At 44.9% G+C, this 244,364-nt stretch overlaps 2 protein-coding genes across 14 annotated transcripts in view; one reads left to right on the top strand and one right to left on the bottom strand.

Moving 5' to 3' along the window:
* Positions 1–17,966: 17,966 nt before the first annotated feature.
* Positions 17,967–205,902, bottom strand: RASAL2 (RAS protein activator like 2). Of its 9 annotated transcripts, none has more exons than XM_055815343.1 (19): positions 205,668–205,902; positions 122,069–122,196; positions 112,883–113,009; positions 73,857–73,963; positions 60,491–60,600; positions 50,337–50,490; positions 48,678–48,776; positions 47,293–47,847; positions 44,765–44,909; positions 41,364–41,508; positions 40,228–40,464; positions 39,323–39,524; positions 36,395–36,594; positions 34,578–35,439; positions 30,138–30,272; positions 28,584–28,786; positions 27,998–28,085; positions 25,307–25,337; positions 17,967–23,254 (listed from the first exon to the last, which is right to left on the bottom strand). In XM_055815343.1, the coding sequence occupies exons 1-19, from the start codon at positions 205,828–205,830 to the stop codon at positions 23,112–23,114; spliced, it is 3,834 nt and encodes a 1,277-aa protein (XP_055671318.1). In that variant the 5' UTR covers positions 205,831–205,902; the 3' UTR covers positions 17,967–23,111. The 9 variants fall into 9 exon arrangements, with proteins under 9 accessions (XP_055671318.1, XP_055671321.1, XP_055671316.1 ...); XM_055815346.1 differs by lacking the exon at positions 205,668–205,902 and adding an exon at positions 167,446–167,612; XM_055815341.1 differs by lacking the exon at positions 205,668–205,902 and adding an exon at positions 146,059–146,992 and having other exon boundaries at positions 34,611–35,439.
* Positions 205,903–233,132: 27,230 nt separating this feature from the next.
* Positions 233,133–244,364, top strand: part of SEC16B (SEC16 homolog B, endoplasmic reticulum export factor) — a 20,717-nt gene continuing 9,485 nt past the window's right edge. For 2 of the 5 annotated variants that reach the window (XM_055815749.1, XM_055815745.1), the window contains exons 1-17: positions 233,133–233,190; positions 233,885–234,081; positions 234,169–234,499; positions 235,561–235,667; positions 236,216–236,321; positions 236,441–236,555; positions 237,281–237,425; positions 237,744–237,901; positions 238,511–238,572; positions 239,845–239,980; positions 240,535–240,765; positions 241,364–241,461; positions 242,152–242,233; positions 242,349–242,466; positions 243,075–243,186; positions 243,449–243,554; positions 244,134–244,274. In XM_055815749.1, the coding sequence (XP_055671724.1) occupies positions 234,243–234,499; positions 235,561–235,667; positions 236,216–236,321; positions 236,441–236,555; positions 237,281–237,425; positions 237,744–237,901; positions 238,511–238,572; positions 239,845–239,980; positions 240,535–240,765; positions 241,364–241,461; positions 242,152–242,233; positions 242,349–242,466; positions 243,075–243,186; positions 243,449–243,554; positions 244,134–244,274 (1,974 nt within the window). In that variant the 5' untranslated portion in view covers positions 233,133–233,190; positions 233,885–234,081; positions 234,169–234,242. The remainder of the gene's footprint in view (positions 233,191–233,884; positions 234,082–234,168; positions 234,500–235,560; positions 235,668–236,215; positions 236,322–236,440; positions 236,556–237,280; positions 237,426–237,743; positions 237,902–238,510; positions 238,573–239,844; positions 239,981–240,534; positions 240,766–241,363; positions 241,462–242,151; positions 242,234–242,348; positions 242,467–243,074; positions 243,187–243,448; positions 243,555–244,133; positions 244,275–244,364) is intronic. The other 3 variants (XM_055815748.1, XM_055815746.1, XM_055815747.1) reach the window with 3 other exon arrangements.

Here is a 244,364-nt window from a genome sequence, read left to right as displayed (position 1 = left end):
TTAGGATGCTGGCTCTCGAAAATTACTATCAGAAACTAAACAAATTGATGCCAGAACACAGCCCTGTGGAATTATAATTTCTCTCAGCCAAAAGGGTAAGATAAAGATGACCCTTCAAATCACCACAGAGAGACTGCTAGCACAGGTGCTCACCCACCAACTGACCCTCCTGCCGAGTGTTTGTGGGAAGCATCAGTGATTTGTCAAGCCTAGAATGATCACGTGTCATAAAGCTCATCTGTTATGGGTACCTACTCGTGTTGCACTGCTAGGCAGAGAAAGCATTTTCTTCTTGCTAAAAATACTTCCTTATCCTCTATAAAATGACAAAAGTATAACTTTGCCTGACCTATTTTTCATCCTTACTCATTCTGTGGAAAACTTGCAAAATTGACACCTAATTTCCAGGTGCTGTTGCTTAGCTTCCTGAATTATTAACAAGTCTAATTATTATCCCTTTTCATCATCACGTGGGACAGGGAATAGATGCAAAGGTTACAATCGCATCACCCCTCTCATATCTGAGCGTGTTTGATATCAGATGATCCCTCTACCAGTTTCAATCAATAAGCAGTATTAAACATGCTTTTTTTGTCACAGTCTAATGGCAGAGTATGCTGGTCTACTCTAATTGTATCAGCAGTGGCCCAGGGCAGAGCATAAAAAGTACAGAGGAAACATGGACCAAAATCAGGGATGTCTGACCTGTTTACTGTGTTCCGGGGTGGTGTCAGGTGGTGCCAGAAGTGGTTGGGGTGCTCTGTGTGTGCTGATGCTGACACAGTTTTACAAAAAAAGAGAAGAAATGAGAGGAGGAGAGACGAGTTGAGACTGGTAGCAAGGTGTGTCAGGGAACCACTGATTAACAGGAAGAATTCTGACATCTTGAAAATACTCAGAATTACTTCAAAAGTGAAAACAAGGGATATTTGCACGCCACGATATCTTCACAGCTGGACCTGGACCTGCAGAGCTGTGTCAGCAGGGCTTCCTATTAGCAACGTGGCCAACAGGAAGAGCTTTTCTGCCAAATTAGCCGCCCCATCTCCCAAGGCACGACAGACATCCTCATCTAGCCCTTCTGGCTGAGTTGACTGAAGATGTTCTGCTTCACAGCTGCTCATCAGCACCTGCCAGCTGGGAGTTACCACCCCACAGACGGGCCCACAAAAGGAATTCTGTGAGTGTTCTCTCACCCTTTGGACAAGGCTGGAGGAGTTAGCGCTAACCACTTTCATCAGTGCTTTAAATCACTCGATGGACCTTGCCTCAAGTGGGCTGGGGCACAATCTCTTCTGCATGCACATAAAGGGGGCTACATCCTCCAGGAGAAGAGCAAGCCAGAAGAGGAGAATAAGGCCTTCCGTGGTCACAGCTGTTGGCAATGTGGATGTCTTTTCATGGCCTGAACGACGTAAACCCAGGTAACAAAAGCACATGCTGGTCAACAGTTGTACATCTACACCTATTCCTGGCACAGCTATCTTAGCAGACCTTCATGGTGCTAGAGCCTGAAGCCGCAGCCCCTGGTGGATCCAGCTGTACCCGCTGAAGATGTTTTTGCTCTCAGAGCTGTGGGACATACGGACGTTCAGTCATCATAGCTAAATCCAGCAGGGATCATTCAACAGAGCTCTTCACCACCAGGATTCCCATCTCAGGAAGCTCGGCTCACGAGTGTTACAAGCTGCTGGATTAGGGGGTGATCTGTGGCGTGTACAGAACAGAGGAGACAGCCCACCGTTCTGCCTTCGCTCTGCATCGGCCACTCTCCAGCACAGGGGCGACGAGGACAGGCGGGGGCAGAAGGCTCTTAAGTTGCCATCACAGAAATGGCTGGACTTCAAGAGACTAGGCTCTGGTCTGAGCCAGCTGCAGGAAACCAGGGCAGTTCGCAAAACACCAGAAAAAGAAAACAGAATGAGATAAGGGGAGTCTGGTTGCAGGTGGAAAACAGGGAACTGGAGCCCAACTAAACGAGACGGGACAAAGGACAAGTTCGGAGCACCGAGTGAGCTGGATAACCACGTTTGCCCTCCTGCTGCCGTGCCCATCTGCTTAGAATTAGCTGTCAAAACAAGCCCTATTTTCCTTACGTCTGTCCCGATCCAAGCTCCCCTCTCGTCCTATATTGATCCGGTGCTGTCACTCAAAATCATTTAGAGCAGAAAAGCCGAAGTGAGAAACAAAGCAAACTTACTCTTCAACGTACACATTCATCACCCTGATAAGTTTCTTTCTGCTGTATTTTGCCTTCACTTTTATAGGTCAGAGCCTTCTGGCTGGTTTATTACAGGCATCTAATGGCTACAAAATGATTTTATATGACTGTCTGACTGCGTTACAAATTCATCACAAGTCCTGGCTGTGTCTGACATTTAGGTCCAAACAGCTGCATACCGTTGGAGAACCCCCATCCCCCATGAAATACATTCACTGACCTCCCCTTCCAGCAGAATGAGGCCATCAGCATAATGAGCTCTCCGAATCGATCCGTAAACAGCCCGATTCACAATTTTTCTCGATGAAAGGGAAGCTACGAAAGGAGCGGTTTGAACAGAAAGGCCTTCAGCTCCACCCAGTGGTACGGAGAAATTCCCAAACCATTCCTCTGCCATCCTGCCAGGGCCGAGTACACGATTTTTTTAAGCTGAGGGACTGGAGAACCTCTGCTTGGACACTGACGTGTTAGGGCTTGAGCTGTTACAGATCTGAACAGGATTGTTTCCTTAAGAGCCCTCAAAAGCTGGGGATTAAAAGTTACTTGAGATTATATACATCAGCCATCACCATCCTCTTTGGTATTGGCAAATTTTGAACTTTTCTCTTCACTGCACTAAACATCTTCCAACGAACCAGCTGGCTGGGCGTAGCACCATGGCCACTCTCCCTGCGGTGATTTTAGGAGTAATTAAGATTTAAAACTCATCTTTTCTAACTCCTATGCCTGCCTTTAACCATTTTTTTTTTAATTATTTCTCTGATAAGACACCACTTTCCAATGTTAAGTCTTGAAACTACTTTTAGAATTGGGGATGCTTTTAAGGAATGTTTTTCTTGTCTAAGTTTTCTAGAGCAGAATGGCTCTCTAAATGAACTTTACAGTTTGAATGAAAAGGACCTTGAGAAATTCAAAGCCAGCTCCAGCTCTGTTGTTTGGCCAATAATTAAATAGTTCACATCTGACCTAATTAATGCTCAGTTACACATCAGCAACTCTTAGGCTCTTACAGCATAAATTTGTGACAAATGAGGCTCAGGCAGATACCATCACCTCGCCCACCCCCAAATCCGCCTCATCCCCACCACCAGCTGGATGTGCTATGCTTTTTGGGAGGCACCGACTCTCTGGGAAACAGGTTCTGGGTTAGACGGACTCAGGTCCTGTAACTGTAAAACATTAGAAACCTTTATTCTATTTCTCATCACTGTTCCTGTCCTTCCTAACTGCCCTGGGTGCTGTTTCCTAATTTTTTGGAATTATTTTGCCTGTCTCATTTTTACCTCTTTATTACCCCCATGTCGGTATCATTATTGGGTTTATATTTACATTTCAAAGCGTTGAGCCTGTAGCATTTGTCCATGAGTTTTGAGATTATAATTAGATGCAGTGCCTCATTTTCAGCTAAATGATCCAAAACATATACAAAATCTGAAATATGTTTTAAACCAATGTGGGCTGCATGTAAGCAAAACTGTTTTGGTTTTTTTTTTCCTGTCTGAAAAAATTCCAAACCTGTTCACTTCAAGCATTCCCTTGTGTGCTTTCTCTCTCACCTACGTATAGAAGCCCATATTTATTTTCATTTTAATAACATTTTCACGACAAAACTGGTATGATATGTTTAGCTATCAAACGATATCACATTCATCAATTAAGGCTTGAAAATTAAACAAGAACAACACGAAAAAAAATTAGCCAGCCTTACTTGTCCCACGCAAAATCTAACTTGTAGAACCGGTATTTCACATTTTATGGCAGCTATTTAATTGTTCAGCTCATCAGTGACAAAACCAGATAAAGCTAGTTTTACGTGCAGTAACAATTTGTACAACACATTGAGTAAAGCACCATTATGGTTTTACTTACAGGAGGAAGGGAAGTGGCGCATCCGTGCAGGCTGGAGCACACGTGCGTGAATTAACGTCAGTCTGCGAAGTGGCAGGAAGGTGGAGAAAAGGGCTTGTGCAGGACGGGCGAAATGAGGCTTCCCGAGGGAACCTGGAAGAGAAGGCTGCGCCCTGGCTGCAGCCATGTCCCCCATCCCCGTGCAGCTTCTGCTGCCAGCATCACCACCGGGAAGAGGCAGAACTGCCCCAGCTTGAATTCAGTGGGCATTTTATCATCAAAATAACTCCATTGCTAGCACAAATCTGTAATGCCAAGGGAGTCTGGACACCCCGCGCTTTGAAATAACACTCAGCTATCAAAGAAATCCATTTTCCTTGCACAGGCAGCCTGACTGCTCCAGCTCGATGCTGGGGCTCCGAGGCCTTGCTGTGGGACACCGCGCGGTGCCTGCCACCCTGGCACAGAGAGGGCACATTGCTAGACAAGCTGCCTTCATTTCTAACAGCTGCATTCACACGTGCAGTACCGCCAGGTGAGTTAGCTTAGGGGTACCCGTCCCGGGCTATTCCCTATGTCTTCTTTTGAACCTCTGCCCTGGCTGGATCTGGTAACCAGCTGCGTGGGTGAGACTCCCAGCACCAAACCGGCAGCGAGGCAAGCAGCTGCTGGAGTATTGCCTGGGGGAACCGAATGTGTGCCTTCCCGCTGATCTCTCCCTTCTTCTGCATCTTTTAGAGAGGCAGGATCCCTACCCCTAACCTTTCTCTGCAGATACAACCAGCTGCCCATCAATTCGGGGACAAAGAAAAACCAGGATCACTTTCTGCATGTTAGCCAGATGCCTTGGGGGTATGGTGAGCAAAGCCAGCAGCGTCGCTGATGAAACGTAACCCTTTCTCCCTCAATCCGTACCCATCTCCCTACCCTCTGATTAGTGCCGTTGGTGGTTTAGGAGATTCTTGTCAATTTAGAGTATTTTTATAATGCAGGAATTTTATTTTTATGGAAGGGTGTGTCCCCTCCTGTTGTATAGGGAAAACAAAACATGTAAGATACGGCAGGCAAATTTCTAAGAAAAAGGATTCTCTTTGCAGCCAAAACAGTTATTATTTCAGTCTTACCTTTTCTATGTCATATAGCAAAGCCAGAAGATAAATATTTTGGTTTTTACCCTTCTGTCACTAGAACAAACACCTTGTTTCTGATCTTTGATGAAATCTTTGGCAAAATACAGCCTGATGACAGCTCCAAATATTCCTTTAACACCCAGGAGAATTTTCAGGAAGAAAAAGACATTCAAAGCCCCCGACCTTCCAAAGACGACCAAAACCATAGTTCATATTCCACTTAAGTTCTACCAGGTAGATAAAACCCTGGATAGAAACAAGCATCAAGCTGCCAAGCAGATTACTATTAGACCACAACTAACAAGAAAAAAAAAAACTCCAGCTTTTTTACCAAGTAGAAGTGAAGTAAAGCTGAGGGGCAGAAATGCTTTCATATTTCCATGAAACATTAACCTTCAAACATAATTACTACAGGCACTGAGATTGCACCTGAAGGCTGCACTGTTGGGGAGAATTGCTGTATAACTGGCCTGCAGGGCAAGAACGTGGCAGGTAAACAAAAGTAATGTCTGTGCAGAAATAATGGGATACAGGGCAGTGCATAAAAAGCGTAGCTCTAGGGGATGGAAGTGCTGTTAATGACAGGAGATTTTTGCCACCTTCCACACCGCAGCAAAGGTGATGGTGACTTGTTTGACATTGCACGGTCATCTTTGAAAACAGACACTGCTGAAGCATAATAAGCTGGATGGGGGAGCATGAAACCAATGCTGTCCCTGCTTTTAACTTGTAATGTTGCAACTATTTTAATATCTGAAAAAATAATTAAGCTAGATTTACTCTGAACACTTAACATCTACGTTCCACCTTGAGATCTGAGATTGAAGGAGCAGATGCCTCAGTCTCTGCAAGATTTGCAGCCCTATTGTGCAGATCCACGGGTCGAGAAACAGACAAAAAGATAAGCATCCAAAAATCTTGTGTGGTTACATGGTCCCTACCTCCTTCCTGTATTATCTGATATCTGCAAAACACAGTGACTGAGATTGTGTGCAGTTTCTTCTGATAATACGGCATGGGGAGGACAAGGCAGAACAACGGAAGCTAAAAAATCAGCTTTGGGTGGCTCTGATTTCTGGACATTGCATTATTCGGTGTGATGCCCTTCACAAGGCTGGTACACTTATATGCGTATCAGGTCAGTATCTAGCCCAAAATAATTTCTCCTTCTTCAAGTGTCCAGGGTAGAGACACCTATCTAAATTCCCTGCACTTCACTACTCAGCCTGACCTTTAATATTACTCTATCAGCTCAAAAATGTCCAGAAGGTGTATGCAAATACAAAAGATGTGATTGTTAAAGCTCACATTTCAGGGAATGCAAATAAGAGAGAGAGGTGGAAGGGGGCCAGGTCTGTTTGGGGTGTGATTTGCAGAAGCAACTGAACTGGAAGATCCCTGTGCTGGCAGGCACAGGAGGAATGGTACAACACAAGTTGTGAACTGCAGCAATTTCCACCAGAGCTCTTCTTGGCCTTCCAACCTTTCCCCTCCTGGGATAAGTTTTGGGGTATGTGTCAGGGATTAAGGGCTCTGGCCCATACCACGTCAAAGCACAATCTATTTGAAAACTCAGTTCCTAAATCTTCTTAGTGAAAAATTACAACTTACAGTGCGTCATCTCTTCCCCAGCTTCTCCTATTATTTGAATCGGTTTTTAAATACAGGAAGAGAAGCAGTAATTTAACCAGTGCTGATGATTTCTAATCTGCTACAAGGAAAGACACAGCACGGGCTGAGCCTTCCCTCCCAGCCAGCAGCAGTCCCACTATCCCAGCTGGAATTTGCTGCTCTCCACATCATTTTTACTGTTCCGAAAGGGAAACGCTTGTGGAGGGCCAGGCTGTAAGGTTGGGGCGCTCTGTACTGAGCGAGGATAGCTGGAAGACACCAGAGCACTACCTCTGAAAATAAACCTTGGGCCAGGTCACTGGGTCTGACACAGAGGGACGTGAGCCTGTAGCCAGGATGTCCAAGGACACGGGTGCAGCACTGGACAAATAAAAGCATCAGGAAATACTGACTTGCTGTGCAATCCTGAGCAGGTCACACTGCCTCCTTGACTCCCTTTTCTGCCACTGTGAAACAGAAGCACTGTGGCTGCCAAAGCTCCTTCCCAGAATACCTGGTGAATACATTGCTCTGGAAACAGGAAGATTATATGAGCGCATGGAAGTGCTTTTAGTGTTTTAGAGGTAACATTACAAAAACAAGCTTTCTCTAATACTCCATTGAACAGAAAGGATTTCTGCTCATGACAGACCGAAGCTGCGTGTTCAAGGCTGCAGGGATAGTGCAGTATCGCTTTGGATTTGCTTACGTCATCTCAGAAATCTGCATGCTCTGATGACTAGGATAAATTTGTGCTTTAAAACTGCTAATGCATCAGTCAGAGCTGAGCTCAGGGGGTTTATAGCGCTATTCTTGTCTGCCATTAACTCTGCAGGGGACTGTTCTGGCTCCAGAGACCCATGCTTGATGAGAGAGAGAGGTGCCGGCAGGAAAGGCTGTGCCTCAGGAAGGTGTGTGTCGTACCTAATTTCTTACCTCCACAATCTGCAGCGTACAATCACGAACAAGAGTTTTGCTTCCGTGTTGATGTTCTGTTCCTGGCAAACTGGGTGCCTCGGGAGGGAGTGAATATACCAAATTCCCAAGAGGATGTCATTGTATTGTAGCTTAACAGAAGGTAAAGGTAAACCCCACAAAGCCTCTGCTGAGAACATACCACTAAAATCCTCAGATGCAGCTAAACTTCCTTCAGTCACGTTTGGATTTGTCCTGCTTGCCTGGCACGCATTTTAGGCTGAGCTGCGAAGGCCAGTCTTCAGAGGATCCTGCCCTCTTCGAATAACACACTGAAACGTGCGGTTGAAGTTCCCAACACAACTGGCACCCTCCAAAATGTTGCCCGAGGTGGCACAGAAGCTAGAAAGTGTCTTTTTAGCCCTGTCTCCAGTGAACAAATAATCCAGCCTATGTGACTGCGTAGTTCATTCTCCTCAGCATTTCTGTTGACTTAGAGCACATGGGAGGAATTAAAATACCCAATATGGGTAACAAATCTCCATCCCTGCAAAGAAGATGCAAATTGCATAGTGTTCCCATGGCTCCAGTACGGTTTGCATGGCTGCATGCAGAGCAGCCTTGCTATGCCTACTGTTTGGCTGGCTGATAGGCCAGGTGGGATTCCATCACCCATTGCTACACACTGGATCATTAATTATTGCATCCAAACCCAATCACAGTATTCTTACTGTATGTACTTTGCAACAGTTTTCTTCCTCCCCTCCCCCCCGCCCCAACTGAACCCCTGTTCTTTTTATCCCAGCCTATTCAGTTAATTTTGCAAGATATTCTGCTCCTCCCGTGTTTGAAGGCTCCCAAATTTGCAACCTAAGCAGCCTTGGTAGCACATCTGTGCTCTTCATCCCGAGGTCAAAATAAACTCTAAACAAGATGTCAGAACTGCAGGTTGTGACAATTTACTACCCTCCTTGTCAGACAGATTGTTACTCGCCTTCCAGTCTGGTAGGAATCTTCTCATCTCCGTTTTAAGCAACAGCTTTCCGTGTCTTATCCAGGATTTGTCCAAAGCTCGATCTGCTGCACAACCCTTATGAGAAAACCCCTGGCTTCCAAGCGAGAGATATTACTGCCCCTCGTGCACAGAAACACAGAGTTCTTTACTCACAGTCTCAACGCTTGATCTTAACTTGTTTGTTGGGTTGAAAATTTGTCACGGGAATGTAGGTTACGTGGTGAAGAACCTTCAGAAACATGGTGTGTGAAGGCTACAGACACAAACATTATCACTTCTTCCACCTCTCAATTCTTGAAAATTTTTCCTGAGTTCCAGGGTGATGGCCTTAAGGGCCCAGTAGATGAGGCAGGTTTTCACAAAGCAAGCGGGGACGAATGTGGATTCATCACTGGTCTATCAGTGTGGATCCTTCACGTTGTTATCTTGGTTGCTGAGATCTGCAGTCTTGGTTTAGTCAAAGCAAGAGAAGTCAAAGTAGGCCAAGACTTAATTTAAAAAAACCCACCCAAACCCAGAAACAAATGTATAGCCCAGTATCTAGAAGGCACGGTAGAAACGCAACGCTACTCGTGTGCATGGAAGAGCAAAGCCTAATGGTTTTCGCTGCATCTGTGTGAGGGTGTGAGGGGTGAAGTGGAGAGGGTCAGGTGAAACAGCCACCTCCACGGCACTAAACAGGCCTCTCTGTGGAAGCAGCAGCAGCCGATTTACCAAACCTGCGGGATTACAGCGGGATCTAGGCATACACCTCGCCAGGACAGCACGACTTCTGCGGAATCAGCAAGAAAGGAAGTATACAAAGCAGCCAAGCCAAAGATAGAGCAAAACCAAAAAAGAGCAAAACAAAGGTGAACGTGCTGTGTCCCTGGGACAAATGCTGTTACGCTTGCAGGTCAGCTCTCCAGCTCAGCAAGCGTGCCTGGCAGGTGCTGTGTCATCCAGGAGAACATTGAAGCAGAAATTATCAAGCCCACTTAAAAGCCCTGCCCAGTGATATGAAACAGAGATTAAAGATTGCTGCTGCTTTCCCTGTGGCCTGCAGCAGTACGGCGTGCTATTGCACCTGGATCCTGGACTTTGGGATTGGGAAGATCTTCTGCAAGCATCACCTTCCCTCATCTCCCAGCAGCAAGAAAATCTTTCTTCCTAATGTACCCACTCCGTGCAGTTTTTCTAGGAGATCTGGTAAAAAGATTTGTTCTCTGCACAGATGTGCCACTGGGAAGCTCCATTTCTTTGGATCTTTTTCCCTAACAGTTTCATACAGCTCCTCTTCAGGTTTTTCCATTTCTCCTTCCTAGGATATCTCCTCAAACACCCCTAAATAGCTGGGGGTAGGAGTCAAGCGTGAGGAAAGGAGCGGGAAAAGGGAGGTCAGTTGGAATACTGGATGCCTATTGACTCCTGGAGAGCCCAAGTTCAGAGTGACTGGAACCCACAGTATTATGTGGTCGCTGTCGGACAGCCCAGGCGCAATCCTTCACCACAGATCCCACTAGATGGTCTTCCCCTACGCAAAGGCTGCTGCTGCTAGGGGCTGTTTTGCTCTTTGTAGGAACAAGGATTACAATGTCCTTTAATCCTCAGCATGGTTTGTCCAACTCCTCCACGCTGATACGAGGACAGCCTATTATTATTGCTGTGCGTGCACTCCTCATCTTGAGCTATTTATGTACAACATCAGTGCATTACTGCACAGCTATTAATCATTAGCTAATTTTTCCTAATATATATCACTTCTGTAACAGAGAAATATTTCAGGCCAGTCTGTGGGTGGGAAGGAAAGATTTGTTATTTAGCTAGTCAGCGGCTGCTCTGTCCTCCTTTTTACCTTCCCGGTCCTTCAGTAGGGCATAAATTAGAGGGCAGCGCGGGTGGGAAGTCTACATGGACTTTGTCACAGTGACAGATCTGGATGTGGTCTCAGAGAAGACAGGCAGTTAGCAGGGATGGCCTAAGGCTTTTGGGAAAGATGAGCATTTTACTGACTGCAATTCAAAGTGTATTGAATTGCAAATGCTGTCCCTGAGCCAGTTTGCTGATAATGCTTGTAGCTCTGGTAGCATCTGCACAGGTGGTTTTGCCCGAGATACTCGGCATACTTGTTTTTCATGCTGATAAGGGAGCAGTGGTTAAAGAAACACTTGTAGCAATGAGTGTGTTCGTTCCTGTCATGCGTGCGTAGGACTCATTTATCAGTTTCATTCCAGCCTCATGCTAGTAGAGGCCTGTCCGATAGCTGTGGCACTTACAAGCCAAAAAAATGCAGTGGGAACCTAGAGGAATGAGAAACGAGTGGCCACACAGCCTGGTACCAGCGTGGTAGGTACTCAGCCAGCCACTTACACATCTATTAAAGAGACTACAATGAAATTTTGAAACTTACAAGTTACATATGGAGTCTTGACAATGAAAGTGCCACTCCTCACATGGAGTAACCACAGTCAGGTTGAAATAGTAACTCCGAAACTCCTGACTCACCAGATTTTCTCCCTTCAGCTGCTGGGGTGACCTTTCCCATGGGGAAGGCAGCCAGCTTGCCACAAACTGGGCTGGGGCCAGCTGTAAGTTAAGCAGATTCCACATTGTTGGACTTCTCCGTGTTCATCAGCAGCTGATGCAAGGCCTCTGGGCTGGCATTCTGACAAGTCCACCGGAATGGGTTCTTTAGGATGGTGCACATCCCGTCGTTGACCAGAGTCAACTGCAAATGTTGTACCGAAAGGTACAAAACCTTAGTTGTCAAGATACATTTTCAAACTACTTAATTGCATCCTGCTTTGCGCTTGTGGGGTCGGCACCCAAAGATCTGCTGATGCCCCTGGGACTGTGGGGCGATAAAAGCCCTTTTACCTTACACCAGATAGCACAATGAACAGATCCGGAGCAAAAGCTGCTTTGTTGTTTAGGATCAGGAAGAGGCTAAGTTAGCGTTTTACTCCCCTAACCTGGAAGGGAAGGTTGTTGAGAAGCATGAGCATGAGCTGTATCACAGAATCATAGAATGGTTTGGGTTGGAAGGGACCTTAAAGATCCCCTAGTTCCAGCCCCCTGCCGTGGGCAGGGACACCTCCCACCAGACCGGGTTGCTCCAAGCCCCGTCCAGCCTGGCCTTGAGCACTTCTCACCACCCTCAAAGTAAAGAATTTCTTCCTAACATCTAAATCTATCCTCTTTTAATTTTAAACCATTACCCCTTGTCCTACTGTTACAGGCCCTATTAGAAAGTATATATACCACAGACCAATCCCCGTTAGAGAGAATAAATCTACACCATCATAGTCCCACACCTGGGAAAACTGCAGAGAAATGTGTGAATACAGGAAAGCTGCACAGAGCAAAATCACCAAGGAAACACCCGCCCAAGCCTTAGTCTCCAGAACAGCAAGACTGAAACCAGCCAAATACTCACACGTTAAAGATACTTAAATACATCCGAAACCAGATGCCTGAGTATTTTTGAAGCAAGGCCTAGCCAAGCTCCTTACCGAGGGGACAAACCTCAGGGCACAGTCTCATTTCTGATCTTTTGTCTTTGAACACAGGAGCTGCAACCTGGGACAGACAGACACCCTCGGTGCAAGGGGGCTGCCCATCCGCTGGTGCAGGTGGCCTGAGGGTCTCCAAATGATGGGGCACACACGTTCCTGTCAGCTCATTCCTGTTCTGGGCAGCCACAAACAGCTCTTCCTTCTGCACCCAGCTCCTTTACCCCTCCTCTCAGCATCTCTGTGACTGACGGTGGCTTCTTGCTGAAGAGCATGGCATCTGGGCAGGAGGCAGCTGACTTCCACCCAGCTCTGCCAGTGCAGCCCATTCCTGACCCACAGCACTGCAGCCACTCCGGCCCGGGGCTGAGCCGGCAGGGACCAGCCCCTGCAGCTGGCTGACATGGCACAAACATCTGTGTAAGGTCTGGGACTGCCGCCCAGCTTCTTTTAGGAACTGCTGTAATCAGCACGCAGCTCCCAGAGGTTAGTGGCTAACAAGATAATTTTAGTAGTTTTGAATGGCACTTGAAAAGCCACTACCAGCAGTAAACCCGTAAATGGCTCTTTTTACCCAGCATTTCTGATCTCTGAGATAACTGATGCCTGCTCTTCACAGAATCCTCTGCTGCCCATAGATTTTAGCAGCTGACACAGGCTTCTGTCCCCAACCAGAACAGGAAATGCTTTGCATACAGGTGGGAGCATTAACGCCTGCACTAACTCTCGGGAGGACAGTCATTACAGTAAAAAACCCAATCTAGCCCTTCAGGAACATTTCCTAGCAGCTGTGAGACCACCAACGCGTTGGCAGAAGTCTCATAAAACCACATCAGCCGTGACTGAACAGAGCATGGCTGCGCACGCGGGACGGAGCAGGCTGCCTCCGAGGTCTCCCCGCCTTTCCTTTTCAGGCACTCGGCTTCCTCCAGCATCCCAGTTGTCAAGTCAGCAGTCAGGGCAGATGGACCTTCCGTTTTAAGCTCCCTATTTTGCCAAAGCCACAATCTGGAATCTGCCCGCAGGAAATTTATTTCTTTCAAGACAAAAACCAGCAACCAACCAACCAACAAGCCACCACAAAAAAAAAAAAAAAAAAAAAAAAGTTACTGCAGGAGAAGCAACCTCTCTGCCCTTCAGTCACCGCCCGAGGAGATGCATGTATTTTATCAGCTTTTCTAGCCTTACGGGTTGCTGTAGCAATAACTTTCCAACTGCATCCCAGCAGAGCACAGATCCTGGCATAGCAGGGAGCGACCTTGCACAGTTTCCTAGTGACGGAGAAAAATCTGAAAGGTAGTGCTCCACGCAGTCCCAGTTATTAAAGTCTTAATCGGGCCTAACTTCTTCAGCGACTCCTGATCCTAAAAAACATCCTGCAACACAAAAGAACAATTTGCGGTGGTTTCTGGTACTGACAGAGAGAGGGAAGTTGGTCCTCCTCTTTCATTGCCTTCCCACCAGGGGCGTCCCGAGTCCTGAAAAGTCCTTTAAAAGTGCTGGAGGAAGAACTGGTGCACACAGAGGTACTACTGGAGAGCAAAGCTTTGAGGGGTGAAACACAGCCTATGTAGCCACACCTGAGGTTAAGGGGAAAAGGGACACACATCCCGGGTACGAGCTGGAGGGCAAAGCCCTGTGTCCAAGGGGATGTACACTCCCCTGTATTTCAGCTAATTTGGAGGCTGAAATAAATTCTCTGGCTGTGATGAGAACCGAAATGCACCCAGCACCTTTTCAAGGCTTTTAGAAAGTAGGATTTTACCGGACAGTCCTAGTTAGTGTCCCCGGTAAGGACAACTCCTCCTTCCAGAGACAATGCTGGCTCTGCAAATCCGTTTTCTGCACAGAGTCAGCTGCTGAATGCGCACAGGGTGTCACGGTCAGGCTACCTGCCAGAGCAGCTCCCTCGGAGAAGGCTTGCCCTCTAGGGAAGAAAGGGGAAAACCAGCAGCCAGCACCTTGCTCTGCCCTCCCTCCCAGCTGCCAGGTCCCGGATCAGGAGAGGCTGACCCAAATGCCCAGACCTTTCCATGGAGGCAAAACCAGCCCCTCCGGACGGGAACTGTGGCTGCTGCTCCTCGGGGCGAGCTGCCGGTTGTTCTCCCTTATCCTGCCAAGGGCTCAGAGCAGCGTCTTATCTTTGAACGAGCTCGTGCCACCCTGTTACCCACACCGTGCTTTTGTGTAGCGGGTCTTGTTCAACCTCCTCTCTTCTACATCTCCGGAAGAGACGAACCTTTCCTTCTGCCTCGACCAGCACAAACAAGGGCTGTAACATCAGAAGCAGCGCCGGTGCTGAGCCTCCAGCCAGCAGTTTGCAGCCGTGGTAGGCTGTTCCAAGGCAACTGTCTCCCAGGCAGGTACCTACTGCAGCTTTGCTGTGTTCAGCTCCCTTCCCCGACAGGTTTCGCTTGCACCTCTGAATGCAAAGCCATTTTGCATGACGGCTGCCTCTGGGAGCCTTCTAACAAGTTACACACTGGCATTGCACATACTCCCAGGAAGGACGGTCCCTGCAAGATACCACATGCTGTGTGTGGTACTTTGCATTTGTTTGATTACATTCATTAGTATTCAGATTTGCTTGTAAATATACTGGGCCCATAGTTCTGAAAATGGGTCTTTTCTCATGTGACTCTGAAGATCAGGAGATATAAAACAATAGGTAGTGATGTATAGAATCATAGAATCATTTAGGTTGGAAAAGACCTTTAAGATTATCATCAAGTCCAGCTGTTAACCCAGGACTGACAAGTCCACTGCTAAACCACGTCCCTAAGCACCACATCTACGTGTGTTTTAAGTGCTTCCAGCGACGGTGATTCCACCACCTCCCTGGGCAGCCTGTTCCAGTGCCTGACCACACTTTCAGTGCAGACATTTTTCCTAATACCCCATCTAAACCTGCTCTGGCACAGCTTGAGGCTGTTTTCCGTTGTCCTGGTACTCGTTAAATGGGAGAAGAGACCGACCCCCACCTGGCTACACCCTCCTGTCAGGCAGCTGTAGGGAGCGATAAGGTCCCCCCTGGGCGGGGGATATACGCCATCGATACAGCTCCCATCAACAGAACAGCCGCTCCTACAGTAATAATCCATAAATCGGCAGTTTCAGGCAGGGTCCGTCACAGCACCTGCATGTTGTCCGACTTACGTGAGCTAAGTGAAGGGAGAGAAGCAACAAAGGGTAGGGGTGGATAAACACGGCCTGCAACTTGGCTGACACTCTTCCTCCTTCGCTGCATGCAGGACTTCCTCCTTGCCAAGGAAAATAGGAACTGCTTCCAGCATCTGTATCCTGCTGCAAAGAGAAGCCTGGAGAGTGGAGAAAAGGGGGTGAGGAGCATCATTCGCCTCTGCGCAGATCACATTTCATCCCGTCACCACTGTATCATCCTTCACTCCTGGTGTCAACCCTAGGTATCCGTCCCTCACGATCCCCCTCTCCCCAACAGTAACACAACAGCCCTTAGGGTCGTATTTTAGCATAAAAGCTGGAAGAACCCAGAGGATGCAGGGAACACCTACCCCAGGTGCCCTGCTCCCAGCAGCTACCTGAGGTCTGCAATATCGGCAATAATTTCCTCTCTTTCAGCCAAGGCTGCTCTGCTGCCGGGCTGGGCTAAGCAAGGTGCTGGAAAGGGGGTTCGGGTCCACGGAACTCGTGTTTCCAGTCGCATCAGCAGGACCGCACGTTCCCATGGAGCTAAGGACAAGGTACCCATACTCGCTGCAGGAAGAACTGATGGGTAGCCAGGTTTCGTGGCTACAACCAAGACATTTGATCTACCTCTCACAGCAAAAAGCAGGAATTTAATACATCTTCTGGAGACACGAGGATATTTAATCTGTGGGACCAGAACAAAGGTGAAGGACAGCAATGTGAGATGGGTTCCAGTCCGAGCAGAGACTCTCTTCTCATGAGACTTGTATCTCAGCGTAAGCAAATTGGTATTCCATCTGCTAATGGATTTAAGCATCAGCTGCTGCTTACTTAAAGCAGCAACACATGTTCTTGTGCATAGGAAATGATTAAAGGTTTTACACTTCCATCCTTTGGGCAGGAGGACTCTTGGAGGGGAGACTCCCCAGAGGAATTTCCCAGCTGGAGCAGGTGAACTGCAAGAGCGACAAGGACAGGCGCCAGAGCCCTGTGCGTTTTGTCCAAAACGGCCAGAAATGGGGAAAGAAATTGCAGAAACTGAGAAAGAATTCGCATACTCACATACAGGAGTTTTACTCAGTGGCACGAAGGAGCACACTCAAGGTAAAGGGGAATTCAGCATCCCCAGCAGGACAGAACACTTGACCATCAGTTGCTTTGGGACAGTCACCAAAAAGCCCAGAATTTCCACAGCTTTAATTGTATTATCTCAGTGTCGCCCTAACTGGCATTTGTGCAATGCTCTGGCTCTGCCTCGCGTCACTCAGCACGCCCTCCGGCCGTCTCCTTCCCCCAGCCCTGCCTTCCCTCGCCCGTCCCTCTGCCCCTTAGACCCCCCCACCCCATCCCTCCCCAAAACCACGACAGCAAACACAACACTGATGTCACTCTGCCTGCTAGGGTCTGCATCCCACCCTACCCCTCCCCTCCCCGGCTCCTGCCTCGCCTGTTCACACCCAGGCAGCTCCCTGGGCAGCGCTTGGCATCACCCCGAGGAGCGGGCGACTGCTGGGCGAGGAGCGGGCGACTGCTGGGCGAGGAGCGGGCGACTGGTGGGCGAGTGCCGAGAGAGGACGAGCCATGGGTGTGGGAATTTGCAGACCCACCTCCTTCAGGGACGCTGCCAGCGCTGCCCTCGTGCCCAGAAGCATCAGGCACCCGCTGTTTCGGGTTCCGTACGGACATGCAGGGAGGCAGCTCTCGGCATGGAAAACTCACAGCCTAAGCAAGAACAAGGCAGAACATGCAGGGGGACTTGAACACAACAAAGCGTCGGGCCAGGGTGGAGGCACACGGTAACAACTCGAGGTTCGCTGTGTGTATTTTGCAGGCTTCAAAGCGATGGGAAAAAAAAGCATCATGTGAAATGAAAATACAAAGACTTTTAGCAAAACATCCCCTCGAGTACAGGTTTCACGCTATGACAGAGGTCTTCTCACTCGTTAAGATACAAGATTTCATACACGTATGAAGAATAAATATGTATGGCTTAGAATCCAGCATTTTCTGTGAACTCCTCCTGTGTGCCCACGCCTCAAGCACCGCAGCGCTGGGCTGGTGCATGAGAACTGCAAACCAGGAGCTCCCCGAACACGGAATTTGCTGGTTTGGCATGAGAGGCATAAACACATCACTTAATACGAGGTAATTCTCTCTCTGCCTTCTTAGGCTGTTATTATCCGAGGAATCCCATGCCTAGAAGCGGCAGAGAGCAATTCTCCGCGTCTCCACAGCTTGTCGCTCTCTCACTCCACAACGCCAGCGATTTTCCAGGACAGCTTCGGAAAAGGCAGGCGGTGACCGGGGAGGCAGAGCTGCACACAGCTGGACACCCCAGCAAACCCACCCAACTGCAGGAACACCAGAACGGCATTAATCCTGCTGCTCGGCTCAGCCCTGCACCCCCGGGGGTCACTCCGGGAGCTCCAGGCGCCGAACGGGAGCTACTCCATCCCAAACGTAAGTTACACTGAATCTCCCACCACCCTCTGGAGTTACACAAAACCCAAGCACAACCCGAGGGCAGAAAGAGCAGAATCCTCAATCAGCATAGGTTTACTGAGTCCAAATTGTTTAAAGTTAAAGTTTATTTGTATTCTTTGTAGGAATATCAATAAAAGACCTCAAATGTATCTATATCTGTACATATTACAAGAACCTTCAAAAATTATTCACAGAACAAAAATAAATCTTCTTTAGAACAAACCCAGGCAATGAAATGCAGAAATGGATCTCAGAGACCAAACAGTCCAGTGCTACTAGCATAAAAATACGGCTTGAAAAACAAGTTTATTACTTTTTAAGATGTACTTTGTTGAAATAAAAAATAAATTATTTAGAGCTATCATTGTAAAACAGTTCTGTGTAGTAACACTCTTATTAAGGCCCTTGAGACAGAAAATCTATTTTTACAGGTAGGATTCCTGGCAGGCATGATCTGTAACGACATGCTTGCTCTCACGGGAGTTAACTTACTGTGCAGAAGGAAATACCTAAAAGCATCAGCCTAAATGTAACTCTTTTTGCTTTGTCAGACTCAGCCGGATACCTGTGCCTGACCAGGCTCCTCACGGACGGCAATACAGCTAACGGTTCAACCCGGACAGGGATTATTTGCCAGGAACGACACAGACATTTCTGCAGAACAGACAGAACTCATACAGACACGGTGACCTTCGCAGATAATTACTGCTGACACATTGCACGGGCACTGCTGTAAAACCGATGGACTTCAATCATCGAGTGTTCAGATGAAGTTAAAAGCTGGTGGGTTTAAGCAAGCATTAAATCATTAAATCAATATATCATATTAGAAAAAAAAAAAAAAAAAAGCCTAAGCCAACCCAAAGCAATTTCAAGAACATAAAATAAGACCCATTTTTTGGATGACTTATTAAATGGATACAGAATTTATTACTGGATACACCTCAGATTCTCTAACTAGAAAATACCCACATCCCTTCCCGCGCGCCTCGGGATCGCCTGCCTGCGTTACGCCACCGGAGAGGAATGTCGCAAACCGTGCAGCCGTACAAATCTGTGCTTTTATGTGTAGCTGCCCACTTTTAATGCACCAGAGGAGTAACTGTTGGTACTTCCTGGATGTGAAATCTATTTCCCTTAAAAAAAAGGTCCGAATTCCCGGAGCTGCAAAGAATGGGCAGTGACGGGATGCTGCTGCTCCCTCGCCGTGCTCCCTCACTTCTCCGCCAGTGCCCAGCCCACGCCGTCCGGGCCACCCCTGCTGCACACATGCTGCAGATGCCACACGCAACGTGGCAGGTGGCCACGGCGCCACAGAAGGCCCCTCCATCTCCCACCCTGCCATGCTGGCTCTGAGCTTCTAGCGACAACTCGGGAGCCCAGCTGGCTTTGGGGGCTGGGAAAAACCATCCCAGTAATAGACTAACGTGGCCAGCAAGGACCGAGACGCCAAGATGGGCAACTTTTCTGTTTCAGCCTTAGGAATACACGAGAATTACTGCTACAGGCTATGAATTGTTTCCTGCACTACTTCAGCTGTTTCCAAATGAGAGCAGCAGCTCCTTACAACAGCATCAGACACAGCCCAATGCACGTGCTGGAAGTATGAACCAAACCCTAACGTCTCTGATGCGCATCGTCAGACGTCCTGCTAGTTGCTACTGCTCTCACTGCTGCAGGGACCACGGGCTACTAGTCTGAAACCAAAAGCTCTCAGGCCCCGTAGGGCCCTTGCTCCTAAACAGACAGGCCTTTTGGCTGCCACGTGGTTTAGTGCCACTTGGATTTTGTCAGACTGGATGAAACAGGAACTGGCATTTTCACATATTGTCGGCTTGAGGCAGCTTAAAATTTCTCTAGAAAACTGCTTGGTAACAAACCAGGAAAGACAGCTGCCAGCAGAACTCAGGAGCACAACATCTTGTGCTGCAGCTAATCAGTTTTGGTCTTGCAGCACTGCGAGCCTGCAACCTTCACCCCCTCTCGGGTTGACAGGCAGCTTCTCCTCTACAGCGGGAGTTGAGAGGAGCACACGTTGTACTTTAGAGTAGGAACTGAAATAGGAAAGAAACAACCAGCCTAGCAACAAGCTATGAGGACGACACCGATGGTTCAGGCTGTTTTAGACTAGCAGCTTTTCCCTACAAGCATTCTACAAGCTTAAGAAATACAGAGGAGAAGGCGTATTTTAGAAAGACACGTTACTGAAGACCTCGCCAAAACATACCGATCTTGGAGCAGGTATTATTTCCCCTCTAAAATTCAGGGCTGAAATGTTGCCCCTGCTGCGTTTCTCTGCAGAAACCAAAATGGATGCTTTGGAGTCTTCAGCATCAAACCGCACAGCTCAGGCAGTGACCTCTGATGGATTACCAGACAGCTGGGGAGCGCCGGTGAAATGCACTTCCCCGATTAATGTTAGACCAACGCCACCAGAATGATGTATCTGCTTCTGCTGCGTCCTAGTCGATGCACTCCTACAGCCGCTTGCTCTTAGGTCCCCGTCACAGAACACCCGTCCTCTTTGCACCGCGTATGAAGTGAGCAATGCACCTACCCATCTGAAAAGGCTACTGCTGGGGAACAGATTTCGCACAATGAAGCTGTCTAATTAATGTACACAGCGATGGGGAGATGCAGATCACACCAAAGTACTCAACAAAAAGGGTTTGCAAAGGTTTCTTGTAAAAGAGAGCTACTCACAAGACAGATCAATACAAACTCGATAGACTGCCGACAGCTGTGATGCGTGAAGGGAGAAGGAAAGGAGGAGGAACTCAAAGACACAGTTTGAGGAAGAACGTATCGGATGCCAGCAATGACCCAGAGCTGGAAGACGGTTTGGGAAGTATGGAAAAGTGATCACTACTCAGGACATGCAGAGCACAGCCCCAGGTGCGCCAGGCAGCGCTGCCGCGGCTGCGACACACCGGGAACAAGCCAGGGATGCTCCTGGCCCGCGGTACCAAGGCGCATTCGAGCGGCCGGAGCAGCTCTCACCTGACAGGCTAAGCAAAAACCGCAAACCCCAGCTTGCTGCAGCCAAGTCTTCTCCAGAAAGCCTTCCTGGGAGAGACGCATCCACGTTTCTCTTGTACATCCTACAGTGCAGGAGACGCAGTTTCTGTATTGACGCACCGTTAGTGACGTAACACACCCCTGTGATGGTGTTTAACTGGAGTATCGTGACACAAGAGTCGGGCTGAACAGTGACATACCGCGACAGTTTCATGGAGGCGAGAGAAACGCATCGCCGCAGACCAAACCAACCTGACCACAGATGCTGAGCTGGGTCCTGGGCACTGCCGATCCTTCCTGGTCAAGGCAACACGGGTCACTTTCAGGAGGTCAAGAAATTGGTTTAGGAACGGTCACCTTTGTAATGTAGGGCAATTTTAGAGATTCAGAAGCCAAGGCCAGCACGGCTGACCAGCTCCCCCACTGACCTTCCCGTACCGCAGGCTGTAGGGGTTCAGCCAGGTGCCCCCCAGCCACCTCATTAACTCGCGGCCTGACTGTGCCAAACACCCCCCGTGCCCAGGCACCTGCTCAAGGTCTTGTCTCGCTCTGCAGCCAACTCTTCCAAGCTCTCATTTCCATAACATGTTTGAATGGCTCATCACGCTCGCTATTATATTTCTATAATTCTGAAGTTCAAGTGCTGTCGCAGTAATTTCATTCACTTTGTGAGTTTGGGGGCTAGAAACGTACACCAAAAGGTGAAAGTGAAGATTCACACACTACTACTTGCTTCCAGAATCTAGGGCTTTAAAAAAACCAAACAAACTAAATATTGTAGCATTTGATGAAATCATGAGAATGGACGATACTGTGCCATTTACTGTTAATCTTTTACAGTTTGAGAACGTCATTATCTTCCACAAGAAGGTCACTTTGTCAGTATATATGCATTCACATACAGCCTGTAAGTATGCTTCTATGAAATGCAACTGGAAGTAATTGGAGATGAAAGCTTAGTCAAAACTCCTTAAGAAAAAACTGGTGTGTACAGAACTTCAAAATAACTCCTTTAAAGTATCCAGAAAAAGGAAAAAAAAATCAGTGGAAATGAAAGATCTTTTAACACAAACGTGCAAAAAGCATCTTTCATTGGAAGTAGACTGGCTAAGCTAGCAGCTGAAACAATGAAATTAAACAAGAGTTAAAAGATAGAAATCTGCTCGGAAAAAGGAGATTTTGCATACTTTGCTGGGCGTGGGCGCCTTGGGCCAGCCCCTTCCTCAGAGCATTAACCTGGCTGTTCCCGACGGAGCACAGGGAACGAATTCAAGGCGCCACCGAAGAGGGGCATAGAGTGGGGGCTGGATAGAAATTTTTTAAAAAAAGTATTTACAGGTCTGTAAATTCTCAAAACAGAAAATATAAAACTGCATTAGAACTGGGGTAAAAAAGAAAGAATCCTACCTCGAAAAACTGCAGATTCCCTCTGTCTGTTTGATGGGAAGCCTGACTGTGTGCAAATGCAAGGAAACACGCTTGCTGCTCCAAGTTTTCACCTTGTTCAAAGAGACTGGCAATTTTTTGCCAGAGCCCTACTGAAAGTAGGTACAGGATCCAGCAAGAGCCCATTTTCTTGCTAAAAATGTTTGCTATCGAGTTTGCATTCAGGTAAAGAACAGCTAGAGAAGAGTGGAATAAAACCAGCAGATGAGTTTTGTTACAGAATTCATTTCACCGCTATTTCACTCCACTCGTGTACGTGTATCAGCCAGCCTGATACATACAGCCGCTGCCTAATGTAACCCACTGCTGCTCGCTCGCTCTCGCACCCACAACACACATGCACTCACACCCCCCTCTTCCTCCTCCAAGGACTGCAGTGCTTTCAACAAGAGAAAAAAAAAATAATAATAATAAAAAATAGCAATAATTAAAAAAATCTACAGTATTCACTTCCTTTTGGTATATTACATCGGCATTTTCTGTACATGACCCAAGAGCTCCCTCTATTTACACAGTGATATGGAAGGACTTGCGGTCGGGAGCCCAGTTCTCCTGGCCTGGAGTGGGGAATCAAAGCCCACCTTTCAGAGTTCTTCTTGCTCTTTTTTTTTTTTTTTTTTTTTTTTTTTTAATTTTGTTAGCAGCATTATGTAAACCTGTAAGGGGAAGGGGGGGCTACGTTGAAGGTTTCTTGAGTCTGCGCCCTCTTGCCCTTCTGGGGAGATGGCCGGCAGCATCTGCCCAGTTAGCAGCTGCTGTTTTTGAATTCACCATTCTCCGTGATGGAAAGCTTGGTGGGATTGGTGGGGGAGATGCCATTGCGGACTTGCATGCTGTAGCGCTCCTTCACCTGCGTCAGGGCACTCATCAGCCGCGTGTTGGCAGAGTCCAGGGACACGATCCGCTTCTCCTGCAACAAACACCCCACAAAGTCAGAGCTCCCTCGCCAGCGAAACGCCTTTGCCCCACCAGCCTGCTCCACGGGGAACTTCCAGGGCCCGGGGCTGTGACAGTGTCTTCAGGTGATTTCTAGGCAGAGGCAGCTTGGCTAACATTCTCCACTAAGATGGGATGTCTGCCTCTTTCTGTTTTCTTGGGGTAACGCGGCCCCCGCATGCCACGGGCTTTCCCCAGGCTGGCCTGGCCCTCCTGGCCTTTTGGCGTGACGGGAGGTGACGGCGAGTCACAGTTACATCGCTGAATCGATCCGGTCACAGTGGCTTTGTCCAGGCAGCCTCCAGCCGAGGCAGATGGACATGCGCTATTCAGCCAGCAGAGGGGAGGGGAAGGGCGTTGGTGTTAATAACAACGATAGCCAATTTAATTGTTTTTTAATCTATGTTAGAAAAACAGAAACAGGCAGCAGAAAACAAAAGTGGTGGAGGTTTCATCTGGCAGAGAAAAGTGCAAGTGGTATCTAACGGCCATTGTCTCTGTACTTTGGATGGAGTGTGCTCAGAATAAACTCATGGTATGCTTGAAATAAATAAATAATAATAAAAAAAAGCAGATAATGGCAGCCTGCAGTCACCAGCAGGAGTGAGGGTGCAACAGCAACATAGAGAAGAAGCAGCCAAAAGCTAAAACTAAGGGGTTATTTGAGGTGAAGGGGAAGAGGGCGGTGTGGGTGGAGGGGAGATGCCATCGACAGAACACAAGAACAAACACTGAACACACTGCTCCTAGACCCATTCCAGCTCAGAGGGCTCCCGGGCTCCGCCGAATCCAGGGCTCCCACACGCCCGTTTTGATTCTTCTCGCTCACGAAGTGCTAGCCTCTACTTTTAGCTGAAAGCTAAAGGAGGTGTACTAAATTTATAAAAAATAAAAAAAGCCATCAACAAAACCCAGCCTGCTAACAGCTAGATTATCTGCAGTGGGGTAAAGCACTAGGGGGTGGGTCAAGCCCAAGAGTTGGTGACACGATCAGAAATGACAATTTTCATCTTCCCTCAAAAAAAAAAAAAAGAATAGATGCAGCCAAACAAAGAAGCAATAGAGATGGCAAAGGGTAAATATGCTCTCCATGCTACCGGCTGATTGGCTTTTTTTCTTTCAGAAGGAAAAATGTCTAATTTCTTTGAATGAAAAAAAGCTGCGTGCAGGAATTTTATTCCCAGTCCAGCCCACTGAGAAACAAAATGGAAGGAAAAACGATGCACAGGAGGCACAGACATTACGGGATAGTTAGACATACTGCTCAGGAGACCTAAGTGCTGCAACAGCCCCTTGAGATTTTGATCCCAGCGTATCAGCTGCCTGGTACATCAGTAATCGAGTCATGTTTGCTTTTCTCAGCGGGCTTCCCCCCGGGGGTAAGCGTCAGGGTGCAAAAACAAAGCAGAATTTAAGTACTGCTTGTACTTACAAGCCCTGAAGAGACCCAGCTCTGTAGAGCAGAGCAAATGGGGGAGGAGGCACTAGAAACCAACAGCCAGGCAGGCTACAGCCTGCCCCAGCACGTGCCCTGATCCAGCCGATGCGAGCAAAGAGAACAGACCACGGAGCAGGAAAAGGCCGTAGCATTCCCTCCCACGCAGAGATAAATCCTGCAAAACACAGCTCCCTGAGCAGAACCGTGCTCTTCAGCAACTTAAAGCTCCTCCTCGTCGGACTACATTTCAGTGGAATATAAAATTTCAAATTAAAATTTATTTCCAAAGAATATAGCTTTCCAAAGAGTTAAAAATTAAAGGCTGGTTATTTTCTGGCACTGATACGTGCTCACTGTGCCAGTGTACAAAACAGCTGGAAACCTACACTTGGAAAAATCAATCTTAAAAGCGTGAGCTTGGTGAGTAGAGGCACTGTCTGGCTCAAAGGAAAATACAACCTAGCGGAGATGTCTGTAACGCACAGGAATTGGGCACACGGAGCGGGAGGAGCTGGAATGGGTAGGAGGTCAGTGCGCTGGGCCAGGACTGGGTACTGCTCAGCTAGAGAACTGATTGGGTTTACTTGCCTGTTGGAATTATCTCATCCCCATTTATGACCTGTAATTTAACACAGCGGAGATGTCACTTGCAATAGCAACTGGGCTAGTAACTCTTTGCAGCTCCGCTGCTCCAAGGAGAGCGTAGGCAGACCTAGCCCCTGCCCCCAGCGCCAGCCTAGGGGTGCCCAGCACGCACCAGGCGCTGCACGCAGACGGAGAACAAGGCTGGCCTCCTGTGTCGGCGCGGTAGCGGGTGCTGCACCCGACCACGACACGAGAGCAAATCCCGAAAAGCATCTTGTGTCCATCGATGTGACTGAGCACAAGAAGCCTGGGCTACCGCTGCTTCCTAGCAGCCACTGAACTCTTCGGGCAGGTGTGATAAGCCAGGTTCCAACTCCACTCCTGAAGCCTGACGTACAAAAGGCCCTCTCTTTTCTAGCTGCTGCCATATCCCCCTGCCAAACAAATCACAGACTAAGGAAAACCTTCCGAGCAAACTTAGATTGCTACAGACCCCAGCAGACGCTTGGGCTCCTCTGGTGTGTCTGCTCTGAATCCTTCAGCATTTTCCCCTTCCGCTCAGGTGCCCATGGAAGGGCAATGGCAGCTAAGCTTCCCCCATGAACTGCTTGACCTTGAAGCAGTTGAGGTTTGCCGATAACCTTACCTGCCCTAGCGGCTAACAGCACGTTGGAAGAAAAAATGTCAGATTAAAGGAGGAATTGTTAAACGCCACTGTTTTTTCAACAGTTTCCACTGCAGGGGATAAAGGATGCACCATTTGATCAAGTGTGATCAAGGAGCACACCCTCCTGGCCCTGAGGGTCTGACAAGCCAGCAGCAGTCTCCTCTGCCAGCTGGTGACACGGGGGGATCAAGCTGGTCCTTAACCTCACACCGAGCCTGAGCGCCTGCTGGCACAGCCAGCTAAAGGAAGGGCAAGGTGCTTACTGACACTCTCTCAAATCCTTCCTTCCAAAACTCACCTTTTGTGAGTTTGCTCAGTGCCCCTTTCACCTTCTTGAGGCAGCTGCAAAAGGCATCACCCACCTTCAAACACCAGGCTGCTGTCTGGATGAGCTGCCATTCCATCAGCAAGGTGCCCTGACTCTGCCCACCACCAAAAAAACCAGCCCAGCACGTCCAAGTTCTACTTCTACAGCTTACACTTGCCATGCTCCTTGATCACCTTGGAGGCTGCTGTACTGTTCCCCTCCACCAAGAAAAGTAAAAAACTACAGTACCTGGCTACGTTCCTGTTGACCCCCCAGCACTGGGCTCTCCCACTCGGCATTCCGAGTGCAAGCCCTCACAGCCAGGATTTCACCTTGAGCTGCACCTCAGAAGGTTGGCTACACTGGAGCCTCCATGCAGAGCATCTTGCACAAGAACTAGGAACTACACGTGGTGTAATTCCAGTAGGCTTTCCTTTTTATCCTGCGAGGCTAGGTAACAGAAGTGCCACGTAATTGTACACAAGTGATTTATTCAGATTAGATGGCACGGATCCAAAAATCCAGCTTTCATGAACAGTCTTTCTAAAGAACTGTGGGAAAATGGGCAGAGGCAGCAGGAAAACCAGAACTTTTCAAATTATCAAAAAAGGAATCTGCTATAAATATCCTCCTGGTGTTACCAGGCTTTTTAAAACACAGCTTTTTTCTGTATTTTTTTTTTTTCCCTACAGTTCCATGTGAGCTCAAATGTTTCTATTATTGCTGGCCATTCAACAGGAAAAAATAAGAGTGGCTGAAGGATGCCCTTTTGTGCTCACTGACACCTCTACTCCAATCCACCATCTTTAACAGTGTTCAGCTGAGGCTCCCCATCCTGCCACGCTGTGGAGGGAGACAACTTTCTGAAATAACTTGGGTTATTCCTGAAACAGGTCACCTTCTTAAGATGATCCTTCAAGGAAAGTTTACAGTTGGAACTACTGAAAAGCCCAGAAGCAGGGAAGACGTCCTCCAAACGCAAATATCACAAACATAACATGGCAGGCAGATATCAAACCAGCCTCGGGTTCTCTCGAACAAGCTTTGCTCTCTGGGATCAGCACAGACACAGAAGAAAAGCTGGAATGATCCCACACAATACACCCGCATGCATTGCCCGCTGGGTCCCGCTTTCCACAGCTAACTGGTGTCGGCTGCGGCAAGCACTGCAGGGTTGTGGCAGCGCAGGCATTTCTCCGGGCCTGAGGGGGACGGTCAGATGGGGTGAAATGCCACACAGGACATTATACAGGGCAATGCTCCATTGCAAGCATTCTCTTTTCTTGACTCGAACGTTCAAAGCCATGCTCTTAGCTTGCACAGCTGAGATGCATGCACATGGCAATTTATGCTGGGACGAGGCAGAGCTTTTCCAGAGTTCCCAGCCCCACGCTTGGAACAATGGCTACACAATGCACCGCTCTTCCTTCACCCCCTCGGGATCTCACAAAACAGAAAAGGTTTTAGAGAAGCCATCAGTCCTGTGATTTGTTGTCAGGCTGTCTCAAAACCCAGTGTCAGACAGTGCAGCCTTTATGAATTCAAAAACCCAATTCTCTCCTCGGAGGCAGTAAGTCACATGTGCAACACCATGGGCCAACACCGGCTTGGGAGTTAGATACGACGTTGGGGGCGGGGGGGGGGGGGGGGGAGAGGACAGGGGAGAAGAATGGGGTCCACGCACAGAACACTTGGTTCTTGGAGATCCTGAGCTCCTTACCTGCGCATCAATAATTTTCTGCTTTGCATCGATGACAGCTTGCATCTCTGCATGATCCTTCTTCAGCTCCTCTTCAACTGCCATGAGTCTGGTAAGCAAAGAGGTACAAATTAGGACAGCTGAACACCGTTCCAGAGTGTTTCAGGTACTCTGGCCTGTTGGTTTGACCTCTCTGCTTGTCCTGGCTCTGCAAGAGAAGAATTCTGCCGCACTCAGAAAAGCTTCTCTATCCATCCGACACTCCCAATTGCCTAACTTTGTCATTCTCAAAACAGACACTGCCAAAAATGCAACCGCTCTGAAAAACTATTGCCCCGAGTACAGATCGCAAACAAAGTAAGTAAAAAGACCCGTTATAAGTCCAACAGAGACCAGGGTTAAAAATTCCTAAATCTTTTTCTTTGCTCTCCTGGCAATCTAAGGCAAGTTTCCACACCTGCATCCCCATGTCTTCACCTCTAAGGCAGGACGGTATCAGTCCAGAGAGGTCAGGAAGGTCACGCAACTACCTTCCTCAGCATCAAGGCAAACGCGCGACAAGGGGAGCTGCTCATGCTGCGCAGTCCCGAACTTCCCAAAGCCTCACCTGCTGATGATGCTTTTCATCTGGCTGTCCTTCTCCTCCTGTTGCCTGCGCAGTCTCTCCTCGCTGTCTTCCAACCGAGACTTGTACTCCATCAGCAGCTTCTGCATTTGCTGCTCTTGCACCAGGAGCCGCCGCTCGTACTCCTCCAGCCGGCGGCTCGACACCTTCAGGCGCTCCTTCAGCTTCGCGATCTCTTGTTCATACTGCAGGTGGAAGGGGAAGAATCAGATGCAAAGGAAAGAGTCCGGATCCTTATAATCTGCTGCTGCTGTTCAGAGGAGGACACTGGTTTTTTTAATGAAAAATAAATTGATGCAAGTAAAGGGAATGCCAAGCAAACAACCGTGGGCAGCCATGGACACGGAGCACGCAGCTCCCACGGACGTTACGGTTTTCCCACCGTGCAGGGGGCCGCTCTGTAGCACAGGTAAAGCAGCCAGAGGGCTCCCACACTGCTCCTCAGCCCTGACCAGTAACATCCCCAGTTAGTCCAGACTCAAGCAGCTCCCAGACAGAAGCTGCCAATGCTGCTCAACTGTAAATATGTCCTGGGCAACCAGACTTCCAAAATGGACCAGTATGGCACCCAAACAACTCACTCTTCAGTACCCAATGAAGGTGAAACCACGTGTGAAAACAGAGCAAATCATTCGCTGCAGAACAGAGCCTGGAAGTTTACTTGGCTGAGGCTTTGTTCTACTTATGGTCTCTGTGGACAGTCACTTCTGCAGCAGTGCAATGAATCTCAACATATTCCACTTTGGTTTGGGTTCATTTGCTTTTCCTAACAATGCTGCGTTCCTGCTGCTTGTCCGCCAGATGTGCTCCTCACTCTCTGCCTCCTCAAAATACCAAACCTCTTACTAAACTTCGTCACCATAGCGGCATATAGATGTAACCGTGTTCGGAAAAATGGTATCTACTCCTGAAAGAAAATACGCTTTAAAAAGAGGGATCATGGACGTTTCTGTGTAGCCCAGAAATACCGTCCTACCTCGATGACAGGGCTTTGCTGCAGGGGAAGCCCAAGACAAAACCTGAATGCAGCTACTGACAAAGACTGGATTGCATTTACAAAGCCTTGTACAATCACTGAGCGTATCCTAAGCTAGACTCAGTTAGGTTAACAATTGTGTGTGTTGGGTTTTTTTTTTTTTAAATGGACTTTAATGATCATAAAATGTTTTGCAAACATAGGAGAAAGGCAGTATGCTGTAGCTATAGTATTGTCATAAAAAAATAATGATCTGAGCAGGATCTAATACACTTAGGCAGTGTGACTCACGATGCACCTAAGTGCCAAATACCAGCCTGTCATGTACAAACTCTCAGCTGTGTCACTCTGCACCCATCTGACAGGTTACAGCCTGTACGTGGGTTAATCTACAGTATGGGATGCTGTACTACAGGTATGTGTGTCAGCAGGTACAGCAGGAAGTTACGCCAAGTACAACCCGTGTTGGAAAGCACGGCTGTTGCAGCAGCTGTTCTGAACTGAGCTGTAGCGTGGACAGGACCAGCCCTCGAGATGGCTGCATACAGAATAAAATCTACCTTCTCAGCATGCTTGACTTCATCTGGATTCTGCTCTGCATCCTCCTCTACTTCTTCGTACTGTCCATTATTGAGAACCCACGCAGCTGTCCTTTCCACCGGTGACATGGTGGCAGAGTCCACAGGTGACTGAACCTGCAGCAGAGATACCCGTAAGCTTTTTTCACAGAAACTACACATAAATCAGCTCTAAGATCCAGTATATTTGGAAGAGAAAAACGACTGTTAATCCGTCCATCTCAAAGGATCCCCCAACCCTCTCCTGCAGAGGTGCTTCATCCTCCTTCGACTTGGGACCTGCAGCCCCTCTAAAACCCACACACTGGAGAAATGTTTCTTCCTTTCTAAATGAACTTCTCTTTGGATAACTCCTTGTTTCCAAACCCTGTTCACATCCACCTTTCCCCTTTGCCAGACTTTACGTAAGGCTTTCTCAACCTGTGATTTCTCTCCCAAAGCAATCAGAGCGGCCGAGCTTTGCTCGGCGCCCGTTCAGGTACAACAGATGGGCTTCTCCGGAGCGCTGCGGAGCTCAGCGTGGGAGCAGCCGCCCCAGCCAGGCTGCAGGCAGGCTTTGCAACGCAGTGGGGGGCTGCAAGGCTTGCACGTGAGGCAGCACGGCAGTGCTTAAAAGAGGCAAAGAGGTGTAACATCAGCATCGGAGCACCGGTGAGTTTTTTACGTTTTTATATTTAGCTGGTCTGTTGTAGCACACACACCCAGGCAAGGCTGCGAAAGGCAGCCAGGGCCAGCAGTGCTTCCTAGGAGATCCATAAAGCATCACCGGAGGCTATCTATCCTCTAAGGGAATCCAAAAGGCCAAGGACGGAGACAAGAAACCCTCCGCCTGGCTGGGGAAAATATGGCTTGCTACAAATTCCAAGCGATTTTCATGGACAAAGACAAGTTTATAAGCACAGGAATTAGCATAATTACCGCTGAAAGAGCGACACTGTCTGAACTTTTTGAGAAACGCGAAAGATCAGCTTCCCCCTCAGTCCCAGCTGTGGCTTTTTTTTGTGCTGGAGCGGCTCTCCAGCTCCCTGCCTCGCTCCAGTACTGTGCCAAGTGACACGGGCTCCCTGGGCAGGGCAGTTCTGAAGTCTCAGTTTTGGCGAGGAGCTCCTTATGGGGCACTACCAGCTTCGTTTACACCAGTCAGGCGAGGGATGGCATCGGCCTCCGCTTCGGTTTCTCTTGCTGGCGAGGCCAGAGGACCTGCCCGCAACGGCTCGGCTGCCCCGCGCAGGGGTGCGGACTCCAGCACGGGAATAGGCCTCAGCAAGGACGGGTGTAAAGGCAAAGGTGTAGGAATTAGGCAAAAATCCCTGGATTTCGGCAGATGCCTTTTTACTAGAAGGAAGTCTTCACAGCAGAAAGGCTAACAGCCCCTCTCCAGTGCAGCGTGACAGCCCGACAAAGTTCCTTCCTTAGGTTGTTTGGGGTTTTTTTGATGTTGTTTGCTGTCAGGCAGCCACAGCAAGGGAAACTACGGAGGGTGCGTGGCTCTGCCACCAGCAGGCTCTTCTCGGAGGTAACTGCTTTGGCTCTAGGAAATGCCAACAGCTATGGATGAACGGTGTCACCGCTCGTTGGAGTTACGGAGGGCTAAGCAGAAGGGTGACTAGAAATTCCATGGCCGGCCTTGTAATAGACTGCTGATCAGCAGCAAACCTTGCCAAGCCATCTTGCAGGCTGTAGGACGGGATACTTTCAGCAGCCAAGCTCGGAAAGCCCACAAAGACCAAGCGGATGGCAAGCACTTCACATGCTAATGGGTTATGAGTTATACTCTAATAAAGGGGGGAAAAAAGAAAAAGCCTGCTAGGAACATGTATTAATTCCTCTCTTTGCCTCTCTTCCAAAGGAACACACTGACATTTCTGTTCCCACCTACCTACTAAATGGAAATGGAAGGCAGAAAGTGACCTCTCCCAGCAAACAAAGGGCCTAGCTCTATATTCAGAAACAAATGGGACTTGTAGAGAACAGAGTCCAATAATTATAACGCCCACAAAGCACGCCTAGAAAGAACATGCCCAGAAAGAACATGCCCAACTTCTCTTTTCTCCTTTTCTTTTTAAAATCAGAACAGAATTCCACAACATAATTTGCAATTAAAAGGACGCAATGGAATTTGCCTCCAAAAAATTCTGGCCATTCGATTTGGCACACTTCAAGACATTTCTCAAGGGTGTGGGGAAGGAAAGAACAAATTGATTTCTCTGAATAAAGCAGGAGCAAGTACTCTAATGAATCCAGTGGAAACAATTAGTATGGAAAGTAGAGTGGAAAAATAAGTGGAAGCACATTGCCTACAAGGGGGGGGGGGGGGGGGGGGGGGGGGCGGATGGAGACTGCCCTGAAGCCAGTCACAGTCGCAGGCATCTATGAAGCTGAATGTAAAGAGCAACTGGAGAAGAGGGAAGTCTGAGGCAGCCACTTTGATGCTAAACGAGCAAAGGTAACCGATTTTCTTGGGGGCAGTTGGATAATCAGCAATTTCAGACAAGAAGAGCCGGGGGTTTGCAAAGAGCAACCCAACGTTTCTTGTAAACACACGCAGGGCAGCAGCCACCCGCAGAAGGTGCACACACAGAGACTGGAAACACACCACCTGGGCTTTCTCTTCCTTATCCTCACGCCTTCAAAGCGAAGCCTTCTTTGCCTGTTTGTGTAGACACTTCCCCTAACAAGCCCTGAGGAAAGACACCAGCTGCCCAGGGATGCTGCACAGAACCACAGAAGAAGACTCAGCAGATCATACAACACAAGTTCACACTGGACGCCTGAGAACTGCAAAGGGAGTTTATCCTTCAAATTTATCTTTGTTACTGGCCTAAAAATTTCCTAGCACCTCCACACTAGGCTTAGTTGTATTCAATACACTTCATTTATCAACCCTTCTACACCCAGGTGTAAAACACACACTCCAAAGGAGGACACAAACATATACACTTCAAATAAGATGCAACTACTTTTTTTTTTGGTATTACTAAGTTGGCATATTAAGCTTTGCTTTGCGATTCAGTGTTTCTGGTCTCCTTGTACTTTAATGAACCTGAGGTATCAAAGTAGTTTTGAAGCCCCAATTGCTCCTGGGTTCCCAGGCATCATCCAGATTTTCCTCCTTTCAACTGTAACGTTCAGGAGTTTGCCAAGAAGGCTACACCAGCAGGGGTACGGGCAAAACCTTTGGCACAGCAGGAGCTCACGCTGGCAGCCAGGTTCTGCCAGCTTCACCTTCCAAGCCAAAAGCTTTTCCCCTTGCACAACCATGTCTTCACCGGCGCTTTTGCCAACAGGGCTACGTCAGCAAGGAGGATCACAACCTCCTGCTCCTTGCGGAGGAGTCTCAACCTCAGGGGCTACAGCCTTCTGGAGCGAAAGCCTGCGTGCAGAGCGGCATCCTTCCTAGAAGATCTTGTGGAAAGCCAGAGCTTAAAAAATTTCCTTCTATACTAGGTAAGGTAAATCAAACGTGACCACCTTTACCCTCACAGTAACCACAGAAGAACACACTTAAGCAGCAAGAAACAGCATCTGTGTCGCCTTCAAGAGCCTCACCCTGCCCAGCCGATACGTCTGTACGCACTTATATGACACTTCTAAAAACAACCCTCCGACCTGCAGATCGAGACATTTTCTATGTCTGCTGTAGTGCCAAGCGTTTAAATACTAATTTTCTCTTTAACATCAAACTGATATAGAAAAATATTTAGAAAAATATTTTCACACGCAGCAAATCACGGCAGGATTTAGTTTTAAGGTAAAGGAATGTTGGCTTTTTGACAAGAAAATCTTGATTTACAGTCACCTATGAACAACTGCTAAAGTGCATTAGGAGTTGGTACATATAAGCATTCCTTTCCAGAAAGTGTTTGCATTATTCATAGTTTGGGATGAGTAATGAAAAAGCAGTACTTACCTGGGGACCAGCAACGGACTGTTGCTTCATGGTGAAATATAGATTTCTCCACACTTAAGATGACTGTACTACTTCATTATTTCTGCAGCAGTTTATTCTATGATATTTTATCTTTATTTCTGGTTTTAGGTAGCTATACTTATAAATTAGCACCACAGGGCAAACGCAGTCTCACTTGGCAATCTTAACTATGATTTGGAACAAAGCTGCTTCTGGTTGGTTTTTTTTTATTCAGGGAATTTTTAAACTTTTGTTTCTTTCAGCAGGCTTGCTGCTGTGTTAGTAAAGAGGAAAAAAAAATTGTTTTGGATGTAATACAGAAGCATCCAAAGAATAGGTAAGCTAGGTTTGCCAAGCTTGTAAGGATAATGGACATGACTATCTCTTACACTTGCTACTGGCCACTTAGTGCCAGTACTCGATTCAAGTCCAAGGTCAAAAAGCTTTGCAGGTCACTGCAGCTATCAGCTAAACACCAAAGCAGAACGCGCCTGGAAAAAGGCTTCCCTTACCTGCTGCGTCTGCTGCCTCTGAATTGCCCTCACCTTCGGGACAGGGCTTTCCCTGGAGGACGAGGACTGCTGCCGGGACCGGCTCCCGTTCTGCATGGGTTCGGTCACCACGGCCCCCGACACGGCCGACACGCTGCCCGTGCTGCGCAAAGAAGCGCTGTGCGGCAAGGACTGCGGCGCTTTGGCCCTGGCGCCCAGCCCGGCCTGGTCCATTTTGCGGATCTGCGCCTGGCTGCTGCTGTTCTGGCGGGGCAGCGCGATGGGGACGTGCTTGTCCGGCACCGCGTGGCGCCGGGAGAAGTCCTCGCTCTGCGTGCTGCGTTTGGTGAAGTCCTCCATGCTGCTGTTGCTCGGCCCGCTAAGTTTGAAGTCTTCGCTGTTGCTTCGGCTCCGGGAGCTGGCAGTGCTCAGGTTCTCCAGGCTGGAGTCCACAGAGGCCTTGGGCAGCGGTGGGGTCGGGTTGTTGAGATGATAAACCGGGTTCTGGAAGGACAGAGGTTGGAGGCTGCCCTGTTGGTTCAAAGCGGGGTGCAGGGGTCTTCTCACCTGGGGAGCGCTCTGGGGTGTGCTCTGAGTTTCCCACAGCTGTTTGATGTTTGCCACCTGTGTGACAGAGAGCTGGCTGCCAGCCAGGCGCAAAGGCACGTCGTGCATGATAGAAGCGTGGTCACTGTGAGCCGTGTGAGGGTCCTGGAGGTCCATGAGCGAGATGCTACGTCCATTGGGCAAGATGCTTTCCCTTTCATCCTTATCTGAGTAGGTCATGCTCTGGGTGGATGCCTGCTGAACCAACAGTAAGGTCTTGCCCCTAAAATATCCATCTACGTTTTCCTGGGTTGGAGACTTCAGCTTATGCAAGTCACTGTGGAGTGGAAAGGAGTCTGGTTAATTTTTAAGCAGCCAAGATCCTGAGAGATCTGTCCCAGAGAAGTCTTCCTCCCTCATTTAACCTCCGCCCCAGCTGAAAGCTGAAATTTCCTTTTATGAGCTCTTTGTGTTCGAGTCAAAACACACTCTTCCTTAATTACCGCTTCTCTTTGAGAACTGCATTTCGTTCAAGGAGCGCTTCATCTTTATTTTTTTCACAGCTGAAATGCAAACCATTCCCACCGAATCCTCCCCCCTCCCTTCTGTCTCCCAGCAAGACTTCAGAGCGGTTTGGATCCCATTTAACCCTTCACCAGCACTACGTATTGTGGGGGCCTAAACCTTCAACAGGAGTTGTGTGAAGGCTCCTGCAGATCTAGATGTGAGCTCAGAGGGCGGACACTTCCACATGTCCTGGCCCTCACGCCTGACGGCACAGGAACAACCGGGAGAGCCCAGTATCCAAGCTCTTTGCCAGTTCTGCCATGTCACAGCTTTTTGCTTCTGATTAACAGCTGTTACAGGCTGAGAAATGCTGCGCCGAACCGAGGAGGGACTGGTTTTGCTGGTCTGTTAGTAACAAGTTCCTCCTGAAGTCCAGTTTTTTCATGAGCAGTAATTAAGCAGCCCGATCACCAGGAGGAAGCACGAGGGCTGACTGCGCATCCAGGTGCTCAGACTGGCAGTAAATCGCAAAACTGTTTTTTCACAGCTGAAGACCCCGGCTGCCAGGGACATCTCTGAGTCCTGGGTAAGCCACAAGCTTCAGGTCTCCAGTGCCACCTTGTGCATGTCTTACTGGGACCCGTGACAACAGTCCAAGCTTCCCGCTCCTACTGGGAGCTCCTACTGGTCTGGGCAGGCAGCTCAGGTGATGGAGCACTCCACTCCTCACAGGCTTAACCACCCCCTGATCCCACATCACCCCTCGAGCTCTGGCTGTTACATACCCATCAGTGGGGTCCTCAAATATCTTCTGAAGCCCTGAGGAGAGACTGCCACTGACGTTTGGACTAGAGCTGTGCTCAGTGAAACGCCTCAGCTGCTGCTGTATCGGCGTAGGGTTGGTCATTGATTTGGTGATATCGGCAAGAATACGAGGAAGAGGTCCCAGTTTTGCCACGGTCGCCTGTAGGAAGGAATTTTCACCCTAATTGGACAACAAGCACCGCGACATCCGCCAGTTTTTTGATAACGATGCACAGAGGCGGAGGGGTGGAGGTGGAAGGAAGGAGGGTGGGTGGTTGTGTGCGGGTGTGCCAGGACCGTAATGCAGTGTTACGGAGCAGCGTAACCACGGCGACGAGATGGATGGAGGAGACGAAACGGGGTGCAGCAGACATTGAGGAAAGAAAAGGAAATAGAAAAGAAATTAGGATTGACCCCCAAAATTAAAAATCATGCTCAATAAAACAAAACTATTGCCATTCCAATGCAAAACTATCATGCAAAGCAAACTAAGTCCAGGGTGGGTGAGGTCAAAGTGAAAACTACAGTATCTACTCATTAAAGGGCATTCAAAGACTACAGGTTCAGCTAGTGGGGGAACTTTCCAGGCAAAGGGTGTCATGTGGTGAAGGAAATGCATGCCAACAGACAAGGGGATGCGGCATTCAGGGGGATCATGAGAGAAATCGCAAGGGTTGAGGGTGATGGGGAAAGGGAAGGTTTTCATTTCATAAGCCTTTTGCTTTTGGCATCCTACACTGATGCCGCCTTCCGCAGCACCCTGTAATCAACAATTACAGCTTTCTTCCCTACCTAAAAGTGAAAAATAACTGCATGAAAACATCAATGAGCCTCATCCCAACATTATCACATCAGCATGGGATTAAATGGGTAGCTTCTTCTTGGATTACATGTTAGCTCAGTGCTGGCCAGGCCTAGGATATGAGCAGCTGACCTTCCAGCAAGGAAGGCTGCTCATTCAGGCTCTTTATCTTTCTCCCCCCCGTGGCTCACTGCTGGTTATATCACCTACAGGGCACCTTTTCAGGCTCTTGGGACAGCAGGAAGAAGGTGAAAGCGCTGGAGGTTTAAAAAAAAAAAGTGAAAACTCTGCTACAAAGACAACGTTCTTTTTAAAGATACCCTCCTTTTTCCTGCAAGCAGGTATTCAGTCAGCTTGGCTCCCGAGCAAGGTCTTTTTACAGACATTTTCATACAGCTCTTCCGCTGTGGCTATCAAAATCTCCGAGGTGACTTCTCCTAACGTTTTCCAGTCGTTACCCACAGTAAAGCAGTCTGGCACCTAACTTTACCCCTTGATTTTCATTTTTGGAAACCACTACACCAGCTCCCAAGGGCCTGTTAGGACAGGGCCACGCGTCTAACCTACAGAAAGGGCAAGGCAGATCTGCTCGGATGGTTCATCCAGGTCCGGCTCCTTCCTTTCCTCGCTGTCCCAAGACCTTTACAACCTTTGCATTTGGAGAGCAGCTCACGGTAACTAACACCAAATCCAAAGATCCATTTGCAGTTCTAAAGACCGGAGCTGGGCTTCTCTTGACCTGCGCCTGACCGGCCTGGAGGGAGACTGCCACGTTCCCTGCCCTGCTGGGTTTACCCCAATTTGCAGAAATGGAGGATCCGGGTTTTTTGAGTGCTCGCTTTGCCTGTTCTGAGGCTGCTGACCCACCTCTGTAGCTGACTTTGTTGCTGCCTGTGACATTTTGAGTGTACACATATGAGGGAAACGGAAAAAACAGGATCGTAAATTGTTATCAAACTAAGATTAACTAACATGAATATATATTGCCTTTCTGAGTCAAGGACATGTCACTTTGATGCAACTGGCTCCGTTTTTCTTTTTTTATTTCAAATAATGTACTGTGAGAAAACAGATACACAACAAATAACTATTTTGGCAAACCGTAATGCAATAAAAATATTAGGAGCGCGTTGCAATTCACCTCACTTCTCCAGTTTCAAAAGAAAGAATAATATAAATGGAATGTGGACAACATAATGCACCTCTAAAAGTTGAAATATGGAAGAGTTCCAAGCACTTACAATAATAAAAAAAAAAAAAAAAAAAAAAAAAAAAAAAAAAGACAGACTTGCAGCTCTGCTTTTCTGGGTCTTATCAACTATCTTTGCTATCAAGGTTCTAATGATTTTGGATCCTGCGAAGGCACATAGCTAAGGAAATGCAAACTAGGGCCTTTTCTCATTCTGTAGCCAAATGGAAGCCATACTTGTTGTTGGCAATGTCTATCGCTGCAGAACAGAACCTGGACAACGCGTGTGACCCCAGCACAACGCACGGCAGCAAGCACTTGGCTTGTGTTACAGGATAAAATGGAGTGGATCCAAGTTTTTACATGGCATCCTCTATGTATACTAAAAACTAACGCAAAGATTGCGGACAGGAGAACACCTCAGCAGGCTTTGGATCAGGTCTTTAGTGAGAACAGTTCTGCTGGGCCAACACATGACCCCCCCGAGCCGGGCAGGGCAGGGCCTGGTGGCACCTCCATCAGCATCCAAGAGGGCACCGCAACGCTTGCGCATTTTCTGCGCAAACACCCTCCCTTTTTTCCAGCCCACTTACAAGCAAGGAACGGCTGCTCAGGGCATTCCAGGTCTACTCCTAAGCGCTGCCCTCTCCACCATTGAACACCCAGCCTTACTTAAGGCTCCGCCAAGTGTTTGCACGGCTGCTGAAGCTCAACCACTTCACATGCCCTGCTTCGGGCCTCGGTCCGAAATCAGGGGAAAAGCAATTGTGCAATACCATGATCAAACATTCCTCTCCAAAGCTGTTGAATAAGCTCTCCCCAAAGCAGGCTTCAGCTGCTCCCTTGATGTTTCCCAGTGTTTACTGTTGCTACGGGACAATCGCCGGATTCGCCCCCCGGGCCTCCAGACTGCTTTACCTTATCGAGTTGGGACACAACCTCCCACAGGAGGGAATGCAACACCGAGAGCTCTCTGCCCAGGTCGATGTAGCCCTCAAATCCAGGCATGTTTGAGATGGTATCTGGATTAGAGATCTCCAGGAGAAAACGCTTCATTCCTCCCCACTCGTGTTCCAAGAAGTCATTCATGAAGGCCATATATTCCTCCTTATTACCAAACCTGCAAGAAACGGGGGGGGGGGGGGACGACGGACGGTGCCAGGACCCCGTCAATAACCTCCATGCAAAATACAGAGCCCAAGTGCTTACAGACAATTACTTAAGTGCTTAACTTTAGAACTGCCTTTCTGAGGTCTGGGAGAAAAAAACCTGGATAATTTAAGAGGTTCAGTGCTTTCTTGGAATTATTTAAATACTAGTAATTTACTGTTCATACTATGATCAAGGGAACAACACATCTTCCCCCGCCCGCCCCCGCCAGACACCCTTTTCTCTCCTTCTCTGCATCTCCTCCCCTGTAAAGGACATGCCGTGCCGTCTGTATCATTCAGCTGGAAATTTTGGGGGAAGAAAGGAGGAAAATCATGATCCTTGGTGGGGACGGGCTTCTTTTCTTTTGAAATCGCATACACACTGACATGCTAATGCACGACTCCTTGATTTTATACTGTGTTCCCTCTACCGGATTCAACACAGCTCAAATCTGCATGTGAAAAGGAGAAGGTACCTAGTTCAGCACTGAGGTGTCTCAAGTTCACATATAAGTTCACATATAAGTGAGAAGCTTCCTACTTTCCCAGAGCTGACTTCAGCTTGCCAGAGGATCAGCTGCCTCCCAAAGCAGGGCTCGCCTTGCTCTATAGCAGCCCGCAACGACCTGCACCCCTAAAAGCACAGACTTCAATTTGATTGCCACCACCTACTTAGCAAAATTGGCGAGGTTCTGAATGACTTTCGCGATAAGCGTGAGCGTGCGAGATGTCTGGTCGTCGGGATACTCCTGCATGAGGCTGAAGAGGCTGGGGGACATGATAGCGGGGCAGAGGAAGCGGAGGAAGAGGGAGGCACTGATCAGGCGCTCGCTGATGTCCTGTTTGCCCCTGCTCAGGCACTGCTGCTTCCAAGATGCAAACACTTCCTTCAGCTCACGAGGGAACACGCTGAAAAATAATAAAGCAGGAAATAAAATTTGTACGGGCAATGAGATGCAACAAGTTGAACTGGTGATCGATCACTCAGAAATAATTACTGGAGGGGAACATCAGCTTCTTCTCCCATCCCACCCCCCCTTCTCCCCCTTTTCCCTCTCTAGGCTAGGAAATGTCATTAGGTGTCTATTCTTAGATCCCCATTTAATCTGGTGATACTTAAGCAGTCTTTGAAGCATCCCTTGTTCATATATGTTAAGTGAAGCCGTTTTCAGACACACTGATTTGCAAGCTAAGAACTGCTTATCCATTGCTACCCTGGAGCAAACAGCGGGTTAGAATATTAAAAACAAACTGAACCAAACCCATCTCCATAATTGAAATTTTTATTTCGCTTGTTAAGCTCTCTCAGTGCTTCATTCTGAAGCAGAAAGGCCCTCCTTTAGTACTGCTCTGAAACAAAGATGAATAGAAATCTCTCTGCCAACGTTTCCTCCCTGTGATCTCCTGCTCAATTCTACAGATGTAAAGGGTCTGAAAGTTTTCTATACACATCAAAACTTCCAGCTTTTCATCCCAAGTTCAAGCTAAGCTGTTATCTTCTCACTTTATTCCCTCCTTATTTAGTCACAGCTCAGTCTGTGTTCCCTTGGCAGAGTATTTCAGCAGAAGCTCCTGGCAGGTACGGTGTGTGGGACTGGAACCCCTCAATTCGCGCACAAGTGCCACCTGCAATATGCTGTCACACGTAGGAAGAAGGTAGTGAGGAAAGGAAATCAAGGCAGTCTCACAAGATAGATGGGTCTATGCTATTTCCCTAGACAACTGCTGTGTTCTCATCCTCTGAGAAGAAATGGGCACCCTCTAAGCCTATGACTTAATGGAGGAGGAGGGGAGGGAAGACGCCTCACCAGTAAGAATTGATAATCTTGCAGAAGGCCAGCTCACAACACATTTTCAGGTTGCTCTGATGATCTGCTAATTCACTGGATGAACATTTGCTGGGATCCACTTCACAGTTTTCATCTGACTCATACAAAGCCTTGATAAACTCCCCTGGACAAAGGGAAGAGGGTGACAAAACCAGGGTAGTTAGATGAAAAGCCTCCTTGATACACCTTTAAATCCTGCTTATATCTTTCCTTATGCCCTTTCCTCAGCAACAGCGTCTTCTGTTCCCTGTGTCTGCCATACAGCCTCCAGACACCAGATGTTGGGGACACAGCTTCCCAGGTCTTTCAGAACAGAGCACTCGCCGTACCAGATCAGATGGCCGGTGTTCTGACGCTTCAGCCTCCCGTGCCCTCGCTGCCCCCACACACAGGTGCAGTAACAGGATGGCTTTGCTTACAAACCCTGCAGACACCTCACTTACAGCCTAAAGAATAGGATTTGACTTTTTATTCAAATTGCATTATCCACTATAAAATTATCCACAGTCTTAGAAATGAAGCTGTGCTCTTTTGTCTTCATAATTTCCCCAGGAAATGCACTTGATGATGCTATTTGCTTTTATTATTTCTAAATTTACCTTTTTTTAAAATTTTAAAAAGCGTCACCTTGCTCTTGAATACGAGTAATACCTGAGTGCTAGCTAGATACTGCTGATTTTCTCAACCTCTTTTTCTCAACCTCTTACAACACTTTCAGAGCTTGCGTGTCTCAAAATCCTTTGCATTTCTTTCATCCTCCTCTTGCAGCATCCCAGCAGCAATGGGACACATACAAAACCAGACAAAGTTTCCTTTGCTTGACACACTGGAATGAACTACTTACTAGGTTTCCTTCTACATATGCTAGCACACCAAGTGATTTCTCAACTGCCCTTCACTAGGAAAAACTCTTTATTCATTCATTTAATGATGCGAAGTCTTTTAAGTTCATCTCCTCAAATGATCTTGCTGGCTTCGAGCTAACGCCACAAGGTTTGTTTGCAAAAAAGGGTTTTGGTTTTTTGTCTGCCTTTTCATAAAAACCCTTAAACACCCCCCACCCCCCTCTCCCCAAACCTTAAGTCAGCAGTGTTCTTGCAAGCAAAGCAGGCAGCACATTTTCTTAAGCTTTTTTATTGGGGTCCAAGAAATTTCTGCTGAGGGCATCTAGATCGCTTATTTGCAAAACTCTCAGCATCAGTTCTGTTGATCCAATTCTGTTTTAACTGTTGTTTACCGGATAATTTTTTTCCCCTTAAATACATTTGAACCTTACTCTTTGTGGTCCACAAGACCCTGCCTTAATCATATATTAAGATGCTCTGGCAGATGTATTAAATAGCTAACACCAAGCGGAATGTCGTTAATCCTTTCAAAGAACAGGGCATCAGAGGAAAATGACATTTAAAACTTGACAAAGAATTAGGCGGGTGTATTGTCACGAGCAACCTTGCCCTGAGCTACAGACAAGCTGGATGACCTTAGCGGGATCTTCCATCTCTCACATCTGTGATTTACAATCTTATCACTCAGCTTTAAATGATGTATTAGAAGTCATTATTTTTATGTAATTACTGCACGTTAAGAGACTTGCAGTCAAATGTAATATACTGGTCCCACAGCTGATCGTTCAGTCTGCTGAAAAGCACAGCTCCTAGTAACACGCTGCTCATTTCTCCACACCAAGCAAGAGCCTAGGACTGTGACTTCTGCTCCGTGGTTCCACCCATGAGGATAAAACTACCAGAACAGGCTCATGACACTTAAGAAGTGGACAAAATGCACATAATCACAGACCTGACTGTACTGACCCTTGGAGCACTAATTTAGCCAACTACCTCCTTGATGGCTTGCCAGCATCTGGGATTGCTGAGGACAAGCGAGACTGCTGGGAAAGCAAGCTGCTTGCATTTGTGTGTGTGTGTGTGTGTGTGTGAAAGGATGTGGTGTGGGACGTGGCTTTGGCCTGGTCTTGTTTCTCTTGTATCAATTTCCAAAGCTTTCTTCATCCAAGAAACAGGGGGGTGGGTGGCTCATTGTGCAATCGTGGGTGACAAGGATTGTGTGGAGCTGGTAAAAGCTAACTATAGCCAGGCTGCGAGTTTCTTCGCAGTGTGCCTGTTTTTGGTCCTCTTCATTGCACTATTAGTTGCACGGACAGTAATTTCCAAAGCAGTGGCTTATGACTAGAGCAGAACCTTTTGGTGGAGAGGGGACAACAATATGATTATCAGAATCCACCCTGGCACGTAACCGCGAACATGAACACCCTGCGGGGGGAACGGAGGAGGACAGCACAGGCTGGCCAGACAGTTTTAATGAGGTGGTGAATAAAGAGCACTTTGGATAAACACAGGCAGGAGGCTCCCCAGACAGTCTGCATCTTGATCTCCTGCCCTGTACTGCTCAGGAGCCCTGCAGCCTCGCTCCCTCTGGCTGTGTGCGTCCAACCACTTTTATTGGGGCAAGGTGTCAGTTTGAAAGGTTAACACAAATGTTAATGAATTAATTGCTCCGTGGCAAAGGTAAGGGCTGAGCAAGTCCAAGGGTCACTCTGGAATGTGCCAGCATTACCAACAGTTGTAGCTGAAGCATCTGGAAATTGGTTTTCTTGTACTACCTGTGTTCAACCCAAGCGCTAGGGTGGGCATCTCACACTTAACACGTGTCAACACCACAGCTAACATTTGCTGTTAGCTACGACAAGTGAAAGAGCCTGACCAGAGATGCTTTAGTTGTCAACCAGATACCCCTGAGTATATCTAACCCCCTAGGTGGTGGCACTTCAGCCTAAAGTGAGCGCAGGAGCGTCTCTAGCAGAGATGATCAGTGAAATACACGCTTCACATTCATAACCCTTTCTGAAATCTCTACCTAATTGTATTGCGCATCACACCAGATTCACTTCTGACACCACGACACAAAGCACTGGTCTCTATCCCCACTGGTGAACCGTATGTCAAAATCCCTTTGTTTTTTAAGCCTGTTCATATACCAGATGGAACAGTCACCGTTGCCCACACATCAATTGCAGTATTATACCTCTTTATCGCAACTAGACACACAAAAGAAAGTTACCCGGAAAAACATAATGTGGTGATAGAAACTTTAAGAGGGACTCAGCTGTATCAAATTAAGTTTGCCCTGCCTTGGGCGCTACTCCTGCAGGCACCCAAGGGCATCTCCCTCTGCGTGGAGGAAGGGCTTCAAGAGTAAGCCAGCATGTATTTTGCTATCTGGATACCAGGCACCTGGGCTGAGTGCTGAGGCAGCTCCTTCCCATCCCACATACCTAGACACACAAAGCACCAGTCATGTGGCAGACAGTTCGGGATTAGCCCCTGCAATGCAAACAGGTGACAAGACAGGCACTTTCTTACCTAGCGCATCGTGAAGATACTTCTGCCCTACCAACTTCAGGTATTCCTCTATAGCTTTGGTAGCAAGCGTGTTCTCCCTGAAGATCAAGACATCATGTTCCCCACAACGATCTACCTCGGACATCACCAAATCCGTCAAGAAGTCCTGAAGAAAAAAGGTCAAATGGCAAGAAGTTATTTTAACCAGACTCAGTCATGCCAAGCTAACAGCATGAAGCCAAGAAGAAAGGATAAACACGGGAGCGAAAGGATTACTGAAATAGTTGCTCAGCTTGGGACAATGGGTGTTGATGCTGCATATAGTATGGGCCAAGCAAACAGCCAGGGCTCCTCTTGGATTTATTATACTTGCAAAATGATACAGATCACAAATTATAAAGGGAGAAGCAAAAGTCTCTAAAACCTTTACAGCCAAGCTTGTGTTTCAGTTTAGATCCTGAACAGAACCCCTCCCCAGTTTGTCAGTGGCTTTGTATGCTTAAAGAAGCTGTGATATTATATTTATCTTTTAATGCTGAATATTCCATACAAACTTGGATTTCAACACCCAAAATGGAAGTTACGCAGAAGTTCTTATAGCTTGGTGAAGTTTAAATAAGAAGAATGGCTTATATAAATTAAATTCACAAGCCAAAAGTGGTTCAAGATTTGGGAAAAAAGTTAACATACTTGCTGTGGATCTACATGGCTTCACTTGAACTACATTCAAATGCCTGGGCAGCAGCTATCAGCAGGTCTTGGCTACAGCGAATAACCTCTTGATACAGGGTCTAATTCTACAGTAATACTTATTTCCTGAGTGATAACTTCATGTGAATCAAGGACACTCAGCATTTCACAAGAAATACTTGGTTGTTTGCAAGATCCAATTTCAGCCACTATAAAGTTCTCCAAGACAGGAAGCATATTTCTCCTTTTATTTTTTTTTTTTTTTAACTGCTACAAAACAATAAAAAGGAACCTCCAAAAGCCAAAACCAAACCACCACCCTGAATTAGGGCTGAGTGATAAATGTGACTTGCTGGTATGCTGCAAACAGCAGCACCCTCCAAACAGCTCGAAGAGTGCTGTAGCAGGGTTTCATAACCCCATTAACTGCAGAAGCCATAATGCACTGCCTGCACACGACTGTAAAATACGTGGAACAAATTATATATGATAAATATAGATCAAAAATGCATCTAGTACTCTTGGTTTTTTCAATCCACTATTGCTGTTTCTTTTCAGCAAAATCTGAGAGAGTAATTTTTCACCTGGTAGAAACTGGGGACATCCAGCTGCATCTCCACCGATACAGGGAGAACTGGAAACATACTGTCTTTGCAGCTCTGGGTTATGTCAGCCTAGACTGCTCAACACCTCCAGTAAACGGAGGTCCAAATGTTCAGGCAACAGAAAAACGAAGCTGTAACGCTAAGTTATCTACCTGTTGCAGCTAGCACTGCGGGAGTCCAGAACCTGTTTTCCAGCAGGATTTCAACACAGCCCTACAGAAGCTGTCTCAGCTACCAGCTTCTCTCAATCGACAAGTGACTTGGTAAGGAACGAGGTCCTATCACACACACTGTCACAGAGCACGAGCCCTCCCGAGATGTACGGCAAGGGGAGAACAGCAGAGAGTGGATATGACTATGCAAACACGAAAGGATCTTTTTGGAACAGTTAAATTAGGCTGACCCTTGGATGTTGCTTGTGGCCATCCTTCTGCATCTCTTACTCTCTAACTTGTGCTTGGTTGTGCTTAACTTGCTCTAGCTGGCCTTACTGGAAGAAGCTGACTCCAGCTCGGTACTACTCACACACCCACTTGACAGGCAGCATCCTGATAAATCAATGCTTATTAATGCTTCTCAGAATTTCCCAAGACCTAGAGGATTATTCTCCCACGATCTATTATAAGAAACTGAGGATCGCTCCAACTGCTGCCTCACAGAGACCCATCGGTGTGCACCAATTCCTACTAACATCCTTGGGGCAGGTGGGACCGTCATTAACCGAGTATAGATTCTCCAAATGGCTGTTCAAATGCTGACCGAATCAATGTCAGCATTGACTAGCTGACTTAGCACCCTGCTACTCATTGTAGCAGAGATTTGTTTATAGAAGTAATTCTCCAGTTTACCAATCTCTTGCTTACTTATCTCTTATCCTGTATCATGATTTTAGAAATACAGCAAAGGTTCCTGAGTGAACCTCTCTGAAGTACCACACTACAGTGCAGGTCTCATTTTTAGAATAACACGAAGACAGGATAATAATATATAGTCCTCCTACTTGCACTATGTACACAGCACCTTTAATCTTTGTCTTCTCTCTCATTCATTGTTGGTACTGTGCCTGTCTACATGCCTTCCCAGTAGATGCAATTGCCCAAGTCTCTTCAAAGACTTCTGAGACCTTTTTCTTAGCCTTACCCCATCAGGCACCTTCTGCTGCTGCTTACGGTCGTGGGCTTCCTAGTTTCTAGCTGAAAAGGTATCACCTGCCAGCAGTGAGAGGAAGTCGTTTTGACAGGAGGTTTTTCTTACCTTAGCTCTCCCAGTGCTCTGCAGGATGTGCACCAAAGCACAAGCCATCTCCTCCTTGTTCCTGACGCTGATCACAGGTTCCAGCACAGAGCACAACATGGTGTAGTTGCTAGTAACAAACTCTGCAAATTCTTTGTACTGCTCCATGGGCAAGATGGTGATGGTCTGGTAACGGGATTTTATTCGAATGGAAGGTCCCCCCGATTTCCCTTTGTTGGGTGTAGGTGTGCTGACTGGGTACCATTTTTCCACGAACTGGCGCCCGGTTACACTAGCCATGGGAATGTTGACCAGGCCTACGTAATTGTTCTTGTCCTTTTTCTTCTTCTTCTCCACGTCCTTGTAGATGTGAACTGTGATGCTGTGAAGAGGAGGAAGCCCGCAGAACTCAAAGTGCTCTCCCCAGAAAATGTTATCTGCTTTTGTTTTGCTGGTGGTGCGGGCAAAGAGAGTGTCATCAAGGCACAGCTCACAGAAGTATTTCTTCTTGGGGGCCAGGTCCTTTGCCTCAATGATCCAGAGGCGGAGCACATTTTCAGCTCGACGGCAGTTGTCCTGTGCAGAAGAAAGAGCTCAGCTTTCATTCAAAAATCCCTAAAAATTGACTGATTTGTCCTCTAAAGGAGCAACAAAGGGCTGCCTTTTGTGCCCAAGGCAGGGACAGAGTCAGAATTCAGAATCAGATTCTTTGATTTTCAGAGATTCAGAATCTCTAGAAAACCAGACATTTTCTAAAATAGAGGCAAAGGGCTGTATTCTGTATGTCAAAGGTGGGGACGAGAACATTTTGCTTCTCAAAACACTGTATTTGAAACGCATTAGAAAACAAACACTCTGCACAGGAGCCCCTCCAAAGCTGCCAGCCTGGTGTGACACACGATATTGTTGACTCTTGTGAATTAGCTCCCAGAGCACTCGCTGTTGGCCTCTCCCTCGAAGGTTACTAGTATGCCAGCTACGGAGGTGACCTATCAAATATTTCTAGCTGATCAATAGCTTGACCTCCCTTCTCACTCCGCCTCAAACTCCTTTTGGTTCCACCCCCCCCCCCCCGCCCAAAACTGTGCCCCCACAGTAAACCATGAAACCTAGGAAGCCACGTCCCATCCTTCTGAGACACACGGTATCAGAAACCCAGCCTGAAACACCAGTAGGCACCGGGGCAGGAATCAGGAAGCACGCCGACAAGTAGTTATTCATTAAAGGTTTGACCTACTGCACTCACTAAAATAGTACACAGCAGCTTTTGAGACACTGACGAGTGGACATCTCCCCAGACTACATTAATTGAGGATGCATCTGTGGGAAGCCCTGGTAGGCTGGACTTAAATCCAATCATGCCACCTCCATCCCCCCAGTAATCTGATTGCTGCAGTTTCTATTACCTTATTCGGCTGCACCGTCCTGCGTAGGTTTTCCATCCACTTGTCCCTCTCTGCTGCGGAGGAACAACTGAAGCATTTACTGCCGCTAGAGTAGGTCACCTGGAACATATAAACAACAGGCTGAGTTCAGGCAAGCCTAGGAGACACTTAAGAGGCTGCAAAAGACAGGAAGGCAGATACACACAGCTTGAGCAGCAAAGTAAATATGAAAGAGGCAAGAAAAACAATATGGGAGCCTAGAAGGCAGAGAGGTTAAAAGGCCCACAAAATGCAGAGAGAAAAAAAGTCAGTTCAAATTAATATAAAAACATATGAGAAGCACCAGAGGCTCCTCTTAAAGACTTTTAAACCAGGCTTTAATCAACCAGTTAGTTTATTTTTTTTAAAACACTTGTTAATTGATCCATAGCTATTAAATGCTTGCAGTTTTCCCTGTTAAGTCCCAGAGGCAGATGGTTTGGTTACTAACAGTGTAAAGAGAGACAGAACTAACAATGTATTAATATAAGGCAAAACACACTGGCAATGGTGTCTTCAGTAAATACAAAATATTTCCAAGGGTCCATACATACAGCAACAGTCTAAAACAAACCGAAGGAGTTGTGCTCTGCTCCGGCCCTGACACTCGATGCCATACACAACGCTGCTTTCAGGCAGGGGGGAACCACCTGGGTTTCTTTCACTTCTATGTGGCCTGACAAGCTTGGTTTACTCTTTCCATTCATTTGTGCACACAATTAAAAAGCAGTTTGAAGCAACAGCCTCAGAGCTAAGTCACTGCCAGTTTTCTCACTCAACTCTCCAGACCTAGGCAAGCTGGAAAGCGCTTCCAACCAGAAGAACGAGACTGAAGCGAACAGGAACAGCTCCTGGATACATCCCGGGGGAGAAGAGCCTGATACGGTGGTTTTCTGCCAGAGCAGTTTTCCAGGTTGTAAAACAGATCTTTGTTCCAGAAGTTTAGATGCATCTGACTAATCCTGCTGAAGACAGACTGGCACCCACCCCTGCCACGATAGATTACGACGGCCTTAGATGCATCCAAATAGCACACACGAACACGCTGCTGGTCCTGCAAGGTCAGGACTGTGCTCAGCCAGCCTGTTTCTGAAACAAAACCAGGAGCCGTGTAGTGCTGAGCTGCAGTCTGGGCTGAAACAAGAGGATCTTTGCATCCACAGTGCAACGGATGCATCTGCAGTTACTGGAGCTTTTCCTTTCGCAACTGGAAAGCAGGCTGAGCTAATGGAAGGGGGCTCTGACTGGAAATCCCATTTCTCAGTTACGGTATATTTTCTAAATTTGATTTTAGGTGAATTTGGAGAGGATGAATACACACACAGCTTATCAGCAATAGTATGTTTCAACCATATATTTGCATGCAAACTACAAATGCTTAGATATTTATCAAATTAAAGAGATTTTTTACAATTAGAAGATGCGGTAATTGAGAAAGATTTCTCTCCATGGAGAGGCTGATGCCATTAGCCTCAAGGACTTGGAAATGGCATGCTGGTTAGACAGCCCCCACCCAAACCTCGGGATAGCAGCGGCTGCCGATCCGTTCTCCAATTACAAAGTCCCAGAACAGCGAACCCGCAAGGACTGAGACCGACTGACAGCATCTAATCGGCAGCGTGTTTGGAGAGCCTTCTTTACCTCAAAGCAGAAGTCTTGTCCAAGGATACTGCTGTGAAGTGGTTTGACAAAGACTTTTTCTTCTGACCCAAGATCCAGGGCCTCCACGGCGCTGCCTGGGCTCAGTAAAGACTCGTGGGAACGGGACTCTTTCAGCTTCGGCAATCCTCGTGACCTGCAGGAGCGCGAGGGGGAAAGGAAACATCATTTTTTTCCCTCAAAATTACCACAAGAGCTGGCAAGATCCCAGAGAAAGCTGCAACTTGGTGGTGTTGCTTCGGAGCAACTTCTACAATTAGTCTGTCAGCCTTATGAAAATAACATCAGGCTGGTAATCCCAGACTCCTAAGGAAATATCCAGCTACACCAGCCTAGGAAGTCCATTCCCACCGACCTAGAAATTGGAGCTGCCGAGCCATCAGTGAAAGAACAGCAGCACACCAAAAAGTGCAGAACTTAACTGTTGAAATTTAAAGAAAAGCCATAGATACGTTTGGATATGTTACTGAAAAGATTTACTGCTGTCTAGATTACCAAATAAACGTTGCGTATTAACAGCAAAAATCACACCAATCTCTAAGCCAATGCAAAATGATAGCTACTCTCATTAGAGATGACACTCCATCCCACAATACACTTGATTTTTCTTAAAATTCAAAGCCTTTACACTAAAGTCAAATACTCGAATAATTTCCCACTTCACAATGCTCAAGTCGGTTACCTTATACACAAAATTTAAATTTTGCATTTTCTTCTTCAGTTGCTTCTTCCAGTTTTAAGTTTCCAATTTTTTTTTTTTGTTGACACCTCCATTCTCTCTTAACGTCCCCTCACTAACATGTACCGCTTCTTCTCAGCCCTCTGCCCTGTAAATCCCTGAGCTTCACCTGAGCTGGCACCTCCCAAGTTCACAGCACCTTTTCACCAAGGCAGTCTTCTCTTTGCTCCCACCGGTTTTCGAGTACTTCTCCAAGACATTCCCCTGCCTCCGCTATGCCGTCGCTTTTTGCGACCAACAGCCACGGCATAAAACGCACTCCAACACGTTCTGTACGCTCCCAATTCGATTCAATCCAGCATTTGTGCATGGCAGGGAGCTCTGCTGTCAGACAGCATTCTAAAACGTGCTCCGTGCATAGGTGACAGTGGTTTCACCTGTGCTCCTTTACCTCCAAACTGACACCTCGACTACATGCTTCTGCAATCAAGTCCTGTGACACTCTAGGCACAACCAGCACTTCTATACTTCCGAAAGTAAACACGACGCGCACACGCATCTTGTTCTTCCTCCAGCTGGAACTTGGTCAAGGCCTTCACAGATGACCAACAAGGAGGAAGAGCACAGAGTCCCGGCTTAGCAGAGAAGGAGCTGTTTCTTTAGGTTTTGTTAAGATACCGAGGCTCGTGCTGGTCCCTACGCCTGTTCTGTGTTCCATGAAAGCGTGTCCATAAATACGGCTGTACACCCAGCAAGGAAGGCTGAGCACGAGGAACAGATGTGAAAGTAGAAAGGCATCAGTTGTCTACACATTACGCAGAGAAAAGTGAAGCTCTGAAACGATGCTCTCTCTCCTGTGTTTGTTTTCACAGTGTATCTTCTACTATTCAACTCCCAGTATCAAACAGAAAATGTTTAAAAATAATATATTTATGGAGGAGTAAAAACCACAGCTACCTCCAAGAGCTTCCTTAATTTTGAAAAATAAGTATTTTTGTATACTTCCTTCACATATCTTATACAAAAAAAAATCCTCGCGTTTTCTATTCTTGGCAAAATCAAATCCCTCCTATCCTTGCGCAATTCTGTGGGGTAACAGAGAGGAAAAAAAAAATAACCCCAACAAATATTTGGAAAAGGCATCTTCAGTACTACTAAGGCTGCTTAACAAAAACCTGGGTATCACGAAGGATACATGTAAAGCAACAAGCAGAGCTCATTTGACTGCTCTTTTGTACAAAACAAAACGCCGAAGGTATCCTAGTAGATTCACATACGATAAGATTTATTAAACAGTAAGGGAGAACTTTGTTCCCATTTAATATATTGGATGACCTAAGTGCAGGCAGCAGAAACCTTTCATAAAAGGAATATTACAAAGACATTGATTTCAAATGCAAAACAGCAGCCCCGGTACAAACGCGTTGGCTGCACTGTGCATGCTTTGTTATAACAGGTTACAGCAGCAGCTGCTCCAACGCAAACCTAAAACCTCAGCCCTGTATAATTGAACACTCGCTGCAGTGAAGGTAGGGCAAGTCTAAAATAAACACACCACAATACACCGCTTTAATATCATCTCTGCAAATCCTCTCTAATTTCTCCTCTCAAGAAAGCACTGCTGAGGTCACTTGGCTTCTGTCCCTTGCCCAAACTCTCAGCAATTCCAGTCCTAACAAAGTACTTTGGTGCACAGCGGAGGGGAGCTGGCTGGGAGCCTGCAGCCAACTCCCGCCTTAGCTCCTTGTCAGGGAAGGAAAGCATGGAGTGGTCACAAAGAGGGGGAAAATAAGGGAAAGAAAAATAATTACCAGGTAAAGGAGAAAGAAAAAAAGAGATTTTACAAATCCCAGTTAAGCGGCGGCTGCGCTCGGAGTAAGGCAAATCAAGCAGACCTACATGAAACAATCGTACAGCCACTTAGCAGCGCAGCCCCAAATCATAGCGGTGCCACATGTCACAGCCCTCCCTTGCCAGCTCCGTTCTCTGGGCTACATCTCAGACAGTAAATCCTGCCGGGAGAGGAAGAAAGGCACAGATATCCAGGAGGAGTTCTTCCTCAAGCCTTAGGTTACACATTTCAGGTGAGCATCATGCCAGGCAGATACGCTGGGACAAGAAGAAGAGTCACAGCTGCGCGGCGATGGAAATCTCTCTCCTCATCGGCTGTGCTCCCACCCCGGCCCCACGGGTGACACCACCAGGCTCCCGGCTGCATGTCACCATGGTGCAGCCTCCCGTAAGGAGATTAGGGGGGCCAGCAGACGCGGCAAAGGTGACCTTTCCAGAAAGAAAGAAGTCCCTCCTCTTCTTTCCCTATCAAGACCCAGACAGTTAAAGAGAGCGAGAGCAAGGGAGGCATCTCCCCAGCATGCCGGCGCACAGCTCTGGGGACAGGGTGTGGGCACAGGCAGGCAGGCACAGCCATCGTACCCCGTGCCTCTGCAACCCGTCTCGCAGGCTACATCTTTCAGTAGCATCTAGTCTGCTTCACTGCTCTTCTAACGAGTTAGCTTTGCACGTCTTGTTGGGCTGCAGATCAGCTGGAGCACGGCTAGTTTCCTTGACTCACAGTCCTGGGGCAGAGGAAGGTCTATCTGTTTGAGCGATCCCTCGAAGTTACCGTATTTAAAACAGCACAATGAAACCATTAAGTGGCTTAGAATTGGCACTTTATCTTCCATAAACACCACGGCAGTGTCATAAAGTTGTTGGTTAGATGCAACCGCATGCATTTCCAAACGCAAGTACATGCACTTGTAAGCACCGTGGTATATATTTGATCTATTGATAGATCTGCAAAGCAAATCATTGACTTGTGCCTAAATCAGCAGCGTCCCAATCAATACAGGCAATAATTATCCAGAAATAATAGTCTTCTGCTGCTTTAAAACCTCATCTGATATTCTGAAGCTTTAAGTAACAAAGAAAGAAAATTGCTTGCTGGCTTTCCTTCTGCATAGATGCCACTAACTTTCCAACGTCCAGCAAAGGGGCTAGATTAACAGAATCTTTCCTGTATTAGGTACGAAGCTACTGATAAAACGCATATTGCTTGGAGTCTCTGTTAAGAGAGAGGTAATCCCAGAGAAGCAGATTACTGTAAACAGGAAGATCACACATGCAAAAGGTGGGGGAAGGGTTGTTTGTACAAATCTGTTTCTGTTAAACAGCTCCATTAACAACACCAATCCTGTTTTAAATTACAATTAACCACCGATGATCAATTTTTTTTCCTGCTGCTTTTTCTTTCTACTACTGCAGGCAAGAAAAAAGATTGTAAAGGAACAACATACAATACAAGCTCTGAGCAAATAGCTACCAGCAGCACTAAACAATTCTTAGACAGGTATTCTCCATAATTTCTTTCCCATAGGAAAAGCAGGTGGAGGAACTTCTCACCTCTTTTCACATGTTTTGGAGCACTGATCTTCAGAGCTGCATAATTTCCTTCTAAATCAGAGCCCAGGCAATGCCCCAAACCACTGGCCTGGCAGCATCACACCACTGCTACTGAAAAAGATCTCATCCACACCACTATCTTGCTGGCCCAGCCACAAGCTGAGCCTCTCTCCTTGCCCACCATAATTCAGTAATTTTCCACTACGGGAAGATTTCGGTTGTAAGCCGGGAACTAGCAACCTCTGTCTTTCAGTGGCTGCCCATGGCATACAGCTGCCTATTAGCCGACTTCTGTTATGTTCTACTATCTATAAGGCATGGAGGATAAAGGGTTAAAATCCTAATTGCTCTGGTTATGAAGCTCTCCTGCAGATTTTGACCTATTTAAAAGCCAACCTACAAAGCACAAAAGACTTTCAATTACTGTGCTTACCAGGGAGAGCACTATATTGCTTGGAAAACAAGCCTGTGGACATCAACAATCAAAAACATTAAAAAAAAAAGTCTAGAAATGAACAACCAAGGAACAGAATCCCATAATCTGTTTCTTTTAGCGAACTGGTATGAAGGCAAAGAACTCTGAAAAGCATTTTTTGTTCAGCCCAAGCACCCGGCTAAAGCCATGCCTTCACTGGTCTTACGCGAAACTGTACATCTGCATGCTTCAAATAATTCCAGCACAATACGCGTGTGTTGAGAGACACACCCCGAGATCAGAAAGCTGAATTCAATACTTAGCCACTCGCAAAGTCACAGGAGAGAGCTTGGACTGTAACGCAGTGAACTTTCTGCTCAGCGCTGGCCGACCTGGACCCTAACGTCGGCAACATCATCTGCAATACAGGTGCGCTCGAACCAGTGCTGCAGCATCAGGTTTCCCCATGCAAGTGTTCATTTTGCAGGCACCACACCCCACTTCATTTTCCAACTGCCAATTAGCAGAACATCCTATTACTTGGTCAACAATTCTACAAGTTTAACCAGTTTCATTATTAATTTTTCTTTCAAATCATAAACTTAGGGTAGCTTATTTAGATGCAAGTTCTACTCCGCTGCAATTAAACGCTGGCTTTTTCCGAGCATATTGCTTTAGCCTTCCGTTGAGATTCTGGTCCTTTCGTGCCAGGCCCTACCCAAAGCCTCATTGTCTGAATCCCGGTTTTGCAAAGCCCTTCCCTGCCTGCCTCCTCTCCCTACAGATCACAGCTTGTCTAACAGGCACCTCATACGGCGCAGCCAAACAGGCTGCTGAATTTCACAGTGGTAGCATTCCCCTCACCCTACTGTAACCATGGTCTCTGCTATTAATGTTTCAAATTCTTTTGTTTTGCTGGACCAGAGATGTTTAACTGATTCTGTTTCATTTCACTGCTAAGCAATGTATAGGTGAACACAATGTGGAAGAGCCCGGGATTTGCAGAAAAGCATCAGCCATGAAGAAGCGTGTTCTTATAAAGGGGTCAAGTGAGCGTGCAGGTGGGACAGAGGCATCTAACACCAAAGGTGAAAGTTTGTGACAACAGGCTTAACACTGAGAATCAGTTTTCAGTGAAAAACAAGCAACTGAATGAGGGTTGAAAAAAACCAGCTGAAAGAAATATGTTCACCAAAATAGGAGTGAGACGTCTCTCCGGAAACAAACCACTCCTCCCCTCTCCCCACACTCCAGTATGCAGATAGAAACAGATACGCTGAATGAATACAAGCTCCGAGTGAGTCAAGCCTTAATAACGCGTTGTGTAACAAAGATTTTTATCCTTACGTCTAAATCAAGATGAAAATCACCACCCTTTTTTTGAAAACCGGCGTTAAGTTAAAATGAATGAATATGAAACACACAGCGAGATTTGCTTCTATTATTTATACGGTCTGTGCTATTTTCATACTACAAAGAAATCAGAAGGAAGGAGCGAGAACTTACCGAAAGTAGAAAAAGCTGTCGTTGGAACAGCGATAGCGTTTCACCATGAACCCCAGAGCCATGGCTACCCGCTTCCCTGCAACCTGCCGGAACCCATTCTGAGCGAGCACACAGCGGATCCTGTGCTCGTCTACGACTATCTGATAATGCCATAAAATGACTTTTAGTAAAGCAGGAGGATTCCCACGTGGCACTAAATCCCAACAGGGCAAAACCCTCCCAGCTGTCTGCAGAGCTTTATTGCAGTCGCTGAGACCATATGCAGCCCGTCTCGACCATCTTCGCTCCCTCACCGTAAACAAAACTGAGGCGAGAACTGTTGGTCCACTTGGAAATACTCTCAAATTCCTGGCTGCAAACTGAAAAATATTGATTTGGTCCCTCCTTTCAAACGCAATTTTCCTTAAGTCTTTTCTCACGCTTTTTTCACATGTTTTATATATTACTGACACCGAGAAGATGTGAGAGACAAATATGTGGGTTGAAGAGCTCAAAGAATGCAGTGGGAAACAGGCTGGAAAAGCTGTAAAAGATGATGCGCTAACACGGTGCCAGATAGCCTCATGGTGAGAGCCGGGGATAACCTGGTGCGGTGCCGGACTGGCCACGTGTCTGAAAAGCTTCATTCACATCTGGCACCGGCCACAACGGAGCAGAGTCTAAATCTTCTCACGTTAGTGCCTTGTAAAGACAAACGTGGGTTTTCCAGTACAACAGACTACCCAGCAAACAATCTGAGCCTGGAGTGACAGAAGCGACGGGAATTACGGATGAGAGGGTTTGGATTTCTACAGGATGCCTGGCTGCTGACCCACAGCAGGCTCATTTCTGGAGGGGCACCGCAGGTGTCTCCTCTCCCCATCCACTAACCTAGTCACACTGAAACAAAGCGAAGAGCCAAAAAAAGTAGGTTGGCCAACTTCTTTCTGCTGAAACAGAAAATCTGATTATGAAAAAAACCTGCAACTTATCTCCATCGCTCCTTCCTACAACATTCCTGAATCCTTTCTATTTTAAACCAACTCCAAACAGACAGCTCCCACCCTCTGTCACCATCCAGCACGGCACACAGTGTTACAGTATCCCAAATCTTGATGTGCACCGGGGTAACTAATCTTCCTTATTCCAGAATTTTTTAGGTATTTATCTATAAACATCTCCTGTTTCTTAACAGGATCCAAACACCTCAGAAGCATGAGAAAGCAACATGACAGCAGCCTCTATTTCCTTCTAATCCTTACAGGGTTTTGGTTTATAAAGCTGTATAATACTTTCTTTGAAGGCAGGGCTCTTGTATTTGTCAGAGCAAGAAAAAGTAGATGCTATCAGTTAACCTGGCCCTGAAAACCTGTATAACACCATGACATCACCTAGCATCACCTGCTTAAAATGGGAAAGGGCTGACTCACCAGCACAGGACAGGAAAGTTTCTACTGCAACCGATTAAGACTCATGCAGAAAGCAGGGAGAGCAGAAGGTGAGAGAACGGCAATTCCCTCTCATGAATTAAGAGTCAGCTGCTACGTGTTATCTTCTTTCAGGCAGAAACAGTTGTCACTGATTTGTCCCATTGGAAAAAATTCCAAACAACAGCAGAATTCTGAACACTAATCAATCTTTTTAGCCTCCTATTTCTTCCAGCCCATCTCCTCCCAGTATACTAATCTGTTCCTCATCTTCAGCGCTTCATTCCCACATGGTTTCCGAGTTGTTTTTCCTGCTGTTCTACCCACCAATTGCAATTTCAGGCACCCTTAGATACAGAGTGAAACATATGGGAGGAAAGGGAGAAATTATTGGCAAGTTTCCCTTTACAGTGGAACTGAACTTCCTTTATGGTTTTATTTATAAAATACCATTAGAAAAGTAGTAGCTTTAACCCTCAACTTTCAAAGTTGGTATATTCAATTGGTGTGCTGTCCGATTAGACCACAAATGCAAAGAGAACTCCATTAAACCGTCAATCTTGCCAACAAAAGTTAACTACAAGCTGGAGTGGTGCTGTTCCGCTTTCTTTCCAAAAATAACTTTGCAGCAATTTGTGATGCTCACCCGCAGCACAAGGCTGCAAACAGAGCTTGAGGTGAGGCTCATGTTTTTGAGCATCAACACTCATTTGTACAAAGATTTATCTCCAAATAAACTTAATCTCCGCTTGCTTTCCACATAGCTTGGCTACTCCCAAATGGTCCCCCCTGCCTCAAAACTGTGCCCTCTGTTTACTTCAGCAAACGTACCTCTGAAAGGAGGAAGATCACATGGGCTGGTATCAAAGATGCTTTGTTCCATTAGTAGCAAGTGATGGCATCAGGCCAAAAAAAACCCGCAACAGTGTCCCATCTCATGCCCTGATGATGCAAGATGCACTGCTATAAGGCTGGCAGTGTAGAAGGCCTAAGGAGGAGGGTGACCAGATGGAAAGTAAAGAGCAACCGCAGGTTTGTCCCTGTCTAACATCCTGCACGTCGCTGCCTTCCCAGGGCTCTGTCCCCCAACCCTCTGCATGAACTCTGCCACCGGGACTTCTCAGCTCATTTGCATCTGGATCCTCCTTTTTAAATCCATGCCAAGCAGACTTAAGAGGACTGACAGAACAGACCAGCTACGCCTAATGCCATCACCACATGCAATGGATTTCATGCTTTGCAAGTCATCAGAGAAAATCCACGTTTCATTCAAGTCTAGTTGACAGTTTGTGCCCACACTGGCAGGGAGCAGAGGGGGACCTGGTTTTAAAGAGAAGGTGGCTTTGCTGTGTATAATATCATGTCTTAAACCAAAGCTGCAGGGCTTAATTGTAGCTAAATTTACTGGCTTTCCCAGAATGACAGCATTTCCCTTGCACTGCAAAGGATGTATCATCAGTCCACATCCAGCATGAGTACCAAGGTAGGGAAAGACAAATACATTATTTACAGCAAAGAGATTTTTTGCATTACAAAACTTCAGGCAAAGCTGGTTACAAACAAGGGTAAAAACAACAGGTACTTTATCACATGCTGGCATTATTTAACACGCCTAGGCTCACTGAGTTGCTTTTCATAGCCACGTTGCAACTCCCCGAATATAGGGTTTTATAACAAAACTTAACTCAAAATAGACCGGGTGGACATTACTATGACTACAGGAGCAACATTATCCACATGGTTAGTCACGTTTGGTAGGCAGCAGTCTTTTCTGTAACTCGTGAGCTTAACAAGACCTCTAACATCCGAAGCCTTGCTATCTCCATGATTTCATGGTGCTGCCTTTCAGATGGGGAAGATAGTACAACTGATTGAAATAGCACAGCATGACAGATACAAATAATGAATTCAACTCAGCCAAAGGAGAAGGGAAAATGCACTAAACAATGCAAAAATCACAGAAGCCTGCCGTGGCCTTAAGTACGGGCAACCTATTTTTCACTCAGTCTAGTTCTCCTGCTGAGCTAGGTACATGCTCTGTGGCATGTAACAGAGTAATGTTTAATAAAAACAATTAAGAGACTTCACAAATAGTTAGGAAAAACTGCGTGTGAGAGCTTTTGCTTGCCTCATATACAATCCATTCCCAGCCTGAATCGCCAGCCAAAAACTAAACAAGCAAGAATATACCAAATGGAGCACTAAGATGGTCTGAAGTTACCGTGATTTCCAGTTTCCTGAAGAACAGACCATCTGTTCATTGTAGTAACACTGCAGTAACTATACAATTGACTGACAACAGCAAGGATTCTTAACGAGTCTGAACTGCACTGCAGATCTCTGGGCTTCGCCAGTGCTAGCTGAACTGATCTGCTCACACCAGCACAATTCCTCCTATTCGGCCACTGCACTGATCTGCAGATTAAGTACTGCATATATCAAGGCAAGTTTCTCTAAAGCTGATCAATCCAACGGTTTTGTATCATGAAATTTAAAGTCTGCGGCTTATTTGAAACAGATGCAGAAAAAGGTATTGGATTCCATACGCTTAACCTGAACTTTTCGTCAGGTGTTAAGAGCAGTAAAAGTTTCCAGTCCTGTGTCAGCAGTAGACTCTAAATAACTTCTAGTATAATAAAGTCGGCCCAGAAAACTACCCATGTGCTTGTAAATTTGCAAAGTAGCTCTGGATGAAGAGAGATTGTTTGGGAGATGCATTGAACCTTACCTGTCATCCGCACTGCGGAGAGATGGGAGACGAAAACTTGTGTTCCTGTCCAACTTTGACTGACTCTTCGTCCTCTTGATGGACCCTTTCAGACGTTTACTGAAGAAGCCCTAAAATGAGAAGTTGCAGAAGTGAAACAGGGAAACTGATGCCAGTAATAAATCAATCAATGCACTGTCATCAAGCCCAAACTCAGCAGCGATTCCTGCCGACAACAATTACAGAACGTGCTGTACTGGGATTCCCCTGAGCAGGAAGAAAGGCAGGGCTAGATTGTCAATGACAGTTCCAGTATGTGATAAATTCAGATCGCAATAATTAGCACTACTGACATTACAAGTGCACTTCAATGAATTCCAGCTATTATACAAGACACCCAAACCCCCGCAATTATCATTTAAGAATTAGATGTCAGCATTTGTTCCCACTTCCCCTTTACAGGCCATGTTTTTAATTCTTGGTCATATTAAGGGTACAAGATGTCTTTTATTATGAGCATCTATTGCAACCACAGTTGCACCCAGATTTCCCTTTTTGATTTAGATATAGCATGCTAAGTCTTACAATAATTGTAATTTCAATAGCCTCACTACCCAAAACTGAAAATTTTAAAAGATTTCACATGCTAGTGACTTCACATACCTGTTCTGGTCTTGCTTTGAAGCAAAGCTTAACTCAAAAAGCTACTTATGATCTAAAAATACTGAATCTTCAAGTCATCTGCCCTCTGAACTACAATTGTTCATCAAACAATCGCAGACCAAAGCCACGTTAGTCGGAGGGAGCCGCTGGGGATTACCTAGCCAGCCTCCTGCTTGATGTGGGCATCTGCCAACAGCTGGTCAGCCTAACTCTGACTTCGTCTAGTTCAGTCTCAAAAAACCTCTGGTGCCGGAGATTTTGCCACCTCTCTGGGTAACTCAGTCCAGTGCTGCACAACCTTTCCAGTGAGGTGGGGGGGAAAAAAAAAAAAAAAAAAAAAAAAGAAGTCCTTGTGTTCAATAAAAACTTCCCAAGCAGCAATCTTCAGCTGCTGCCTCATTACAGCATCTGCCACTGTGGGAAAAAGTTTGGCTCTGTCACCTTCGTAATTCCCCTCTCCGTTGCAGCAGGCTGTCTTATATCATCCCTTAGTAGCTTCTTTCCCAGATAAACAAGTCCTCAACCTCTCCTGATAGTTCTCTCTTTGTCGATAGCAAGAGCTACTGCTGCGTTACCAGTAGTGAAACACAAATACACCTGACCACTGAGATACAAGGGCTGTGTGCATCTGTACATGTGGGGGAACACGGAAATATTTCAGCACCTGCACATTTTGATTTCCTTCTATAGCCCTTTAAGTTACTTTGAGCATAATACACATTTTAAACAAACCAGACATACATGCACATACATTCTTTAGCATAATCAAACACAGAGGTTCTTAATCCAACAGGGATTAAGCAACATTTTACTGGCTGAATGAGTTCTGCTCCTTCACGCAGAAGAGCTGCACCGGAGCCACCGCACACTGTGGGCTGCTGCCGGGAGACTCAGCAAACGCACCTGAGCGAAACCATGTTTGTTAAGAATATTACACACTGGTTATAGATTGGTAGAATCTGCTTAAAACGAATGCTCTTTTGGTGTGGGTTGAACCAGCAGGTTGCTTTAGTAAGGGTCTAGTAACAGCTATATCCAGCTGGGGCCAGCCCTCTCCCCCATCACCCGTGTTTTGCTAGGATAGCAGTCAAGTACAGCTGATTTCCAACACATCTGCAAGGCAAACCTCCACAAACTGCATTTGGGACAGGTGACAGATGCTGCCCACAGCTGCCTCCTGTAATACAGACATCAGCAAATTGGAGACATACAAGGTCTCCTGTTCTTTCCTGTGCAGGACACTGACAAAACAAGAGTGTTTTATTGGCTCCAGGTGACTCAGCCAGGCTGAAGTGTGTGACACTGTTCATCTCAGACTCCTAAGAATTAGGCCACCACAACAAAAGATGACTTCATCTGTAATCTTTTAGTCTGAAAAATCTCACATCTCTTTCACCTCTTCAGGAAGAAAATGTGGTTGATGGACGATTGGACAGGGTGCTATGTGATTCCTCTAGGCTTCATTTCCCCCAGAAGGCTGGACCAGGCGACCTTTTGAGGTCCCTTCCAACCCGGGCTGCTCTATGATTCTCCAGTACTCAAAGGAAAGGGCTATCACCCTCTTCTCATCAGTGCATGATGCCAGGTTAATTGCTGGAGAAGAAGTTGTTTCCAAACAGCAAAGCCTGCATTTGGTCAGGTTCAAGACACGTACAGTGCAAGCATCCCTAATCAATTTTCCAGTCCCATATGTGCCTTTATCTCCCCATACTTTCAGTGTTCCTTTTGCAACAAAATGTATTCTCTTCCCTTTAAACAAGCACACCCTTCAACCCCCCCCTCTGCCTTTACTCATTCTGTTATTCTTCATCCCTTTACATTCAGTTTGTCCCTCCTTTCCTATACAATTCAATCCTGTATCCTAATCCTTCTTGAAACTGCACAGTTCCCCTCTCTGTACACACTGGTAGGTGGGTTCTCTCCCTCCTCACGCTTGTTCTCACTCTGGTTCTTTCCACAAATGACCAAGCGAGTCCTGCTCAGCTGTCACTTGTTAAAATCCCACCAAACCCACAGTTCCTCAGCCCCCTGCCACGTGACACCTTCAGCAAATGCAGCATGATGGCCCGGCTCCTCTCTTGCACGGAGATCTGGATGGTGATGCACTACTGAAAGCCTACCCATATCCAATACTGACTGTAGGATCCTTCCAGCACATGCAGATCATCCTCTCCCAAGTACCTATGTAGGAAACAACGTGCTCACACACACCAGAGCCTGCCATGCGCCTGTCCGGGCAGCACAGAAATTGGGATGCCCTGCGGGACGGTGCTGCAGGGGACAAAGGAAGAGGGAATCTGTTTGCTGCATCTGAAGGCAGTGCTGCATTTAAGGCTGCCCTTCAATTCCTGAGGCTTGCAGCCAGCTGGCTCCTCAGGGGTGAAAGCTGCTATGTTCTCCTGAAATAGGAAACAGAAGCGGAAAAGGTATCTTTTTCTAGATATCTAGATACTGCAAAAAAAGCCCACAAATCTACATAGCGTGCTGGGTGAAAAGGTACTGTCAAAAGGGAAGACGTGTTTTTAGCTGTGTGCGCCACTCAAACTGTACTGGTATTCCTGCACTTTTCTTGGTCTTGGTATTGAAAAAGTGCCTTTGAAAGAACCCTGTAATCAATAGATGCTCTTGGGCTTCTCTTGGGGCCATTGCTGGAATTCAAGCAGAGAATGTATAGCACTTTCAAAGGCACTTTCATATATTCTGACCTCTCAGCATAAAAAGTAACAAACCCAACTACAGGGATTCAGATCTGGTGGACCCTGGCTTCGTTCCAGTACCTCTCAGGCTACTCAAATTGCAAACACGAAATAACATGGTTTTCTCCCCTTAAGGGCAAATAAGACAAAGGTGACCCAATTCAGCAAGGGTCCAAAAGTATTTATATTGAGTCATTCCAAATCCCACTCAGAGAGGGACCGTGAATATTCATTTCTGTGTGCATGCACAATTTTAAATTGGCATTGCTTTAACATTAGTGAAACACGTTCTTGGTTTAAATGAATAGAATCTACTCCCTTATGAAATAAATAGACTATCTGGGGTTGAATACGGCTATCCAGAGTCAACTATACCAAAAAAACCTGAAAAATTAAGGAAAAAATATACCTAAGGATAAAAATTATTCCAAGAGCGTACTTATTGGTCATCCTCAGAAGACTTGAAAATGTTTGCAATATTTGCTCTCTGCACCTTGCTGGCAGTTCATGCGGGGCCAGTGCTTACAGATGGACAACCTGGGAGCAGCATGAAAAATTCATGTGTGCCAGAACTGAGCAGTTTTTCGACTTCCATTTGCCAAAGGAAATGCTTTTAAATACTGAATGCAGATATAAAAAAGATGTAGTGATGAAAAATGGGCAACAAAACCATGTAACTGGAAGTTTTATTTCCTTTTCTTCTACAGAGAAGAAATCCCTGCCAATGCCGTTCAAAGGACAAAAGCACCCTTACTTCTTTTCCTGTTGTCTAGGTATTTCTCTTAAGGACCTATTTCAACACAAAATACACTGCTGTTTGATTCCAACACCTAAATGAAATGAAGTGCCTGAGCTTTAAGAATCATCACGGAATATTTTCAAGAACAGTGTGCTTTTTACTGCTTAAGCAAACGCCCTCAGACAGAAAGATATAAACTTATTACCCAAACTGGCAGAAGACGACTAAGTTCTTAATAAAAAAGTACAACATATTTGGGTAGGATAAATTATTTAGCTAGGATGAAACCTGAAAAGATCAGTACAGTGTAAAAGCAGTATTTTAAGAGGAGTCCAGCGAGAGAATAACTGTAAAAAAAATGTGCCTTAATCCTTCAAGAGACAGACTCGATGGTCCACACCTAATGGGTTAAAGCTCAGTATAAATTCCCCTCAGAACCACAGGTTGAGGTGAACAGGGATGGAAGAGAAAGCCAGGGAAGAGAGCAAGCGAGAGCGCAGAAGCGTGTACTCAGCCGGGCGTGTGGAGTAGGTTCAGAGCAGGTTCATCATCTCAGCCAAAAGCATCAAACACTGGGGTAAGAAATCCCAAGGATACAACATCTAAAAATAATTCGATCCCACTGAGAATTCTACTCATCTCATTTGTAAGTTAAGCAACTCAAACTCTCTCCCTCTGCCAAGAAGAAATCGCCACAGGAGACGCGATAAATTCGGCAGGCGTCTGTAACCCCCCTCCACAGCTGCGCGGGGAAGGTACAGAAACGCCAACCCCCAGGTATTTTAAACTCAGGGATGGCCCTTGTTCAGGGCAGCCTCGGCTTTAGGGAATGCTGACTCCTTGCCAAAGATTACAACTGTGTGACTGTCCTCAACCTCAGCAAAGCGGCACATGAACCTCCCGACAAATGCAAAGACAGCCCAAACATCAACTGCTCGACTCTTCAACTATCGCTCCCCTACAGATGCACCGATTCTTCACTCTGGAGAGAACAGCCCATGCATAATAAATAATGATTGTCTTTGCTGTTTTGAAAGTGAAAGGTTAATTCAGCCATGAACTAATAAAACTATATATAACCGTAACACAAATTATCCATCGACAGAATGCAACGATATTAGTGGCAGTTTCAAACCAGGGGAAAAGGGGCGACAGTGAAAGGTCCATCTTACATACAGGGCTGTGGTTTGCAGCACTGCTACCTACATTATGTATTTCTGGGGAAAAACACATTGCCTTTTGGAGGCTTGCAACGCATCTTGAACAGCTATAATTCCAGATGAGGAGCACTAATGTATTATTAATAACAGCAGGTGGGTAACTTCATTTACAGAGTGGTGAGACTTGTTCTCTCCGAGGGGAAGGACTGGGTGGGTACAAAGATAACGCTCAAGTGGCCACGGACGACCGCAGAACTGCCTCCCAACTACTGCGCGTTGTTGGTACACGAAGCATTTTATTTCTTAAGTTGCTCACAGGCAGCTATCAAGAAAAAAAAAAAATAATATCATAGCCAAGTGGAAATGCTCTTCTGTGCCAGTAACGTTGTAAAGCTACGGGAAGCAAAGAAGCAGGGGAAGATAGCCAGGTCATAAAATTGAAAGATAGAACTAGCAGGATATTCCAGGGATTAGGAGCAAACACGGTGAAGTTTACTATCCCCTGCAGAACAACAACAAAATTCCAGTGTAACTAGCAAAGAGGTGGAGAAGTTTGCTGATGAGCCCAGTAACGGTCATTATTAAAGTATTAGCAGTGACTACCTTTGAAAAGGCTCTCAGCCACTCACGCAGTAGAAAAGCAGATGAAAACAACCTTACATACACCTTGGTGGCAATGTAAAGAACAAGGCAGTGACTTACAACAGTCAAATTCCACCATCAACTCATCCAAATCGCGTGGCACTCTGTCACTGAAGAGGTGGTTTATGCACCGGCAGAGCACAATAAAAAACATGTTTGAATGTATAAACAAAGGATAAAGCACAATAAAAGTCAAGTGGTATTATGTAAGTCTGCCACAGCTTTCACACTAATGCACCACACTCTACTGATCTTTTCATCTCAGCAAGAAAACTAGAACAAAACTAAAACTCCAGAAGTATAAACTGATTAAAAGCAGACAAGAGGGGGGATTTACAAATGATATGCTTTAAAGACCGACTATTTATTTTAGAAACAAAAGCAAGAAGGGATTATAGATGAATAAAACAAATAGCATGGAAATTAACTAAGCTCCTCATGCACCCTGTTACATAAGAAACCCAAGGGGCAATTTAACATGAGAGGCAGCACATTTCCCTGATTGTCAGGAGACCTTTTCTAACGCTATCTATAAATCAGCCCCTAGAATTCTCCACCGCAAGATATTATACAGACAAATTTTTTCAGCAAGATTAAAAAAGGATTATGTGTTTATATAAGGAAGAATAACATATGTAGCTGCATTAGTCAGGTTTAAAAATAACAAGCGTGAGCAATAATCATGCTTCAGGACACAAGCTGATCAACAGCAAGGATCAGGAAGATATTTTTCTCCTGATGGGACAGCACTGCAGATTTGGCCAGATAACAATTTCAACTTTCCAATGAAAAATTGTCTACAGCCACAGGAGGGAAGCAGGAGAGGATGAACAAGTTGAAGAACAGTAATAAGAAAACCAAGGAAATGGAAAGGACACCAGAACAGGGATACACTGATGATACATCTATTAATAAAATGGATCATAAGATTGCACGTACTCTGCATGATATGTAGTCAAAAGCACTAAAGGAATCAAATTTCCAAGTCACTGGGAATCATACTAAAATATTCATGAAGAAACAAGAGCTACCCGATAGCTGGGGAGAGCTACCTCAGCTTTTCAGATCACAATCCAGCAAGGTGTCCAGCACGGATGCGACTGGGAGCACTGAGGCCACCCGCCTCCACAGGGGCTGTCCAGGCACCAGCACAGGAAAAGAGCGTCCTGAAAAGCCCCTATCCAGGAATTAAGGAAGAAAGGTCAGAAGCCTGTCTAGAGAAGAACAAAACAAGGGTGGCAAACAATATTCTGAGACATGGGCCACCTGAGTCTATCAGAGTGTTCAAGCAAGCCACAGTTACCGGCTGAAGTCCGTGGAGAAGCGATGGCCTCCAGCCTACCTCACCCTGACTCCAGCGGCTGCATTTTTGCCTTTCCCTCACGTCAGGAAAGAGGCAGTTAATTTTCATGACCCTGGCTCTTTAGTGCCCTGGCACGCAGCCAGTAAGCAGCTCAACACTTCAGAGTACCTTTTGATAATACACCACACGCACTAATTAGAAAAATTAATGGAAACAAGCTTTGCCAAAGCTAGTAACACAAACCTGAGAACCAGCTGCAGGAATATCTAAAAAGAGTAATTACAACAAGTGATAAGGTATCAAGGCAGAAGAAAAGGTCCAATGGGATGCGGTAGGGATAGTGGCATGACTGCTTCTGTTTAACATCTTTGTTAATGATCTGGAAGAAAAGTTAAACAGCACATTAATTACACTGAGCTATATTAAATTAGGAGGTGAAGTGAGGGCCAGGGAGGACAGAGAAATAACACAAAGGGTTGTGAGCAATTAGAAACTGATATCACACATTCCTGTGAACTTTAGTACCAGAACTCGGCGAATCAATTGAAGGGAATTAAAAACAGAAGAGCAAGAGAAGTGATAAAGGGGCCAGAAGGACTGATTTGCAGAGGATGCATTAATTAAACCCCTGCATAACTTGAGTAAGCCATGATTTGGAGGTGAAGAGTAGAGTGAGTTGGTACAAATTTAAATACTATTAAACCAAGGACAACTGGAATGTGACCACTTATTTTTGTTCAAAGCTATATGCATTCATAGTTCCCCTACATTAATCGCAGGGGAATTACATACTAAGTCAAGTTCACAGCAAACACGAGAAAAACGTTCCTGCTGTTGAGGTCCACCGGATGGTGTCACAGACTGGATATACCCATTGTCTGACTCCGTGCTGTAGTTTGATGTCATGACCAAATCCTCTTTGGCAGAAAGGTAGTGTGAAGTTTATAGAGCCTATGAGCTGTATTACTCCAGGAGAAAGATGCGGATGGGAACTTGGTGAGCATCCCGGCGATAGCCAAGCACCCATTTATGCCTTTGACACAAAACCTGCAGCATAAGAGCCAGCATACCTAAGTGAACACATCACAGGCAAATAATAAAAAAAAAATAAAGCAGATTCAAACAAACACGTTATGGTAAGAAAAGAGTGGAAAACGGAAGGAAAAACATTAGTCTTACAATAGGGAGGCGAGATCTGAGCACAGCCAGTTTTTCATGAAGGATGCCGCGCTGCCTCACGCTAACGTAAATCAACAATTCCATCTCTGCATTGGCGCTGAAGCAGAATTAAAAATATGTACTTGTGTGCCGTCAGGTCACATGGCCAGGAAAGATCAGACTTATCCTAACCTGGCAGCGCGATGGTAGCAGAGCAGTGCTCTGGAGAAGCAACAATCTTGCTGACTGCATAAAAGATGAGGCTGGGCAGCCGCGAGATCTCATCAAGCTTTGACCTTCACTTAGGCTGGCTGCATTGTCTTCTGTTCCATTTAGCAGTACTCTCAAAGAGCAAAGAGGCAGACAGTATTTCTATAGATCCAATTATACTCTTGACTAGAAACAAACCATGGAAGGCAATCTGTAAGTATCAGCCTTCCCATCAGGTGCACACAGGGCTCCTATAAAAATCATTTTATTTACTGCAAAGATTGTGTTCTGGCTTTCCTATCTCATTTGCACTTGTTTCTTTGCCTCTTTCTCATCCCTTTTTTTTTTTTTTTTTTTTTCCCCCTAATAGCCAGCAGACATAGATGAATCATTTATTATTTGTAATAACAACTCAGTAACTACCCTACCCCAAAGATGCAAAAATCAGAGAGCACAATCCAAGTCTGAAGACTGGTTTAGCAATTCCTCTCTACCCTGCCACTGCAGGAGGTTTGAAGATTTTGATCTTCTCATATTTACCCTCGTCCCTCAATTCCAATGGTGGAGCAACAACAGAATACGGCAGGGTGCAACAGTGCAACCGTAGGGAACGGGATGCGCTGAGATCGAGATGCTCTGCCAGGACAGAGTGTGTGTGGGAAGGGAAAAGCTGGTTCCTCGCCCACCTATGCGTCATGATGCCTACTTCTAGCCAGTTCCGTCTGCCTTCCTATTTGTTCAGTCAAATGCTCGTTATTAAAAATATGACTTTTCCTATCTATGCGTATCTATATACATCACACATCTGTCTGTATGTGAGAAGACACACTTAGACACTTCCTCATTTCAGTTTTCCTAATTTTCATGCCCTTCCACGCTCTCCCTCTATATTCCAGATACACTTGGAAATTGTCAAACGGCAATTAATGCAACTAAACCTAGGTGGAGGCTAACGTTTAACTGCAGACAAGAATATTTGGGGAAATGGGGAAGAAAAAGAAAGGACAAGCACCAAGAGCTCTTCGTACGCATGCCTTCTGCTATGCCATGTCAGCATCAGCAGAATCCACTTTATTCCCCTTGGTGGGAGATAACCAGAACACACACATTGTACATGCTGGTCCATGTGGTGGTTAGTCCTGAGAAAAGAGTATGTTTATAACCACTGAGATACTACTTTTCACACAATAGTAAGTTTAAACATTTGTCTTTTCCTCCAGTGCACATGCAGGAGGTAGGAAGGCAAATTTCCTGAATTTTACGCCTCAGCCCCTCAAAATAAATCCTTCACTGACCACTGCCACTGAAGAGGCTACTTAAAAATGTCTCGTCAACGAAATGTTCGCTTAAGGGCCATTAGGCTGTTATGAATCAAAATTCCAGATGCTAAACAAATGCCAATTAGCAGTATTAAAAAAGCAGATGCCTTGTTCTGAGTAAGTACCACTGCCTGGTGTTTGAAAGGAAAAAAACCTGCACGGAACATGCTGGAAGCCACCGTCCTATTGAGAAGACAGCTTTTAAATAGCATTTCTGAGAGGCAAACTTAAAAAGCTGTAAAAGCAACTTATTATGAAAGTCTCAGCATAATTTTCCATCGGTATGGAAGAAGGTTAAGCCGTCCCCTGCCTTAAGCTGCTTTCTGTTAGAAATCCAAGCAGTGAGGAGGAGAGGTATGGCACAGAGTCAGGGCCACGGCAAGAATAACTGCGACAGCACGACACTGCAGCTGCCTAGAGCCCTCCAGCCTGCACCGTACGTGTCAGTGTCAGGAAAAATAAAAACACAGGTTGTCTTATTATTAGTCTCTTTTCTGTGTATGGATATGTGTGATACATATATATGTGTATGTATCATACATCCCTGTCAAATAAAGATGACCAAACACACATGTGTAAACCATTACAGGCACCTCTTACAACCTTCACCCAAAGCCCTTCTCAGACCACTGATCCCAGACCTCCTCCATGAGGTGCCCAAGTCACCCCACCTGCTTCTCAGAGCTGGGAAATTCTCAATTTAAATCAAAGGAAGAAACACCATTCCTCCCCACCTTATCACCCACCTCTTAGATGTACGCCCATCCACAAAGTTAACAGCGTATTTTATTTCGGTAGTTTTGGCTTGAGCTCATCTGTATTCTTAAGCGATCTGATTGCAGTTTGCTCTTTTAAACAGAGCAGAAGTTGGCACGTTTGAAAACGGGGTGATCTCAAACCCCCACCTGCACTGCAACCTGCTAAGGAGTAACAGCATACAAATGGCTTCTTCAGAGCAAAACCCCCAAAGCCTGGTGCCTGCGAGGAAGGCAGGAGGGTGCATTATGCTCCTGGGTATACAGGTGGCCAGGCGGACAAAGAAGTGCAATACCAGCCACGCGTGGCACAGATAGCTTCTAGGTTTTTTTGCTGGTTTATGCCCAAGAAGGGCAGCCGTATACTGCTTCCTCAGCCTATTTGCCAGAGTCCTCAAAGTCCTGAAATACACTGCCAGGGGAAAGGAGAAACATTTTGCGAGGTTCTTGCTTTGAAAGGGAGCAGGAGCTAAGAAGTATTAAGAGGACTGTTAGAGAAGAACTAGAGAAACATCAAAACGTTACTTAAAAGATAGGATCAACATTAAAAAAAACTGTACAAAAATGAGGAACAGAGAAAAAAGGAGGCATATGAAATAAACAATACAGACAGTAATCAAACACTTCTGATCTGTCGCTTGCAGTTGTTAGACAAAGACTATGACAATGTATAAGAGGCTAGGGCAATTACTTACAGATGAAGACAAAGACAGAGAATTTCTTACAAAGGAAGAGTCCTTAGCTAGGACTTTTGAAGGCTCTCAGAGTTCAGAAAGCCTCCTGGAACTGTGTGGACCATGGGCTCAGCATAAAAAGCTCAGAACTTGACATAACAGAATATTCTTGTGACAACTTCACATGCAACTAGACCAAGACCCTTTCCCCCCACCAATTACCACCCAGAAAACAGGTCACTGAAGCAACAGAGGATAGATAGTTCACAGAATCGCGAAATAGCAGAGGTGGGAAGGCACCTCTGGAGATTGTCTAGTCAGACCCCCTGCTCAAAGCAGGGTAAGGGTAAACGAGAGCATGATGCTTAGGACACTGTGTCCAGTCTGCTTTGGAATGTATCTCCAAGGATGGAGACTCCACAACCTCTCCAGGCAACCCATCCTGTGTTTGATCACCCTCACAGTGAAAAAAGGGTTTTCTTCTGTTTGAACAGAATTTCAGGTATTTCAGATTGTGCTCACTGCCTCTCGTCCAGAGAGCCTGGCTCCGTCATCTTTATTCTCTTCCATCAGGTATTTATACACATTGCTAAGATTTCCCTTGGAGCTTTCTCTTCTCAAGGCTAAGCAATATATTCTGCTTTAACTGCTACTTCAGGTATTTTTTTGAACTAGAGGAAAATGTGATTCGTGGTATTTCAATAGACATTAGAAGTTCAAGTTTTATTCTGACAAGGAAGTCTTTACAGAAGAAAAATTCTTCACAATGAGGATAGTCAAACGTCAGAACAGGTTGTCTAGCAAAGCTGTGCAATCTGCATCCTTGGAGGTTTTCAACACCTGACTGGAGAACACCCTGAGCAATCTGATATAAATCGGTCCAGCTTTGAAGACAGGGTTACATCAGAGACTTCCAGAGCTCCCTTCCAATCTATATTATTCTATGACTTTGAAAAGTGACCAAGTGTGGAGACCCTGCACATCTAATTGCTTCCTCAGTCCCTTTTTCAATTCCAATAAATCACAAGTTTACTGGTTGCTTTAAACACCATATATTCTATACACTCTGACCAACCTCAATCCTTGTGTAATTTAAGTGGCTGTCATTAAACTCTTGGCGTTTTTTTATTTTATTTCTAAAATGACGCAATGTAGTATTTAATCAAATCCAAGTTTCACACACATTTGGATCTCAAGTGAGCTAGGAAGTGTACTTAACAGGGACAAGTGCTATCTAAAGCAAAGCAAGAACTTACACACTAAAGTACAGAAATGTACTCATGTCCATAGAAAATATACAAAAAACTCCAACACTAGACAATTCTTCTCCCGTTTTTCCTCAGGTTTTAAACTAGGCAGATGACTTGCCAAAAATAAAGAGGGGTATGAAAATACTTGTAATATTCAAGTTAGATATTTTAAACCACAAATATTGTTAAAAAATTACCGAGCACCTCATTTTAACTTGAAGCATTTGCCCTCAGTCTAATAATAGAAAGGCCTTTGTGCTCCTGGATACACTGACCGAAGAGTGACACAAGCAAGAAAATCCAGACCCCAGCTGAAATTGCCTCATGCAGACCCAAAGCCAACCAAATTAATGACAAAAGCTGAAGAGCTAAAGAGCAATTACACACCTGCACAAATTTCATCAGCTTCTGAATAAACTATAAAGCCATTTCAGTTTTCTATGTATTTCAATGGCACGAGGGAAAAAACCCCAACCAAGCTAAAGGAACTTTTTTCCCTAGTCAAAATTGAGTATGTAATGCAATCCTTGGCAGCAACTTCAAAAGTATTTATATAGGTCGCTGCCCACATTAACACTGGTGTTTCACTATTTGCAACTTTAAATCACGGCAATGAAAATAAGCAAGTTACGGATTTACCAGAAATCTCATTGATAATACATGACAGTTGATAACAATACCTCTTGGTCAACTGGAAATATTAACTAAATACCCTTCCAACCCCCCCAACCCCGCCGAGCTTAGTTGTACACTGTGATATTTTAATCTCCTCCTATTCAATTCAAAAAATTCCTCTTTTGCAGGAAAGGCACACTTACTGGCACTTTGAAAGGAGAAGTATTCGAAGCATCCATGGAGTTGGTTTTCTCAGAAGTGCTGGTCCCAGAGATGCTCCGTCTGCGAGGAGATCTCTCGGCTGGGACCTCTAAGGAAGAGAAGAAAAAGAAGGTGAATGGGTGCCGGGGGGTGGGGAATAATCAGGTTTTATGCTCTATAGGACAGACGCTGCAAAGTTTCAAGTGCATTACTAAACTGCTGAATGACACACACCTATTTTTCTGTCTTATTTACTTCCTAAATCACAATGGCATTTCCACTGACATTCAAGGTTGTGAATCTGACTTGACTCTAGGCAACAGGCAATTAAAATCAAAAAATGCTGGTAAAGATCAATACCCAAACATATTCAGTATTCTATTGCTGTTTGTGAGAGAGCATTTAGAGAACTTTTTTTTTTCTTTTTTTTTTTACATAAGCAATGCAGTAATTAACAGGTAACTAAAATCAAGACCCAGGGAAGCTAATTTTAGTCACAGCTGAATACAATTTGACAAAGGTCAAAGTTCAGTCTTATATGATCACACTGCTTGCTCAAACCACACTACCAGCAGAAGACATAACTGCCCGGGTAATATGACATATATCTCTCTGCAGATCAAAAAAAAAAAAAAAAAATAGGTCAACTTCTCATTCTGGCAATATGACCTTACTAAGATACGACTTTGGCATCTTAAATCCATGCAGGCTGATGTGACTAGCACAAATATTCATCAAAGATGCACTTACATCTTTTTCTAGTGCAAACACTAGCATAATAGCATAATAAAGTATACACACTATTAAAAACCTCTACACATACACACATATGCTGCACATCCATGCATTTTTGTATCTAGCTAGAAACACATAGATATACATACAGATACCTTTATCGCAACTGCTGCCCATCTCCAGCTCAATAGCCAGACTTAAAGGAATCCAGCTTCACAAAACATCCCCCAACGCAGGGAGGGATAAAAAAAATCACTTCCTAGCAGAAAGTCCATTGTTATCTTTGGAATCTTAGAGAAAAGGAGTAAGCCGTGACTCCAGACAGTGACATTTTGACTCCTGCCGTTTTCCTTTCAAGAGACAGATGCAGCTTAAACTTCCATTTCTGGCCGCCTGGCCCTGGGGATCCGTGCTACTTCCACTTAAGAGAAAGCTGGGTCTCTGCGTTCCCCCTCCCTTCCCACAGCTTGCAGAGAGCGAGCGAGCGAGCGAGCAAAAAAGAAACACACAGGACTGCAGCTATTCAATCAATCGCTCCGACTGCACATCCTCATTAGTTACTTTCAGGCTATTAACAGACGCCCAACTGCCGGCTTCCCTCTGCTACAGAAAAATTTCACCGTATATCCTGATTCACAGCAGCAAAAAAGGTTTCCAGAGAAAGACAGCCAGCTGGTGCCACGAGAGTAGTGTTTTCCTCAAAATAACCGAAGAAAAAACGAGAAAAGCCTTCTTCGGGGATAACATTACTTGTGATGTCTTTGCATACCGGCTTTTGATTTCACCAGAGTTATAGTACGTGTCTCCCACGGATGCGTGAGGCACGACAAAATGGAGCATACTGAGCGAGAGGCTAAGAAATCTGGACCCTGCAGTATTAGTGTCTCACTCTGGAGATATTTATCTTTTAACAAACCAAGCCGCTAACGTTCAGCCTCTTCATCTGCTTGTAACCAGCCATAGCGAAAGAACCGCCAAGAGGGAAACAGCCTCCCAAACTGGGCAAACCAAGTCTAACGCACAATGTAGTTGCCACTGGGAAATGGGCAGGGCAGAGCGGCTCGCTGCCGACCCTGCGGGCGATGCACCAGTAAATCCCGGGCTGTCAGAGCTCGCCCTAACTGCCAGAGAGCAATACCACTTTGGGGGAGACTTCTCCTTCGGGCTGACGAGCAGCATCAGGCACTTTTACAGCTAAGGAGGCAGCGCCTGTTCCAGTGCTGGAGGGTAAGTCCCCGTCAGGGCACCTTTAGAGAACAAAGCGCTGGAGCGGGGCCAGTGCTAGACCAAGGTTTTTGAGTAATGGTCAGTCCCGCCATCTCAGGAGCCTTTGCAGAGGCCGCTGGTCTTATCTGAGGATGCTTTCTTTTATACCACCAGCCTCCTCCCCCTGCCTCTACAAAGGGAAACTTACTTTCTGCAGCACCTGTAAGTACTGCTCTCCCAGAGAGCTGTATTATGTTGGATTTAAGTGATCGCTTCTGCTGTTCTCACTGTAAATGCCATGAAAGCAAACAGCAGTGATATATTCACTTGGAACTGGGGATAAAAGCGAGCATCTTTTATTTTACGTTACGCATTACTATTCGATGTAATAGGTTTGGCTTTCTCCACTCCTCGCACACAGGAAATCACATCAAAGCTGCTTCAGTCATTTAACACAGTCCGTTAACTTTGCTGAGTCATAAATGAAAACAGGAGCCTGAATTCCCCACTATTTCCAACAATAGGTTCTGCAGAAGGGGCAGTTTCGGAAAAAGTTTATGTTTAAACCACATGGAGTTGAAAAGCTACAACAAGGAACACGCCTGGCTCTCCTTGCCTTCCCTCTTCCCCCCACATCCACCCAGCAGCAATTCAGGTTCTCTGCAAACAAAACACTGCCATTCCGTCGATAAAAGGGATTTCTTCCATTCCCACACCATCACAGACATGTACCAAATGGGGACGGGAAAATGAAATATTCACAAGGTGCCTCCGATAAACTAAAAATAAAACCACCTTTCCCTCTCTTCTCCTTCCAAAAAGCATGAGAAAATAAACAACATGCTCAGTCCCCAGGAAAACAAAAAAGACCTAGATAGAGCAAAATTGTCGAGACATGTTAACTGGAAATGAAAAACTAAAGCAGCCTGCTTATGATGCCTGTAGAACAGCATTTTTGCTGAGTCGTGCAAAAAAATCTATACTGTCACCACCAGGCAAAAAAATTAGACAGTTCCCTCCCCTGCTCCACAAGTAATGCTAGAGGCTACTCTTGCATAATCTTCACCTGCTCTAAAAATCGATGCACCTCTCATCGGCTTAGTATTAAATTACAACTGCTTCCTCCATTGCTCACTCTCAGGGACCAAGACTACAGATAAATCACATTGTTTCGATGGATAAACAATCTGAAAACCTTTTCACCCACTCTCAGTTTTGGGGAAGAAAAGGAAAAAAACCCAAAGCACAAACCCAGAAGGCAGGCAGACCTTCCCCTCTTCAACCCTAAACAAATAATCCATCAAACAAATTCCTAAACATCCCCATGGGATGCTTTCTATTCATCACCTCATATATTGGTGATAGGCAGTAATACTTAAGTAAGTAAATATTTATGCAAATAAATATTTACACACTACATAGTAATAGTTACAAATTAGCTGAGCCAATTACTCAGCAATGGCAGGTGCCTCTGACGAGGGAACTGCCCAAGGATATAATGAAGGTAGGTCTCTCTTCACATCATATTGCATCACTCTACCCTCTGCAACACCAAAGCCTGTTTTGCTGGCCAGAAGGCAGGTTTATGTGAGACAGGTGCCACTTACTACTCTGAGTAGTGGTGATCTGCCACAGTGGCATAGCCTCAACAACCTCCAGTCAGTATGTGGTTCTTGGACTTGATCTGAATTTCCTACTGCTGGGTGCTCTGCCCATTGGAAGTCCAAAACTTTGCTGTTGTCAGAATTTGCACGCTGCTGTGAAGAGCTTTTCCTCAGGGTGGGAGAAGCAGAGATGAACCACACCTCTCAGCTTTGCAGTGGACAGTGCTTGCTACTCTATCTCCTTTTCTCTGAATTAGAAATGGATTGGAAAAGCGCAGGAAAAACAATCAGGAGCAAAGAAACGTCCTCAGGGGTTAGTGTGAAAAGAATTAAGTTACTGAACTTGCAAATAAGGTCACAGAAACAAAGACTGCAAAATCACGGACATCCCTGTAAAGGGCAATGCAATGAAACTACTGCACAGTCTCAGCGGGACTCGCATGAAGGCTGTGGCATCTTCCAGAGCAGGCTCGTGCCCTCCCAGGACCGGCAAGAACATCTCCAGATCCAAGTTTCTGGACTTCATTAAGCAGGATTCTAAAGCAGTCCCAAAGACCTACCTGGAGATGCAAAGAAGGGGTAAGCACACGGGCACACAGAATTTGTCTGTCCTTACTCATAAGGGGCTGGGGCTGGTCTCCGTCACAGTGACCAACAGGATCAGACCACCTACTCCAGGCTGGCAGGTCCTATGTTTCTGTGATCAAGTTCTCGGCCCGGTCATGTTCTGCACGCCACCCTTTTTATCAACTGTAACTTTCAGTACTTTATAGCAATCAATGAAAAGTCACAATCAATAATCAAAGTCATCATTTTATCAATTGTGACTTTTAACAGTTTATAATAATGCACAGCTTCGCGCTGCCCCATTACCTGCTACAACATCCTTTGCTCTGATGCGCAAGAAAGATTCAGATTTCTGAAAGGCTACATTTACCATCCACTGGGGAAAAAAAAAAAAAAAATCATACTACTGACAAAAAAATTAGTATTTTTTGCCAAGACATAGCTTCTGTTGAGAAAAAAAATAAAAATAATCCATCCTCAAAATAATTCTCCAAATACCTTCCTTTGGTATCTTTGTGTTATCTTTACTAGGAAGGGGACAGACCGCTGCTGTGTATTATCTGCTGGTTAGGAAAATAAAAGAAAGATATAATCACATCTCAGGGATTAGGAGTTCCTTGTGTTTTGTCTCCACGCATCCCAATATGATGGGCCTGTGACTAGAGGGGATAAAGAATATGAATCATAAAAAGAATTAACTCACTCTGCCTCTCAAGTCTACCTTAATTACAGACATTGGCAAAATACGGAACCAGTTCAACACTACCAGCTACCCAGCCAGAGCCAAGCATCCCCCAGGACTGCCTCTCAGGTGTACTTGCATTGAAATTTCACCAGCTGAAACCGAACAACCCCCACCCAAATATTTTCACCCCCTGTATAGAGCTAACTGGGTACTCCCCAGGAGAAAATGGTAATTGCTGCTGGTCAGAGCACTGGCCAAACCATCAAGCAACGCCGCCACTAACCTCTTGCCCGAAGGAAGGCTCAATAAAATACACATACTATACGCCTTTTTTTTTTTTTTTTTAAAATACTGTTTTAAATGTGGTAGCACTTAGGCAGCAATAGTTAGCACAGCAGACAAAAGATCTAAATATTTACCTTTTAGCTCTGCCATTTTAGAACGTCATCTGCCTAGCTGGGTAATTATACATTTCAGATAGGGTGATGCCACCAGGATGCAGCATGCCAGACTAAGCAGTGAGAGCAGTGAGTGGGTACCACGTCTGCCCAAAGGGTTCCCAGTCTGAACTTGGAACAACCAGGCACAGCCAGTGCGACAAAGCCTGCGCGGGCTGCAGGAGGGATGGAGGATGTTAAGAATAAGACCTGCAAATTAAGTGAAGTTACCCTTTACAGGTCTCTGGGGTATTATTTTTTAAATACTTAACCCCAGATTAATAACTGAATCCTAGGGGGTGAAAGTAAGAGAGTATCTTGAAGGAGTATTTGGAAAAAAATAAAATAATCTTAGATATTGAAGATTCGTAAGAACAGGAAAGATGAGTGTTTCTCCCGACGGTGACAGAGAGGAGACACACTGCTGGGAACGTGGCAACGGACTGGAGAGGACTGAAGGATTTCCAGGCCTCCTTCAGCATTATTTACTACTCTGTCAAAAGGCCAATTAGTCTCACAGATTAACTACAAAAGAAACACAACAGAAACCTGCAGCACTTGACTTTTTGTGACTTAGTATTTCCTTTACAAACAGGCTTACAGAGTTAATGGGCTCGAATCTAAGCTTGGAAGAAGAGCTGGGAGCACTGATGGGTTTGCCGGTACAGTTTTTGAAGTTTTTGAAGAAGATATTCATAGATGTAACCACCAGTCGAGTGGTTTACTAGAGAGACAAACAGAGATTCAATAGTTGTTTCAAGGGACAACAGAACTACAGAGCTTGTTTCTTATTTTACAAAGACAGTACATGGAAACTTTTATAGCTTGTAGGGCAAGAAAACAAGCCACAACAAAGATACTGCCTTTCTGCTCTGCTACATTTTTATTAACTGTTTTTATTAACTGCATTGTGAGTTGCTGATCACCTACCACAGCACATAGTGAAAGTTGTGTACGTGACCCTGATGGTTTGGTCTCATCCTATATGCAAATATTAAAAAACCCCTAACGTACATACATAAGTAATTAAAAAATATAGTTTTATATGCATGAATGAATGTTCATCAAGTGAGAATATTCAGTGGGCTGCAAATTCAAGTACTTTCATTCCAAATAAAGCTACTGCATTGAGCCTGTTAGAAAGGGAGTATCTAATTCCCTTTTAAGCCTTTTAAAAATAAGTGGAAAAATAAATAAGCATTTCAACAAGTACAAAAATTCAACATTCTCCAAGGCGGTTTATGATACGTCAATACAGCATATACGTGCAGTAACATTATGGTAGTCACAGCTTCCTTACACAGAAGAGACTATTTTTGTCTCATTGTCTCTTTAGGGTTGTTTCAGAGCGCTCATGTGACAGCACTAACGAGAAAGAGACCTCGTTGGGTGCCGTCAGTATTTACTGTTTACTTCTACCCTGGTAAAAATACATACCAGCTGACAAAATTAGAGACGGTAATGAAAAGCAGACAGATAGAAAGCATTAGGAATAATTATTATTATTATTATTATTATATTAAGAAATGTCTGAACAGCATCTTTCAGATGAGTACCACTCAATGAAATAGGAAGCCTCATATAAAAATAAACAAAACCATTAATATTTTATCTGGAGTAAGCATTTTGCTCACTTAGGGAGAATTCAGACTTGGGCCCAATTTACAGACTGTCATAAAAATGTAATTAAATGCCGGTGTAAGACGATTAGGGCAAAAGCAAACTCCCCGCCCCCCCCCCCCCCCCCCCCCCGAGTCTATTTTAAGTCCTGAAGTCCACGTTGATGTTCTGACTAGAATACATTATGCAAATTCTGCAAGGTATAACTTAAAGGAGAAAACTGAAATTTGAAGTGACAGGTCTTTCCCATTTATTAAGACAACTAAGATGGGGAAAAAAAGCCACAAGAAGATACATCAGAAAGAATGCAACCAAGTCACAGTATACTGAAGTCCACAAAAGCTACCAAGCCCAGAAAGGGAAATACAAAGGAAACTCTGCAAAGCTCGCTGGCTATAGAACTCCATCATCAAACAACTGTCAGATACCAATTACGATCAAAACCTCTCCCAGTCCATTAGCAGGGATTTTAAAAGAAGATACAGTGCTTTACTAGGGATTGAGTTGATCAGACAAGTCTTGCGAGATGATCCAAGTAAATATCAAAGATTTTTAATTTACAGACAAGTAATTCTGTTGGTGTTAGACACTTGCATTGTGCTGGCATATAAAAAAAAAGTGTAATCGAATTAGTGGCCAGCTCAGAAGATGCATAGCAAGCAACCTAAATGACGGTTTAAGTCACTTAAAAGACATTTAAGTCATTGATTCCTAAAGGACTTCACAGTCTGAAAGACAAGACAACATGCAAAACAAATGAATACACAGAGAAGGCTGGAAGAAAGGGCATGAATGCCATAGGAGATGATAATTTTTGGCCTTCAAGTATTGACTCTCACAATTTCTTTTTGCAGAATGTTCTGAGGAAACTGTACGTGGCATTTAGTGAGTACAGCATCAGCTGTTATTACACTGATGCATTCGCTTTGAGGTGGGGGAACGAATCCTCCAGCTCTGCAAACATGAGTCAGAAACAAAACAGATGCACGTCCCTAAAGTATCTTCTGCACGATGAGTGTGGCCATACAAAATTTGGAATAGTTGCCCCTTTTTAACCTCATCAACCTCTGAAGCCTCCTTTAATGTTTGACTCTACCCACAGCAATACGAATTGCCTGGACAACTGCACCAACACAAAAGCAGACACCAGGAGCTACTGCACGTGACCTGGAGACACTGATGTCCTCGTTAGTTCCTAATGATCTTGGACTGCCTCTGCTAATTCAAATTACCTTGTGTTTGCTGCAGAGAGATTGCACACAGACAATTAACACAGATCAGCTGATGCATGGTAACTTGTTCCTGCAACATAATTTGTTTAGAGGCTTACGACTTAGACACACATGAGTATGATATCAATATTTATTGTTCTCATTATTAAACAACAGCCTTGAGCCATGGCTTTTAAACCAATCTTTTTACCCTCTGCTTAAGGGCTGTGAGTCAAGGCATTCTCTAAAAAGCGATCCTTTGCTCTGGTTATCGGGATATTTTCACAAGTGACTGGCTCCTGGATGCGTCAAAGCTCAACAGCTCTTCCCCATTCCTCTAAGGCTGCTCTAAGCTTCAGCACCTCTTGTTCACTGTGGCAGGATTTTGCCCTTCAGCAATAGGAATTATTGTTACAAACACACAAGAAGAAAGTCCCAAGGTACTGTAGGCATCTGAGGGATGTCACTGAACAGGAAATATGGCCCCAGAGTTACACCACCATTGGGGAATAGATTTCTCTTTAAGATAAAAGAAAGAAAGAAAAAAAAAGATAACTTAAGTACTTGGAGGCAAAAACTGCTACCTTAAATAGCTCAGCTTTATGACACCCGTCATACTCCGGTCTGAATAAATACTTCCTCCTGGTGTTGCTGGGATGAGATTTAGGACACATCTTGAGGATCTCTTGGTTTGGAACAAAATGTGAATGCAGGCATAAGCGTAATGAGAATAAAGTCAGTCTCTTGCAGAGCAGCACCAGTGCCCAGCCCATGCATACTCTCGTCCCAGTTCACATCTGGTACGGTATTCCCAAAGACAGCCACAGCACATCGCGATGTGGTGTTAGCAAATCCAAACAGACTCCGCGGGAGTCCCTCACCTTCCGCATCCTGTACTGTTCTGGACCTGTTAAGTAAGAGAACTACTTACTGTAGAGAGACTAGCGTAACCTCCGCCTACTGAGAAGAGCACAGCCACACCAGGTACCTGCCTGTGGTCTGGATGGAGGACAACACGGGGGAAAAAATGGCATCTGGATTGGCCGTCACCTACTTGACTTACATAGCCCATAATGCTGACTACTGTATCGGGGGGGAGGGGGGACAAAGACGACACATGAGATGAACATATTACAGCAGGTATTATACCAAACATCATTTTAAATAGCCCATAGAAAGGAAAAGGGGCATACACATCAAGCAGCCCAGCGGAGCAACTCAGTACCTAAAAATTATCAAAACAGAACGAAAACAGGCTGCATCCTGAGAACAACAGAGACCGTTAACGAGAGAGACGGAATGATTTGTGAAGATGGGAGTAAAAGAACAAAAACAAACAACAACAGCTTGACATAGCGACAGCTCGAAGGAAAAGATGAAACAATAATCAGCTTCTATGTGTGAATTCTGCTTAAAACATTTTCAACCTCTTAGTGGTATTTAGGCTGGACTATAAATAAAAGAATAGTTTTATTTTCTACCTGAATGCCATTAAACTAGTGTGTCAATATGCAGAAACAGAGCACGGGATTGTCTGATAGTGCTTCCTAGATTTAATTTCTAGGCTACAGAAGTACTTGATCCCTTGGCTGAAACTTTTATTCTAAACGCATCTAAATATTTCTCTTCAGAGGAAAAACTTCCAGCAGTCTCCTCTGCTTTATCTTAGTACCATCACACAGTTGAGAAGTTGTAGGCAAGCCGACAGAAATGAGTGGAAGTAGCCTGAACACAGGGATTGGCTCATCAAATGGCACAGAGAAGAAAAACAGACCGGTAAGTAACATAGTTCAGTCCAGAAACGATTTTTCTGCATGGCACATGCTCATTTATAACTCGACCTTTAGCCCCGTATGTTTGAAACTATTTCAGACAGGTTGTACCCAAGTTTAATTAACAATTGCATACCACTCAAAAAGCTTTTAAAAAGAGTAAGGTCAGGTAACTGAAGGACTGAAGAAATCAAGCACCAGTGAAAGCAGTAAAGGCTTCCCAGTAAAGTGTTAAAAAATAATAAGAATAATACAGTTAGTACCCTACCGTACCAAGAAACGAGAGAAGGCTTTTCTCATCTTCTGTGCTGCTATCCAGCCATTCGGCCACATCACCAGGAGAAAGAAGACTCATTCTCCAGCCAGAAAACTTTTCCATACAGAAAACAGTAAGTGAGCGAAGCAGGGTAGGAAGGGTGGGGAGGAGCTGATGGTCTTGGGATTCCAGTACTCCAGTTATTGTCTACACTGACAATGTGGGAGCGTGATCCTGCCCAGTTCCCTCAACCCAACACCTGACAGCCCATACTGACCAAGCAGGCATGGGTGGGAGCAGTAAGTGGGATCTGCACTTGTTGTCCCTTTGTGTCAGGTTTCAGTCCAAGCAGGAACAGAAAGAAGGCAAAAAAGGGGAGCAGGGGAAACAGAGGCTTTAAAATCCAAACGAGGTAGCAGGTTATGATAGAATCAGGTTAAGTAAAAAGAAGAAATAGGTGTCAGTGCTGAAGAAGCTCAAATAAGTCAGCACAATAGCTCATCAGCTAAGTGTAATATATCCCTATCGTTCCTTGTAGTGTTGGCTTTGTTTGAAGGCTCAGGTATTATGCTTTATGCCAAAAGAAAAAACAGCCAGCTTAGAGACAATTTAAATACCCTCCCATGACTGAAGAGCCTGCATTCCCCTGTTTACAAGCCCTTTCCTGCTCCAGCTATTACAACAGTATCCCAGCCTTTCTTACAATGAATTTGTTCATGCAATGGCAGGTTGATCAATCTGCGACTAGGAAGCTCCCACCCCTCCCTCTCCCCTCCCTCCTGCATGGCGGCGGCATTGATCGGCAATAATGGAATCTGCCGCTGCCTGCCAACAGCAGCATTAGAGCGGAGGGAACTGCTCCTCTTCATCAGCGCCAAGCAGCCTCCGCTGCGACAGGGCAAACCAGAGAGGCAAGGGCAGAGCAGCGCTCTTGGGGGCTCCGAGAAGTCACCAGCGCTAACAGCCGGTTATTTATTTAACAAATACAAAACGCAAAAAGATAAATGGGAAAGAATTCTGCTCTGTCTAGACAGCGAGCTTGCTCCGCACAGCTTTGCAACGAAGACTTGTCATTGTGACTAGGAAGGGTCACATTTAATTGTACAGGATTTATAGCATATGATTTATTCTACACAAAAGAGCGTTTTACAGGTTTACACATGCACGAACAGAGACGAATCCCGGTAAGTGAGGGACTCCTGGGCCCCACAAATCAAAATTGCCTTTGTCCTCAGGGGATGGAGCTGATGCTCTGATCAAACTGCCCTCTTTAAAGAGACAGCTGCCTTTTGTTCACCATTTTCTGAACCTGTCTTTATTGTAAATAATTTATACAGTTGCCAATCCCTATTACAAACAAGGACACTTGCTGACCGCTGGCTAAAACCCAAGCCAAAATGGCAAAACCAAAAAGCCATTAGATCTGCAAAGCAAAGAATTAGATAACAACCAAAAAATGAAGAAAAAAAAAAAAAAAAAAGAGCCATCAAGTCCCAGCAGGGAAGAAAATTCCAATTACTAAGACAAACTGTAGCAAGTATTGTTTGTGCAGGACAGATATTTTCATAAAACACCTGCCAAGAAGGGCAGATGCTCTACAGAATTCACAATTAACGAGGAACACAGGAGAGAGAGTTCAGGAGAGAGGTACCACAGCAGCATGGAAGACTTCACTGAGCAGTCCTCCTGTTCACACTGAAAAGGTACATGCCTCCACCCTCAACATGAACAGAGGGATGAAAAACCAGAAACATTTCCTACATCATATAAAACGCCACGACAGAAAGACATCACTGATATTTCCCATCTCTGCAAAAAATAGCTGGTTTTTTTTTGACAAAATGAGCTTTTCCAACAAATTTTACTGTGCGTGTGTGGGAGGATCACATTTTATCCAACTTCTACAAGTAGAATCTTTTTCTTTGAGTTAATACTGTGCAAATCGATGACATAAATCTACTTGCAATAAGAACGGAATTAAAGAACTTTTAGAGAAAGGATTAGACAGCTATTTTATTCTGCCTGGATGGTAGAAGAAACAAAAATTTCACCTCCTTTCTAGTTTTCCTTGAAACAAATACTGTGCCCACAACCACCTGACTATCCTTCCTTTAAAAACCAGTGTAATTTGCAATGTTAACTATCAACTCCATAAATAATAGGTTCTAGAGAAAACAAAGTTATGAGTATTGATTTCCCATGAATGCTTACCAATTTTGCATCATTTGTAAGAGTACAGATTGCGTACAGATCCTGTTTTCCTTCCTAGCTGCCTCATCTTATATCGTAATTTAGCTTTATTCATCCTTTTCAATGTTTTCTAATGTACATGATAAACAGGGGGAAGTATATTAAATATCTAGTATGAAAATGGCTTACGTGAGTATTTTAAAATAGGGGGAACATTAAAAACTTTGTGAAAATATGGAGGCAGAACTGGCAAAGACTTTAGTCAGGAGGACATAATGAGGAACGGAAAGGGCACTGAAGGTCTTCATCTGAAGACTCCTCCTGTGCATTAGAATTCCTGGGGCAACACACAGAGGGGAAAAAAGCTGCATAAATACTTCCCTACTGTTTATCTCCTTTTTGTGTGGTTTAACAGGTCAAAGTATCATGTAGGAAGCCTGTCTGCAGTGGACTGTCAGAAGGTGGAGACAGGCATCAGAACCAAAGCATGAACTGAAAAGTCCTTGTAAGAAAGTCAGTCATGAACACACCCCCGTCACAAATCCAGGAAATTTAAAGCAAAAGATAGATGCAGAAGAACCAGCAACATTTAGAAACAACAAATCCATCACCTTTAAAAGCCGAAATAATGATTACAATAATCTAACTTGACTTGAAACACCTTTAGAACATCACCCAGTGACTCATCCATTCACTGCATTATTTCTAGTTGAACACAGACACATCTTCCAGGAAAAAAAAAAAAGAAAAAAGAAAAAAAAAGAAAGAGCGACACATCCGATTGTAAACAGACACGGCAAAGACATAAAGAGCCAGTCTGTCCTCTTGGTAAGCTGTTCCAATGGTTAACTCCACTCATCCTTAGCAATTTGCCCTTAGTTCCAAGGATTAATTTATCAAGCCTCATCTCCCAACCACTGGGCACTAGCTGACATTTGTACGCGTTGATATTCTCTGTTATCAAACTCTGGTATCCAAAATGTCCTCCCCATTTACATCCTTCGAATACCTAGTTTCAAACAATCACTTCAAAAATATCTTGAAACTCCTCTGTAGTGTTGATTTTATTTTTTAAACCTTTTGCTGTGCAAGAAAAGCAGAGACTGGACTTGCTCCACAACTGCAGGAGGGATGTAGGGCTGGTCTCCCACCGAAGCTTGCCACAGGCAGAAGAAACACTGGAAATAGTTCTTAAATTTGTCTTTCTCCATCCTAAAGCAGGTCTTCTCCTCTAGAGCTTACCAAAAGCTTTCAGTCTTGTCTGAATTTTGGAGGGCAGCCAGGTTTTGAGATAAGCTGTAAGTAAGTATGAAAGGAATATTCAAAACCTAACTTACTTCCATGCCGTGAGACCCACCTACACGGAAAAAAAAAAGTTTGTTGAACCAATGCAAATACAGATTCAAATTGCTCAGCCAGAGTGGAAGCATGCAAAACGTGAAAATATAGAAAGGTGGGGAGATCAGTAAAGCAGTAATAACAAACAAAACAAAACAAAAGCGAGGAGTAAGCAGCAGTTAATCTCTGCCCTGAGAGACTGCTGCTTTCCAAAATTAGCACCAGTAGCCATACAGGACATCAGGCGAAAACATGAGAAAACTCCTTCAAAGTGTTTGAGTTCACCTCCCTCATCCCCGAGTTCCAAACACAGATGAGTCCACAAAGCTGAAAATTAATCCAAGCCCTTATGTTTTCGAACCTCTTACATAAATGAATTATTTAAAACTTGTATACGTCCCCAACTGGTAATTCTTTGCAATACCATCAGTGAATGAGCTTCTGCTCCTTTCTGCAGTTGCCAGAAATGTCACCCTCCTACAGTTATGATTTTGAAACCTATGAAGCTAAGCAGCTTTGCCATCCTGTGGATTTAAAAATTAGCATTCTTGATAAGTGAAACTACACAGAAGCATGAGCGCTCAGAGTCTTCTACAGAAATTTTAGTAAATGGTAATTCATAATATATGCAAATAATAAAGCACAGATGCCTTCTGATGCAGATGCTTTGTAAGCACAAAGTCGCAGCAGTATTATAAATCATAATGTATTAATGTTCTCTGCATGAGGCACTTAGAAGAAGAGGAAAAATGGATCTTCCTTGCACTAGGGACAGACTGACGGACTGATTGATGGATATTGCTATAGTCAGTAGATGATGTCTTCGCAGCAATATACATTAGACATTGTACACCCAAGTCATTCTTATTAAAATGTTTTACACTTAATTGAGGAGTGGATAAAGACAGGATATTTGTGCACTTGAAAAAGGAAATGCTTTCTTCAGAACAGGGGCAGAGGAGGTAGGGAGAGGGCAAATGTTTTTCATAGGAAACAGGCAGGCAGAGTACATATCAAATAGCGTGCTGAGGCTGCAACGCTAGTTAATCCACAAGAAACAATGAACATCCACTTCTCCAACTCCTGGATCAACGTCATATGCACCAAAGCTGTTCTCCTCTATACCTGTCCGTTCGGAAAAGTTATCCGAGTCACTTTGCCCCAGAAAAACGCAAAGCAGTAGTAATGCTCCAATCCTATTCAACGGCACAGCACGGAACAAGCAAGCTAGCCTGAAAATAAGTTTCCCAGACATCTAAAAATGTCAATTCTATATGCAAAAGGCTCTGTTTCCTGCATTAAATGATTTTAAATGCCTTTCTGTAATGAAAATCATTTTGCTCTGAGAAGTGGTATTACAATATAAGAGCCTTCCAACCACACTATAATCTAGTTCCAGTGCATCCAGATGGACAACGCCAAGTAACTCATCTTGTGTTATAGAATCATGGTGGAAGGATTCGCAATTATTCTGTGACATAGATAACTTTTTGGCTTAAGCTATGTAAGCAAATCCAGTGTGTAATACTGTGACACAAACCAATGAACAAGCGATGAATAGCAGAACAGAATCATTCTGTTGCAATGTAAATCAATCGCAGATTTACGTCAGACACAAGAAGATGTGGATAGTCCTGTTGCAGCATGGCAAAGTACACGCACAGCTCTTTTCATCAGAAAAAAAAAATAATATTGATGGACACTCAGGCGTCTCTAAGTAGTCCATTCTGTTGTGGAAAGTGAAACCGTGCTGATGAAGTACCAGCCCACACATACACATTATCGTCTAGTACTTTATCCTTTCAGATTGCTTAATGAAGTGAGTTTAGCACAGTCAGTGATCTTTAGCACTCCCTCTCAACAGCTCTCATCTAGCTGAAGATGACAACCTCTACATGCCACAGCACTGATGCAATGTTATCTTTTACCAGGGTGATAGCTCTCCTTACTTTCCAGCGTGAACACCACTAGCCTTCCCAACCCAACTGAGATCAGAGATGTTAATCTAGTGGTTACTCAGGAGGGAGGCAGAGCAAAGAATGTCCTAAATAACAACTGCTGGAGCAGCGAGGAACCCGGGGCAGGGGAAGCTGGGCCTGCTGACAGCCTGTAAAGATAAAACAGGGACAGAAAGGTTTAAAATGAAGGTGAGAAAAACAAACCTTGATGTTTTCTAGCATGTAACAATACAGGCAAGAGCTCCCATAGACAAGTGACATCAAATAATGTCAGGAAGCTATTTCCACATTTAGTTTTGACAGGACATTGGAGAAAAACAGGTTAGCAATTGAAATGAAAATTTAAACTAAACCCAAAGAGGCTAGCCTTTATAAAGCTCTTCCAAGTCCACGGTGCCTCCCTAGCAAAATCACCTGGCCTCTTGGCTGGCTAGTCATCTTTCATCTTTACGGAAAGCAAGCACCAAGTCCCTACCACCAACTCTTCAAAAAAGGCTAAATACATAAGTCTAGTCACGGGCCTCTCAGACAAAATTCACTTACACTCACACAGCACAAAAGCTGGCTTATACTTCCCTTGCAATACAAAGATACACCTAGCTGCCTACATCAATGCTTCAAAATCTTTTCCATAATAGCAACCTATGTCTTAAGGGGTCTCTCATTACATTGTGTGTCCTTGGTGCATATAAACTATTTTGAGCGTACCTTAGAATTACAGACACGCTTTTCAGGTTAAAGAAAAAAAGCTGTCAGAAACCTATGAAGCTACTCGCTAAGGAGGTGAATTTTAAACTACTTTGAAAACAGGTCTTCAGTTTTTACGTTACATTTTCCTCCTGAACATTCTAACTCAACATAAACAAGGTGGCTTTTTTTAGAAGGATGCGTGCCCCTGTTCCCTCTCTAGATCCCAGTACCGTGTTTTCCTGGTGAAACTGATGCAAGGCTGTAATGCTGTAGGGGCTGGAGATGAATCCCTCATGCTGCTGACTGTACCTGCCCACAAAATCAAGTTTTGCTGAGTCTTAAGAATATACACCCCTATACTTTCTTCCTTCAGGTTGTATTAATAAGGAGATACTTGAGGAGAGCAGGAAGACAGGGAATCAAACCACTAGCTGAAGATCAGAGTGAGCGAGACATGTACCTGCACCCACATCCCAGAGAATGTCCAGCACATTACAAGGGAAGAAACTTGGCTTTATCTAGTGGCCGAGGAGGCAAGCACAGAAGAACCCAAGCACACAAAGAACCATCATGCCGCTCATGTACAGCAAGAAAAATGCAGTCCTAAAAGATTTTAAAAATACTACTGTAATTGAAGAATAAGCAAATTACTGTGATTTTGGTTCTTGGGCATGGTCACCCTAAGCAAGCCAGTTCCAAGAATCAGAAGAACTATCAACAGGGAAGTTTTACTACTGTAGGTCAAACCATCCTGTTACTGTTGTCCACTTTCCCATGGAAAAACACTTTGCCAGCGTTACAGAGCAGTGACCCAACCAGGGGTGCTAAGAGCTCTGACACAAGTGTTTCTGCTGGGGAAGACTGTTGCATTTTCAAAACTTCACTGATGAAGCAACCATGCTTAAAAACATATTTTTGTAGTCAATCCAGCTTCAGGTATCCTCAGCATCGCCAAGAGATTCGGCCAAGTTATGCTGCTAGCAGGATGGTAGTTTGTAAGTACCTATTAATGACTACTCTAAAAACATTAAGCTAGTTTAATTCCTAATTAGGGACAAGACATTATTTACAGTCATCCAGCCTGAAGTGCCTTTCCAAACTGTGAACCCTATGCCTCATACGAGCAGAAATCCTGTATTAAAGTATGAATACATCCAGCTATATATTTAACGAGTAGTATGTAAAGACTACTTAATTTCTGATGCTGGTATTCACACGATGACTTTTTCCCCCAAGAATGTGTTCATGAAGAATACCTTCTACATTTTTTCCCTCCAACCAAAACCATTGGGTGTTCAGAACAAAGAGCAGACTGAAAATGTCCTGAAAACACAGAGCTGTGGGAACAAAACAAACCCCACACTTTCCCAGGTTTTCCAAGCACAACGACTGATATGGAAGCCTTTGCTCAGTAACTGTAGAACTGACAGCTTGAAATGAATTGAGTCTCAAGCACTTCAATTTAAAAAAGGATTTCTGAGCTAGCATCTTTGCTAGAAGTGTTATGTTAGTTCTAAAGCTATTTAGCATTAGAAATGTTACTTTAATGCTAAGACTGAAAGAAAAATAAAGAAGCCCCGAGGGGTGCCAAACCTTCAAGAATGGATGAAGAACATTAAAACGTTAACATTCAGGATCTGATCCCCTGCCCGCTGAGCCCAGTTATATCATCTGCTCCACACGTCTGAAGATCCAACCCAGAAATTCAAGAGCTCTTCTGTCTGTTATCTTAGCATGAAAGAGGAATGGGGAATGATTTTTAATTATTTTTTTCAAGTTTGATACTGTGAGGACTAAAACGGCCAGGGTCTCAAGGGATGTTGTCATCACTCTGGTTTTCTGAATAAGAATTTCCAGGAAATGCAAACTTCAACTATAAGTACAGCTTAAACATGACCAAAACAACAGTCAACAAGAAGGAACACTATTTTTGTAGAGCTGCTGGAAGGAAAATAGCAAAACATCAAATACAAACATTTGCTGACAAAAAAAGCTTCCTTCTATTTCCCAGACCTGCATCACTTAGCAGTAAGCCTAGAAAAATCAACCTTTCAAGGAAGGAAGCTTTGCTGGCTGTACTTCCAAGTCTCCCAGGTATTAAGAAGAAGAAAAAAAATTAACAAACTGCCCAGAAACCACACAGTAGGCAGGCAGCAAGCTGATGTACCCGCTCCCCCTGCCCTGTCTCTAAAGGCACAAGTCTTGATTTAGCAGTTCAGGTACAGCACCACTGCTATTTCACTGACAATCTTAAGGAGCCTTCAGATTTTATCTGTTATAAATCATTGTAAAGGGGCTTTATTAGAAAGACAGACAAGGAGAAGCACTTAACATATGATGGGTTTATTGGAAATTATATTGGAACACCATGGAACAAGTATCTTATATTACAAGCACTGGCAAGAATTATTTAACTGACAGGGAGAGGCACAATACAAAGGGTCAGGAACGTGACAGGTTGTTACTATCCTTGAGGACTCAACTGCTTGATCCTCTGCACTTCAAGACGCTGACGTGCTATGAATTGTCAGAAAGAGAAAACAAGCAGGCAGGTTTTTGTGGCAAGGGGACACCTTGCACTAAGCTACCCTTCAAGTTCCTACTAGGACAGCAAAGCACTTCCCCATGAATGCTGCAGTCAGGCATGGAAAAGGAAAACAACTTTCCTTGCTCACCCTGCAGTCCCCGTAGTTTGCACAAATCACATCTGCCGATTTTTGCCCGAATTCAGAAAAAGGTGCCAGTGAAAATTGATTAAAGGCAGTTTTGTTGGAACACTACCACCACTCATGGCGGTCTCTATTATTACTTTCTGACCTACTGTTTCTCCTTGGGCATATACTCTCAAGCAAAGCAGGGGAACAGCCAGGAATGATTTTTCTTATTTAGACTGAGTTATTTGGATGACACCTCCAACAAGCAAACAAACGAAAGAACCAATTTAGTGAGGGCTGGGGTTTGGGTGGCGGTTGGCCTGGGTTTTTTTGCCTTCTACGACTGGACACGATCACAGAGATAACAGAGAACTTGAATTTTGAGAAAAACAGTTTCAGATGAGAGAGAGAACTAAATGTCTTATCATCCAGTCAGCAACATTCTGGTGCCATCAGAACGTGTAAGACCCACACAGATGGCTTCAAAGGATTTTGGGAAGTGATTCAACATGATCAGTATATGATGTTCTACTGACCATACGACTTCTTAAGCTTCTGGTCAGATCACGTAGGAATTGCCACACCACTCCATCAACTTAAGCATTAGTTACCCTCTTCCTACAAGGTTTAGTACAAGGTAACAACTTTATTAGCACTCCCACAACGAGTTCAGCTTGCTTGTTTTCAGCACAAACTAAACACCAGCGAGTCTTGCAGAGCAGGGTTGAGGGTGCTGTGCCAACAGGGAGCTTTACTCCACCCTGAGGTCACTGCTTGCTCCCTTTAGATGTCAAGAAACCGCAGCTTTGCCGACATCATCAGGTGGGAGTTAACTCTCCTCGACTGGCACAGACACCAAAAAAAAAAAAAAAAAAAAAAAAAGGAAAGTAAAAAAGACTAATTCACAATAACCTGCGCTTCTAACACCAGATAATGAGACAGAAAACTAGTCTAGTAGCCCACAAGCATGCAGCTTGCACTTACCAGGTACGCAGCAGCAAAGCAGAAGCATTCTGGAGAAGGAGTGATTACAACCAGCAATATGATTTCCTACCCCTGCCTATGGATCGTGTGGTCTCCCTCCCTCTTACTACTCACTTCCACCTGTGTTTATAGGAATACGACGTTAATCTCTATGTAAGCATCAAAATAAGGCAACTGCCAAAGCCCAAGGCCTTTGCAAACACTAGAGATCAGTACAAGAAGGGCAGTACATGAGGGTTTGGTTTTTTTTTAAAACTGTTCCCAAATTAGGGACCAAATTGAATGGTGCAACAAGGAAACACAGCAATGTAAGACACTGTATAGTCTGGGGAATTTTTACAAGGACATACCAAGTCCTCCATCTTGTGGACATGGGCTTAATTTCTGACTGACACAATATCTTAAAGATTCTTCTTGGACACTCTGGTGAGAGTTGCCCTGCAGAATATAGCTGACATTTCAGAGTGACCTTAGGACATACCAGGACAAGGCTTTCACATGCTGTGAAAGCTGGCATTAGAACCACGCTGCATTTTGTACCTTTGGCATTTTTTCTGTAGCCATTATGCTGGATTCAAACAGATGTGGAGACCATTACAGCCTCTATTCCAAAAAAATGACCTGGCCTTCACAGTTTGAGCGTGACTGAACTTGCAAATCGGACTGAAGTCTACTCTGAAAAGGATAAAACCAAGGAGGAAAAAAAGTTAATATTTCCACCTCCTCTTTTCTAAGCCAGACTTGCATTTTTGAATGCTGGTGGTTGATGGCACTTTTGAAGGTTGCCCGAAGCCTACTGTAAGCAAAGGCAGCAGTGGAGCTGCTTCACTTCGCTTGGCAGGCATCCCAGCACAGCAGTGCCCTCCCAAAGTCCCTGCTGAGCACGCTGCAGGTGCAGGAGAGGAAAAACGCAAGACTGTGTGTCATCCCAGCAGACCCACTGCCTGACTAAGGATTCAGCTATGGAAGGAAACCCTGCACAGACTCACCATAGCTACTTGTGGCTGCCATCACCTGCTCAGACAACCAGCTACTGCACAACTCTGCAACCCAAGTTTTGCAGTTACGTACCACAATTTCGGCACCGTTTCCATTAAATCCGTAACATATACAGTCAAAGTCTGACGACCATTTAACAGTGGGGACGATACTGTCAAAACTGTAAAGCGCTGACTGCAGTTGCATCATTTGCTTGCTGACTTCTTATGCAGATTTCCCTCTCCCTTACCAGAAGCAGTCACCCGTATATGCAGAATATTAAATGGAAAGGGATCATTAGGTCTCCCTTCTGCCATTGGCCCAGTTTCAAATCCCACCATTATTAGCTCTCCTAAAAAACATTTGTGCTGTCTGATGCCAATTAGCCAAGAAATCTAGATAAAAGGAAGTATTCCCTTTGTGGAGAACTAACGCTTTGAAAAGGTACATACCTCTACAGGCTGGAAAATTAATCTGTCTCTTGATGCCCACAAGCCATTTACAAATGCTGTCCATAGCCTGGCTGCATCACAGAATTCTCCGACTTCCAGTATTTCATAGCTGGTGCAATGCTTACTCCCAGAAAACGGCAAGGAGCAGGTCAAGCCTCAGTATACCAGAACGCCCCTTCCTCCTGCTAATGTATAAATGAAGCTGATTTGTTCCCATGAGTTTTAAGGGCCTGTGACAGATCTTTCTGACAGAAGTCGCCTCAAGTATCCATTACAATTACAGCGTTTTCCCCTCCCCACAGATTTTAGAGAGAGAAGGAACAAGAGCACCCATGGAGCATCGGATAAAGCTAGGCACAACATGAAGAATTTGCAGAAATGTAAGTTGCTACTCACGTTTGCCATCGAGAACTCCCCAGCATTGTACTTTTAATTCACTACCCCATTAACATGTTAATTGTATGCAAGAGCCCCCCAAAGAGATGGGAAATTCTAAAGGGTACCTCCTGGTAACCACCCCAAAATCACCTCAATGAAACTTGGAAGGGACCGGGATTGTGTGGCCTTGAGCTTTTCTGATCAGTTTGCCAAAAGTTTTCTTGTTTTTGAAAGAAACACATGTTTGTCCAAAAAATGCTAAGGCAGAAGGTTTTCATTTTCTGATCATGTAATTCAAAAGCAGCTGCAGAACAGCCTCATTGGTTCAGGCTAACAAAAACACTCTCTCCAAGTTAGCAAATTAGTATTCTCCCTGGTCTACAGATGAGGAGGAAAATGACAAAGAAGGACTTCATAATTGGTACCTATTAAAGAATGTTTCCAAGGTAGAAAACAAATTTCAGTCGGGAGATTCCATTCCCGGTTTTCTTAGACAAAATTTATTGATTTTGTAGCTACTAAAAGTGTTTCTATCAAAAGGCATGAAATTTAAACGCTTCCCAGCTTTCTATCACTTAACAATGCATTTTAAGACAAAGGCTGCTAGAAAAGCAAGCAGCATTACTAAGGCAGTGCCCTTTAGATTGAAAAAGAAAAGAAAAGAAATCCTCTTGGTTTTGTGAGCAACCTGTAGGATTCCCTGAGCTGCTACGATTTATCATCACTTGCTGGAGGACAGGAAGCAAGGTTGGCAATATCATATGCTGAAAACACCACGCAATGCCAGCCACAAGTAAACACTGAAAAATATTCCCGCAGTGTGCCCTTGAAGAATGATGTCTGGCCTTATCCAGAAATCCAATGTCATACAAAAATGTACTAACTTATGTTAGGTAAGTGAAGGCTTTTAGGGAGAGGAAGAAAAATAAACTTAATGATTTAAGCAGCAATAAACTAAATCTTTAACTTCGACAGCCATTACAAAAATTTGTTTCTCATCTTCGCATCTACATGAGGTTTGAATACTAGTATCTGATTGCTGTACCAGTGAGCAGAAAAGCACAATAATCCACTTTTCCACTGATAAGATTAAATTCATGTAAGTATCTCTTTAAAAACCTGGGTATAAAACTGAAATAACGAAGAGTTGATAAACACATGCAACACAGAAAAAAAAACCTTAAAATGTCGAAGTTGCTTTAAGTCTCGTCACTTTACATTTCCAGCAAAATACCTACGTGCCTCCTACCCAGTCCTGCCTCACTGGAAATCCTGCAGCAATACAGTCCCCTATTTGCATGGACAGTGCCAGGAGGGATCTCTCTCACCTGGGAACTGCATTCTGCGGTAATCCTAATACCTCTACCATGGTCCTGCCACCATGCCAACCAGAAAGCCTCTTGCACGCTTCACTCCCGCGCTCCGTGTTCTCTGCCTCAGCCGGTTTGGAATGCAGAAAAGCCAGAGCCGAAGCCCGTCAAAGGCAAGACTCTGTTCAGCTCCTTGGCTCAAGTTGAACAATAGCCGCCCTTCGGTCGCTCGCCTTCCCTCGCAGCGCCTGGGACGCACGTCCTCCCCGCGACCAGCGACATGATCGAGCCGGGATGGGCAGCCACTTCATTTTTTCCTGTCCCAAGGGAGGCGGGGGGGGGGGGGGGGGGAGCCGAGAGGCAGCGCAAGCACTCAGGGTGGGGTGGAAGGGGGTGTGGGCAGGAGGAGACTCCTGTTAAGCAAAAATATGTCCGATGCCGAGAAAATCCAGCGATTTCAAGCAGCTGACTTCAAGTCTAAAAATCAGTTACAGGGAAACTTAGGAGGCTGGTAAAACTGCATACACTGTCCGGACTACATACAGCCAAGTCAAGATGAAAACACAGTTTTGCCAGCTGAACAAGGAACTACGTCTGAACGTGCCTGATAAAACTGCACTTTATTTGAAGACCTTTTCCCACTGCAAATGTTTCTACAGTTTAGGAAATATGCAGTACCAAAACAAGCCCTGGAGAGTCACTTCAACAATGAACTTCCCACACCCCCCCCCCCCCCCGCTTTGTTTCCTGCACTGCCTTCCTCCCCCCCCCTTAAATTCAATTTAAGATCCATGGCTTTGAAAGTGAAATGGTGAAGTCTGATACCACGAGTCTTTTCCTGAGCTCTGTTCATTTTTATTTTAGCAGTGCTGAGAGCTGAACTTCCAGGTATAGCTCTGGTCTAAAATAAAAAGACAAAAGCTGCTCTGTAAGGCTCCAAAGCAAAAACATACAGAGTTTGGTTACTGCTGCCGTTGTAACGTCCCTTATCCATTGTAATGCTCCTGCTGAGAATAGCGTGTCAAGTTGGATCAGTTTAAAAGTCCACGGCTTTGATTCCCAGCAGATCCCACCTGCCAGTCGGGGACCAGAGCAGACAGGCACGCACACAGGAGGAATGCAAAGTTGTTCAGCCTGTTGCTGAACAGGCTAAAATTGCTCGCGAAGAGCCGAGGCTGCACGCTCCCTCCCACCTCCTGCAGTTCGTGAGCGTGCATGCGCCTGTGGGGCTGAACACACCTATCTTACTCTAATTTTGCCACTTGTTTGCAATAAGGTATTCTCCTCTGATTTAGTCCTTTTGTTCCGCTAATGCTACCCATCTCCTTTTTTTCTTGCTGGATTACTTACGATGAGCTTCTGCACATTCTCTTAGGGAACAACCTCCCACTCCCTCACAGCGTTTCCCCGGAAGAAACAGCAGCTTCGGTCACAATAGCCCCTACCAAGGCTCACGTGAGAAATCTGCCTGAAAAGCACAGCGTAACCCTTGGGAAAGAAACTTGTTGAATGCATGCTCAAACAATACCGACTGCAAAATAAATAATAGAAAATTATACTTGCTCCCTTGCCCTCTAAAGCTGATCACTGAACTATACGGAGGGATCTTGCACCAAGATTAGCGCTAGAACAGAACAGCAGCTCAAAAATACCACCACCACCACCCCCCTGCAAAAAACCCAACCCTGTCTAACAGCAGTGTGAAAAAATAAACAGACAGACAAATTGGTTTGACCTGCTGCTTAGAAATGGCCAATTACCGGAAACGGTAGGGCAAAACGGTCTCATGATCTCAGTTGAGCCAGATTCTGCAAAAAAGCAGTTACAGCTTATAAGAGATTGCAATCTCCTCTCTCTTACCACCCTTGCTCCGCAAAAAAACCAAATACTATGGTAATTATATAGAACACCTCATTCCAGAGCGCTGTACCACCTACATTCGCAGCACCACAGAAAAGCATCTTTCTGGAGGGTGGAGCAACATCAGACAGTTTATGTATACCACAGAGCATGATAGAAAAGATGGAAAAATTAAGGACTGGGCCATTCAAATTAGTCTGTACATCTCTTCAAAGAGTTCTGATTCTTTTATAGGCAAACCCTGGCTTTTTTCTTTTTCTTTTTTTTTTTCCTTTGTCTCATTACATTTCTGGGTTTTGTTTCCATGTTTTGCTTTTTCATTTCACATCATTTATAATCCTTCATTTTTTAATCAGGTTCAAACAGAAGGGTTAAAACTTTGGATCCATCTCTGAAATAAGGCCATAATGTGCCTATTTCTTCCAAAGAAGCCATTTTTAGTGATGTGGGAAGATTAAGTCCTGGTATCTATTTTTGTAAACGCTAAAGCTTGCTGTATTGACCTCAAAAAAAGATTTCTGAAATGCCAAAGGAGCCGTCCGGCTCAAGCAAATACACCTGCTGAAGACTTAGGAATAGACTGTGAATTTGGAAGATACTAAAAAAAAAAATAAATAAATCAGGGTGTGGGGTGTATGGCGTGGGGAACACAAACCATACAAGTACTCTAGAAACCTACCCAGCCTCAGGAATTTGAAATGCAATTTGCGAAGCCTAGGAATAAAAGTTATTTCCAAAAGACCATGACACTGAACAAGGATTATAAAATGAAACCCCTGATATTACCATGTGACTTTTGTTCAAATAACCAATCTTCTGACAAATGTTAAGATTCCACTTCTCATAAAAAAAAGGCCTGTTAAATTGGAAGAACAGGAGGTTGCCTCGAGTATCTCAAGAAAAATGTCAGTGCAATGAATTAACTAGTTCCCGGCCAGCTCCACCGCCTCTGTTCAAACCAGGCATGGTCACAGCTTGTGACTCCGGAGGCGGCTGCAGAAGAAACCTATTAGCAGAGCAGAAGCACTAGTGCAGAACAGATAAAAAGAAAACAACTGAGGCGTGGACCTTTTTTTTTTAAAATAAAATCTAAATTTTACATGTAAATCCATTTCTTTTAGTATAAATCATTTACAATTAAAGGCAAGATGTTGACTTAAGGTCTGTCTTCCTATGATCTAGCTGAACTGCTTAAAATTAGAAATACGTATGGGAACACTCAGCTTGCAGAAAATTTTAGAAACAGCAAATTAGGTCGGGAGAGAAGCTACTAGAAAAATGTTTTAATAAACATTCCCTTCATATATCCAGCATATTCCAGATTATCTAAAAACCAGCTGTCTGTATTCAGCAAAGTTTACATTACTTTGATGCAAAGGACTCAGAAATTAATTTAAAAACTAAAACACATCATTAGGCTTTCTAACATCTTAGAGGCCTATATTTAAATTTTATATTTAAATTTATAAATAAATTTATATTGTTGTAATACATGCCGAGTATAGTGTCTTTATCAGGAAAAAGCACTGAATTCAGCTTGTATGCCTGTATTGATCACATTACCACCAAGAGCATGAGGGAGAAGTGATGCGGCATGAGGATGGTATTTCAGTGTGGATCCTCTTTTTTCCACAAATATGGGGACTGCTGGCAGCACAGAGAAAAGCGGTGCTTTCTCTACATGCCCACGTATCCAGAAATGCCACACTGAGCCCCAGCTGCCTCCAAGGTACCCATGCAGGGTGCTGGCAGCAACTGGACGCTCTCTGGGAGGAGAGACTGGGGCTGCCCCAGCTCGGTAATGAAGGTGTGAAGGTGTAAAAAGGGGCAGGGGAAGGTGGTGGTTCACGTTTTGCTCCTCCAAACTTGTTGTAATTGGCAATAAATGAAATTATTTTTCCCCAAGTCAAGCCTGGTTTGCCTGTGACCATGACTGGTAAGTGGTTTCCATGTTGTTCTCTTGACCCGTGAGCTTATCGATCTTATCTTCTCCCTGTCCTGTTGAGGAGGGGGGTGAGAGCGGACAGCCAGCAGCCGGCCCAGGTCAACCCACCACCAGATGCTTTGCAAGGAGCAGGAATAAAACATCTCTTCCAAAATTCATGTTCTCAGAAATCCACCAAAAAAACCATTCCTTAAATCCTTCCTGTTTGCTCGTGGGTGGAACGGTTAACACCTCACCCTCACTGTCAAAGCAAGACCAGAGCACTAATCCAACACCGACCAAAAGTGACCGCCTGCTAGAGGCTCTGTGAGTTTCCCAGCCTTTAGACCAGCAATCCCCACCACCACCTGCAGCCAAGGGGTGAAGTAGTCGACTGTAAGAGCAAGCCCTAGTTATCTGCACCACATCGGCATCTTTGGGTCAGCAAGGTTGGTGACCGCTGCTCTAGACCTTCCTGCTATCGTTTCAGCCCATACATGTTACAGAGCAGTGGGAAAAGACCATCGGTGAGGAATAAGTGAGATGACCGGCGTTTTCAATGGTCAGATTCTCACCTAAATGACATCTAACTTGCTGGGAAAAAAAAGGTTGCTAGGTCAAGAAAATATTTGCAGTTCCATCTGAGATTTTTTCAGAAAAAAAAAGGGGACGAAAATTCAATTCTTCACTGGGTAATGCACAAGATAAAGCAGTCTCAAATATGCATCAAGAATTATTAGCTTGTAGCCAAAAGCACTTTACTGGACACCGAGTTGAATCTTAATGGACACTAATCACTGCTAGAACGTACGGTCCTCTCCATCTCCAAGGCAGCTTTTGGGAATTGGGGATTTGCTTGCGACACAGAGGTGCCTGTTAGAAGAGTTTCTGATGAACTCCAGCAGAGTTCAATAGCCCACTTTTCCTCTGTGGCTTTATTATTTTTCTTTTAAGTAAATTATCTCTCTGCTGTGCTGCCAAAACATTTTTGTCTGTTTTGCAGATAAAAATCACGGTTATAATTCTTTCCTCCCCTTGCGCTACGGAAGAGTGATCACTTACTAAAGGGGGAGCAGGTTAGCAAAATATACAGTTCATGCTTGGGTAAGTCGAATTTAATACCTAAGCCACCTCATATATTATGAGCCTTTTTATTTATGCATCAATAAAATGTAGTTCACCCACAGGTGTGTCACCGCCCAATAACGTGTAAATATCAAAAGATGGTACAGGAAATACTGAAAACTCTGCTTCTTTTATTTATTATTTTTTTAAAAAACTCTGCTTCCCAGAGGTGTCATGGAGATTAATTAGCTCAGGTTCATAGACTATTTTGAAGATGTAAAAATATTACTGCCTGATGGAAAACAAATCTCCTGAGGTCTTGCATGGAAAAACCCAATATATAATTGACAATGGATTTCTTACCCCACTACAGCAAGTTCTACCATCCTCAACCAGAATTCATTAAGAAAGAAAATCCCCCCAAATTTCTGGTCTTAAGGCAGCAACGCCAGAAAGTTCTGCAGTACTTCTAATGCAGATGCACAAACCCCTTTCACTGCATACCTTCAGAGACATTTCAGCACGGGCAGCTCAGATGGAAACCTGCCAAAGGCCACAACAATCCATAATGCCAAAACAAAAATACACGGATTCACAGCGTTTCAGCACTCCAGAGATAAGATACAGGGCAGCTCACTGATTATTATAAGTTCAGTACCTGCCAGCCCTGCTTGTCATAAGAATATCCAACATATCGTGACATGGAGAAAAGGGAGAGATATGAGAGGAGAAAAGACCTGTTCAAACCTCCTAGGAACAACACAAAACCAAGGGGTGGGGGGAAATACGAAAAAGCAGAAGTGACAGTCCCAAACTTCATTAAAATAAAAACATGTTGTGGTTTTACTACTCAGCATAGCGCGCTTATTTAAAACAAATCTATTTCTTTACAGTTCCTGGAAGTGTGACTTGAATGGTCCTCCAGACGGTCTCCGTGTTTTCCCCACTGTTTGTACAGGCTTGTCCATCAAATATTGTGCATGTATTTTTCTTGAAGTCTGGACTATAAAAAGATTACAGAAACACATGAATGCTACAGAAGTGGATGAACTCGTAACACAATGTATGCATTGCCAGCATGAGATACGGAACTTTAGGCTGTGCCTAGGACAGAAGAATGTGCAACCCCAATGAAATAGTATTCAAAAGCGAGGCACGAGCCCTAACTGCAGTGCACAAAGACATACCAGAAGTAGTTCAAGTAACAGGAGCTTTAAGAATGTGAGAGCACAAACTTCAGCTGTGGCAGAAGTGGGTAGTAACCCAAGCTCTTCTGAAAACCTCACACAGCCCTTGTTCAAACCTCTGCTGCCCTGGCTCCACTCTTACCGTAAGCGCACTGGCTAGATCAAAGCTAACAGAGCAGCTTCAGATTACACCCAAGTTACACTCCGGGCTGCTACTAGGGGTGAGCCCAGAAGGGGAAACCATTTGGCTCTCCTACTGTCCCCTTAAGCAACACGCTCCCACCACCTCCTTTGCGTTGGAGCCACCACACAGCTGCAGGGTTATTTGGAACACCTACCAGGTCAGATTCAAAACTAACCCTTCAACACTTACTGGGACGTGAACATGATTTTGCTGCGCTAAATCGAACAGATTCACCTGGCAAGCACACAATGGAACCGGCACCAAGAAGGGTGGCAAAGCAGGGACACAACAGCGTGTACACCCCGGCGCGGTGGAGACAACTTAGTATATTTAATTTCATAGAAACTTCAAACTAGATGCACTTAATCCAATTTCACAAATATTTACATTGTCAAGCATCAGATTATGCTAAAACAATAAACTGATCAGCAACTAATTCCATAACCAATACCGAAGTCTGAACCAGATTTATTTACATCAACATTTTAAAATTTAATTCAACAGTTCAAATTAACTCCAGACAACCCTTAAGATAAGGAAAATCAGGCTGTAGGAAGGAAGGTTAATTCTCCATTAAGTGTTAAGTCGGTTGTTACTGAAGGAAGAAAGGCAAGTATACATGGTTGGGTGAAGTGTAATTACTTTTTACCACAAGATCAAACAATTATAAAAGAGAAGCTACACAATTTAACAACCCGCAGTAAAGTTCATGCATGATTTGAGGTAGATTTCTCTAAAGAATTTCATAAATAAATTTTTATTATTGTTTTGAGAAACCAAGGAAAAGGATAGCTTCCTTCATAATAAACCAAAGTTTGGTTAGAACACAGTCAACAAATCTGCCCTAAGATGGTCCAAAAGCTTCCCGTTTTCAGCAATTAAGCCATTGCGCAGCATACTCTACTTATAAAGTGTTTCTATGCTCACATAACAACATTTTAAAACCTCTAAAGCGATTTTTTTGTGTGCTGGAAGTAGTAGGCAGGGATGTAATAATACATTTCCAAGAGGGAAAAAAAAGAAAACCCTAACGGATTACATGTCAATACTAGAAAGTTACGATTATGTGTTCATACCCCTGTTAATCCCTGCTCTAAAAAGGTTTAAGATCTAAACAGATAAAATTTGCTTCATGATGAAACTTGGCTTTCAGTACAGATGATCTCTGTGCAAGGGAATAAAGTTTCAGCAGTGTTCAGAACAAAACAAAATTCTTTGGCTTCACTTGTGTTATAGAAGAAGAAAAAGATAGCAGCTTGGCAATTTTCTGTAGACAAATAACTTCAATTGCCCAGGGGGAATGTCACTGAGATCCAGGCATCCTGTTTTGTTACATCTAGCCTCCCTGGAGTCAGTTTTAATTTCAAGCAGAGTTGTCTAAATTCTTCATCCTTCCAAGGCAGGCAAATTGCACTGTACATTGTCCAAATTTCAGATTACTTCAGGGCTTTCCCCAAAGTTTCTAACCTCTTTTTTGGATGAAAAAGATAGCAGGACACTTTTCACACAGTAAATTTTTCCCTGTGTAGACTTTTGTTCTTTAACAATGCCCAAAAGCAGCTGTATTTCACAAGAGATTTTTAAAAATGCAATTCACAGTTTGCGTTTATTTGCATTTTGGGATAGAACACGATGGGTAAATAATGTCAGCTAAAGACAGTTAAAGTTTTGGAATTTCAATTGATCTTGGCATAGCTACAATCCCTACTAATCATACCCAACAGTCGCAGCACTAAGAGATGGTAACCCAACGCACTAGCACAGAGGAGCAGGCAAAGGATAAAGTCTTTAGCAAACCCTGGTCTGCGCTGTGATGTGAGCCAAAGGCTTCAGACCTCAGCTCACAAAAGGCTCCCACGCATGGGTTCTGGCAAGTGTCAGGGCAGGGCTGAAGAGCCGCAGGGCTAAATGCATGCAGTGCCCACCTCAGCCTACAGAAACACAGCCAGCGCTTCGGCCACCGCCAAGCAGGGTCAAACCACACAAGTGCAGAACGGTGCTTTCCATACTGATCTCATTAGAGCATGGTACAAAGCACTTACAGGTCAAAAAAAAAAAAAAAAAATCCTTAAACCGCTCATCAGGGGTTGCTAAATTAAACAATAAAGGCAACGGACAGTAACGCGCCTGATCCTTCAGACGCCCGGCTCTGCAGAGAGGAGGACGTGAGGCTCTCACACGTGTACATTGTGTACGTATATACAAACATGCTCGTGCAAGCCCGAATCGGGCAAACCCAAAGACTTGCAAACAAGTCAGCACATCTAAATCCATCTTCCTGCCAGAGATACTGCTATACAACACACCCTTCAATTAGAGGTCTAAACCCAGAGCTCTATTTTGCATCCCTGCCATGCGTAACAGTTGACAGGAGACGGCTATTTTGCACATAGTGACACAGTGAAAAAGCAGACGGTGCTATTGGGAAAATTATTTCATCAAGACACATCATAAATCCCTACGGCTGAGATACAGGGAGCTGTAAACTGCATTTGTCATCCTCACTTTCTAACAAATATTCTTTGTAGGGAAAGTTCAGTGGTGGAAGGTGAAAGGACAGCCCTGTTTTGAGCCCACAGTTTTGTTAGGAGTTACAGGAAGACCATTATTTCAAATTCCTGCACTTCCCTCAATAGATCTTTACCAAATATGTAAAGATTGGTGCATTGCAGATTCTTTCATCAACCAGGTCACAAACAACCTCTCTTCTTCCAGAACAGACTATCCATCCCCACCCCTATCCTCCTCCCCTCCAAAAAAGTAGTCGCCCTTTTCAGGTATTCATCCTAAAACGTTAGTAGCACAGGGATCGTAATTATGTGGTGAGCACACAGTAAATCTATTTGTTCTTTCATCACTAAGTGCTCATTCCAAATGGAATGCACAGAAAGCAAGGCTCAGCTTCCATTGTTTTAGTTGCAAACAACCTTGTCTCAGAAGCAGCAGTTACTGAAGTAACTTAGAAATCTTTTTAGCTAATGTTTGTTCTCTCCTGCCAAGTTTTTACCTGAAGGAAGAGCAAGGGCTGTGTATCTTCTTGGTGCAATCCCCACGTAGGAGGGCTCGGCAGCAGCTTGCAGGAACTCTTAAGAGGTACATGCCAGACAGCAATGAAACCAGATGTCACTTCACTAATCTTCTGTCGCTCACTCCATTTTCAAGCCTCTGGAGGCAACCTTTTAAAACAGTACAGAGGCAGGACTCCTGCACAGCTAACGGGTCACCTGATAGCAATGCAGTATGGATCTGGCACCAAAACAGACTGATGCTTCATTTTTATCACTTCTTCCCTTGTTTGTGTGATCAGAGCATCTTCTCTATTCCGTGGAATACTTACTGAAAAAATGAGCTTGAGGGAATGCAAAGGGGGTGATCACTAAAATGAAAATCTATCAAGTGTGCAATGAAGCCAGAGGATCAGGAAGTTAAAAAGTCATGTTTGAAGATCAAAATTCCATCTTCACCAAAGTTCAAAACTGTACATGTAGTTCACCACAGTACGGAAGGTATATTTTGTTTATTGGCTCTAAAGTATACTCCTGAAGATGCTTAGAGATCTAAAATTAATTTTAGCAGCCTCGGTCTTTCTGAAAAAGGTAGTGATAGCTGAATTTTCACAATAGACTGAAACTCAGTACTCTCACTTAGGTGCTTAACTTGAAGAAATTCAGGTTTGAAAAAAAATCCGACTTGGGTGATTTACCACCGGGCTAGAATTCCCAATTAAGTGCCCCCTCTAACAGTTGTGTGATCAGGAAAGTCAGGGTGGCCAGTTTCCTATCTATTTGCATTTTAGTGCTGATCTCCCAAGCAGAGGACATGTTGCAATACTGTTTTCACCAGAAGTTGTGCAGTCTCCTTCCCGTACAACCACTAGACCATGCGTTTTTATGAAAGTTGTAGCAACTCAGTACCTCAGAGATCTTTATCTCTCTGAAATTCAGTATTTCTTGGCTGGGAGAGACTAACTATTGGAGAAAGGGGGACACACAGATACAGCATCAGTTTTATTTCATTCAAATAACAGGCTGTAAGCAATCAGAGAAGCTTCTGCACAAGACAAGCTACAGTTGCTTTATGACGATCGGCAGGTAACACACATGCTGGGAAGAGAAAGTCAAAAAGTGATAGAAAGCAAAACTGAGAACCAGTGAAACGCTGGCTGTAAGGAACTCCCGGTGGTTATCTCATCCTGTTTTCCACCCAGAGTGGGGCAGCACCTGATGAGGTCAGCTGTGGCTTCGTCCAGCTGAGCCATGAAAGCCTTGAAGGATGGTTTCTACAACCTTGCTTTAGTGCTAAATTATCCTCCTGGTGCCAAACTTTCCCTGAATCTCCCAAACTTGTGGCCATTCCCCCCTTGTTTTATCATCTACCACTACTGGGAAGGGTTTGGCTGCATTATCGCTACCTCTTTCAAGTAGCCATAGACTATCACATCACTCCCTTAGCCTCTTTTTTTGCCAGCCTGAACAAGTTGAGCTCTGTCAGCCTCTTTTCACGGGTCCCCTACTCCTGAACAGAATGACCTTGGCAGATCTCTGCTGGACCGTCTCCAACCTTCTTCAAGTGGTGGGCCCAACACTGGTCCCAGTATTCTCGGTACGAGGCAGCAGCATGACCACTCTGCCATCGCCACGTTGCTGGTTGCAAAGGCGATCTCCACAGAGACATCCTGAGAATGACAGCTCACCAGGGCACGCCAGATCCGTTCCAAGGAGGAGAACAGATGATAACAGCAGGTTGCATGGATCAAACTGTACCAAAGGATGGCGAGAAGAGCTGCAATGTGAGTCAGCAGCTGAGTAACAGCTATTAATGCCCTGCAGAAAGGCCAGTTGGTTCTCTGATGTGAAATATGAAGATGACTCCAGCACAAAAGTTTGGAAGATGAGCTAGAGATCTGTGCAAGGGTGAATAGACATTGACATGCAGTAGACACTGTATACGCAGAGCTGACTGCGTAGAAGCTCCTGACAGGTGTAAGACTTGCTTAGCCAGATTGTCCTCAATCTTGGTGGCTGTTCTCTCTCCAGCCAAGAAAGGGGAGTATATTTTCAGGGGGGCAGGGAAGGAAAGAAAAAAAAAAAAAAAAAAAAAAAAAGAGGAAAAGAAAAAGAAGTGGCTGCTTTAATTATGTGCTTCCCGACACTTTTGTCAGCAACGAAGTAGTTTAAGGAGTCCCTGCCTTCTCTCCTCTCACCTTCGGCTGCTTGTTTCTATTGCAGAACCATTCCAGCAGAGCTCCTCATCTTCATGCCCCATTAATACTGTTTAGGACAATTAGACCAGCGAGGGCAATAGTCAGCAAGCACACTAGTATTGAGTGTGGGTAGAGGGTACAAATAATGTTTTCCCATTGATTAGACCAAGTAACCGGACACAACCCAAAATTTCTCAATGTTAAGTGACTCAAGGTGAGGACAAAACGAATATTTGCAAAGAGCATCCTCACCTCTGACCTGCTTTCAGCAATCTTTTCTCAAGAGCCTTCATAAGCAACAGTCACAGATGCGACTGAGAAAAAACAGGGTTAACTAGTTTCAACAAGTGAAATGGTCTTTATTTTCTTCTCAGGTGACTTCATCTCCAGATGTAAAAAGAAAAATCCATTTGCATCAACACTAGCCTTTCTAAGCATCAGAGAATCTCAAAGAAGTCTCTCCCTGATGACGCTCTTTCCTAATCATTTAACAATAAATTAAAAAAACAAAAAACAACCCCCAAACTATTTCCCCACTTTCAAACTCTCCTGATAATTTCACATGTGCAGGTGAAAAATCCCTTATTGATGCCACAAAGATGCACTCAGATACCAGAATCAAAAATTTCACTACACATTCTCCTTAACAGGTCTTATTTAGTGTGAGCAGGTGCCGAGAAGGAAGCAGAGTAAGAGAGAAGAGGATTATTTTGGGAAAGGAAGCAGTAACTGTTACTAGTCTGTCAACTAGTATGAATGGTGGAAATCTGAATCATGCTTTTACTGCATGAATGGTTAATTCTGATATGCTCTTAAAAATGTGATCCTTTACAAAGGATGTAATCTTCCTGACACAAAAAAAAACCAGAAGAGCAGCAGGATCCGAAGCAGAAATGACAGCAATAGAGTGATGGACAAGCTTCAGTTTTCTTTATCTTAACCCCTCCCTACAACATTTTAGGTGCTGGTCTCCAGGGCCTGGATCACACTTGGTAACAGAATTAGCCCATTGAAGGAAATGCCTGAAAGAAGGAAGGAGGCTGTCAGCCTGGAGTTAGGGAGAAATTACAGCTGCGTTTCTAGCTTCCCTGAATGGAAGCACCTCTGAATAAGCACTGCCAAGATGAAATCCTAGCAAGTAAATGACATATCTAGAGCGTGCCTATTCACTCACAGAGAGGTATTAATACAATGGTACAGATTACACACCATGGAAATTTCATGGCATATCTTCAACGTACAGCTTGCTGACACAACTCTGGGTACACTGTGCCTTCCAGACAGGAACTAAGAATTTCAACATCAGAAACAACCTCTCCACTGTGCAAGCCGAGGGCAAGTTCCTAAGCTAGCAGTAAATGGTGAGTATCCTCTGGAGTTACAGTTTTTAAATGATCTTTTCACTGTTTAAACAAGTCACTTTCTATCTTGTGTTGTATCTCTGTGTCCACCCCTCCGGCTCTCATTCAGGGGTGACCACAGTGGTTTCTGCCTGCATGGAAGGGATGGCTCAGCTGCTCTTGCAGCAGCTGCTGAACCATTGCAAATTACAGTTTACTGTACTGAAGTATATGGAAATTGGTGTCTATCTTAGTACGTGGACTGTAAACCATGGTGGTTCAGCAGCTGCCTCACGAACAGCTGAGCCAACCCGGCAGCAAGGGTAAAAATGAAAGAGACAGCAAGAATGACTACAACAGCCCTTGGGTAAAGCACACTTGACTTAATGTTGACCTTTGGTGAGTTACACATTTCTTGCTTCGACTTCTCAGCTGTAGCGTGGGTAGTTTCTCTCCCACACACTTCCTAGCAATGGTGCTGCAAAGATGTGTGCACAATGCTATTAAAAATGCCACAAAAAAGAACGCAAAATGGATGCTACTGCTGATTATACAAAGCCCCTGAAGAACACACACCATTCCAGTTCCTCCATTAACAAAAAGACTGACCTTGTACAATACTCTATATGTTTTGTACAAGGTATAACTATAGCACTACAGATGCAAACGAGTTCCATCACCTGATTTCCCCCCCCCCCCCTTTTTTTTTTTTAAAAAAAAAAATCAATATATCACAGTAAGGTTGCCATACCTCCCTTTAAGGAAAAAAGCAAATGCCATTGCTACGCCTTAACCTCTGCACTACAGCCAGCCCTAAGAAGTTCTTCTGCAAGTAGTAATTTCAGATATCATCATAAGATGCAAGGCCTGCTGTTGCCATGTTATGCACATGCTTCCCTAGGACAAGCTAGATATTCTTATCAGCTCTGCATAGCAATTTCTCAACTAGATATTTCAGCTGCCTCTGCTGCACTTTTCAGCTTTTGGTGTCCATTCCAAAGCTATTTTAGTCCAGTTGTTATCTGTACTGCTGGTGATATGTCCTGGCTGCCACCATCTGTTTCTTTCTTTATAAAAAGATGTTCAATGGCTTCCTTCACTGGTTTGTCCCCTGGCTCAACATCTTGACACAAAGCTATTCCCCCTGCAACCTACTTTTTTCCATTAGCAGAAATTCTGTAATCATGCAAGAAACATTTCTAACCAGGATGTGAAAACAAGGGAACTACCTAGGGTGCTGCAATCAGAGATTATATATAACCTTCCCTCCTGTTTACCCTCATCCTTCCTCACAGTACAGGCATTGCTCAGTTTTAATCCAGCTCTTGTCTGTCTTCCCCTCCCGCTGCATGCCCACTTCCTTTAGCTACACACTTTGTGACATCTATATTCATTGAAGTTGCAGCTCTCATATGGAGAGGCCCACGCGGATACAAGTTTTCCTTGTACTTTTAATATATTCTTGTCAGGCATACATGAAGTAGCACACTAAAAGATGCCACATGCCCCTTAAACTCTACCAAATACACATAGCAAGGCATATACCCAAATAGCACAGTCATCCATTCTGTATGGAAATTCAAGAAAAATGAAGAAGGTTACATTTAAAAACGTAACAATGGGATTTCCAGCTATTCAGATGCTCAGGAAAATCTAGTAATTCTTGTACAAATTTTTTTTCACATGGTACAGAAAAAGAAGGCATTTAAAACCTGGATTTTGCAGGTCTTTCTACCTTGCAAATAATATTAATTGCCTAGTACAGACTGGTTACAATATGATTCTTTATTCATCTCACTAGCTACATACCTGAGTAAGTACTTTGCCTGTAATTCCATGTAAACATGTTTAATACTGGTTTTAGTTCCAAACGAGAATAAGTATTTGTTATATGGCAAAAGAAGATGATAATTTAGATAATTTAGAGCTGTATTTGAAACGCCACACACAAATCCAATAGGAGTTCTGTTCACAGCACTCATCCGCAAATATTTAGCGGTTTTCCCTCCTAAATCCCCAACCTGCCCTGTTTCTTTTCAGACTTCTAACCCAGGAATCAAATAAATCCAAAAAACCCCCAAAACCAACCAAGAATGCTGCCTGCCTTCCTCAAATAAGGAAGAGTTAAGTAGTGTTATTGGCAAGTATAAATAAGCAAGTACTACAGTTTCAACGTGTTAATTAGTTATCTAGAAGAGCAGGACTTTAATTACTTGTGTGCAATATACTCACAGAATAAAATTCTTTGGCATAAAAAACAGCTGAGCCTGTGAAATGAAAAATACTATACCTGCTCTTCACCTTTGTTGATAATGTTATCAAGGCTGCTTTACTATCTAGAGACATGCTGCTTTTTTCCTTATAGCTCACTCTCTCCCAGGACTGGTATTCTTTTACAGCTGAACTGAGAAAGAATTGCTCCTACATTCAATCAGGCTACGTCAAGAAAACCTTCTTGCATAGATTGGGAATAGAAAGAGGAATTCGCTTGTGTGTGGTTGCTGCCTCCATTCACTTTTTGCTTCTTCTGGAAAGAGCTGGAATAATGCTCTTCACGCACCCACAGGTGGGGTGGAATAAAGAGGGGGAACTGGGCCAAATCTGGACTTAGGAAACTACTGTAACAGAACTTTTCTTTGTCATTTTTAATACCTGCCCTTTCTTTTGCTTTCCCTAGATTTCAACATGTATAATTACAGCCAACAGCAGCAGGCAGTTGGTCGGTTCTTTTAGGAACTGTGCCCTGAACACACATGAGGTAAGTTACAGAAAAACCTGTTACCCAGTACTTGTTAGGAAAATGTGAAGCAAAGGACATTCCAGAGAGACTCAAAAGCGAGGCAAAACATAACCAACCTAATAGTTCTAAAAAACCCCAGCGGGAACCACCGATGTCTGTCTGCAAAGCTGCATTCCTATTGACCTGCGTTCAGGAGCTCTCCGTTGTAAACCCCAGGGCTGCCAGGTATACCAACACAGCTACAAACCTTCCCACCTGCAGGTACCTGCAGAACAACCTCACTGATGGCTGGATAAATCCTGGTGTTTGGAAATTAATTTTGCCGGAGGCATTTACAAACAGCACCACCGTCACAGGACCTCCATCACCACCACCTAGCTGCCACGCCACCCACCTCTGCAGGCTCCTTTGCAAGGAGGCTGCCTGGCAAGCAGTGTCTGCTGATAGAGCCGGCGGCTATCAATTAAAATTAATTTATTGCTGCCGAGGTTTGGACTTACCGAGTTTGGCGGCCCCCTCTGGTGGGTACTCGGGGAACTGGCCCTCGGAGGGGACACTCACTGTCCGGCGCAGGCAACGGCCTTTCGTGGCATCTGCCTGCGGTTCCTGGACCCCATCCACAGGCACCTGCACAAAAAGGTTGACGACAGCTGTTAATTTGCTTATTTTTCATCATACTGATAAAAAACGGCTGGTTTTCGACTCATCCAGTAATAACTTCCAGATGCAGTTCGGCCTTCCCACAGCATCGCTGAGGCTCACCAGGAAAGCACCGGAGCGGTGGGAAGCGGTGGGCTGGTGCAGGTGTGCAGCAACCCGCGCCCCAGCAGCACCAAGTCAACGCAGCCGACCCATCTGACTAACAAGGCAATCCCTGCCTTTCCAAACTGGTTCTCCAACGCCAGACCCACTGCTATCCAGCCTTGCCCACTTCCACGCTGGGAAGTCAGGCGAGAGGCTGCTGGTCAGATAGCTACATGTGAAACTTGGAGATTACAAAATCGTTTTTACAGTCTTGGCACACATTCAGCAATCAGCTACAGCATGTCAGAGGAAAACGGGCATTCTGCTGGTCATACTGGACACATGGAGAAGGGGGCTATCTTCTATGATTAAGTCAAACTCATCCTGAAAGTGGGACCTCGGAAAGCTCTAACAAGGGCTTGGGGTCCTCGCTATTCCACAGTAACAAAATTCTGTACGCTAATTCTCTTTAAAAGCACTGAATGTATAAAGATCTTGTTTCTCTTCCGAAATTCTGGCAGAACTTAAGCCCGCAGGGTTTGCTCCCTGCCTGACTTTGCCTTTAAACACCTGCCTGGACAACTGCGTTTTGCTAGAGAGGTGCTTATGCTGCAAAAAAAAAAAAAAAAAAAAAAAAAAAAAGTGGTAAATTACGCTACCTATCACTAAGGCTGCAGGGCATTCAGACAACAGCTAAGAGCAATAAAAGAGCCTAAGCGATACAGTCTCTTTGTCCAACAGCACATATGTCTGGGAACAAGAAACGAGCCTGCTGCACTCCTAATCCAATCCCAAAAAACTTACAAAGGGACGTGTAGGATAAGGAAGAGAATCCAATTATTTTTATGAATTTATATGGCCACCTTTGTGTATCCTGATTTTGTTTCTATGATCAGCATGAGCTAAATCAAGCATCGATTAACTTGCATACAGAAAAACAGACAACTTCAGAGAGCTACCTGCTCGCCAGAGGTGCGACTCCGATTGCCCCAGCATGCAGACCACTGCCTTCCCCTGGTGGGCAATATTGCTGCCCAGCAGGAGGAACACTTCTGCTTTACCATTCTGAAGAAGTTTCCAAGTCAAGACAGCGAAGGTCTTTCAAACTGGTGAAAGGCTGGTAACCAAAGACTGGAGACTGCATCTCTGGAACTGTCTGGAACACCAGGTTCTCAGTCCCTGGCAACAACTGTTTCTGCAGCTGGGTGGCTCACAACGGGCAGGCAGCTGGGGGCAGTACTGTCTTATACAGTGTTTCTGGGCCCCACGCAGCCCAAACTGGCACGGGGAGGGGGGCAGCAGTGGGATATGATGGTTGATTAACAAGTCCAGATGGCATTTCCATCTCTCAACACGAGGACACCCCAACCAGGGAACTGGGAATTCCCCGAGCCTGCTGGCTGGTCTGCGTGGCGAGGAAGCCATACCCTGCTTCTTGCTGGCCTGCCTGATAACCATGGCTGTGACCATGGCTTTGCAGGTCTTTACGTGTTTAGGTATTAAGTTTAGCTCAGTAGTAGTGAATTACTCCGCTGTCATTTTGACTGGGATAATTGTGCTACCGAGTTAACTGCATTTCTTGTTTTAACAACCCAAATAATCATACTCCTGATGTGTATTTGTTACCCCAACATTATTTCGAGCTAAATTGTTTATCCCTGAAGCTGTTAGTCTGGTCTCTGTTACTGTATCTGGAACCTGTAACTTGGCGGGGCTGCCTTAAGCCTTCATATTCAACAGCTGGAAAAACCCCAAGGATGAAGGAGAGATGGAGCATCCAGGGGCTGGAAGCAAGCACAACCCCTCAGCGCCCAAATCATCGCAGCGCACTTTCGACGAGGACACTGGCTTCAACAGTACAACTGCAATGCATGCAATTCGGCTATTTATTTTCATATAGGTACGTAAAAGACAGCTTGCAGCTAAAGCAATAGAAGCCCCTGTCATATTTCCTGTGCTGCTTATCCTTTCATATCTTCAATCAGCTCGGAAGACCAAGTATTAATAGCAAACAAAAAGTTATTATTCATTTTTACTGAAGGTTGAAAAAGATGTACAAGATACTGTACTATTTTAGAAACAGGCCACACTACAATGGCTCTCACAAACTAGTTTCGGCATTTCCTGACTTTTAAGCACTTAACATTCTCTTAAGGTCATTTTTTAATGCTATTTATTACCAGGCTGGTCTATTTGTCTCCTTCAAGCAGTGCTCATTTTTCAAAACAAGTTTCCCAAATCCCTAGTGGTTATTCTGTTAGGGCTATTTTCTTTGCTGGTAGATTTTTACAGCAGCTCCTTTGCCGAATGATCTCCGTGCAAAAGCACATTAGGAAGTTAAGCAGAGACTGATTTTGTTAGTTTGTGCCACATTCATTCCATCAGGTTCACATAGTAGATTTTCAGTTATCATCTGGAGGCTCCATTTAGTCTTACTCCCTTTTAAATGCTCTTCCACTCCATCACGTCTTCTGCCTCTGCTGATTTCCTTCAGAGCAGTTTTTTGGTGGGATGCTGCGAGCTGTGTTTCCAGAACAGCTATTACCAGTCACACCACATGCTTCAGCATACCTTAAAAGCATCGAGCTACCACCCTGCGATCCTCCTTTCGCAGTGAACTTGTTGTATCTACACCCAGCTGCTAGCTCTACACCAATACAGCTCCTGCAGGGTAAATTTCTCCACTGTTAGATTTTTTTTTTTTTTTTAGCTGAGAAATTAATAATAGTCCCTTTTCTTTCAAGTATACCTCTTCAGTATCTGTGTGTGCTGTCAGGCAGGTGATGACACATTCTTTTAATCCATCAACATAAAAAAAGCACTACTACCACCCTGATAACAGAGTATGTAAGAACAGCGACAACAGCCAAGCAGATGCTGTGGATGTACCGACTTGCTGCTGAGGGCGAGGAAGAGAACGGTGAGTGAGGCCACGCTGTCCTTTGTGCCCTTGGGGAAAGCAAACAGGCTGCAGCACACCAGCGTTGGTGTCAAAAACAAATCTACTTCTGCATACCAGAGATAGGATTTATCTTCGAAGAGGAACTGAGCCATTAACAGGAAGACTGACTGAGAGCTCAGGTCCTAATTCTGGGTCACTTGGCCTTTTGTACTTAACATTTTGCCCAGACTAGGAAAACACCGTTAGGTGTTTACACACCAAAAAAGGTTCACGGGTGTAGCTATGTTCACCTAGCACACGACACTCCACTCCAGCAAAAGATCTGCTTTTGTTCGTGTATTTACAGTGGCTTGAGAAAAACCTGATACTGTTTTATTTCACTCAATAATTCTATAAAATGTACAAGGAGCAACATTTTAATGCTACACAGCTTGACCTACACCAGAGAATATGCAAACATCCCACAAGTTTATTGACAAGGTTAAAGTAGCCAAATAGCTAAAAAAGATCTCCCTGAAGCCTGCCTTAAGAGTGCCGTGTTATTTTAAGTAACACTCCTCCAAAACCATAGTCTCAGTCTATATTGATAAAAAAGAACTAACTCCAAGACTGCAGGACCGGTATTTATTATGTAGCATAAGATAAGCCTGCTCTTAGAAATACCGCTTCATGAAGATGGAAGATGAGCTGGGCCAGCAGCTCTGCACTCTGTGGGGCTGGACCCAGTTTTAAACAGGTGTATAAAGTGCTCCAGGAGAGGCCAAACTGATTCACAGCTGGGGTGGCACCAGAACACACGGAAGTGCACAACTAAATACTGTGTAAACACCAAGTCAGACATCCGCAATCTTTCCGACCCTCCTCCAGCCCCTGCCATTCCAGCAAGCACTTCAGCAAAGGATCAAAGAGAATACGAAGTCTTGCAGAGTCAGGACTCTAACAGCAATTCAGGCTTTCAGCTCTTTTTTTATCCCCTCCATCCACGTTTGTTACCTTGTTCTTTGCCCTGCTGAGGCTTCACCACTTGGGATTCATCTGACCCTGAGCCAATGTGCCAAAGATGCTGATTCAGGGCTGGACTCCAAGCAGCGTCACTCTGGGACAAGAAGGTACGCAGGGACAGTCCAGCTGCCGATAATTTTGGCAATCCTGACAATTTTATCACAGGCCACATTTCACTGGCCATTTTCACAATTTAATGAGCACAGGTTCAGAGCTCAAACTCTAAATTCTTGAACACCATCACAGCTCACCTGCCACTTTGAACACGCTTTGTAAGTATAAAATGCCTTTTTTATAATATCATTATTTATTTTATATATATATATAAAAAACAAAATAAACATATAATAATAAAATTCTGGTAGATGATGAAGAGATTTCAGAAGAAATAGGAATAATAGCTTTACAAGCATGTAGTGCTTCTTAAAGGCAAACAGAGATAGGCTTTTTTAAAAAAAGAAAAAAAAATTCTTCATTGCAGATAGATTTTTCAAGATGGGAAAGACTATTCAAGACAAAAACTTGAGAACTGGCAACCCTCTTCTGATCTAATAGTCAGGAACTTTGGAATCTTGTCAACAAAACAGTTAAATAATTCATTTAATTTTTACCTTCCTCCAGAAAGTTGTAAGCTGGCTAAAATTTTGACATAGAAATCCCCTTTAAAAACATTGCCAATGAGCATTTAATTTGGCCTTTTGGAAAATAAATAATTAAATTCATTTGGGAATTGAAGCAAATATTTTCTTACAACTGGGTTAAGCTTTGACAAACTCCTAGTTACAGGTAAAACATACCTGCTCTAAGACACCAATGTGACGAGCCTTTTGAGAACGGTAGTGGGCATTTCTGAAGACGCTCCCCTGGGGCCCCATGCATCAGTGTTTGCTCTTCCTGTTTTCTCTTGGGATCACCGCTGCCACTCCACTTCTGGTGTCAGTCACGGGAGATGGAAGAGCAGGAAACTGCATCAGAGATTACCTGCTGCTAGCCACTGTCACAGCACCAGTAGATCTTGTCACAGCAAACGTAGGTCTTGACTATCCTTTGCCCTCAATAAAAACCACCTCTAAATCCCAAGAAAGATGAGGGTTTGGGTACAGGGAGAAAAAAGGAGTCTAACACTGTGAGAAGTGTTGCTCATCTTCATTTCCAACTGAACATAAAATTAAATGATTCTGCAAGATGTGAGCCAAGCTAAAGACAACTAAAAAGCAGCCCAAAACCAGATGCAGCTATTTGTCACATCCCTCGTGAAAGTGCTGTGCAATGGATTATCCAAAACTATTCTTCATAAACACTGACTCATTCCCTCTCCCTGTTTACATGGCACTGATATTACAGACACTTCTACTGTGCCCTCACAGCTCTTACCCTATGGAACAGATTTCACAAATGATGAAAACATCTAAGTCTTCCTGACAGCAGGAAACTGTCTTCCTCGTAAAAAAAAAAACACACACCTGATTTGCAAATGAATCAATCTAGACCTGTTCTCCTAGTCTTGGAAGATGGTGCTAGGTATTACCACACGATGATGTGTTGTAGTAATTGCACATCTCCTGTCGCTCATGATACCGTATTTGCAAAATCGTCTCTCATGTCCTTACAGAGATTCATTTTCTTTCTACTTACTTTTTGGGCATCACTCCCTTCCCTTCATTCATTATCTCCATTATTCAGTCTCACCTATTTTCATCTTATAAAGTTGACACGGTGTCAAGTAATTAATATTTTTCTACACTGCACAAAGTGCCACTGTCAGACTACTGTTGTCTAAGTAATTACAGATATTTCTGAATCAAGTTGTACGCCAGAATTTCCCTGATTTCCAGCCTACTCTTGTGCTTGCACAGCACAAAAATCTCTCTTGCGCATACTCCATCTGAACTGCCTTGACAATAAATCCATAGTGGTGGGATGTTATAAGAAAAGAGTTTTCTTACTGCTCCATTTATTTCCTTCCGTATTGTTCCCTCAGTCTTAAAAATCCATGCAATTCATAACGCTGTATTTTAACAGCATGAACTGAAAGAAACCAAACTTGGCATTATACCTGAAACAATCAAGAAATCCTTCATGTACCTGTTTGCATTTTGTAAATGTTTTCCTACTTTTTGGCTTTGACATACATACTTGCATAATGATTTTTAAAAGTATTATTAACATTAAACATTTCTGTTCCCTTGCAATTTCACACAGGCTAAGCTTCTTGGATTTTTAGTCCATGAAGTAACAAAGCAGATGCACAGAGAATAAAATGAGATGCTTCAGACTTGAAGTTTTCAAGTTACACCAGCCTTGTGATGATGCAAGTGCTCTCCTTCAGCTGCAAGAGCATTCTGCTGTTAACATCTCTTCCTTCTTCCCCCACACCCACCACCCTATTGATGGGTATCATTCTGTCCCTCACATCGTTTCTCAGATTTCTCAGATCCTCTTCAGCCGTCCAAAGATATTCTGAACTATCCACTCTATCAGCAATTTCCACATTCAGAGCAGGAACCTCTCCATCTTCAACTTCTGCTGCCTACCACCTTGCTTTGGGTTAACAAAAAACCTCCTCCGGCATTACCTTTCCAATAATTTTACTCTAAACATCATCTCCAGTTTTCTCCTTTAAGGAACCTTCCCCTTCCTCATTCACCTGGTCTTTTGCTTAGGCTCCCTGTACCTGTGGTCCCACCCACGTACTTTTTGTGATCCCCTTCCTACATACTTTTCAATCATTATGTTCTTCCCAAGCGTCTCTCCCCATTGCTGCCTTAGGCCTTTGTTGATTCTTACTTCTAGATCACATTTCACAGAGCCTCTTCCAACTCTGAATGACTCGCCAAGTAAAATTTAACCAGGTTGCCTCCTCTTCCTTTTCTCAGGAAAGCTACCAGGGAAACTTCTGTTTCAGAAAAATTAGAAGGAGGTGCAAATCCAAAGGATCAGCTCTGTGCCTCTCTCAGCTTGCAGTTCTACTCCTATAGGGTTTGTGTTTCTAGAAGGGATTGTATGTACACTGCCATGTGCACAGGCTCAAGGTAGGACGGCCTTTTATTTTCCTACAAAGTACTCATGACTCTGCAAGGAGTTACTGTTAACTGAAAGGAAAAAAGTAGTGACAAATTACTTGGAAAATCAGAATGGCAAGTCTGACTCCAGCTACTAGCTTCTGAAACAGATCACACTGTCAGCAAGCGGAGTCACACCTGCACCAAAGGCATGTCTGCTTGGCCCATCTGCATGCAGCATTTCCCCAAACAAGTGGTTCCTCATTGTGATAGTGCGGGCAGGCTCCTTTGAAAGCACGCTGCAAAGGTTTACTCTACTGCTTGATTTTTGGGGGCTACTCTGTACTTAAAACCCAGGCGCTGTATAGCCTGATACTGAATTTCTCCAGCTTCTGACAAAAAAACAGAAGTGTATTTAAAAATAGTATATAATGACTTAATACACCAGTGATATATCAGACTTCCCATATTTTCTCCTCAGGGTCTAAGCAAAAGACTCATCTTACTCCCAGCAAAATGCTTTCAGCTGTACGTAGCAGGAAAAATTAAAAACCCCGAAGAGCCTGATTATCACCTTCAGTTAATTATTTGTGATATAAGCCAGTGTTGTTTTCAATTGCATTTCTTTAATGAGATGCATTCTTTTAGCCCAGCTGCGCTGGTACAGTACGGTTTTAGGAATAATTCTCACATGTCCTTAAGTTTCTTGAGTATATATTTTAATTCATTAGGTGACAGGCCTGTCAGACTAGGAGAAGAATTACATAGTAAACAAACATCATGATCCGGGCCTTCCATTTTCCCTGTGTTTGATCACCATATCTCCTACATATTAGCATTGATGTTGTTCCCTTCTAATAACTCAAGTCCTTCTCTAAAATCATTTCCTCCTACTCTCCCTGTACCAGGAAATATTTCAGCCTTTGTAAATAAATCTGATCACTGATGAAGATGAATATTTAGTGTTACACCAGAAACAGGTCTCATATTCTCAAGCCTGCACAAAGCCACAAACAGAAGCTTCAAAAGAATCAAGAAAAAACAGAAACCCTCAGGTTATCTCCAAGTGTAGGGAGCCATGGTATTAGACCCAAATTCACGAGCATTTACATGTAATAAAATCTACTTCAGTAATCTGAAAAGAATCCTATTTTATAGCACCTCCTGAAATATTTAAACAGGGTAAATCTACAGCAGAATAATTAAACAAACAAACAAAACTAGGAGCATTATCAAATGCTTCTAAAGCTCATGTATTCGTGGCAGTCTGTAGACATCAAATATCACAAGAAAAAACATGACAGCGTAGTCTAAGAGAAGGGGATTATCAGCATTTGTTTGTTCAGCATTGCAATTAACTAAAACATTCCTATTCTTTAACCACATTGACACTACCTTCATGGCTAGGCACAATGCCAAGTACTACATGCTACAAACACACACACACCAAACACACATTAATTTTATAATTAAAGCAAAGATGGTTGCAATAGCTTTGAGTATCCACGTCAGGAGGCACCCAATCTTCCTTGCTGCATTTAGCAAGGGAGGGCAAAACTCTGCCTCAAACAATTTACCCTGTGACAGCAGCAAGGTGAAGGTAGGACACACCTTCTCTGCCCAGCAGTCCAACAGAAACACAGACAGACCCCTTTTTCCCTACCGTTATGTCTGCACCGCTGCAAGGAGGTAGGTTTACATAGTTGTGGTAACTTTAACTACTGTTAAAAGCAGCAATAACACAGGAAGATGTAGCGACAGACTTAAACACAGGCTGTAAAACTCCAGGAGGGAGTTCTGGATGCACACAGTTTGCTGTCACCTCTTCCATGCAACCAGCATCTGGACCAGCTGGATTATAACCGTGCACGCCCTGCCATCCATACACGGAACAGGTTAGCTCCCCTTTCCCCTCCTTTCACATCATCCGCTAGACTCACAAGCAAAATAAAAGGGAGATGAAAAAAGCTGCCTTTTCATTTTACTGATAAAGGCCGAAAAGTAAATTCTGAGTAGCCAACGTGAACTTCTCTCACCTCTTTCTCCCTGTTGAGCAGTACCAGCTGGCTGTCCGTCAGGATGCAGTATTTCCTCTCCCATGTTGTCGTTTCAGTGTAGGGGGACTGGCCGCAGGACAGTCGGTGTGTAGGTGGTCCTTTCACATCTGTGAACAGAAAACCGTGATGCCAGAAGCGTTAGCATATGTCATGAACCTCCTCCTTTGCTTTTGCTGTTCTGCAGCTAGATGCGAAGCAAAACTGCAATCCGTACTTCACAGCGCCTGTTTCAGCACATTAAAAAACAAAATGCTAATCCTGGGAGGCACCCATGTGGAATGCTATGTGAGGTACACTATGAATACTTATCTATAGCATGGCTTACAAAAATGGCAGTACTCAAGATGAATATAAATGTTTTTGTCAAAGACTGAAATACAACCAAAAGACAGGACGAAGAGCTCTCGTGAAAACTTAATCTTCCCTCCGCTCCCTTCTCAAAACCTAAAAGGGGTAAGGGCTTTCAATGTGCTTTAAATCTTAACAAACTAGGTTATTTGAGACTAAGTATAGAGAGACATAGGAAAGCAGATGGGGGTCAAGGAAGGCAGACTTGAAAAAGGGGGGGGGGGGGGGGGGGCAGAAATTAAAGGGATGAAAGTTTAATTGAGAAGTGCTTACTAGCATCTTTTGGTAGGGAATCTCTTTGACTGAATTGTGACAGATAGGAGCCTTCCAGCATTTTCATTTAGCCACAGCCACTATAGTGAAAAAACCTCGAAGAAACCAACCAACTAACCTAAAACAAACAAAAAAACCCACCACCCCCAAAAAAACCAAAAAAAGCCCCCAAAAAACCACAAAAAACCCCCACCATAACCCAAACCAAAATCCAACTTGTTTGGCTCTCAGCGCTGATCTTTTAAAAATTATTTTTAAAATCAATTTCCCTTAAGTCTCTCAGTCTTGAGCTACCTATCACATCGCACCTCTCGCTACCAAGAAGTTTCCTCCAAGACTGGGAGGGAGAAGCACATGAACAAGCGCAGCAGACAGACCGCACTGCCCAGCAGCCAAACCCAAAAGCAGAGAACGCCATGGAGCAGCAAGGTACTATCACTGCGATGAGAGGACTGGGTGCAAAGGCAGCCACCCTGGGAATTCAGGGTGCCAACTTATAAAAATCTCTTTACAGCAGATAGCAATGCTACATGAATAATAGACAAAAGGTGGTATGCAACAGAGCCATGGGTGGCACCATTTATATACATTTAGAGAACAGCTGCAAGTCATCTCTTTCTGTTTGAGATTAAGTTCTGGTTGCTTTCTAACATTAAGTTTCGGTTTTATCTTGCATTTTAGTTTTATACAACTTTACTTGCATCGATCTAAAAAGCAACCGTTCTCAATGTACATGCTGTAGACTCCGCAAGTCCCCGGACTACCTCTAAGGGGTCTAAAACAGACGCTACAAAAATCCCGGGAATTGCTGCAGAGGCACCTGGGCCCTTCTTCACGTATTTCAGGAGCCCGTTAGGCAAAATGGATGTTGAAAACCATTTTAAAACCACGTTAGGTTCCTTTTAGTACGCAGACTAACCCAGTGCTCGCACAGAGCCAAGCACAGCTGCTTCTCGTACCTTCTACCCAGCTTCACCGCTAGAGGCCAGCGAATCCTCAAACACCCAGCACCTCCCCGGCTGCAGGGAAGAAGCGGTACGTCCTAAGTCCAAACGCAAGCATTAAGCTTTGAGTAACCAGCCCCTCCAACCGACTGCACTCCTTGCAGACCTGGTGTATGCCAAATCCCACTTCACTGCTAAAAAAGCTGCAACATCTTCATGCTCTTTTGGCCACAGCAGCTTTTCCTCTGCATGTAAAGGAACACATCGACTTCTAACGCTGGAGAATTAACTCAAAATATGGCTTTCAGTACCTGTTTCAGCCTGGTATTGCATTAGGATTTTTGTGATCATTCAGAAGAACGCTTGAAGCAAGCAATCTAGTACTTTTAAGCAAGAAAAAGAAGAGGACTGCATGGCTAACACTGCTCTGAATAACAAATGCACCTTTGCTCCCTTCATTTCACGTGAGATCGTTCAGGGAAAAAGCTGCAAATCAGAATCAGGCTCCACACTGCTACCCCTCCTAACAAAGCTTGTGTTCCGATAGTGACAAGCAACACCATGTGCCCTGAAATTGCCCGAAACTCTGTTTAGGTGTAACCACGATTAAGGGAAACCACCACAATCTCTGTGAAGCAAAAGTGGATTTGTGTAAAATGCTGGAACACAACTTTCTCACAAGTTACGTTATTTGTCCATCTTACAGACATTAACCCTCCAGGTAGATTTCTGGCACAACTGCCACTCCTATTTATCATGGCATCCAACCAAAACCCTGACAAGACACAAAACAAAACCACTATTGTTCCTGCGTAGACCTTGGTTTCCCAAACAGCAGCTCACAAACCCTACCCATGCCTAAGCAAGACAAACCTACGAGCAACGGGGCTGACAGAGGGAAGACGAGCGAGCAGGATGAAGCCACGAGCTCCCAGCACAAATGCGCAACAGAAATGGGAATGCCAGAGCTCTAGGGATTCAGTCTTTTGGGTAATGAAAGCACATGATAAATCACCAAGGGAATAAAAGGATGAAGGCATGCCCTGTCCTGCTTATGTGGGTGGGCTAGCAGCAAGAGAGTGCCTCCAGCTGCTATACTGAGCGACAACCACGTAAACTATATTTTGAACTGCTGGTAGACTTTCTCATGGCAAAAACCCAAACCTTCTGGACCATTAGCTCCAACGCAGAATCTACAGTCACGACTCACCCAGCCCCAAAAGACTTTAACATTATAATTTCTACTAACTACAGGCCTTGGCAGGATACCATCCAACTGATCTACGGGCTGCACAAAGGAATTAAAGAACAGAACGACTTCTTCCACTGCAATAACAACTCCAGGACTTAAACTGAGTCATCAGGCGCTGCAGGCCAGCCACGACTCTGCTGCCAAGTGGGTTGGCTACGTTGGAACAGCTTTCCACAGGCTGCTGGCAGAGTAACATGCCATCTCTGTCTGGAGCTGTCTATCACCACTAGAGAACACACAGCGTTAATATTTTGTGTTTGTATTGGTATCCTTTTGAACACATGTTGGGACACAGCCCCACCACCCCTGCAGGCTGACCAAGTACTCTCTTCAAGAAAGAGAAGCAATTGCAAGCTGGTTTTCTGATGTAGCAGATCCCAGGACTTCAGTCCTCTCCCCAAGGCTGACGGTGCAAGCCCATCTTGAAAACTACATGGATGTTGAATACACATTACAAGAAAACTCACTGCAACAAAAATTGCAGGATAACTTGGGTGCATTTGTCCCACCTATTTAAACTATTTCTCGCCTAGCCCTCCTGCGTGGTTGACCTCTTCAGAGCCTCTCGCAACAGCTGTAACTTCAAAACTTACTCTGAAGTATGTTACCAGTTTAGACTGAAGACTCTTTGGGACTTTACACAGTATCACATATACACTTGGTCACTTCACAAACCCTGTTCTGCTTTCCGGTACTCTTCATCTTCAGTTTTCATTTTACATTCTTGGCTCCAACTTTTCACATGAATGCAATAAAACCCACCAACTTCTTCCACTAATGCCCCATAAAACTAATTTACCACCACTGTTTGAATTGCTGCGGAAGCGAATGGCAAAAGTCCATGTTTAACTGGGACCCCTTACGCTTTTGGGAAAGGCCAAACGTCAGGGCTGTCCTTTCCCACCTGGGGGCTCATACAGGAAGGCTTGTGCTTTGGAGGGTAACTCACTGATGAATGCAATTTTGGGCAGGAGCTGGAGGAGAGATCAGGGAGGTGCATCTGAAAGCTCCGAGTGTGCAGATGTTACACGTGGGACAGGCTCATGCAGCCACACACCTAAATATGCAAGTTCTGGTGACAGAAGATTTCTTTCTCTGGTCTGATGCAATCTTTTCCATTCTGCATCACTACAATGAGGCATTCAAGCAAGCAGATCAGTTAGTCTACACACAGGATTAAAGGTCATGCCTTATGTGCCTTCAAATGCTAATATCAGTTAAGTAACAGCTTGGAAAAAATCCCCTTTTCAGTACATCCTCCCCTGCTTGAACTGAGAAGCGCATCGCTGCCCGCCTGCCACATAGCTAGTTTGGAAACTGCATTGTTTTTCCTCAGGGGTCTGAAATACTATTAAGCATGTTATAAATATTCACAAAGCTCCATTTCTCTCAGCCAAATGACAACTCGTACCTTATTATTCTTTAACTACAGAGCTTATTTAAAAAAAAAAAGGGGGGGGGGAGGAACAGTTATGCCATAACCACCTAACAACAATAAAAAAGTGTTGACTGGTGCAGGGCAAGGGAACAAGGGAAGAAGCAGCCAGCCAGTTCCAAGCTGATCCCAACAGAAAGACTAAAACATTTTACAAAAACTGACAGCAGTTCAGCAGCGTTTAGGGAGTAGTACTACTGCTATCAGATGGGAACATCTCTGAATCTTCCATTGCAAGTATGCAACAATTATTTTTATAAAAATTCCAAATCCATTTGCCAGTGGAGAGTATTTTCCAAAAAGCAGGCAATGGGCAGAAGCGGAAAATTTCCAAAAGATGATGGGCATTTCAGTATCTTTTAGTCCCCATTTAGCTGTCGCTCTTCTACAACCAGAAGAGCAGCATCTCCTCTCCTCTTCAGAGCTAGTGAGAAGTACAGAATTAGCCGAAATCAGGCCAACAAAACTACATTAAAGGTAAATTCATGCCTTCGGTCTCTTTGCCAAAAAGCGCTCTCTACCTACCCATCAATAAAAACACAAATAAACCTCTATCCCAGTGATGACAAGCTCAACCCCTGGCACATGTCAAAGCTCCTTTTTTGAACCACACTCCTCCTACGGTGAAATCAAGGGCTTACTGAAGTACTTGCCAAATTTTCATCAACTTTATTAGGGTCCGTATTATGTTCCTAGTATTTCCAAAGAGGAGCTGCCAAGCAGCTGAGTAACCAATGCAGCGGCCAAGTCTGTATGCAGGGAGGTTTTTTCCCCCCCGAAGAGAGATTAGTAGGAGCCCTAACACCTTTTGACAACAGGTCTACTTGCCCAATGTCTGTGTTTCCATGGTGTTTTATGTACTTACCATAGAGACAGGACTCAGAGAACTTTAGGTAAGTGCTGTTGTCTGAGAGCTTGTCAGTACCCCAACCTACCCAGCTGTGTGTGACCATGCAGTCCAGCTCAAATAATCAGTCTGAACCTTCATCAAGCAGTTGAACAGAAGCTGAAACAAGCCTTACTATTGACACGAAGCTTCAAAGACTAACAGCAATTAGAAGTCTTCCCCTAAACTTAGGTCTCTAAAAGCTGACTAAACTCATGACTCAAAGGAAAGATAGGGCAGAAAGGGAAATATACCACATCTCAATATGGTTCATTCCCTTAAATCTGCATCTTGTAATAAGGCAGGATTTCCGCAGAAGGAGTCACTAATGTGTGTGAAAATAAACAGCAAGAGCACAGTTACATGACATACAGCTGTGTGTGTATATGCAGCTATTTCAGACAGCTGCATGACACTCGGATGATCTGCAGGATCTGGATTTAGAACAGAATACAAGCGCCACTGCCCTCAGAGCAGAGGCAGGCGGTGGAGCCACCCTGGCTCAGCTAAGAGAGGGACAATCTCTCCACATTTACACAGAGCAGATGACGACAGAGGTCAGTTACTGAGGGTCTGCTAGGAAAACCACAATCAAGACAACTTCCACTTTTCTCTCATGCTGATATATATAGCTTTTGTTTAAATTTCTTACTACTCAAACAACTCCCAGCGATATGCAATGGTTTCTGATCCAAGCAGGACTACAGACGAGACGCTATCAGAAACAACTGTTTAAAGAAAACCTATCATGATGCACAAATTCACTTGGGAGAAGGAGGGGACACTCACTCATCCTCCAAGTTTGTACAGACAAGCATCACAATTTCCCAACACAGAACATAGAACAGTCATGAATAATTGTACAATACGATAAGGAAATTTCAGCACATACTCTGTGTGGTAACGCAGAGACTCACATGCTACAGAGAAAACAGGCCGCTCTTAGGGTTGATTAATTCTCCTCCGAAGCAAAACACACTTAAGAGACTTGACTAGTACACATTATAGAAATAAAACCAGGAATCCTGCCATTTTATTTCAAATCACAACATGGGCACAACAAAACACAACAACTGTAGGTGTTCTAGGAAGCTTCTTGTGGCTACTGTGAGATACAGCATTGCTCACTTGCCCCTCTAAATCACTGTGTGGCACGGCTCCATTTCATTTAAGAGGTACCTACATTTTCGTGGTCAGCAACAGATCTCTCGGCTGAAGTAGGTGTTATTTTAAGTGTAGAAAGCATGAGCAGATCCTTTGGGATGAGAGGCACGCTATTTATGTAGGATGTTATTACAGCGGTAAGTATCTAGTGTGAATTCTTTCTGTTATATTTAATAGCTGCACTCAACAAACTTCATTACACATGCAACGACTAGCCCTCAATCCAGCTGAACCCAGTTGCTCTCCTCTGGCAGCTGCATCCAGCGATAACCATATTCTTGCGTGGAAACCTAATCTTGCATGCGGGTAGGAGGTAACGAAAGCTTAGTCAAACCATCAGATTTCAGAGATCTCAAAAGCTCTCACGCCGACTGGCTACAGCCAAAACGCTACCTGGAAAATCTGTTTTGCACAGATTAAAGCCATAAAAGGCTTAAGTAGGTGAAAATGGTATTTTAGAAGCTGGCAGAAGCCATGACCGGCACCATGACTTTCTCAGATTCCAACGTATTTGGCACCACAACACGAATTCTTCACAAGATCTTTACTTCTTCTAGTATAGGCCAATGTTGCCAATCTAACCTATTAACTTTCCGCTGCTCTCTTTATTGACTGGCAGTGATCAGGCACAGCCTAAAAACTGGTTTTCCATTATCCCAGTAGAGAACCTCATAAGGCACAGACAGATTCACACAAAAAACCTGCTCAGTCAGGTGCAGTTGTCCGGCCCTGTACCCTCACGGAAATACCACTGTGACAATTGTTCTGCTTCTTCTGTGTGTTTCCATTTCCTACATGCCAACCCTGGGTGAAGGAACCTCTTTTAAATTCAGAAGTGAGAAGTCTGAAGCTTTCTGCTGCTCACTGCTGGGTAAGGTTTTGAGGGTTTTTTCCCCTCCTCTGAATGAGGACTGTATGTCTCTTCTCCAAACAGGTAAGGCCACAGCTTTTTTCCACCAGCTGCTGGAAAGCTTTGATGAAATCTGTGGTGGGATGGGAGAAGGGTCGCATTTCTGCTCTTAATTTCTCAACACAGAGAAAACAAGATTAACCTTTAAAGCTCAAGGAGTGAGCATCAATGTTTTGCCTACTATCAAAGATACCAGCCAGATTCTTAAATTTCCTACAGATTTTCAGCATTAAAAATAAAAAAAAAACCACTGTCAGGAGCAATTTTTATGTGGGAAGGGCTAAGCCATCAGAGTAGTGAATATCTAATAGCCAGCCAAGGGCTGTCTACTTTGCAACTTGCAGGCGGCAAAATACAGAATGCTACTGTACAACGAGGCTGGCATCTCCCAGAAGGATGAGCTCTTGCTGCCTCTCCTCTCTGTTGCTGACATCATTCCCACTCCTTCGTTCCTTCACTAGGAGAGATCCGACTTGTTTGTACAAGAGACGGCCAGCAGTGAGCAAGGTACAGCAGGCTTACTCCCCCAGCTGAGCTCCCAGACAGCTCTGCCAATTTAACTTGGTCCCGACTCAGTACATCTGCCCCATACTTGCAACGTCACCACTCTACTCAGTAGTTTTCACACCACGGCTGAGACTATGGTAAAGATCAGCCAAGATCTCCCCTCTCATTTCCCTCTAACACATGCAATTCAAAAACTAAACCTTTCCCAAGACCTGTGCTAACACATTTACCACCCTCAGCCCCTAATACTTGCTAAAAGGGCTCAGTGTTCCCCGGTACCCAAGCGCTCTGCAGAAGCTCAAGAGCACAAATTCAGTTAGGCCACAACCATGCAAGCAGTTTCACCACGACTTGCTTTTCAAAAGGGAAAATCATGGAGTTGTTCCAAAAAAGAAACCACAAGTCTTAAAATCTTACGAGTAGTTTAGCGAGCAGATGCTGAGTGTGCCAACAGTCTCGAGCTTTCTTGCAAAGGTCCTAAAAAATGAAAGCTAAGGAGCTAGCAACAGCAGCAAAAATTAGGCATAAAGCTAAAATTGGCCTGACAGGGTAATTCTGATTAGAAAGCAGAAAGCCGCACCAGTGCACTGTCACCGTGCAGTTTCTTTGAGCAAAAGGTGTGGGAGCTCTTAATAGCAGTTTAACGCTGCCAATTAGCTTGAACACTGCTGAGCTCCTCTAAGCTTCTTACATGCCACATAGCCGATTGCTAAACTTACAAAGGGTAATTGATCCTCACTTCCCTCAGCTGCACCTCTGTCCCTGTTCTCATGGTCTGTACCCAGCCAGGTTTGTGAGAGACGGCGTGAAAAGATGTGTCTATCAGAAGACATCAGCACCTTCTTGAATGGATCAGTGCCAGCGGCCTCAAATCATGCAGTCACCCACGCACTTCGTAGTTCGACAAGTGGAACCAGAAAACACGAGCCAGTCAAGGTGGGGACCTTACAAAACATGCAGGTGTGCTTCATGCTCAGCCCAGCCCTCCCATGCGCGCCTGCAAACAAGCAGCTCATTGTGCAGCCTTGTAAATTGCATGACATCACCAGAACAGAAGCTGCTATCTGTGTAAAAACACAATTTGGTTCCCAGGATACCTAAGATTTCAAATAATCCACAGTTGCTCAAAGCCATCACTGTGACCCTTCCTACCATACTAAGCAGGTTTTCCTTCCTTCTTATTCAGTTCTCGTTCCCTGCCCTGCTCAGGACCACTCATCTTTGCTCCTGAATATTAAGTACATTTTTCTCTCACAGTTAAATTCCCACTTGGCCTACAAAACACTTTGGAATCTCCAAACAGAAATGGTTATTACAAACCTGCAGAGAGGATTATAAAAGATTACATGTCCCTATTACATAGCTGCCAAGTTCTGAGAAGATTCTCAAGTGACTCTTCTCCCCAGAGCAAGGAGAGGCTTTCGTGAGAGGTTCAGGAAGCAGAAAATAGAGAATAGCAAAAAAGTTAATTATTCGTGGGAGAAAATAAATCTGCAGTCTTTCCTCTTAATTTATGCATGGTCCTTTTCTTACCCAGCACTATACCCTTTCCCCTATTCTTTTCTCCATAGTGCTCGCTCTCACCATCCCCTAATCTCCATCTTACAGCCTCTTCAGCACCAAGCACCCAGACTAGGCTGTTCCCTCTTCATCCTTTGCAGCAGTGCAGGAAGAAGACAAGAGGGAAAGCATCCTGAACTTAAAAAGGACCTTGGCCCAAGGCAGCTGTGACAAAACCAAAACAATTTAAGACCAAACACTGCTTAGTCCCTGCACATTTTTTGGGTGCGCAAAAAAAATGTACTAGTGTACTTGCAGTCAAAGCTAAACACGTGTACCACAAGCAGCACACAGAGCTGCTTGGCAAAAGCACCACTACCGAAAGTTCACAGACAGCTTTACCCCCCTCCCTTGCCAACAAGGCATCAACCAGCTGACATTCATCTGTCACAGACCAGTTTCAAGTGAGCAAGACCCTTTTGCCTTCGTCTGCCAAGGAGGGAGGTATGGGAAGAGCAAAGGCAGAGAAGCATTTCTGCTGAGACAAGAAGCCGCCACAGGAACAGCCAAGGTGATGAGATAGTGACCACAACAAGTTCAAGATGAACAACTGAAAAACAAAACCACCATCTTTCAGGCTTTCACGTGCAGTTTGGATTACATCATGCAGGCTATTTCTTTCAGACATTGTTATCTTTGGTTTTCCTTCAAGAAAACCAATATATTCATTGTTACCGATCTGAACAATCTCAGCCCATAAACTTGAATTTCTCAGAGCAAGGGCAGGATTGCTGAATCCCTCCTCCCTACTTCTACAGAAACACCGTCTCTGTGGTTTCAAAAAACGAACCCTCTCGGTGTGTGGTGGTTTTCATGACGAGAGAGAAGAATAAAGGAAAAATAAAGAACAAAAAAATCACAAAGCTCTCGGGTGATACTCTCCCCTACCTAGGGGTTTTAAATGCTTGGTCACCCTGCCATCGCTGCACAGCCTGTTGCTGCCGTACTCTGTCAGCTCTTTTCAGCTTGAACATTTCTCGAAGCCTGAGTGTGCACACAAGCTATTAAGTGCTTCTTTTGGCTTTTCTTTTGTTTTGCTTCAACAAACTTTTGGGGAAAGAGAATACAGGAGTTGTGACCACTGCTGTTGTCTTAGACAAGTTTATTTCCCTTGTTGAAGAGTTCACAGGCCACTAAAATCTACTAAATCTACTGCAACGATGTGCTTTTTGGTTTTTGCATATTATCCAGGCCATCCAGGCATATAGACTAAACTTAGCTTTCTTATTTTAACCACTTAAAACAAATGACTTAGTAAGCGACCACCTCAAGGGATTCAAATATAATGTAAAAGAAGCCCTCCAGTACTCCCCATGCTATTGAAAAAGACCCACGCTCCTTCCTTCTGGCATTTTTAAAACGTTTTCAGAAGAACCTGGAACCAGCTATTACACACCATTTCGTTGACTAGACCTACTTAAAAACAAAACCCCATACAAAAGCACCAGAACACTCCTCATTCCATTTTTCTCCCTAATGTCTGAAAAGTCTTCATACATCTCAGTAATGCAATGCTAATATACAAGGGACTGGATATTTTTTCATCCTTTAAAGGTAGTTCAGACACAAAACTTTAGAGGAAGGAGACCAGAGCTTACATAATTGCAGTGGGGATTCTTAGCCATATTTAGATTTATGCAAAGAGGTGTCTTATTGCAAATAATCTGAATTCTACATTTAATCCAGTACAGCAAGGTAATGACCTGTAATACCTCTTATATCAGCTCTACTCTTTAACCTTTAGCTAAAGGTTATATGAGGTTAGCTTCCCTTTGTAATTTAACCCAGCTATTGTACCTGGTCTTAGGGAGGGAAAGCTGGCTTTAGGAGAAAAATCCACTTTGGGTAAGTGTAAGGAGGTCACCACCAATGTGGTCAAGGCAGGACACCGAGTCGCTGGCTCACAGCAAGGTTCAGGAGCCTTCCAGCTCACAGCTCTTTGCTCTCCTTATTGCTACATGATGTCAGTATTTGCAAATTGAAGTTCAATTTTGTTCTGAAATCTCTGAATACAGCAGGTGATTTCTTTCTTCTTGCTTACTCTATATGGTGTTGAGGGAAACTGTGAAAGAAAGAGGCAACGTGGGAAGAAATAACAGTGACAGAGCAGAGAAATTGCAAGTGCTAAGCTAACACTGTGTCAGGGGAAATACATTCTCGTAGGCCAGCTCGGTTTGGACACCTTAGCCATGCCGCGATCAAGGCTCCCGAGATACCACCAAAACAGGCGGAACAGGTTTACTATGCTTTTGGCAAACCCAGGTAAGCATGATTAATGTATCCTTTGATGATGGGCTAGCTAATTAAAAGGATCGGTAGCTAGGGTGCAATATTTCAAGTATTCTTCAACTGGGTTTTCCCTCTACTTAATATGTTTCCTTCTCTCTGCAGTCGGCTCAGCTATGAAGAATAAAGGCAACCTCACATCCTCAGCCCAAACACCCAAAAGCCCCCACCTACTTAGTACTCCCTCCTTACTCCTGCTATGTTAACCGAGACCTGCAAAATACAAAGCTTGTGAGGACAAACCCTTTTGTTATACACTATGCTGCTTTTTAGCTGACTTATCTGATGCTCAGTGGTAATGCCACAAATCCCCGAAGCGCAAACATACACTTGTTCCCAATGTCTTCCCTGCCATGTGTTTTGCAAACTCACACCATGAAGCCCCCCCAGCAAATCCAAACCCCCTTCTATCAATCAGAAGGGTAAAGCCACAAGTGCTCATCTCCAAAATCCTAGAAGGAGAACAAACGAACCCAATAAGGATAAATAACCAGTGGGGAGAAAACGTCTTTCCTACAGCAATGCTAAACAGAAATGTATAGGTCACAACCTTGCACAAACAGGACTGATAACATCTAATTAGCAGTCCTGCTGCGCAACTGCATTTTGTAACAATAAATCCAACCAGGTCTGGAGGAGAGGGAGAAAGGAACCTTTATATAAATATAGTAATTTTCATCCAGTTTGAAGAGATTTGCTTTATGTTACTGTTCCATGGGGTTCCCCCCCAGTAGGAATAATCAACCCACACAAGTGATTCTATGAGTTATTACTGAAATTAATTTCGCTCCCATTGGGAAACAATTTACAAGGGGAGCACAGATTTTTATTAATTAATTTACTTTTAAATCGAAATACTAAGAATTCTGTTTGCTGCCAGAAGATGGGTGGAGAAGGTAAGGAAAGTTCACATACCCAAGAGACTTATTAACTAGAACCAACTTGGACAATACATTTGAGAAGCATTTCCTTCCAGCTACTGTAGATAGCTGTCCTTAACATGCCTTTACTTAAGCAGCCAATTTTCCACCACTGAGTACAATGAGATTTCAAAACACACACGAAACCAGAGTATAAACAGACACAAACAACCACTTGGTGATATAACAAAAGAAAATACAGGGCGAAAAAATCGAGCTTCTCTATTTTCTGCCCATTACAAAGTATCTTGGCATTGGAAACATATTCCACTCCACACACATGCACTTTTTTTTTTTTTTTTTTTTTTTTAAGTGACAGCATTGTCACAAAATACCCTGCTTAGCTGTCTTTGCAATGGTGTTCTTGAACAAAAATTAATTCTGGGGGTTGAGGGATAAATTCCACCCAATATTATCGTACAGGGAATCGCATTTCAGATAAAACAAGCAGCAGTTGATAAAGCATGAATGAGGCTCAGCAGCAAAGACAGCAGGAGGGAGTGGTGAATCAGGCAGAGCTAGTCCACACTAGCAGTACAAAGCAAGAACATCTAAAATTCGTATGAAGACCTTGTCACAGACAGCAGGAATGACAAACAGATGAGAGGCAGCACCAAAGAGTGAAAGATTAAGGAACAACACCCTTTCTCCAGAGTTTTAGCTTGGTAAAAGACAGGCGGTGCTGCTTCCACATCGTTAAGAGCTGGATGGTACCCTACCCCCAAACCCCTGACGGATGTCAAACTTATTTTGGTACATATCTGGCGATAAAAGCCACGCATGGCATCTTGTTCATTTCCTCCTTACCACTTAGTCTGCCAAAACTTTAAGCTCTGCCTTCCTTGCCACTTCTACAAGCCAGTACTATTTATTCTGCTCTCAGTGACTAATGATGATCATGCACATCCCTTGCCTTTGTAAAAGCCTCTTTTAACAATGGTACAAGAACTGAAAATGGTTATCTTGGTACCTGGAACTAGTTTTGCTAGCCCTGATGCAATCAGACACGATGATGAAAAGAAAAGGAGGGGGGGGGGTGTGTTATAAATTTTTCTTTTCCAAACTGTCATGTGATTAAAATCCATTAAAATGCAAACAGGCCTGAATTTTATTTTATCCATCAGTGGCCACACTTCACTGTCCCTGGGCTACGACTGTCTCTTTGTGAATTCTCTGCACATAGAGGAGTCAAGCTCTAGGTTTCGGAGCGATCAATCTAGTAAACCTTGCTAAATATATATGTGTGTGTAAATTTTATAATGACCTCCATTTTTCATGTTGATTTACATTGATCATTGAAAAGTACATTCAGGTTCATGTTTGCTCATCTCCGAATAAACAAAGTGAAGGCTGTTGGGTATCCAAAGACAAATTTGAGACATTACAGATGTAGACAAAACCCATCATCACCCTGAAAGCATTTCTCTTTGAAATTATGTAGCCATGCAAAGTTATTCAGAGCAGAGATTGCTATAAGTGTTTTCAATTCAGCCTGGGCCTGCTGGGGGCAGGGAAGGAGTCTGATGAGGCTCTATGCTGTCACTTTTTTCCCTTCCATGTACTCAACAATTCAGAAATATATGACTCAGTACGGATGTTTTTCTTCCCCTTGCATTCTACGGTTTCCATTTCTCAGGACACTTCTCCTTAAGTCCATATGTCTAAGTTCATATATAGCACATCTACCCAGAGTTTTCCCATTAAAATAAATACATCTACATCCATTTGAACATGCGATTCCCCATCAAGCACAACCACGTAAATGAAATACAGTCAGTGCACCAGCTGGGTTCATCCTGCACAGGAATATTTCTTTTCTCATCTGCAGACTCTGTCCCCTTTTTCCTCAGCAGAAAAACAAGCCCGTTTCAGGGACATACAAGTCTGGAGTTATAAATTATAGTTTCCACAGTAACAGTAGGAAGGTGTCAGAAGTCTGGGCACATATGCTGCACAGCACGGCTAGGCTGTTGTAGAGCTAGCATCCACCAAATTGAAGATGCTACATACGCACACAATAAATTGTTTTGGTTGCTGCACAAACACAAATTTCTCAATTAGTACGTTTGGGCCATTCATGTCTTATGTTAAAGCAACTCAAAACTCCAGCTCTACACATATGACTCCCCTCAGACAAACCCAGTGGCATTTTATAATTACATTTAAGGGCCCACGCTTCTTTTTATAGACATGTAGCATTCACAGAAAGCTCAGAAGAAACTCCACAATGAAGAAGGAAAAACATATTTCCTGGAAAGAAGTTCTCCCCTTTTGCAGCTATTAGAGTATATCTAAGCAGGAGCTAACGATCCATCATTGGGCAGGTTTTGTGGCAAAGTGCATTGAGCTCGCTGCCGCTGGGGATAAGCCATCTAAGAACTACCTTGTTAGCACAGCTAAAACAGTGGCTGCTGCACCCACATCTCTGTATGTGGAAGGGAAGGGAAAAAAGAAGGAAAAAAAAAATCACCAGCAGTGCAGTGTCAGATATGGGTGAGCCTAAGAGCTAGGCCAGCCTGGGAACAGCACAGGGAGCGCCTGGTTATCATCAGTGCGGGGCTGCCCAACCCTGCCGTGTGCTCACCAGCATCCAACGCGCGTGCCCGAGGGCACCAGCCTGATTTTGGACACATAGAGGATTTGCGTCTGCAGGACCAAGACAAGGAAAACTTTGTACCATCCCTTACTGACATACGTCGGCTTGCTCTTTCCCTATTGTTCATTACGTACACTGCTACTCCACTGACTTTTCTGAAGTACCAGCGTGACTAGCTGAGCTGTTTCCTTGAGATTATGTATTAACAGCAAAAGATATATAAACCTCTTAATGCCTAACCCCACAAAGTCACAAGGGCCTCACCTCCCACCTGATAAAGTATTCAACTTTCCTAGGTGCCCCGTGCTTTCTACAAGTCTGGATTAAAAGGCTTTTACCGACATAGGTCATCACCAACATTGAGACATCATAAATAAGAGTCAGATCTTCATGACAGTTACACATGCGAGTGGGGGTGGAAGTCACAGTCAGGAATCATGAAATCCAACCTCAAGACATGATTCAGCTCTGCTGCAGCAGACTCTGAATGATTATCCCCTTCCTCTCCCATTCCTTTTCAAAACATCATCCTATTTTCAGTAAGAAGTCTCGGTATCATTTAGTACCACCTCAGTAAAGGAAAGGACTTTCATTTCAAGGCATCGGTAGCTTGAACTATACTCGTTTTATCAAGCTACAGGAGGGCTGACAGGAAACCTACCGCCAACCACACTGCAGCCAGACGCCTGCCCTTGCTCAGCACCACACACTCAGCAGCCCCAGCCTGAAAATGCTAGCGTCTTAGCATATTAAGCATGCAAGCCTTCATTGCTTTATAAAGCTCGCAGAGGAACTGGTTACTAAGGCAGGCTATTTATACAGGACACAGCCTATATACTTGATCAGTAACATAAAAAAAAAAAAGCGTTGCTTGAGTGAAGATGACTGTAGGCAACTGGGACCTATTCAGACCTGGGTATTCACCTTCTTCCCCTCACATGCAGCTCATGCAGTGGCACTACTTGGAGCAGTGTTGTTGACAAAGCCTCTTCTCATGTACAAGTGTAGCCAGAGCTAACAGCAGTGCTGAGGTAGATGGAGACACACCGCAAGAATTTGAAGTTTGGCAGATTTTTTGGTAGCAATTTATCAAAACTGCTTGCCAAGGCATCTGTGTTACTAAATGACTGTTGGAGCAAAATTGCTCTTCAGAGTGACATTAAAAGGGCTTTTATTTTTCTATGAAAACGCATTGTAAACTCGTAAGACATAAGTAGAAGAAGATCTACAGTGACACATCTTAGGATGAGTGAGATGCAGCTAGAAGTCTGACCATCCCATCATCACAGAAGTACACAATAATCTCAGAAGATTTAAAGGTTTTACTCGGGAGTAGTCAAGAGTATGGGATGCAAGAAACTACTTCAGCTCCTACAAAACATGCAAAAGCAGCTAAAGTCAGACATAAAATGAACAAGCAGGTCTGCTTACAACTTGCCATTGGACTTGGCAGTGTACTTTTTTGTATTTCGCTTTTTAGAAGGAGAGATTTGTCTGTGGCGAAGGGAGAGGGAGGATGAGGAGAATCAAAGAGCTTTGCAACATAAACAAATCTCAAAAACTAGAATTCGAAAACCATATAAAGACAAGAAACTATTAAACCAACACATGACTGATCCCCTAGGTCTCAAACCTATAGACAGCTTCAATAGCGATGTGTGGTGATAGCTGACAGAAATGCATGCATTTGAGCTGGAGAAGTGTGTTTGCTCACTCCCTGTTCTCACATACCACCGTCAATAACCTGGCTCCTCTCTGCATCAGTTTTTCAGCAATCTGTTTTTGAGAAGGACGCTCCTATACCAAATGCATACATCAAAATGATAAGCACGTTCCCTGCAAGGAATAAGGACAGTGAATGCATGCTCTATAAAACATGAGCTTCTTTGAGAAACTAGCTATTTCAGTAATTTTTTTCTCTACCTTCTCTGTACAAAATATTTTCTAACTTCGCTTGAAAAAGCGGTCCCGTAACTCATAAAAAACGCTTTCGCCCACAGAAGACCAGATGTCTAGCTTCAGTTTTCCTCATAGTAAGAGCAAAACCACTCAGAGGACAGTTGGTTTCAATGCTAACATGTCAAGAGTTTTGTGCTTTAGCCTGTTGTTTACATAAACAGCTTCCTTTAAACAAGTGATGTTTTAAAGGATTATGAAGTATTTATTTCAGAAAAGTCTGAAGAGTCTCTTGAATAACTACCACAGAGAAAGTATCACCACAGAAAGCACAAGGCTAAACAATAATACAAATTAATTAGTTAAAGCAAGCCATCAAATGACTCTGTAGTAGAGCAATGGTATAAATAAGGACACAGACATAACCTTGTGTGTTTGTTTACTTCTGAAATGCCATTGCTTTGAGTCCTAGATCGCATACTGTTAGCATTACAAATCTATACCATTCATTATTGGGTGAGTGGGGGGTGGGGGGGAAGACCTAAAACCCAAATAATTTGGGTTTGTTATTTCAAGGAAAAAAGCGTCATCGTGCCTAGGAAGTGCTCGATGCATGCAGGCAATTTTCATCTCGGGCCAAGTTCCATTACGGGCAGCATTTGTGGAAATGCAAAACCAGGAAGCTTTGCCTGAAGAAAATTTTACCACGGCAGAACTTACCCTCTCACTGCAGTCTACAAATCCATGAATCTCAAGAATTCAGGTGCCCATTTCCAGTATCGAATAAGCTTAGCAGGGACTGAGCCTTCCAGCACAGCTGAAGCCCTGGGTACAGTTTCCCTTTCTGCACACTGACAGCTGTGTTTTAGGCCTATCTTTAAGAAGAACACAGAATTTTGTGAAAAGTCTAACACAGTTTCTTTCATACTTTCTAAGCCTGGGCTCGCTTACCCCTCAAGGGAAGCAGCAGCGAGCAGCTGCCCTCCGGGGCTGGGGGCTGGGTGCCGACGTGCCACAGCCAGCCCCTAGCCCAGCGATATCTCCCACTGCCCCCCCAGGATCCTGCCCTGCTGGGTCTCACAGTGAAGTTTCTCTTCCCAGAGATCCAACAGTTGAAACGTGAAGCTTTGCCAAAGACTCCAGATCCAACTGCTCCAGACATAGCTCCTCCTCTGAAAAGCAACAACTGTTTTTTCCTCCTCCAGCCATTTCCTTCTGACCCTGTCTGGCCTGTTATCAAAGGAAAAGCTTCTCCCACCAAAACCCCAGATCTTTACTTCACCAGGAGCCCTTTCTCCTAATCTCCACACTTTCATTCTTTGGCTGCCTCTAAGAAAACTGCATCTCTTCAAACCCCTATCACCCTGCAAAGAAAATACAGGAGACAAGTCATCTCTAGGACACAATTAAACCCTTTTCAGATTCATTCCCACGCAATAATTTCTCATGATCAAGGTAAATCGCAGGTCATATTCTCGCATGTACCAGCTGTCAGCCTCCTCTGCACAAGCAGCATGAAGTCCAACATCCCAACCGTCCCACGGATACGGACCACAAAAACAACAAAAAGCAACCTGGAATGCAAGACACTGCCATTCACTTGTATGATTTCACGAGTCAGAAAATAGCTCTTACAAATATAAATGTCCTCATTCATCCCATTGAATGTTAATTTTTGGATTCAGAATGGTCTGTGGATTAAAGACACGAAAATCAACAGGCAAGACTAAAATGAGCACAACTACCTGCTTAGACACACCATTCATTAAGTGTAATTAAAACCAGATAAGCATAATTTTATTAGCTTCAGATATTACGGCTAATTATTTTAAGTTGTGTTCAGAAACATTCAGCTGAGCAGTATTAACCTATTGCTCACATTAAATGTTACAGTGCTTGGGATGAACCAGGCATGGCTCCCCAGCAAGGGAAATCCTCTGGGGTGCAGGGTGGTGGTGGGGTGTTCAAGTGCTACTCAAAGCTGCCAAATGCCAGAAACGCTCCCCTGGCCATTCCCACCCCCCTGTAACTGTCAATATACCACCTAACACAGTATTTACTCCCACAAAGCCACACTACAGATTAAAAAAAAAAAACCAAAAACAACAGACCGATACTGGACCGCAACATGTTATTTTCATAGTTATGACTCTGTAACAACAACAGTCATTTTAATTGTAGGGATTAGGTATAAGCAGCTATCTTGTATCTGTTCTCACAATTAAAAGTGAATGAGTTTTAACATTAAGACTACATCTTGCAACAAAACACAGGGGATTGTAGCAGGAGGCAAATAAATTGACATTTGCACAGCACTTCAGCAAACACATGAATTACAGAGTAATGTAATTACTCGACTGTGTAAAAGTCCCCTAATAAAAACCCCACCAAAAATCAACGACTGAAGAGCAAAAGAGATTTGGGAGTGTAGGAACATGAGTCAGTAGAAGGGCTTCTAAAATGAGAAATTGGTTTTTAAAATATGAAAAGAGAAAAGCTGCTCCAATGAGTAATAAATACTAAATTCCCAACTCGGACAGGAAGAAACAGTTTTGTATTTTGGGAATCACTGAAAGAAACTGAATGTGGTACTGCCTTGGCTTTAGTTAGAGTTATAGATGTGAAAAAACAAACCTCTAAGTAAGTTTATATGGAAAGACATAAGAAATAGAATGTAATTAATCTATACTGTAAAGATAATAAAAAGAGTATATAGTTTAAATACTTCAGTCAATTATTAAAAAAACAAAATTAATTCCAGAAAAGCAAGGATATAAAATATTCTCTCTGACTCTAGGCACAAAAATAAAATGAATTAAAGCATTAAATCAAACTTAAAAGACTGAAGAGACATATCTTTACCCAGGTGAAGAAAGAAAAGGAAAGAATTCTAAAGAAATGTCTTTTATGATAAAAGTTGTAAAAGAGAAAGACCGTGAAAGCTAAAAGTACACTCAAGTGAAAGAGGTGAGTGTTTACCCTCTCCCCACCCCAAACCAAAAGAGAGATACCCAGGGAAGATATAGGTAATTGATTCTACTGAATTATTTTGTCATCAATCTACAATTAAACACTGCCCTGAGACCCAGATAAGAAGGAACAGTGAAATAAACGTTACCTGAGAACTCTCTCACAAATCCATTCTCAACAGTGGTTAAAGGGTCACTGGAAATAGTCAGAAATAATCCAAAAGGCGCAGCAGCTCACCTGCAACCTTGGATCCAAGGCTTTGTCTGTACAGCCCCTTCCTTACCTTGTTTCTACCAAAATCATAGTATGTTCACAATCAACATGTTTATCAGAATAACACTTCTCCTTCCTCCAGCCAATACATTTACTAGAAATTGAAATGTTCTCAGATTTCTTAACTTACAAATAATAACTTCATACTGAGTATATATCCTTTTACTTTCAGGCTTTGCATGTGCTAATGCAAATTCTGGTTCAAAATGCCAGGCTCTAGAAGCTGTCAGAAGTCAGCACATAAGCCCCAAAAGCTCTTCATTCCCACCCAGACCAGCCCAGGCTTCTCCGGTGGAGACCCATGGAAAGAGCTCTGCTCTTCCCACTGACTGCCCACTCCATGTCCTCTTTCTCCTAAAACCTGGGCTGTAGCATGTCGCAGAAAGCATGCCACATGCTTCAGGGAGCCTCTGCATCTTGCCAAAGCTCTGGGCAGAGCCAAAGGAGGCAGCTCGCCCAAGGTTCAGCATCCTTTCATCGCCAAAGAGGATGCCTGAGTCCATGCAGCAGGGCTTTCTACAGCCAAGAGCCGATGAAGCAGTGTCTGAACATGCTTCCTAGACTGTGAGACCAAGTGGAAAATATTTATCCTGATATTTTTTCCCCCCCCTTTTCTTTTTAAATCCCACTTCCCTTTTCTCAGGTTGCCAAAAAAACCCCAACTGATCCTCTTCGGGGAGGGTACAGCTCCTTGAAGACAGGAACTGCCCTTTCGCTAGGCTTACAAAGATCAGTAGCAACCTCCACCGATCGCGACACAAACCCCTGCAGACAACTCAGCCTCTGTAATTCTGGTGCAGAGATGAAGCCAGAGGCCAGGCAAGTGTTGGAAGGAAGATAATCTTTTAAAAAGCTGATAATATGCAAGTATTTCAGAGGAAAATGGAAATACTTTCAATGAAGTGAGCTTGTGGAAGTAAAGGGCTTGGCCCCTTGCACAGAAGGGAGACAGAGAGCATGCCTCTAGGTTCTCCTGGATAAACTCCAAAGCACGCCTCTCCCACTGGGTATTTAACAACATGGAAAAGGTCCTCTGGGGTTTGGGTTGTAGTGACAAGAACTTCTGTCCAAATAAATGTTTCCTGAGAGACCTCTGATCAAGCTCTTCCAAGCCAAACAGTCTGCATGCTTTGGAGAAACCCCATGCCTCACACCATCTCCTGGCTAGTAAAGTGCCTGAGCACTTCTACCACAGACTTCAGTTGCCTGAGGATTCCCAAACTCTGCCTCTCTTGGAGAGGAAAACAGAATCCATTTTCCTGGGTTTTTCCCTGAACAGTGGACAGGACTGTAGGCACGGGAAGATACCTTCTGCCTGCCCAAGCACCAAAACTGGTGGTGGAGAGTTAGTGACCCCCCTCCCTAGAACTAAACTTGTGTGGTTGTGGAAGGAGAAAAGATCTGATCGCTTCTGAGCATCTAGACTGTGGTTGAAGAACATGATAGACTAAGCATAGTTCTCTCACTCCTTTTGCCTCCAAGCTATCTCCCTCAGACCTGAGATCTTACCCCTAGGAGCTCACAGGCGGTGCCACTGTTTTATCAGGTCTCAGCCTATAGCACTGTGTGGGGCAGGAGATGCTACACAGCAGCTCCAGCTAATTCTGGCAACAGCAGCTCTTCTTTAAGGAAAAATAAAACCAGCGGTAAGCAATTAGTTGTCCTATGGCTACATACCCCACATAGCAACACGTCTTACAAGGTGAACTAGTTCTCTTAAACCTAAGCTGTTGTCTGCTTGAAGATCAGAGGCTCAGCCATTGAGAAGGCAAAGGCTGAAAAGAAATTCCACAGAGGTGTCCAACCCACCAAAAGCTCTGTGGTCCTTGACAGCAGCCCAAGCAGGACCTGGCCGTTTCAGGTGATTTTGTGGGTGACTGCATCAACCTTGTTTCCCCAAACACCTTCCCAGCTACGACTTCCTCCCTTGGGAGAGTTCTGACTTTTAATCTAGTCTTTCTGTTCTTCTCTCAGTTCCTGAACTGCGACTCTCTCTGCAAAACCAGTTTTGGCAGGCTCAGGCAGAGGTTCGTCTGACCCCAAAGAGCCAAAAAGCTCTGACACTGTCCCAGAACCAACATGAAGTATTTACCAAGTGGTAATAATACAATACAAATACAAATAAAACAATACAAATAACCCTTTTCCTCTGCTTTACTTTTCACGCTACTAAAAGCAAAGCATCCCAGTAACCTAGTCGACTGACAATACTTTGGAATTATGAGAGAATCTTTTGGTATCAAAGCATATCAGAACTGGGGGAGAAGGGAAGCACAGCATGCTCTGCCCTTCACATGATGTGACATTTTGATCCAAAACGCTTATGTCACATAGAATACCCTCCCAATACTGCTTGCTGACATATATTGGCGGGCAGAAGAGAGCAAACAGAACGTCCCAGTCTGCCATAGCAATTCGGCCTCCCAGGAAGTCTCAACACCAGTGGAAGCCTGCAGCAGAAATTCTTGTCTCCCCTCTAGTCATTCATGTTAGAAATAAAAACCCAAACCAAACAACCCCTTAACAAGAAGCCACCAACAGAAAAAGAAAAGGAAAAAAAAAAAAAAAAAGTAGTTCTATGAGCTCTTTTTCCCCCTATGTATTCCACGCAATTTAACAAGCATCATCAAGCCGAATTCCAACTGCGAAAGCTCTCGGAGAAAACACGAATCAGTGACTGTAGGTACTTAGATTTGAACAGATACCTGAAGCAACGTGACTGCTTCCAGCACCAAACATAAGCTTGTCAGGGACATTCCACTGTGACTGAAAGACTGAAACCCCTGCAGACAGACCATATTATTCTTTCACTACTACTACTAAACTGAGGGTTTTTGAATAGTGATGACTTGTCCAGCAGTTTCAACTGGATCCAGATGTTACTGAGTTTTTAATACAATTATCTGGAGGACTCTGGAAACTTCTGAGGTTGTGGGAAAAATAAAGGTTTATTTTTTGGTTTTATTACAAATTTAAACTTTGTGGGGTTTTTCAGAGCATCATCAGTTACCCTGTTCAGGCTGGATAGCCCATTAGAAAGTTCCAGGAAAGACCAAGAGAACAGAATGCAAATTTCTCTCCTTTTCCCCCTATTTTTTTTCTGCTTTATGAGTGTTGTTATCAACAAGGTACATTTATGAAATCTCAGACTAGCATCTTGCTGACCTCAGTCCCAGCTGGCTAAACCTTTGCAACACCGCTGTCCTTGGCATCTACAGAGACCAGCCTCTGGTAGTTGGTTTTTATTTTTCCTTAAAGAAAAGCTGCTCTTGCCAGAATTTAACTGGTTGATTACAAAATGGTGAATCTAAATATGAGGAACTAGATCCATTTCGCTGTCTTGAACACTGTTTAACAGACGGCTTGATTTCTCTCTCTTCCTGGTACTTCATTTACAGTAGCAGGCTGCATATCCCAGTCAGGGCACTGTAATCCCACGGAGGCTACCATGCCCGCAGGACTGCACCCCCCACACAGGGTGCATCGGAGAGAGAAATGCCACTGCTTCCACCAGACGATGCTTGCTTTAAAGGCAAGTCCGAGTTTTTAATCACACACCCCAAAACATCTCACACCACTTCCTTATCAGGAAAGGCCCTTTTTCAGTCGCTTTTTAAAAAGTCAGATACAATATCAGAGCACTGCCAACGCCACGTTAATAAAACCAAGTTAAAAACCAGTTTAAATAACTATCATATGTCTCCTGTTACACAAACAGAAGTAGAACAAAACAAAAATGAGTTCATTACCTGTACTCAAATCAGTGTCATTATCGTCTGTCTTCCCTTCATTGACTGACTCATTGCCAGGCTCCCCTTTTCGACTCATTATCTTTGAGAAGCCACTTGAGAGAGAGGAGAAAATGCCACGGATGAAGTAGCCCTGCTGTTCAGAGTCCACTGAGCGCACGGCTTGCAGAAATGGCTTTGCATGCCTGTTTCCAACATGTGGCATGGGTTCAGACAGAGAGCGGTTGAAGGGAACACGAAATGGTCTAGTCCTTGCCTGGAAAAGCATCTCTGTTGGGTCTTTGTGGAGATCATCAGTGCTGGTAGCATCCACGCTTGCAGAACTTTTGGCAAGACTTGGATCACTGCATTCCCCTTTCAGCCTGCAGGAGCTCTCTCTTTTGCTTATCTTCCAGGGAAGCCGAGGATGCATCTGCCACCTGTATGCTCCGAGAGGTTTCTCTGGGTCAGAACTCAGTTGTTTATTCATCTTCTTGCTTTTCATTTGGTGGTACCAATGATAGCCCTTCAAGGCAGCAGTGCCAGCATCTTGTTCCGACAATGATCTTCTGAAGGTCCTGGGAGAGAGGCTGTGGTGCTTTTTGAAAGAATTCATTTTCCACCCCTTGAATTTCAGCTCTTAACTTACATTCCTTGTTGCTTAATAATCATATAGCCGTAGTCCCTCACCATTTTAAAGCCCCAGTCACTCTGCTCACCACTGTGAACCACAAGCAGAGGTTCTTCCTGAAGATCTTGACCATCAGTCCCAAAACCAGGTCTTTCTACATCTCAGCAAGAAGGATGTGCCCTCACCTACAGCAAGCTGACTTCTAACAGTACATGAAGCCTTGCTAAGCTTGCTGATGCTTCCTGCAGTGCCACATTTCTGCACCAAGCTTTCAGGAAATGACTAAAAGAGCCCAGCCATGAAAACCCACAGTGGTGTTCTGCACCAATCACACTTCGCTTTTTTCAGTCTACATTAAAGATTTGGTTAAAAAAAAAAAAAAAAGAATACGAAAGTACTTCTCTCTAGAGTCACAGCAAAGTCAAAAAAGCGTTAAAAAAATTACAGTACTCAACTGAGAGTCATGCATGTTATGTTTTTCAGTTAAATAGTAAAGTACATAACAACACATATAGTTAAGTATAAAGTAACAAACAACATAAAGATGATTCCTAGAGTTTATATTTACCACAGGTACGTCGTATCACTTAAGAATACCTCAGAGTTGCCTTTTAGAGAGAGGTAAAATGGGCAGAATCATCAGAAACGAATGCTGGAAGCCCCAGAGAGAAAGGCAAACGGGAGGAATGGAGTAAGGAGAAGAAACACTGCAACTTATGTAGGAAGAGTGTAAATACACTGAAGGGAAATAAGTAAAGGGGAGGAGAAAAGGGACAGAGAGGGGTGGGTGGGACATCACCAAACACAGACCAAAGCAAAGGGAGGGTTTTGAGGCACGATCCTCTGGTAAACACAACAGGACAGCACGCAGATTTTCATTTTTCTCCCCCCCCCCCCTTTTTTTTTTTTCCTTAAGAACAACATAATGGGGCTTTATTTTTATGAACCTAGTTGGAATAAATGAGATGGAAAAAATAGTCCTATCTGTTTAACCAAGAGGGGAAAAAATAATTCTTGCCTTCTCCACAATTTAAGAAACAGCTGACTATTTTAAAATCTCATAAAGAAAATATCCGCTGGTGAACTCTGATCATGTTTGCCAAGTTTTAGACCAGAACACTTAAATCTCAAGTCTACTCAAATCCCTGAAAATAGGGGGTTTATAATGGAAATGCTGACAGACCTTTGGCAATCAAGTGACAATGAAAGCTACTTCTCTGCTTAAGGAAAACAATAATCTGGCCTGGCAGACCAATAAAGCTTAACTGACCTACTGTGGGATCTGCCTTTAAGCTAGGCTGCATTTGTCAGCCAGAGTACATTCCTGACAAATGCAGATGCAAAAACTTCCTTACCTACGTGTATGCATGGAATAGGGTGTCACTGCTCCCCAGAACAGGCAAAGACTGTTACCCAAAGACTTCCATCATATCAAGAAGTAATTTCTCTATTCAGCAGCAAGTTACATTTTACAATTAGAAGCAAAAGAAGTGACTATCTAAAATCACCATGTTCAAGAAGTCACAAAAAATAACCTCAGAAGCAAAAACAGCTCAGACATCGCAATACAAATTCTGTATCAAAAATAATGATGCTGACTTTTGTGCTTTGTAGAAAGTCATGCTGCTCAGAGCACGAGTCTTAAATGACAAAATACACTTAAACAAGAACACTGCTACAATTCCCATCCAGAGCAACGATCTCAAGGAAGCACAAGGAGCAGTGAATACATACAGAGATACAAGTACTCCCATCGCAAAAATGAGACAGAGAATTCACCAGGAAAAAGTTAGCTGGCTCTTCTGTTTCTTGATCCCAGGGGACTTGCATGGGTTGAGTTCTTGTAAGTAATTACTGACTTGCCTCTCATACGCTGCTGGCAGCTTTTCTCCTTCTCGATCCTTTTCACAAAGCAGAGGCCTGGGAGTCCTAGTTTCTGAAGGCTGAAGCAAACACAGCATCGAGGACACCAACTTTAACTGGGTCTACCGCTACTAGGTCACCCACCCCTTTCAGCAGTGGGTCCTCGTTTTCCATGTTAAGCCTTTTACTACTAATGTGGCAGCAGTGCTTTGAACAAATGCTTTGAATTAGCCAGTCTGGTGAAGCAGGCTTTGTGGAACTTCAGAAGTAAGTATGAGTAAATACAACAGATGACAATGTGGTTCACTCTAACGGCACAAGCCATAATCAAGCAGAGAAAACTGAGAATGTGAGGCAGGTTTCTGGTCAGCTCTCTAAGCCTTGCTTGTACAAATTTCCACTAGCACATCTACATCTACTTTTGATTTAGGAGCACAGAAGGGCAGGAGAGGACAGAAAATGGACAGACAGTCTGTTCAGCTCAGCAAAAGTCCTCCTGGGATTTGCTTGTTGTAGGCTTCTAGCACACTTTCGAACTCCTGTTGAAATGTAACAACCAAGCTGAGCACCCATACAAACCATGTTCTGAAACAGCGTTTTGAAAGCACTTATCTGCTGTATCAGCAGACTCAGTATGATCAACAGGAATAGCTCAACTCTGATAATATGACACCAGCTGCGTCAACATTATTCTGAATCCGGGATTTATTTAGCACAACCGCACTTTGGACAGAACAAAACTTCAGGTGAGACGCTGTCTTTGCATGAGCACAGAGGTGAGCACCAGGCCTGCTACTATCCTTGTTCTTTTTCACTGCCATCCTGTGGACACCTGGCTGTATGGAAAGATCATTTCATCTCCTTCCCAATACAGCCTGCACGACACCAATTACTGACTTACACAGACCACCCATTTCAGCAAGGGAACGCACAGAAAGATTAACCATGTCTCAAGTTACAGCATGAAGCGAGGTGCAAAACCAGTTACGGGTTAACTTCTACTCAAAAATATTTTTATTGGTGTGGCCAGGGATTGGACCACAGTTCTGTGCAGACCTAACAGCACTGAACATGAAGCCCAGGAACATCAAAGTCACAGTTTAGTTTAAGTTTGAATAATGTTAAGAAGGGTCTTACTTTTGACTTCTGATTTCACTTTTGATTTCACGTTACCGCTGCTCAGGCGCAAGATTTTTGTGATCAAAGAAAACTGTTATCCAGCTGCCTCCACTTAGCTGAGGTTTCACAGTGCACTCTCTACAGAGGGCAAAACGGTCTTTCTCAAAGTGCTTCCAAAAAGGCATATAAGGCTTACATGTTTGTTGACATCAAATCACTGATACACAAGTTTGCTTAGTCTACCAGAAAGACAATTTTTTTAATTTCTACCTCAAAAATTTTAGACTGGGCTTTGAGTCAAACTGGACTGACTCTTCCTTATATACACAGCAGCAGCAGCAAAGATACTGCCCAAACAAAACCCCCTGCTCTATAGTAATTCTGTGCTGCTGAGTTAAATTGGTCTCACTTGGCTCCAGCATTTCTTGTACAGATAACACGCAAGAGACTAATTCACATAGCAGAACTTTCTCCTTGACCCACAGTTCAGCTACTTACGCAAAAGCTCAAGCCCTTTCAGAGCAGCAGTTTAGCTTGGGAAGCATTTATACAGTCTCAATTTCACAAAGAAATCAGCTTACAGCAGTGACTAACATATTGGTTATGCGAGATCTCTAACCATACAGAGCCACCCATTCAACTGTCAGCAGGTAGAATAATTTCAATGGAAGAAAAGAGCTTGTCAATTAACTTGAGAAAGTCTGGAGTATCTTCCACTTACACCTCCTGTTTTTAATACCTACTGCATAAAAATGTGATCCTCTGCTAGGAAATTTCCTTCAGAAGAAGTTATTTTTTTGGTAATGTTTGCAGTTATTTGTGCCAAATCATTCATTTAGCTTTTTCAGAAAATTACTATTATCTTCCTAACAATCTAGTCATTCAGTTACCCACTTTGACATGTTTAATAGCATATATTTCACTACTCCTAGATATTTAAGTAATTTATGCACAAAATGCAGATTTGCTATGTTGGAATATAATTGTATTTCAGCTTTAAGATAATATTGGAAAACAATCTTTCTTAACTTTATAACAATATTTCACAGAAAACGTACACAAGCAGCATTACATTTTCACCGAGCATATGAAGATAATTCTTTGGCAACAGCCCCCTGCGTGGGCAGTCTGCTTTCCACCATTCGGCTTTCAAAAAAAACCTACCCATCTCTGCTGCATGAAGCTTCAGAAATTCCTCACAGTATCTCTTGTTTAATAAATACTATCAGCCAATTAACAAAAAAAAAAAAAAAAGCAGCAGCACAACCACAAAACCCCCAAATGCTTCATTGCCAACCAGCTGGAGGGAGAACTTGTCTCTGATGATAAAAATTAATGTTTAATGCTCTCTCTCTCTCTCTCTGAAAGCTGTCTAGTGCTTGAGTAAAGGCACTACAACATGTAAAATTTTAGTGCATCTTTAGCACAGCTTATATTGAGAAAAAGAGTAATTGAAACCTCCCGTGACTAAACTACTCCATTTCAAATTAGTTTTGGACCAAACACAAATGTAGCAGCTTCTCATTTTTTAAAACATTTGCCAAGACATGAATGGGGAAGGGGCAAAGAGAAACATGTTTAAAAAAAAAAGGAGCAAAAACCCAACCCAACCCCCACACAACCACCAAGACCCACAACCCTGAACATTTGTGCAGCACACTTGGGTTTTCAACTGTCTTCTCCTCTAAATCATAAAGACAGCAGGTTAAGAAACACCGCTTCTGCGAAGATCCCAGACTAAGTCACCAATTACCAGCCATCAAGTAAGTTCTTTAACATGCAGAGAAGTAAAACAAATTGCACCCTGCACCCTCCCCAGAGAAATCAGAAGGGATGCAGTCATGCAGGGATCCTCAGTTTTGCAGTCTAGCTACCCTTGGCTCTTTTCCCCTTCAAAACTAGCCCAATGCTCGCTGCACTGGAACAGGTCACGAAGGAGTAATCAATATATAAAGCAGAAACCATCACAAAAGTCTTCCAATTGACCCAACTTGACATGGAGCTAAAGGGCACAGAAGATGAAAGATTTTTCCTTCCCTTTACAATAGGGACTTTTCAAAATATTAAGTTTTGTTTATGCAAGGCTAAGTAATTAATGACCTAACATCCCCTTCCCATCTCCTATCACTGAGATTCATCTGTTTCCCCCTGCAACATTTCCTGCAGGTGGATATCACTTTTCCTCAGCTCGGTACAGACCAGTGCACCTGACTTACTCGACCGCTTAGCATGTAGTGCACAAAGTTATGCCGAGGACAAATGAAATAGCACCTTATCAACTGTTGCATTTGGGATTAGAGTGGCTGGAAAAGCAAGGAGTTTGCTGGAGTTTGGAATTGGCATGGCTGGAACACAGATAATTTAACTGAGCCAAATTAGAGTTTCTCTGAGCAAAGCTGCCCCGTTTATCTCACAAGCTTTGAGCTGGCAATGCGTATCAATGACCACACAGAAAGCTCACCTGCCCCAGATAAATCAAGGAGGTATGCCGTCCTCACTATCACTATGCTGAGAGCGAAATGCATCTATGAACAAGCTAAATAGCGAGACCAAAGCACTTAAATACCAGAGAGTACCGCAATTTCCTGATCCGAAATTGCTGTGCCAAGACACGTTGTGCTGTCATTGCCCTGTGTTTCCAAGCATTTTACCTTTCCCTATAGCCAAAGCCGCAGTGATGCCAACTGACTCGGCTCTGCATTTGTGGTGCTCTAGTTTCTGAAGGCAGGTACTGAAAAACTCTTCAAGATTTCTGCCCCCTCATTCCATAGCAAAACTTCTACAATTTCTCTGCTGATAAAAATTCCCCGCTTGAAAATCTTCTGGCTTCATTTTTCCATGCCATTCCCATGATCTGCATGAGAAGCTGCTACAGCCCTGACAACTGAGCAAAGCAGTGAAAGATAATATAAATTTATGAGATGCTGGGTTTTGGAAGGATGCCAGGAAAAGTTAGCAAGAAAATCCCATTTCAATACGTTGCCAATAAACCTGTAGAACAGCGATGCCAGATTTTAATTTCACTAGCAATCTTTTGTCGTTGTTGTTGACGACAAAACGCAGCTCATGCCAAGTTTGAAGGGCCATAAAAACATACATTTAAGAGCTAGCCAAGCGCATACAGCGGCTGAGCGAGCCCACACACAGCTGCGAGCAACGCCACCCTGAGCCAGCCAAGTATTTAGCAACATGCACTGGTGCAAATAAACAAACTTCTAACCTGAAGGTAAACACTCTGGCAACTACTTCATAGCACAGAAAATCGTAACAGTAAAAAGACCCGTCTGCAGCGAGTGGCGACACTTGCCTCAGCAATTTGTAGACACTTGCAGGTTTTCCGTCAGGCAGGCAAGCTGTTGGCCCCGACCTGCGACACTGCTGCTCGCACAGGTCTGGCTCCTCCGTGGGCTTACCACCATGCCCAGCTGTGAAGCCACCGACACATACAGGAAGCTCAAGCTGAAAGAAACCCTCTGGAGCCACGGCTGTAGCTCCTAAAGACAGACAAGTGCACTGACCTACTTCGCTGCCAACTTTTGCAAGACTGTCCTTCAACTATATAAGTAAAAAAGTGCTTATCCCCACTCCAACATCCATTTCTTGATGATCAGATGTTGATCTTGGCACCATGTGAAATACACGCAAGCTACTGATTTAAGTTTTTAATGCTGTTTTTCAGCCGGTAAAATTACTTTTCCATCACCTCATTCCTTTTCCAATTGAAGTTTTCTGGACTTTTTTTTTTTTTTTTTGGGGGGGGGGGGGGCGGGGGGAGGGTGGAGGCAGCCAGGGGGGAAGCATTATTCCCAACATCTTAAAGCAGGGGGTTACCAACAGAACACAGTTTTATTGCTAGATGTGATCCCTGCAGGCATCAAACCAACTGCAGCTTAAGTATTACCAAGAGGAAAAATAATCATAGTATATACGCATGTTAATGGATAAACACCTCAAAAATGGTCTTGGTAATTATGCCCAAGTAGCAGGTGCATATATTCAAACTTTCCAGGCATTATTTTTATGTAACTGTAAAAGAAGCACATCCTCAGTGCAGACTGTTGCAATAATAACACCTACCAACTCTACTCTCCACCAAGGATATTAGGCGTTGGGTTTATAATTTCATTCTGTACGTTTTTTTAAAAAATTAATTGTTCTAACTCTGTTGGCCTTGTTTTGTCATGCTCTTCCCTACAAGAGTGAATCAACTACTTTTATTTTAGCAATTCCTTCATGCGACACTCGCTTTGTAAGTGTATTTTAAAATGTAGTTTCTCAAACACTAGAAATCCCACTGCAAAGCCAACTAGCTGCAAAAGATAACCCCCAATTAATTGACAATACTTTCCAAAAATCATTGTGTATCAATGTACTCCTATGGTATAAATAAGGAACAAACTTCAGCAAAATCCATAATTATAATTCTGGCATTTACCATATAAACACCACAAGTAGTAGAAATAGCCTTGTCCTCTGCCATGACTCTTACCCTTACCCTGCACTGGTGTTAAGCAGCAAGACTTTGTGATAGCTGGGGTGGAAAGATGGGTAGCAACAGGACAACAGGACAGAGGTTTTTCCAATGCCCTGTGCCAAGCACTTACTGTTCTGGAGTCTGGTTTACTGTTAGAAAATGCCAACAGGCAGACCCGGGGGTTTCCATGGCCAAACTAGCAAGACTTAAGTCTAGCCTGTGACAAGAAAGTGAACTGTTAGTTCACACACACAGAAATACAGTACATTTCTGAAGTATCTAAAACCCAAGGTGTTTGACACGTATGGAATCCGTGTGTGAACGGAAGGAACATGACTAAACAAACTTTAATTTTTGAAATCACCAACACATACTTGAGTTGCCGAGTTGGTTTTACATCCAGTCTGCACAGGGGTTCACAACAGCGCTGATATCCAGTGGGGTTTCTGCCTGCGAGACCAGACAGTGTTAAAAGCATGAGCCATGGAGATGGGCATGGGGAGCTGGGCATACAACCAACCAAGAGCAAGAATTCACAAATCGATAATTATTTTAGGCTCTGAATTTAGGCTGAGGAATACCTTAAGCTGTATGAGAACTAGCCTAACACCCACCCCACAGCCCGTCCAGAAGACTGTATTAATATTAGCAAACTGAAGCGCAACAATTGACAATAAACCAGCGGTGTGCAGGAGTTTAAATCAAACCTTCATCTAAAAGGAGAAATGGATCACAGGGAAAAAAAAATAAAACATGCCAGTATCTCAAAATGCCAAAAGTTTGCAATGAAAACATTTAGTACCAGCTTGGAAAGACAGTCTGTGTAAAATTCCAGTTGCTGTAGCACTAACTACTACACACTGCATGGAGAAAGTTGTAAAAAACCCAACCAAAACAGAAGGAAGAAATAAAAGGGTGGGGGCGCGATTATTACATGTACGTCACCTTCTAACCAGAAGAGTTCTTTCTCCACAGGTTGTCTGTCAGGAACAGTCTTGAATCAGTGCAAAAGCCAGAAGTCTGGGACAGTGATGAAGCACTAAGATGAAGATGTACCTTCTGCCAGCCCCAGCCAACCGTGAGACCAGCGCGCCAGGGCTGGAAGAGGTTTCACAACAGGCAAAAGCGTGCAGAGCCAAAAGATGAAGCAAGGTGACCTGCAGGCACCAAAACCAGCACGAGACTGGGAAAAAGGAGCACACCCTCTTTGACTAAATCTATACCTGTGTTTGTAGTTTAAAGAATGATTAAGGATGTCCAGTATAGGACATTCCTTGTGATAGCACCACATGATCTCCGAGTGATTGATCTGTCTGTCCTACTACTGAGCCCGAACTAAGAACTGAAATGAAATCCCTCAAAAGTTAATAATAAAATGTGTCTGATGGCAACATGTACAAAAGAGGCTTTCCCCAAAAAAGAAAGATACCAAATAATTTCGAGCTTTGAAGAGAGAGGAAGGGAGGGAGAGAGGGAAGGAAGACAATTTCTCTCTCAGAGACTATGTAGGGAACAAATCTATGACACATGCACACACCTCCTCACTGCAGGACAAAACAAAAACCAACCAACCAACCCAAAAAACCCAAAACAAACCAGAAAACAACCTGAACATTGTGAAAAACGCATTTGCACAAAGCAAGAGTTATTGCATCTCAGGCAGAGTTCCCACCGTTAAAGGAAGGAGGGCTGCTCTCTGTGTCAGCTGGGCAGGGAGGCGGAAGCTCAATCTTCCAACTGCACACAACAGCGAGCCATGCCCACAACACAAGCACTTCATTTATTTTGTGTCTTCTCTTTTGTTATTACTGTACCAGAGACTACTTCTCTTTCAAGTTCCAAAATTACTTTGGTTTTGTTTCATGAGGTGTGAATGCTGGCTTACCGGATGACAGAAGTGCCTATTTCTGAGGTCAATCCTTTATAAACTGAGCATGCAAAGTCCCATTTGTAAATTTGCACAAACAGCACTTGCAGTAGACAACTACTGTTCAGCAATCTCTTAAAAAATAAATAGTCTCAGTTATTTCCAGCGCAAAAAATGGAAACTTTAAGCAAAAGGTTTAAGTGGACCAGGGAAAAACCAAAACCAAACCAACAAAAGACTCCCAAACTGCATGCTCTTGCTTAGAGCAAAACCCTCTCCAGTGGGCATCTCTTAAATGTTTTTTATTTAAACCCACAGACAGTTCTGTACAAGCCACTTTAGGGTGCTACTATCACAGCCATCACACCTACAAAGCAACCAGCTTTCAGAAAGAAGCCACTAAATGTCCACAAAAAAATTACTGCCAGTCCTACGAAATGACCTGCCAACAGCCAGCTGCACCAAGGTCAGGGGAAGCAGCAGCTTCAGTTAAGTTTTCTCCCACCCTCTCAATGCACAACTACTATCAAAAAAGTTACTTGATCAAAACATTCCTCCTCAAACTACTGCTTGAGTGTATTTCAAGACCTTCAGGTTTACTCACTTCATCAGCAAAAGGGAAAATGAGCCGCTATTTGTAGTTTTACCTTGACCACGCTAGCATTGCTAGTAAACCACGCTCCATCCTCATTGAGCGGTGCACAAGTGCTGCGGACAAAGTCCGATCCTGAAACTGCATCGTAAAGTTTCAAAGCAACCGGCCAACAAGTCCAGAAGTATTTGCTCTAAATATAAAACACAAAGCTACTTTGGGATTTATAAATATGTAAGCAACGACCAAGGCTAGACTAAACTAATGAACATGTGTATTCCAATTCCAACAGACAGGACAGCGCTCGTATGGCTTCACTTAGTTATTTCTTACAATCTATGCCTTATAAAAAGGTTTTTACACATATGAAACACTCATATACCAGTGAGACATAAAATCAGGATGTAATCAAATCTCTACAGTTTTATGTACAAATCCTTCAGGACTTCAAGCTGCAAAACTTGAATGTGAATAATTGCATCTATTTTCTAATAAAGACCATGTGCCTCAGGAGTCAAGTACGCAAGTTTAAGAGCACTGCATAGTATTTTTGGAGGTATTTCTATTTCAAATAAGCAATCCAGTTAAGCAGAGATAAACAGGCACACACATCAGGGACCTTGTTTAAACAATGCACCAATTATTGTGATAAATCTAGCTGCCAAATCTAAATATAGACTTTTAGGAAAAAACAATGGAGTTTGAGTAGGAGACAGACTTCTCATATTTACTGTTTACCTAATTATCGAAATGAATGTGCAATTTGGCCTCTCTCCCCTTTTCAGACTGCATGACCACTCTCCCACTCAGAGCCAAGAGAGCTCTGGCTGTTACTGGAAACGCAGCGTGATCCGGCACATTTGATGCTACGAGTGCACTTGGTGCAATTTCAAAGCTTGCATCACGGTTTGGGTATGTGCGTACTCCGCTTCCCCCAGACAGCCCCATGCCTGACACAAGGCAGATAGGCACCGCAGGACTGAGTCACAGCTACAGAAACAGGCATTTTTAATTTTTTTAATATATCTTTTATTTTATTTTTATTAAATGAAGGCATGGGGGGAAAGAAAAACCCCATTCCAAACCCACTCGAATTTTCCAACTTTGGGTGTCCAAACAGGAAATGAGAGGAGGAGGGGGAACAAGGAGGAGAAAGTTCTTTTATTCAGGGTTGTATTTTTAAACTATTACTAGGTTTGTTTTGTCATTCTGCTACAGAAACTAGACCTGTGTGAATTAATGTAGCCTTATTCTTTCTAATTTTTGCTAAGTCCATGCTGCAGTATTAACCTAATCTCCTTACATGGGACATGGCTGAGCATTTGCTCCCCCAGCCCTGCTGGAGCTGGTGTTTTTCCACCACAGATATTTCTAACTGCAGCATACATCCACCCATACATTCCCTCTTCCCTCAAACCATGTAGGAACAAGTAGAATTCACTCCTTCTGTGTTAGGAAACAAAATCTACATACCGTGGACACTGAACCCAAAATCTTGAGTTGTTCTGAAGCATACTACTGTAATGTGATTTATAACCATAACGTATAGAAAGGAGCACTGCTGAAATGCTTTTTCTCCTTGCTAAAAATACTCCTGACTTACACTGCCTTTGCCCTTCTTGATCTGTTGATACTTATGAAAGCAAAGCTCAGTTTTGCTGGGCAGGCTGAGGCTAGAAGAGAAAAATCTGTGCCTGCTATTGCCCGCTCTTATTTTAGTTCGTAACAGTTATGTAGCACATTTATTCTCATTGTTTCTAAACAAGTTAAAACTAACTTGTATTTTTTTTAACAAGTTTCTCTCCCCAGCTGTCATTGCTAGGGTTATTGTCAAACTATTTTTTTATTTCCTTTCTCCATGCTTGCACAGCACAGGCCAAACCCATTTGCAACTTCCCTCCCTAGATGCAAGTTGCCATGCTTAGATCAATTATACAGAAATACAATGACTTACAGTAATCATTGGGGAAAAAACAAACATATGGAGCTCAACTTATTTATAAATATCTTCAAAAAGGAGCCTGGAAACATTCCACCCTGGGCTGGTGATGCGTGAGGCAGAAGTGGTGGGGAGTGGCAAGGGAAGAGGCAGAAGAACAAGGATTTTTTTTTTTGTGTGTGTGTGTGTGTGTGTCTTGGTTTTGTTTTCTTCTTTCCAAAAAAACAAGAAAGGCCAGGAAATCCTCCCAATTCGGTATTCCCTACACCCCCATGTTAGATGAACACAAGACCTTTGCTTCCTGTTCCTTCCTTACTTCACAGCAAGCCGATGTCAGATCTCCCCGGAATGCTACAAACAGAGAAAAAGCCCCGTAGGTCAAACCCTGCGTAAGGGTTATACTATTTGTTTGGGTAACGTGCAACTTCTTTTCCCATACTAGTGCATCCATTGTTTTAACTATGAAAACCCAGGTCAGGTCTTAAGGTCTGTAAAGCTCCTCCTACACGTTTCATCTTTAAAACAAAGATTAACCGGCCAAATCACCTGCAAAAGCCACAAGGCTCTCCTCTTACCACCGCCAGCCGGAAGAATTTTGGGGTAGAAATGGTTAAAAGGGAAGGAATGATGGAAGGAAAAGACTCCAGAGCTCAGCACAACTTTCTCCCTACTTGCAAGCCCACTGTACGGGAGGTCAGACGGACAGGGGACCCAGTTAGATCTGCTCTTGCTCACACCCGATATGGAAAAGTAAGAAAGGTGGCAGAACACGCTTCAAAGCCTCCTTGCCAACCCACACCCTGGGGTCCCGCTTCAAAGCGGCTGTGCCCTCCGGTACCCAAAGGCACAGTGACGCACAAACAGCTTCAGGCTAAAAGGTGCTGGTGGCACAGGATTAACACACCGTTTTGAGACTTGGGGAGAAGTTGTGTGGTTTTACCATCATGTAGTTGGCATGATTTCCAGCAACAGAGGCCAAAAACCACCTCCCTGTATAAATACACGTGTAGGGACGCGAGGACAACTACAACCAAAACAAAATCAAGTTTTTCCCCTCTGAAAAGCTGTCAAGCATATCAGGTCCTTCTTTTATCTTCTTGGCTGTCTAAAAAAATTGACAGAAGAAAACTGATCCTTACTCTGGAATAAACTGGAATAGAGGGGGGGAAAAAACGTGTACGTCAGAGCTTATCTTCTTAAAATACAAACCCCTCAAGGAATATAATTTGCTGCAATTAAATATAAAAAGACAACCCTCAAGATAAGCCTTAACAAATCACCTTAAGAGTTTAATAAGTTGGGTTTGGTTTGGGGGATTTTTCAACTGACCTGTCAAACCCACTTTTGAACTTCTCCCGACTGATGAACACAGGAGCCTGAATAGAAAGTGTGCAAGACAGTTCCAGGTGCACTGAGATAACTTCTTCAATAAATAGGTTTAGAATATTTAATTCTTAAACTAGCACAGGTCTCAGCTTGTATCATGCATAACTACTCTAAACTTCTGCAGAGCGTGATATACTCATCTACCAGACACACTGACATCCACGGCAAGTTGAGTATCCTGCCATCCAACTTACTGACTCAGGCTCTCACAGATGAAATTCTTAATGCCAAACGGCTTGAAAAGAGCTGATAATACTATAGATATTTACTGTCCTACAGTAAATACACCATTGCTTTAAGACTGGTTTAATCACTGAGATTTAAAATAACCCTTACGCACTTTCATAAAAAAAAAATAAGAAGCTCTCTTGAGTTTCTCTTTCTTTTTTGAGTGACTAAAAATTTAGATACAGGATCTCCTTCCCATGCACAGAAGAGAAGCTCTTTTTTCCTGTATTTTCTTACTGGCTTTGTTCCATACACAGAAAGATGTTCTCTCCAATGACCTGAGAAGTGGTATGTTCTGTTGCCAGAGTAGATACCAGGATTCATTGTGTACCCAGAAGACAGGTTGTAAACTCTCCCATGCTTTCCCCCTAAATCCCATTTTGCATTTCAGTGTGCCTAAATTAAAGCGGAGGGTTCTTGTCAAGTGAACAAACACTCGCATTTCCCGCCAAACCACTAAACCGTGTTCAAATCTTAGAACGTACACCCAATTTAGCATGTCTTAGTGGTTTGGGGGGAAATTCAGGTACGCAGAGGCTGTTTGCAAAGCTGAAAGGGTCTGCTTGACAGAAGGAGGATCATTAAGACTGTCAAGTGCATGAGAGAATCAACGTGATATTTACTACTGCATCCTGGATTGCAGAAGTACAAGCAAACACAAGCAAATCCAAAGCTCATCGCTCACGCCAGGCTGCTGTTGTACCCTGCAGAAGCTCTGGCTATGAGGTGACCTTGTGAAGCATTTTGCTGTTCTGAGCTGTTTAAAGCCTTTCTCTTTGGCGATTGTGGGTTTGTAACTCCACAGTTTAAGGTGCCACATCCAAGGAACCTGTAAGCAAAGATGGGAGAACACAGGCAAATACCGCTTAAGCTCAATTTGTTACTGAAATCAGTCTACAGTAGAATTTCAAGTCCACAAAAAGTTTTCCAGAAATAGTGCAACAGAGATGATTGCACATCAATTCCTTATTCAGAATCTTTCTGCCACATTCACTGGAAAAACAAGTTAGTTTTATTCCTATTTTCCTACTCTACTAAGTCTTTTCAGTTATTTTTTCCACTCATTCTCCTCTTTGCTCTTTCCATGTGACAACCAAACACAACCAAGAGATGGATTAAATCACACAAGCTTTCTTGTTATACTCCCTGGTTTTTTCATAGCTGAATAATCCATAATCAATTCCATTCCCATTTAAAGGGATTTTAGGAGTTAACTTCAGTGATAAGTAATCAGGAGAGTTCCCCCACCTGCAACTCTTCTTTCAGTCCATTTTCAAAAGTCCTTCTTATAATCACAACTCTATAGACTATCAAATTAATTAGTTCAGATTTAACAATGCAAAAAGTATCTATTCCAACACTAATATAAATTTTCTCTTTTTAACACTTCTAAAAGCTGGCAATGAGAGGAATATTGAACTGAGACCTTCAGCTCCTTTACCATTAAGATCTCTAAATTTTGTACGAGACAGTTAAGGGAATTTCTGAATGAACAAGAAAGTGGCAATTTCTGGGTAATCCTAACTAAAGCCAGGGTGGGGAAACCACTGCTCTCACATTCTTTTTCTATTATTAAATGCAATATAATTAAATGCAAGGATTCCTAGTAAAATAACTGAAGCCAATCACCACAAACTACACTACTGGGAAAATTAAGCAGAATGAAAAACCAATGCAGCAATACAAAAGAGGTTAGAGACACACAGTTTCTCACTAAAGAAAAAGGACTAATAAATGTGTATTTAAAACTCAGAAATTTAGAGCCTGGAATAATGGGGGGGGGGGGGGGCGCGCATAACATAGAGAGGAAGGGGAAGGGAAGGAAGAAACACGAATTATCTCAAGATCTTCACTTCAGAGATACCAGAAGTAGTGAAGAAGCACCAAATAAATTCCACTGCAGGTTCTTCTGACACAGATAGGTCTAACGCTGCCCTTACCTGGCCATATGAATTTGACGACTGATGTAAAGCTCTTGAAATCTGACAGCTAGAAAGCTGTAATTCAGCAAGGGAAGTTATTTTTGAGCACTTACTCAGGAAAAAGCTGAATTTAGCTCAGAGAAGAACTAGCCATTGCCTGTGATTGCCCCAGAAAGTAACTGGCGATGTCAAAAGATGCCGTTGCCTGTGATTGCCCCAGAAAGTAACTGGCGATGTCAAAAGATGCATACAGGGATTTTTAACATTTTAAAATTTACAGACACAAGCAGGTAATTAATGTTTGCACTTTTTCTGACTAGCCTAATTATTACTTTCAGCCCCAAAGCAACTTTCAGTATTAACAGTACTCCAAGTTTAAATTCACTCTTCCTTCTACTTAAACTATCATCTAATTTGTTCTCTCTTCTCAGGCCCAACTAAGGCTGGAAATGTAATTTTAAAGACTAATTCTCCCCTTCACTGCTATCTGATAACAACCCTTAGGACTGCAAATTTAATCATGATAATAGCAGAATATACTGACAAGAGAACCCAAATGCTTCCAGTGTTTACACCAGCAGCAATAATTGGTGTTTATTCACACAGTGGTAGTAGTGGAGAGCTGGTTAGGGGAAGGCAAAATAGCTTCATGCCACAGCTGATACTACAAACTTTAGGTGGATTAACATGGCAATATTAAAAATAAAACCACCTGATTATATTTGGCAATTAAGTTAATTTAACATGGATAATGAAACATTTAAAAAAACTTTCCTGTTCAGAATTACAGTGGCTTTCCTCTGGTACAGCTTAATTCAGTTCAGAATTAATTCTTTGGAAAACATCTATCAATCATTAAAAAAGCCTGTCCCAAAACAGCTGGGATATCTACAACCTGTGATGGAGGGGAATGCACCAACCTCCCAAACTCAAAAATACCCTTGGCAGAGTGCTCTGTCTACTGAACTCTTGAAGCAAAAACACAGGGAGGATACTAAAGAGTATTATTAGTCCAGTTTTTGAAGCTGGAAATAATACTACAGTGTGGAACTCTTAACTATCCTGTGGAGAATCTAAGCCCGAGTCTCCTACAGAGCTAAAAAGGAAAGCATGGTCTGCAGATTTGTCAGAGAATACAACATGCACTCTGAGAACAAAGAAATACCCTATTTTGTCATGTCAGAAAGGGACTGCAAATTTAATTCCACAAAGAAAAGTGATGATGTAACAATATAAGTAGTCTTGTTGCAGTCCCTTGGTTATTTGTAGTGAAGATACAGAGATAAAAGTTTACTTTTAGTATAAGGCATCTTCAGAGTCAGTATTAAGTGGTTTACTACTAATGACCACTTTGCTTTTTAGAGGCTAGAATGTTTTCATTATTTAAAAAAAATAAATATATTAAGCTCCCAGTAAACAGAAATAGGAACTTACACTCTTTAAGATTTTGTACTTACACTGCTTAATTTCCTCTCCCTCCTGCAATTAATCTGTCTGCAGGGGAAAGCACACACAACATTCTGTGCTTCGCTGGGTTGATAAGAAGCATGAATATACAATGTAATGCCACATTATTTTTGAACAGGTTTTGGGTTTTTTTTCCTTTAAGAATATTAAACGACTTTCTGAAGACAGGATTCTGATGGCTCCATGACTGAAGAATACAGTATTCCTAAATCCAAACCAGGCTTAGAATACTTCTGACACCTGTATGGCAAGAATTTCATTAAGCAAGATGCTTTCGTTAGTAATTATGTTCTACAGCACGCTCACTTGAACGGGCAGCGCAAGTGTCACTGCGCTCAGGTGATTCAATTAATACTGAAACTCCCTTAGCCATGGTGCTCTGATATGGCAGCTTAATGGCTACTATCTTTAAAAGTGGCACTATTTTGCATATGGCCATTTACTGTAAAGGTCCCCAGTGTATCATCCTCAGTAGTCTCAGATATAAAAGATATTCCTCATGCTTAAAAAAAAAATAATCTTCTGAGGTACTGGAGATGCCTGTTAGACTACTGGTATTTACCTGTCAAAAAAAAAAAAAAAAAAAGTAATACAAAGATGGTGCAGCCCTGAAGGCTGTTACTTTTCTGCTATTTGAGAGGTTTGATATGACAACTTTAACTTCTTCTTAACAGCTTCTTGCATAACCTTCAGGTAATACAGCATTTGTGGCGATACAGCTGAAATAATGGGTGTCACTTCAAATGTTAACTAAAAGGAAATGCAGCATATAGTTAGAAAACAAAGGATAAAGAAGGACTTTAGCTAAGCAGTATAAGTTTTTGCAACTTTACTGTTCTTTAACGTGTTGAAATTTTATAAGGCAAAGACGTTAAAGAAAAGCCATTTTCAGTGGATATAACCATCTCTCCAGCTAGGGCATGGCTCAAGCTAATTTCAATTTATCTCAAATCCAAAAAACAATTTGCATTTTCTCCTGCAGCTGTAGACCAACAGACAGGCAAATTAAACAGTTTTTAAAAGTAACAGAGATCTCAGGAGAGGAGAGATAAACACAACCGCATTTGTTAAGCTGGCAAAATGCCATTTGCCTGCTTTGACCATGACTTTTTATAACCTTTCTGTTTTAAATAAAGATCAAAACCTTAGGAAGTTCTGTTTCACCACCACTTCACAAAGTGTTCACAAGTTCTTTACTATAACCAACCTTAAACATATCTATATAGAGGGACCATTAAAAAGCCCCACCGTCTCCAAGTAAGCGGAATGTAACTCCTGCTGCAATAGCCTCTTGACTATGTCTGCTCTTACAGAGAAGTCGCCACTTAGAAGTCCCTTCTAAAAACTGATGTTCCTTCCTTTAGTTAGTTCATCTCAAAACCTCTGAAAGCTGCTGTGAGTTCTTGGTGGTAAAGCAAATACATAAATTTGAAACATACAGACCCAAGATCACTTTCAACTACCCTGCAAGTAAATCTCTCACTAGGAAGTAAGACTGAAAGAAGATTATTTTTTTCGATGGTATGAGAAGAGTGGTAATCAGACACAGACCCTACACAGTAAAGGCAAAATGCTTATCAGCCTCTTCTCCTGCAGACTTTTTTCTTCTGCCAAAATTACATGCGATAACACAGAATAAAGTCTAGTTCTATACCCTTGCTGCTCCTCATAATTTACACACCGGAAGATAAATACTGGAAGTGTCCTTTACACTGCTCTATGTTTTCTTCCTGTGCCATTTCTTTTCCCATCTGACCACTCATTGCAGTGTTCCTTTTATCCATGCACCAGTATGAAGATCTGGCAGCAGGCTGGGATTATGGAACTGAGGTCTCAGCATCCAGCCTTCCCCAAATGAAGAAACCAAACTAGCTTCAAGCACACAGTTTCCATGGGGCAGAAGGTGTGTTTGTATTTCTACACCCTGCCCAAATAGTTTTTCAATGGGTATGCCTCCTCTGAGGTCACCCTCCCATCAGTTGTGTTTCATACCATTCTCCTAGCATCCTAAATTTCCTAACATCCTGCAGGTATTTAGAAAAAAGCATTTAACACATCCACACAGTGTAAATAATTAAAGTCAAACAAACAAACAAACAAACAACCCCCCCCAAACACCCACAACTCTCTCCAGAGACTCTGAAATCATGCTAAAAGTTACCGACCCAGAACTTACTACATGTTTCCCTATGGGCTGTGTTTCCCTCATCAAGGAATTGTGCTTTCAAACACTGATGGTCTGCAACTTCTCTGAAGAAATCTATGCAAGGTAAATGCACGTTTTAGTCGTTTAACACCTGCTAGACTTCCCTACAAAACCCCTTCTACGTTAATTTGCAGATTGCCTGTTTTTCAAGTGACATTTCAGCTAGAATCATTCCAATCTGCTTATCTCCGAAGCAAGGAAATGCATTTATTTATTTTTATCCAGTTTCTTTTTGTAAAGACTGGTTAATTTACCTGAAGCCCCAAGTTATTTACAGAGAGATCTGGGAGATCTCCTCTTCAGTTTGCTGTATTTGTCATGCCACCTCTGTCACAATGGAATGAAGGCGATTACTCTGTTTCAAGTGATATCTCCATTTTTCCTAGAGGCAGAAATTCATGGTTTCTCAGAAGTCTTGGGTGAGCAAAGCGAGACTAGTAAGTTTGGGGCTAGGAGGGAACAGATTGCCGAGATTTCTTTCCTAGCAAAGGCCAAAGCAATACTTTACACATTCAGCCTGTAACTTCTACACAAGAGACGCTGCTTACATCTGCGTCTGCACTGTCCCCACCACAAACACAGGCTCAGTTGCAGCCTTGGGACAAATTAGCAGCAGCCAATAACTCACACAAAAGTCGTATTTTCCAAGAACAACATTTCATTAAAGTTTATATATTACTAAAATCGGCATTGCACAACCTTACCACATGGTTCCAGTTGTGCCCTCCTGTCCTTACCAAACCCTGGAGCAGAGAGAAGTTGCTCTGCTTGGGGAAGGGTTGTTTCGGTCTCCCGTAACTCACCAAATCAGTCCTAATTAGTCCTAGTTATCGAAGAGCCTTCTGCCCTATTACAGATTGATTCACTCAGAGATGCCACTGCCAAAATTGTTTCCTGCTGTGGCAGTTTATGATGTTTGCTTTGCAGTACAGCAGCATGAAGAAAGGATGCTTGCACCAGAAAGACACAAGGCTAATAAAATAAATTCCTGAAATGTAAGCCAGCCTCTTAAAAACACTCACCGGGTACGCATATAATCACACTCTATAATTACTCTAATTTGCACAATTAAGAGCTGGATAAACACCATAAATTTAAATGAAAAAACCTCAGGCACAGGCTGGTGCTGCTACTGGAATATTTTAAAATCCAAAATATACAACACTGCTGACGACGATTTCTGTAACCACTGCAACATGAGAGCACCTTGCTGAAATCCAGTTAGGTACTTGCCACCACTTCAAAAGAATAAAAATAAAGCAATAAAATTGTTTCTCCTACAGCTTACTTATGAACATTGTTTTCGTCTCAATCCCATCTTTTGGTACAGTCACAACTGACGCAACGCTTTACACGATGCTGGTCTCCCGCAAGCTCCCCACTCCTCCCCGAACCTCCCAAGTTAAAAGCCATCCTACTTACACAGATCGCTGCTGTTATTTAGCCCAGCTAAGACAGAAATCCTGGGGCTGGCTAAGGAGCAGACTAAAAGTGACCGTGCCCCATAACTAGCACATTCCTCTGGAGAACCACCTTCTCCACAGACAAAGGTTTTGGCATTTCCAGGTAGCCATCTCACACTGGAAATGGAAGAGGAAAAACAACAATACCCAACAGCTCTCTGCCTGCTACCACGTTCCTCCTCCTAGGCACCTAAACCAACGCTTTCTGATCAGTTATCTTTCCCATCAGGCAAGATGTTTCTCATACTCACCACTCAACGGCTTTGTCTGCACTAGCACCTTCCTCACCAGGCTTGCCATACTGGAATTTTTACCCGCGTTGTCTAAACCTGCTCAGGACCAAACTGGGTGGAAGAGTTAAAAAAACCCGTCTGCATCTAGTCCTTGCGTCTCCACTGGCCCCTTGGCTTTTTCTACTGAGGCTGCACAGCGTCTGGATGAACAAGGCTGAAACACACACACACACACACACACACGTGTGCACGCACACGCACAGGAAGCCTGGAACCGAATCAGTATTAAACTTAGTGACTTCCTTCTTCATGCTCCAGTATCTCTGCTGTAAACAAGCACTGCATATTAGCTGAGTGAAGCCGAAGAGTCCAGCGGAGAAGGACAAAAGAAGGGAGAGGCTCCAGCAAGGAATAACTATTTTAAATACACAAACGTCTTCCCATCAGATTAAAACTAGCTTTCAAATTAGGCAAATTCTGAAGCCATTGTTATGACAGAATAAGTCAAGACAAACAGGAGACGCTGCTTCCTCCTCTGGAGAGGTCTCCTGGATTTCCAGTACGAAGCGTCCTGTAAACTTTCCAAGTGCCTGAATGAAGGACTTCAGAAGCATTTGTATCGCTTCAGGGACAGAACACAAAACGAGGGGGAGACAGATGCAGAAACGAGCCCCAGAAGAGGCACCACCAGCTCTAACTGCTGCACCTTGCAATGTAGGTGCCATGAACGAGGGGGGGGGGGGAACTTGGCTCATGTCTGTGTCAGACCACATGGCCAGGACTACCAGCGCTGCCCCACAAGGCAGCCACCAGCTCTCAGGAGCAAGGTCAGCCTGGCAGGAGTGCGTGTGTGTACAGGGACTAGACCGGAGTGAACTACATCCTCTCCGATGGTGTTTCATGAACAGCCTGCTTCTGTTTTGAGACACCTTCGCCTCACCCCACAAAGCTTCAGGCTCCCTTAGTCTTCAGTAGGCTTTCCTCCACCATTTTGAGGCATTTAATTCATGGCAGCTCTACCTCAGAGCAAACTGGAGAACAGATCCACCAGTGACCATCAGACATGCCATCAAACCCTTCTGCACAGTCCCAGAGGGCACTAACATTTATTTGCCTCACTGCTGGCCACAAACGCTCTCTTGAGAGATAAAGACAGCAGGCAGGTCAAGTTCTCCAGATGCAGAATGCTCCAAAAACAGACAACAATGGCTCTGACTGCTCTGCTGGATCTCCAGCAGGCTCATGCGCTTGGCAGGGAGGATGAACAAGGGCAAGCAGAGCCCAGGAGACAGATGGCAGCAGCCACTTCTGCCTACTGCTGCGCTCACATGTCCTGCTGCAGACTGTGCCAAGCTGGGTGGCTCTGGAAAGCATCCTACCTGGTCTGTGGAAGGAACGAGCCAGACACAGACCACTGCCCATCCTCCCCAGCTGCAACAGGCTGCAGCAGCAACCCTCCAAACCTGCAAGCCTGCTGCCGTCAAGGAGGCTGGCTGCATCCAAGCATCCTTGGAAAAAGAGAAAAAGGAAGATGGACTGGGCAGCTTTGGTCCATCACCAAGTGTCAGCCAAACAGTGACCATCCTCACCCTTGGCCAGGACACAGCCATAGTGGCCTTTCTGCTTGCAGCAGCCCAGCTGCTGGAAAATGCAAGCCTGTTGGACTTCTTCCTAGGGCAGGAAAGGCCGAGTTGCATGTGGCTTCACAGCACGAGAATTTTTCCCTCGTCTCTGACAGTATACCGAAGTTATAGTAGTTCTTGGTCTGGGATCTTCAGCAGCCAGTAGCTTTATTGGTAACACTAATGAAATAGTGTCTGACCACTGCGGGCTTTCTCAAACTAAGTCACACAGTGGCCAGCACAAAAGGCTGAGTGAAAAGAAAGCTGACAGCTTGGCAATACTTGGGGCTAGGATGCTAAGTGCCTGTCTGAAAAACCTGCCATCTTATGCCTTTTCAGACAGACACGTTATTTATCTTTCTGACAAAGACCACTCATCTCACAGAAGAGCTTTATTACATCTAAGCTGAAACACTGAAAGATCTGCAACTTCAACAAACATCCTTTTTATTACCATCTTGCAAAGTTGGCTACTAAAAGATCCCCCATTTTTTCTTAATATGGCAACAGCAGATTCCACAGTCCACCTCTTCTCTTCTTTCCACCCTTTCTTTCAAGGCAACCCGAATTCTCATATAAATAAGCTAAAATTAAATTCCTGATATCCTTTAAGGCATGTGACTGCAAGATCCAGGGGTTGGGGTCAAAAAAAATGAGAGCTGCTCTTAAAATCAGACTTCACATGAATCTTCCCAGGGTACGTGGGACAAGTTTCACAACAACCCTCCACATAAGAGAGAGAAGTCCGATTACAGAGAAGCAGGGGAGCACAGGGCAAGCAGTGTGCAAGCTCGTCAGGCCCCTGCTAAAGGGTGGCTTCTCCTTCTTCCACTGTCCAAGCTGAAAAAGCAACGCATTTTTATGGAGGAACTGCACACGGTTTCAAACCTTAATTTCCATTTAACCAGGAACAACGTGCTAGCATGTAGGAGTCTGACAGAGAAAGCCTCCCTCTGTGCTTGCTCCCCTTGGCCAGTGGCAGCCACCCCGCGTGCCACAGCTGGCCCGTGCCCTGCCAGAATTCTTATCCCAGACGCTGGCTCACCTCTCACTCTTCTCTCCTGACAGCTTCCGAGATACAGGCAGGGAACTGGCCATGCAAGTTGTTATTCTGGCAAACTTCTTAGCTAATCTTTCAAGCGGGCCCTGTGATCAACCTCTATCTATAACACGATGAGTCAAAAGAGGAAAAAAACCCACCCAAACCCAGAACGTTAACTGTCTCCAACAACAAAATGTGAGTCCACATCAACTGGACTTAAGACTGCCCAGCCATGCAGACATATACCATGCCATAGGACTGTGCCTGGATACATACGTGCACATCCAGGGACAGCACAGGACCATCCCCAAACTCTTGGGTAGCCCTTGAGAGGTCAGGAAGCTCACAGCTCACCTTGTGACCGGCACCAGCGCCAATACCATGCAAGTCTCATTTGGGAAACTCATCTGTACACAAGATAACGCGAGGTTCGTGTAGTCCAACATGCCAGCTAACTGCCTCAACACAAGTGTTTATGTGCACATCTACCCAAAGACATCCAGAATTTCATTGTTCAATTGTAATGAAATCACCGCTACAGTGCAAAACACAAATCATTTCTTTAATAGGCGTCAGCAGAAGAAGGCTTCACATTAACGCCCTCATCTCTGCCAAGTACTGAAACAATTACTGCATGAATATTAACAGGGGTTCCTTGGCAGGATGATGCAATTATTACAGAGAATCTCAGGAGACACTGCAAGACTCTGCACGATGCCTCAAATTTGTATCAATTTAAAGAGCGATTACTTCAGGCAGCAGAGGCTCCTCAGCCTGGTTACAGAGGGGGTTCCACGTAATAAAAATAACAAGCTCCAGGATGAGATGGCTTGGGAGCAAGGGAAAGAAAACACCGTCACTTCCACCAACTGCACTCTGAGGAGACACAGCTCTTCATGTTTTCAGAAAGGGCAAAATACCGTAGCAGCTATGCTGCTTCTCACAGCCCGTAAGGAGAGGAAAAATGATTTTGAACGTGGTATTTATTTAAGGTCACATAAAAAGAAGAGTCTGGCCAGTTAACCCCTTGAAGGGTTTTTTCTGGGATAAACCAACACTGTAACATACAGAGATGGGAACGGAGAGAACAAACAGCAGCACGCTGACTTCAGAGCAACAAAACTGTGCTTAAACCCTTCCGCTGACTTTCACTCAGCCCCGCTTCCCTGGCATTAGGGGCTTTCACCTGTTACACACCAACCTGACCAGTATGTTGTACACTCCTGTGCTAAAAGCCGATTACAGCTTCTCACCTCATTCCAGAAACACAAGGAGTTTCCGCAGCTGAGCCTGCCCACCTTCATGGCTCTCTTTCTTGGCACCTAGGATTTTCAAACAATCTTCAAAGATTTAATACTTTAGTTTAAAGCTTCACAAGCAGCACGTTAAACCTGGGCATCACCCCTTCATCTGCCATATGATTATTGAAAGTTGCAGTAAAAGCTTGTTCCTAACAAAACATACGGTCAATCATATTTTTAATATTACATACAAAAACTGAAATTAGAATTTTTGCTTCAATTACAAATATACTCAAAAGCAGAAGTTATCACCTTGGGTAGCTTGGATTGCAGGATATATTTTAAGCTTGGGATCTCATATTTAAGATACGTGATTCTGGATCAAAACAAAGAGGGCGTTAAGATTCCAGGTCACATTTGTACTAAGTATCCACTAGCACCTCCAATTTTACAGGCTTTACCAGAAAGGAAGGACATCCTCTCCCCACCCTTGAATACTGCTCCTTCTACAGACTCTTAAAAAAGAAGAAAAAAAAAACCAAAAAAGAAAAGCTGACACCCAGTACAGTGACCTGATGTTTTCCATGCATTTGCCCTCTGATAAGCACAAAAATGCCTTCTGCTGGGCGTTTTCCCTGTTAACCTTCCTGACCAAAAACATTAATGCTCAGAAGAAAACAGAACCTAATGCAGTAGGTAATGATACTAAATATAAGCAATGAGTCAAATTACTTTGTTTCTCAGGCATTCAACTTAACAAGTTGTTTCAGAAGTTCAAAAACACAGTCCCTGCACAGACCTAGAACAGCTGACCATTTCCCATTTTTACCTTTTTCTTTTTTTTTTTTTTTTTTTTTTTTTTAGTTAAATTTATTCTTAAAAACAGAATCATTACAGAACTCTGTGAAACAGATGCGGTTCAGGCCATTTTTTATAGCAGTTGTTACTATGAAAAAATCCTCATCACCAGCGACCATCTAACAAAACATTATTACAACTGGCTTAAGTAAAGAGAAAGGAGGTACAGAAAAAAGGAGGACAGGGAGCATCCAGGAGACCGCTGTGAGTCCTTTCAGAGAGCTGCAGCCACGGGTTTGGCAACGAAGCCATGGGATCATCGCGTGCACTGCTGAGGCAAGACAGGTTAATTTGGTTCAGATGGCCGTGGCCGGGCACAAAGCTGAGCATGCAATGGGGGAGTCTGCTCCCTGACTCCACCAGCTCCAGCAGAAGGACAGGAAAAGTCCAAGGAGTTCAACCACCCTGGAAAGCAAAGTCTGAGGCTGGCAAAGTGACAAAGCCAGCAGGAGATGCTTCCCGCTATGCGAAGGACAGTGGGAGGCTGCTTTTAAAACCGAAAAACACACACATTTTAAAAAGGAGAGATTAAATACCTAACAGACAAGTCAAAGGAGGAAATCAATGATGCATTAATAGTATCAATCATTCTCAAAGTATTTACACAGTCTGTATTCAAACACTTTCTTTTAATAAACAAAACAAGAAAAAAACCCAACAGATAAAAGAGACCTGCTGGATTACTTAAAAAAAAAAATCACATTCACATGTCCTTTTTTTTCCCTCTGAAGTTTCTCTCTAGAGATATTGACCAGTTCCCCAGCTCCCAGCCCTGCAAATTGTGTCCAACATGGAAAAATCATCTAATTGAAAAATTCAGCTTTTTAAGCTTCTTCAGTACCATGTGTCTCTGCACATTAACTAGGAATCAAGACAGCCAAGGAAAAGAGCACTGAGACTACATAGACTGAAGATCACTAGAAATTTGTCTCCAGAGATGGTCTTTACTGTGGAGCAGAAGTATATTTATTTTTATGTCTAAATGCCAATAGCTGCTCTGTGTCTCTGGTTTGCTTTAGCAAAATTTGAAACACAGGAAAATTATCAATAACTGCAGGCACTACTAATGCTGCCATGACTGATATAACAACAACGCTTTACAAGACATCTATAGCAAGAGGCGGTGTGTGTGGGGATAACCACAGACGCTTCCAGAAACGTGCTGACAAAATGACATTGTTTTCTTGAATCCAAGATGTCAAAACCAAATGTCTCTAATAACCCTTGATAGGAAAAAAAAAACCCAAAAAAACCCTGTAGAGAAAGTTGCAAACATGGAGTCACCCTCTTCTACATGCAGCATGAATTCTCTCCAACAGAGCCCATCATTTTACCTACACCTTACTGTCTGCACAATTGAACTTTACCAGCAGCTCAGCAAGTTCTCAGTACAGGGCTGAGGTTCATCCTCCCCCCAACAATCATGGCTTCACCATGGCTGTGGAGGCCTGAATGTGCGTGGTACAGTTCTCGCTGACGTTTCCAAGAGCTGTTTTGCCTCAATTTTTTCAAACTTCAGGCTCATTCCCTAAACAGATCTCCCCGACAACCCAGCTCCTCTGGAAGAAGTCGCCTTCTCCCTGCAGCTTCTCTCACCCATGCTTTGCACACTTCATAGTAGGAAAAAACGAAGAGGCCAGGAAGATGAGGCCAGGTCCTCTGACAGCGGGTTGTGGAGGTCAAGTACAGTGAATCTAGAAGAGGGGATCTCATGTCTGTCCTTCGAGAAGTTGTTGGGATCTGCAGGGCAATCTCTGCAGCGACAGGTGGCTGCAGAACGGAATAGGCAGTCTGCTACTGCATGCAATTGCCTGTTCTGCCCACACACAGAACCTGCAAGGATAAGGCAAGAAGTTCTCCCCCAAAATATACGCTACACTGTGACAAGCATTTCTCACCTCTAGCACATCATCCCTGATGAACAAATCAGGTTTACCAGAGTTAAACCTTGAGTGAATGACCCAGAATCCAGACAATTTATTGGAATTTTAAAATTAACAGAAATTTACTGGAAACTGAACAACAAACAGCCAGTGGTTCATTCTGCAGGTTAAGGTGCTTTTAAGTGAAATGAACAATGAAGAGATTACACCTTCCTAATCAAGCCACACATTAGAAAAATGCAAGGGAGGAAAGAAGGAAAGGGGAAAGTCAGGGAGGCTGAGGATAGGAAGCTAAAAAAAGATCAGGTATCTGCAATAGATTAAGTGGGGAGAACACAGAAGAAATGTGCACTTCAGTTTTGTCTTTACATACTCTCCTGGTCCTCACACAGGACTTTGCAGTCCTTAGCCCAGTGTAAACAGATGTACATAAGCTGAAAATGGACATAGCATCTCTCTAGAAAAGCAATTTGGGGTGCGTTTGAGACAAGTGTATTTCTATCACCCTGTGTTCAGCACAGGGAGGAAATGCTGTTTGCACCTGCAGAACATCCATCTCAAATCCGATAGCTGTTACCACAGGACGGTTCACGGTTCTTGCCACCAGCTCTGCTGGGAGGCGAGATTAGCAATTTGTTCTCAGCCCCAGTGCAGAGAGAAACACGTCAGACCTTGCTTTACCCTGCACTCCTTTCAGAGGAGGATCTCCAGCCACAGGATTCTAGAAAGACAAAGGAACAAACCTTACTTCTTGGTGCTCCACATACAGAGCACACAATTCACTAGTATGCTAATAAATTACCGATTTTATTACAGAATATTGCCAAGTTAAAATAACAAAACAGCACTATTACTGTGTTAGTAAACTACCTTAACTTTCGTAACTGTGTGTTTTGTTATTTATAAAGTAACTGAATGTAACTGGAGCTTTGTCTACTCTGTGAGGTAGAAGAGACTCAAAGATATCTACCTCCCCCATTCTCAGTCACCCCCCCAGTGATATCAGACTTAATCATTTGCAGCTTTATTGGTAACTCCTGAAGCCTGGAATAGGATATCGACATCTGCAATAAACCTCAGAGGAGGAGGCAGATGTTAATTAACATAAGGATTTTCTTTACCAAGACAGCCAGCCAACCCAAAATAAAAACGCCATTTGTTAAAAACCTTTCTCAACACCTAACAATTTGTCTCCCTCTCACCTGCTTAAAATAATTCTCATGGCTCTTAAAATATTAAAATACTCCCCTAAGCCTTAAGGTTAAGTTTTAAACATGCAAGAGGTACAAGCCCTTTTGTCTCCACAGCTCCCACGCTTGTCACCTTTCCAGGCAACTGCATCCCTGAGACAGCTCATGGCCACCAAAAGTGGGGGGAGGAAGAAAAAACAAAACAAAACGAAACAAAAAAAATCCAAGTCCTACAATCCGTGCACCCCACCAGCAGTTGCAGGTCACTCCTCAGTACTGGAGCATCCCTCTATCCTCCATCTCCAAACCTTCATTAAAAGGGACTACTGAGCTATGGAGCCAGTATAAAAGGGGAAAAAATTCTGGTGGCAGGGAGCTGTGATGCTCTTTAGTTATTATGAAACTGCTCCAGCACATAATAACCATCAGAACCACACTCAGGATGTGGTCCCCAAAAGGGGCTGTGGGCTTACGGCAGAGGACGGTGTAAATCCACCCTCCACCTAGAGTGATCCTCCCAGCAAAAATTTGGCAGTGAGAGAGAAGCCAGGGTGTTTGGGTCCTCCAGGACAGGAGAAGAAACTGGCCAGTCTCTGCCTTTCTCCTCTTGGGATCTCCCTCCTCCCCCACCACAAACCAGACATTTTTAATCGCTGCGACTACATATGAGATTGCACGCCTTCGCAGTTGGCAGACAGCTGCCAGAAACCCATTCTCAAACCCTAAACTTAAGCACACTCATAAGGAAAACAGAAGAGTTCAGAACCGCATGAGAATCTTGTAATTTGCTCTCTGAAATAACCCTAAAAGCCCGTGGCAATCCACGTGCAAAGGAATGTATTTTTCCTCATAAAACCTCAAATGAGCATTTCGATCTCATGTCATCATGGGAATCAAAACTGCCATTTCTGAAAAATCATGGATTTATATACATTGGCTGTGTGAAAGTCCAAACGTGTAGTTAATGAAGCAATTGCTTTTCCTTTAGTAGAACAGAAAGGCAGTCATTTTCAATTGTTTTGCACAACTCTTCCTCAACTGCTTTCCTGAAGAGATCTTTACATGCGCACACGCACACTCTGCCACAGGGCAGGCACTTGTCTTTTAGAGCAGGCAAGAGAAAAAAAAGCTAGAAGATATTGTAGCCCAAAAAGTAAATTACATCTTCACACCAGACTCTAGCTGTGTTACCAAATGAAAATTAGCGAATTTTCCCCTCCTCTATGCTTGTCATCCTGGGCTTTTGTTTGAACTACAATTCAGGAAAACCCACTGACCTTCCTCACTGGCCTCCTCTTCAAAAGTTTGTCTGGAGAGGGTGAAAGCATGAAGCAGGAGCAGTATTTATGAGATAGACGCTCATTTTACTGAAGAAATTAGGAATATCTTTATGCATGAGCAACAGTTGACTCGACCACAGTCATTGCTTTCTTGTGAGTCTAACTATGAGTCAACAGTCGGCTGAAAAACTTCAAGGTGCAGCTGAGTGTTATGCTGAAGTCGCTCAAGTTTTTCTAAGAGGGGCTATGTCAGACATTTGACAGGCTGTGGGACTGCAACCAGTGGAAGCGGCACACAGCTCAAAATTTACTTACCGAGAGAGAAGCCTTCCCCACAACTGTAAAACACCCCTGGGATACCATTTTCATGAAAGGCAAAAGGCACTCCGGACCCTCAGAGCATGGTTTCAAATGCTAATTCACCACTGACATGTCAATAACCAGCTAGAATAATTTGTGCAAAATAGTTTTATGCAAAATGGTTGTTTTAAAAGATTGGGGTAGGGTGAGTGAAACCCACAAATCCTCTCATGCATTTATTCTCCTGAGTAACGTACAAACTTGAAAGTTGGGCAAGGGGACCAGAGAGACTGTCCCTTTGTCACAGAGAGAAGAGAAGGCTTGGCCTCTTGGTGGCAGCTGCTGAAAATCTTTCCAATTCTCCATGGACTGAAAAAGAGCACAGGTGAAGACATCACCGTCAAAAAAATATGAGTTTTGAAATAAAATTCAGCAAGAAGGCACATTGCTCCATGTTAGGCAGCGGTAAGGAAGGGAAGCACACAGACAAAAGAGACAAGATAGACCATGGACTATAGAAGGAAATGAGAGAGGAGGAAGAAGAGCAAGAATAAAGCCAGACTGGTTGTTTTGCGGATGGGAGAAGATATGAAATATAGGAAGTATAATAAGCAAAGTGTATATAACTGTTTCTTTCCTATAAAACCGTATGGGACAAGATCATACAGGTATTTTTCACCACAGCTAACAAGCACTTATCCGCAGGCTAGTAAGCATCAGGTATATTTCTCCAAGGAATTAAGGAAATACTTGTATTAAAATTAAAAATAAAAGAGAATGCTCACTTAATCTGCTATGTGATCTGAATCCCCATTTATAAATGGCAGGGACTGGAGACAATGAGAAATTGCTAGATTACACAGTCCTCTGCAATGCAGTTAGCAACAGCTGAGGGGTAAAGTTGGAAAAACACCAACGGACTTAAGAATGCCAAATTAAGTTTGCTTGCACAGTTGCTGCTAATAAAAACCACAAAGCCTTTGTCTCTGCACTGCCTCATTCATTCCACAACATAATACTGAAACAGAACTAAAATCATGGAAAAAGCCTAAGAAAAAAAATCCTGTCTCAAACATCACCAGTCTTCACTTGACTGCAGGGAATGGAGCCGCTGCAAAGCCAGGTACAGCTTCACATATGATCCTTCACCAAGGATTTTCGGTGAAGCCCGTTCCCAACACAGGCAGCAGTTCACTTGTTACTCCAAGTGCCAAAGACAGAAACACACACATCCCAGCAGGAGAGAGGCACTTCAGCTTACAGCACTACGTGTCATTTCAAGCCAATGAAGTCATGACACAGAATCAGACAGGAAAATATTTTCCTACTATCTCACAGATAAATGGAACTTGCTAAAAATTTATTAGAAGGTCTGCTGGGAGCTACAAAAGTTTCTTCGTTTTCTAGAGCCACAAACTCCTCACCAAGCACGAAGGTGAGGTGAATGAATCTGCGATTCACAGAGAGCGAATGTAAAGAGATAATGTGCACTGAGCTACAGAAGCCACCCTGTCGGAGCTCGGTAATTACATGAACGAACTGATCTATTAACAGCGAGTCTAAATACAGCCCCCCAAGGGGCTACAACTCAATCAATGGTATTTTGAAAGGAAACGTTGCTCTTGCAAGGGAACTGCAATGGCAGAAGGGAAGACTAGCCATGTGGTTATCAGCCACAAGATACTACCTACTCATGGAATAATAAATTGTGCTATTTAAAAAAAAATAAATACAAATTACACTACAAAGAATTTTATTTCAAACAGGCCACATTTAGAAGTACATCAGTGAACTCAAATTTGCCTTTCCACAGCAGATTACAGATAGAAATTCTCAGCTTGCATCTAAATCAGAGGGTTTCCTAACTGCATTAGCAAAGTAAAAATTACAGAGCTGTACTTAACAGTTTTATTGTTGTGAAAATGATTCTGACTTCAGAAGGCAGCTTCTCCTGAAGTAAGAAAGATGTGTCAGTGAATTACTCATACCAACAGCCCTTCGACAGTTAACCCTACCTCTGGCACGGGGAGAGTTACTACAGCAGCACAATGAATTTTGTAGAGCAAACTAATCCCAGGAGCCCCCTAATAAAATTCCGATGTAGCCTAAGGAGTCATCCTTCAAAGAAACACATTTCTGACTGTTTTCTTGTGGAAATGGCACTGTAAAACAGATATTTACCTTCTCAGGTCAGGCTTACTGCAATTAGTCAAATATCTGCATGTTTCTACAACTTCAGATTAATTCAGTTTTATCTTAGTCATACACTTAAAGACCATGGTTCTGGAGAATAGAAAATATTTGGGGAAATATTTCATTTTTCTAAATATCACAATTTCTTCTTTTTATAAGTACCCAGTATGTAGATATCATCAAGTCTGCACATGGCTATCATCCCTTTTCAAACACTCCATGGCACAACATACTGATCTTTCACAAATAGCAGTTCTATTTGCATCCTGGCCATGCTATGTATTGCTCTTTTTCTAACAGCGATTAGAGGAAAAGAAAAGCTTCTCCATTACTCCCCTTTACAATGGGGAGAAAGAAAAAAAAGCACCTATTAGGAGCTGCTGTATCTATGTTACATGCAATTCAACACACAGGAAAAGCCCTTTGAAAAGGAGGAGGATTATTTGCATGTAGCAGAGACCAAGCTGTCAAAGAGCAAAGCTAAGGAAGGCTGCACAGAGATGTGATGCTGCATTCGTTGGAAGTGCTATCACTTTATTACCCCTCTCTTCAAGGAATTTGGCAAACCTGCAGGACTTAACGAATCCGAACGAAAGGGAAAAGGGATAAAGAAATGAAGGTGTGGCAAACAATAGTCAAAACCAAGATTATTTGCAAAGGAACTCTCATAAATAAACATGCTTTGTTGCCTGCTTTTTATTTTGCATCTTTCAGATACCTCTTTGCTTATATTGGTGCATATGTTTGTTTTTTCTTTATAAAAAAAGCCTGAAAACTGCACACAGCTTGGACTGTCTCTATGACAGTGTAATGCTGTATGAGCAGTGAACAGCCACAGGCCAACAGTCAGCAACTTTAAACACAGCTGGCATTAGGGATTCCACAGACTGTGGCCTTTTTGTTACCAGAGCTGAAGGATACGAAATATTTTATCTCATTTGACTAACACATGTTGCTCTAGCATACTCACATCTTACGCAGTCTAAGCTTTCAGTCTGAAACAGAAGTTTTAAAAATTTGTATTTTTATATAACCAAAGCAAACTGAAGCATTAAACATTAGTCCACTGGGGTAAACAGCCTGGAATGATTGCTCTGACGATACTTTTAGGAAGCTAACATCTCATCAGGTTTGTGGTGAAGCAGGATACTTGAATTATAAATTGGGGTTGTTTTTCAATCAACTGTTTTTATCAGATCTGCTCCAAAAGAAAACACAGGCAAGACAGAAAAGCACCCGAAGAATCTATCTGAAAGATCAGGTAGGAAAGGAGTAACAACAGGTGTTAAAGAGAAACCTTTTCATTTCCCACATTGAGCAATGCTGGTTGTAAATAAAAACAGAAGTTTAAAAAAGAAAAACATTGCTCTAAACTGTCAAGCGTTGCTTTATTCAAACTGACATCAGTAAGAGAATTGCTGAAATGCCCAAGTCAGGGCTGTGCTCATATATGCCAATGCACCATAGCAGTAGGTGCCTGCATAGGAAGGAGCTCCACTCCATGTTGCCAGTGGAAAAACCACCCTAACACCACCTCCTCCCAAACACACTCAGTCTCTTTGAGTAAATAAACTCAAAAAGTAAAAAAACACCTCAGTCTAGTTTTTTGAGTAAATAAAATTACAAACACAGCACCCACACCTTATGTTATTGAGGATGACCATCTCCACATACAGTTATTTGGCACATGGAAGCCACAATCATAAATTATGCTTTTACTAGACCTGGTTTTCCTTTTATCTTTAGTTACACTGCACCGCCATCCAGGGCTCTCTGGGAGGCTCAGGCTCCAAGATCCAAGGGACTGCCTTACAGTCTGTAAGGCTTTTCTCCTGCATAACACAAATCCTCGAGCTTTCAGCCAGTCATCCTTGTGCCATAGCCAGCTATTTTATTCATCCCTCTAAGATGAGCATCAGTAATACGCTTACACCAGATACACTTTAGACCCCATACACGGGTAAAAATCACAAAGCAGGACATGGATATGCATAAGCACCTAGCCTACAAACCTTCTGGGACTAGTGCCAGTTAAGAAATGATAGTAAGAACAGTTTTATTCAGCAAGGAAACTTAAATCAGGTATACAGGAAGCCTTCTTGCCTGGTTTGCTATTTAGGCACTAAGTCTAGACTGGGTATTAAGGCGTAAGACTGAATTCTGCATGGCATCATGTTCATAAAGTGCATAAGGAAAATCCCAGTTTAAAAACTAACAATCAAATTCAAGATAGTTGTAAGCATGACTGTAAAACAATAATGCCAAGGAAGAGAAAGGGATACAAACATTTCTCTGAGGCTAAATATCGAGAAAACTGTCAAGGGAGTCTCTCCTTCAGTGAAATCCCTCCTTAGTGCAGAGGACCACTTCAAAGCCAAGCTACCGCTCGCTGAAATTCTTCAATTAAATTGGCGTAGATACTGCGAAATATGCTTCGAATAACAGAAACTGGCCCTGAAGGCTCCCTGTAGAATTACTTTATTCAGATAACCAACAAAATAAAGATAGGTGAAAAACTACCAAGAGCAGCACAAATATCCTAACTTTAAAAAAAAAAACCAAACCCAACACTTCAGCCTTCAGAAGTCATCTTTCTGCCTGCTCCGAAACAATAGGACACTGTTCTCTTTGTACTCCTGACATGTTTTATTTCAACAACCACACCCAGTTCTGGGAAGGGCACTACGATAGTGCTGATTTGTTTGCAAGATGCTGCAAGGTGAAGTCAAAGTTAATGATCCCATATCCTGTTTAATTTCTTTCTGTTTTTCCCCCCCCCACACACAGATTTCACACTAGTAAACACAAAACCAAAAATTCACTCCCATATGTGCTAAAAGGAAAAGGGTGAAAGGGGTAAAAAAAAAAAGCTATCCTATACTAGCCACTGATTAAAAACCAAAAGTAACACTGAAAAGGAGTGTAGCAGAGCTCATGAATAGCAACGAGCAGCTGCAGGCAAAAGAGACTCAGCAGAGTCTCTTGGGATCCATGTACTCTCCAAGTTAACAGGGCACAGGCTATGGCAGCCCAGGGAAATACCGCAGCAGAGTTTCCACCACGCCGTCTCACCAGTGCATCTCAGCCTTAATTGTCACAAGCTTCAAAGCAAGGAAAAATTCTGTCCTCCATACATTTGAGACTCAACCTTTGCAAAATCTACAACCGTCACGTAACTCTTGTTCAGTAGGGAGCAAGTCAAAAAATCAGGTTTGCTTTACATACTTCTGATGGTTGTTGGGTATAATACCCTGAGCTTATTTTCACTGATGACCTAGACAGACAAATTAGACTGACACAAATCCAGACTACATCAAAATAAACCAGTGCACACATTAGGGAGGGGTTGGGGGTAGTGGTGTACAATATTTAAATATTTAAGTTACACATTACAATGTACATCAGGTCCTCCACCTAAACTGAGGACTTGAAGAGGACAAGCAGGTAACTTTTTTAAAAAATCTGTTTTGTGTTATGATCACCAAGCTGGCTACTCGGCTAGAACAATAAAAGGATTTCAGCCAAATGAGCATTACTTCCTCCAGCCCGTCTTTTAAAAATTAAACTCTGTGAAGATAACGACAGTCATGCTCAGTGCTAATTATAGCAGAACCGTTATAGTGGCTAAAAAGGCTAAAAAGAGGTGGTGGGAAAGGAAGGAAGGTAGCTTAGAGGAAAAAAATACAAACCAGGGAATGGTAAACCTGTCACGTGTCTGTCATGCTTCACCTTCATGCAATGCTCACAGTGAGATGGAAGGTAGGAAGCGCATAAGCTTCCTTGGGACAATGGAAGTCCCAAACCCTGAGGAGCAGTCAAAGGCTGAGTGAAGCCCCACAAACGCTGTGAGATGCAAAAAACCAGCAGAAGTCTGAGTAATGTACAAATTAAGTGGAAAAAATTAAGGAAAGCTTCTTACCCTGCTTTTTATCCCAGCTGAGTGTACAAGGGGAGAACTATCCTGCTCCCACACTTGAGCCCAACTTCTCAAAGGCCAGCCTGGACAGAGGACAAGTACGAGGCTGTTTTATTTTAGGGTAAAGGAGACTGTTGCCCTCAGCAGTGATTTTAGCAATAGAAGCAAGTAAACGATAAACCTAAAGAAATCCCAAAGCCAGCGAGCCCTGTGAGGACAGGAGAGCATGCTGCCAGGCTCCTGAAGCTGCCGAGGAAGAACCTCATTTTCACATGTAATGTGTACTTGCGTTTTCTTGTTTTATGATTTTCTTTCTAACCCTGTAATCAAATGTTTAGCAGCTACTTTGACAGTACACATACTACTTTTTCCTTCTATTCCTAAACTTTGGCTAGTAAACAGGTGATCCAACAAGGAGAGACTACTCATTTCTTTGGGAGTGGCAAACTGATGAACGGAGTAAAATTCACAGCAGCCTTTGCCCAGCACTAAAAGCAATGTTACTACCTTTCCTCCCAGCATGACTGGCTGTGCCTCAGGCTGTATCTTGAAACCACCTCGTCCCAGGACCAGCAAGTGACAGAAGTGATGTGGGTGTAGTCCCTGGCTCAGAAAGCATCCCTTCACAGCAACTACCTATGGCATGCACATGTGGTACAGCTCTGTCTCAAAGTCCAGAGGACAAGATGAGAAGCCTCTAATTAAGCTTTCCAACACAGCAGAGCATGTGCAGAAACTCCAACTTAAAACAGTCACTTACAATCTTCTCAAACCGACCAGAGGACCCAATGCAGGCTGTGTTGTTCAGGATGACAGTGCTGCCCGGTACCTGGAGGATGCAGAGGAATCCAGCAGTGTGAAATGAACATGACTGACACGCACCCACCTCAAAAAAAAAAAAAAAAAAAAAAAAAAAGCGCAAGCTATTTTTTCCCTGCACATACAAGTGGCTGGGAATTAATAACTTCTCAAACCTACCCACACACTAAAAACTGTCCTTGTTTAAAAGATTCCTCACAGTTGCTACAAGGCAGCAACAAAGCGGATATAAAAGTATTGCAAAAATCACTGTAAGAAGAAAAACTGTCAGCAGAAAAGATACTGAAAAGCTACAGAAAAGGTTTCAGTCTTATTCATACTAGTTACACAGTAAGAGATTTCCCCCCTAATATTTGTAAAATTGGAAAACAGAAGTTTCACCCATCAGTGAAATCAGCACAAATACTAAGGACTCTAATCTTTCCCAAGCTAAAAGAAGTTTAGCTCCATGCCAGCTAGGTTAAAAAAAAAGGCAGGTTTGGTTCAAGGATGCCCAATCAAACCGTACAGCATTCAAACAAATATGTGTCTCCAAGCTGAATCACATTATTATTTCTTATTCCCTACCGGGGATGGGGAATAATGCTCAAGAACAGAGGGGAAAAGGAGTTGGGATAAACATTTGATCCCAAAAATAAAACTCAAAATTCAAACAGACACCTCAATTTAAGAAAACAATAATTTATAAACACGTCCTTTTGAGAGAGAGCGCAATGCTAGCTCTCCTCTGAGCCTGTAAGTCAACTTGCTCATTTGTTCCCTGCACTTTGCCTCAAACAGCAGGTGCAGCCAGGTGGACTACTGGTATGAGTCCACAACAAAACGCCATTTATCTTTGCAAAACCTAATATTCACCAATCCACCTGCAGAGGAAGCAATAAATGTTTGCTTCCACAAACAGAGGGAATGTTATTTAAATCATGATACTATTCAAGTAAATCCAAGACAGATGGGCCAGGATTCAGGGACAACTGAAGTTGCTGTGTTTATGATAAGGGAATTAGAGTGACAGAAAGCCTCTTCCTGGGAAATGTGGGATCTGGTATATTTGCATTTGCTTCATAAAGGCAGCAAATGCTCTACAAATACACCATTCAGGGTCAGTGAGCCAGAACAGTTTGGAGGTAGTGGCTCAATCCTAAAAGAGGGCACCCAGATATCCAGGTAATTGTTCTACAAAGCAATATCCACCAGAGTCTGGCAGGACACCGCAAGCCAACCTGAAGGAAGTTTTTGACATACCTTGTCTACCTCTCGGTTTCTAGAAGAAGTGAGAGTTTGGGGAGGAGACAAGTGGGAAAGAAAATACCCCAATCTCCCAGACCACAAGCATAAGAGAGGAAATACAAGTATTTTTTCCTTTAGCATGTTAATAGCGATACAGCGTGTGTGTGACCCATCTACACCAAGCAGACACAGAGCAATTAAAATGTTACCATCTCATACAATCAAAATATTGTTCAATGAAGACAGGATTAAAGCATGTTGCATCTGTCTCTAACTTGGCTACAGGTAGATGACTTCGTCAGGGATTTTTAGCCAGCAGAGTCAAAAGTGTTAACAGAAAAGTGGACCTGGTATCCTGCGACCAAGGAAGCAAAATTTATCCACTTCAGCAAATGTTGACAGAGCCATTACTCAAGCAAGGCTTCACATAAGTCACTACTAAAATCTTGAGCCCGAACAGTGAACTGCGGGGGTCCCTGCTCTTGGTTCATCTACCAGAGCTGATAATACACCAGGGGTGGGCGCATGTGTGAAGGCAAGCTTGTATACACTATGACTACAGAAAGTAGATACACACAGGCTATATTAAGAGGACATCAGAAAATTGGCATTTTTCTAATAAGGCTGCTTTTTTAATGATGCTCTATGAAAGGGCCATCAGATCAACAAGGCTGCAGGGCAAAAATGAAGACACCAAGACACCAATCGCATCTACAGTAACTTAAGGCAGCTGCCAAAACTTACTTAAGATGTTTAACTGGACAAGTAAAACTATGGTAAAATTTAACCCAGTTCACTGAACAGGTCTGTACGATTTCAGGCATAGCAGCAGACACTGTGCATCTCTTCTGTCATGCTGTCAGTCTGCTCTCTCACTATGTATCTTCAAACCCAGACACTGGTGATTGGGTGCTTACTGAACTTCTAACAGGGCATTTTATTTTCCCACTTGAGAAAAAGCTTTGAGCACAAAACCAAAGCAATTGATTCCTTTACACTCTGCCTGTTTCTTGCTTCTCACTTAGGCATCACCCTTTGAACTTCAGCCTGGTGATAACAGTAGCATCAGCATTACTAAAGGCTTAGAGTTTGCAAAGAGAAAGACAAACCTTTTTTTTTTCTGGTTTTCTTTTTCATATGTGGATGTATTCAGAGTAAATGAGGAAGAAGCTGAGATATTGCAAGTTGAAACTGAGGACAGAATAAGCACGGAATGAATATCTGTTGCATAGCTTAAAATAAACAAAAAATGTAGCTGCCTGATGGACAATTTTCAAAACCAAGCAGATTTTGTCTTCACTAGCCACTGATTTCTCTCCATATTAGGTTAAAAAAAACAAACAAACAAAACCCCAACATTCATTTCTATAGGAAATGAGGGTCAAAACCAATAAAATCAACAACTTTATATTTGAGCATAAACATACTATTATTAGTACTCCAAAAAGCAACTTTTAAAAGCACGTTCCTCAATTCCACATGACAGCTACAAGGCACATAACACCATCCAGAGGGGCAGGGTCAACAGGCAGCGGCTGCTTCCTACACCAATCGCTAGGAAACAGGGCACGTTTAAAATGCTGTAATACTTGTACCTATTTGTATGCCTCCACTGTTTTTACATGACAAAATTACAGCTAAAGTAAAAAAGCAATGACAGCTCAAGTTTAGCATAGCAATCTTCTAAACCTGCTTTCATCACATCTCCTGACTTAATGGTTGGCGTGACATGCCAGAACTAAAGGAGCTGCTTTGTCTAATTATCACGTCTCCTACTGCGTTTTCTTTGTCTTCCTCAAACACTTCCAAAAAACCTAACATTGCTTAAAATTCCACTGCAAGAAGCATTTCACCTTCGCAGCAAAATCTGTTTCTTCTGGTCTTATCAGTATTGTCATTAAAGGTGCTTTTAGCTCCTATCTTCCATCTTCACTGCTTGTATCCATGTTGATGTTGAAACACTTTTGAAGTGTGTACCAGGTCACAGGCTTACGCATCGCTAAAGTTTCTTAGAACTTAGAAACAATTTCTTCCTGCAGCAACGAATGTGTTCCTCTTTGCATCAGACTGGAATTCCAGAGCCTTTTTGTTTACTTCCTGATTTGCACACTATCCTCCACCCCCCATTTTTAAAATAGTACAGTTCTGGGAATACATAATTTCTTAACAAGGTGCCATTGAAAAACCTCAAATATAGCAGCATTACTGTCACTTACCAAGAACCAAGAAGGAGCTTCAAAAAAAAAAAAAGAAAAAAAAATCAAAGCATATCTAGATTTTGTTGTCTATCCTCAGTACTAATGGATGTAATCACCGCAAAAAAAAAAAAAAAAAATCAATCACACATTTTATCCATGCCTTATTTCTGTTACAGAGGGTTTGATAGGCGATTTTAACAATTACTAAATTATTCTTCTGCGGTTTTCTTAGGTCAGTAAATTTAGCTACTGCACTTAATGCATCTTGTTTTCAAAAAAGGCATGTACATGTGTGTGTCTCAAAGCATAACAGCAGGGCCAGACAAAGGATGGGGGGGGAGGCAGGCAGGAACTAAGGGTGGAAGAGAGACAGGTTAGAAAAAAAGAATAATCAGGTTTTACATAACTAGCATTCACGATTAAGCTAACATTTTGCTGGGAAATTTTAATTTGGTTTCAAATGCTCATCTAGCCTTCCCATCGAGAGCTTTCAAGACCTCTAACTGGAATGCCACACCTTGCTACCTGCCGACAACTAGCTTGGTAGAGAGCAGGGGACAAAAAAGACACTTGAGGCAAAAGGAGAAATATTCAAAGCTGCTGATGGGGAAGAACACTCAGGAAGCAGGAGTGTTGAAAGAGATGGGGTAATTGTGGACAACATGCTGAACATGAGATTGTTATGGAAAACCGAGCCAGTAACTTTGACAGGTTTTGGATGCAAATAAAGGATCCCAGCAGATGTATGTTACGATCCATGCCTAGATCAGTACAGTATAGTTTTTGGACATTTCTAGAGAGTTGCTCACGAACTGAGTGAAGAAAAGCAATAGCAGAATACTAAGCTGCAAGACTAAATGTAAGTGGTGCAAAAACCCTGAAACTTTACCAGCTTCTAAGAAGCTGGAATTAGTTTTGGGTTCTGCACAAATCCCTACCAATTTCTGCAGTGTAACAGTGTCCTACTCCTACTTTCTAGATTCCCCCAGCCTTTCAGTTACAGCAGTCAGCAAAACACGAGGCTTTTATTATTACTGTAAGCAAATAACAAACATACCAAACAAAATGCTACAGTGCAAGCCTTGTTTTTTGAGGTGTTAGATGCTAGCTACAAGCAAGTTATTTTCCGGACACTTGAAAGATTTACATAGAATAAATACAACGCGACTTTTTTGCATTTACCTATCAAATAAAATTAGAAATACAAAAGTCTCAATATTCCCCCAAGTATTTTCCCAAAACAGCTTAAATGTTAGCATAAATGCACTGAGAGAAACTGCCAAAGCAGCATAACCTGAAACATTAAACTAAACTGGAAACACCTATAAGCATTCTTGTAAACAGATCGTGCATGGATGATGGGGATAAAGGCTGCAATGAATGAAACTTACTGAAATATTCAGCTGCTAAGGATATGAGGGAAGGAAAGGATAACATTAAAATGTTTATTATGGTAATACATAGAAATTAATTTGAAAAAAAATCAGCTCCTACTGTACAAGCCTTATAATGAGCTTATAGCCTAAACACTGATGCTTTGTCAGATTAAGCATACTTTCTTCTTTTGTATTTTATGATGTGATGTAGCTACATGCTTTTTTTTCTTTTTTTTTTTTTTCCTTTAAAAGACATCTCCTTCAATATTCTATTACCAGAGAAATACGGCCAGGAGACAGAAATGTCAGCCTCTGAAAGGCAACAGGATTTAAAAATGAACTGAGGGGGAAAAATATCCAGTTATCTGTTAATACATGACTTACCCCCCCTCCCCAAAAGTTAATGTCATTTTACAGTTCAGAACTTGCTAGTGTTGGGTTACAGAGATAACAGGATTTACATGATCATGACAATTTTTAAAATACCCCATCACTATTACTAAATTTTACTTGTCCTGCAGACAAGTCAAAGCAATTTTCTACTTGTCAAAGATGATAAATCAGTTGTCTGGTGACACTGACAGGTGGATTTGTCAAATCCCCATTGAAGTACTTTGGTTTCTGCTTTCAGGCTGCCTGTGAACTCCTGAGAGTGCAGTAACACAAGAGAAAAAAAGGAGCGATTAGGAAGAGTTTAGGTTTTTAGGGCTGCTGCTCATTTCCCCATCTTTCTTGGTATTTTCTTACTGCTTTTCCTTTAAAGTGAGTGTACAGAACGCAGGTGCTAGGTTTTATTCTAGCACTTCACCCACAGAATGCCAGTTAAAATCAGAACAGTCAAAAAAACCACAACCACACACTGCATTTGAAAATGTGTTATTTTGCTTATAAATACCACCTTCTCTCTTCTTTAAGGCAGAGGCACACCTTGGGAAAGATTTAATTAAACCCCACTTCTTCTATCCACTCTGCCACTACAAACTACTCAAAAGAAACAACTGGTATTTGAAGTAAGAGAAAAAAAGCAATGGCAAAGATGTGTGAATGGAAGTGCATACCTTGTGTCTACCAGCCACAAAAACATCCACCTACTAATGACCAAGGTGGAAATGTTCTAGTGAAATATTTTAAGTGCTGATGTTAAATAAGGTTGACAAGACATCCAACATAAATTCCTCCCTTTTTAGCCCTTCCTTCACAAATTAAATTACAACAGTGTTAATATGCTACTTGGGCTGCACTTCTAAAACCAAAGAAATTGTGCTTAGGACCCCATGGCAGGTGTACCATAGGCACAGACTCATTTTGAAAAATCATTAGCTATATATTAAATACATAAGAAATCAGAAAAACTTGAAGAGAAAATGGCTTTTCCTACTACCCTCAGAAGTAACACCACTTGGGCACAGTGCTTCTCCAGCGGCGATTCCCCAGTGCTCTGCAGCGAGCTTCCACCAACCAGATCCAAAGACCAGACAAATGAAAACAGCAGCTCACATTTAACCAGCAGATATGAAAAGATGAGAAGCCTCAAAGTGAAGCCCAGAGGCAGTGTTTCAAATTGAATCCTCCTCCTGAGCAAGCAAGCCTGTTGACAAGGCCTCTCTCCAGGCACCACCTCCTCCTGCAGGCTTTCCATATCAACTCTGGAGTAGCAAGGTAGATCCTGGAGTTGAGTTTGATGTCCAAGGCTTGCTCTGTTTCATCTCCAGGACACTGCAGGTATGGCTTCCCTGGGGTTGTACACAATCTACTGCACCTGGTACATACTCCAATTTCTATAAAAAAAATTAGGAGAAGCAGCAAGAAATAGTTTTTCATCTTGCCATACAAAACGTGAGCTGCTTCACAACAAAAAAAGGTAACTCCCTACTCACTAGACTGTTCTTCACTGGAAAACCTGAAAAGTTAAGATTTTGCATTTTATTTTCTCTTTCTCAGCAAGGAATTCCAAAGAGCTTGCACGTTTGAGATGGACAATTGGAATTGGTTTTGCTATGTCCTAAGGTAACATTTGTATTGTTCCTCTAAATTTCCACATTAAATCCTCAACATAGAAACGCAGCATAAGGACATTTTAACATCATTTTGACAGAAAGGTAGCTCATCCTTATTCCCGAGCTGTTTGAAAGCATGTCCTTCCTCCTGCATATTGTGCTCAACATATAATAAGTGGGGAATAAGACATGTCTGGCTGCTGACAAAGCTAAACAAATCACCCAGTGGCAGCATGCAATTCACTGTATCCCCATTTATCCAGGGGGCTGAGTTGGAGCCGTCTTTCCCCACTGTAAGCCGGCAGCGTGGAAATGATGACTATCTGTTTTAGAGGCTACAAGATGAACCAAGACATTTGGTATTAGTGTAACGCAGACACAATTCTAATTCTAATAAAGTAATTTATTGGAGCTGCTAAGTGCAGCTGTTCTTCCCACACTGTACTGTGAGCAGCAAGAATGAAACTGAGGGGTGAGGCAACGAAACCAAGTGGGAAAATGAAATAAATCATTTGGAAAACAGATGGATGGTAAAAATGGTCAGCCCTTAGGCTGGAGAGCTACTCTAGATCCTGCTGTTTTACATTACCATTAACTTGAATCTAATTGCCATCTGGGTAAGCAAGCTACATTTTAAAAGACACATGTAAATTAAACTGCAGTTATTTCCAAAGATAAGCTGTCACTGGAATAGTACACTTGCCAGAGAATCCAGAGCAGAGTTGCTCAAAGTCTTTAGAGGCAAAATGTCCCGTCCGTCCCCCCGAAGTGCCATCATTTCTTCTTAAGAAAATTTTATTGAGGATTTCTTCCTGGCATGAATAATTTATGTGCCTTGATATTCTTAATATTAGAAAGACACAATTATGAACAGAACAGAAAATAACTCTTCAATTTTCAAAGTTGCTCCTCATTCAGGCTGCATTTGTACTACTGGGGGGGGGGGAGGCGCGGGGCAGGCAAGGAGAAGAATCATGCTATCCACTCTCCACTGCTCTGCTGTCAAAGGCAAATTGAGCAAAGCATAGAGCCCACCAGCATCTCTTTCAATCCTAGACCAGGAGCATTCAGATTGCAATATGGGTTTCACGAATACAAAAGGGGGAAAAAAATGCAATGGAATAATACCCACGATGGCTCATCAGAATATTAAGGAGGCTGCAGACTGTCAGAGCTCTGGAATCAGATGCTGATAATTTATCAAAGCTCCTGCTCAGCTTCCAAGCAACAAAATGCATCTGCACGTGTTGGAGAATAATTTGCATTGTTTCCTATCTGCTGATGAAAGACAGTATTTTAAAAAATAAAGTATAAAAATCAGTAGCTTTCAGTCTTTTCACCTGCCTTACTGGATATTTCAACCAGAGGAAAAGAACATCCTAAAAAAAACGGCAAACCACTGTAAACTTTAACATCTCACGCCTCTGGACTAGTGTGGCCTCTGTACCGAGCTTGCTTCCAAGAAAAATAGCACCACCCCCCTTTCACCCAATATCCTGCTGGCAAGAAACATGGAGAAATAGCTGGTCTACCCAGCAATCTACTGGGTAACACAGGTTGCCACCAGACTGCAGCTTGCATTCACAACATTTGCTGAATTCTTCATTTTCTCACCAACCACGTGCAGTTCCCTTCACCTCAGAGCCCTGGTAACGCTCAGTCCGATGCCCTAGGCTTGCCTTTTGAGGCAAGAGACTCAAACGCAGCTACTTTTAGCTAAATTTTTAGCCCCTTCAACTCCTCTAGCACTCCCTTGAGAAGCATACCTCTACCTCACGTTCCTACCAGCCCACATGCCCATGTCCAGTTAAACATGACAAAGGCAACAAGGAAAGGCACAACGTGTATTACTTACAACAGTGGGTGACAAGAAGATCTTTCTCCTCACGTGCCTTCTTACCTACACCACCAGTGAACATCTCTTGCTAGTTTAAGGTCTTCATTCATCTTCTACTAAAGGTTTTCTTACGCGGGTTCGGGGCACTGCACACTGAGCACCAGTGCAGTGAAGACAAGTTCATCCCCAGATCCTAATGGGATCTGGACATCACCTTTGTTCAAATTCCTTTGACATTTACACACACACACAAACTATTTCCCTCGTGGTTTTCTTTGCTGTTCCAGGCAAAAACTGTGCACTTACAATTAACAGCATACTCATTTTATAACAGAAGCACACACACAAAAGATCTGGCTACTCTTTGCTGGCAACCAAAAAGCCATCAAGGTTCCAGGAAAAAGACTGGTGTGTATTTTTTCTTTAGCATAACCAGTGTTTATACCAACATGACACTCGAGTGCAATGGAGCAGGGGGCAAAGCAGCAAGTCTTATGAGATTATGATTACAAATGCTAACCTACGACCACTTTGTGAAATTACAGAAGTGAATTATTTTTTTTCTGATGATACATAATACCTTGAGGTATCAATCCCTCCACAAGACTTAGCTAAATGCCATGTATCTGCTTAAAACTGCACATCTGCATCATATTAACCAGTTCTTTAAGTGTCCCCACAAATAAGTAAGCACATACCTCATGCCCCATATAAAAAGCAAAAGCACCACTAATTGAAGAGAGATACAGCTGAGCCTTGAGCTGAATCACCACCAGTGGAAATTACAGAAAAAAACCACAAGGAGCAATGCTAAGGAAGAATACCCCTGAATGAGCAAAAGGAGTAAGAACTGGGATGTTCCTTCCTCCAGCTGTGCAAGTGCTTAAGTAATAAGCACATGACATACTGCTGACCCCTTACAAGGACAAGACGCAAATGCAGTGCCTTTGGAGTCACAGGGCTAACCAATTCAGTCATGAGTAATGAGAGCTCCAAGGAAATACAGCCATTTCCTTCCCTAATTCTCCACAAACATCCACCTCCAGGTGAGTCTCAAAATGACTAGCAACAGGGCTTAGTAAGGAAAGTACCTAAGAGTCACTCATGTCATCTACCCTTGGTTTAAGTGGAAGGCCACTCAGTCAGGTCCAAGTTTCCACCTACCAGTATTCAAAACTGGCTAGTAAGCTTTCAACATTTCTCATGGATGGCACTTCCTTTTGGAAGGGAATGAAAAAAGCAACCTTAAAGCGGTGAAAGTAGGTCACCAGAAGCCACATCAATGAAGTATGGAAACAAAACAGGGAGGGATACTGTGTCAGCTATAGAATCGAGTGGTTATTATAAATGGACATCAAAAGTACGGCTAGAACATTTCCACTGGTAAGCCATTCCATGGATGAAATAGAAGTACACAATAAGTGACACACTACAGCATTTCCTTTGTAATTCTCCTGCAAAGCTGCTCTAAGTTTTATAAACATAATTGCATGCTTTTTAGACTGAACTCATGATAACCCTTCTAAACTCCATCAACAACAATAGCAACCTTGACAGCAAAGATTTATGTTATTGGATATAACACACACTCCCAACAACCCCCCTCACCGCAGTTTTAATTTAAGATCCATCCCAAAGTTATCTTAGAGCCATCTAGGTACAGATTTATCTGTAAACAGATGTGGTGGTTATGTTCTACAAGTGGATGGATGTCAGCCAAGAGATCTCGTGGCCTGGACAGCGGGCCAGCGGATACCTCTGCTAATCCTGCAGAGCTGGCTGTCCAAGGTCGTAAGCCCAAACGCACAGAAAACTAGGGTCCATCAGTCCACTCTCAACTTTTTTCCCCAAAATGTTAGTGAAACATCCCAGCTAATGTAACCTGCAATCATAGCAAGTAGTTTTTCAGCAAGGAAGAAGTAGGTCAATTTAATTCTTGGCAGCTATTTATAGGAACACCTACCTACTCACACGGGAAGCTACCTTAACTCCCATTAGAGCACTCTCTGTGTCCAGGCTTCAAACTCATTCAAAGCAGAGAGATGGACCACTGCAATGAAAACAGTTACTGTCTCTTGACAGTAACAACTTCTGCACTTCAAATTCATTGTATAGACAGGGCTTAAAATATATTTTAAAATAAATGTTTAAGTCACAATATAGAACTAAGGAGATAACCTCTTTCTAGTTGCTTATGGATAATTCGCAGTTGCTTTCTGGCTCGTATAGGCAAAAATTACGCATGACTGGATGCCTCCTCCTTCAGAGCATTAAGTTAAAGATGGCAGGAGAGCTATTAAACCCAAATTAGGAAAACATACAATTTGAGATAACTGGCCTAACACCCTATGAAGTCAGGATCTACATAAATTTGAGACACAAGGCTTCAGGTGAATGTTGCTCTTGCACTAAACATTTATCCTTGATAGTTGTACTACATTTTCAGACAGTTTTCTATTTTCAACCTTTTCTATTTTTTAACACAGAAAAAGTCATGTGTTCTGACAAAGAAACAGCAGAAAGGAAGTTGTGCCGGTATAGGGAAGATTAATGCATGCTCATACCACTTAGGCATTAAACTATTGTTACTGCATTCCTCTCAAAAAATTTTTTTCCATTAAAGTTTCAGATGTATTTTCATATTTACAGCATGCAAACTTCTCCTTTCCATCACTGGGCTGGAATCAAAAATATTCATTTCCCTCTTATCATCCTTCCTTTCTCCTACACATTCATCATTTCAGCGAACAGAGGCTGTTTACTTCACATTCCTGACTTCCCTATTAGCAAGTCCAAAAAAAAGAAAAGAAATTAGAGCGGAAAATGCTTAACTTCCGTCTATAAAGCTTGTCTAGGCTGACAAAAAAAAAAAAAAAAAAAAAAAAAAAAAGAGGCTTTCTTCCTTAATTTGATTTAATGGTTATAATGACTTAATGGTTATAAATTGAGAAACTAGCAGCAACTGGAATCAGAATGAGAAGAGTTTGGTTTGAAACAGCCTCAGTTCACACTGCTTCGACACTACTTACAGATCTTGACGTGAACAACCACAGGGGCTTCTTTAAGCAGGAGTCACCAGCCAAGGGCATGTGAAAGAAAACTGACATAAATATTTATGGCAAGACCATAAAATTTTTTTGCTACCTTACTATATGGGATATAAAACTCATTACCTCCAAGGAGTTTAGGCCATTTGAAAACTTCAGTGAGCAAGGCCTTAGCTAATGGAAGGAGTTAAGGAAGAAGCCCATGAAATCCATTCAACGGGGTAATCAATCACCCCACATCTCACCAGCATCCTACACAAGTGCTGCCAGACAGCAAGAGCGAAAGAGGGTCCATAAGCTTATGCCACCTAGAAGATAAATCTTCTCAAGACCGATTCAAAAGGATGCTGGGTTTTTTAAGTACTACTATTTTCTTTAAGCACCACAGCCTTTTGCCATAGCTCTCTATTTCTGTTTTGGTGATACCATTCCATTTTTCCTGATTTCTTATTTTCCAAGAGACTTATCAACTACCTACCATGCTTAACAAAAAGATAGAAAATAGTTACAGAAAACTACCTCAAAATAGCAAATGCTTGGTATTATTTGATGAGGAAGTCTGATGATTTCTTAGCAAGCGTGAGCACATTGTACTTTTAGCACGTGATGTACGTGTTCCAGTATACCCAAGCAAGCTAGGAAAGACAGCAAAGGCAGCAGCTTGTCTGTACAGCCTGAGGTATAACCTCATAATGTAAATAAACATCTTTTCAGGAAGCTTTTTGTCTCCTCTTCTTTCATAGTGCCTGTACCGCACTGTACTCTTGCATATCAAGATAAAATACCAAACTAACATGGAAAACTACTATGGGTCAGTCAACCGTTGGCAAAGCCAACACAGTGGCACAGGGTCTCACATGCCATGGAAAGGATGTTAGAGCTTCAGGTGATTTAATCCTTGCTCTATGGTTTTCCAGTCTCGATCCACAATATATTTTCCTCCCCCAGTCAACAGTGAAGTTACCTACTTGGAAATAATGATTCAATCAAACACCTTGCCCTGTCCACAAATTAAGGTAATCAATGCCAGCTATCCAAACTCCTACATACCAGCAGTCCAGCCTGCTATCACTGTAATGAGATAAATTTATTACATTTTGAAGGTCAACAGAACTTCACCATTGGGGTTTTTGATTGGGGTTTTTTTGGTGGTCTTTTTTTTTTTGGGGGGGGGGGGGGGGGGGGGGGGGCGGGGACGGGACAGGGTGGGCAGGGAGTAGAGCAGACAATCACCTGAATGAAAGCTTCCTCTCTGAGAGCATCTTGCCCCACTGACCTACAGATCTGGCAGCTAATAGGGTATTTGAGAGGATTATTAATAGTCACAAGAGGATCCAAGTACAGTAGCAGGCTTAAAGGTATCCCAAACATGAAGCAGTGCAACTCAAGTATGCAAGCAAAGCACTGTAGATGTCTCGGGAGATCTGACCTCTGTTGCCAAGTTTCTCCTAAGTCCTTGGGCAAGTTATCTGACATACTTGTGCCTCGTTTCTTCACCTTCCCAGCTCACAGCAGCCCTCTCAAATAAAACCATTAATGCTTTGGATGCACCGACATGGCAAGGCAATGAATGGTGAAAGTGGAACTGATCCTTCCTTCTTTTACCCCAATGGGCAGCAAAGAAATTGCTAATAGAGCAGTCACCATTTGCTGTGACAAAATGGTACCCAAAACTGAAGCAAAGTGATCATTTCATTCCCTAAAGAATTCAAGAACTGGATTCAGCCCTCCCAGCCACTGCTATTTTCCACACATTTTCCTCAAAGCCTCATAGGATAGGCTGTGCTGACTAGCACAGCAGCTGTAGCCTATCTTGTTGAAACAGGTATCAGTGTACTAAAGAGTCAGCTAAATGAGGGTGTGAATTACCTCTGCTTATCTCAAGCCAATCCACTGACTCAAGTAATGAGAAACCGGAGAAAGCAAGCAGGTTTTTAACTCTACCTGCCATACAAGTACCAACTATGGAAAAGAAATCCCTCTAGAAGTACCCGTCCCATTTATATTTCCTCCAAACCCTCACTGGCAAAAGGAGATGTGTTTCCTAAGAGGAAAAATGCAGCTACACTGTTATATTCCATGTAGTCACTTCAAGTTCTTCTGTGAAGGATATCCCAAAAAACGGATATGGCATAAATTTCTAGGCTTTCCAACTTATTCAGCCTAAACAAAAACACTGCTATTCTAGAGCTGGGGGGCATCAGTCCTCTTGCAGGAGAGCTTGAAGCCGTTAAGGGTGCAAGCTGGCTCACTGCCATCCAGCGACAGCTCAGTCCCACCAACCCCTACCAAGAGTATTTCCTCCCGTTCCTTCTCACCTCCACACCAATAAATACTTTGTCCCTGATAAAATGACAAAGCTAAAGGTGCTGCATGCAGGCAATACAACCACTTCTCATCTGGCAAGGTAACACTCCCTCTGGTGCTGGCCAACCCAAAAGTGCTCCGCTGGCTACCAGGCCTACAAAAAACCATTGCCAGCAGGAGAGACAGGGCAGCACAGCTCCAGACCAGCATTCCTGGAGCATTAAGCTTTGTCTAGAATACTGCTAAATTGTCTTTCATTCCTTCATGCCAAAAACCCCACCAACCCAAACCCTAAAAACAGCCCTGACACAAAACCTCTTCTCCCAAAGCCATGGATTGGGGTGGTGGGCATCCAGTATCTGTCACACCTATGCAAAATGTCACTTCCTAATTAGTTTCTCTCTCCTTATCAGAAACTTCCAAGTCAAAAATCCAAGTTCTCATCTTTTACAATACCCTGCCTCCCCGCACCTTGCTAAAATTCCCTGCTACTCAGAGCATGGAAAGCTCTCTCAGGTAATGCTACAGTATCTATTGTCTACCTGAAAGAATTTTCTATGCTTTTTTTGTACCATCCAGATTGGGAACGGGACCGAGGTGCAGAGGTTCTGCTCAATCTTTTGGACTGTTACATGAAATCCCAACATTGGGAAGGATTAAGTCCAAGAGATGGGTGATCATTTTTAGTCACAGGTTCCCAAACACTTCTCATTCTCTCAACCACAGTACTGATTCCATTCCCAGACCTCCTTGGAAGCAAGGACTCAATAGACACAATCCCCTCCCACCTCCTGATACTCTGCCACATAATCCTCCATCCACTTCCAAACACACTTGCCATTTTTCATCTCTGCCGGTTCCTTTCTTCTATGGTCCAGGCTACAAATTCCAGAAGGCAAGCAAAGCAGCCTCTGTCTGTAAAACGCCAAGCACATCTACCGTGCAGTACTGCGTAAATAAAACTAATTATCTTAACACAGAAGAAAATGGGGCTTTTTCAATTAAACCGCTAATGTCCAAGAATGCAGACACAGCACCACAGGAAGGGAAAAGGTGCCTGCAAGTTTTAATCAAGCCAGAAACTAACAGAGAAGCATATGCATTCTTATGCAAATCTACACCAGACGCATTGCACATCTGCTGAAATGGGTGTCGTTTTCCCACAGTTTGCAGAATTAATGTGTTTAACTAAGTGCCTGCCAGTTCTTGCAGTGTAAGAGCTAATTTTTAATAGGGTATTCCCAGCTGTAAAAAAAAAAAAAAAGTAGTCTCTTTAGATAATAAGGGATCTAAATCCAGGACTTGGTTTTACATTTACTTAAGTGCAAAGACCCCCTTCACCTCCAAGAGCTCATTACTTGCACTACTCCAACTTGCTTTATAATTAAAAATAATCCTGAAACTTGGAGAAGAGCCTTTCTACAGTTTCGTGACCTTTTGAAACACCATTAAAGAGAATTAACAAATGTAATTCCCTCCTGATCACTTTTATAAAGGCCTTCTGAGATAGGGGGGGTGTCAAAACACACAAGAGGACTTTGTGAGAAGTTTACAAACCAAAACACAGTATTTTTTTTTTCACTTGGTTACTTTCCTTGCAGATACAAATCTTATTTCCATGACTACTACGTGCTTTTACAGAGGATTTTGAAAGAATTCAGATGAGAGCTTAACTCTGTGACCTTGGGGCTAAAAAGGCATACATGCCAGAAAATGCTGAAATCTCAGCTATTTTTTAAAAAAACTATAAATATCGGTTGAAAGGAACCCATGATCTCATAATAAGTCAATGGGTCACAGTTATGCTCCTCTTATCTTCCCTTTTTTTCCTCTATTGTTTAAAAATAGGAAACAGCACCACATGAAAATGTTCAGCCAGAGATAAATAGTGTGACTGAAATACAGGAGTCAGGAAACTACTGTTTTAAAATAATGCCATCCTCATTTTCCCCAACACACTCTAATATTGTTGATGACTTCAAATATTTAAGTGACTTAATAAATTAGTAACCCAGGCAACATTTGCAACAACACAGGCAGCTGAAAGAGCCCAGCTAAAAACTCCTAAAAAAAAAAATTGTAAAAAATCCATTCGTGCATAAATTAACATCCATGTTCCTTAAAAAAGGATGGGCAAACAGACTGAACGTCAAAGGGCTAATTCTGCAATAAAGTTTGGGAGTAAAGCAACAAAGAAGAAAACAGGCCATATCCAGCCCTCAGCTGCACTCCAAATCACCACTGCAAATACACAAGAAAGTAAGCAGACACGCCATAGCTGTGGTAGCAGAGGACGCCTAATTCACCCCCTATGCACTTGCAAGAGTTCCCTGCAGTCAAAACCAGCTAGGCGAGCAGCTGTCATACAGCAGGTATGAGCAGATCACCTGTAAGAGCACTTCAGTCGCATCTTTTGACATTCCCTGCTGCTGGCTGGCAAGGAAAAGCAGTATCTCTGTCCACACCTGCCTGTTGTTTAATCTGTAGCAAATGCAGTCAATTAAAACTTGTTTTTGATTAAACTCTACCTTTTACAATGGGGCACCAACCAGAAATCGTTGTTGTTTATCATCTCAACAAAATGAAAAAAAGCTTTATGCTTCTGTTATTTAGCATTTGCACTGCAGCGGTACCTGAAGGTGTATCACTGTAGCAGCACTGTCCAAACACATGGGAAATGACATTTCCTGGCCCAACAAGGTTTATCCTCTAAGCCTGCTTCTGCACCAGCTTTCTAGGAGAGTTAAAAACAAGCCTATTGATCTGAAGGGAAAGAAATGCTCATGAACGCTTCCCAGTACAAGGCCGCCTGCCAGACACGCTGTGCAGCTCTTCAGCTTCCTTCCAGCTTTCCAAGGGTCTCATCTGCACCTTCAGCTTATCTCCCACTAAGGTCTTCAGAACAGCAAACGACCTCCTGCAAGGAATTATGAGCACACACTCATAAATGCAGCGGCAGACAGTAGCCCAGCTACGCTACCTGCACGCATCTCAAGAAGAAAACCTTCTACAGCTGTAACAGCCACCCCTCAATTATATCAGATTGCCTTGCCGCTTCAATTTGTTATGAGTGTTTTTTTGGTTTTTACATTAAATACACCCTTCTTACCTACCCCTTGTTATACAGCCTCCAGATTACTTTTTAATTGAGCTTCTGGAGATGAGTGATAAGGTTCTGAAGTGGAGGACGCTATCCCCCAGCCTGCTTCAGGCAGCCTCGGGCACCCGCAGCAGCTCCTGCACCACCGCAATGAAGATGCCGCCACCTGGTGGGATCTCCACCGGCTCGGGTGGACCCTGGGGAGGGTCAAGGCTCTCACTCACCATCCTCCCATGAGCACCTCGGAAAAAGCTGGCCAACAGCACGAGCAGCGCTGGGAGGAGGTGATGTGCTGACAATGACATGCTATTCATTATCAAAGCCTGTTGCTGCTCATCCCAAGTGAGATGGTTTGGAAATGGATAATCTTTGCATTTTTAGGTACAACTGCAAGCAGTGGAAGAGCAGCAAAAAAAAAAAAAAAAAAAAGGTAGGGATCAAGCTACCTACAGAGCCGCAGAGAGGCAAGCTGTACAGAACCAGAAAACTCTGAGAACAGAGTTGGAGTCATTGATGCAAGAGCTGAGCAAAGTAGACGATAGATTGCTGGAATGGATAACTGACAGAAATTGGGCTTTCGAACTGAATTTCACATGATTAGGAGATGCTTCTCTTCAGTGCTCGAGCCACAGCTATTTTTTAATCTCCACATGACACTGTGCGTTGCTGTGGCTTCAGTCTTGAGCATGAGTCTAATATTTTCTGAGGGCCAATACTTAAAAGCCTGGAACTCAGGTCTGAGGCAGCCAAGAGACGTTTCTGTCTGGTTGCACTGGGTCTAGGGCTTTTTCTGCAGTCAGAGCCAGCAAAGCTCTGCCTGTAGATCAATACCCATGAAAAAACATGGAGCCCTTCAAGCCTGTGTTTGAAGAGCCTTCTCTTTCTGCCAGGAAAGAAGGGATGAGGAGGCTCATTCTGGCAGCAAGGAATGTCTCCAAACTGCTCAGAGGATTAGAGGACAAGGTGATGAAAATGTCCATGTCCGACCTGCGCTCACGTTCATACAACTGCTATCATCTTTTAGCACCACTGCTAAAAGAGAAAGACACTTCCTAGTCCAGATAAGGCCCAGAGCAACAACGTCTATTTGCAGGATGAACATTCAAGAACACTCTTCCCCATGCTATTTTCTACATATTTGAGCAATTCCCATTCTGAAATTTTAGCACAAGCGTTTGCCCTGAGCTTAGAGCATGCACATTAGAGACTAAATTGACAACTTCTGTTACAGAAGTTTACAACCTGTTTAGACACAGACTGTAAGTCAGGCAAAATCCAATTCTGTCCCCATCACATGCAACACTTCACAACAATGCTGCGATTCTGGCTTTATAATTCATTGCTACAAAATCCATGAATGTTCAGTCAACCACACCAAGCAATATAATTGCTCTGTTTTCACAGATAGCACTGAGAATGCTGTAAATGCAGTTATTCCCCTGCCTCCTCCTCCTCCCAAAGTCTGTTTCAAAGAGCAGAGAAAAAGACCTTGAAACACTGGTGGATGCTTTCAACAGTCAGTTATCCCTTGTACACAGAAAAAAAAAATCACAGTATTAATCCAGGCAAGCCACCTCTTCCCTCCCACCCATTACACACACGCCATCAATCTGAAAGAAAGCCATCATCCAGAACACATGTTGATACGGTATTTTACAGAAACATTAGATGTGTGTCAAAACTAGTTCTTGGAAACATCATCTAACAACAGTCACATGATTCATGTTTCAGAAGCAATTAAACCTATCACTCTGACAAGCAAATTTACTGTTCCCCTTCACTATTCAAACATCAGGTTAGAGGAAACTGCTTATGTTACAAACTCTGTCCTTCAGTAAGGAAACTGTATTTCCACGGTTTGATAATGTCCTTGCTAATTCCCTTTACTAGAAGCTGCTGAACCTCCAAAACGCAGAATGAAAAAGCTAGACTTCAACTACTGCAGCTAACGCAGGAAATGCAAAAATAGCCAGACTATGATTTAGATCTCGTAGTGAAGTCAGACAAGACCTCAGTGTCACACTGAAATCACATCCCAGACATTGTAAAGTCCTACTGTATTCACATCACTGTCATACTGCTGGCAAGCCACAGAGACCAGTAATGATGGTACTTTACTACTAAATTCTTTTCTCTGTGCTTACAAAGTTTTACTGGCTCCGCAACCGGACCAGCACCCCTCATGCCAATAATTAACTCCTTAGATAAAGACAGAGTGGATGGCGCACCACCGTGTAAGAGAGATGCACAGAAAAACAGCCGTCTTTAAGCGACTGCTGAACTCCTTTCTTTAAAATGAGCGATTCCACTCCCTGAGCCACTTTTCAGACAGTCACCTTTCATTTAGAACAACTCTGCAACGCAGCAGTCCACGTTCCGTAAAGACACATGGAAAAGAAACGACATGACATCAAAAGCTGCATTTCTTGCCACGCTAGAAAAATGCTTTGCCACTTTTCATATGCTAGATATTCCTTCCCTCCCCCAGCCATTCATGGTGAAATAATTAGTGTTAGTGTTCTCATTGTTTATCAGACAATACAGACAATAAGGCTAAGCTTTCTGCTCCCGTTTTCTTTCCCTGTGCTGCTGTGGTTCCTCAAACAACTGTGCAAGGCTTTACTTTTAATCCTATAAATAACACTTGTCACTCATCGGTTTGTAACCCATATTTAGTTGTGCACAAACATGGCACAGTTTCAGCTTGATTCATTGTCCACAAACTTCTCCAGATGTGTTCATGCAAGAAAAAAAGGCTAATAAGCAGGAGGAAATAAACAAATACTAGCTAATCCGATTGCTATTTCATAGGGAAGAAGAAAAGACACTAACATATCAGATTCTTTATGAGGGAGAGAGATAATGAGTTGTTTTTAAACACAGACTAGGAATAATTAGTTATTGTCCTTGGGCTATGAGATGTATTTTTACATGCTTAAAGTCTATGCTGATTTTTATAGCCTGTGAGCTAGCTGCCCTGTCACAGGGAATTTTTTTCCATTTATCTACATGTTAGCATCAGGCTACAAACACAGCACAACATGTGACTTTATCAACAAGCAATGTTTTTTGCTGTGGCTAATTTTGAAACCGCATTCCTGCTTCCACTCATACAAGATATAACCTTGGGTAACAATCAGATAGGCTGGTGCCAGACGTCCTCTTCTTAAGTACAGTCTCATTTTACCTTTGGTAAGTATTCTAAACAAACAAACAATTTGAAGGCAATCTGCTCTCTTAGGAGCTTCCCCTGACAACAGAGAGAATTTATTTTTTTTTTTAGAAAGCTGCATTTTAGAGTCTCAGCATTAGGCCGAGATTAACAAAAGCAAGCCACAAAGAAGCAGCAAGGTAGACACGGTGGAAACTACTAAAAATCCCAAACTTCTATTACAATTAATTGCGCTAAGTATAACTTTGCTCACTGATGCACCAGACAGAAAGCAGACAGACAACCTCGTCCCACTGCACCAGCTTTTCAAGCTTCCAAAATAAACACAAAGGTCTTTGCACAGACTGTGCTCTCCAGAAAACCTGCAGCTTGATCTTCCTCATCTGATACATGCAAAGGCTAATGCTGGTGGTACTCACAATAATTAACTGCCATCAGCCGAGAAACCCGGCAGAGTTGGTGTAGATAACTTATTTATATCATCTGTGTTTCAGGAACAATGCAACCAGTAACAGATCAATGATAGGGGTAACTGAGAGCATTTGCTTCTAGTTGTACAGGCCAGGGAAAACCTGGAGAACCTCCCTGGGGTTCAGGGCAGGGGAGGAAGACGACAGGGACAACCAGCAGCACGACAGGATCTGATGTAAAAAAGTACCGATAAAAGAAAGTGTTTTTACAGGTTCTCTCTCCATCGTATTAGGCAATGGTAACATGAGTAACTGCCCCTGCAAACACAACTGCTGCCTTTTCAAGGATGGACCGTCAAATTTGTTACAGGAGGGAAAACAAGACACTGTCTGCAGCGATCTTCACTCTGAAACGTGGGAGTAATTATCGTTAGATTACCAAGACAAACAAGAGGGAAAGACAAGGAAAAGATAAAACAGAATTTCCACTATTTAGGTGCTGATGGAGAGATTAAGCCTGACTGCATTTCAGCTGGGAGCCTCAACAAACCAGAGGCCCGGTCACATAAATCAAGCTAGTTTTAAAAGGTTACATACCAGGGAGAGTTTGGGAAAGAAGGGGAAACAGCACTGGGTCCTGTACGCCGGCCAGACTGCCGAAGACAGTCTTTTTCATAAATAATAAAGGTGCCAATTTAACTCCCACCAGCAAGTCTGGGGCGACGGGACCCACCGTATCAGTGCCTCCCAGGCCTTCAGTCCCTCATTAATACTAATCAGAGCCGGCGCTGGCAGGCGGCGAGCGCTCAGCCCGGCGTGCACCCGCATCCTGTACTTGACTCCCGGCGACACAAAAGGTTCGGGTGCGGATGCCCGGCTGCTCCCGCCGCCCCCCGCGGGTGCCGGCTCCGGCGGCGGCTCAGCGGGGCGGGCTGCCTGGCCGGGGCACCGGCGGGAACGGGTCCGCCGCGGGCACGGCGCGGGCTGCGGCGGAGCCCCGGGATCCGGCACCGCGAGAGGGGCGGGGAAGGAGCCGGGAGCTTCGGCAGTGGGGAAGAAAAAAAAAAAAAAAAAAAGAGAAAGAAGTTAGGGCCAGGAAGTTTTCCGCCGCTCCCCACTTCCAACCTGCCACCGCAGCCGGCAACGGGCCGCGGGCCGCACCCCCCCCCGGCCCGGCCCTGCCCTGCCCGGGGGCCCGGGCCCGCCCCCCCCGGCGCCCCCTTACCGTAGACGCGGACCCAGCCCTGCTGCTGGCAGACCGACTCCAGCAGGACGCGGTCCAGCGCGCCGCCCGCCGCCTCCAGCTCCTCCGAGCCCAGCTCCGGCTCGGCGAACGCCTCGGCCGCCCAGGCTGCCGGCTCGGCCGCCGCTGCGGGGGGCGCCTCCATGCTGAGGGGGGGCACCCGGCGCCGCCGCCGCCCGCGCTGCGCCCCGGCCGCGCCGCGCCTCGCTTCACCTCAGTGCGCGCCGCGGCGCGCCTCCATCCCTCCCGCCCCTCCCCGCCCTTCCCCGCCTCCCGGCCCCCCGCCCCCTGCGTCAGCGCGGGAGGAGGCGGCGGTCGCTGCCCACCCGCTCCAGCGCCCGGCGGCGGCGGCGGCTCCACCGCGCCCTCAGCGCCGGCGGCATCCCGGGCGAGCAGGCGCGAGCAGTGGCGGGCCGAGCGCCCGCGCGGACGGGGCAGCGGTGGACGGCGGGGCTCGGCCAGGCCAGAGTAATCGCCCGCCGAGGCAGCGAGCCGGGACACACACCCCCACCGCCCCTGCCCTGAGGGAGAGGGGGAGGCGGAGGATGGCGGGCAGCGGCGGCTCGGCTGCAGCCCTGCGGCGCCCGCCTCCTGCCCAGAACCGCTTCGCTACGGCCGAGCTTCCCGCGGCGCGCCCCGAGGGGGTTCAAAACGGCCCTCGGCGGGGGGGGTCCCCTCAGGCCCGGCCCCACCGGCGCTGCAGCAGCCGCCGCCCGGCTTCCCCTGCCCGGCGGGCCCGGGGGGGCGGGAGAAGGCTGGCGGGAGCGAGCCGGCCGTGCCCGCAGGCGGGGGGAGCCAGCGGGGGCCGAGCCGCGGGCGCCGCAGGGCTGCGGCCCTTCGACCTGCCGGCCGCCTCGCAGGGCTTGGGGGGGGGCGGCTGTACCCCGGAAAGCAGCGTGAGGTGGGGGGTTCCCCCGCTTCAGCCCTTCTGTCAGCGTTTGCACCTCGGAGCATGCCTGGTGCGGGCTGGTAAATCTTTCATGCGCTTACACAGTCCGTCTCTTTCAGGGACACGGGAAGGCTATGTGCCGGAGAGAAAGGACGGCGGTCTGGATTAAATCCATTTCATTTAGGCGACTTGCAGGTTGCTTTTTTCTGAATGTCCATTTACTGATCTCCCCGAGTACACCAGCTTTTAATTTTCTGGGGTTTTTGGTTGTTTGGGTTTTGGGTTTTTTTTTTGGTGAAGCTCCCAGTGCTTTAAGGTACACGTTCTTTAAAAATCCAGAATAAAATACCTGTGAATATAGTGTGCATCCCACAACGCTTTTTAAATCGCAGTATTGTAACTTGAATTTTCAGGGAGGGTGGTCAAAGGGTTCAGCTTAATCTGGGTTCTTCCCTGTAATCTCTTGGTCTGAGTTTGTGCCTGTCCGTGATCAACACGATCTGGGTAAATTCATCCCAGTGTGCAGATTCAGTGATTATCTTCCTTAGCAGGGGCTGTGTCCAAGGGACTCATCTCCGTACACAACTTCTGCATCAGTACAAAGGGGCTAACAATTTGTCTTTATTGCAATAGCTGTTGCATTAGCGTGGAGCTATAGCAGTTACGCTGCCATAAAGCTGCTTTAAACTAGGTACGGCTCCTCCACTTTCTAACCGTGCCCTGTCACCTTGTTTTATTTTGTGCTACAACAGAAAAAGAGGGTCCACACAGCGAGTTACTGCAGCTCTGTTGAAGAGCAGTAACTTTCCTCTGAAAAGTCTTAACTCTAAGCCCTGCAGCTCTGCCAAAAACTGAAGGTTTGTCTTGGGAATTCCCAAAAGTTCCTCTGGGGAGCTGAGGACTTGCAAAGTAGCAGTGAACAGAGCCCTCCTGATCCAACCAGGCTGGAGTACTCTCACACTGGTACAGTCGCATCTGCGATGGAAGATGTATTAACCATTTCAACAGAGAAAAAAAAAGTCCTGCCAGCCCTATGATTAATTGATGAAACCTCATTTCCTGTGGGTTTCTCTCTCATGCTTGACTGAGAGCTTGACCTGAATCTTGCCCTACAACTGGGTCATTCTCTACCCAGTTGGGAGCCCCGTTTTCTGAAACAGGATGAGTTTGTGTTGCAGTTTTTTCATTGTATGGTGGGACTATGCACCCTGCTGTGATTTCCAAGCTGAGTGCAAAAACAAAGAAACCTCCTTCTTCAAAATGTTCAGTTGTTTTGTGATTGGCGGAGCTGGTGTAGCCCAGTTTCCTACAGATCCATACCTCAGCCTGGCCTGGACTGCCTGGTGTCTAGCAGAGGGCGGGGACCCTCAGTGGTGAGGCTTGTGGGATCTCTCTGCGTTACCTTGATGCCAGTTTTCATTCTTCTTGCAAGGACTTAGTTTGCTCTTGGGCCTTTATCCCTCTGTTTGTTTTGTTGGAAACACACCAGCAAGTTCCGTGCTTCCTTAGGTTGCAGGAGGTGGGACACAGGATCAGGGCAAAACAGAGATTCTGTGAGCTTGATGGTGTCAGCCTCAGTTCTTTGGGAAATAAGGATTTTAAAATTACCCCTATAACCAAGAAGAGTTAAACCAGGCTGAAATCTGGTAAGGATTTGTCCCTCCACCACTGTGACCAGCACGGGGCGATTCTACACAGTTCTGCATGGAAGCAGCACAGCTGGGGCACCCAGTAACCTCTCCTGACTCCTTCACACCCCAAAACATGCTCTGCATCGTGGTTTCCAAAGGACTGCGAGCTAAGGGTATGTGGGCTACTCCTTCCAGAGCAGACTTCTGCATAAATTGCCATAATAATACTGCAAAGCAGTAGGAAACCCAATTTTTCCTTCCTACACTCTCTCTGCTGCTCGTTCCCACTGGCGCTGATAATACAACATACGTATTCTCCAAGTTTATCATTTAGTGGCCACAATCCAATAAACTCTTCAAAGTTTTCCCCTCCTACTCTCCCCGCAGCCTCCCAGAGACTTCTCCATCCCTCACCCAAGTCTGGGATCTTCACCTGCTGCAGCTGCAGGGAGCTTGCACAAGCAGCTGCAGGGGGAAAGGGGGATGGAGCTGCTTTGAGGAGAAGCGGAGCTGGCATGTTGCGAGGGAAGGATGTGGCTGCTAAGCTACTGCCAAAAGGGGAAGAGTGGAGTTTTAAAAAGCTGCCACACAATCCTGGGATGACAATTACTCAGGAGCGGCGCAAGAGACCAGCAACTGGTTCCCATCAAGTGAGGACCGGTTGTATCTGCAAGTATGATCAAGCCATCCTAACAGCAAGGTCTGGAATGACTGGATAGTGAGGTTTCTGAAATACACATGGTAGCAGAGAACAAAATCCATTCTTCTGCCTTTATTTGTGGGGTTTGGTGAATATAAACAATAATAAAGAGCAGAGATGACTAAAATAGGAAGGCTGGTTTTGCAGGCATGACAGTAGCAAAAATAGACAGATTTTATAAATAAAGATGTCCTGGAAATCAGAGACTTCTGAGTTTCAGGCTGCTCATCAGCTCAGCTGTTCTGGCTGGGGTCTTCTCCGCCAGTAGGGCACAGGAGATTTGTGCAGGTGTAAATAAGCAGTAATGTAAGCCCATGCATGAAATTCCATTCGTGTAAAACAGCCCCATTTGTTGATCTGCTCGTGGCTATCACGTTAACCCACGTGGTTAAATTAGGGCTGGAGGTTTGCTCAGAAGAGGTTAAATCAAAGTGTTTGAAGACAAGTGTATTTCCACTAAGCCGAAGACTGCATGTGCTGTAGAACAAATGGAACCATGTCAGTCTGACTTGAGAAAATAAAGCTTTTGAGCTGACCTTCTTCCAGGAGAATGAATTTGCATCTTCCGGAGTGAGTAAGTCTCACTTCAGTGATCTTATCTCAACAAAAGGCAATAATAAAATGAGAGGACATGGAGGAGGGTGGTGAAGGCAGTGAAGTGATGGTATAGATACCGTATGAGGAGGAAAGACTAGAAAAATGAAGAGACTCCAGTCTGGAAGAAGAAAACCTTGGAGCAAGCAAAGACTGAGAAGTCTGAAGAGGTCCAAGAGGTCTGGTGGGGACCCTGTTCCTCACAACGCCGGAGCAAAGGAGCACGGAGAGAAACGTTCAGGAGCCGGGTCTAAAGCAAGCAAAAGGAAATACTTTTTCACACAACACATAATTACATTGTGGAACTTATTGCCACAGGATGTCATGGAGGCCAAAAGTATAAATGAATTCAAAAAAAAAGGATTACACAAATTCATGCAACCTCCGGCTCAGGAAGTCTCTCAACTGCTGATTACTGGGAGCCGGGAGGGTATGCTGGAGGAAGGATCACTTTATCCTCTCCCTCTTCCGATATCCCTTCCTAAGCATCTGCAGCTGGCCACGGCCAGGCACTGGTTATTGCCCAAGGTGAACGTTTATTCTGAGCCAGCCCGGCAATGCTTACATCCTCCTGGTGACTCCCTATGGATGGAACCTCAGGGACCAGAGGCACCTCCTGGCCGCATACATGACTGACCCCTAATTTTGTTACCTCCAGCCTGCTGCGGTCCCATTGAAGTCCACCGTGGCCACTCTTTGCTGATTTAGGCTGGTGTAATTGAGGCCAGATTGAGCCCTGAAACCTTCAGAGAGACTCTTCCGCTTTCCGTGCCCCTGGGATTAAGCGCTGAAATCTCCGTGCTAAAACCTTCTTTGAACAGGGATGGCAGATAATGCGCAAACTGATTAAAAAAACCCAGCACTGGGGAAAGTTAAATATTAAAGAGCCAAGGCCCAGTTATAACTGCTGCTGCCGTCCCTCCTTCATCTCCTGCCAACTGCCTCCAGGATACATATGCTGACACTGAATTTCTACCTCACAAAAGCGGCCGCAGCATGGGCTTTAAACTCGGGCCATTAATGCCGAGATAGGAAGCAGAAAAATAGAACAAAGGCAGCGAGGGGCTCTTCCAGCTCGCACCCACCCCAACCGTGCTCGATCCATCCCTGCAGCATCGCAGGGTGGCTGCCCTGGAACCCCCTGCCCCAGCGAGGCATTTTCCTTCTCTGGTGTTTCCTTTGACTTCCCAACATTAGTAGGTCTAAAATATTTTGCTGCCTGCTTAGCCCTGTTGTAACTAAACTATAATTTTCACTAGCGGGGAAGAGGGATTTCAGAGAAACATCTGGTCTCGTTTCATCAGGATAACAGCTCTGTCTCTATTTATACACAGCCAGGATCGTTGTAGCTCTCAGCTGTTCTTCACTCGACAGCCCCTTTCAAGCTGCCGTGTCCCGCTCGGTTGGGGCGGGCGGGGGGCTGAGGCCAGCCTGCTGCCACGTGAAACAGGAACCCGGCCTAAAAATGGGGACTTGTGAGAACTTGTCCTCTCAACACTTGGCGCTCGCTGTCTGCCGGACTGGTGACAATGTGCCTTGATGGTTGGGGCTGCTCCTGTCCTTCCATCCTGGTGGAGAGAAAATGAGGAAAACCCAGCTGATCGGGAAAATAGTAGCAGTTTGCTCAGTAATCCCGGAGATTTTGCTGGGTGAGGATCAGGCCTGCGATCAGCTAACCTCATCGGTCTGAATAAGCCGGCCTTGATAGCCTGAATTTTCCTCTGAAATCCACATTGTGATTTCAGAGGAAAATCCAGACCATCGAGAAGCAACCAACTGGCCCTACCTTTTCTCTACACGTTGTTAACAAACAAACTGTGACCCTGCAGAGACATGGGAGGGTCAGAGACTCCGCTTGGGAGGACAGCATGTCCTACTTAATTCACCACGGTGGGAAGAATCCGCTCTGCTGCCTCCACTCCAGTGCTCACAAGACATCACATCTCATTCAGCATGTTTAAAAACCCCTCAAGTCAAATGGTTGAGTACCTGGAAAATTACCAGACCGCACGTTCAGCAGCGCAAGTCGCTGTATAAAATGAACGCTCATCTCCTGAATAACGATGGCATGTAGGTCGGCATTAATCATCTCGAGAAAGTCTACCCACTGCCCTGCTTTTCCCTCAAATGGGCTGTTCCTCTCCTCCCATCCCAATCTACTTCTAGCCCTGCGTGCCCCCAAAACACAGCTACTTTAGCATCACTCCCTCTCCTCATTTCAGGAGATCTGGACTGGTTATTAATGATTTTCTGATACACAGCTACGAAAGGAGGAGCCCCTTGGACACAAAGATTTTTGTAACCCAAATGAGACCAGCGTTTTCCAGATGCGACTATTGATCGTACTGAGGTTGCAAACTCCCTGGAGCAGGATTGAATTTCACCCTGCATTTATACTGTCTGATGGGAACCCGCCCCTTCAATATACCACTTCAAAATACTGTTCTCGGCAGTGACCTGAGGTTGGGTACATCAATATTTGTTTACTCGGCTCGGGTCTAATTTTCATATGCGCTAGGTAATCCATCTGAATGCAGCAGAAAGGGCCACTCCTGCCTGAACCATCAACCAGGCAGAAATGTGCACCCTTCCCAAAACACCATCCTTGAGGAACAACTCTTGAGGAAGGAAATTTGGCACAGTCTTGGGAGAACATGGTCCAAATATAAACCCTGGTGATTCTGTGGACACTTTGGGGTGGAAGCTTGACCATGTGAGCTCTTCCCTTCCATGACTTTTCTGCTTGGGAAACATTTTATTTTTTTTCTTATTTAAGACAGTTCCTTTGCAGCACATTGAGTACTTTTGCAAACTGTGTCAGAAGCACGCTAAACTGGCCAATTTCTGTCTAATTGCTGAGAAATGTTCTCTCACCCCGAGCAAAACTATGCAAAGGAGACTAGCAGCATCTTATCCTCCAACAGGATGCTCTTACAGCGAAATCTGCCTCTGTCCCATTCCCTTTATAAAAAGCAAATGTGAAAGCATGTGCAGCACTGACCTTTTCTTCCCCTCCCCCAGGATCTGGGGAGGAGGGGAGTGGGGAAAGGCTGGTGCTGCAATATGAAGTTCTGATTTGGGATATCTTTGCTTTGGGCCCTGGGGTGTGAGGTTTGGACACAAAACCTGAGGAATGGCTGGATGTGGCCTTGCCAGGGTACCTGAAGTCTGATCAAAGGCACTCACAAGTCGGTGCAGAGCCCCTGGAGAGAAGGTAGAGGTTCCTCTCTGTCTGCTGGAGATGCTCAGATCTTCTGCTCTGGCAACATGTCCCCTTGCCTTGCAGGTCAGGAATATCCAGACGCAAAAAAAAAAAAAAAAAAAAAAAAAAAATCCTTCAGCTTGTCAAAAGCAGTCAGCTGGCTGTAAAGCCCAAATGACACACATTTTATTTTTATTTTAATTTCTCTTTTTAAGAGCGGCTGCCTGTCTGCTGCTGCCCCTACTTTAAAACAAAATAATCAGCCTCCAGCAACCTTCAGAACAGATCTGTAAAACTCTCCAACTGACTCTAACAAGCAAAGGCAAGACTGTGACAAACCTGCCGGCTTTTCTCTTCTTGAATTGGATCATCTACAGGGAGCACAGACTGGCATTTAAGAACATAGCCTTTGAACTGGTCCTTTTTTTGTGCTAAAGCTGGTCCCCGGGACATTGGGGAGGTGACGACAGCCGATGCTGTGATGAGTCAGTGCAGAGGAGGCTGTGGGATGGCCATGGGGTCAGTGAAAGGGTACATTTGCTGGACTGTACTCAGCCAAAAAGGTCTCGGTTTTATCTTTGGGCAAGAAGCGAGGCCAACAAGGAAAGAATGATTTATTTGTCCCTATTTTTCTTGTCAGACTGCAGGTTACATGACTTGGCATGAACTTTGAGAAAATAATCGCTAGTTTTATCTACATCTTTATGAACACAGGCTTCTTTTTCAGGGCTGCCTATATTATTAATTTATCCAGCTTCTTTATACTATGTTATATATTATATATAACCCACCAAACAGATGGGTTCCTTTCCTTTGCTCTTGTGAGTGGAGACAGATGCAAATGAATAGGCACTTATGCTCTGTTGTGTGGTTACCTAGAGAGGCTGTTGTTTGCAAACAAAGGCTGTACCAGGACACAAATAGCTTCGTTTGGTGTAGCCTGGAGATGTACTTCATTAAAAATACTGCTGTGGTGTCCCCCATGCTGCCCTGCAGTGTTTATCATCGAAGCCGAGCACGGCGGTGGTGGCAGCATCCACCAAAGCAGAACTGATCAAGAGCACTTGAAGATGCTGACATTTCAGAAGAAAGGAGGAGCAAAACGTATCAGCTCCCCTCCTTTCCTCTCCCAATTCTCTAAGCTATTGTTTCTTTAGATGTCTGAATAAGTAAAGGAAAAAACACTGCTCCAGAGCACAAGGCAGCCGTTTTATAACAGCTCACATACAGATACACCGTCCAGCTTTCTCCCCTGTGAGCAGACCCAGACAGTTGATGCACGTTACCTTGCACCACAAACGGTAGCGGCTCGTGGTTTCACAGGGGCTGGATGCCAGTTTGGGGAATTTCCTCGTAGACCACATGGAAGTAGTAACTGTAGCTGCCAGCTCTCAAAGCTAAGTCCAGCCCTGTCTCCTGCAGGGACGGCACCTGCAAAAGATGCTGGGATGGGGATGCATCCCTGCCTGTCACCTGTGAACCTCCTGGGAGCAGAGCCTGCCCCATAGGGTTGATGGCCATGGTGGGTCCTGGTCCACAACTAGGCATCATGGTGACATGAATAAGATATCAGCGTAGTTGTGGTAGACTGTCCCTGTTAAAAATGCAGAGATCACTAAAGCTACGTGCCCATGATTGTCCAGGTTCAAGCTGCATTTAACGTAAAATGTAGGAATCTCAGAGTTGGGTAATAAAAAAATCTGAGTCTCAGAGCAAGAATTGCCTTGTGGTGGAAAATGGCTGTGTGGTGAGGGTCACAGCAGCCCTTCAGCCCAGAGTGCAACTAGGATTTAGGGTCGCAAGGAGAAGATTCGGGACATTGAAGTGGTACAGAGGCAGACTGAAAACCATAAAAACATCTTGGGCACTTGAGAAGAAACACCCAAACAGACCTGCCTCCACTGAACACAAGTTTATAACCACATGACAATGGCAACAGCCACAGTCAGAGCAATGATGTAGCTTTGTGCTACATTGTGCTTTGATGTGCTGTGTTCTCTCCTGAGAAGGTCCAGGCTCAGTCCCTCTGCCTTTGTTTTGCCTGCCAGGCTCTGCAAGGTTTTTGGTGTTCTCTTCTGCTGGGTGTCAGTACTTGGCTATTTATTCCATAGAGAGGCACAGCAACATCCCTCCAGCAGCCGTACCTGCTGCTGTGCCTGTGTGGCATTTGGGGCATCAGATGTACTACCTCAGTCAATTAAAAGTGTCCCAGGAAAAAAAAAACCTGCCATTTCATTTCCACTTTTCCAGGAATAAAGCACGCATTTGGAGTGCAGATGACAGCGGTGCCATCCATACAGGGGGGAGAGATCCTTGAAGGTGCTGAGCAGCCAGGAGCAATGCTCAGCAGCTGCAACACAGGGAGGAGGCAAGCAGCGTGGAATGATACCATTTTTACAATCCCTATTCTGCCCTTAATTACAAGCTTAAGTGATGGCTAATAAAGATGATCCAAAACAAATAAATTGAGCTGCTGCTCTAATTAAGCGGCTTTTGCTGCATGCAACGAGCCAGACCCATCTGTGTCGTAGTTCAGCAGAAGCCAGGAGGGTTCCACGAGGGATTCATCTGAATTGCATCTAAACTGCATCAAGGAGGAAAAGGCAGCGCTGACCATTACGTTTCCTACAGTGCTAAACCAAGAAACACTGGTCTGTCCCCCAGACAGTCATCCTGGGCAGGGGCACAGCCATCCACATACATTTCATTTGATTGCATCTGCCTTTATAGCAAGTACATTAACATGAAACCTTCCGTTGTTTACGGGAGGGATGCAGCGACTGTTTCTCTGCCCAGGTAATACTGTTAACAGTAACACTTCATGGCTGTGCCCATTTTTTAACCAGCCCCATACGGCAGAGACAAGAAGCGATTACGAATGGACGTATGCTTATTTGATGGATGAAATGAGCTGACAGATTCCCTTTGGCAAATTGCAGCAAAAGGCTTTTCAAGTTGTCCACTTAATCTCACAGGTAAGGGCTGATACCCGGGAAGAGCAGATGCAAAGGACAAGGCATAGAAGCACCCACGCTGTGACTGCCCTGCAGATATACAGCTCTAATTTCAGGAGCCTGAGCTCCCAAACCACGGCTAACGCTCCTGCAAGCCTCCCCTCTCCAGATGTGCAATGCCCAGTCACCTCTGTGGGTACAGTTCAAAATGTTTAGGGCTCCCTGAGCTTAAGTGCAAATTTTTGCCTGAGAAACACTGAGTATCTGGGAGACACGTAGGATATTATTCCTCCATCCTCTGTACTGTCCATGGAAGGGTGTAGCCTCAGCGCCATATCTTCTATGACCACAGCTGATATTTTAAAATCCATTTACCCCAGAGAAAAGCCAGTGCGCGATCCTTTCATAGGACTCCTATCCAGGCTGTATATGATGTCTTGTAACAACATGCCCCAGCGTTTCTGAAAATGGTACCAGCGTTCAGCCTGAGCTTGCTTTCTTCTTCACGTCACCACAACACACCAGGGCTAGTGGTCATGACCCCATGAAAAGCTTACGAAAAGCACCGTCTTCCTAAACTATTAAACACCAGTTATTGGAGCTAATCCTAGAAGGAAAAAGGGGATAGTGAAAATCTCATGCCCATTCAGATGGAGGGCACTCTGTGTTGTGCAGCATCAGCTGGACCTCTGAGACGGTGCCCTGCACAGATCCCATCCATCATCAGTCCTGTCTTGCTTTGGTCTTAAGAGCTCTTGCAGGATTTTATTAGAAGAAACCCCCTCTGTTCCTCATCCCAAATGCCCAGAAAAAAATGGGTGGTCACATGCAAACATGCTGCTTCACTTTAAGGTAAAGACAAGGACACGCAGGTGGTGTGATCACCGGTGCCAAGCAGGAACTGCCTCTGGTATGATTAGCCAGCAAAGTTTACCCCGTGCCATGGCATGGGCTGGACAGCCACATGGTGCGTGTGGCACAGCACAACCCTCTGCCTTCGCAAGGTAACTGCTGTGTGGACCAGTGACTGCTAGACACACTGCGGTCTTCCTCTTTGCGCCACAACTGTAACAAATAGCCACACTGATTTCTCCAGACCCAAATTTATCATCTCACAACTCCCTCCCTCACATGCATTCCCATCCGCCTTCCGGACAGGGAGTTATTACAAGATATTTCAGCCCAAGCAGCACACTATTTTCTCTGAAAATCATGTACGAATGGCAGAGCAGCTCCAAAGCAGGAGATTACCCAGGGGAAAAGGATGAGCTTGTGGTTAAACCATGGGATGGAGAGTCAGCAGATCAGGGTTTCCCATCCCCTGGCTCTGTGAGCTTTGACTCAACTCGTGGCCCATGCATGTTTGGTTTCCCCATCTGGAAAACCTGTGAGATGACACGCTGCGATGGCAACACACAGCTGTTTATAGCTGCTGGGAACCACCATGTGCTCCTGCAAAGGCACACTCTCTCACTGCAAAAAATCAAGCCTTCAGGGATGCAAGATGCTCCTCTGCAACATTTTCCACCAGTGTGGCTCACCAGAGCTGCAAAGATCTACTTAGATATTTCAATATTGACCCAATATTGAAAGCATCAGTGGGCACTCAGTGCCCAGTCCCTGGGGGACGCGCAGCCACAGGCACATAGGTGGCTGTACCCGGGGAGCTGCGCTGTGGGGCCACCCTGCTGCCTCCCCAGGTGAGATGGGGCATGGGGAGGGGGCTGGCAGGTCCTGAGCCACCTTTTCTTTTTTCCCCCATCCATTCCTCTCTCCCCTTCAGCACCCACTGCCTCCTGAGGGGCAGCTCAGCCCCAGGGCAGGGCTTCCTTCGCTTCCTCACAAGCCCAGCACTGGAGATCTTCGTTCCCACACCACCTTGCTGGAGCATCCCTGAAATCCTCCTTGGCTTTCGGTGGGAGGGCTGTATGCTATTAAGTCATACCTGGTGAGAAGATGGGACAGTTTTGCCTCCTGCAGGCTCTTGCGTTTCAGGATGGGTATCCAGGAACAAACCTCCTGGAGAAGAGGTGCTCAGGGCTACCAAGCCACACTGTGCACCAAGCTGACAAAGCCCCTGGTCAAGCAGGATGTTCCATCCCCTCCTCTGCAGCCCCACCAGGTACAGTGCCTGCTGGAAAGGCTTGTGGCATTTGATGAATCCACGAAAATAATCTAATACCCCTGTATTGGAGAAGTCAAGTCACGTTCCTCAGGGGAGCTTGTACCTGTCCTGCTCTCAGCTCCAGGATCTGTTGTTCCTCTGCTTCCTTCATCATCTGCTTCAGCACCCTCTTCTCTTTGGATCTTTCCTGCTGTCCTTGTCCCCTCTGCAAACACTACTGCCAGCGCAGAGGCCACCAGCTTCATGCACTGGAGAAAGCCCAGCTCTGGGAATTGGACAGTACCTCCAGCCCCCTCTGCCCTGAAACTCTTCACAGCACAAGGGGCTGCCCCTTTTTTGTATTCGGGCAACACCTTACAGCAGCATAAACCCTGCTTTCAAATCAGCCTCTTAACGCTGCATTAGCAAGAACAATAGTGTCCCCTCTCCTGGCTCTTTACAAGGAGGGTCTTTGCCTCCCATTTACAAGTGTGGACCCTGAATGTACACAAGTGACGTGTCCAACATCTCCAGACAGAGAATCAGCAGCAGAGCTGGAAGATCTCCAGTGAAGCAGGCTAAGGACAGGACATACAAACAGACAAAGGTTATATGCAGGTTGCAAAAGGTATAGAAGGAAAGGGGAAAGTTAAACCCAGGCTGCAAGGCAGGGTGGTGTTCAGATCTGACCTCCACTGTCTGCCAGCCCACCCCAGCATACAGCCCCACCATGGTGGTAGGGTGTTCAGTACGTATTTGCCACGTCCTTGAAAGAGAAAGTTTGAAAAATTGTTGGGCTCCCCCCCCCAGTTATTTGTGCTGGGGAAAAGGGATGACACACTTAAAACCCACAGGGCCTCATGTACGTGCACCAAGGAGATAAAAAAATCCACTGATGTCTCCTGTAATAATCAACATAGACAGAAAGAATGAACATCCTCAACTGAAGCATAGCACACAACGGTCGCAGCACAATACCTGCTCCTCAATACATGCTGTCCATTTTCCATCAGGTCCCGTGGGACAACATCTCAGGGGGGAATCCACACAGCCAGCACAAAACCAGTCACTGTCCCCAGTTTCACCTGCTTGAGACTAACTAATGGAGAGCATCGGTGCCTCTGAGAGATGGGACAGGTCAGCGTGGCAGCTGGAGAAACCAGGATTTGGTTATTCAGCCTTTGCTGCAAACTCAGAGCAGCGCCTCTAAAACGCTTCTGCTGCTATGGGATGGGAGTTAACGTTTGCCCCCTTCTCTTTTGCAGCTCCCTGTGGGTGTCCATTACTGGGGGCTAAATTAACAGCTATCTTGGCCTGCCAGGGACTGCATCAGGAAAACCATGTTCTTCCTTTCACTCCTGGTGAGAAGGTGACTGATCTGTGCAGAAAGTGTAGAGTAACTAAAACTGAAGTATGAAGTTCTCGCTGGGTTAAGAGCTGGGAAGGAAAGGTCACTGCAGGTGAAGCAGGGGTGCACTTACAGCACCTTCTTAGAGCCAACGAGACCACCACATTTTAACATCCTCCCTGAAGATACTCAGTGTAAAACATTTTGCATTTTCAAGGTAGCCTGCAAAGAGCACTCACGCTAGTCTGAGGAGAGCTGCAGTAAATATTAAACTTGCCTGAAAGCTGAGAAAACCAGAGCATAGGAAGATTTGGGCAGGGCTGGGTTCTTCTGTCCTAAGTGCAGAGCTGCTCAGTGCTGCAATAACTTGCATAAGCACGAGGCACCCTGGCACCGTGGGCAGGGGTGCCAGCCTGTCCCTGGGCACACATGCCACCCTGGCAGCAGACACAGGGGCTGTTCCCCTGCTCAAGGCATGTCCTTGCCCCTTGCAAAAAAACCCGCTGGCCCCCAAGCCCCTGCATCTTTCGGTGCATGGGTGATGCTTCATGCACTAAGACTAAAAATTTTCCAGTCCAGGAGCGCTGTGTCCTGTGCCTTGATCACAACCCTGGAGTCCAAAGGCGTGAAAATATCTCCTTTCCTCTGCAAAAACATACTGGTATTATCAATTAAAATAAACCCACACCTAATTGAGCAGGCGGTTGCTGTCTGCTGGGCTGATGCTGCCATCTTCTGCCCACCCAGTGCTTTGCTGCCGAGAGCTTCCCCAGGCCAGGGACCTGCCCATGTGCAGGCAAGGGAGAGAGGGAGTAAAAAAAAAAAAATGCAGGAATGTAAGAATTTAGGAACAGCCTCATGGTCCCTCACATCCACTGTGGATGGAGATCCAGAGGTGCGCCGTGGAGGTTGTCCTCTGCACTGGGGCTGTGGCTGGGAGTCCGGGGTGCTGAGCCCTGCCAGGTGGAGAGAGCAAAAGCTCTGCATGAGAAATCACGTCCAAAAGATGAAGGGGGTAGCAACTGCATTAACTGCATGTATTTAAGTGGACTGTTATTAGACACAGCTTGAGCTGTTCACGGTTCTTCCAGAAAATGCAGGAAAATCAAATATTTAATTCAGAGAGAGCAGCAGGACCATACAATTTCTCTCCTGACACACATCCAAAAAGGGTTGGGTGGTTGTTTTTTTTAGCAGGGATACAGATTAATTGGTGTGACTGGCACTAAAGCTATGGTGGCAGAGTGTGTCATTGATCAGAAGTTAAGGATACAGAGCATTTGTTTTCCAAAATCGCAAAAGATTTTTTGTCTCTTTGTTCAGGGCTTTAGTTCTGCCAGAGCTGCTGCCTCACAACCCTCCGATTACTTTTCCCCCTTCCTCTGGCACCGCTGGCAGAGTGGGATGCTTGAGGCGAGTTTTCCCAAACAGTGGGCTGTTAAAAGATGCAAAAACTGTTAAAGCAGATATTTTCACATACCAAGCCCCCACAATGCCTCGCCACGGGTACAGTTCGGCAGAGCTTCAGCCCCATCCTTCCTTGGGATTAGTCTTTTTGCGGGTCTTTGTAGGCAGATGTGGTGGCAGATCCCTGAGGATGCGGTGGCATTGCCACCTATGGCACAGCCTCGCTGGCTCTTGATCATAGGGCACGGCTTCGGCTGGGGTAAGTGACAGCAGCTCAGAGGCAGCATGTGAAGCATAACCCCAAACCTGGGCATTTCAGCTGTCAAAACGTTGTGGCATCTTGTCTCTTCTGCACACCTCTGTATAAGCTGGGGCAGGTCATTTCAGGTTTGTGCCTTGATTTTCCCTCACTCTAAGCAGGGGAGAAGCGTGCAGATCCCATGGAGGTGAGGATTGCACAGCATCCAGGTGGGATGTAGCCAGCGGGAGAAATGTTCAGCAGCCCCAACCTGTTGAATTTCAACAGCATTAAATTGCCAGGGGTTGCAGGAAAAGCAACTCAAACTAAACCCCCCCCAGATACAGCACAAGCTTTAAAATTGTTCAACATGAACTTTCTTCAAAGAATTTGACATTCCTGGTGAACCTGTTCATTGCTGAGAGACTTTATACACCACAGGCCACATGCAGTGGTGAATTAATTCCCCGTTCCCCAGCTGGGAAGTGTCCCGAGCAGGTGACATGGCATAGCTGTCTCACCGAAGACCAGCCTGCTGTCCAAGTGCGTGTCTCCTGATGCGGCTCTAGGGCAGCAGCTCCAGTTTGGAGGAACTGGCTGAAATGCAGAGTTCTCTGCTCCTCAAGTATAGAAGCATCACTAGACAAAACCATAGAGGTTAAGCAACTTCCTGATGTCCACACAGAGACAACAGCAGAGGTGGGGGCAGCCTGCAGAAATCACGTCTACACCTCGATTCATGCAATCCTCCTCCCCCCGCCCCACAGCAGAGGCAATTACACGGTCTGTCTGAAGAGTACAGCAGTGACATTTTCTCTACAGCCTGGAGTTAATGTACTTCTGCTTGTAAAGTCAGCCAGCAAATGCAGATGCTTGCTTAGCAGATGATTTCACTTTGCTACATCAAAGCTTTGGGCTGGGGCAGAGCCAGCCTCCTGGGTTCAGCTGAGGTGGGGAGGGGACCTTTTTTCCAGAGAGGTACCCCTCAGATAGCTGTGGTACCCAGCACATCCTTGATGGCGGGAGGGATTCTTGTGGCCTGGAAACATATCGTCCCTTTCAGAAATCAACAACTTGTTTTTCTGCTGTGCCATGTACATATACACATTTTAAACACATATGGAGGAAGAGCTGGGTCACCGGCTCCAGCTTCCCATTTGCTATAAATAAACAAAAAAAGAATCATACCTCCAGCCCAAGATGCTCTGTGCTTCCCTGAGAAGAGCAGCTTTTACACGAGGTGGTGGGTTTTCCTTTGGTCTCAGGTGGTAGCAGCAGCTGGAAGTGACCCCAAGTATGAGCTGGCCCTGAAAAGCAGCACAAGCCATGGCAGAACCACAGCTGGAGCAGACAGAGGAGGTGAAGATGCTTACAGGCAGCAGAGCAGTGACGTGGCTGTTGAGGCCATCAGCAGGGACATCTTCAAGCCAGCTCTGCAAAGTTGCACTGAAATGAAAGCCCTGCCTTATGCCAAACCCCTGTGAACGCAGGTGATGCTGTTGACCTGTTTGAAGGTTTTGCTGCCCCATGGGGGAAGGTTAAGTGAACCTGTTGGGCGCTGTGTGCAGAGCTGCAGCACAGGGAAGGCTGTTCTAGAGTCCAGATGCAACATCTGTGCTTAAGCTCCCTGTGCACACAGAGGGGGTGTGGGTGGGATAGGGCTTTGCCTTGTTACTTTTTTTTGTTTAGGTTTTTAAGTATGCTCTTTGACAACTGATGCCAAAGTACAACACTCCAGACCAGAGCTTTTCATACCTGAAAGCTCAGCATCCGCAGCAGTTCAGCCCTCCTCAGGGTGCAAGTACTGCCTCAAGACCAGGTGCAAGAGCCAGACTAGAGGTGGCTTTCCTCCCTCTCCCTGCAGGTTGGTGTGGGAGGGCAGGATTTTGCCAGAGGAAAAATCCCCTCAGTTCCCAGGAATCTGCTGCTTCTAAAGAACACATCTGCCACGAGAGCATACTGAGTCCATACCAGGAAGATGATTTCCCCATTTTTTCCTCTATCTCCTCCATTTGTCAGTGTTGCCAGGAGGGAAATATCCACCCCCCCACCACCGTTGGAGCAATCTTCAAACTAGAAGAGGTAAGCATGAAGCAGATTCCTCAGGATTATTTTAGCAAAGCTCTTCTTCTGTAGGTAGAAACAGGTTTTTGTGTGCAGTTAGACTCTGGCACAGAAGCCTCCAGAGTCCTGCTTCTCTAAGACACAAAAATATTAAATCAAGAAATCCCATTTTCCCCTCACCCTTTTTAATCTTCTTTCACTGGGTTTGAGCCAGGGAGGCGTGAACTCCCGGTTCAGTACTGCAAGGCCAGAATTGCGATGTGCTCAATAGCAAAGTCATGTAAAAACTGCTCACTCCCATACCAAAGAGTTTGTGTTCTTAAAGAATAACGTGCTGGATAATATTTTAGAAGTGGATTAGCGGATCCTGGTGTGCCTTCATTTGCATTTCCCCCCTGAGCACCTCTGAAGGTGTTCAAAACATTTTTCTCATTTGATGGTATTTTAATCCTTAAGCAATGGCTCAGCTCCTCAGAAATATTTACATAGCCACCATCCAGCACATTCAGGGACGTAAGGCAGAAGAATACCCAGAAGTATGAGTTATTGCAGTCCCAGCTGTGGATCCCAGGGATGGAAAGCCCAGACCCAGATGCAGATTTCTCCCACACATCCTCATTCTGCGCCTTCCTGCCCTCATGGCCGTCACCATAAATGCTCGTGGCTTTGGATTTGCAGGTCGATGAAGCCTTCAACCAAGTGCTCCAGCACAGGGTGACAGAAAATATCATCACCTCCCAGAAGTAAATGTGCAGTTTCCCCAGGACTCAGCCTCCTGCTCTTCCCATGCCCTGAAGAGGATATTCTCCAGGATCAAGGCAAGTGGGCCAGGGACGTAAGCCACCATAACCATCTTAACAAGTCACTGCACATCAGTCGAACAGGGGTAGCCATTGGTGGCTGTGTGCTTGTAGCCTGGCTCCTTGCTAGGCTTAACCACCAGCTGGAAAGGCTCCTGCCAAGGCTCAGAGCTCTGCAGCCCAAGTCAGAGGGGGAAGCTTTTGCAGCTCCGCTTAGCTGCATGGCTGATGCTTTGCTTCACACCTTCGCACAGCTCAGGGCATCCCATAGTGGTCAGGGGTTTCTTGCACCACCGTGCGTGCATGTACCGTACAGTAAACCTGAGGATCCCTCAGCATCAAGCTTACCTTGTGAATGCCCTCTGTCACCACAGCTGCAGGGCCAGTAATTTTGTCCAGGTTGCGTAGACTCCCAAAACCTTAAATACATTTACACAGCACTCAGAACCTGACCCAACAATGTTTCTTGGTGGCGGAGGGTCACAGATACAGTCCAGATGTAAGCTGACTACTCGCACAACTTGTCCAACCCCCCCAGTAAGCTATGGGCCACTTTTCCCTTTTTGACAACAACCTACCATTTGGTGTTGGCTGTGGTCATTGGTTATGGGAGCAGAGGATAACAGCTCACTTCCAGCTTCTTTTTTACAGTTGGAGCTGTGCAAGGAACAACCGAGGCTAATCAGGGTCCCACTGATGCCCGTTTAGGAGCCACTGCTGTAGGACATCAGAGCAGGGCCCCACCGGGCAGCTGGGTAGCAGCTTGACAGAAAGGTTTGATCTGAAGTGAGGACCAAAATGAGAAAGACATGGGTGGAGGGATAAAGGTCTGCACGTATGCCTTCAACAGGGAATGAAGTCGCTTGCCCATCCTGCCTCCAGCAGTGACCAGCAAGGAAGGGAGACTGCTCTCCCCTCTTCCCTCCACCTCACCCACCACATTCCCAGGCACTTCTACCTGGGGCAGAGCGTGCTCTTGACCATCTTGGCTCATCAGTCCAGCTTGGTCACAGGAGGGGCCATTACAGATGCCATTCCCTTCATAAGCGTTACTGCGAACTGAACACCACTGGAACCTGAAACTCTGGTAACAAGCTGGTTCTACTCTTTGAAGCCTATTGAGAGAGGCTCGAACTACAACAGGCTGTGGAGACACAACAGTCCAATGGTTTCATCTGACAAAACTTAAATCTGTTTGTGCTGTGCCCTGCAGTTCCACCATTGCATAGGTTCCAGCTGCACAAGCTGCTTCAGCATTGCCTCCGATTACAAAGTGCTTCCTCTGCTGCAGTAACCCTCCCGGCTTTCTTAGCATGCCTTCATTGTGGCAGCGACTCCAGTCCTGCTTTGCAGTGCCTTAGACCCTGGAGGAAGTTATTTAACTCTCATCCATCCTTTAAAAAGCTTTGCAGATTCATCATATTATGCACAGCTTCTCATTGCAAAAGAAAAGTAGTGTTTTTTTAGATTATTTCACTGGTAATAGCAGAAAATGGCCTATTGCAGCAAAGAATTTGTCCAAATCAGCTGTAAGCTATAGCTGTCCTGTAGATAACATCCAGCTCATTTTAGTGTCCTGGAAGCACTCTACCAGCATCCACTATTGAGGCATCATTGCGCTTTAGGTAAATGTGCTGCTTAAAGATAACACTGAGCATAGACCACTGAACAGGGGGCTCATTTTAGGTGTTCAAGCCATCCCCTGGGTTATGGGCAACACCTAAAGTTAGCAGCCTGATAGTAGCAAAGTAGTTAGCATGATGGTGGAAAAGCAAAAACCTTACTCTTTTGTACCCACTGAGTTTCCAGCAGCATTTAAGGACTTCAATACATTACAGCTAGGTTACTGCATTTAATAGTCTTCAATCATCATCCTGCCATCAGTTTGCTTTGTTGAAATAGCATCGTTGGCGCCTTCAGGTCACGCTGCAGGAGACCCACATTTTAGTTATACACTCTGCATACAGAGACCTAAACAAACTGATTTTAAGTCTACCTGACAGATTTTTTTTTTAATAAATTATTACAGTTACAAGTCCCTTATGACTGAGTGCTCCTTACCTTTGTCACATCTTCTCTTGATCTTTCTTTGCCTAAGTAGAAGAGTCTTTGGGCCTTCAGAGACCACTGTATCCGACAGCCTCATCTCTTCAAGGACAGGGAAGCTGTTCAAAGACTTCTGTTCTCTTCTAACAAACACTTCAGATAAAATAATAAACATCTTCATTATCTCAGAGCTTTGGATAATTTTTCAGATTTTAACCTCTACTTTCAGACATAATATACTACTTCAAAAAAACAATTTCACTATAGCATCTTCTTCTTCAACAACTCACCCAACAGCAGAGACCCACCCTACTCTGCCCCATCCCCCCACAAGCCCTCCCACTGTCTCTGAGTGCCTTAATAAGCTTTAGTGTCCTGAGTGGCCTCACCTGAGCATCCCCACCCATGGGTCTGGGGCCCTATATAAGCTCAGCCTGAGGGCTTTACTTTTATCTTGAGCTGTATCATGGAGATACTTTTTTCTTAGTGTAACCAGTCTGGCCTTAGACCTTGCTGTTCTGGCTAAAGCTAAGTGTGTTTGAACTGGGTCACTGTCTCCAGACCTGATTCTGATTTGCCAGGTGGACTTCAGACCTACCTTGTTCTTACAGAAACAGCTGGACCTAGAGTTTTTCAACATTCTTCCCTCTAAGAGGAGGTAAAACCTCCTGAGTTATTCATCTTTATAGTTTAGCGTTAGTAATTGAGTGATTGTTCTTCTTCCTGAAGATCTTCCACCATCCCGGTGCTTCCCATATAACATCTTTCCTATACCAGAAGCTGTTTGTTTGTCCTGGTGCCTTCCCTTCACAGCAGGAGCTGTGGCAGTGCTGGGATTTCCCTTGCAATGGCTCTGTGGGGCCCGCTGCCCTTCTGCACCCCCATTTGGGTGGGGGGAAGCATTCTTAGGACTTATTTCCTGGGTCATCTCCTGCAGCCTAGTCCTGGTGCCCTGCGAAGAAGCCCCCAGGTACTGCGAGAAGGTTGTGCATCCCACCTAGACTTCAGCCCGCTGAGCTCCTTGACAGTGGGGGTGTCAATAAGCCGGTGAGGTGCAACAGTGGGTATCTGCTACTGCTTGCTGAATAACTTGTTGTTGCCTTCTCCTGGATAGATGCTAGCCAGCTTCACGCTGGGGTAGCTGAGCAACTGTGGGAAGGAGTGTGCTGTTGACCAGGTTCTATCACATTCCTGCTAGGTAGAGTTAAGTAAGGGGGGAAAAAATTGTGACTACCCACAGGGTGTTGCCTTCCTTGGGAACCGTGAAGGATTTCTTTAGCTCTTCAAAATGTCTGCAGTTTTAGTACTTACAATCAGCAAAAAATTGGAGTGGAATATCAACAGAGCACAGCTTTCAAAAACTCATTTTCTTTTTCCTTTCAAGCTGACAATAGGATTTTAAGAAAAACCTTGAATAATGGATATACTTTTGAATAATGGATGTTTCACAGCCAAAGTCCCTTGACTTTTCTCTCTGTGCCTGAATGAGAAGCCTTTTAATTGCACAACACGTGGAGAGGAGGTACAAAATGATGTGTGTCTTGCGCTGCTGATTAACTGATGCATATGCTCCCATTAAACATTCAGAGATGGGTAAGTGTATCCCAGCCTGAAGCTGTATGTTATGCACGTTGGGTTTTTATCAGCTACGGATCTGGTTTGAGATGTTTTGCATTTTGCCTTGTCTCTGTCATGGCTGCCCCTAATTTTCTTTTTTTTGTGGGCTGGATCTGTCCTGCTGCTAGGGAGACCTTTTTCCACATGAAGAGCTTGCACCTTATGCTCTGGGCTCATGCGATGTGGTGTGAGGTCACCTTGTGAAGAAGCCTCCTGAGGTTAGACCATGGAACAAATTTTTGAATAGGGATTTCCAAAAAAGCAGCGCTTAGGACGAGGGTTTTGCTGAGAGGGGATTGTACCTGGTGAAAGGGTTGTCCTGGTGTCTGTGCCAGGCTGGGTGCTGTGCCCTGGTATGATGGTGAATCCGCAATGTGTGGGGCAGTTGCAACCCCCTGCAAATTAGCTGTGGGGGATGCAGGGAGGGGAATTAGCACGAACAGCAGTGGTACGGGTCTTGGCTGCTCTTATTCCAGCATGCTGCTGTCTGTCCCTGGAGCTGGCTCTTCTCCAAGTTAATTCAGCTGTCATAAAAGTTTAACTCTGCTGCAGAAGGGAAAAGGCAAGTCACTGTGCCCCTGAAAAATGTAAAGGGTGGCTTTGGGGTCAATGAGGGGTTTTTTTTGTGTTCTTTGTCCTCAGTTTCCCCAATTCTTGGTGCAGTGCCCAGCACTTTGGGTGAGCCCAGATAGGCTCAGCTGAGTGAAACCTTGCTGTGCTAGTACTTCGCTAACTTTTGTCTGCACAAAACCCACTTAAAACAAGAAACTATGATCCCATCAGCTCTTCGGTTTTCTTCCCAAGCATGAATCCAGCCAAGAGACCAAGCCTCGATGAACCAACTCTGCTGGAGCCTGGCTCTGTCCTGCTCCCAGCCCTCTGCATCCCGGCTGCGGGGGACCGGAGCCTCAGCTTACACAGAGAAATCCTGCCAGTTTGGACTGTTTTAACTCTGGACATTAGATCACGGAAGACCTACGGAGACAGCTTGTTGGGGTGGCGCAGAGGGTCCCCTGGGCTCCCTGGTATTAGGTTGTTCCCTTCACTTAGAGCTTTTTGGTGATCCTTGCCCCTGTGCACACGGGAGGCTGCCAGCCAGGTTTCTGGCTTTAAACAGGGCTTGTTCTCTCTCAATTTTGCAGCTTCTTGCCTTAGAGGACAGCTGCAATTTAGTTTTATTTCGCAAAATTTGACGTGACTCGAGACTGTGATTTACTGGCCTTGAAGGATATGGTTTATGTAACCGTGGAGGGCATAAGTGGCTTTTCACGGTAGAGGAGTCATAAATTGAGATGAAAAAAAATGAGGGAAATGTTACTGTCCAACTTTACAAGGTAGCACTAAGAACAGGACGCAGTGAAGCCATCTATAATTGTCAAGGGTCTTTATTGTCCCTGATTGCGTGTAATAAAGCTCCTGAACGAGACCCATGGCCTCAAATATGAAGGCAACCAACATTCAAGTGTCTGAAAAGACACAAGATGGCAATCTTTTCAAAAGGACACCCTGGAATACCTTGGGGTTGAAGATTTCCAAGCTATCAGCTTTCCTTGCTCTGGCAATTGCTGGAGACCCTGGGAAAGGGTCTGGCTCCAGCTTGCTCCCTCCGTGGCCATCAGTAAAGGAGCCCGAAGGTGTGGGGTGGAAACCTCCGAGGGCATCCAAACAAGCAGGGCTGGTAGTCCTGGCTGCATGTTCTGATCCAAACAAGAACTTGGGATCCCTCCCCTGCTCATTCACGGCACGTACGCTGTGAGGTGCAGCGGTCGTAGTCGCTGTTGGTTTCTTCTGGGGCTTCTTTTGACATCTGCTTTCCCCTCTTTGCCTTCTGTCCCCTCTGTATCTTCCAACAGACACCGATGCAGAGGGACATCTCATATAGCGAGGAGATTTTAGATAAGGCAGAATAACCTCCTCTTGTTTTTTTACTTAATGGCACAAGAATAGCTTCAGAATTCGCCTCACTTAAAAATTAATTTCCCCCGGTTGAGCAGGGGGTGGTGTGGGGCGGGTGGAAGAATTACCTCTGCTTGGTTTTCAGTGTTTGCCTGACAAATATTTCCAGACTTCTTGGTTTTATATGTTAATTTTCAGCTTAAAGGTTGTAACGCATTGCAATGTGGCAAGGCAACAGGGGCGGTGTGATAGTTTCCAGGCTGCTCGTCCTCGTTTTATCTGCAAATGGTTGAATTTGCAATGTGTAATGATCTCTGTAAGGCAGTTAGCAGCGAGATAAACATCAATTTTATGGCTGGGAAAACATAAGGGGTGTTGCACAGAAAAACGAGAGGACCTGAATACTGAAAGCTCTCTGACCTCAGCACAGTTGGGTTTAGCTCTTGCAGCTTGGGTTGGCCCTCGTGCAACCCAGCCCTCGGCAGGCTGAGCCAGGGGAGATGCCCTGGCAGAGCCCACCACAATGGGATGCTGCAGCAGCAGCACAGCCTTTCCTCTAGGGATGGGGTATGCAAGGACTTATTATTCACGGCCAAAAGTTAAGAGGTTTTGCTGGAGTGGGAATGAAGACAGAGATTTCAAATTTCTGGGGGGCTTGCTTTGCAATAGGAGCTCACGCGGAAGGCTGGAGTTACCTTTGCACGGAGCCAGGCCGGGGATGTGTACAAGACTCCACGGACGGGCTTTGATTTCCACACATAACAGCTTTTTACAGCGCTGTTTCTTCATTGGACACCATGCGGGGTGTAAAATGCTTTTTCTTAATTTGCTGTATGCTGAATGCCTCTGGAACGCAATTAATATTCTTGTCTGTCTCAAAAAATTAATAGGCGTGTCTGGAAGTTGCTAAGTGTACCTGTGTATGTGCAGGGTGGTGGTGGGAGGGGTGGCTCAGTCCCTTGAAGTTGAAGACAACCTAAGGTGGGGAAGAAAGGTGCAAAACCATGGGTGAGACCTTGCTGCGGAGCGGTGCCATGCTGGCTGGGCCAAGTCCACACGATGGTGCTAATGCAGCGGCTGCAGGTGGGAGCAGACACGATCCCAGAGCTCCAGGAGCCACCACCTTCCTCCCACGGAGATGTCCCTGGCCTGGAAAGGCCCCAGCTGCCACCCCCAGATGGAGCAAGGGCTCTTACCACTCCTTCCTTGTAAGCCTGGGAGGAGTGATCAAGCTAATTAGTTAATTAGCTGCCATTGAGACTGAGGAGGAGGGCTCTCCCCATGCTGCTGCAGGTGCTCAGCCTGCCTGGGAACCTGAGCTCCTGGGTGGTTTTAGTTTCCTTGGTCTGTGTGAGACATGGAATACGCTGTCAAACGTCCCCAGTGCTGGCAGCATGTTCAGGGCTGGTGTTCTCACTGTATAGAATATTTACGAAGAGTTTTTGTGGTTTATGTAGCTGATTTACTACTTGCATTTCTGCCTTGCAGATGTGATGAGAGATGAGCTGGTTTCAATTTTTTAATCTTGACTGTAGCCAGCCCTTTCGATCTCCCCTGCACTGTGACATGATGCTTAAGACATCTCAAAAAAAAAAGTGCGCATTTATATATTGCTTATATATCTAGGGGGCTAAAGCTCAGAGATGAGCTAAGCTTCCTATCTGTGCCATTTAAAAAAAATAATAATCTCATCTCAGAACCAATTAGAAACAACATAAATCACCTAAAAATAGCTTCAGGTACTGAAGCCACCTGGCTTTCTCCTCCTAGGTTATGAGGATTTCTGATGAGGCTTGGCTAATTATTCTCACCCGTTGGGTTGCAGGGGGGACTGGCCGGGGTGTCTGGGGCTGACTGTGAGCGGAGCCCCAACGTGCTGTGCAAACACCTGGAGGGCATGAAGAAAAATGTTTTCCACCTAATCTTGTTACTGTGACAACAGCAGTGAAACCTTTTAAAGCAGAAAAATACGCTTTTTTAAAAGCAATAGTGGTGTCCCTTCAGCTCTGTCTGACAAATGCTATCTGTGGCGTGTGCTGCCTGCTTAGCAATAGTCCTGTAAGCCGGATGGCAGTCCTATGGCACAGAGCTTGAATTTCCAGGAAAGCTATGAATCCTTTTAAAATAGAAAATTCTTGGCTAGAAGCAATGTAGTTAAAGGGTTACCTTATTCTTTCCCTTTTTCTAGCCCATCTGGTCCTTTTATCTCTGTTTTTTCTTCCTTCACTTTTCATTTCCCAGCTCCTTCCCCTGGCTCTCTCCCTTTCCAACACACTTTTCTGCTTTTTTTTTTCCTTTAAATTGGTGTTCCCCAGCTGTCCATTTTAAGCCACTTTTGCTACAAGCTTGACATTGCCGGTAATGTTTCTTGCATCTCCTTCCCTAGCATGGACCGGTCCAGAGTTTCCACTCATCTCAACCACAAGCATCACAAGATGCAGCTGCTTTTATGCAGGTCAAGCTCCTGAGTCTTCCTCGCAACCCACATCCCCCAGGTTTGGGTGGCGACAGCAGCCTGAGGAAGTGGGGCTGCTCTCAGCCTCTGCGTGAGATGCTGGTTGAACCCTTGCAGGTTCCCAGTATAGATTGATGTAGGTGCTAGAAAACGGGTTGGAAATGTCCAGCAGTCACCCTTTGGCTAGAAAGCTAAAACGATCAGCCAGCGGCCAAGCAGAAGCCTGATACCTTTATATATTAAGTGGGATCCTCATGGTCTCCAGAGATCCTTTCTAGCTTTCCCAGGAGACCTGACCCATCCATAACAGAGCTTTTACTGTCTTCAAAGCCTCCCAAAGTTTTGAAGAGCAGCTGTGAAACGGGTGGGAGATGCTCGGTGTTGTTTTGCCGAAGCAGGTTGGCAGCACAAAGACGGCGTTTCCCCGGTTCCTCTTTCTCCCAGTCTACATGGCTGGGCGTGAGGGATATTTTTTTCTTTGAAACCTTGAATTCTGCAGAGACCGAGCACTTATTTCTTAGGATCACCAGGGAAAATTTCTTACTCTCCCAGTAGGGTGGAAATTTCAAGGTCTGAAGCTATAATATATGTAGTCTTCTGACATCATTAAGATAGGCTTTCTCTGACAGTGCCACCGCGATGCAAAGCATGCCATCCTGCCCGTGAATCCCGAATCAATTGGTGTTGCCATGTCACGGTGGAGGTGCTCACACAAGGCCAGGCAAAGCTGGGACTGTGAAGGCGTGAAAAAAGGGGAGGAAAGAAAAAAAAAAAAAAAAAAAGCTCTTTTTCTGCTGGCATCCCATATTCACCCGTGCTGCCTTTGGGATGAAATCTGGCTACTGACGCTGGGCAAATGGGGGGGGCTGGGGGTTGGGAACTGTGTGCGCTTTGCCGGGGAAAGAGGGAGGAGGTGGCATGTCACTGGGCTGCTGGGGGGAGGACACTCGGCTCCCTGTATCTAGCTTTTACTGCGGCTTGCTATGATGGTTTGCCTTGATTTACTCCATTTTTTGTTCAGGGTGCCTGGGGGAGTTTGGGAAAGGATTTCCAGGCAGGATTTGCTTATGGAGTGAGGCCATTGCACTGCAAGGACGTTGGTGAGGCAGTGCTGGGGGGGACCCCACCACCATCCTGGCTACCTTCTGCCTGGTGGGAGAGATGCTATGTGCTTGACCTGTGGCTGGATCCCACTTAAACCAACAGCTCAGCCAGCAGGTTTTATTTATTATTTAGGGAGTGTGAGGATGTAGAGAGGAGGATACTTATGGCATTTTTTTTTTTTTTTAAAAAAAACCCACAGCCTGCAGGAGAAATATCTGGCTTTTTTTGCACTTGGAGTGCTGGGTGCTCCATGCCTTGGGTGTGAGGAGACAAGTGATGGGGAAGGTGACCCTCAGGGTGCAAGGAGCGGTGCACGAGCTACTGGGAGCGGTGGCTGAGTGCGGCGGGGGGAGCGGGGGCTGCCCTTTGCCCCCGGGCGGCCGGCGGCCCATGTGGCAGTGGACTTTGGCAGTAGCACCCAGGCGGCGGAGGACGGGCCTGGCGGGCTCCGAGCAGGTGTGTGGGGAGCAGGCAGTGGTGGGAACCCCTGGATGAACATTAGGGGGGCCCTCGGAGGGACTGGAATGACGGGTGCCTGGATGCTTGTGCCTGGGGGCTATTTAGGGCAAGGATTTAACCCTGGTTTTGCTTGGAAAAGCCACAAACTGAGCCGCCCCTGTTCAGTGTCTTCCCCCAGCTCTGAAATTACCCCAAAGCGCCTTAAACTTTGAGTGTGGGAGGGGTGACCTCCACGATGGGGAGGTTTGTGAGCCGTTACGGTGGGGGCATGTCGGGTACTGATGCTGCAAGAAAAGATATGGGGGGCTTAAGGGTGGCCCCCCCCGGCAGCTGGGGCTTCATCTGTGTGTTGCCTTGGGCTGTCCTTGGGCTTTCCTCTTCTGTGTGGGGCTGTTGTAGATCTGATGTCTGCTTCAGCTACTGTGCTCTTGAAAATCCCTGTTCCAGGGGATTCCTGGACAGAAGAAAATCCCTGTTGCCCCCATCTTATAGCTCATGCGAGCAAAGCTCCATTTCTCCCTGCCTCTGTCCCTACTTATTTCTTCGAGAATAACCCCTTGTCCTGCTTGTAGCTTTGCCAGCATCCCTCCCCCCACCACGTGTGGGGTTTCCTTCCTCCCTTTACCTTGTCACAGAGGTAAAGCTGATTTCTCACCTGCCTGGGGAGGCTGTGAGCAGTGGTGCTTTGCAGGGCTGGCTGGGGGTGCAGCAGGCTGCTGCCCCTTGCTCCAGGGAGAGCTGGATGCCCGTTGCTTTCAAACCTGGACGATTTCATCCCGGTGTTTTAAGGGGAGCTTCAAGTGCAGGCAGATGTGGAGATGGCTTTTGCTTGCCTCTGGGCATTTTGGAAAGGATGTTGGGCTTCCAGAAGGCTCCCAAAAGCAAAGAGTAGGTGGCAACAGGTTTCATGGGGGGCTTTGAGGGGGACAAAAAGCTGCCGATCAAACACACTGTGACTTATCTCGTTGCTTGCAGGCCGCTAGAGCCATTCGGGACTTAACCTCCCCTCCCACCCCAAAACCAGAGAGGACCCCGCTGGCAAGCTTGCCATGAACCCCTGGCCCCCTGCCTGGCCACCCCAGCCCCGGGGGAGGCAGGCAGCCTGGGGGGCATGGGGGGAGGCTCACCAGGGCCCCAGGTGGCAGCTTCTCCGCGCAGGACCCCCGCATCGACCCGGCTCTTGGGATGGGGGCCAGCTCCCCGGCCACCCCTGGGACGAGGGCCACCCCCCCTGGAGGGACACCCACAGACCAGCGTCCCAGGCTGAGCACGGTGACAGCAGCTGCCCCAGGAGGCCGTACTCCAGGTGAGAGCTGCCCAGCCTTGCGAGGCTGGCGCTGAGCCTCCTCCGTGTAAACCTTCTTAAAATAAGATCTGACCATTTCACTGCTCCCGTGCACTTGCGGCGTGGGTTCTGCCCTTGTCACCGCGCAGGGGAAACTGGAGCAGCCTCACGGAGACAGTGCGTGATGAATTGATGTCCAGCTACCAAAGCAGCCGGTGACACATATATTCAAGGCTGCACAGGAGTTGCAGCTCTGATTTCTTACAGCTGTGGCTTTCTGCAGTTGCTGTTTTATGGGCTTTGTCTCGGTCCGAGGTGCATTTTTCTTGAAGGTTTGATTAAATGCAGTTCTTTTTTACTAAGTGCAAGGTGAACAATAAAAATACAAATGGTAATATAGGAGCAAAAGGGAGCTTGCAAGCTCAGCTGGTGAAACAGCGGAGGGTGGGAGGATAAAATGTGGATGCTCTCGGTGCTGAGAGCGCTTTGGGGGCTCCAGCAAATTTTGGTCGATTTGCCTGAGTTATTGCCCCCGGTGAGTTACGGGGTGGGCGCACAGGGCTTTGTGCTGAGGTGTGATGCTCATGCTGGGAAGGGGGGTGTTGCAGGGGCTGGCCGCATCGCTGTGTAAATCCTGAAGGGTGAAGGTATGTGAGTGCTGGGTGGGTGGCTTGGGCTGGGCTCTGGCGCAGGGGGGGAACTGCTGAGCTGTGCGGTGGATGTGGCAGCTCAGAGCTTGGCAGAGAAGGTGGTTTTGGGGGATCTCTTCTAAAATGTGGGCGAAGGTTGATCCCCATGACAAGTCTTTACCATTGAGCTGAAAGTGGGCATTGCCTGAAACTGCAGTGCACAGCTTGCTCATGGATGGGGGTGGGAAAGTATCCAGCCTCCTGCTGCTCCTTCCCGGCGTGATGCTGGACCAGCTTCTGGCCCTGACACTGAGCAGGGGACCTGGCTTTATTTCCATCATCTTTTTTCCTCCAAAGGTCCCATCTGGGGCGTGAGACTAACCCTAGAGGTGGTCCAGAACGTGCAGAGGTGCCCGCTCTTTCTCAGATTAGGTATGTTGTGTGGCGTTTCAGGCAAGGATATGGAGACTCCCACCGGCAGTATCCAGCAGCCAGCTACGGGGATGACTACACCTACCAAAGCCACCAGCGGCAGCCGGTGGCCTGGCAGGATGACAGAGGTATGGGCTTATCCTTTGGGTCTGGGGATAGAGGCAACTTGCAGAAGAGACTATGCTTTCTCCAGGATGGGTGGTTCTCCCAGGGCTTGCACATCTCCAGGGCTTTCTCCTGCCCGTGCTCCTGGGCGGCTAGTGCCGTTCTCTCCGCGCAGCACTGCCCTTGGTTTGCATTTGGGAGACATGAGCAGGAACTAGGTGCACCCAAGGCAATGTTTGATCTTAACCTCCATGGATAAAAAACTGCCATTCCTGGTTCCAGGCTGAACGCAATGTTGATAGTGCTGTGTGATCAGGGTGGCTGGGGCCTCGTTTTTGCTGTTTCTGGAGTTCCTGGGCTGAAAAAAAGGGGAGGGAGGAAAGAGGAAAGGACATCAGTGCTGTGTTGGCGAATGTGTACAGGGCCTTATCATACCTCCAATGTGTTGGGCTAATTTGGAAGCAAATGGGGTGTGCATGGCAAATTGCCTGACTCATTGCTTTTTCTTTTGCAACTTCATTATGGCTTGTTGCTCTGAAGGGGAAATGCTAAGTCTTGATTCTCTCTCTAGACCTGAGACAGGGAGAGCCTTACGGCAAGAGTACCAGTTACCAGGACCAGCACTACTACAGGGGTTACCACCCCAACCTGGCCACAACCCCCCCGGGGCAGGACAGGTAAGGGTGGGGAGTCTGGGCATCACCTGATACAGCCACCTGCTGCAAAATTAGTGGTTTTGTGGCTGGTCCCCAAAATCTCTGACCTTCAGGGTGTTTCCTTTTGCTCCTGTCTGCAGGATGCAGACCTACAAATCCTATGAGGAAAGCTCAGTCTCGGCTGTCAGGAAGGAGCGGGAAGGGGGAGAAGCCCTCAACAACAGTTTGGGGGAGGCTGGTGGCCAGCCCCAAGAGGTAACATGAGGATGGGCACGGATGGAGGACAAAAGGCTTCAGGATCTCCCAGAGATATTTTTTTTTTTAGGAGCAATCCATGTCTGTCCCCTCCAGCTGGGAAGGAGGCTGGTTGCCCTCAGTGCTTAACAGTCTCTGGGGATTATTATAATGGGTTATTAGTGTTTCTGATCTCTCCATCTGCTGGGCTGTCGATCCCCAGGCATGGGGCTGGGCACTGCTCCCGCACCGGGCCAGGAGCAGGACAGAAACCCAAGCTTGGTGGAATGCTCTTCTGCGTCCTCCCTAGGTGGTTGAAAGCTGTGTGCCACCCAGCTCTGCCCACCAAGTCCTGCCCCATCACACCGGTGTCCCGAGCACTGTGTTTTGCCAAGAGCAAATTAAAGGATCAAATCAAAGCTGCTGTGGTTGTTTTGCTCCTGCACAATGTTTTCTCAGGTTCCCAAGCCCTGCCTGCTGGCTGTGTTGAGGAGTCTGTGTTAGGGATGGGAACCAGTTGGGCTAAACTGGTGGCTGATGTAAATTATTTTAAACGCCGTTGGGTATGGCCAGGGTACGTGCCATGATGCACCTAAGATGCTGAAGGGTGTGAGCTGCTCAGCTGTGCTGTTCTTCTTCCACCAGGCACTTTCATGGAGCAGCAGAGTCTGTCCCACTGCCCTGGGAGCAGAAAGGCAGTGGTGTCCCTCGTTTCTCAGCCAGGTTTGTGTTCTCTCCCTTCCTAGCAGCCCTCGGGCCAGCCCAGCCTGCTCCTGCAGTACCGGGAGTCGGGGCTCAGCTCCAGCGGCTATGAGCTCAGCCAGTACATCCGTGACGGTGCCGACCACTACGACCCTGTGCTTTCGGGGACCTGGAGCCTGGCACAAGCAGGTGAGGTGCGATGGGGTCCTGGCCCCCTCTGACGAGGTGGGAGCATGGAAAGAAACGGCTGGCGGTAGGAGATCTGCTGTCTTGCAGCTCGGTCCTTTTCCTGGAGGAGGTTGTGCATGTACAAGGTGTGACTGGGGGGCTGTGGGGTGCATGGTCCAGTGGCTCTGCCCTGGCAGGTATAGGAGCTGCCATGCATGCCTTCTGCTTTAGGGGACGGTTCTTGCATAGGGGGGGCACTGCAGGGTTACCGAAGTTGGGGGGGCCCGTTGGAGTGAGGTCAGGGTGAGGGGACTCATGGTGGCCTCTGTGTCATTGCAGGAGGGCCCTTGGTGTCCAGCCCGGCTCCGGTGGCCCCCCGCAAGTTCTCACTGCCGCACACGGCGGTGTGCTTCGGTGCCGGAGGCCAGCTGGTGCTGGTGTGTCCTCAGCATCCTGCCGAGGGGCAGCTAGCCCGTGTTGAGCTGCACAGCCTTGAGGTACGCCACGGCCTGGCACCGCAGACCTCTGTCCCCTTGCTGGAGTGGCTCCTTCTGCCCTGAGGGATGACAACACCATTTGCCACCCAAACAGCCTCCTCAGCCTTCCCGTCCCCTGCTGCCATCTTGTCTCCGGCCCACGTGGACCTTTGCATCTGTGTTGTGCCAGCCTTTGGGCCCCACATCCCACCCCTTTGGCTCCGTAACCCTTGTCATCTGTCACCTGCTCCCAGTGATCCCTTCCGACAGGGACAAGTGTGGCCTGTGCATCTCTGAAGGGTTATTCTGGTCACCTCTCTGAGGTGCTGCACTACAGAGTCCGTGTGCACCCCCTGAGCCTGGCACAGCATGTCAGTCTCCGGTTTTGCCTCCCAAACGAGGCAGATGCCATCTCAACAGGCACTTCTTTGTTGAGTGAAAAAGGAATGGACCTTTTGGGGGTCCGTGTGATGGTTTAGGGTCTATGTTTTGGGGTTACCTTAAGACAGCACAGAGAAGGGGTTCACCAGCCCTGCTGAACCCTTGGCCAAGGCACCGAATTTCAGCCAGCACCACTGGGGCTGGCTCGATTGCTGGAGTCCGGCTGCTGAATTTACTCTTGTTCTGTAGGTGATGCTCCACGACACAGAAGAGCTGGAGGAGCTGAGGGCCTTCCCGGGACCCCTGGCCAGGTACCCTGCACCGGCAGGTCTGGGAGCTGTGTTGTCCTGGCTGTGCTGGCATGGCTGGCCTGCGAGCACCTCTCCTTTGGGAGGAGACGTGAGCTCAGGGCAGGCTTTGGGGTGCCCACGGGTTGGAGATCTGCAAAGGCCAAGTCTGAGCTCAGATGGGGAGCCCAGCCCCTTCGCTGCGGTGTAGGTTGGTTTGGATGGTGGGAGGTGGTTTCCTTCACTATTCACAGGCTGTGGGTTTAGTGTGGTTTGTATGCCTGACCTTATTTTGTACTCATGTCTCAGAAAACTGATTTTGGGAGATCTCTTCAGATGTCTAAACCCTGGATCAACTTGCGGTTTAGCTTTTCCTAAGGTGGTTGTCCCCCGAGACAGCTGAGCACGGCAGGGTCAGAAGCAGCATGTGCCTTCACCCAGCGTGAGCCTGGGGCTGAATCTCGGTGGATTGCAGCAGGTTGTCTCTGCACTGTGCTGCTTACACTAGCATGTCTTCTGGTCACTCGTAACCAGAGCAGGGAGAGAAAAGGAGTGTGCAGAAAGAGGAAAACCGTTTACTGAGCAGAAGGGCTGCAGAAGCTGGGTAGAAGACATGGAAGTTACCGCTCATGCTGAAAGGGACACTGGGAATCTCTGTCGGTGTGACTGAGCCAGGAACAGCATCTCTGTCCCTCTCCCCTGGCTGATCCTGTCTCTCAGCCACCCTTTCTTTCCAGCTGTCTGACTATTTTATTGTAAGACGGCAGTTCTGCCTGGCTTGCACGTAGCTTAAACGTTTCTGCTGCTGCTTCAGACCCAAAGGGCTTACGTGGTCACAAGTGTGTCTTTCTCCCTGCACTACGCCAGTTAAATAAAAGATGCTGCCTGTGCGTGCGCGTGCTCCTGCAGCCTGGGACATCCTGGCTGTAACAGCAGCAAAGCAAAACCGAGGTTCTTTTCAGATGGATGGATGAAAATATTATCAGGAGGGCAGAGAGAGGGTTTGAGATGCACTCTGCATCCCTGAAACACAGAAATCTCCAAAGAATCGTAATAATGATAGAAATTAAGCATTTTTGAGCTTGGTGTGGCCAATGTGGTATGCAGTCATTGGCACTGGGGGTCTTCTCCCCTCCATCTTTCACTTTGAATCTTTTTTTGGCATCCCCATCAGTGAACCTGGGGACACCTTGAGTCTGAATGATCTATAGAATCGTTTAGGTTGGAAAAGGTCTTTAAGATGTCCTAGATTGCTTTGCCTTGGGTTTCTGTTGACGTCTGTCTTTGCTGCTGTAGGGAAGATCTGCACAAGGTGGATGTGATCACCTTTTGCCAGCAGAAGATAGCCACAAGCTGTGATCTCTCAACACAGAGAGGCAGAGATTCATCTCTTCTCTGGAAGCTCCTGGTCCTCCTCTGCCGGCAGAATGGGGTAGGTGTCCTGTGGAAGGGGCTGACCCTTTTGATCTTAGAAGTGAGACAAGTTATATGCTCCTCAGGTGTCTCTTGATCCAGTTGGTATTTCCAGATGGGGTGTACCTTAAAAGCTTCCCGTTCCCATAGTATTATCAATTAGCTTGATACTGCCTGGATATTTGGAGCAAACCCTTCTCCACGATTGCTTTGCATCCTTGTGAAATACCGACAACCCAATGCCATAGCAGCCGTGAAAGGGGCTGGTGCCACCTTCGTGGGGGAGCCAGCACTTATGCTTAAAAGAGGATTATTCCCTTAATCCAATGAAATCCACCCAATCTAATCTTATGGCTGCTTGTTGGAAGCAGCTGGATACGATCTTCAGAGCAAGTGCTGTGAAGGTCTTGCTAGTTGTGCTGACTCCTTTGCCCTCCGAAACCGTGTGCTGGTGGCCGAGGCTGGTCTTGCTGGGGAGATGTGCTAGGGTGAGGGTACGTGTGTGAGGGGGTCAGACTGAAAGTGCCATCAGCCTTTGCTCATGGGCCTCGCTCCTCCCCTTCCCTTTCACAGTCCATGGTGGGCTCAGACACCGCTGAGCTGCTGATGCAAGACTGTAGGCACCGGGAGAAGTACAAGAGGCAAGACCCCATGGCAAACCTCCTAGGCCTGACGGATGATGAGTGGATGTCGCGTCAGTCAGGGGCGCTGGACCTCATCACGGGGGAGGTCACTCCTGTTGTGGAGACGCAGGCACAGATAGTGGAGAAGTTCACCAAGCTCCTCTACTATGGCAGGAAGAAAGTAAGTGGTGAGTGGGATCCAGAAAACAGGGCTAACGCTTTTGCTTGGCCACTTTGACTTCTTCAGGCAGGTGTTAAAGGGAAGAGTGGTCAAGAGGTGCCTTGTGGTTGTGGGATCAACACTTCAAGTGGTGGTTGTACAACAGGGCTTATGGCAGTGATTTCCCACCATTGGGAGTGAGGATGGGGCCCCCGGTGAAGACAAGATGCAGAGGCTTTTACCAGCGTTGTGGGTTTAGTTGCAGCTATGTGACCTCAAGGGATCCCAAAGGCACAGAGAGAGCGGAGGGTTGGATGCAGAGAAGCTTGTGTGCCCAGGCTGGGGTCCCACAGAGGTGCTATCAGGAGCCAACAGGCGGCACAGACCTGGAAACCCGGGGAAGGCAGTATTGCTGTGAAGGTTCCAGTTCTTGTCATCATGCAAGGCAGAAAGGTGGTCTTTGTGAACATGGAAGAGTTTTTTGGAGGGTATTAGTTAAAACCAGAGCAGTTATCTGGGCTCTCCTCTGAGCTGGGTGAGCAGAGGGTCCCTTGGAAGTGGAGGAGGGCTGGGAAGCAGAGTTGGTGCAAACCCTTTTTGTTCTCCACCTTGGCTGCAGGATGCACTGGTCTGGGCCATGAGAAACCAGCTGTGGGGCCATGCCCTCTTCCTCTCCAGCAAGATGGACCCTCGGACCTACAGCTGGGTGCTCACCGGGTAAGCTGGAGAAGCTAAAGCAAAGTATGATGCTCTGTGACTGGCTTTGCCAAGCCTGTTATCCTTTTGGATGCCCTCAGCCCCAGTGCACTGAAAAAAGAGCATTGATTTCAGCTGGACCCTTTCAGAGGGGGCAGAGAGAGGAGAGGAGCCATCCATCTGGGTGGGCCAGAGTTCTCCAGGCTTCCCGATGGACAGGAGAAACCAAGCGGGGTCTGGAAAGCAGAAGGAAAGCCATTCCCTGGAGATGTGGGGTGAATTTATCCTGAGGCTTTGGCTTTGCCCTTGCTGCTCTAGCAAAGGTAGCCGCTGGGGCAGGGGGAGCTGAGCCATCTTCACTGTGAGCCAGCCTGGTCTGAGCTGTTCTCCCCACTTGTATGGCTGTTTTCTGGTGGAATTAATGCACTTAGTCTGGATTGGGTTGATCCCTTCAGGGAGAGTTAAGCAGAAATTTTCTGTCTTGTGGAACCTGAATCATTTAAAGGAGTTTTTATCTGCCGTTGTCCTGGAGACTTACCTGCTCCTGGAGGTAAAGCAGATCATCAGCCTGGTGAGCTGATGATCCTTTCTGCCTTCTCCAGGAAGCCCCTCGGGACACCGCTTTCCTGGGGCATTTGGGACATGCACTTGGAGGCGAATGAGGGTTGGGGGTCCTGGCACAGCAGCCCTATCTCTGCCGTCTCCTCACAGGTTCACCAGCACGCTGGCCACCAATGACCCCCTGCAGACCCTCTTCCAGCTCATGTCGGGAAGGATCCCTCAGGCAGCTCTGGTCTGTGAGCAAGAGCCTGGCCCCAGCATGTGTATCCCTGTGCTGTCACCTGCTGGTGACACCACCTTGTGTCACCATCCCTGCTCACCTTTGCTCTCCTCTTCTCTCCCTTTAGTGCTGTGGGGATGCTACGTGGGGAGACTGGAGGCCTCACCTGGCCGTGATGCTGTCCAACAAAGTTGGAGACACGGAGTTGAGCCATCGAGCCATTGTCACATTGGGAGACACTTTGGGTGAGCCGAGGCCATTATGAGCAGTTGCGTTCCTGCTGTTGTGTAAGGGTGGACACCTGCGCTGCCACCGTGCATGTCCACGCTGGCATGGATGTACGTTGGTGCCGTGGTGGGGTGTGCATGCCTGTCCCCCTGGAGCTGCAGTGCCCGTGCGGTGGCAGGGCTGAGGCGCTGATGGATCCTGCTGCCCTTTGCGCTGGCAGATGAGTCGGGCTCAGGCACTTCCATTAGCTGCCCCTTTGGAGTGGAGACCCCTGGAGTGGCTGGACCCTGGGCAGGGCATATGTAACTGCAGGGACTGAGACTTGCTCCCAGCGATGGGGTTTTTGGGGGGGTTCATGCCTGTAATGGCACTCTGCAGAGCTGGAGCTGCACCCTGCCCAGCTTCCCCTGGTCCTACCACTGAACTGAAACCTGCTCCTAGGTACAGAGAGCAGCAACTGGGGGAAAACAGAGAAAAAGCGGGGAGAAGGGAGGGATCGGGGTCTGCATGGACGGGGGAGAAAAGTGGGGCAGTTGGGTTTGGGTTTTCCTGTGAGCTTGGGAGCCTCCAAAGCAATGGTGACCTCCCTTAGGACTAAGTGTTTGTCTTTTTTCCTCCCATCCAGCTGGCAGGGGAGCCGTGGAAGCAGCTCATTTTTGCTACCTGATGGCAGATATTCCTTTCGGTTACTTTGGGGCGAAGGCAGACCGCATGGCTCTGCTGGGCAGCAGCCACCGGTAAGCCAGCCCAGGGGGTGCTGGAGGTGGCACTTTTGCCAGTGATGTGTCCATCCCACCTTCTCCCCATCCCTGGGATCTCACTTTTATGCAAAAGAAATTCTGGTTTGTGGGGATTTACTGCTCCTAATGTGAGCTTTGCTCTGGGCCTCTCCAGCTGCAGGCTGGCATGGCAGTGGAGCTGTGGGTCTGCGGGGGCCGGGGGGCTGTCTGGGGAGAGCGCCCTGCTCTTGCTTGCTGAACCTACCCCTCTCCTCTGCAGGCAGGTATTCACCCAGTTTGCCAGGACGGAGGCCATCCAGCGGACGGAAATCTTGGAGTACTGCCAGCGGCTACGGCAGCCCAAATCCTTCCTGCTCCCCTTCCAGGTAGCAGAGATGCACAAGCACATCTGGTGCAGCAGCTCAGACCTGTCCCCAAACATGCATCCATCCCCCTGAAGCCAGGGATTCAGGCTGCTCTCCAAGGCTTGTTCCCTCACCGGGCTTTGGGAGTGAAGGGGAGGCTGCCCCAGGTGGGGGGTCCTCCGGGGCAGGCCTTGGGCAGATCTTGGGGCCATGGCGTGTTTGATCAGTGCTTGCTCAGATCTGGTTGCCTTCCTTCTGCTGGGGTAATGGGTAGGCTTTTCATATCGCCAACAAGCACCAGGCTGCTGCTGCCTCAGGCGTTGCACAAAGGGGCTGGATGAATGGAGGTAGTTCCTTGGCAGGCTCCCCCCATCGCCCGTCGGCTGCCTCTGGGCTGGCCTCGTGACAGCGTGTGGCTGGGGACCGAGGCAGGATGGCCCCGTGGGGATGGGGGGGCTGCCCCCAACTTGCAGGTGACCTCTGGGTGATGAGACCCAGGGTGCTGTGAGTCAAGTTGGGGTGATGTGCCGTGGCAGAGGGGACCCGCAGGCAGAAGCGTCTCCTTGCTCATCCGTGTCTGCCCTGCTTCCCTTTCCCCAGGTATACAAGCTCCTCTATGCCTCTCGCTTGGCCGACTACGGGCTGCCAGCCCAGGCCCTGCAGTACTGCGAGCAGATTGCCACCGCGCTGCTGGGCCAGGGTCTGGCCAGCCACCCCCTCCTGGCTCAGAAAGTGATGCAGGTGAGTCTTGCATCCCGCCCCACCCACCCCCCACCCCCCGCCTTGGCAGGGTGCGATGCCCGGTCAGGACCCGGTGCAGTAGGGAAGCAT

The sequence above is a fragment of the Falco peregrinus genome, chromosome 10 (genome assembly GCF_023634155.1).
Source record: "Falco peregrinus isolate bFalPer1 chromosome 10, bFalPer1.pri, whole genome shotgun sequence".
Classification (NCBI taxonomy): Eukaryota; Metazoa; Chordata; class Aves; order Falconiformes; family Falconidae; genus Falco; species Falco peregrinus.
Note: the sequence above shows the minus strand (reverse complement) of the source record. Positions and strands in the feature narration are given on the sequence as shown.

What these genes read in the sequence shown, in the direction of transcription:
- RASAL2 (XM_055815339.1), bottom strand. Translation starts at nt 146,653, where the DNA reads ATGAATTCTTTCAAAAAGCACCACAGCCTCTCTCCCAGGACCTTCAGA. An exon ending in GACAAGACTTCTGCTTTGAG is followed by an intron (nt 48,777 to 50,336) that starts GTAAAGAAGGCT and finishes TATATGTTCCAG; the next exon opens with GTGACCTACTCTAGCGGCAG. An exon ending in GTATCTTCACGATGCGCTAG is followed by an intron (nt 41,509 to 44,764) that starts GTAAGAAAGTGC and finishes CCCTTTGTCCAG; the next exon opens with GGGAGTTTATCAAGGCTTTG.